General features: G+C 43.9%; 62 protein-coding genes across 62 annotated transcripts; 31 read left to right on the top strand and 31 right to left on the bottom strand.

Moving 5' to 3' along the window:
- Positions 1–5,717: 5,717 nt before the first annotated feature.
- On the bottom strand, positions 5,718–6,137 carry PG994_002718 (uncharacterized protein; the record flags this gene model as incomplete). Its single annotated transcript, XM_066854127.1, has 1 exon — positions 5,718–6,137. One exon carries the CDS (start codon positions 6,135–6,137, stop codon positions 5,718–5,720), a length of 420 nt encoding a protein of 139 aa, XP_066719982.1.
- Positions 6,138–23,419: 17,282 nt separating this feature from the next.
- On the bottom strand, positions 23,420–26,303 carry PG994_002717 (peptidase S8/S53 domain-containing protein; the record flags this gene model as incomplete). Its single annotated transcript, XM_066854126.1, has 3 exons — positions 23,420–24,232; positions 24,283–25,558; positions 25,612–26,303. The coding sequence occupies 3 exons, from the start codon at positions 26,301–26,303 to the stop codon at positions 23,420–23,422; spliced, it is 2,781 nt and encodes a 926-aa protein (XP_066719981.1).
- A 1,158-nt stretch (positions 26,304–27,461) lies between these two features.
- On the top strand, positions 27,462–27,833 carry PG994_002716 (uncharacterized protein; the record flags this gene model as incomplete). The annotated part of the gene is made up of 1 exon (XM_066854125.1): positions 27,462–27,833. One exon carries the CDS (start codon positions 27,462–27,464, stop codon positions 27,831–27,833), a length of 372 nt encoding a protein of 123 aa, XP_066719980.1.
- Positions 27,834–28,365: 532 nt separating this feature from the next.
- On the top strand, positions 28,366–29,661 carry PG994_002715 (Monooxygenase aurF; the record flags this gene model as incomplete). Its single annotated transcript, XM_066854124.1, has 4 exons — positions 28,366–28,602; positions 29,054–29,181; positions 29,384–29,436; positions 29,474–29,661. Coding segments are annotated over 4 exons (606 nt in total), but the record flags the coding sequence as incomplete, so codon positions are not given.
- Positions 29,662–30,761: 1,100 nt separating this feature from the next.
- Positions 30,762–33,195, bottom strand: PG994_002714 (uncharacterized protein; the record flags this gene model as incomplete). The annotated part of the gene is made up of 2 exons (XM_066854123.1): positions 30,762–30,786; positions 30,842–33,195. 2 exons carry the CDS (start codon positions 33,193–33,195, stop codon positions 30,762–30,764), a joined length of 2,379 nt encoding a protein of 792 aa, XP_066719978.1.
- Positions 33,196–34,861: 1,666 nt separating this feature from the next.
- Positions 34,862–35,269, bottom strand: PG994_002713 (uncharacterized protein; the record flags this gene model as incomplete). The annotated part of the gene is made up of 1 exon (XM_066854122.1): positions 34,862–35,269. One exon carries the CDS (start codon positions 35,267–35,269, stop codon positions 34,862–34,864), a length of 408 nt encoding a protein of 135 aa, XP_066719977.1.
- Positions 35,270–35,405: 136 nt separating this feature from the next.
- On the bottom strand, positions 35,406–35,777 carry PG994_002712 (uncharacterized protein; the record flags this gene model as incomplete). Its single annotated transcript, XM_066854121.1, has 1 exon — positions 35,406–35,777. One exon carries the CDS (start codon positions 35,775–35,777, stop codon positions 35,406–35,408), a length of 372 nt encoding a protein of 123 aa, XP_066719976.1.
- Positions 35,778–37,989: 2,212 nt separating this feature from the next.
- Positions 37,990–39,050, top strand: PG994_002711 (uncharacterized protein; the record flags this gene model as incomplete). The annotated part of the gene is made up of 2 exons (XM_066854120.1): positions 37,990–38,234; positions 38,342–39,050. 2 exons carry the CDS (start codon positions 37,990–37,992, stop codon positions 39,048–39,050), a joined length of 954 nt encoding a protein of 317 aa, XP_066719975.1.
- Positions 39,051–40,609: 1,559 nt separating this feature from the next.
- On the bottom strand, positions 40,610–42,674 carry PG994_002710 (uncharacterized protein; the record flags this gene model as incomplete). The annotated part of the gene is made up of 4 exons (XM_066854119.1): positions 40,610–41,105; positions 41,403–41,437; positions 42,045–42,441; positions 42,640–42,674. 4 exons carry the CDS (start codon positions 42,672–42,674, stop codon positions 40,610–40,612), a joined length of 963 nt encoding a protein of 320 aa, XP_066719974.1.
- An 8,298-nt stretch (positions 42,675–50,972) lies between these two features.
- On the bottom strand, positions 50,973–52,108 carry PG994_002709 (uncharacterized protein; the record flags this gene model as incomplete). The annotated part of the gene is made up of 3 exons (XM_066854118.1): positions 50,973–51,086; positions 51,167–51,610; positions 51,662–52,108. The coding sequence occupies 3 exons, from the start codon at positions 52,106–52,108 to the stop codon at positions 50,973–50,975; spliced, it is 1,005 nt and encodes a 334-aa protein (XP_066719973.1).
- Positions 52,109–55,121: 3,013 nt separating this feature from the next.
- PG994_002708 (mosquitocidal toxin protein) lies at positions 55,122–56,194 on the bottom strand (the record flags this gene model as incomplete). Its single annotated transcript, XM_066854117.1, has 3 exons — positions 55,122–55,176; positions 55,483–55,833; positions 55,896–56,194. The coding sequence occupies 3 exons, from the start codon at positions 56,192–56,194 to the stop codon at positions 55,122–55,124; spliced, it is 705 nt and encodes a 234-aa protein (XP_066719972.1).
- A 1,311-nt stretch (positions 56,195–57,505) lies between these two features.
- On the bottom strand, positions 57,506–57,932 carry PG994_002707 (uncharacterized protein; the record flags this gene model as incomplete). Its single annotated transcript, XM_066854116.1, has 2 exons — positions 57,506–57,778; positions 57,828–57,932. 2 exons carry the CDS (start codon positions 57,930–57,932, stop codon positions 57,506–57,508), a joined length of 378 nt encoding a protein of 125 aa, XP_066719971.1.
- A 20,645-nt stretch (positions 57,933–78,577) lies between these two features.
- Positions 78,578–79,760, top strand: PG994_002706 (uncharacterized protein; the record flags this gene model as incomplete). Its single annotated transcript, XM_066854115.1, has 3 exons — positions 78,578–79,240; positions 79,363–79,629; positions 79,677–79,760. 3 exons carry the CDS (start codon positions 78,578–78,580, stop codon positions 79,758–79,760), a joined length of 1,014 nt encoding a protein of 337 aa, XP_066719970.1.
- Positions 79,761–81,353: 1,593 nt separating this feature from the next.
- Positions 81,354–81,587, top strand: PG994_002705 (uncharacterized protein; the record flags this gene model as incomplete). The annotated part of the gene is made up of 1 exon (XM_066854114.1): positions 81,354–81,587. The coding sequence occupies one exon, from the start codon at positions 81,354–81,356 to the stop codon at positions 81,585–81,587; it is 234 nt and encodes a 77-aa protein (XP_066719969.1).
- A 2,141-nt stretch (positions 81,588–83,728) lies between these two features.
- Positions 83,729–84,664, bottom strand: PG994_002704 (uncharacterized protein; the record flags this gene model as incomplete). Its single annotated transcript, XM_066854113.1, has 3 exons — positions 83,729–84,322; positions 84,403–84,552; positions 84,653–84,664. The coding sequence occupies 3 exons, from the start codon at positions 84,662–84,664 to the stop codon at positions 83,729–83,731; spliced, it is 756 nt and encodes a 251-aa protein (XP_066719968.1).
- Positions 84,665–87,030: 2,366 nt separating this feature from the next.
- PG994_002703 (uncharacterized protein) lies at positions 87,031–87,417 on the top strand (the record flags this gene model as incomplete). Its single annotated transcript, XM_066854112.1, has 1 exon — positions 87,031–87,417. One exon carries the CDS (start codon positions 87,031–87,033, stop codon positions 87,415–87,417), a length of 387 nt encoding a protein of 128 aa, XP_066719967.1.
- Positions 87,418–97,691: 10,274 nt separating this feature from the next.
- PG994_002702 (uncharacterized protein) lies at positions 97,692–98,816 on the bottom strand (the record flags this gene model as incomplete). The annotated part of the gene is made up of 2 exons (XM_066854111.1): positions 97,692–98,242; positions 98,294–98,816. 2 exons carry the CDS (start codon positions 98,814–98,816, stop codon positions 97,692–97,694), a joined length of 1,074 nt encoding a protein of 357 aa, XP_066719966.1.
- Positions 98,817–99,433: 617 nt separating this feature from the next.
- PG994_002701 (uncharacterized protein) lies at positions 99,434–101,670 on the bottom strand (the record flags this gene model as incomplete). The annotated part of the gene is made up of 7 exons (XM_066854110.1): positions 99,434–99,583; positions 99,895–100,144; positions 100,219–100,328; positions 100,396–100,495; positions 100,562–100,829; positions 100,919–100,979; positions 101,038–101,670. The coding sequence occupies 7 exons, from the start codon at positions 101,668–101,670 to the stop codon at positions 99,434–99,436; spliced, it is 1,572 nt and encodes a 523-aa protein (XP_066719965.1).
- Positions 101,671–102,644: 974 nt separating this feature from the next.
- On the top strand, positions 102,645–104,062 carry PG994_002700 (uncharacterized protein; the record flags this gene model as incomplete). The annotated part of the gene is made up of 2 exons (XM_066854109.1): positions 102,645–103,494; positions 103,563–104,062. 2 exons carry the CDS (start codon positions 102,645–102,647, stop codon positions 104,060–104,062), a joined length of 1,350 nt encoding a protein of 449 aa, XP_066719964.1.
- Positions 104,063–104,968: 906 nt separating this feature from the next.
- On the top strand, positions 104,969–107,233 carry PG994_002699 (uncharacterized protein; the record flags this gene model as incomplete). The annotated part of the gene is made up of 7 exons (XM_066854108.1): positions 104,969–105,061; positions 105,174–105,761; positions 105,833–106,167; positions 106,232–106,331; positions 106,392–106,501; positions 106,580–106,817; positions 106,901–107,233. 7 exons carry the CDS (start codon positions 104,969–104,971, stop codon positions 107,231–107,233), a joined length of 1,797 nt encoding a protein of 598 aa, XP_066719963.1.
- Positions 107,234–107,945: 712 nt separating this feature from the next.
- On the top strand, positions 107,946–109,083 carry PG994_002698 (uncharacterized protein; the record flags this gene model as incomplete). The annotated part of the gene is made up of 2 exons (XM_066854107.1): positions 107,946–108,450; positions 108,518–109,083. 2 exons carry the CDS (start codon positions 107,946–107,948, stop codon positions 109,081–109,083), a joined length of 1,071 nt encoding a protein of 356 aa, XP_066719962.1.
- Positions 109,084–109,886: 803 nt separating this feature from the next.
- On the bottom strand, positions 109,887–111,584 carry PG994_002697 (uncharacterized protein; the record flags this gene model as incomplete). The annotated part of the gene is made up of 4 exons (XM_066854106.1): positions 109,887–110,744; positions 110,804–110,860; positions 110,925–111,051; positions 111,313–111,584. The coding sequence occupies 4 exons, from the start codon at positions 111,582–111,584 to the stop codon at positions 109,887–109,889; spliced, it is 1,314 nt and encodes a 437-aa protein (XP_066719961.1).
- A 775-nt stretch (positions 111,585–112,359) lies between these two features.
- PG994_002696 (uncharacterized protein) lies at positions 112,360–113,375 on the bottom strand (the record flags this gene model as incomplete). The annotated part of the gene is made up of 2 exons (XM_066854105.1): positions 112,360–113,220; positions 113,274–113,375. The coding sequence occupies 2 exons, from the start codon at positions 113,373–113,375 to the stop codon at positions 112,360–112,362; spliced, it is 963 nt and encodes a 320-aa protein (XP_066719960.1).
- A 401-nt stretch (positions 113,376–113,776) lies between these two features.
- On the bottom strand, positions 113,777–114,845 carry PG994_002695 (uncharacterized protein; the record flags this gene model as incomplete). The annotated part of the gene is made up of 2 exons (XM_066854104.1): positions 113,777–114,700; positions 114,741–114,845. The coding sequence occupies 2 exons, from the start codon at positions 114,843–114,845 to the stop codon at positions 113,777–113,779; spliced, it is 1,029 nt and encodes a 342-aa protein (XP_066719959.1).
- Positions 114,846–116,792: 1,947 nt separating this feature from the next.
- On the top strand, positions 116,793–118,287 carry PG994_002694 (glycosyltransferase family 1 protein; the record flags this gene model as incomplete). Its single annotated transcript, XM_066854103.1, has 3 exons — positions 116,793–117,033; positions 117,166–117,711; positions 117,851–118,287. 3 exons carry the CDS (start codon positions 116,793–116,795, stop codon positions 118,285–118,287), a joined length of 1,224 nt encoding a protein of 407 aa, XP_066719958.1.
- Positions 118,288–129,809: 11,522 nt separating this feature from the next.
- On the bottom strand, positions 129,810–134,620 carry PG994_002693 (TOL protein; the record flags this gene model as incomplete). The annotated part of the gene is made up of 6 exons (XM_066854102.1): positions 129,810–129,849; positions 130,157–130,969; positions 131,037–131,811; positions 131,890–132,226; positions 132,771–133,933; positions 133,987–134,620. The coding sequence occupies 6 exons, from the start codon at positions 134,618–134,620 to the stop codon at positions 129,810–129,812; spliced, it is 3,762 nt and encodes a 1,253-aa protein (XP_066719957.1).
- A 609-nt stretch (positions 134,621–135,229) lies between these two features.
- Positions 135,230–135,662, bottom strand: PG994_002692 (uncharacterized protein; the record flags this gene model as incomplete). The annotated part of the gene is made up of 2 exons (XM_066854101.1): positions 135,230–135,295; positions 135,492–135,662. 2 exons carry the CDS (start codon positions 135,660–135,662, stop codon positions 135,230–135,232), a joined length of 237 nt encoding a protein of 78 aa, XP_066719956.1.
- Positions 135,663–136,860: 1,198 nt separating this feature from the next.
- Positions 136,861–139,213, top strand: PG994_002691 (uncharacterized protein; the record flags this gene model as incomplete). Its single annotated transcript, XM_066854100.1, has 3 exons — positions 136,861–136,874; positions 136,964–138,758; positions 138,833–139,213. The coding sequence occupies 3 exons, from the start codon at positions 136,861–136,863 to the stop codon at positions 139,211–139,213; spliced, it is 2,190 nt and encodes a 729-aa protein (XP_066719955.1).
- A 622-nt stretch (positions 139,214–139,835) lies between these two features.
- Positions 139,836–140,661, top strand: PG994_002690 (uncharacterized protein; the record flags this gene model as incomplete). The annotated part of the gene is made up of 2 exons (XM_066854099.1): positions 139,836–140,144; positions 140,245–140,661. 2 exons carry the CDS (start codon positions 139,836–139,838, stop codon positions 140,659–140,661), a joined length of 726 nt encoding a protein of 241 aa, XP_066719954.1.
- A 1,190-nt stretch (positions 140,662–141,851) lies between these two features.
- PG994_002689 (uncharacterized protein) lies at positions 141,852–143,450 on the top strand (the record flags this gene model as incomplete). The annotated part of the gene is made up of 3 exons (XM_066854098.1): positions 141,852–142,030; positions 142,103–142,896; positions 142,948–143,450. The coding sequence occupies 3 exons, from the start codon at positions 141,852–141,854 to the stop codon at positions 143,448–143,450; spliced, it is 1,476 nt and encodes a 491-aa protein (XP_066719953.1).
- A 2,272-nt stretch (positions 143,451–145,722) lies between these two features.
- On the top strand, positions 145,723–146,736 carry PG994_002688 (uncharacterized protein; the record flags this gene model as incomplete). Its single annotated transcript, XM_066854097.1, has 1 exon — positions 145,723–146,736. One exon carries the CDS (start codon positions 145,723–145,725, stop codon positions 146,734–146,736), a length of 1,014 nt encoding a protein of 337 aa, XP_066719952.1.
- Positions 146,737–147,865: 1,129 nt separating this feature from the next.
- On the top strand, positions 147,866–149,364 carry PG994_002687 (uncharacterized protein; the record flags this gene model as incomplete). The annotated part of the gene is made up of 2 exons (XM_066854096.1): positions 147,866–148,133; positions 148,199–149,364. 2 exons carry the CDS (start codon positions 147,866–147,868, stop codon positions 149,362–149,364), a joined length of 1,434 nt encoding a protein of 477 aa, XP_066719951.1.
- A 401-nt stretch (positions 149,365–149,765) lies between these two features.
- Positions 149,766–151,141, top strand: PG994_002686 (uncharacterized protein; the record flags this gene model as incomplete). Its single annotated transcript, XM_066854095.1, has 3 exons — positions 149,766–149,831; positions 149,907–150,773; positions 150,827–151,141. The coding sequence occupies 3 exons, from the start codon at positions 149,766–149,768 to the stop codon at positions 151,139–151,141; spliced, it is 1,248 nt and encodes a 415-aa protein (XP_066719950.1).
- A 569-nt stretch (positions 151,142–151,710) lies between these two features.
- PG994_002685 (uncharacterized protein) lies at positions 151,711–153,463 on the bottom strand (the record flags this gene model as incomplete). Its single annotated transcript, XM_066854094.1, has 5 exons — positions 151,711–151,783; positions 151,887–152,208; positions 152,995–153,120; positions 153,162–153,225; positions 153,323–153,463. The coding sequence occupies 5 exons, from the start codon at positions 153,461–153,463 to the stop codon at positions 151,711–151,713; spliced, it is 726 nt and encodes a 241-aa protein (XP_066719949.1).
- A 746-nt stretch (positions 153,464–154,209) lies between these two features.
- PG994_002684 (uncharacterized protein) lies at positions 154,210–154,419 on the bottom strand (the record flags this gene model as incomplete). Its single annotated transcript, XM_066854093.1, has 1 exon — positions 154,210–154,419. One exon carries the CDS (start codon positions 154,417–154,419, stop codon positions 154,210–154,212), a length of 210 nt encoding a protein of 69 aa, XP_066719948.1.
- A 2,255-nt stretch (positions 154,420–156,674) lies between these two features.
- On the top strand, positions 156,675–157,513 carry PG994_002683 (uncharacterized protein; the record flags this gene model as incomplete). The annotated part of the gene is made up of 3 exons (XM_066854092.1): positions 156,675–156,712; positions 156,758–157,013; positions 157,076–157,513. The coding sequence occupies 3 exons, from the start codon at positions 156,675–156,677 to the stop codon at positions 157,511–157,513; spliced, it is 732 nt and encodes a 243-aa protein (XP_066719947.1).
- A 325-nt stretch (positions 157,514–157,838) lies between these two features.
- PG994_002682 (uncharacterized protein) lies at positions 157,839–158,228 on the bottom strand (the record flags this gene model as incomplete). The annotated part of the gene is made up of 1 exon (XM_066854091.1): positions 157,839–158,228. One exon carries the CDS (start codon positions 158,226–158,228, stop codon positions 157,839–157,841), a length of 390 nt encoding a protein of 129 aa, XP_066719946.1.
- A 461-nt stretch (positions 158,229–158,689) lies between these two features.
- On the top strand, positions 158,690–159,560 carry PG994_002681 (uncharacterized protein; the record flags this gene model as incomplete). Its single annotated transcript, XM_066854090.1, has 2 exons — positions 158,690–158,737; positions 158,796–159,560. 2 exons carry the CDS (start codon positions 158,690–158,692, stop codon positions 159,558–159,560), a joined length of 813 nt encoding a protein of 270 aa, XP_066719945.1.
- Positions 159,561–159,665: 105 nt separating this feature from the next.
- Positions 159,666–161,583, bottom strand: PG994_002680 (uncharacterized protein; the record flags this gene model as incomplete). Its single annotated transcript, XM_066854089.1, has 2 exons — positions 159,666–161,180; positions 161,227–161,583. The coding sequence occupies 2 exons, from the start codon at positions 161,581–161,583 to the stop codon at positions 159,666–159,668; spliced, it is 1,872 nt and encodes a 623-aa protein (XP_066719944.1).
- Positions 161,584–162,215: 632 nt separating this feature from the next.
- Positions 162,216–163,826, bottom strand: PG994_002679 (uncharacterized protein; the record flags this gene model as incomplete). The annotated part of the gene is made up of 3 exons (XM_066854088.1): positions 162,216–163,024; positions 163,083–163,507; positions 163,639–163,826. The coding sequence occupies 3 exons, from the start codon at positions 163,824–163,826 to the stop codon at positions 162,216–162,218; spliced, it is 1,422 nt and encodes a 473-aa protein (XP_066719943.1).
- Positions 163,827–165,685: 1,859 nt separating this feature from the next.
- Positions 165,686–166,280, top strand: PG994_002678 (uncharacterized protein; the record flags this gene model as incomplete). The annotated part of the gene is made up of 2 exons (XM_066854087.1): positions 165,686–165,744; positions 165,875–166,280. 2 exons carry the CDS (start codon positions 165,686–165,688, stop codon positions 166,278–166,280), a joined length of 465 nt encoding a protein of 154 aa, XP_066719942.1.
- A 1,666-nt stretch (positions 166,281–167,946) lies between these two features.
- PG994_002677 (uncharacterized protein) lies at positions 167,947–169,119 on the top strand (the record flags this gene model as incomplete). The annotated part of the gene is made up of 4 exons (XM_066854086.1): positions 167,947–168,015; positions 168,206–168,296; positions 168,364–168,908; positions 168,984–169,119. 4 exons carry the CDS (start codon positions 167,947–167,949, stop codon positions 169,101–169,103), a joined length of 825 nt encoding a protein of 274 aa, XP_066719941.1. The 3' UTR covers positions 169,104–169,119.
- Positions 169,120–170,104: 985 nt separating this feature from the next.
- PG994_002676 (uncharacterized protein) lies at positions 170,105–171,604 on the top strand (the record flags this gene model as incomplete). The annotated part of the gene is made up of 4 exons (XM_066854085.1): positions 170,105–170,170; positions 170,338–170,770; positions 170,839–171,524; positions 171,554–171,604. 4 exons carry the CDS (start codon positions 170,105–170,107, stop codon positions 171,602–171,604), a joined length of 1,236 nt encoding a protein of 411 aa, XP_066719940.1.
- A 918-nt stretch (positions 171,605–172,522) lies between these two features.
- On the bottom strand, positions 172,523–173,217 carry PG994_002675 (26 proteasome complex subunit DSS1; the record flags this gene model as incomplete). Its single annotated transcript, XM_066854084.1, has 3 exons — positions 172,523–172,562; positions 172,742–172,874; positions 173,082–173,217. The coding sequence occupies 3 exons, from the start codon at positions 173,215–173,217 to the stop codon at positions 172,523–172,525; spliced, it is 309 nt and encodes a 102-aa protein (XP_066719939.1).
- A 1,377-nt stretch (positions 173,218–174,594) lies between these two features.
- PG994_002674 (Breast cancer protein) lies at positions 174,595–176,877 on the top strand (the record flags this gene model as incomplete). Its single annotated transcript, XM_066854083.1, has 2 exons — positions 174,595–176,483; positions 176,553–176,877. The coding sequence occupies 2 exons, from the start codon at positions 174,595–174,597 to the stop codon at positions 176,875–176,877; spliced, it is 2,214 nt and encodes a 737-aa protein (XP_066719938.1).
- Positions 176,878–177,067: 190 nt separating this feature from the next.
- Positions 177,068–178,975, bottom strand: PG994_002673 (uncharacterized protein; the record flags this gene model as incomplete). Its single annotated transcript, XM_066854082.1, has 7 exons — positions 177,068–177,227; positions 177,336–177,403; positions 177,553–177,574; positions 177,653–177,755; positions 177,877–178,229; positions 178,538–178,663; positions 178,764–178,975. The coding sequence occupies 7 exons, from the start codon at positions 178,973–178,975 to the stop codon at positions 177,068–177,070; spliced, it is 1,044 nt and encodes a 347-aa protein (XP_066719937.1).
- A 982-nt stretch (positions 178,976–179,957) lies between these two features.
- On the bottom strand, positions 179,958–181,964 carry PG994_002672 (cytochrome P450; the record flags this gene model as incomplete). The annotated part of the gene is made up of 10 exons (XM_066854081.1): positions 179,958–180,117; positions 180,212–180,378; positions 180,484–180,531; positions 180,555–180,797; positions 180,857–181,064; positions 181,117–181,144; positions 181,269–181,299; positions 181,337–181,673; positions 181,718–181,776; positions 181,875–181,964. The coding sequence occupies 10 exons, from the start codon at positions 181,962–181,964 to the stop codon at positions 179,958–179,960; spliced, it is 1,371 nt and encodes a 456-aa protein (XP_066719936.1).
- A 1,465-nt stretch (positions 181,965–183,429) lies between these two features.
- PG994_002671 (uncharacterized protein) lies at positions 183,430–183,969 on the top strand (the record flags this gene model as incomplete). Its single annotated transcript, XM_066854080.1, has 1 exon — positions 183,430–183,969. One exon carries the CDS (start codon positions 183,430–183,432, stop codon positions 183,967–183,969), a length of 540 nt encoding a protein of 179 aa, XP_066719935.1.
- A 168-nt stretch (positions 183,970–184,137) lies between these two features.
- PG994_002670 (uncharacterized protein) lies at positions 184,138–185,886 on the top strand (the record flags this gene model as incomplete). Its single annotated transcript, XM_066854079.1, has 3 exons — positions 184,138–184,146; positions 184,224–184,836; positions 184,892–185,886. 3 exons carry the CDS (start codon positions 184,138–184,140, stop codon positions 185,884–185,886), a joined length of 1,617 nt encoding a protein of 538 aa, XP_066719934.1.
- Positions 185,887–186,555: 669 nt separating this feature from the next.
- PG994_002669 (uncharacterized protein) lies at positions 186,556–187,616 on the top strand (the record flags this gene model as incomplete). Its single annotated transcript, XM_066854078.1, is given in 3 exon segments — positions 186,556–187,194; positions 187,223–187,371; positions 187,385–187,616. The coding sequence occupies 3 exon segments, from the start codon at positions 186,556–186,558 to the stop codon at positions 187,614–187,616; spliced, it is 1,020 nt and encodes a 339-aa protein (XP_066719933.1).
- Positions 187,617–187,941: 325 nt separating this feature from the next.
- On the bottom strand, positions 187,942–188,316 carry PG994_002668 (uncharacterized protein; the record flags this gene model as incomplete). The annotated part of the gene is made up of 1 exon (XM_066854077.1): positions 187,942–188,316. One exon carries the CDS (start codon positions 188,314–188,316, stop codon positions 187,942–187,944), a length of 375 nt encoding a protein of 124 aa, XP_066719932.1.
- Positions 188,317–188,549: 233 nt separating this feature from the next.
- On the top strand, positions 188,550–189,854 carry PG994_002667 (uncharacterized protein; the record flags this gene model as incomplete). Its single annotated transcript, XM_066854076.1, has 1 exon — positions 188,550–189,854. One exon carries the CDS (start codon positions 188,550–188,552, stop codon positions 189,852–189,854), a length of 1,305 nt encoding a protein of 434 aa, XP_066719931.1.
- Positions 189,855–191,389: 1,535 nt separating this feature from the next.
- On the top strand, positions 191,390–192,569 carry PG994_002666 (het-domain-containing protein; the record flags this gene model as incomplete). Its single annotated transcript, XM_066854075.1, has 3 exons — positions 191,390–191,392; positions 191,481–192,312; positions 192,433–192,569. The coding sequence occupies 3 exons, from the start codon at positions 191,390–191,392 to the stop codon at positions 192,567–192,569; spliced, it is 972 nt and encodes a 323-aa protein (XP_066719930.1).
- Positions 192,570–193,216: 647 nt separating this feature from the next.
- On the bottom strand, positions 193,217–197,841 carry PG994_002665 (uncharacterized protein; the record flags this gene model as incomplete). Its single annotated transcript, XM_066854074.1, has 9 exons — positions 193,217–194,419; positions 194,493–194,781; positions 194,843–194,946; positions 195,261–196,552; positions 196,696–196,821; positions 196,878–196,941; positions 196,999–197,472; positions 197,531–197,778; positions 197,829–197,841. 9 exons carry the CDS (start codon positions 197,839–197,841, stop codon positions 193,217–193,219), a joined length of 3,813 nt encoding a protein of 1,270 aa, XP_066719929.1.
- A 1,665-nt stretch (positions 197,842–199,506) lies between these two features.
- Positions 199,507–201,350, bottom strand: PG994_002664 (Peptidase family M20/M25/M40; the record flags this gene model as incomplete). The annotated part of the gene is made up of 5 exons (XM_066854073.1): positions 199,507–199,664; positions 199,752–200,220; positions 200,304–200,875; positions 200,919–200,926; positions 201,007–201,350. 5 exons carry the CDS (start codon positions 201,348–201,350, stop codon positions 199,507–199,509), a joined length of 1,551 nt encoding a protein of 516 aa, XP_066719928.1.
- A 679-nt stretch (positions 201,351–202,029) lies between these two features.
- PG994_002663 (uncharacterized protein) lies at positions 202,030–202,937 on the top strand (the record flags this gene model as incomplete). The annotated part of the gene is made up of 2 exons (XM_066854072.1): positions 202,030–202,058; positions 202,334–202,937. 2 exons carry the CDS (start codon positions 202,030–202,032, stop codon positions 202,935–202,937), a joined length of 633 nt encoding a protein of 210 aa, XP_066719927.1.
- Positions 202,938–203,385: 448 nt separating this feature from the next.
- Positions 203,386–205,463, bottom strand: PG994_002662 (MFS transporter; the record flags this gene model as incomplete). The annotated part of the gene is made up of 7 exons (XM_066854071.1): positions 203,386–203,970; positions 204,064–204,612; positions 204,711–204,835; positions 204,859–204,908; positions 204,981–205,110; positions 205,184–205,240; positions 205,304–205,463. The coding sequence occupies 7 exons, from the start codon at positions 205,461–205,463 to the stop codon at positions 203,386–203,388; spliced, it is 1,656 nt and encodes a 551-aa protein (XP_066719926.1).
- A 1,262-nt stretch (positions 205,464–206,725) lies between these two features.
- On the bottom strand, positions 206,726–208,023 carry PG994_002661 (uncharacterized protein; the record flags this gene model as incomplete). The annotated part of the gene is made up of 5 exons (XM_066854070.1): positions 206,726–206,855; positions 206,917–207,103; positions 207,187–207,325; positions 207,370–207,415; positions 207,518–208,023. 5 exons carry the CDS (start codon positions 208,021–208,023, stop codon positions 206,726–206,728), a joined length of 1,008 nt encoding a protein of 335 aa, XP_066719925.1.
- A 688-nt stretch (positions 208,024–208,711) lies between these two features.
- On the top strand, positions 208,712–210,496 carry PG994_002660 (X-Pro dipeptidyl-peptidase C-terminal non-catalytic domain-containing protein; the record flags this gene model as incomplete). Its single annotated transcript, XM_066854069.1, has 1 exon — positions 208,712–210,496. The coding sequence occupies one exon, from the start codon at positions 208,712–208,714 to the stop codon at positions 210,494–210,496; it is 1,785 nt and encodes a 594-aa protein (XP_066719924.1).
- Positions 210,497–212,322: 1,826 nt separating this feature from the next.
- Positions 212,323–213,388, top strand: PG994_002659 (uncharacterized protein; the record flags this gene model as incomplete). Its single annotated transcript, XM_066854068.1, has 2 exons — positions 212,323–212,868; positions 212,939–213,388. 2 exons carry the CDS (start codon positions 212,323–212,325, stop codon positions 213,386–213,388), a joined length of 996 nt encoding a protein of 331 aa, XP_066719923.1.
- Positions 213,389–213,752: 364 nt separating this feature from the next.
- On the bottom strand, positions 213,753–214,148 carry PG994_002658 (uncharacterized protein; the record flags this gene model as incomplete). Its single annotated transcript, XM_066854067.1, has 3 exons — positions 213,753–213,855; positions 213,911–213,967; positions 214,036–214,148. The coding sequence occupies 3 exons, from the start codon at positions 214,146–214,148 to the stop codon at positions 213,753–213,755; spliced, it is 273 nt and encodes a 90-aa protein (XP_066719922.1).
- A 30,052-nt stretch (positions 214,149–244,200) lies between these two features.
- Positions 244,201–245,984, top strand: PG994_002657 (uncharacterized protein; the record flags this gene model as incomplete). Its single annotated transcript, XM_066854066.1, has 6 exons — positions 244,201–244,416; positions 244,516–244,736; positions 244,800–245,032; positions 245,096–245,313; positions 245,390–245,673; positions 245,726–245,984. The coding sequence occupies 6 exons, from the start codon at positions 244,201–244,203 to the stop codon at positions 245,982–245,984; spliced, it is 1,431 nt and encodes a 476-aa protein (XP_066719921.1).
- Positions 245,985–247,393: the final 1,409 nt, after the last annotated feature.

The raw sequence follows: 247,393 nt of genomic DNA, 5'->3' as shown, positions 1-247,393 counted from the left end.
AAATTAAATATTTTATACGGGCGTATATTACTAATATCTTAAAGAAGGATTTCTTACTAGCGTTTTTAAAAACGTTCTAAGCGATTTTTATCGTTTTAAATATACGAAGAAGCTTTCGAAAAATAGGACTCGTTTCGTACAATCCGGAATATATTATTTTATAGTTAGATATAAAGCTACATACTTTAATACCTCCGGGGACGTCTTCCGGCCTACCTATTCCTTAAGAATTAAAAACCTTAAATAACTTAATTAAGGCTTAATCCTAAACCGAATACGTTCGAAACCATATCGTACGATATTAAAATAACTTTTTAATATTTATTTTAATTAGTTTTAACTAAATTATAAAAGCTATAATATATGTTATATACCGAGTTACTCTTTTAAAAAGTAAGAACGCGATATTTCGAAAAGTAAATAAGATATTTAGCCGGCGCCGCCGTACGAAAAAAAACGGGCTACAAGATAAAGGATCACTTCGTATATAAGCTAGAAAAGACCTATAATTTTAAAAGGACGTTAATAAATAGTTATAAAACAAATCGCGTTAAAAGAGTAGTTATACGAGGACGTTTAAGACACGCTTATAACGCTATAGAATTTACGGAGAGCCCGGGCATAATACGCGCACTTATTAAAATAATATAGAAGTATCTAGAAATAAAGATTCCGATTAATTTTAATATATTAAATACGTTATTATAAAATTAATTTATATTTTATTAAAAGGGGTGTAAAAGAATAGGATATTCGCTTATATAGGATATTCGCTTGTGGGATACGTTAATAATAATAAGGAAAGTTATTATATACCTACGTATATTATTTCTTGTTATAAATTAAAAGGAATAGTTTAAGAGTAATAATAATAATAAAAGTAGTAATAATAATAGGTACGCCGTCGCATATCGAGATACGTTATACCCCGTTAAAGAAAAAGATATCTCTCTTTTTCCTCTTTTTTTATTCGCCGTGTAAGTCTAGTTTCTCGACGTACGCTTCTATGCGTATAATTAACTTATTAATTAATACTAGCTATTCGAGGGCTTTATTTAGAGATTTTTTAATAAAGGTGTTTATAAGGTTATTTCGGCCGTCGACGTAGTAGATTTCCGAGATCTCCTTTTTTTATACGAATTTCGGAACCATATGATATTAATTATTAGTTTTTTTTTTATTTATTATTCTTAATTTAATTAAGTATTTGTGAAATAAATATTTTTATTAATAAGTTAGTAATAGAACGCGGCGTCCGTTAAGTAAGTAGTACCTTATTATATATTTTTTAAATCGAGATAATCGTACTCCTTTTTATTATTTTTTAACTCCTCCTTTTTTTTCCTAGTTTCGGACGAAATCCTTATATTTTTTTTAAGTAAAGAGATCTTATTTAATATTAATATATATTTAGAGGTAGTAGGTTATTATACGGGTTCGTTTTTCGGTTGGGTAGTTTATTAATTAATAGCCTTATTTGTAATAAATTCGGTAAATTCCTTATTCGAACTACCGATTCCCGTATAATAATTTTAGTTGAAAGGTATTAACGGGTCGTTAGTTACCTTTTTATTCTAGTAGTCGGCTATTATATAGTAATCTATTACCGTAAATTAGTCGGTTTTCTTTTATATAGTTATTTATAAACCGTTTATTAATTAAGTATGTATTTATAGCTAAGTTTTAATATAATTCTTTCGTTAAGTATCGTTCCGAGATCTTTTAATCCGTTATTATATTTAGTAATACGCGAAAGTTCGAGAATAACGTTTTATATATTAGTTTTTAGTTAATAAAGGCCGGTATAAGCTCTAGAACTCTTCGGTAAGATCGTACGATTGAGGTATAAAGAGCGATCCCTTTTTCGAATCCCTTTTCGAGGGCTCGTTATACGAGTTAGAGCTTATTTAACAAGATTTCTAAAACTTCGATAAGTTATTTCTTAACGTTTTTACTTTTTATTTATACGAAAGAGGTTATTATTTAATCCGTAAAATATTATACGTAATTTATTATTATATTAAAGTACGAGTTTATAAAATAGTATACCTCGTTTTATTTTTTTTCGGGTCTGATATAGTTAAGATAAAATATTTCCGTACGGCCGGAAAGAATATTTAAGAAAATTATATAATATTAATCTTTTAATATATTTAGCCGTTAATATATTTTAATAAATATCCGTACTTTATTATAAAAGATATTATACGGCTTGCCGGTATAGTTCTTTTTTTTTTTTATACTTTCGAGAAGGTAACTGTTGAATAGGCTCTCGTACGTACGGTGGTTCCGGTTTTAATCGGGGTTCAATCGTTCTTATTCTATTATTCATGTTTATCTCTAGTGCTAGCTACGAGGGGTATCGTATGCCCCTCTTGATGAAAATAGGAAAGGGGTTCGTGCGAGTAGGTACGTGGCACCCCCTTTTAAAGTAATATAGAAAACCATAGTTCCTACTGTTCTAATAGTAACGACCTTATTTTAATCGATTTTACCGTTATAAATAGGTCGGCTTAAAAGGATATCGTATTTTATAACGTACGCTGGACCAGGTAATCGTACGGTCTAGTCCGGCGGTACCGGAGTTAAAAAAAAAAAGGAACGATATCTTACGACGTTTAAATACTTAGGAATCTAGGGTAAAACGTCGGGCTTAAAGTGTCCCGTAATATTGCGAACGATTACTTTATATAAAGACCGGGTATTTTTCGCTTAAGCGATAATTATTTAATTATTTATTTTAAAAAAAGAGTATAAAATATCCTCTTTTTAAGTTTTAAAAATCGGTTCTGCCGGTCGGTCTTATTAGTATACGGGAGCGGCCGATAGTATTAATCGTACGAGCTTACTTTTAAAAAATCCGCTTATTAATATATTAATTTTATTTTCTTTAAAATAATAATAAAACTCTTTTTAAAATATATAATTAATTTAATTAAATTAATATTTAATTTATTTTTCGAATTTTATATTAAATATTTTTTAAAAAAACATTCTTTTTATTTTTAATATATAATATTTTAAAAAATATTATATAAAATACGTCGTAAATAATTTAGGTATTATTTTTTTAAAAAATACTATTAAAAGTTCGAGTTTTTAAAAAACGAGGTTAACATTCTTTTTTTAAATTATTAAAAAAATTTCGATATTTTAATATACTTTTTCGTATATAAGCGGTTCGGGGTTTAAAATTATTAATTTATTTATGTTCGATATATTTAAGCTTAGTCTCGATTCGCTAACCGTAATTAATTCTATTTTAATAAGAGTTATTATTTTATAAATTATATAATAGAATTATTTAAATATATAATTATATATAATTTAATTAATTTCGTATATAATTTAAAACCTGGTCTCTTTTTTATAATATATATTTAAAAAAAAGGGTTCCTCTTTATACGGTTAATTTAGTTCAGCTCTTCCCTTCGAATTTCTAACGGGCGGAAATTCTCGAGGCTCTTTATTACGGTCGCCCTTATATCGATAAGTGCGTAGAACTGTTTTTTTACTCTTATTAATTTATAATCGCTACGAGTAATTAATAATTAATATTAAATAAGCTTTCGTATATATAATAATTTCGGTTTTAATCGGGGTTTAATCGTTTTTTTTTATTTATTTATATCTATTTTTAATACGAGCTACGAGGGGTATTATATACCCCTTTTAATAAAATAGGAAAAGGGTTCGTACGCGTAGGTACGTAGTACTTTTTTAAAGTAATATAGAAAACCTCAGTTCCTGCTATTCTAACACTTTATTTTAATAATTAATTTAAATATTAATTTAACTTATTAATAAAATCAATAGCTTTAATAACCCTATTATAAATACCCTTAAACCTACACACCTTAATTACTTTTATTCCTACGGCTATTATATATTATATTAATAAAAGCGGACTTTTATCGCACGTTTAGATACTCTCTCGTATTATTAAATATAAACCCCAGTACGCTTTACTAAGTTTTTTTAAAACCTAGATAGCGCTCGTTACACTAGGTTAAGCTTCGCGTTAATATTAATTAAGTTTAAGTTTATAACTTAGCGGATATTAAACGCTTTTAGGGCCTCTTATACTTTAGAATAACGATAGTATACTCGTGTTTTAATTAAAAACGAGTCCGTTAAAACCGTAAGGTTAAAAATAATTAATTATAGCCGGGTTAATAGGGCTATAATAGTAAATATTAATGTTTTTTTAAATAAACTTAATACTTTAAAGCTAGTTAATATCTCTTTTAAACGCTTTTATAATATCGACGAAATAAGTATCGGCTAAGGCGTTAGCGGTAATTACTAAGTGATTATCGAAGCTATTAGTTATCTAGCCTTTAAAAAAGACGTTAAAAAGGGGAATAAATTACTACCCTAGAGTGTATAAGCTGTAATAAGGTACCCCTCCCGCCGCTAATTATTTTTAAAGGGGCCGACGTTTAAAGCGTCGCTTAGAGGGTAGACTAGTAGTGTTATAACTTTAGAGTAGATTTAAGATACCTTTATTCCTTATATACGGTCTCGCTATAATAATAAATAAGTCGTCCTAATCTATAATAATTATAAATTATATACGAATAATAAATTTTTATAGCTTTATTTTTTAAATAAAATATAGCTAATTTTTTATAAACTATATTATAATTATATAATATAGGTTTTAAATATAGAAATCTTTAATTTATTAAAAAAAGGGCAAAAATTGTTTTAAGAAAGTATTCGAATATAATTTTTAAATTAAAGCTTATAAAAATAAATATATTAAAAGTATATCGCTAGATTAAAATTAACGTATTAACTTTTTTTATAATTAAAAACGTTTAAAAAACGGCTAAGATCTATCCGCAGGATTACTCGAAGCCGTTATTATTAACATACGTTTAAAGCTATTAAAAATAGTTAAAAAAGAATTAATACTCGATTTCTTTACCGAATTAGCTTTAACAACTATTAAAACACCCTTTAATAGCTAGGAATTACGGAATAATAATTAAAAATTAGTTATTACGAACCCTACTTTTAAAATACCCTTTTAACGGCTCTTTATTAAGAAGGTTAATAAGGCCCTAGATTAGAGCGTTAATAAAATCGCGTATCTTAAAGCTTAGGTCGATTATTTTTAAACTAAACTCGATAAAAAAAACTATAAAAGTATATTAAAAAATAAAAATCGCACCGGGATAATAATTTATTCGTATAGTTAATATACGCCGGGCTAAGCGAAGGTTAAAGAATAGGGTCGTATACGAGGACGAAGCTAGCGACGTTAAAGTATTAAAAAGGCCTCGTAACGCTATAGAAACTATAAAAGATAATAGCACGGAGGCGGAGGACTATATTCTTATTAAAAATAACGAAAGATAGTGTATTTACGTTAATTCTAGCCGTAGAAATGGCTTTAATTACAGGGGTAAGGGTAGCTTAGTAAAGTGGCCCGTGAGGGGGTGCTTTAGCTTAACCAGCCCCTAATTTCTGTTACTTTTACACCCTTCACGCACGATATCCCAACTTACAGGTCAAGGTTCTTATACTGCCAAGGACTTGACTTGGCCGTCGTGTGTACAAATAATAAAGCGCCACCGGGCGGATTGCCACATGGGTACAAGATTCAACATGACGGTTCTGGTGAAACCTTTGAAAGGGGGAAACACCTCGCGCCACATACCCCCCTCGAACGTGGGGGGTTCCGCCTTGAGGTGGCTGTGCAAGGCGTCCTAGAAGAAATCCATGATGGCCAGCAGCTCGGTGCTCGAAAATCCCGGGCCCTTGGACTGTAGGTGTTCCTGCATACGGCCCATGCCCCCGTAGAAAGCTTCGTGCTCGTGGACGGCACCGTCTATGAGACCCTTCTGGCCGGCGGCCGTGTCGATGTTGGGGAAGAGCTCGGTCTCCACGTAGTGGTGGTGGGTAGCGATGCAGTCGACCCATGCGAGACAGTAGCCTACGAAACTGGACTTGTCTGAGGCAAGCTCCAGGCGCGGAGCCTGTTGGTAGATGGAGTTGAAGCCGCGGATGAAGGCATTGTGGCTCAAAGCCATGCGTGAAGACTCGATGGCGAAGGGGTCATCCTTGCCTGGTTGTAATTTGGGAGTATGAATCAATGGCAACGGCGAGTCTGTGTAGATAGGAGCCATATTTGCTGACAGCGGGTGTATGTCACAATACGTGTGTGTGGGTGGCTGGATGAAAGTAACTTAGGTAGTTAGGCAAAAGAAACGAATAGCGATGGTGCAGTATCATTGGCATTTGGAAGAGAGAAGACGCCAACATTGAAGCTGTTTGCTGCGAGAGCTCACTCCGTTTGGGGTCCCAGTGAGTTGGGCGGCAAGGCTCGACCAACATCTATATTATTGGACCCACTAAGCACCCTAACCACTTAGCCGTCCTATTATATAAGTAGCTACCTAAACTTAATACTAAACTATATCGTAATTTAAAGATTATTTCATTAATAATTATTTAAAAAGAAATGAGAAAATTCTAACTTTAATAAATTTTAATTTTAATATAATTAATAATATTAAAATCGTTTTATTTTCCTTCGATTTATTTTAAAGATTATATTACTAGTTTATTATTATATCTATAATTATTATTATATCTTATATTATAATAAAGGCATAATTAAAGTTTTTAATTACTTAACGAGGATTAAATTTATATATTTTATTTAATTTAACTTATAAACGATTTCTTTTTTATTTTAATTTAATTAATTAAGCGTTTAAAATATTAAGCCCCTTTTCTAGCTTATGAAATAATAGCCTCTTATAAGTGCCATTAAGTTAAATATCCCTATTACGAGCTAGGGCTTTAATCTAACGTATGTGCCGAGAGCTAATAAGTGTAGACGCTTCCCGGATAGGTGTCTACTGGTCGTTAAGTTGTCTAGGGCCTGAAGGGACCACTTCCTGGCCGCGGCCCTGCTCGTATTTACGTAACCGGGAGTTTAGGGGTTTAGAAATATCCCGTGGATAGATTCCGGTGGCTCGCTACCAGTTAGCTATTACTTTAAGTTTAAAAGCTAACTCTCGAGCCCGGATTATATTTAAATAAAATTAACCTTATTTATATTTATATTAAACGTTAATTAATAATAAAGAATTAAATATTCCCGGACTTTTTATTTTAATATTAAAAAAGGATTTAAATTTAAAAGCTATTATTAGAACAGCAGGAACTAAGGTTTTCTATATTACTTTAAAAAGGGTATTACGTACCTATTCGTACGAACTTTTTTCCTATTTTATTAAGAGGGGTATATAATACCCTTCGTAGCTAGCACTAGAAATAAATATAAATAATAGAATAAGAACGATTAAACCCCTATTAAAACCGGAATTACCGTACGTACGAGAGCTTATTTAATATTAATTAATAATTACTTGTAACGATTATAAATTAATAAAAGTAAAGAGACGGTTTTACGCCTTTACCGATATAAGAGCGACCGTACTAAAGAGCCCCAGAATTTCCGCCTATTAAAAATTTAAAAGAAGAGCTGAACTAAATTAACCGTATAAAGAGGAACCCTTTTTTTTAAATATATATTATAAAAAAGAGACCAGGTTTTAAATTATATACGAAATTAATTAAACTATATATAATTATATATTTAAATAATTTTATTATATAATTTATAAAATAATAACTCTTATTAAAATAGAATTAATTATAATTAACGAATTAAAACTAAACTTAAATATATCGAACTTAAATAAATTAATAATTTTAAACCCCGAACCGCTTATATACGAAAAAATATATCAAAATATCGAAATCCTTTTAATAATTTAAAAAAAGAACGTTAACCTCGTTTTTTAAAAACTCGAACTTTTAATAGTATTTTTTAAAAAAATAATACCTAAATTATTTACGACGTATTTTATATAATATTTTTTAAAATATTATATATTAAAAATAAAAAGAATATTTTTTTAAAAAATATTTAATATAAAATTCGAAAAATAAATTAAATATTAATTTAATTAAATTAATTATATATTTTAAAAAGAGTTTTATTATTATTTTAAAAGAAATAAAGTTAATATATTAATAAGCGGATCTTTTAAAAGTAAGCTCGCACGATTAATACTATCGGCCGCTCCCGTATACTAATAGGACCGACCGGCAGAACCGATTTCTAAAACTTAAAAAGAGGATATTTTATACTCTTTTTTAAATAAATAATTAAATAATTATCGCTTAAGCGAGAAATACCCGGTCTTTATATAAAGTAATCGTCCGCGATATTACGGGACACTCTAGGCCCGACGTCTAACCCTAGATTCCTAAATATCTAAACGTTGCAAAACATCGTCCCTTTTTTTTTTTTCTAACTCCGGTACCGCCGAACTAGACCGTACGATTATCTAGTCTAGCGTACGTTATAAAATATGATATCTTTCTAAGCCGAGCTATTTATAACGGTAAAATCGATTAAAATAAGGTTATTACCTTCTTAAAGGTAAGCCAGCTAACGGTGCTACGGTCACCCCATACAACGGCGACCCCTAAATTTAGATAACCCCTGATAGCACCACATATAAATCAGTATATAAACTAGTCAGTTTTTGATTTATAGTTAATTAAATAATACCATCTTCTTCCTTTTCTTTTCCTTTTTCTAATAGGCCGCAAACTTAACAAGTTAGCACTATAACGCGCGATTTAGGATATCGTAAATAGCTCGTTAATAAAACAAGCCGCCGAGAAGCATAATATCCCTAAAATAATTCTAAGGGCTCGGATTTACGGCCGTAAAACTATAAAATAACGGAATAAGTCTTTCTAAGCTTTATTAATAATAGAAGAGTTTTAAATCGTAATTTAATACTTTGCGTAATATGATCTAAACTATTTATCGGCGTTCGTTATTTTTTAGATATTTGCTTAACGGATTTTTTAAGCTAACGAAATTAATATAATACTCGGTAAGCACTAGGTTAAAAGATTTATTACTCGCTATCCATTTATCGGTATTACTTTTTTTAAGAGGATAGATTTTTTAAAGCTTAACGTAACTTTCGTAAAAAAAATTATCGAGTTTTTCGAGCGGCTTAAAAATCTTATTCTAAAATCGATCCCTTTAGAGTTTCGGTTTAACGTCGACGAGATTAGTAACTAGCTCGGTTATAAAACGAATATAATAATTATTAAACTTATTAAAATAAAGAGAATATTAATTATAAACTTTTTTAATTAATAATAAACTTTTATAATCGAATATAATAACGTTTTAGGCCGAGCTTTACCTCTTTTTATAATATTTAAGGGTTAATAAATCTAGTAATAATAGTTTTTAGAAGAAGAGGACTCGTTAACGGATGCTATAAAGGATTGGGTCTTTACGGTATCCCCTAAAGGTTAGACTAATAAAAAGCTAGCCTTGGTATAGCTAAATAAGGTTTTCATCCTTTATATAAAGCTTAAAAACGAGAATTAATAATGGCTTATTATCTTAAATAGTTACGTTAGTTACGTAAACGAGGACTTTATTATAACGTATTTAAAGTATAAAATATAGCTTCTCTTTTTTCCGGTATACTCGTCGCATTTATTATAACCCCTGGATCTTAATCCTTTTAATATATTAAAGGATACTTACTACTAAAAAATAACCCTATACTATATAGGGTTTAATAATATAAATATAAATAAGAGGGACTTCCTTTAATATTACGAACTAGTTAAAAGGTTTACCTTTCGGCCGTATATAATAACTAGCGGCTAAGCTATAACTAGTATATTTCCTCGCGATATTAATAAGTCCTTTAATAGCCGGAACCGGAGAATAAAAAACCAGGCAAAGGCAGGACTATCTAAGCCTCTCCCCGACGTTTTCGATAAATAATTCTCCTCTATAGCGTTATTAACACCTATAACCAGCCGCCAGATTAAAGAGTTAGCGGATACGTTTAATAGTAATAATACTATTTTTAATAGCGCGACGCGCCGGGTTTTATTCCGGAAGCTCTAAAAAAGTCTAAATACTTTAAACGGCCAGATCGGCTAATTAGAGTACGAAAAGTCAGTTCTAAAAAGTAATCTAAAAAAAAAAAGAGGTAAAAAGAGGAAAAAAGTAATATCTAACCTTAACCAGAAATTTACGCGTATACGAGATACTATAGCAGTTAAAAAGGAAATAAATAGCGTTATATCGGAACCCCAGGCTGTTACTCCTTTATCGTCGGCGCCGGAAGCCGTTATAATTAAATCTGACTTTAAATTTAAAATTAAAAGTGTTATAAAAGCGTTTCGAAACTAAAACGGTGTTTTTAAGATTTTATATTAATTTTTAATTAAATTATTCGTATTATTATTATATAGTATTATTATTAGTTTTTAGGGTCGCCGTTATATAGGGTGACCGTAGCACCGTCAGCTGGCTTATAAAAGAAAGGAAAAAACTATACCGGCAAGCCGTACGACATCTTCTACGACAGAGTACGGATATTTATCGGAATATACCGACGGCTAAATATATTAAAAAACTAATATTATGCAATCTTTTTAAATATTCTTTCCGGCCGTGCGGAGGCATTGTATTTTAATTATATTAGATTTAAAAAGAAATAGAATAAAATATATTATTTAATAAACTCGTACTTTAATATAATAATAAATTACGTATAATATTTTACAGATTAAATAATAACTTTTTTCGTATAAATAAAATATAAAAACGCCGAAAAATAACTTATTAAAGTTTTAAAAATCCTATTAAATAAGCTTTAACTCATATAACGAGCTTTTAAAAAAGGATTCGAAAATGAGATCGCTCTTTATACCTCCGTCATAAGAGCCTATCGAAAAGTTCCGGAACTTTAATTAATCTTTATCTATTAAAAACTAATATATAAAGCGTTATTTTCGGACCTTTACGTATCGCTAAGTATAATAGCGGACTAAATATTATTAAAATAATATTTAACGAAGAAACTATATTAAAACCTGGCTATAAATACGTATTTAATTAATAAACGGTTTATAAATAACTATACGAAAAAAAACCGACTAATTTATAGTAATAAATTACTATATAATAACTAATTATTAAAATAAAAAAGGATCTAGCGACCCGCCGGCACCTTCCGACCAAGATTACCATATAAAAACCGGAAGTTCGAATAAAAAACCTACCGAATCTATTATAAACAAGGCTATTAATTAATAAACCACCTAGCCGAAAAGTAGTTCCGAGTAAAGAACTAATATCTCTAAGCGTATAATAATATCGGACAAGGCCCCCTTTTTTAAAACAAGTACGAAACGTTTATTTAAAACTAGGAAAAGGATAAAAAAAAACTAAAAAATAATAAAAAAGAGTACGAATACCTCGATCCGGAAAATATATAATAAAATATTACTTATTTAACGGATACCGCATTCTATACCGGCTTATTAATAAGGATATTTATTTAGAAACTATTATATAAACCGACTAATTTAATTTTAATAGCCCGTATAACTAGACTTATTAAGAAGAACTTTAAAATACTAGCGCCGCCTTATTTTTAATAATTAAAAAGCTTTAAATAAAAGTTTATATACGAGAGAACCTAGACGTATAAATCGATTAAACCTAGGAAACGCCGAAATTAAGTTTAAAAATTTAAAGTTTATTTCGTTAATTAAAATAATTAATATATAAAACTTATTAAAAATAATGAAATATTATATTTTAAATATTATAATTCTTTTCTTATTTTCGTTATATAATATTAATTAATTTAAAATATATTATAATAATATCCTTAACTTTATTATATAAAAAAATAATAAAATTATTAAATAGGCTCTCGTACGTACGGTAGTTCCGGTTTTAATCGGGGTTTAATTGTTCTTATTTTATTATTTATATTTATTTTTAGTACGAGCTATGAGGGGTATCGTATACCCTTTTTAATAAAATAGGAAAGGGGTTTGTACGTATAGGTACGTAATACCCCTTTTAAAATAATATAGATAGCTTTAGTTTTAGCTATTTTAATATTAGTAATTTTTTATTTTAGCGATAGAATTAACCTATTCCCCTTTTTTAGATACGAATCTTCCCTTTACGAGGGTTTCGTACGGTTGGGTTGCTTTAATTCGGTATTAAGTACCTATTTAAACCGTATAAGTAATGCTATACTTTTTTAATATCGTTTTAGTTAGGTAGTAGGTTTATTTGATTAGTTATTCTAGTTGTTCGTCCGAAAATTATAATAGTAGTAAGGGGACCGTCGTATATCTTAATACGTTATACCTTATAAAAGATTAATAAAAATAGTTTTATAAGTAAATATTCTTTCGTATATAAATAATTTATATAATATAAATTCTTTTTTTTTTTTATATATATATATTTTCTTTTTTAAAATATTATATAAAAATAAATTATATATTTATATATATATTTATAAATATATATATATATATTTACGTAATATTTAATTAATAAATTATTAATCCTTTTAACGTTATCGTTATTAGTGTAATCGATTATAATTAACGTTAAATAATATTATTAATTTCTTCGGTTTAAAATTAATAAGCTATATTTATATTTTATATTAATGTATAATATTTTTTTTTTTTTTTAGTTTTTAACGTTTATTAATTTCGTACGATAAGATAAAGAAGTTCGCGTTTATAACTTGCTAAGCCGCGATATCGAGATACGCGTACCGGTAAACGACGATATTCGCCGCCTGTTCGCTTGTATTATTTATTACGAAGGTTATTTCTGTACGGTTCTCGTTTAGTTGCGTAGTAATATTAATAGTGTTTATAATAATCGGTGCGTTTAATCCTATATTCTATTTCGTAAATACGTTTATTTCGACGGATATTAGGACGGCGCTTATGTTTCGTACGTTTAGGCTTTGTATAATAACCGGTATTCGTATTATAGTTTATAATTCGTGAACTTTGATCCCGATAATAACGAGAATAAAGGTGGTAGTGGAGCTGAGGTAATAGTTATATAACGATAAGTTGGTAATGGATAAAGTAAATAGTTTTCGTATATATATAGGTAGCGTTTTTGTATAGTTATTTTTATTATATTACCCGTTTAAGTTATAATATATTACGGTTCTTTTTTTAACTTTTATATAATATTTAATAAATAAAATATATTAATAATAATTATATAAAAAAGGATTGATAAAAGAAATTTCTCTTTTTTTTTATATTTTTTCTTTTTTCATTATTCGCCGTGCGAGTTTAGCCTCTCGATATACGCTTCCGTGCGTATAGTGAGGCTATTTGTTGAGACTAGCTACTCGAGGGCCTTATTTGGGGATACCTTGGTGAAGGTATTTACCGGATTATTTCTGTTATCGATATAGTAGACCTCTAATATCTCTTTTTTTTATATGATTCCCGGGAGGGATATAATATTGATTATAAGCTTCTTTTTGTTTATTATACCTAGTTTAATTAGGTAGTTATAAAATAATTTCGAATTTATATAAAGGGTTATTAGAATATTTTAAAATCCTAATATTTATACGATTCTTTTAAACGTGATATTTAATATAATACCGCTATTTATATTAAAAATTATATTATATAGTTTATTAATTAATACGCTTTTAATAACTTTTTTATATTTAATCGAGCTTTAATGGATAATATTATTTTAAATTTAGAATTTATTTTTTATATAATAAATCTCTCAGCTTAATAAGATTAGGTATTTAAATTAAGAGGTTAAGTTTTCGTTATTTATAAATAAGCCGTTAATAAAAATATATATTTTAGTATAGTAAAGGTTAAGCGGGATATATTTTAAGCCGCGTGTTTAATTCTAGATCTATTAATTAATCTGTATATTTAGGTTTTCGATATCCTTATTCTTTAAGGTTTATATTTGAGCGGCGGCAGATAGGTTATATGCTACCTCTAATTAATAAATAAATACGAGATATATCTTTTTCGTATATTAGGAGACGTATTATTAGTTTTTATTAATAGTTTTTGGGTCGATAAGCTTTAATTAATTAACTTATTTTTTTTATTTGAAAAAAATATTGTATAATTTTAATCGAATTTTATTTCCGTTAAACTCGATCGGTATATTTTCGGTTAAAATACTTTTTAATTTTATATAGAATTGTTCTTTTATTAGTTTTTTTTTCTTCTTTTTTAAAAAAAGGGGTTATAATAAAATTAAACGTATCGTTAATTTATATTATTATAATATTAAAAGTATTCGGTTTTTTCGTAATAAATAATAAATAAGCGTTATATATTAATATAATTATTTTTAAATTTTATATATAATAATTATAATACGTTTTAAATTAATAAAGTTTTGACTTTATTAGTCTATATAGGGGTAATACGATTTAAAATAGTATTTTTTTAAGGTATTAGGTTTTTAGCTTTATTAGTAAGCGTGTATAGATTAGTCGGTTTAGTTTATTATGCGATTAAATATACGCCTATGTAATATTACGTAGCTCGCTTTGTACGTTGAAGTTTCGGATTAAGGTCGGTCCGAGGGTTAAAAGGAGTCTTTAGCTTATCCGCTGGATTATTAGTAACTAGGTTAAAATAGCCTCCTTTTTTATATCTTCGTAGTCTTGTACTACGAGCCTAGACTTTTTATACGGCTTTGTAGTTTTACTTTTAATCTTTCGTACGAGCCGTGTTTTAAAAATTCTTTAACTGGTATGCTTGTTTAGGTCGAATCGAATAAATTCGAAAACCTTTCGTGCGGCGAGATTATTAATCTCCTTTATGTCGGACTTTTAAAACGGGTATCTGAACGAGGTAATAACCCCGTTTTATCGGAGTTTAATTACTAGTTCGTAATTCTCTTATTCTTTTTAAGTAAGGAATATAGCGACTCGAGCGTTCCGGAGTAAGTATTTTTTAAGTCGTTCTCGGCCGCGTTATATGTAAGCTATCGTAATTTCTTCGGCTATCGGTTTAGTATCTGGGGTATTTGCCGGCTATTCCGGATTTAGTTATGTATCTGGCTCGTTACGCGGTTCTTCGGCCTTTTTTTAGTAATACGGCTTAATTTAGGTTATTCGAAAAGCTTTTAGGCCGTTTAGGGTATTTATTCGGATTGTACGGTTTTTAATAACTATTATCTTGTATGGTCCGGTTTATCCTTCTTTTTCCCGCTAAATTAGGACTTTACTCCGGAACGGGAGTGTTAAAATATTTTAAATAACTAGTCTATTCCGGGTATTTAGAGCTCGGTAGATATTAATATTTATATGTATTTTCCGAAATATTTTTATTATTTTCCGTATAGTTTCTCCTCGTGCTTAGATTTCCGGTAACGGTAGTGAGTTCCCGTTAATACGAGGGTATATTTCGAATACGAATAGGGTAAGTATTAGGCCGTTAAGGCCAGCCGTATTGTTTAAAGCTTTAATTATTATTTAAAGTATTATTTCGGTATTTATATAATAACCGAAATTTTTTTATAAGATATCGAAAGTTCTATATAACGGAACATATATTCGATTAATTTTATTTATTATTTAATAAGTTTCGATAAGTATTTATTTATAAGTAAATCTTATTATTTATACGTAATTGTGAAATTTTTTTAGAAATATATACCCGAATTATACGAGATATAATTAAAAGGTTTTTAATATATATATATTCAATATTTATAAAAAATATTTTAAATATTTTATACGTTAAGTAAATATAGGAATATAACCGTTTAAAAGGATATACTCGAATTAATTACGTAGAGTACGTTTTATCCGTTAATATAAATAATATTTATAATAATTTCGTAATTAAAGTCGTATTCGTTTTATAATAAGAATTTAAATCTTTATAGTGCCGGATCGTGCGCTTAATATTGGGAGTAAAACTTCTAAATCTCGTTAAGAATAGCAGGGTCGACGTTATTATAGCCGGCGTTCTTTAGGAAAATATAAAGCTTCTCCGTACGAAGGTGTTCAAAACGTCGGTAGAGGTATTAAAGCTATCTTTTAATAAAATATAACGTCGTTTCTATACGGCCGGTATTAAAGAACGGGTATCCCTATTTTTTAATTATAAAAAGTATTTCGCCGTTTTTTTATATAATAAGGTTAAAAATATTATTATAATATGTTTTAAACCGGTCGGCGTTATATAATAAAAGTAAGAAAAGGGTTATAATATTTAAAATATAATACTTTATTATTTTTAATAAATTTTATATATTAATTATTTTAATTAATAAAATAGGTTTTAAGTTTTTAAACTTGATTTCGGCGCTTTCCGGGGTTTAATCGATTTATACGTCTAGGTTTTTTTATACGTAAATTTTTATTTAAAACTTTTTAATTATTAAAAATAAAGCGGCACCGGTATTTTAAAGTTTTTTTTAATAAGTTTAGTTATATAGGTTATTAAAGTTAAATTAATTAGTTTATATAATAGTTTCTAAATAAATATCCTCGTTAATAAGCCGGTAATAAAACGCGGTGTTTATTAAATAAGTAATATTTTATTATATATTTTTTAAATCGAAGTATTCGTACTTTTTTTCGTTATTTTTTAACTTTTTTTATCCTTTTCCTAGTTTTGGATAAACGTTTCGTACTTATTTTAAGAAAAGGGGCTTTGTTTAATATTATTATATATTTAGAAATATTAGTTCTTTATTTGGGATTACTTTTTAATTAGGTAGTTTATTAATTAATAGCTTTATTTATGGCAGATTCGGTAGGTTTTTTATTCGAACTTCTGGTTTTTATATGGTAATCTTGGTCGGAAGGTGCCGGCGGGTCGCTGGATCCTTTTTTATCCTGGTGGTCGGCTATTATACGGTAATTTATTATTATAGGCTGGTCGGTTTTTTTTCGTATAGTTATTTATAAACCGTTTATTAATTAAATATATATCTATAGCCGGGTTTCGATATAATTCTTCCGTTAAATATTATTCTAATAATATCTAGTCTGCTATTATACTTAGTAATATGCGAAGGTCTGAAAATAGCGTTTTATATATTAATTTTTAATAGATAAGGGTTAGTAAAAGTTCTAGAACTTCTCGAGAAGCTTTTACGACGGAGGTATAGAAAGCGATCTTTTTTTAAATCCTTTTTCGAAGGCTCGTTATACGAGCTAAAGCTTATTTAGTAAGATTTTTAAAACCTTAATAAGTTATTTTTCGGCGTTTTTATTTTTTATTTATATAAAAGAGGTTATTATTTAATTCGTAAAGTATTATACGTAATTTATTATCGTATTAAAATACGAGTTTATTAAATAATATATCTCGTTTTATCTCTTTTTAGGTCCGATATAATTAAGATAGAATGTTTCCGTACGGCCGGAAAAAATATTTAGGAAGATTATATAGTATTAATCTTCTGGTATATCTAGCCGTCGGCATATTCCGATAAATATCCATACTCTGTCGCAGAAGATGTTATATAGCTTGCCGGTATAGTTCTTTTTTTTTTTTACACCTTCGAAAAGGTAACGACCTTATTTTGATCGATTTTACCGTTATAAATAGCTCGGCTTAAAGGGATATCGTATTCCGTGATGTACGCTAGACCAGATAATCGTGCCGTCTGGTCCGGCGGTATCGGAGTCGGAGAAGGAAAAAAGATAATGTCTTGCGACGTTTGGGTGCTTAGGAATCTAGGGTTGGACGTCGGGCCTGGAGTGTTTGAGACTCCGGGATTGAACGTCGGCCTTAGAGTGCCCTGTGGTGTCGCGGACGATTGCTCCGTACGGAGACCGGGTGTTTCTCGTTTAGGCGGCGGTTCTTCGACTGTCTATTCTCGGGAAGAGTGTGGAATATCCTCTTTTCGGGTTTCCGAAGTCGGTTCTGCTGGTTAGTCTTATTAATGTGTGGGATCGGCCGGTAATACCAGACTTGTAAGCTTAGCTTTAAAGGATCCGTCCGTTGGTATATCGACTCCGTGTTTTTTAAAGTAATTAAAGAGCTCCTTTTGGAATGTACGGTTGATTTGGCCGAATTAGTATTTAGTCTATCCGTCGAACTTTATAATAAACGATTTTTTAAAGGAGGTCCCTTTTATTTTTAATATATAATATTTTAAAAAGTATTATACGAGGTATATTATAAGTAGTTCGGGTATTATTTTTTTAGAAAGTGTATTTTGAGGTTTAAGTTTTTAAAAAGCGAGGTTAACGTTTCTTTTTTAAATTATTAAAAAGATTCCGGTATTTTAAGATATTTTTTTATACGTAAACGGTTTAGGGTTTAAGGTTATCGGTTTATTTAAGTTTAATACGTTTAGGCTCGATCCCGATTCGCCGACCGCGATTAATTCTATTTAATAGGGGTTATCGTTTTATAGATCGTATTATAAAATTATTTAAGTATATAATTATATATAGCTTAACTAGTTTCGCGTATAATTTAAAACCTGGTTTCTTTTTTTATAATATATATATAAGAAAAGGGGTTCTTCTTTATACGGTTAATTTAGTTTAGCTTTTCCTCCGAATCTCTAACGGGCGGAAATTCTCGGGGCTCCTTAATACGGTCGCCCTTACGTCGGTAAAAGCGTGGAATCGTTTCTTTACTTTTATTAATTTATAATCGTTATGAGTAACTATTAATTAGTATTAAATAAGCTCTCGTATATATAGTAATTCCGGTTTTAATCGAGGTTTAATCGTTTTTATTTTATTATTCATATTTATTTTTAGTACGAGCTACGAGGGGTATCGTATACCCCTCTTAATAAAATAAGAAAGGGGTTTATACGCATAGGTACGTAACACCCTTTTTAAAGTAATATAGATAGCTTCAGTTCTAGCTATTCTAATAAAAATATTTTTTATAATTAAAAAATAGGGACACCCGTTCTTTAATACTAGCCGTATAAAAATAACGTTATATTTTATTAAAAAATAACTTCGATACCTTTATTAACGTTTTAAACACCCTTATATAAAAAAGCTTTATACTTTTTTAAAAAACCCTAACTACGATAATATCGACCTTACTATTCTTAACGAGATTTAAAAGTTTTGCTCTTAATATTAAGCGTACAATCCGGCATTATAAAGATTTAAATTCTCGCTATAAAATAAATACGACTTTAATTATAAAATTATTATAAATATCGTTTATATTAATAAATAGAACATACTTTATATAATCGATTCGAATACATCCTTTTAAACGGCTATATTCTTATATTCGCTTAGCGTATAAAATACTTAAAATACCTTTTATAAATACTAGATATATATATATTAAAAACTTTTTAATTATATTTCGCATAATCCGGGTATATATTTTTAAAAATAGTTTCATAATTATATACAAATAATAAGAATTACTTATAAATAAATACTTATTAAAACTTATTAAATAATAAATAAGCTTAAACGAGCACACGTTCTATTATATAAAGCCTTTAATATTTTATAAAAAAATCTCGGTTATTATATAAATACCGAAATAATATTTTAAATAATAATTAAAACTTTAAATAATACGGCTAACCCTAACGGCTTAATACCTACCCTACTCGTATTTAAAATATACCCTCGTATCGACGAGAACTTACTACCGTTACTAAAAATCTAATTACGAAAAGAAATTATATAAAAAATAATAAAAATACTTTAAAAAATATATATAAATATCGATATTTACCGAGCTCTAAATACCCGGAATAAACCAGCTATCCAAAATATCTTAATACTCCCGCTCCGAAATAAAATCTTAATTTAGCGGGAAAAAAAAAGATAAACCGAACTATATAAAATAATAACTATCAAAAACTATACGATCCGAATAAATACCCTAAACAGCTTAAAAGCCTTTCGAATAACCTAAATTAAACCGTACTACTAAGAGAAAGCCGGAGAACTACACGACTAACCCGAATTATAAATAGATCCGGAATAACCGGCAAATACCCTAAATACCGAACCAATAGCCGAGGAAATTATAATAACTCCCGTACAACGCGGCCGAAAAGGACTTAAAAAATACCTACTCCGGAACGTTCGAGCAGCTATATTCCTTACTTAAAAAGAATAAAAAAATCACGAGCTAATAGTCAAGCTTTAATAAAACGGGGTTATTACTTCGTTTAAATACCTATTTTAAGAGTCTAATATAGAAGAGATTAATAATCTCGCCGCACGAAAGGTTTTCGAATTTATTCAATTTAATCCGAATAAGTATACCGGCTAAAATTCTTTTAAAATACGGCTCGTATAAGAGATTAAAGGTAAAACTACGAAGCCGTACGAAAAATCCAGGCTCGTAATATAAAGCTACGGAAATATAGAAAAGGAAGCTATTTTAACCTAATTACTAATAATCTAACGGATAAGCTAAAGACTTCTTTTAACCCTCGGACTAACCTTAATCCGAGATTTTAATATATAAAACAAGCTACGTAATATTATATAAATATATACTTAATTATATAATAAATTAAACCGATTAATTTACGTATATTTATTAATAAAGTTAAAGATTTAATACCTCAAAAAACGTTATTTTAAATCGTATTACCCCTATACAGATTAATAGAATTAAGATTTTATTAATTTAAAACGTATTATAATTATTATATATAAAATTTAAAAATAACCGTATTAATATATAACGCTTATTTATTATTTATTACGAAGGGATTAAATATTTTTAATATTATAATAATATAAACCGACGATACGTTTAGCTTTATTATAGCCCTTTTTTTAAAAAAAAAGGAAGAAAAGTTAATAAAAGAACAATTCCGTATAAAGCTAAAAAGTATCTTGATTAAAAACACGCCGATCGAGTTTAATAGAGGTAAAATTCGATTAAAATTATATAATATCCTTTTTAAATAAAAAGGATAAATTAATTAATTAAAACTTATTAACCCGAAAACTATTAATAAAAGCTAATAATATATTTTTTAACATACGAGAGAGATATATCTTATATTTATTTATTAATTAAAAGCAGCGTATAACTTATTTACCGCCGTTTAAGTATAAACCTTAAAAAATAAGGATATCGAAAACCTAAATATATAAATTAATTAATAAATCTAGAATTAAATACGCGGTTTAAAATATATCCCGCTTAATCTTTATTATATAAAAATATATATCTTTATTAACGGTTTTTTCGCGAATAATAAAAATTTAACGTCCTAATTTAAATACTTAATTATTTTAATCTAAAAGCTTAACTATATAAAAAATTAATTTAAAATTTAAAATAATATTATTTATTAAAGCTCGACGAAATATAAAATAATTATTTAAAACGTATTAATTAATAAACTATACGGTATAATTTCTAATATTAATAACGGTATCGTATTTAATATTACATTAAAAAGAATCGTATAAAGCTTCAAATTTTAAAAAGTATTAATAATCTTTTATATAAACTCGAGATCACTTTATAAATATTTAATTAAACTAGGAATAATAAACGAAAAAAAAATAATAATCAATATTATATCGCTTTAAAAATTATACGAAAAAAGGAGATCTCGGAGATTTACTAGGTCGACGGCCGAAATAACCCCGTAAACGCCTTTACTAAAAAATCTCTAAATAAAGCCCTCGAATAATTAATATTAATTAATAAGTTAACCGTACGCGTAAAAGCGTACGTCGAAAGACTAGACTTTCACGGCGAGTAAAAAAAAGAGAAAAAGAGAGATATCTTCTTTCTTAACGGGGTATAACGTATCGCGATATATAATAACGCCCTTACTATTATTACTACTTTTATTATTATTATTACTTTTAATTAATAACGGGGAAGTAATATACGTTAATATATAATAATTTTCCTTATTATTATTATTATTAAAACACCTGCTACTTAATTAAGTTAACGTTAAGAAGGTATAGTATTACTTATACGGTTTAAATAAGCACCGAATACCGGATTAATACAACCTATCCGTACCGAGACCTTTACGAAAAGAAGACTCGTTTTTAAAAAAAGAGCTACCTAAATCTATTATTAAAATAAAAACTGCTAATATTAAAATAGCAAGAATTAAAGTTTTCTATATTATTTTAAAAAAAGTATTACGTACCTATTCGTATAAACCCCTTTCTTATTTTATTAAAAGGGGTATACGATACCCCTCGTAACTAGCATTATAAATAGATATAAATAATAGAATAAGAATAATTAAACCTCGATTAAAACCGGAACTACCGTACGTACGAGAGCCTATTCAATAGTTATAATATATAAAAAATATATATTAATAAATATAATAATTAAATTTTATTAATTATATATTTCGTTATAAAATAATTTTATATATAATTATCGTAACCGTTTAAAAAAAATTATTATTACTCCGGGTTTTTCGGTTTTATTTATATTAAATAAATATTCCGTAATTATATTATTACTAGCTCGTTATTAATTTATTCTTTAAATAAATAAATAAATAATTAAAAAAGTAAAATAATATTATTTATATTTATTAACTTTATAACGGTTATTTCTTAACGATAAGCTGTATTTTAAGTTAAAATCTTAATTAATTTAACCGTATTAATTATATAATAATTATTATTTAAGCTTATAATATTATTAATTTTATTTATATTATAAATAAATTAAATAAGAATATTTTTAATAAAATTCTATTTTAAAAAAAAAAATTATATATTCTCTTCGAATATATAATTAACGCGTCGGAAGTTTATCGTTATAACTAGTATAGTTTTTAACTTAAAGTAACGGGCGATAAATCTCTTTACCTAATAGATTCCAAAGGGCAGGGCGCGCTGGTCTATTTTAAATAGCCGGGCGACGAATAGCCGGAACACGTTATACTTAGGGGCAAGGCCTAGCTGCGCCTATTAGATAGCCCAGGTTTTAAGATATTCCTCCTGGGCGGAAGAGAGGGTCCTGGCGGACTCTTTAGACTCGGTCCGGGTCGGTCTGCCCCTAATTCTGTCCTATAAGGTGGCTCGGGGTACCTTAAATCTTTTAAAGGCTGCACGTTCCGACTCGTTAGCTTATACGGCTAAAATAGCACGTTAAATAACGGATTTAAGGGTTAAAATAAGCATAGCTAGAAAGTACGAGAAGTAACGATTTTAATAATATTTTTTAATTACTAATAAAGGGGTTAAATACTAATTTATATAAAAAAAAAAGGGTTAAGGGGCTTCGCTTATCGGTAATTAATTTAAGTGGCTGCTTATGTGGTAGGACGGCTAAGTGGTTAGGGTGCTTAACAAGGATTCCGGCCCCCTTGCTTTCATTACCGAGTAAGAACTACACACCCTGTTGGGTGCTGCACCGCCTGTTTTCTCCCTTTTCAATACTAGCTTCCTCGGACAGCTATCACATCCCTCATACTCGACCTGCAGTTCCTTTCATACTAGTGTATTAGTTATTAGTTAACCAGAAAATGTGTACAAGTATGCGTTAAAGATAAGCATGTAACTATGTATAGACCAAACCATGATTACTCCAGAGGCAACACAGTCACCTGCGGCAACTTCCACACATCCCAGTCCCCGGAGATGCGCGGATCCCCAAAGGCCCGCAGCGCGGCGACACGGAACCGGTACTCGCCGGGCGCGATATCGGAGCCGTTGGCGAGCCGGCCGAGCCACATGTAGATTCCCGCGGTGCCACGCGGCTGGTTGTAGCGCGGAAAAGCAAACACATCACTGACATCATTATTCTCCGGGTCGAACCACGACGCCTGCGCGCTGTGCGTCCAAGCCGTAGCCGCGCCGACGTAGCCCCGCTCGCCCACGACGGGCGGGTACACCCAGCCGCCCCCGGAGCCCGCCGGCTCGTCGTCGGTGGCGTCGGGGGACGCGTGGTAAACGTCCCAGCGCAGCTCGCGCGTGCCGAACACGAGCTTCGTGTAGAGGGTCGGGAAGTCCTGCGACAGCCACGTCAGGTTGAAGGTGAAGCTGGTCTTGTCCGCGATGCGCGTGTGGTTCGTCGCGGAGAACATGATGGGGAACTGAGAACCATAATCGAAGGCGCCGGGGATCGTCGCCTTGAGGTCCGCGCCGACGCCGAAGTAGGGGATGCCGAAGGTGTCCTGGACTTCACCGCCGCCGCTTGACTTGACCAGGATCTTGCCGCTGTAGACGGGGATCTTGCCCGCGTTCATACCCGCGGGCGGCGTGAACGTGAACTCGGCCGTCGCGGTGTCGTCCGGCTGCACCGTGATCGGCGCTGGCATCGTTGCCGCCGGTTCCAGCTTGATGGGCGTCATGTCGGAGTAGTACTTGAAATTCGGCAAGGGTAGCTCAGCTCGCTGCCAGCGGGCAGCGGCATCCAGGACTCAAAGCCGGCCGCGGGCTCGACGGCGAACTCATACGTGACGGGCACCCCGCCCGTGTTCGTCAGCTCGACCGAGTGGGTGCCCCGGAAGTGCGCGGTATCGTTCAACTCGAACTTGCGGCCGTCGAAGCTCAGTTCCGTGGTGGCCTCGAAGACGAGGCGCGCGTCGATGAACCCGGCCCCGATCTGGATGGGGGGTGCCCAGAAGTCTGGGTTCGATTCGAAGGTCAGGCCGCTTACCCAGGGGACGGAGTGCGCCGTCGACATGATGCGGGCCATAAGACGCTTCGCCCACGCGGGGTCGTCCTTGTGCGCCGCGCGGCCGCCGTGCTGGCCGATCCAGAGGGCGGCAACGCCGGCGACATACGGGGTCGCCATGCTCGTGCCGCTGAGCACCTTGTACTTGCCGTCTAGGTAGCTGCTCAGGATCTTGTTTCCGGGGGCCGCGATGTCCGGCTTCAAGGACATGTCGTAGTTGGCGCCCCAGGTTGTCCAGTCGGCAGGCCGCCCAGCACCCGCGTTATAGATACCCACGTAGTGCGCAGGGTCGATGTCGAAAGTCGCAGTCACGTTGCCGCCGTCCATGATGGCCTTGACGATGGCCTCGCCGGCCCGCGCCTCGATGATACCAGCTTTCATCCCGTCCTTGTTCGACGGAGGGGCTGTCCATGGCTTGTCATCCTGGTAGAAGAGGATGTACTCCGGGTCGAAAGGCTGAAGGTTCTGCCGCTTCTGCCACAAGGCACAGCCGCCGGACCTGACCAACACAATGGTGTTGGTCATGTTGGCCGTGGTGGCCGGCAGCGGGGAGCAGTCGTCATCGGGCACGGAGCTGTTAAGGGTGACGGGGACGATGGGCCGTCCGAAGATGTTGTCAGGCCACGTGCCGGCCTGATTGGGGATAGGCGCGGGAGAGTAGGCGATCTCGGTCGTGCTGGAGTTGGCGCCGATGCTGAACTCAGCATGGAAACTAAAAGCAGGGTACTTCTCCGCGTCCGAGGCGGCCACCGTCAGGACGTGCTCTCCCGCCGCACCGTTGGAGATGAGAAACGGGCCGTTCTCTCCGTCATTTCCGGCGGCGATGGTAATGACGACTCCTTGATCGACCATGCGCGACGCAAGCGACGCCAACGCGTTCGCGGTGAAACCCGACTTCTCGCCGAGGCTGGCGGTGATAATGTCGGCGCCCGAGTCGAAAGCCTTCAGGAAGGCCTCAATCACCATTTCCTCGTTGGATTCACCCCGATTGCCGATGACCTTATACGCGAGAATCTTTGCCCCTGGGGCGACACCGACGAACCTGGCCAGTTTAATTAGCTGACCGCTAGACAGGTCATAGAAAGAGAGGGGGACCAAGGGTGGTAGTACGTACTGCTCGCTCTTTCCGGCAACGATGCCGGCAACGTGGGTGCCATGGCCAAACTGATCATTCGGGTCGTCATCTGGCTCGGGATCTGTGGAAGGCCATTGGCCGTCTCCAACGAGATCGTAGCCACCAGGAATCCAGGACCCAGGCCGCCGCCCAATGCAGGGTGCTGCCAGTAAACGCCGCTGTCGACAATGGCCACGGTAGCGCCCTCGCCGATAACGCCGTCCCGATGCAGCTGCACGACACCCGTCAGGCCATGGAACGAGTAGCTAGCAGCCTTCGCATCGTCGGCGTACGACTCGCCCTCCGCGGGGAGCCGGAGCCGCATCGTGGTCGACTTGTAGACGGTCGCGACGGGCGCATCATCGTCCTCGCCGTCGCCGTCGTTGATGGCCCGGGCGAGGGAGTCGGCGTTGCAGCCGCCCTCGCACTCGACGCTGAGGGCCGGGAAGAGGCGGTGGTCGAACGACTTGGCGACGCGGAGGCCGCGCGTGCTATCCACCTTCGCCCGGATGCGGGCGCAGCGGTCCAGCGACTTCAGCTCGACGATGTAGCGCTTGGGCGCGGAGTCGACCGGTTCCGACGACGTCTCGTTATGGACTTCGCGGCGCCAGGGTTGCTGGGCCGATGCATTGCTCGCTGTGGCGAGCAGCGCCAGGAAAAATGCCGCGCGCATCTTGTCGGCAGGTCTGGAAAGAACGACTCAGAGTACCGGTGATAGTGGTGGACCAGTGTACCCGGTCATTCGCAAGTCTATGGCCTTGCACCGAGGGGGCGCGGCAGCCGTTCTTATTGTCATACTCTGTCCTGAACGATGGCTGCGTAGTGGGTGACGAAGCCGAGGTCGGAGGACTGGAATCGGTGGCCTTTCAGCTGCTGCTGGCGCCAAGAGGGGAGATAGCTCGTATCACGGGGTAGTATCTCGGGTGCGCCGTCTTAATGCGGAAGTTTCCCCGTCTTATCGTAGCCTTAGTCCGGCGGTATATAGTACAGCGCTTTTACCGCGCCCGGAAAACGCCCAAAGTTGTAATTGGAAACCTCTCGTGTCCGGAGGCATACTCGTATCGAATCCCAGTACCTGCAGATCCTCCAGTTTGGAGCAAGCGCGCCCCACGCCCAAGATCGTTTGGCCATCCGGCGGCTGCACGGCATTCTTTCTGCCTTTCGTCACGTGCATGCGTGCGTGGGATGGAAGGCGGACACGAGAAAAGGATGGAGGGAAAAAGCCATGCTCCTGAGGACCGCTCCTAAAGATGGGTTGTGGGTACTCTTTTCTCATCCTGTCGTCGTCGTGCCGGACTGTTATGGAATCATCTGATTGCGAAACATAACGATTAAATTAATCCGTCTAGAGTGTTCGATCTCCAATATGGATATTTGCCTTTGTCTTTAGGTTTCGAAGGAAAGCTGATGGCAAGAGCAGTATTTGGTTTCGGCAACCAATGTCTGCCTAGGTGGCTAATGCATACCTCAATTTGAGACAAGATTCTCCTAATTTAGGTGACTGAAACATATCAATCCAGGCAGAAAGACCATAGCATGGACGCCCTATTTAAAAACCTCTTGAAGGCTTCATGGAAATCAACTTCTTGACTGCGCAATACCCCATTATCAGTCAAACTTCTCACGCTTATATAAGATCGCAACCATCACACCACTTGCACCAATTCCATGCCCCTTCTTACCTCAAGAGCCCGATATTACGATTATCGATAGAGATGGAGGCCTTCTGCTCAAAGTTGGCACTACGAAGTGTACGGGATATGGATTCGACCCTGACAAATCTGACCACTTACACGATGTAGCCCGCACCTTCCGGGTTTGCTCCTGGACCATGGCCCGCGCTTCTCCGGTCTGGAAGAAAATGCTGTTCGGTGGCTTCGCAGAGTCCAAGCCGCCCAAAGAGGGTGATTGGATAGTTGCACTACCAGATGACTTGCCTGAAGTTGCGCGGACGCTACTTGTAATTGCGCATGGAAGGTTCGATCTTGAGCTAAGACAATCTCCATGTCATATATCTTTAGAGGAGCTCTACAAAATTAGCATCATGACCGACAAGTACGATATGACCCACATCCCGATGCCGTGGGCGCCCAAATGGCTTGAGGAATTCAGGTTGTACTATGACTTCAAGTCGCATTTGGAACTTCTGTGGGTTGCATGGGAACTAGGCGACAAGAAGCGTTTCGTGTCAGCAGCAAGCTAGCTAGCCAGCAACATGAAGTCTGAATATTCATTGAAGTCTGCCTTAACCCTACCTGATGTCGCTGGTAAGTTTCAACCGATATTCAGTATTATGACTACGGGAAAGGTGCGTTACACCGCTTCCATACTAACGTTTACATCAAGAGGCGATTATAGAGATTCATCAGGATACAATCGATTTGCTGCTTCAACCCTTCGAGAGGAACATCCTTGAAATGTCAGGTGCGATCCCTGCCTCGACAGACAGTGGAGGAGGCGGAGGATTCTGCAGTATCTCGGCGTATAGCGGTTCCCATTGCAATATGCTCATGCTGGGTACTTCATACGTGCTCTTCGCATGCATGGACTTTACCCAGCTGCAGAAACAGGAGTTACGCATAAGAAAACGGTAACGTCGGGGACCCATTTTTCGCGCCCCTGTCAACCAGCCACCGGATTTTTCAACCCCTTCAATTATTTCTATTTCCTCCACCAATTTCTTATCGTTTTCCTTCAAACTTCAAATACAATGCCGATAACTAATTATAAAGCAGTATACTAAAAAAGAGCTCCAGGAAGCCTTAGATTGTATCGCAAATGGTACTCCGATTAAACAGGCCGCTCGGGAATACGGTATTCCCGAGTCAACGCTCCGGAGCCGACTTCAGGGCCACCAATCCAGATCGGAGGGTGCGGTAGATCTTCAGAGGCTCAGTCCTGACCAGGAGAAGCACTTGGCATCATGGATTATTGCTCAACAGGCTCTAGGGCTTCCTCTAACCCACGCCCAAGTACGAGAATTCGCCGAGCGCATCCTTCGAGCCTAAGGGGACCCTAACCTAGTCGGAAAGAAATGGCTCTAGGCCTTCGTACGAAGGAATCCTGTTATTAAGGTCCTAATGGCTCGAACTATTAATTCAAAGCGTATTAATAGTGCTTCTGTCGAGGTAATTCGGTCCTGGTTCTAGCGGCTCGAACAAACCGTTACAATATGGATAAAGCAGAGGTCCTCGAAGGTATCGGATCGAATGGTCTAGTACTCGGAAGTACTAAAGACCGGTCTATTTAAAAAAACAACCTGGTTCGAAGGCTTGGACCTCTTTTATCGAATACATATTAGCTCTAGGGCGTACGATCGATCCATTAGTTATTTTTAAGAGAAAAACCGTCCAATAGTAATGGTTCCCTCTTGATTTAGCTCCTTTTAGGGGCTGGCAATTCACCGCGACGGAAAATGGATAGATAACGGATAAAACAGCCGTCGAATGGCTCGAGAAGGCCTTCATCCCGAATACCGCCCCGGAAAACCCTTCGGAGTACCGCCTACTTATCGTCGACGGCTACGGAAGCTATACGATAACTAATTTCATGTACTTATACTTCCGTCATCGTATTCGTCTTCTTTTTTTACCCCCTTATATATCCCACGTCTTATAACCCCTCGATCTAGCCGTCTTCAGCCCTTAAAAACGGCATACCGGAAGGTACTCGAGAATATAAACTAATACTCGAACTTAACGGTAATCGGTAAGCGATACTTCCTTTAATACTATAAGAAGGCTCGTTTAAAAGTACTTTCGGGCTAGAATATCCGAAGTGGCTGGAGGGCAGCCGGCTTTTAGCCGGTAAGTATAGTAAAACTATTACTAAGCCCGCTTCTAGTCGGAAATACTTTTTATACGACGTCCGATCCGGCTTATACGGAGCCTAACGGGTTTAATAAGGTTTTTTATACGCCCCGGAATATAATTCGTAGTTCGGATATTATTTATTCGACCTTAAAGAAGTCGGTTAAATTTAAGGAGCAAGTTCGGCTTATTAACCTATTAGAAAAGAATATAGTTATATAACGGTAACTGTTCCGAAAGGTCCGGAAAGCATTTGATAAGAAGGACGTATAGGTGGCCATTCTAAAGAGGCAAGTTAAGGCACTCTAGGCTCAACTAGAGGCTACAAAGCCGAAGAAACGAAAAAAGGTGGATTTAAGCCCGAATTCGAGGTTCGCTACAATCGAAGATATATAGCATACGTAAATAATTATTAGAGAAGCTGAAATTACTTCTAATAAAAAGAGCGATAGTGAAATTAGTGAGGCTAGCTCTTATATAATTATTGCAATAAGGTCGAGCTAGATAGGCGACGTTAAATTAAAGGGGTAAATTTAAACGAACTGGTTAACAGTGGCGCGAAAAATGGGTCCCCGACGTTATCAGAAGTCTCGTCACTTTTGCCATATATCGCCCAAAATGCACCATACTAAGACGGAGCTCATGAGCTCTGCGGTGAGGTTCATTCTAAAGGCGTCACTAAGATGACAAGGGAGGTCACAACCCGTTTGAGGTGTACTCCCACAGAGGCTCAGGTAAAACACCTAAGAACACAGGCATCAAAGTCCGGGCTGCCCTGGTACTAACCGAGTTATGGGTCACATGGATTTGCCGCGACCTACATGCCCTATGCCAACGCGGGCACCGCGTATTTTAGGAGATGGCTATTACCTAGGTGAGGCGAGCGACGAGAGCGCAGAGGATTGATGGGGTTTGTTGGTATCATCGCCCAAGTGGTATGAGGTAGAGGTTGATTTGACCATCCAGGGCGGGCTACAGGGGCGAGTGATACAGGGGGGCTTGTAGATGATGGCGCATCCCTTGCTAAAAGAGTCCAATGATATGCTCGGGGTACTACAGTTCACCATACGTATGGACTAGATGCCCTCATTATGGTTCAAGTAGCGCCATGTGGGAAGAAAGGCGAAGGACAGGTTCGTTCACCCAGTGCAGTGTTTGAGTTCAGAAACAGGGTTGAAGTAATGCATATTACGCAAGTATTTGACTTTGGGAGAGATTTCGCTATATGTACAAGCTCCCGACATCCGTTCTCCTTTCTAATATGAACCCCATTGTATTAAAATAGTGTATTTGCCTTTTAGTAATATCTCTCCTTCCCCGTCTCATCCAGCCTCCTCGTCGCCTGCGCTCCATCATCCAACACAAGCTGCACCCGATCCAGCCCATCCGCCCGCGCCCGCACGATCCTCTTCCAAGTCTGCGCCGACGTGACCCCCGCGCCGGCATCGGCAGATCCCCGCCGGGCGCGGGCGTCTTGAGCGCGAGCATCAGCAGGTCCTGCAGGTCGGCCCAGGCCGCGACGCTCAGAACGCGGATTCGATGCCCTTGGCTGCCCCGAACGCGGCACAGCTCGAGCAGGTGCCCGACGGCGATCGCGGCCGCGTACAGGCCGACGGTGCCGAGGTAGATGCCCATGATGGCCTGTGCGAAGTGCATTGTCTTGCGCGGCTGGCCCGTGCCGTAGCCGTAGCGCTGCGCCTCGAGCGCGACGGGGAGCCAGCGCTCGAGGCCCTTGTCGTACTGCTCGAGGGTCTCGTGGAGGGCCTTGTTCTGTTTGTGGTCCCAGACGTGGGTCGCGTTGTGGACGGTGATGTTGTTGACGCCCCAGCGCGGGTGGTGCTGGTAGTTGAGGTAGGCGAACGACAGGGCCGTCGCGTTCCGGTGCAGCTTGACGATGGTGTTCCGCGACGCGGACGTCCGGGCCAGCCCCTCGGTGAGGTAGACCCCGAACACCTTGGCCAGGAAGATCTCGACGGTCGTGTCGTTGCCGTCCTGCACCGCCAGGGTCTTGTAGACTTCGTGGTCCCCCTTCTCCGTCGCCGTGCTGAAGTGGTCGGTGAGCGCGTTCAGTGCCGTCCACGGCTCGTATTTGCCGTCTCCGACCGTCCTGTTTAGCAGCATCGGGTTCAGCAGTTTCAGCCAGGGGTTGTCGAACTTCACCACCCTGCTCGAGGCCGGGGCATCGCGGAAGGCTTCCTGCATGCTTTCATCCGAGCTTAACGTCGACACGAGCTCGTCGCTTGCTGTTTGGTCGATGGAAAAATTGGCCGGAATCCAGCTGGCCACCATATTGCAAAGGTATACTTTGTGTCCTTGGCGGCCGGCCACGGCGTCTGGAATTTGACCGGCTAGATAGACGACGGACGAGTTCTTATTGATCACAAAATAGCTACTGACATCGTCGTCCAGTTTGTCACTCTTGAACCTGGACTTCTTCGGTTCGAGTTGACGTGGAGTCTTCTGGCGAAGTTGACAGTCTTCGTCGCCCATGCAGTTGAGACCCTCGGTCGGGTAGAACACCTTCTCGCTGTCCATAAAGATAGCCTTATCATAGAGCTGGCACTTAGATTTCACCAGCGGTTGGAACAACTCCGCTGAAAAGGGGTCCTGAGGATCCGCCACCCCTTTAGTAGCCAGCCGGTATCGAGGCTTTCCCGACACCGCGCCAACATCGGTATCGCCAATATAGTTCTGCAACAACCCAATACTGCGCATTAGGAACTCGGATGGAGTTGTGCTGAGAACCACCGATGGCTTCGCGACAGCTTGGGTAGATTTCAGCCGTCGACCGATATCGGCAGTGGCGGACTGAAACGTGAGAGAGTTGTTCAGGTCGGTGGCACCCCAATCTCTCACCCACTCGTTGATCTCCCTAAATCCTCTCGCCGGGCAGACCGAAGCGTAGGTTCCAAAGGCATCGAAACACGATTCGGTCCGCTGGTCCTCTTCGACCCGACCCCACACTAAATCCCGATTCATCTGGTAAAGAATAGGAGATTGAACGTTGCTGAAAGTGGTACCGGGCGCGTAGTCGAACCAACCGAGAGCAGGGACCAGGAGTACAGCAGAAACCGGGCCCACGAGGGTCGACATGATCGTGGCGAAGACCAGGAAGCCGCAGAGAAGAACCTCCCAAGGCCTAGATTTATCCAAGCCTTGGCGCCAAAAGGAGGAGCTTGTGAGATAGGCCAGGTCTCCGACTCGGTAGCCACCGGTAAGGAAACCGAGCCGGACACCGTCTCCGACCAAACGGCGTCGGAACATCGCCAAAGCCATGGCAGAGAAGGAGAATATGATGATGATCTCGTGCACCTTGGCTACCAGCTGCAAGAGATTGGAGGTGATGTCGTGAGTGAGCTGTTGCCCAAACACCACTGGACCGCTTTCGGGGTACCAGAATATGCGCGCTGAGCCGAGAAAGCCGACCCCGACGGTCGATCCGATGGCAAGAATATGGACAGGCCAGCTCTGGAAGAAACGCAGCCAGCTCGTCTCGAGCACCTTCTTTGGTGTACCCATGGCGTGGAAGTTAGCTTCCGGTTTCTGGGTATCCTGACCATAGCTCGAAGCGTATTCGGTATCCTGGTGGGAATATGACGAGCCTTGTTGGTGCAGCAGTGGCCTGACGGAGCGGGAGTCGTCCTCGTTCCCTTGCGAGATGATGTGATACTGAGAAGATACACGATTCGCGTAAGATGGATGAGGCTGAGATACGTAGCTCGGGCCGTTGGACATGTCGCCAGGCAGCGAATACATCTCTGGTGAAGATAAACGTTGCCGGAGTTCGATACCGTGTTGCGCTATCGTGCCTCGCTCCGCCGTTAAGCTGCCAGGTAAGAACAATATTAATGGATGTAATCATGGGCAGGTGTTTCTCGGGGCGTGCAAACAGCCGCACAGCTCGTTTAAACGCCTAGAGCCCGATGCTGATTTCGGTCGCGAGGCTCCGACCAAATCTGTAGCCAAGCCCGAGCTGAGCAACCTATATGGTCACTAAGTGGCATATTTTCTGCCTACCCCTGTTCAGCGCTAGCAGGTATGGTGAGCATAGTGCCCATCGTAGGCCCACCTGGCATTGGGGGCGGTTGCTTACATGGGTCTTATCTACTAGGTCTTACAGTTTACAGGGGGCGTCATGAGATAGCTGATATGGTGCAAGCATTCATTCATTTTACACGAGTCCTGCATCCAAGGCCCTGGTGTGTTTCCTCGGTCATCACATGGCACACGGACCCCAATAGCTAGCTTCGCTGTCATTCGATATAGCAAAGAGACGAAACGAACACTCCCCACGCTGCCAATTGTAACGATTGAGTGTACAAGCTGGAACCGAGTATCCCAGAATAGAAAAATAGCTAGCCCTGCGCCACACCAATCTTGTCGCACGGGAGGTATATACACCACTATATCACACGCATGTTTTGAAAATTCCACTTTTGCGTGCAATAAATCTCCAAAGGTTATGCCATCGTGGGATAGCTTCTCGCACGTTTGGAAATTTTTGTGGGAAAAGGGAATCCTCTTTGGATGCTGAGTGGCGTGCTAGCGTGGCACAGCAGATTGTTCTCCTGCTCCGCCGCCAGCCAGACAGGTAAGCACTAATAATATGCCCTAATCTTGCACTCTGCACATCTCGCTTATTGCTGATGGTGTTTTCAAATACATATTCGTTATGCTGCATGGAAATGCGGCGCACGGTCACTATGGCCCACACGAAAGGTACACGAAGTCTTCTTCTCCATTTCCCTGAGCGCGAGGTATCGGAAGACTTCGCGAGATAAAACGAAACCGGAGTTTTCCCAAATACAAAGACGCATCGAGCGGTGTGACAGCAACGTTCAATAAATGCACCGCGGCACAGCTTCGACCCGGTCGCTTTGCATGTATTGTATGGTCATCGATAATAATACACCTCTAGTCGTGACCTGGATACCCTTCTCAGGCGAACATGCACTAACTGGACAGTTCGATGCCCAACTATGGAGGTCTATAAGTGACGAAACTTAAGTATACGACTTGGCCGCTGTTAAAGACGTCTCATGAGACCTGGATTCGTTGTTCGTAAGTTAAGTAGATAAAACCATTCATAGACGCCAGTAGTATAGCCAGAACTAGCGTTGCTTTTACGCGCCGCCTATATACAAAATGAGGCTAAAAATAAATCATAAACGCGGGACCGCGGACCCCACTCTTGAAAGCTATCGGGTAATAATCCTCAACAACACCGCCCATCACGATCCACTGTAGCTCCTCACGCTTCAGCGAGGCAAGCCTCTCCAGACATGGATAACATCTTGGAGGGCCGGCCCTGGATGTTGCACACAACCTGTGTGTGGTTATCGATGTACACGCCAGGCGTGTCCGCCGCGTCGTCAAAGTTGAGCGGCGCCAACGCCGGCACCAACAAGTCCGCGGTGCGCCGCTAGTCATCCGTGTCGACGAGCCCCCGCCGACGTGAGTCTTGCCCTTGACGCCGCAGTCCACGCCGCAGAGTGTACCGAAATTGTTCGCTTTCTATTTCTTGTACAATTGAAAGATCTGGCCAAAGGGCCGCTTCCCCGAACTTCGTGGGCCCGAGATCGACGCCGAACATTCTGCGGACCTCGGGGTTTGCCAAAGGCGAACCTCCTACCACATTCGTGGCCGTCTGCCTAATTGCGGTGGTGGCAGCTGAAACGGCACCCTTGACACCTTTCGCCACTGTCTGGGCAATCTGCCTGGCTGGGTCGAATCGCGGGCGAAACACGCGTCTCCGGACTGTCCCATTCGTTGTGTCGGCTATTTCGCTCTCGTCGTAGTCGTGGGGATCCGTGCCCGCTAACCCCGGCATGGTGGGGAACCCGCCAAAGATGCATGCGGGCAGCGCGTCACAGTCGTCGGAGTGTGGGTCCCTGTAGAGTTTCCCGTGTTCCCCGATCTTGGCCCTTCTGGCCCGTCTGGGAAATCGCCGGAGCCGGACTCGGCTCCTAAGCTGCCCCTGTCCCGCTACCGGCGCCGGAAGATGAGGTGTTGGGCTGGTAGCGGCCCCAGGATAGGTCGACGTCGGCCACGGCTTCCTGTATAGTGGCCTCAGTGGCTATATATATAGCGTCCAGACCGTTGAAGATGATGCTGGAGGCGAGGAAGTCTGCAACGGGAACGGTGACCATAAGCGGAGCCCCATTAACCAGAACGACGGGATGACCAACAGGCAAAGCGTTCGAAGTCTGGCCCGTAGCAATATCGGGAAGCCCATTCACGGCGACAACATTGGCGTAGGCATTTAGGCCAACAAGTCCGTTGATATCCACGTTGATTTGAATCTTGGCGATGGGGGCTTGAGCAACGGGCTCGGTCATAACTTTGAGGGTGGCGATCTTTAGGGGAAAGCCGACAGCTGGGCCTACTAGACGCGAGGCCACCAGCAACGCAGCTAGAGCTCGTATCAAAGGCATGGGTAAAGTATAAGCAACTGAATCGCAGAGGCCGTAAGTGTAGAGTATAATAGGTTTACTACTGTGGGGCGTGTAAGGTCGACTACGTTTATTAAGGACATGCAATTCAATCATTGGAACATTGAACAGGATATATAATCCATAATGGACTCACACGACGGACGCAAATGGCTGATCCGTATCGACAGCCCTGCAGCCCCAACCTTCGGCCACCGCTGCAGTCCAGACCATATTGGTTTGCGAGTTCAGTGCCGGAGCGACAGGCCTCCTGCGCCCTTTGGTTTGGCGGAGCTCCGCCCACGTGGTCTAGGCTTTTCCGCAGGAGAAGTAATAGCAGTCAAATCCATGAATAGGGGTTGTGCTGGAATGTGGCGAACAGACCCAAGAATACGCGGTAGAAATAGTATACGTCGTGGAATGCAATGCAAAACCACATCTTGCACTAGATACAAACTCTAATGTCCCCCACGTGGCTCTCCACATACCATCGTATTGCTGGTCCCAGTCTTCACGATACGACCAAAACACTATCTGAACGTAGTTCAGCCACTCGATATCGGGACAAGCCTGCGATTGTTCATTTTAATGCGGCCTAGACGCCGATTTCACGTGAAAGATTCTGAAGTTCATAGCATGAAGAGCACATCAATTGTCCAACTAGGGCCTCCGCCGCTTTGCCAACGCGGTTGAGGCCCAACCAGCCAGCCAATCTTAGAACCGCCCGCATTGCACGCAAGATGCGGAGGATGTTGCGTTGAGATCCGTCTCAGGGGACATTGGATAATTGATAGATGCATGTGGCGCTGGGGCTCTCTATTTCTTTGGGGCTTTTTGCCGCCACTGTTAGCTCCCCAATGGTGGTCTTGATCACCCACCAGGAGAGTGTTTGCCCCCAGAGTGACGGTGACCCCGGGGATATCGTCCATCCGGTCATCCTCCAGGGGGGTAGTTTGCTGTTACCAAAACCTCGCGAATGGAGCCGTCAAGGCGTCTGCTATGATCGATGTCCCCAATGAGAGATAGTGAATGTCAATATTGGCATATGTGGAAATGCGCTACCGAGGCACAGCAATGGATGAGCGGCAGATGATCATGCAGCAAGTTGGGCCTGCCACCCCGCCAAGTTGGAAAGTTCTCCGTGGTGGTGGGTGACTTGGACAGTGGTATTGTCGTATTCCCGCCGAGTGCGAGCGGTAATACGCCAAAGACCCAGTTGCATCATTGTGTTGTCACACGTCAGATGGTACACTGATGGGAGGCCTAGTTCGGCCCGTTTCGGCTTCTTCCCTAATGGTTCGGGTCGAGCCGAACGTAGGGGTAACCTCGACCGTTGCATCTATTATTATACTAGTTGGTGGACACACAGCCCAACGTTAATTACCCTTCTGACATCTTTGATCCCGAGCCTTCTCCGAGGAGGTGTGATAGCTACTCCATTATCAGTGCAGCATAGGTGGTAGTGGTGATGATGATCACTTCTAACGTTTCGTTTGAGAGTCCACGCAAGCATTGATATGTCATACTCAGTCAATGAGACAGCCGTTCCGAAGGCACAGAGAGTTTGGCATGGTGTGGGCCGGAAGGAGACAGCAGTATGCCACTCCAAAAGCAAGACACCCGAGAAGGCAATCTCATGTGGGGATATTGCATGCGTTGACCATCTATACTCTTTTTAACCAGGTGCATGGTGGATCCTGAACCATATCCGTTGGGAAGGAGAACTTTTTAGAAACGCCTTTTCCTGATTTGGGGAAAATTACGGGCTGGCGTCTATCAATGCCCCTTCGGGCAACGTCAACTTGGCAGCGTTCGGGGATACACGGAGGCGCACGCATGATGCCACTGAGGGCACAGAGATAGGATCGCATATTTGTGTGTATGGGAGCAACCGGGGCGTTGAAGCATAGCCGAGTACCATAAGCAAAGGTAGCACAGTTGGAGATAAAGAATCTTACATCATTACTGGTGCTGGGCCCTGCCATTGTACACTTTCGTCCAATTTGATACCGAAACAGTAGTTCAGACAGGTCCTTAAGAAGCAGCCTGTATCCGAAGTACCGAGACAGACTGCTCAGAACCCCAGTACGTTTATCACGAACACCACCACATAATAACGATGTTGGCGCCGCTTCAGAACGAGTCCAAGCCGTGGATGGCCAAGGAGAATCACCTAGCCGGTCAGACTAGGGACCTGGCCCAGGAAGCTAGAGATAACCCTACCAAATATGTGGAGTGGTACCAACCTACAGTCAAGACGCTCCCCAAGAGCACGGTGGAATTCTTCGAGAATTACATCGGTATAAAGGGTGAGGAGGCAATCAAAGAACACATTTATAAGATTAGGGACATGGCTTGGACAGTGTAAGTTGGCTACCAGTCTTTTCCTGTCTCAAATCATCAGCCTGATCACGACAGAGCTCATGATAGGGTTTCAGTTAGTCAAAGTACTAATTACACTGACGCCACAGCCTCCCATACCCCTGTATCGGCCTCTTCCGTTTCCTCGATTTCAGCATCCACCTGTCACCCGACTACGCCAGAGTGGTCAAACGGGTGCAGGAGGGCGCCACCCTGCTGGACCTGGGCTGCTGCTTCGGGCAGGACCTGCGCAAGCTAGCCTACGACGCGGGGCCAGGGGCGCCCACGCGCAACCTGATCGGCACGGACCTCGAGCCGGCATTCTTGCAGCTCGGGCACGAGCTGTTCGCGGACCGGGACCGATTCGAGGCCACGTTCATTCCTGGCGACGTGTTCGCCGACGACTTTCTCACGGACTACCGCGGTAAGGTCGATATTGTTTACTTGGGCAGCTTCTTGCACTTGTTCAGCGAGCCGCAACAAAGGGTCGTGGTCAAACAGCTGCGACGGCTACTCCGTCCACGCGCCGGATCTATGGTCTTCGGCCGCAACCTCGGCGCCGGCAAGGGCGGGCCCTTCCGCATGGAGTCAATCGGGTGGGATCTGTACCGGCACGATCCCCAAACTATTGCGGACCTCTTCCAGTCATCCTACGACGAAGGGGAGATAGACGGTGGCGGCGCCGGCGGTCAGCCCAACACCCCATGGGAGGTTAATAGCTCCCTCGGCCGCTATGGGTCCGCCAATTGGGACGATGACAGGCGCGGATGGAAAGGAGACGAGACGAAACAAATGATTTTCACTGCAACTAGGCTGTAGGGACTAATCAATCCAGCTTTATTATGTTTTATTAGCATAGTAAAGTCTACAATCTATTCACATATTATCCATCTTCTCTTAGCAGTGGATTGAAATGTCCACGTCAATCCGTGTCATCCCGATTCCATAGCGGAGCGGGACGGAGTAGCCCCCGACTGGCTTGGACCCGTTCGGTCATTGTGGTCCTGATGGCGGGCTGGTAGGCGGCTTCAAGGCTTCGGCTTGATATCGTTCATTTCGATTTGGGACCCTGTACCATCCTGATAGACTTCCGCCGTTGCTGCCGTTGCTGCCCGAAGTCAGCAAGATGGTGGCTAACTTATACACTTGCAAGCTTGAATAAAATACCTGCTCGCCCATTTTAACCGTGAGAAAACATGCAAAGCGTCTAAGCCCGTTAATATCGACGGCGGTGATATAGAACAGACCAGCGAATGTCGCTGCCTCTTGATCGGCCTCCAGAACTTGTGCCAAAAATGGGAGAATGGCCCCTAGACCTTCTTCAGCTGAAAACCAGCCCCGATGGTCAGCTTACTGGCGACTGTCTCCTTCCCGTTGGCGACCGATCTCCTTTTTTTATTGCTCTGAACGTGGGAATTCTTGTTATTAGAGATTTGAAGCAGGGATCCCTGCTTCAATGCAAGTTTGACCTTGCCTGAATCTTGGTCGTTATTAGGAACCTCATTGTCGCTAGGGGACATATCCTCATCGAATGCCTTGGGTGGGTTTTGTACAGGAATATTGGAGAATTTGTTGTTTTGTCTGCGAATAGGGGCGCCTAGTAAGTCGTTCCGTGCTTGGGGGTCAAGATATCACCACTCTTCTGATAGCGTGCGAAGCTATCTCCACAAGTACGACACATTGTAGCTTGTGCGTCGGAATCTGAATCTGCGAGTCGACGCCATAGTGAGATGACACGCATTTCACAGATATGGCAGACCTGCCATTCGCCGGCATAAGCGGATGTAAAGTAGATTTTCTTATTGTGAGGAGTCTGCTTGGTCTTCTTCTCGGCAAGAAATTGGCCCATTCGTCATCGAGTGGCTCTCTGCCAGGCAAACTTTTTCCCTTGATCCCCACGATCTTGTAAGACAAGACCATTGATTATTGAAAGGCGTAGCACTCCCAGCAGAGAAACTCGCCCTGCGCTTGTGTGGCATCAGTAATATGACAGCGGGCGATAGCCCGTCTGCTGACACCTGCCGCATGGTGGTGTATGGAGTTCGGGGAAGCACCAGTGAATATACCGGAGCGGCTCATACCTACTTATTCTAAGTATCCAGCAGCTACTACAGAGCATTTGGTTCTTATGCGTCTCCTCATCCATATGGTTCCAGCGTTTTCTGTTACTTTTACCTCAGTCAAGGCATTTCCGCTGGGATATCGGAACCCTAACGCGATCGCTTTCTTGAGAGCTTTGCGTCTCCTGGAAATTGCATCCAAAGCGGCCTGGGGTGGTTGATATCCCTTGGTTCTGAAAAGAAAGAAGAAAAAGAAGAAAAAAGAAACCTACACCAAGCGTCGCAGTCAAGGCGACCCTCTATCGTAGGATCAGGATGTCATTGAAGATCTCTGCCGCCCTGGTGGTTATAGGAGCCGTAGGCACCCTTGTGTAGAATGAGTTTGCCTTGGATAGGCCGAGCGCGGTTGAGTCCTTCATTGCTGAAGTCGGGAAGATGATCAAGCCCTCTGCGCATGTATTGCAGGAACGTGGCCACGTGAGGAGGTAAATGGTCTGTAGGAGGGTCAACATTGCCGCAAAGGTTGAGGTAGAAGACGGTAATTTCGTCGACGATAAGGCTACCGAAGTCCAACAAGCGATTACCTCGCAGGTGAATGGCGACGCCAAAGTTAACGAAGTTGACGAACGCCGAAAGTCTCAAAGGAGTACCATCGAGATAACAAGAGATATTCGTAAGGACGCTGTGAAACATCGACGAGGCATCAGGAACAGGATGGTGAACCCCGAGGGCAACGATGTAGTCGTGAAGGCGGGTTCGAGCGACGAGAGCTCCTAGGTTGGCTGGCCAAACCGGCTCATAGGGCAGGGCGGTGCTAGGAGTAGTAGCCGGCAGTAGAGACAGGAAGTAGGTGGCTGGTTCAAGACGCGTCCGGCAACCTCCTTTTCCGGATCAACTCCAGTGTATGATATCTTTCCGAACGACGGGCCCAAAAAGATCTCTTTGGTCTTCGGCCGATTATCCGGGTGCACTTGCGAAATAAAATAAGGGTAACGCAGATTGTATTGTCGGCGAAAACGAATGAATTCATCTTGTACCACGAAGCGGGGTCGACAGGCAAGAGGGACGCCTCACGCTTCAATACCTGGGATAGCATCGCTCTGGTACGGACCATTTGATACGGATACGGCCCCTCGGTCGGATGAACTAAGTAGAACTAGTGAAGAAACTGGTCGGTGATAGGATCAATTAGGCACGATGACTTGGGAATCGGACATCGAGTGCTATGGGTGTAAAGGCTGCCTTTAAGCGGTCTGTCATGCTCCAGACAGGCAGCGAGAATCTGAGCGATAACCTGCTATCGTGATTATCCATGGAAACACGAATATGAAAAGCATGGATATCTTACTTTATTCAGCAAGCCTTGAATCGAGGGAGCCATCGTGTCAACAAATTGGGACAAAAGATCTGGGCGTGATAAGCGAGCTGAGCGTGACAGCCAGCTGGGAACCGATAGCAATAGGACCAATTAAGAGGTGAAGCGATTGGGAGTCTAAAGCTGGTAGAGTAGAGCAATCAAATCGAAGGCGGTGAATAATGTGCATGAAATTGAAAACGGTAGACGAAGTAGCAGCAGATGGGAACGGATAGAAACGCCAAGCACGAGAGCTGGCTACGAAATTTATCAAGAAAAAGAAGCATGAAGGGTGTGAGGAGTCAATGATTAATGATGGACTAGGACATCTGCCTAGTTTGCAATCAGATTTGTAAGGAAAGAGCGAGCGGCGCTCAGGGGTACGCTTGAGGTACGCACACGCACATAGGGGAAAGAGCTTCGGCCTTCCCCATCAGACCCAACCAGACCCATCAGGTCAAGCGCGCAGTCCCTGCTCTTCAACCGGCCTCTTAATTGCCCTCCAGAGCTCATTTCGCAAATACCGCAAACATTTGATGGGGTGGCATTCACTGCTGTGAAATAGAGTCTGTCGCTGTCGGGGGTATGGTTGGCGCTCTTCTCGCGAAGAAACTTGTCCCATTCTGATCGTTCTGTCTCTCTGCCAGGCCAGTTATCTTCCTTTCGAGTGTTGGCCTTGAGGATGTACGGTAAGACCATTGATTGCTGAAAGGCGTAACAATCCCAGCAAAGCACCTCGCCCTGTGTATCAGTAGGTTCGGTAACATGCCAGTTGCGATAACCTGTCTGCTGGCACCTGCTGTATGGAGGTATGTGGAGTTCGGGAGAGGTCTAATGGATGTATCGGAAGGGTTGCTGAGTAGCTTTCATTTCTTTTTATTTTTTATTTTTTATTTTCTTTATTTTTTTAATCTTTTTTACTAGCAGCTTTGGCAGACCATTCGATCCTCGTGTATTTCTTTGGTTACGTAGTTTTATAGAATAGTGTAGCTACAGCTCACCCATCTGCCACTGAATCTGGTCTCCCATTGTTCGGGATAAACAGACTTAGACAGTGTTGCCGTTCAACTAACCAACTAACCAGCGTACCGCTGGTTGGTTAGTAAAACGGTTAATTAAAAGGGCGTTAATTAGTTAATAGTTAATTAGTTCTTATCTCGTGATGTTTTTTAATGTTTTAAATCGATCATATATAATACTAATCTAGATCGCTTAATCTTAATTAATTAGTAGTCTTTTTTTAGCTTTATTTATTTTAAAATCTTTTAATTATTATTTACTTAACTCTTTAATAATTAAAAGAAATATTAAATTAATATCGTTAAGAATTTTAACTTTATATTAAAACCTTAATATTATTAATATATTTATAATAATAATATTAAGCTTAAAATAAAAGTTAACTTATAATCGGCCTATTAACGAGAATAATCTTATAACGAACGATATTTAAGTTTTAAAAAAAAACTTAATAGAACGTACTTAAGTTTATATTAATAATATAAGAGAGTATTTAAACGTGCGATAAAAGAAACGCCTTGTGGATATAATAAGTAATAGCGCTTAATTCGTAAAATAATAATAAAAGTCTTTTAATAAAGAGATTTAACATACTCTATAAGCGAGCTACGTATATAAGCGAGCTGCGCACTTTTAATTATTTAGTTTACGCGACGCGAGACGCGTCGGCGTTAACTAAGCCTTTAACTTTATACTATAATAACTAGACCTCTAGACGCGTTTTAACAGAAAAATCGACTATTAAAGAGACTTTTATAAAGATCTTAACGCGTATCGCGCGTAGTTTATTTTCTATTAAAATAATAAGAACTAAGATTTTTTATAATATTTTAAAAAAGGTGCCACGTACCTATGCGTACGAACACTTTTTATATTTTATCAAGAGGGGTATACGATACCCCTCGTAGCTAATACTAGAGATAGATATAAATAATAAAATATAACGATATAACCTCGATTGAATTCGAAATTAATACGTATATACGAAAGCTTATTTAATATTAATTAATAATTACCCGTAGCGATTATAAATTAATAAAAGTAAAGAGACGATTTTACGCCCTTATCGATATAAGGGCGACCGTGCTAAAGAGCCCCGAGAATTTCCGCTAGTTAGAGATATAGAAGAAGAGCCGAAATAAATTAACCGTACGAGGAGGAACCCTTTTTCCCGAGTATATATTATAAAGAGGAGACTAGGTTTCGAATTATACGCGAGACTAACTAAGCTATATATAATAATATATTTAAATAACCTTTTATTATACGATTTATAAAACGATAACCCTTATTAAAATAGAATTAATTATAGTCGGCGAATCGAGATTAAGCTCGAACACACCGAGCTAAGATAAACCGATAACTTTAGACCTCGAACTACTTATATATAAAGAGGTATCTTAAAAAATATCTCTCTACTTAAAAGGAATATGAGGATCTCATCTAAAATTAAAATAAGAAAAAAAAGGAGCTAAAAAATAACGAAAAAGAGTACGATTATCTCGATCTAAAAAATATATAATAAAATATTACTTATTTAATAAACGCCGCGTTTTATTACCGACTTATTAAAGAGGATATGTATTCTTTTAAAGCTATTATATAAGCCGATTAGTTTAATCTTAATAGTTTATATAGTTTAACTTATTAAAGAGAGCTTTAAAATACCGGCGCCGCCTTGCTTTTAATAATTAAAAAGCTTTAAATAAAAGCTTATATATAAAAGAACCTAGATATACGGATTAATTAAACTTTATAAAGCGCCGAGATTAAATTTAAAAGTTGAAAGCTTATTTTATTAATTAAAATAATTAATATACGAAATTAATTAAAAATAATTAAGTATTATATCTTAAATATTATAACTCTTTTTTTATTTCTATTATATAACGTCGATTAATTTAAAATATATTATAATAATATTTTTAATTTTATTATATAAAAAGACGGCGATATATTTATTATAATTAAGAAATAAAGATACTCGTTTTTTAATATCGGCCGTATAAAAGTAACGTTATACTTTATTAAAAAATAGTTTCGACACTTTTATCGACGGTTCAGACACCTTTATACGGAGAAGCTTTATATTTTTTAAAAAAACGCCGGTTATGACGATATCGACCTTATTATTCTTAACGAGATTTAAAAATTCTGCTCTTAATATTAATTATACGATTCGGCGTTATAAAGATTTAAATTCTCATTATAAAATAAATATAACTTTAATTACGAAATTATTATAAATATTAAAACAGCTAGATATTTATATTACTTTAAAAGGGGTATTATATACCTACGCGTATAAACTCCTTTCTTATTTTATTAAAAGGGGCATACGATACCCCTCGTAGCTCGTATTAAAAATAAATATAAATAATAAAATATAACGATTAAACCTCTATTAAACCCGGAATTTATATATATATACGAAAGTTTATTTAATATTAATTAATAGTTACTCGTAACGATTATAAATTAGTAAGAGTAAAGAAACGGTTTTACGCCTTTACCGACGTAAGGGCGACCGTGTTAAAGAGCCTTAAGAATTTCCGCCCGTTAAAAATTCGGAGGAAGAGCCGAACTGAATTAACTGTACGAAGAGGAACGCTTTTTTTCGAATATATATTATAAAGAGGAGATTAGGTTTTAAATTATACGCGAAACTAGCTAAGCTATATATAATTATTTATTTAAATAACTTTGTTATACGATTTATAAAATAATAACCCTTATTAAAATAAAATTAATTATGGTCGGCGAATTAGTATTAAGCCCGGATATACCGAACTTAAATAAACCGACGACTTTAAACCCCGAACTACTTATATACGAAGAGGTATCTTAAAATACCGGGATCTCGTTAATAATTTAAAAAAAGAACGTCAACCTCGCTCTCTAAAAACTCGAACCTCTAAATATACTCTTCGAAAAAATAATACCCGAACTATTTACGACGTACCTCGTATAATACTTTTTAAAATACTATATATTAAAAATAAAGGGGACCTCTTTTAAAAAATCGTTTATTATAGAGTTCGACGGATAAATTAAATACTAATTCGGTTAAATTAATTATACGTTTTAAAAAAAGCTTTTTAATTATTTTAAAAAATATAAAACCGATATATTAATAAACGGATCCTTTAAAACTAAGCTCATAAACCTAGTACGACCGGCCGCTCTTAAACACTAACAGGACCGACCGGCAGAACCGACTTCGGAAACCCGAAAAGGGGATATTCTATACTCTTTTCGAGAATAAATAATCGAATAACCGCCGCCTAAGCGAGAAATACCCGGTCTTTATACGGAGCAATTGTCCGCGACACCACAGGGCACTTTAAGACCGATATTTAATCCCGGAGTTTTAAACACTCCAGGCCCGACGTCTAACCCTGGATTCCTAAGTACCTAAGCGTCGCAAGACATTATCCTTTTTCTTTCTCCGATTCCGGTAGCGCCGGACCAAACCGTACGATTATCTAGTCTAGCGTATATTACGGAGTACGATATCCCTCTAAATCGAGCTATTTATAACGGTAAAATCGATTAAAACAAGGTCGTTACCTTTTCGAAGGTATAAAAGAAAAAAAAGAACTATACCGGTAAGCTATGTAATATCTTTTATAATAAAGTATAAATATTTATTAAAATATACCGACGGCTAGATATACCGGAAAACTAATACCACGCGATCTTTCCGAATATTCTTTCCGGCCGTATATAAATATTCTATTTTAATTATATCGGACTCGAAAAGAAATAAAACTAGATATATTATTTAATAAACTCGTATTTTAATATAATAATAAATTATATATAATATTTTACGAATTAAATAATAACTTTTTTTATATAAATAAAAAATAAAAACGCCGAAAAGTAATCTATTAAAGTTTTAAAAATCTTATTAAATAAGCTTTAACTCGTATAACGAGCCCTCGAAAAGGGATTCGAAAAAGAGATTACTCTCTATACCTCCGTCGTAAAAGCCTGTCGAAAAGTTCCGGAACTTTTACCAGCCCTTATCTATTAAAAACTAATATATAAAACACTATTTTCGGACCTTCGCGTATCGGTAAATATAATAGCGGATTAAAAGATCTCGGAACAATACTTAACGGAGAAATTATATTAAAACCTAGTTAAAAATACGTACTTAATTAATAAACGGTTTATAAATAATTATACGAAAAAAAACCGACTAGCTTATAAAAATAAATTATTATATAATAACTAACTATTAGAATAAAAAGGTAGCTAACGATTAATTAACACCTTTTAACTAAAGCTATCGTACGAGAACCGGTAGTTTAAACGAGGAACTTGCCGAATCTACTATAAATAAAGCTATTAATTAATAAACTACTTAATTAAAAAACGAACCTATATAATAATCTAATACCTCTAAATATATAATAACATTAAACAAGATCTCTCTACTTAAAAAAAATATAAAGATTTCGTCTAAAACTAATAAAAAAAAAGGAGGAGCTAAAAAATAACAAAAAAAGTATAACTATCTCGATCTAAAAAACGTATAATAAAGTATTACTTATTTAATAAACGCCACGTTCTATTATTAACTTATTAAAAGAAATATTTATTTTATAAATACTTAATTAAATTAAGAATAACGAACGAGAAAAAACTAATAATCGATATTATATCGCTCCGAAAATCATACGAAAAAAAGGAAATCTCGGAGATTTATTAAATCGACGGCCGAAATAACCCTATAAACGCCTTTATTAAAAAATTTCTAAATAAAGCCCTCGAATAGCTAGTATTAATTAATAGGTTAACCGTATACGTAAAAGCATATATCGAGAGATTAAACTCGCACGGCGAGTAAAAAAAGAGGAGAAAAAGAGATTTTTCTTCCCTAACGGGGTATAACATATCTCGATATACGACGGCGTACCTATTATTATTACTACTTTTATTATTATTATTATTTTTAAACTATTCTTTTTAATTTATAACGGAAAATAATATACGTAAATATATAATAACTTTTTTTATTATTATTATTATAAAAAGACCTATTACTTAATTAAATTAATATGAAAAAAGTATAGCATTATTTATATAACTTAAATAAGCACTAAATACCGAATTAGCGTAACCCATCCCGTACGAAACTTTTATAAAGGGAAGACTCGTTTTAAAAAGGGGAGCTACCTAAATCTATTATTAAAACAAAAATTACCAATATTAAAATAACAGGAACTGAGGTTTTCTATATTACCCTAAAAGGGGTGCTACGTACCTGCGCGTACGAACCCCTTTCTGTTTTATTAAAAGGGGCATACGATACCCCTCATAGCTCGTACTGAAAATAGATATAAATAATAGAATAAGAACGATTAAACCCCGACTAAAACCGGAACCACCGTACGTACGAGAGACTATTTAATATAAACCTTAGTATTTTAAATATATTAATAACTTTTTATATAAATTCGAAGTTTTTTTATAATTATTTAATTAAGCTAGGTATAATAAACGAAAAAGAAGTTTATAATTAATATTATATTCGTTTAAAAGTCATACGAAAGAAAAGAGATCTTATAAATTTATTACATTAATAATAAAAATAACCTAATAAACGCCCTTATTAAAGTATCCTTTAAATATAGCCCTCGAATAAATTGTCTCGATAAACAGTCTTACCGTATATATAAATATATATCGAGAACCTAGACTCGCACGTCCTTAATAGGGTATAACGTATCGCGATATATAACCGCACCTTTATTACTATTATTAATTTTAAACCGTTCTTTTTAATTTATAACGAGAAGTGATACACGTTAACGTATAATAACTTCTCTTATCATCGTTATTATTATCGAATAATTGAAATAATTAATTAAAAGGACTTATCACTTGATAAAATTAACGTTAAAAAGGTATAATATTACTTATACGGCTTAAGCAGGCACCGAATACCGGATTAGCGCAACTCATTTATATAAAACCCTTAAGAAGAGAAGGCCCGTATTTAAAAAGGGGGATAGGCTAATTCTATCGCTAAAATAAAAAATTATTAATATTAGAATAATAAGAATTAAGGTTTTTTATATTACTTTAAAAAAGGTGCTACTTACCTACGCGTACGAACCCTTTTTTTATTTTATTAAAAGAGGTATACGATGCCCCTTATAACTAGCACTAGAGATAGATATAAATAATAAAATATAATAATATAACCACGATCGAACCCGGAACCTACTTATATGTACCTACGAAAGCTCATTTAATAATATCCCTCCGAGAATAATACGAAAAAAGAAGATTTTATAAATCTATTACATTAATAATAAAGATAACCCAGCAGACGCCCTTACTAAGGTATCTTTAAATAAAGCCTTTGAATAAATAGTCTCGATAAACAGCCTTACCGTATATATAAAAGCGTATATTAAAAAGCTAAACTCATATATCCTCGATAAAGTATAACGTATCACGATATACGACGGCACCACTATTATTATTATTATTTTTAAACGGTTTTTTTATTTATAATAAAAAAAGATATATATTAATATATAATAACTTCCCCTATTATTATTATTATTAAATAATTAAAATAATTAATTAAAAAAACTTATAACTTAATAAAATTAACGTTAAAAAGGTATAATATCACCTATACGACTTAAGTAGGCACCGAATACCGGATTAACGTAACCTATTCGTACGAGACCTTCGAGAAGGGAAGGCCCGTATTTAAAAAGGGGAACAAGCTAATTTTATCGCTAGAATAAAAAAATTACCAGTATTAAAATAATAAGAATTAAGGTTTTTTAAATTATTTTAAAAAAAAGTATTATATACCTACGCGTATAAACCCCTTTTTATTTTATTAAAAAACGTATACGATACCCCTCGTACCTAGTATTAGAAATAAATATAAATAAAAAAATATGGTAATATAACTTTAATTAAACCTAGAACCTACTTATACGTATATACGAAAGCTTATTTAATAAAAATAACTTATTATTAAAGGATAAAGTAATCGTAATTATTAAAAACGGCTAAACTACGAACTAAAAAGGCGAGTACTAAATTCGATATTTTAATAAATATATAAAGTTTTATACGAAAAATGTTTATCGCCTATTAGTCTTTAACGGTTATAAAAGCTACTATGCGATAACTTTCGAGCTTTATTATAAAAAGAATTCGATTATTATACTTTATATATTTTTTTATTTATTATATAAACTTTAACCTTTTAATATCGGCTGTTTTTATATATTAAAAAAGTTAGACGAGAAAGAAATCGAACGTTTTATATGGGCGTATCTTACTTATATCTTTAAGGAGGACTTTTTATTAACGTTTTTAAAAACGTTTTAATCGATTTTTACGGTTTCGAATATATAAAAAAGCTTTTAAAAAATAGGACTCGTTTTATATAATCCGGAATATATTACTTTATAATTAAATATAAAGCTACGCACTTTAATACTTCCGGGGACGTTTTCCGGCTTATTTATCCTTTAAGAATTAAAAACTTTAAATAACTCGATTAAGGCCTAGTTTTAAACCGAATACGTTCGAAATCATATTATATAATATTAAAATAACGTTTTAACGTTTATTTTAATTAATTTTAACTAAATCGTAAAAATTATAACGTACATTATATACCGAGTTACTCTTTTAAAAGGTAAAAACGCGATACTTTAAAAAGTAAATAAAATACTTAACCGGCGCCGCCGTACGAAAAAAAAACGGTAATAAAATAGAAAATCACTTCGTATATAAGCTAAAGAAGACCTATAGTTTTAAAGGGATATTAATAAATAATTATAAAACGAATCGCGTCGAAAGAGTAGTTATACGAGGACGTTTAAAACACGCTTATAACGTTATAAAATCTATAAAGAGCCCGGGTATAATACGCGTACTTATTAAAATAATATAAAAACCTTTAAAAATAATAATTATTAATATATTTAATTAATTCTAAACGTTATAATCGAATTAATTTATAACTTATAAGGCTTAATAATAAAAAGTGCGCAGCTCGCTTATATACGTAGCTCGCTTATGGGGTACGTTATATAAAAAGATCTAAAACATGATTGCTCGCTGACTCGTATTCGCATTTATATCTAATAGAAGTCCGGTCATTAACAGTCCTCGCCCGCCACTAGAGTATATGGACAATAGTGGTCTCGCGTCCATCAAGTCATTATGAGAGCCCCAAACCCAAAGGTGGTGGCGGTGAGCACCGCCCATCGCCCGACTGCAGCAAGCAGCCAGGGAAAGCGCGCGTGGAGACGTTTACGCGGATTGAGTGGCGACGGTGCCATTGCTGTAGCTCAGGCCGAAGGTGATGGAGTAGTTGTTGCCGCCGCTCTTCTGGACGGAGTTGGTGGCGTAGGAGTTGTCCCACGGCTGTGTGTACTAAGAGAGGGGAGACGGACACGTTAGCAATTTGGCAGGATGGAGTAAAGGTGGTGCAAGGAGGTTCTTACCATGGAGCAGACTTGGCTCTGAGCCACGCCGTTCTTGAGGAGGAGGTAGCTGTTAACGAACTGGCAGGCACGGGCACCACCGGCAGAGGGGTGGCGGTACTCGTAGGCCGCCTGGTCGGCGCACGCCTTGGCGCAGTTTGAGCCCTTGTAGTCAGCCGAGATGGGGAAGGTCTGAGACCGGATAAAGGTGTCCGTGGGCTTATTGGGGGCGTTGATGGCGGCATCGACGGGGTCCGTGGTTCCGTGCCATCCGGCAACGGGCTTGAACTTGTTGCTGACGTAGCCGTTGGAGGCGGCGATCACGATGCCGAACTGGTTGTTGTCGGGCTGGTCGTTGGCGTGGTTGCCAATGTTGGTCGCGTGGTCCGCGACGACGGGGACGGTCCAGAAGCTGCACTTGATGATCGTGGTGGACTTCGGCTTGGGACAATCGTCTCCAGTTGCCTTATAAGTTGTTAATTTCATGTTTACTTTGGTAGGAGGTGTTTTACTTACGGCGAGACCATTACGCTCGTAGAAGATGTTGAAAGCGTTGCAGCCGTCCATAGCCGTGCAAGCACCGGCACAGGCCGCTGTGCTGTAGCTATCGATAGTCTTGAACGTCTTGTAGCCCACGCCTTCAATCGAGCCCTTGGCGTTCTGGAAGGTGTCGAAGTAGCCAGCAGGAGCGTCAGCATTCAGGGCGGTGGCGGCAAAGTCCGCGTCGGCAAGGAAACCCGCAGGGGTGTCAACCTCGGGGGCAGGGCCCTTGCCTTCGGCCTGGGCAGCGCAGGTGGCGCGCTTGGCGAAGCGGAGAGTGGAGGTGAGCTCCTCGGCATTACCGCCGAAGGGGGGAGTTACGGAGATGGGGGCCGGGACAGACTCGGCAAGGTCCTCGAGGTCGGGGAGCTGGGCCCGGGCAACAGCCGCGAGGGCAAGAGTAGCGAAAGTGAAGCTCTTCATTGTGATGGCTTGGGAGTGCTTTGATAGGGCTGAGAGAATTGGGCTCTTGAAAAGGCTCCGAGACTGTTGGTTGGTTGCTTGAGTTGGTTGATTGGATTGCTTGCTGGTCTGGAGAGAGAAAAGAAGGGATTCTGGATGGGAAATGATCTGCGTTATATACACAATGTGACACAGGGTGTTGCACGGGAAGTGGGCTTGGACCCAACTCTGGGGAACGGTCAACTTGTGGTTTGGTTTGGGGTGGTGTGTTCTAGGCCTCCGCAGCAGGCAGCTCAGCGTCGATAGTGCCGTTTGCCGAAGAAGCAAACCCAAGAACCGCAGCATGGCGGAGGTCGAAGACACGAGAAATGGGCCTGCTCCAGCACAGAGGCCAGTGGAGAACTGAGAAGTAAACAGAGCCCGGCGTGGCCAGCTCCGGCCAGACAATGCTATGGCCATTGGTTCGGGACCTGCTTTGGGTGCTGCTTTCAAGGTGGACGTGGTGGCTCGATGGTATTGTCATCGAGACTATTGGGCGTTCTGGCACTAACGTGAACTGAGCCAAGCCACCATTCATGCATACTACATCAAAGCAGTGAATCATCAAGCCCTAGCTCAGGCGTTGTGCAACAAGAATTGAGGTAGTTGCTCTCCTCTGGCAGACCTCTGGCAGACATCAACTGGGACCTGTCGCTAGTGGACGCCGGGCCCAATTCGACAGCGTAGCCGATCACCGCCATGTGGAAAAACAACGTCTTCATTGTTTAGACTGGCGCCGACCCAGATCCTCCGGTTCTCGTATCTTAGGCTTTCCCAGCTACCGAATGAGCCAAGCTATTCAAACCTAATGTTTGACAAGTTGGGCTTCTGGGGCGATAAGATAAGAGCAGGAGCTCGTGTCGTAGGGAGGAGTCCAATGAAGGTCATCAATTGTTGATCGGATGCCTGTCCGCTTTTCGTCTCCAAAGCGCGGTGCTAGTTGGACTGAACGCAATCACCAATCATTCGAGTACTTTCAATCAGCAGCTGATAATGTCGTGATACCTACCTCCCCCTGCATGCTCGATCTGTGCGACCAAGTACAGCTGCCAAGCTACTGCAGGTACCAGGGGAGGTGGTTCAATTGGAGTTTTCTTCACTTTTCATATATCTTTTACCTCGGGTTGAAATTGGTGAAGCCACCCATCACCAATTTGGGCCCGGAGCTTGGGCGCAACCTGAGTCCTAACGCTAGCCACCTGCCACCGCCAGCTCAGGTACTTAGCGCCTGCTACCCGGCTTTAATGGAGGCTAGGCGCGTAGCTCAGGTGCCTAATTCGGTTGTGGCTTACGCCGTCTGCACCTGTCAAGCTGAACCTTGCGCTAGAACTGATGAGTTCTTCACAGCTATGAGACAGACATCTAGAATCTTTGGGTGGATTGACCCGCTGACATACACCGGTAAATGGCCACGGGTTTTCGAAGACGAGCGTTGAGATCTCGTCGACCGAGACTACTCTAATGAATAGTGGCATTAGGTAAATTGGTGGAGAATCTGACTAATGCCCGGCACCTATCATCCTCGCTTAAGCCTAGCCAATCCGGGACTGGCATTATGTTGCGGCTGAAGATGTTTGCGGTCGTGTCCTCAATTGATTTGTTTGCGATCCATGGGCCTGGAAGCTGAAGCCAGAGCTGGACTCTCTCAAAATCCCGCTCTTCAGCTCCCCACAACCAGGCAGGGGCCGGCGCATGTCGTAAGGGTAGAGCGCCCGAGCATCGTGGGCCAGCCGGCTTTGCTTCCATCTTACCGCCTCTTATCTATGGTCCTTGCAATATCTTGAACTCTTACTATCTGTCTGATTCATGGATGGCTGCCTGGGCGAACGAGGCTTGAATTCGTCCTGAATCGACTTGTTTCCCGCCATTTCCGACCATCCCAGAGCACATCTGCTCCACGACGCCTCCGTATCTTGTATAAAGTCCGATCTGAAAACCTTGGAACGTAAGTTCGGCCCGCACACTTGGCCGACAAATGGAGGCGCTAACTTTCAATCTCCAGAGCAGATCATGGTCGAGACCTTCTCAAATCTACACTATCAATCTGCACGAGCCTTGGATCCTCGACCCCCTCCTCTCCACGACCACCGCAATTGATCTGACACCCTTGTGCAGCTCTATTAGCCAGAGCACTCTTCTGTCATGTGCCATCTTTTGACAGGGTCGAGGCTTCATGTGTGTCCCCTGCTAATCCATACCAAGCCCCCGAAGACAATCGCTCATTGATCAGCTGTCAAGGTGCCTGTCTGCCAGCAGAAGCAAACTCTCGGTGTCCCGTGGTGCTGTGTGAACTGATGATCTGCAGCCGGCGGCCCCGAGAAAGAAAACATTTCTCTCGTTATTTCATGGATTTGCTTCTTCTAGGCATCCTGAAGCGGTTCTGCTTTTGCGTTTTCCCCCTGTATTTTCCGCCTTCATGTGATCATGGACCGTATCTGCAGCCCTAGGTGCGGACTCGGCACTAGGTACGGACTCGGCACATGCGTGAACGAGAGGTCACAAAGTGTGGCTTGCATTGGGCGCCGACAGTCGTGCATCTCAGAGTCCCCGTTTGGGCTCTCGTACATGAAGCCTATAAGGAGGCTTCGGACTGGGGTGCATGAAATCGGGCGTCTTCATGGCGTCCAGGAGGAATCAGTACTTGACGGGCGGGCTCGCGGTTCCAAGATTGTTTGTTGGTCGGCGATGTAGAGCCAGATTACGATGAGGCCCAACGAGCGTGTATCGATCCTTGGCTCCCTTCGCGGTCGCGCACCTGCCCCTTATGGTATATTGAGATGTAAACCAAATCACCCTTCAAGTACTGAACCGACAAGGCTCACCTTTATTGCAAAAGTCTCACTCGAAAGTCGTATAGCTCTAGAAGCTCAGGCAGTTCTAGTCGCCATGTCTATGCCGCCAGCCGCAAGAGCAGTCACCTCAATCCGATGGCCTGTGTACTGAGAGTTGATCCCGAGTAGCCGTGGGAGCATGAATATAACATATGAGGCAATGGTCACGCAGCTCCGAGGTCGAGCTGCAGGAAAAGATATGATGACGTGTTTTGTATTCTGTACTTGTACACAGTCGAAGAATATAAGGAAAGAAAGTCGCAGGAAAAAACCCAAAGCCCTGAAGTTTCAAAGCCCCCATCTACCCCTTGTGGATTCCCAATGCAAGTCCTTAACACCCCCCATGCGCACCGACCCTAAAAAGCCCCAAGAAAAGTAGAAATAAAAGTAGCCACTACTCCCCTACTCTTCCTTAGCCGGGTCAAAGCCAGGGACCGAGTTCCCCGCGGCCGATCGCAGCGTGTTAGTGAACTTGTCGTCCTTGTCCCAGAACTTGGCCCGACGCCGCCGTTAAAGGCGCCGTACAGCACATCGCGCAGGGACCCCTTCCCCTGGACCGAGGGCCAGTTGTTCCAGCCGATGAGGTTGCCGAGGACCCATTTCTTGGTGTAGTTCTCCTGCTTCTTGTCGTCGTCGCCGTTGGCGAAGCGCCAGCAGTGCGTGTTGGGCCCGTCCTTGTGGTAGACCATCTTGGCGTGTGTGCCGTCGCGCAGGAACCCGTCGTTCTTGGCTTTCGCGTACTTGCCGTGGCACGAGGGCGCCACGCGCTTGATGTCGTCGCCTTTGGCAAAGACGACGATGTTCTCCCAGTCGTGGTTGTGGCCGTGGCCGAAGGAGCCCCAGACGGGCTGGTCCTTCTCGAAGTAGTACTCGTACCTGGGGTTTCGTTGGTTAGCATGACTTGGGAAACGATATACAAAAAAGAGTTAGCTACTTACATGATGGCACACCATCCGTTGTTGCAGCGGGACCGGCTGTAGAGGTTGTTGAACTCGAGACGGTTGTTGTCGCGGCAGTCGCTGGCCATGCCCTTGCCGACGGGGTTGGGCAGGCCGGGGTTGGTGTTGCCCTCAGGGCCGATGGCGGCCGTGAAGTAGCAGCCTTCTGTGTCGAAGTCGGTCATGGGATGGAACTTCTGCTCGAGGGCAGAGGCGCTGTCACCAAGACGTCCTACGATCTTGGCTTCACCGGCAGCGAGAAGGCTGCCTACGAGCAGCGCTGTCTGGAATGCGTGCATCTTGAAGGAAGGGAACTCTTATAAGATTGTGAAGGGAAGAGAGAGTGCTTGCGAAAGTATCAGATGGTAGAGAACAAGAAGAATAGAAGGAGATTTTGGTAGGTTTTGGTTGGTCTGATGGGATGATGCCGATGAAGAGAGACGATGGAAATTACAACGACAGAGAGGCAGTCTTTATAGGCACTCTCGGTTCACCTTCACGGAGGCGATCCTCTTAATACGGCTGAAGTTGATCAAAGATTTCCATTCCCAGATGCTTACTACCTGGTCAGTGGACATCGATATGAGTCGAAGTCGTTGAATCTTCCTTTGACGCCCCTAAGGCTATAGCTGTTCATCCTGCACAACCTAAGCCCCCACGATTGGTTATTAATACTGGCCAATTAGGTCAACGGAAATGATGTAACCATAGTAAACAGCCGACAGGCTGTAACTGTCCGGATATTGGCAGCCATGAAATGATTATTCGGGTGGTACTTGACATTGATGCTACTGAGCTCGAGGGCTGTGAAGGATGCAGAGGGCTTTAGCCAAAACTCTAGAAGGGGGAAAACTATACAAACCGATCGACTTACAAGACGGCAGCTTACTGTCTGCCTATCATGTCGTCCTATCTTGGCAAGAATCCTTTCGTATCTCAGAACACACAGCCGCTGATGGTACATGAAGAGGCGTATTTGCATTTAGCTGTGAAAGTGGAGAGATACACATTGGGGGTTCTTGTGTGACCGTTCTAGGCAACAGAATATCTCAAGTAGGCTATACATCACAGCTAGATGCAGACTGTAGTAGGCTGGGTATACCATGACACAGAATATCGCATTGGCGCCGGGGAGGTTTAGTAAGATAGCCCCGTAGCAGAACATAGGAAGCTGGTTGGTCAATCATATGCTAATGTGCCTTTCTAGGCTGGGTGGGGGCTGAGTAAGACAAGCCCACTTCAACCGATTTTGTTGTGTACGATATGGACAGTAAATCGAGTAAGCACCACGATTGGCCAAGACTTTACTCAACCTGGCTGAATCAACTAGGCAATGTTGATCAGCCATGTGCTAATTTTAGTATCCAGGGTTACACTTCAGATAGAAATAACCTTTTAGCTCATGGTATTGAGCCAGGCTGATATTACCCCGCATCAGCTGCAACATCTGGCTATCAATCGAACAGTCTACAGAAGACTAGTAGTAGAGAGGGCGCCCAACCATGCATCGCCAATCCCAGCTTCACGGCATGGGAATTCGTCTTTTACTCCCCGAACTACTCGGTCTACTAGCCTGAAGCAGAGGATTGACCCTGGTGGACGATCCAGGTCTATGACACCACCGCCACCGCCGGCGGCGAAAGGCAGATCCGAGCTCTGGGCGGGCACCTCTTGAAGCAGACGAAGGAGGCACGCTGCCAGACCGCATCGATGTCTACGGTCTTCCGCTCGACGCGGAGACGCCCGATGTGGTGCGTGTCGCCAAGTGCATCGAACATCAGGCGGTGAAGAGGCGGGTACGCAACCCGACGGGCCGCAGCGACTTCTGTATCCCTCGGACCAAATCGGGAGACGGCGACTTCAACCACAGGGTCCTGGCCGCCCTGTCGAAGAGGAAGATGAAGACGAAGGGAAAGAGCCGTTGCCGGGTACCGAGGAGGTTGGCGACGACAGGGAAGATGGTGTTCGCTTTTCAATTGTCGAGTTTGATGTCCCCGCGGGCGGAACTCGGCCCGATCCAAGCTGGGTCAAAGCCATCTGGTCAGACAGAGCTGGGAGAGAAACTCAGGGAGTTCCGAGAATCGATCGAGTGATTCTACGACAGCTAACGTACCCCACAAGCGAGCTGCGCACACAAGCGAGCTGCGCACTTTTAATTAACTTTCCTATAATTAACTTTATACTAACTTTTCTCCTTTAATAAGCATAGAATTAAAAGATAAAGAAAAAAGGTTTAATTTAACGCTTTAAGCGTTTTAAAATAACTCGAAATTAAGTGTACGAAAAGCTATAGCGATATATTATATCCTAGAGTCGATATTACGTAGCTGACAACGCGGAATTTAATCACGATCCGAAATTTCTATAAACTCTCAAAAGCTTTTTAATTTTAAAAAAGAATTAATTATTCGATACATTATTAATTTAAATACGTAATCGTTTTTTCCCCGGCTAAGTAATATAAAAGATATAGCGAATTAATTACTTAGCTTATATAACGCGAGACGCGTCGACGTTAATTAAGCCTTTAACTTTATACGATAATAACTAGACCTCTAGACGCGTTTTAACTAAAGAATCGATTATTAAAAAGTCTTTTATAAAGATCTTAACGCGTATCGCGTATAATTTACTCTCGTATAGAATATAATTAATAAGTATAAAATATAAAAAGAGGATATATATAATTTTAACGAGACCGGGTTTTTTATAAAGTTAAATCTCGTTCGAAATAATCGTAACTACCTCTAATTAATGCGAAAGACCTAGGGTAATATAATAAAAGAACCGGGAATAGGTTATAATTATCTAAGGCGTCGGATTAAACGGTTACGCTATCCCTCCGTATATTATCTTTACTAGGAAAACGCACCTCTCTTTTTAATATAAAAATAGCTAAATTATAAATAAAAAAGGCGAGGACTAGATTCGACACTTTACTTAATATACTAAGTTTTATATAAAGGATTATTATCGCCTCTTAGTCTTAAACGACTATAAAAGTTATTACTCGATAGCTTTCGAGCTTTATTATAAAAAGAACTCGATTATTATAATTTATATACTTTTTTATTTATTATATAAGCTTTAACCTTTTAATATCAACTATTTTTATATATTAAAAAAGGCGTATAAAAAAGAAATTAAAGGTTTTATATAAGCGTATATTACTTATATTTTTAAAGAAGACTTTTTATTAACGTTTTTAAAAGCGTCCTAAGCGATTTTTATCGTTTTAAATATATAAAGAGGCTTTTAAAAGATAAGACTTATCTCGTATAATCCGGAATATATTATTTTACAGTTAGATATATATTACAACCCGACCTAACCATGCGGCCAAGATCCCTATAAATAAGACGGCACGGAACTACGATGCCCCGACTAGGTTACGATACCATAACTATAGATCGCACCGCTAGCTATAATAATATGAACTTACCTATCCTCTATTAACGCGTAACGATAATATTAGTACTATTACGTACGACGATAGGAAGAATACGCCTAGGCGAAACAAGTGATAATATAAGGTTACGTAATATAACGAAGCGTTTAGGCGAGATTACTAAGTATTACGGAGCGTGATTAGAAGGGATCGCTAAGTAATAATGATTAATAAAAGAGGGACTAGATATATAACGACGAACGTTTCTTATATATTTTATATAAACACTTTTTATTTTAATAATTAATTTAAGTATTAATCTTAATTTATTAATAAGGCATATTACTTTAACGACTTTATTATAAATACCTTTAAGTTCTATATTTAATTACGATTAAATTACGGTTATTATTTATTATATTAATAAGTGCTTATTTATTATACGTTTAAATACTTTCTCGTATTATTAATATAAACCCCCGTACGTTCTACCACGTTTTTTATTAAACCTTTAATAGTGTTCGTTATATTTTAATTACTTTTATTTTTACGAGTTATTACTTAAACCTTCGAATAATAACCTTATAAGAAACATATTTACTTTAAAAAGTAACGCCCTTCGCCACGGTAAAAATATAGCCCGACCTACCCCCGAAATAAAGGTCGAGGATAATAGCGACGAAAATATCCTTACTAATCCGAGCGAGCTAGTTAAGCAGTTTAAGCGATTTTAATAAACGAACGCTAACTACCAGCACTATTACGCCAAGCTCGAAAAGGAACGTAACGAGCTTAAGGCTTAAGCCGCCTCTAAATAAATAATAAACGATATCGACGAGCTTCGCAAAGAGGTTTAACTTTTACGAACCGCCGCTAATATTATTAAAACCTCCGTTATACTTAAGGAAGGGGTTAAAATTAGTACGCTATTACTTTTCGACGGGACGAGCGGGAACCTTCGAGGATTCCTCGTCTAAATTAAGGCTTATTAAAAGTTTTACGAGGGGACGTTTAAAAACCTAACTTAAAAGGTTATTTATATAGCCTCTTTTTTTAAAAGAAAAACCTTTTTATAGTTTAAGATTTACTTAAACGAACTCGTAGAACGAAACTAGTAAATTAAACTATGCCGCGCCGAAACTTAGCAAATTTTCGATAGCTACGACGGTTTCGAGGACGCTCTTAAGTTACTTTTTTAGGATCCCGACGAGAAACGATAAGCCGAGAGAAAGCTCGAACACCTCCGGTAAAAGGGGTCCGTAATATCGTATATCGCCGAGTTCCGACGTATCTTAATTCGTTTAGACTTTATTAAAGATATTAAAATTATATTATATTACCGAGGATTTAAAGAGGAAATTAAGGACGAGCTTAGTCGTTTAGACGCCTTAATTACTTTCCTCGCGTATATAGAACTCGCGATTAAGATCGATACGCGTTTATATGAACGACGCCGCGAAAAGCTAGGCGGGTAACCCCGGTGGAATAAAAAGGCTAGGGCTAATACGGGACGACTATGTTAATAGGTTAATACCCCGACTAAAGTAATTATTATATACGGCTATTATAGCGGGCCTATAGACTTTAATGCTACTAAATACGATAAGAACGATAAAAAGTAAAATATTACTTACTATAATTATTAAAAGAGAGGATATTACGCTAAGGAATACCGAAGCCCGAAGAAGATATTTTAACGTGTCCCGGAAGGATAATAAATTAATACTATTAAGAGTAAAGCTACCCTTATAGTAGCTATTAAAAGAAGTAGCGTTAATAATACGTTAAACGTGCCTTATAATAGCTTATCCTGGATAGCCTATTACGATAATAGATATACTACGCACCTAGCGGATAAAGAGGGTATTAAATAGTTCTTAAAGGCCTCGAAAAGTAAGAGGGATTACGACCGAGCCCTTATAATAATAAACCGAGAATTCACGCTTACCTATAATTTAGAAATTAACGACTCTAGTAGCGACGAGGAAATAATCGAGCAAAAAACATAACCCGACGACTTGTAACGGTTAGTCGGGATACCTATAAACGAGCTCGTAAACGAGATCGCTAAGCTAAAAGATTTAATAACCGACGGATAGTTAGTTATCCCGGGTATTCCTTACCCCGACTTAAAGCATTTATATTAAATACTTATTACGACTAGGTTTAATTAAGGGATTATTAGTAATTACGTTATAAATAATAACCCCCGTATTACCTTTACGAGCGAAACACACTTTACCCTCTTATAGATCTCGTACGTATACGATGCTTACACGGAGCACCTCGTAAAAAAGCTCGAGAACGAATAGTTTCCTCGACGAATTAATAAACGAGGTATTATATAATTATATTCGGATTATATAATCGGGAAGATTAAAACGATAATCTTAAATAGATATTAAGCGTACTTATTAATATAAAAAGATTTACGGTAACTACGATAATATTACTTAAAAAGACGGGATTAAAGGGAGTACCTCGAGGACCAATACTTCGAATACGCCTAGGAAAAATCGCGGGCGTATTAACGCTTAAAATAAAGTGCTTAATATTCTTAAAACGCGTAAGCTTATACTTGCTAAAAGAACTCCCTCGACCCGACTAAGAGTACCAGCCGAGCCCGACGAACCTAATAAACCTTCGAATTCCCCGACGAGTTAGAATCCTAGTACTAGGGCTAGCCTTACACATAAGAAAAGGATTTAACTTACCTCCCCCGGCGTACTAAGAAACGCCCTATAAAAAAAGAAGAGATAGCGACGATAACAGGATCGATCGCAAGAAATTATTATTTACGCGGGATTATATCGGTCGGGAAATAGATACCGCCGACTATAAAGGGACAATATTAAGCGGGACTAGAACGGTCCCTATACTAGACCTTGGACGGCCAAGGCCTTTATAAGTATATTATATTAATAATAAGCGTAAAAAGAGTTTATATTAAAGTATTACTTAATAGCGGAGTATAAAGAAACTATATCTTATTATAAATCGTTAATAAGCTCTAATTAAATTAAACGGAGAAAAACGCCCTATACCGATATAAAACCGTCGATAAAGGATTTATAACCTACGACAATAAAGAAGTACGGAAAGAAGTCGCGAACCTTCCGGTTAATATTAAAGGACGTTACGAACAAATTACGTATAATATCACGGACGTCGCAAAATACAACATAATTTTAAAAATACCCTAGTTACGGGTAAATAATTTTAAAATTAATTAAAAAACAGGCTAACTTTAGTAAGATATACTAGGAAAAGGTTTAATTAATAAGTAACGGTTTAAAAAGCGACCCGCTAATAAACTTAAAGTATTTAAAATATATATTATTATTAAAAAACCTAAGCCGAACATTATAATAATTATACTAAAAAAGTACCGGTAATTCGAAACCCTTTTTAATAAGAAATTAAAAACAGGTTTACCGCTTTACATACGGTAAGATCACGAGATACCCCTTAAAAATAGGAAGAAACCCCTATTTATACCTATATATAAACTTAACTAGGAGTACGAGCAAATCCTTAAAAACTATATCACGGAAAACCTTAAGAAAGGAGTTATACGACAATCCATATCGCCAGCAGGATTCCTTATCCTCTTCGTCCCGAAGAAAAGTAAGGACGGAAAACCTAAGTGGCGTATATATATCGATTATCGGAAGCTTAACGAAATCACTATTAAAAACCGGTACCCCCTACGTTTAATTAGCGACCTACGAAATAAACTGCTATACGTTAAAATCTTTATAATACTTAACCTCTTTAACGTATATAACCTAATTCGTATTAAGGAAAAAAAAAGAATAAAAAACCGCGTTTAGAACTAAGTATAGATATTTCGAATATTAAGCTATACCGTTTAATTTAATTAACGCGCTAGCTAGCTTCTAATTTATAATTAATTACGTATTACGGGAATACCTCGATAAATTCGTCGTAATATACCTCGATAACATCCTCGTCTACTCTAAAAACGAGGAACAGTATAAGGAGCATATAAAGCTAGTATTTTAAAAGCTATAGGACGCCAATCTATTAATTAACTTAAAAAAGAGCGAGTTCTACCAAAGCTAGGTTACCTTCGTAGGATACGTTATATCCCCCGGAGAAATCTGAATAGAATCCTTTAAAGTAGTAACAGTTAGGGAATAGCCGACGCTTATAAGCGTTATAGAAGTCAGATCTTTCTTAAAATTAGCTAATTATTACCGGATTTTTATTCCCGGATTTAATAAAATAGCGATACCCTTAACGAACATAACTAAGAAGGACACCTTATTTATATAAACCGATAAAAAAGAAGTAGCCTTTTAAGTTATAAAAGAGCGGATCGTTAACGAACTAATACTTTATGTAGCGGACCCCGTAAAACTTTTTAAAATCGAAACCGACGTATCGGATTATGCGATCGGAGGTTAACTAAGTTAACGGGACGATAACGAAAAACTATACCCCGTCGTATTTTTTTCGAAAAAATTAAATAGATTAGAACTTAACTATTAAATATACGATAAAGAGCTAATAATTATTATTAAAACCTTCGAAGAATAAAAACATTATTTTAATAAAACCGTAAAACTGTAACGAACGGCTATCGGGGTTTAAAAGAAACCTCGTTAGACGTACTAGGGTTTATATTAGCTTAAACGAAAGAGTATTTAAACGTATAAAAAACTCGGTCTTTTAATATAATAAATAATATTTTAATTAATTATAAAACTTAATTAAAAAATATAATAAATTTATTAAAATAATATATTTTATTAATATATTAAATTAATATTTAAATTAATTATTAAAATAAAAAATATTTATATAAAATATATAAAAAATATTCGTAATTATATATTTAATCCCTCTTTTATTAATCTTTTTAAATCTCGTAGATTTCGCGAGATCCTCGAGATCCGGATCTCGAGATCTCGGGCGCGATCCCGAGATCCGTTACGTGACCTCTGTTTTTCTTCCGTAAAAATATTCTCGCGTCTTATAATCGCCCGGGGCGGTATCGTATTAAGCGGCGGTCGGTTACAGAATATAAATAAATTTATATTAATATAATTAATAATTTTATTAATATTAATAATATTATAATTTAATTAAGGTATAATAATTCCGTGCCGGTAGTTTTATAGGTTTAGGCCGTATAATTAAGCTAGGTTATAATATTTTTTTTTTAATTATTTTATTTTTAAAGCGCTAAGTTTTATAAGTACCTTTATTTTTTTATCTTTTTAAGTTTTTTAATAAGTTCTTTTCTTTTTATTTTTATTATAACGTCTATTTATTATAGCGTTTAGTCGTATTAAAAAATGTTATACGTTTAAATATTTTAAGATTAAAAAGTTTCGTATTTACGATCTTTTTGCGTAAATTATTTTTAAAAGTTTTATAAAAATATTAAACGGTTATTTTTATTATATTTATTACGGTTTTATTTATCGTACTTTTTTAAATAACTCGTCCCGTTACGGCGAATACGTTACGAACTATTAGTCGGGTTGCGATATAAGGTTTTTCGCGAAGGTTTTAATAGACGCCGCCCTTTAATATTCGAAGCTAGAGGCCGAGATCGAGGAGGTCGAGGAGCGTCGTCGGGAGATAGACGCGAAAGTATAGCGTTTTTAAAAATAGAAAAAGTTATAGTTTAAAAAGATAATACGAGCGGTTTAGCGTGGTCTTAACTCTGTTAAGGAGCTGGAGCGTGTAAAGCGGGAGGAAGCTAAGGAGGAGGCTTATTAAAAGGCAGCGGTCGGGCCGTCGCCTAAGGTTATTTTTATGTTATTATTAGGCTTTTTTTTAATTAGGACGAGGTATACCTTAATATTTCGTTAAAGCCGTCGCTATTAATTAAGTTTAAGGTCGTCCTTTAAACTTCCGAAGTTCTTTAATAGCTTTTTTTAGGTGCTTTTTAAGTTTTTAGGTATTATTTTTTAGTAGGTACCTTTTTTATTGGACGAGGTATTAGAAGCCTCGTTTTTTTTTTCGTTTATTGATAATTTTCTCGATTTCGTACTCGTATTAATCTGTTTCGATTTTTAGCTATGTATCGATTTTCGTGTTTTTAAGGGCTGGTTCGAGTAATGAGATATGAAATATGGGGTGTATCCGTATTATTTTAGGTAGTAATAATCGATAATTAGTTTTTAAAATAATTTCTACGATTTTAAATAGTTCGATCTTTTTAAAGTCTAGTTTATTATTAGGTCGTTTAGTTTTAATATTACGTTATAAGAAGTAAACTTTTTTTTCCTTTTTTAAAGGTTAGTCCTTTTAACTTTATTTTATCGGCGTATTTCTTTATTTATTTTTAAAGAAAGGTAAGGTTTTATTATAGAGTAGTTTATAGTTTTTTTAGTTTCTCGATTTATATGGTCGCGACTGGTGTTAGCTCTTTTTTTAGGGGTTATTTAGCGATCTCCGGATTATATTCGTAGTTTGTTCGAAATAGTAAAATACGCGTAGTTTCGTTATTTACGCTATTATATATAAATTGCGCCGTAGGTAGTAATGTTACTTAGTTATTTTATTTATAGTTAATATAATATTGTAGGTATTATTTTAAGGTTTAGTTTATTTACTCGGTTTGTTCGTTTATTTGGGGGTAGTAGGCCGTAAATAGTTTATGCTTTACGCTTAGTTACGTTATAAATGATTTTTAGAACTTGGCGGTAAATAGCTTATTTCGATCGAAAATAATCGTTTTTAGCAGCCCGTATTAATTAATAATAGTTTTAAGGAACGTGTACGTAAGGTTGCTAGTATCGCTAAACTTTTTATACGGAAGAAGTAGGTATACTTTGTGAACTTATTCGTAATTATTAGTATATTATTATATTCGACCTTTATTAATAGTTTCGTCGATAGGGGTAGTTTAATAATAAAGTTAAATATAATAGTTTTTTACGCCTTATTTAGTAATGGTATAGGTTGTAATTCTTTATACGGTCGGTATCGTGCGGCCTTAGCTTTATTATAAAGGTTATATTTATTAATAGTTTTCGCGACCTGGTCTCTTAACCTCTCGTAATTAAATAGCCGTGTAATTCGTTTCTATGTTTTGAATACTCCCTAGTGTCCGTGCGCGGGGTGTGTATAGAATTTTTAGATAAATTCCTGTTAGTATTGTTCGGGGATAAAGACCTTGCCTTAATAGTATACTAATCTATCCCTCGAGACTCTATACGGTGGTTGTAGGGTGGCTATATCTATTTATTTATAACATTTTTTAAAGCGCGTAACTTACTTGTCGTTATATTAAACATGGTTAGTTATGTATAAGTATCGTGATGGCACGAGGTTGCCGTCGTTATTTTATATAAGGATAGTTCGGGTTTTTAGCGGGACTTTTTTTTAATAGTTTAGTCGTTAGTTAAGGGCGTCGGCCTTGCCGTTATCGCTACCCTTGCGATAAATAACTTAAACTATCGTATTTATTATTTATTTAGTTTTTTCGTAGTAGTGAACGTAGTTAGGTTCTTATAGTCGGTATAGACTTTTACTGGTTTTATTGTTCCGCTAAGGTAGTGTTTCTATTTTTTAAAGGCTTTAATAATAGTTATTAGCTCCTTATCGTATATTTAATAATTAAGCTCTAGTTTATTTAGTTTTTTTAAAAAGAATGCGACGGGGTACGATTTTCCGTTATTATTTCGTTAGCTTAGTTAGCCTCCGATCACATAGTTTAATGCGTCGGTCTCGATTTTAAAAGGTTTGTTAGGATTTATTACGCGAAGTACTAGTTCGTTAAGGATCTTATCCTTAACGGCTTAGAAGGCCGATTTTTCCTCGTCTATTTATTAAAATAATATATCCTTCCGTGTCAAGTGCGTAAGAGGTGTCGCTATCCTATTAAATCCGGGGATAAAGATCCGGTAATAGTTAGCTAGTTTTAAAAAGGATCTGACTTTTATAGCGTTTATAGGCCTAAGCTATTTTCGTACTACTAATACTTTGGAGGGTTTTATCCGGATCTCTCCCGGGGATACCACGTATTTACGAAGGTGACCGATTTCTTATAGAACTCGTTTTTCTTTAGGTTAATTAGGAGTTTAGCGTCTTGTAGCTTTTGAAGTATTAGCTTAACGTGCTCTTTATATTGTTCCTCGTTTTCGGAGTAAATTAGGATATTATTTAGGTAAATTATTACGAACTTGTCGAGGTATTCCCGTAGGGTGTGGTCGATTATGCTTTGGAAAGTGGCGGGTGTATTGCAGAGTTTAAAAGGTATGGCTTGGTACTCGAAATGCCTGTACTTGCTTCGAAACGCCGTTTTTTACTCTTTTCCTTCTTTAATGCGGATTAGGTTGTATGCGTTAGGTAAGTTGAGCGCGGTGAAGATAACTACCTTATATAATTTATTGCGTAAGTCGTTAATTAAGGGAAGTGGATATCGGTTTTTAATAGTGATTTCGTTGAGCTTCCGGTAGTTAACGCATAATCGCTACTTCTTTTTCCCGTTTTTACTTTTCTGGGGAACGAAGAGAATGGGGTATCTTGCTGGCGAGGTAGATGGTCGTATAACTCTTTTTTCGAGATTTTCTTTAATGTATTTTTTTAGGACCTCCTTGTGTTCCTGATTAAGCTTGTATATCGGTATGAACTGTGGTTCCTTCCCTTTTTTAAGGGGTATCTCGTGATCTTACCGTATATAAGGCGGTAAACCCGTTTTTAGTTTCTTATTAAAAAGGTTTTTAAACTACCGGTACTCCTTTAGTACGGTCGTTGTAACGCTCGGCTTAAGTTCTTTAGTAATAATATATACCCGAAGGACCTTAAATTTATTTAGGGGTCCTTTTTTAGAACGCTGCCCAGCGGTTAAACCTTTTCTTAGTATATCTTATTAAAGTTAGCCTATTTTTTAATTAATTTTAGGATTATTTATTCGTAACTAGGGTATCTTTAGTATTATATCGTATCCTAATACTTCCGTAATATTACACGTAATTCGTTTATAACGTCCTTTAATATTAACCGAAAGGTTCGCGACTTCCCTTTATACTTCTCTATTTTCGTAAGTTATAAGTCTTTTATCGACGGTCCTAAGTCGGTATAGGGCGTCTTTTTTTTATTAATTTAATTTTAGGCTGTTAACGATTCTTGGTGAGATATAATTTCCTTACGCTCCGCTATCGAGTAGCGCTCTAATGGTAACTCCTTTAACGTTTATTAACAGTACGATATACTTATAGATGTCTCGTTTATCCGTTATAATATATAGGGACTTGTTTTGTCCCGCCTAATATCGTCCCTTTATATTCGGCGGCGATTATTCCCCGACTACTGTTAAAACCTGACTCGTTTTTCAATTAATCCTTAGTAGCGCCGAATCTGTTCGTATGGCGTAGCTCGCTTATAAACAAGGGTGGTGTAGTAGATCTAGTTGTTATGGTTAGTTTACATATCTAGGATTCGGGTTCTTCGATAAACCTTAATTCCGTTTAAAATTTTACGGGGTTATTAACTCGTTTTTATTAAATTAGAATAACTTCGCTATCGTTATTAACGCGGCTATTAATAATATCGGCTACTTAGAGTAGTCGCTTATTCGTGTTTTAGAATACTCGATTCCGGAGTTCTTCGTCCTTCTAAAAGCGTAGATCGTATATCTCGTAAATATTAATTGTAATAACGGGTCGTTATTCTCGCGACGTTTATAATTATCGGAGGGCTCGGGACTTTTCCTATATATGATCGAGATATCGGTCTTCGTTATATATTATTTAATATTATTCCTTTAGGTAGTATTTCTTTGGCCACCGGGGGTCTTTTTATATTAATAAGTACGCTCGTAGTAGGTTAGGGATAGTAGTTTTAACTTTCCTGATTATATAGTCCTAGTGCGGACGCGTAATAGGTTTTCTACTAATCCTTCGGGGGAACTAATCGTTCTCTAATTTCTTCGCGAGGTGTTCGGTATAGGCGTCGTGTATATAAAATATTTATAATAGCGTGAAATAGGCTTCGTAAGTAAGGGATATTCGAGGGTCGTTTTTTATAAAATAGTTTCCGTGTACTCTTTGTTCGAAACTATAGGTAATGAGGGTTTATTATAACTTCCGGGATTCGGGGGATAGAACGCCGGGAATGGCGAGCTATCCGTTTTCCTCCAGACTTCGGGGTTTCGCGATTTCGGGTATTAGCTTACTTATAGGTATACCGACTAATCGTTCGTATCCTTTTAAATCGGTAGTTTCGTCCTTTAATTCGTAAAGTACGAGGGTAATGTTTTTTATAGGTTTTCGTTTAATTATAGCGAGGGTTCGTGTTCGGCGGCCTCTTTTTTTTAAGGCTTTAAGGAATTATCCGGTTCTTTCTTTATTTACTAAATAAGTAGAGCACTTATTGTTATAGCAGGCTGTTTAGGATAGGCTGCCGTGTAATACCTTTGGTATATCGCGGGCGCTATTTTTTTTAATAATTACTGAGGTGTTCTTTACGCTAATTACGTTAACGTGGCGTTTATCGAGGACTCGTTTAAACGTCTTTTTAGGACTCTTATAATTCCGGGCGAAATACCCGTCCTTTTCGTAATTATAACAAGTGGTATTTTTTTTACGCTTACCTTTATTATTTCGTTAAGTAGCGTTAAGGTTTATAGGTCCGCTATGTTATTTATAGGCGGTAAATCCGAACTTATTAGTTAGTTATCGAGGCTGTTTTAGCTATTCGATATTAGCTTTATTAGTCTGAGTTCGGGGGTTTTACCGGCGTAGTCCTTCTTACTTTTCTTTACGTCGTTTATAAAGTCGGGTATCGATCTTAATAGTTAGTTCTATATAATTAAGGAAGTTAGTAGGGGTATTAAGTCGGCTTAATTTATTTTTAACCTCTTTTTTAAGGCCTCGGTAATACATTATGATCTTGGTGTCCTCCGTATTATCGAGGCGTGCCATGATACGTCGGAACTTAATCGAATAGCTGGCTGCGGACCCCTTTTATCGTAGGGTTTCGAGTTCCCGTTCCGCTTGTCGTTTCTCGTCGGGATCTTAGAAAAGTGACTTGAGAGCTTCTTTAAATCCTTCGTAACTATTAAAGATCTTTTAAGTCTCGTTCCGGTATAGCTCGACTTACTAGTCGTATTCTATAAGTTTGTCGAGGTAAGGTTTAAACTAAGCGAATGCCTTACCTTTTAAAAAGAAAGCGGCGTATACTACCCGCTAGGTTAGGTTAGTAAACGTTCTTTTATAAAAGCGTTAATAAGTTTTAACCTAAACTAAAAATCCTCGGAAATTTCCGCTAGTTTTATTAAACGTATTAGGGGTATTAATTTTTAATCCTTTTTTAAATACGACAGGGGTTTAAATAATATTAGCGGCGGCTTAGAGCAATCGGACTTGCTCGCGAAGCTCGCGGGTATCGTTATTAGGGGTCTGCTCCGAAATGTTCTTAGCTAGGAATTAGTTACGTTTTTATTTAAGCTTAGCGTAGTGTTTTTAATAATTAACGTTTTTTTACTGCAAGGCTTTAAGTTTTTAGCGAAGCTTTTTTTACTCGTCGTCGCTATCGTTATTATCGATATTTATAAAAAGGGGTAATTACGTAGCGCTAGGTCTAACGACTAGTCTTTTCCCGTAATAGGCGTTATTATTAATAAGAGTAGATATATTTTTTAAGAGATATTATTTAAAGGTTTAAGTAATAATTCGTAAAAATAAGAGTAATTAAAATATAACGAACGGCTATCGGGGTTTAAAAAAAACCTCGTTAAATATATTAAGGTTTATATTAATTTAAATAAAAAAATATTTAAATATATAAAAAACTTAATCTTTTAATATAATAAATAATATTTTAATTAATTATAAAATTTAATTAAAAAATATAATAAATTTATTAAAATAATATATTTTATTAATATATTAAATTAATATTTAAATTAATTATTAAAATAAAAAATATTTATATAAAATATATAAAAAACGTTCGTAATTATATATTTAATCCTTTTTTTATTAATTCTTTTAAATCTCGTAGATCTCGCGAGATCCCTCGAGATCCGGATCTCGAGATCTCGGCGCGATCCCGAGATCCGTTACGTAACCTCTATTTTTTCTCCGTAAAGATACTCTCGCGTTTTATAATCGCCCGGGGCGGTATCGCGTTAAGCGGCGGTTAGTTACGGAGTATAAGTAAGTTTATATTAATATAATTAGTAATTTTATTAATATTAATAATATTATAGCTTAATCGGGGTATAATAATTCCGTACTAGTAGTTTTATAGGTTTAAGCCGTATAATTAAGCTAGGTCGTAATAAAAACTAATAAAGGTTTATACTGATTATAAGAACCTAACTACGTTTATTATTATTAAAGAGCTAAATAAACGATAAATATAATAGTCTAAGTTTTTATTAGAATTTAATTTCGTTATTATCTATCGTAAGGGTAGCGATAATAGAAGGGCCGACGCCCTTAGCCGACGACCAGATTATTAGGAGAAAGTCCCACCGGAGACCCGGACTATTTTTACGCAGGATACCGATAATAACCTCGTGTTATTACGACACCTATACGTAACTAGCTACGTTTAATATAACGATAAGTAGGTTACGCGTTTTAAGGAATATTATAAATAAATAAATATAGCCACTTTATAACCACCGTACGGAGCTTTAGGAAATAGATTAGTATATTACTAAGGCAAGATCCTTATCCTTAAATAATACTAATAGGAATTTATTTAGGAATTCTACGCATACCCCGCGCACAGATACTAAAGAGTGTTTAAAATATAGAAACGAATTATACGGCTATTTAATTATAAAAAGTTAAAGGATCAGGTCGCGAAGACTATTAATAAATATAACTTTTATAATAAGGCTAAAGCCGTATAATACCGATTATATAAGGAATTATAACTTATATTATTATTAAATAAGGCGTAAAAAACTATCGCATTTAATTTTATTATTAAGTTACCCTTATTAATAAAATTATTAATTAAGGTCGAATACGATAATATATTAATAATTACGAATAAATTTACGAAGTATACCTACTCCTCCCGTATAAAAAGTTTAGCGATATTAACGACTTTGTATACACGTTCTTTAAAACTATCGTTAATTAATACGGGTTGCCGGAAACGATTATTTCCGATCGAAATAAGCTGTTTACTACTAAGTTCTAAAAATTACTTATAACGTAACTAGGTATAAAGTATAAACTATTTACGGCTTACTACCTTTAAACGGACGGATAAACCGAGTAAATAAATTAAACTTTAAAATAATACCTACAATATTACGTTAATTACGAATAAAATAATTAAATAACGTTATTATTTATAATATAATTCGCGTATAATAACGTAAATAACGAAACCACGCGTATTTCACTATTTCGAACAAATTACGGATACGATCCGGAGATTATTAAACAACCCTTAAAAGGAGAGCTAGTACTAATCGCGACTATATAAGTCGAGAAACTAAAAAAACTATAAACTATTTTATAATAAGACCTTATTTTTCTTTAAGAACGAATAAAGAAATACGCCGATAAAACAAAATTAAAAGGATTAACCTTTAAAAGAGGGAAAAAAAGTTTACTTTTTTTAACGAAATATTAAAATAAAGCGACCTAGTATAAAACTCGACTTTAAAAAAATTAAACTATTCGAAATTAAAGAAGTTATTTTAAAAACTAATTACCGATTATCGCTACTTAAAATAATACGGATACACCCTATATTTTATATTTTATTACTCGAGCTAGCGGCCGAGAAAACCCTAATCGATATATAACTAGAGGTCGAAATAGATTAGTACGAGTACGAAGTCGATAAGATTATCGATAAAAAAAAGAAAGGACGAGGGTTTTAATACCTCGTCTAGTGGAAAGGTTACTTATTAAAAGATAATACCCGGGAACTTAAGAAATACCTGGCGAATACCGTTAAGGAACTGCGGACGTTTAAATAGCGACCTCCGGTATCGGTTTAAAGGAGAAATTAGTCGCGTTTTAATTAATAATACCGAAGCCCCTTTAAGCCTAGACGGCTATAACGGCCTTAGACTCCTAACGCTTTTACTCTTTTAGCTCGTTTAAGGAACGAAGACCACGTTATATTAGTTTAACGCCCTGGGTGCGAGCTATCTCCTTTTACTTACGAAGACGAATAAGACGGGCGACGGCCTCGTTGGTCTGGCGTTGAAGTTCTAGGAAATGGGCCTCCGCGGCGGACTCTTCCCGGCATAAGCGGTCGTGCTTATCCTGTATACGCCGTAAGGAAGACAACAGAACCCTAGTATTATTATATATATAACCGGCGCGAGTATATTCTTTATACTTATTAACGCCTTTTATTATTATATAAGACTACTTTTTTGCGAAATAGCGACTATAAGGTATAACTTCGAAACCGAACTTGGAGAAAGCCTCGATAAGGTTTGTACAACGAACGGTAAAAAAACGGATAGGCTTGGTGCGAGATTTTTCGACACGATTATTTATAATGAGTATATATTATAATAAAAGTAAATAAGAAAAAAGAAAACCTATTACGACTTAATATTACGGGCGATTAAGGATACTTATAAAGTTAACACTTTAAGGATAAAGTAGTTAAAAGAGGGGGGATAATATTATAACCCGACTTAATTATGCGGCTAAAATCCCTATAAATAAGACGGCACGGAATTATAATACCCTGACTAGGCTACGATATTATAACTATAGATCGCACCGCTAGCTATAATAATATGAACCCACTTATCTTTTATTAACGCGTAACGATAATATTAATACCACTACGCACGACGATGGGAAGAATACGCCTGGGCGAAATAAGTGATAATATAAGATTACGTGATACGACGAAGCGCTTAGGCGAGATTATTAAGTATTACGGAGCGTAATTAGAAAGGATCGCTAAATAGTAACGATTAATAAAGGAGGGATTAAATATATAACGACGAACGTTTCCTATATATTTTATATAAATACTCTTTACTTTAATAATTAATTTAAGTACTAATCTTAACCTATTAGTAAAGCATATTACCTTAACAACTCTATTATGAATACCTTCAAGTTCTATATTTAGTTACGATTAAGTCACGGTTATTATTTATTATGTCAATAGGTGCCTACCTGTTACACGTCTAGATACTCTCTCGTATTGCCAACATAAACCCCCGTACGTTCTACCACGGTTTCTATTAGACCCCTGATAGCGTTCGTTACAATATAAAGCTACGCATTTTAATACCTCTAGGGACATTTTTTAGCTTATCCCTTAAAAATTAAAAACTTTAAACAACTCGATTAAAGCTTAGTCTTAAACTGAATACGTTCAAAACCGTATTATACGATATTAAAATAACTTTTTAACGTTTATTTTAATTAGTTTTAACTTGATCGTAAAGGTTATAACGTAGGTTATATAGCGAGTTACTTTTTTAAAAAGTAAGAACGTAATATTTCGAAAAATAAATAAGATACTTAGCTAGCGCCGCCGTACGAAAAAAAAACGGCTATAAGATAAAGGATCATTTCCTATATAAGCTAGAAAAGATTTATAGTTTTAAAAAAACGTTAATAAATAGTTATAAAACGAATCGCGTCGAAGGAGTAATTATATAACAACGTTTAAAACACGCTTATAACGCTATAAAATCTACGGAGAGCCCGGGTATAATACGCGTACTTATTAAAATAATATAAAAACCTTTAAAAATAATAATTATTAATATATTTAATTAGTTTTAAACGTTATAATCGAATTAATTTATAATTTATAAGGCTTAATAATAAAAAGTGCGCAGCTCGCTTATATACGCAGCTCGCTTGTGGGGTACGTTATATAGTAGATAGGATAATGAATAAAGATTTACTAATAGCTACCACTGCGGCAATTAACACCGGTGAGTATGACAGGGACGATAACGAAAAGGTCCTGGTTTAGGCACAATACAAGGGCATGTTAGGGCCATTCTAACGCAGTGATAAGTAGGCATCTGGGGTGTGACATCGACCGCTGCATAATACGAACCAACACCCCAAAAGATGGCCGAACGCACCCGACCGCTCGGGGCCATACCCAATACCGGCCACACCGCTGCAATTACCCTTGTATGCAATTAGAACTTGCATATGTTGTCCAGTCAGGATCCATGACCCCCTGGTACTCTGCAAAGTCACAAGGTCGGGCGAGATGTTGGCATCCGTGATTCAATTTTTCCTCCCGGTCTCGATTACAGAAACAAAAACATGTAAATCCCATCCACTCATCTGACCAAAGCTTTACCTCGATCGTCTCGGTCTTGCGGGCATTTCCTCCCAATTCTCCATTTCAACTAGTAGTCCCAGGGTTCAACGTTTTGTCGTCATCATCTTCTTCAATTGAAGGTTTCTGGAGATATCGGCGGGATAATGGGGACCCTGTTCACGCAGTTTTCACGAACAAGCGGGGCTCTCGCTCCCATCAATACAGTCTGGCTCGCTCCTCAGACCATCCCATTTACCCCCCGTCCCGATGTCGGGACGGATTGCGAGCTTCCGTTCGCTGCTTGGCCAGAACCGACATCAAAACTCTCACGCCCGTATCATGCCTGCCCTCGTACGTTTACCTTGGGGACAGTGGATTCGTCACGGCGGACCGGTACCCTCCAACTCGGTTCAGAGGAGCATTCTCAAGTATGGTGCTGTCCGAGCGGCGAAAGAAGTCCCGTGGAAGTACCGCCTGCGGAAGCGCACTACCCCACCCCAGGTATTCACAAAGAGGCTGCCAATGAAAAGAGAGGACATGCAGCCTAGCAACCAGTCATTTCCTGACCCTAACAGGTGTGCTCGCATGTCTATTAATTAAAAGTCTTGGGAACAGCCTCAACTACATGTAGCTCTTTATCCTGTGGCCAGTGGCCAACAAATTCATTGGTTGAAAGAGCCTGCTCTTGAATGCTGGATGAAGACCCAGCTAGTTCCATTCCAAACCAGCATCTGTTCAGTGAGACCTATCATTGGCTTCCGATTGGGTATAGCAAGGGCAAATCAAAGCTAACATGTCTGGTAATTATCTCCCTAAATCATCTATTATGCACCGCTGAAGATTAGTGAAAAGCTAGAATCGTATGATAAAGGCATTATATCCAATGACGTAGGTCGAGTGGTTTAATCCAGTCCAACCCCTTTCCCTGCGCAATTTCCCATCTTCAGCCGGTGTAAACGTACAGCTGCTGCCGACGAAGTAAGCGATGGAAGTTGTATCCCGACCCTAAATGAGATATGTTTACTCGAGCAATGAACCCCTTGCTTCCCCGGTCTTATTCAAGAGGTTTATGTTAATATGTCGCTTCAGTCGAGGGACACGGAAGGTTTTATAAGACTCCCCTATGTTGTCATTTGTGGTCAGTACTTTCGTAGTGTTCGCACAGGGACTGGAATAGGGCTCAATAACAGTGTACCTTCAGCCTCGGCCCTGTCTATGATGCATAGCTCCATAAGCTTGAGGTCTGCGACAGCAACACGGTTCTTTGGCATTTCTGCGACGAACTGAACTGATGAATACAGCATAAAGAGATGATTGATAATAATCTGCGGAGAATTCTGCTATTGTTAGCGAAATTTGGAAAGGTGGAATATAAGTCATGCATGTGGGGAATGCCCCTCCATATTTATGCAGGCCTAATTACCGTGTTTTTTGATTAGGGGAGACGTATAACGTCGCAAACAAACAAACAAATGAGCCGGAAGCTCGAACAGATCAAACAACATACTTAGCGGCTAGGCAAGGAATCCTAGTCACAGTATTATTTGCACGTTTATACCTCAAATTAATATTATAGTTGGCAAGTACCTATTAAACACTCATTCAAAGCGTTCCTGGCACAATAGCGGATAATTTAAGGTCGTAAGTTAGCATTCCTCTGCAGTGAGGGTGTTCCAGTGGACGTCCCAGCATCATGGTTAAAAAATGACCAGGGAGTAACGTTTCTTCTTACACGAGGTTACCGTCTTGCCCACTCCAGGGGTAACCGGCACTGGAGTGTTGCGCTTCATCTCTATGTGTTATCTCAATCTGTGCAATCCCATCCATAATGCTCCGCAGAATTAGGAGACTTGAGTTACTGCCAATGCCCCCTCCATCTGAGATTTGTGTATTGCTCGTTCGAATGGGCCGTACGCAAGATGGGCGCTGTCTTCCTACCCAAGGGGCACTTTTCCTGGTAAAGATTGATATACTTGAGTTCGGCGCATGCCGGATTGTCTGGAACGGGAGATTCAGGTCTATCGTTCGAGCGCTGACCGTTTCCATTCCCAACTGTTGTCTCGGATGCCTCTTTGCTGATAGGGGCACGGGACCCCTGGAAGTTAGTGACCAGGGTGGACTAGTAAATGACGGGAAACATTTGTTCCCCCCCCCCCTCCGCCCCCCCCTTTTATGCACGAGACCTTGTGCTAGCGGCAGGGCCGCAGTAGATCTAAAGTCAAGGCGCTACTACACCCATTCAACTGAGACTTAACTCACCGAAACTTGAATCTGCTGTGCGAGCAGTGGCAGGACTTGGCGAGGCCGGCGACGTAATTGCAAAGGGGTGGCGCAAAATATGCCATTCAAACGGGCCTATCGCGTATACATATCTAGATTAGGGACGGGTGTGATCGCAGCTGATTCGTGACCTGAATTAGCCCGATTGGTATGGGCTGACGTAGACAGTTGGGGGTGGTTGCAGCCATGCTCGTTTGCTTTGAAGAAGTGCCTGGAGCCTCGCCCAAGTAGATTATTCTAATGACGTTGATCTTCATCATTTATTTGAGGGGCCTAAAAATGCGATGCGGACGATCTGGTATATTTATAACTGGTGATAACATGCTAACATTTTCTCATGCCCCCATGCACAATCGTCCGGTTACTGCTTTCCGCAACTAATCATTTTCGGGTAAATAATCCCCTTACATTTTGAGAACTCTAGTTTTTAGTAGTATATTTGACCTTTTCCCTTTCATCAGATGTGCTTTAACTGTCCAAAGCAGCTTCTATGACCACCATTGACGAATACTTTGCGACAAGGCAGTCTCTCTGGGGGCAGTTCTTATCTTGCGACAATCCTTTTATAACTGTGACAGAAGTCATTCGTTCAGGATGCCAAGACTGTTCCATTAGGACAGTTCATCGTAGACTCAGGAACGGAGATCTTCCCAATTGGCTTGAAACAGCAGGTGGTTTGCAGGGTACGAAACGATCCCCTGGCGATGAAAAATGCACGCTCTGCATAGTCTGGATCCCGCACGATAGAACCACGGGTGTCAACGATGTAGGCCACGGGGTTTTGGAGATGGTCACGGGCTCATTTCAGCAGCAGCTAGCCCAAGCGAGGTTCCGACCCACGTTCGCCGGTGCTTCATCCATCATCGAGCCCTCGAACGGAAGCCGGTCTTACCATATCTGCAACCACCCACATATGGGCATTACTTGGTCGCGCTGCACGCGCTCGGCAATGGTCAACATCATATGCATTGCCCAGCAGCGGAAGATTGACGTCCTCCAGGACATGGTGTCTTGCAGCTTCTTCCAGGCCTTGGCCCATGTCGAGCTCGTGCCCAGCTTAATGTGCTTGATCCTGCTTTGCAGGGAGGCCGACGGCACTCTGAACAACATCAAACACCAAGTGCGACAGACAGAGGTTCGGACCGGACATCACGATCCCATGTCTCGCCATGAACCACCGGCACCTGGTGACCTCATCGGGCTCCTGGCTGACATGAGCGGCTGTCTGTCGAACCTTGCCGTTCTCAGCCGAGGACTGGGGGTCTTGGACGAGATGAAGAGGTTCGCCGCTGGTGAGCTTGTCAAACTGCAAGAGGACATGGACGAACAAGAGAACGCAGAAGCGATCATGAAGTTTGCCTCGAGTATCCAGACAATACAGCAGCACTCAGCTATGCAAAGGCTTGATACCGAGTTCTTCACACGTCGAGCTCAAATACAAAGAGATGCGGTAAGTAAGCATTAGTGTACGCTGACCTTCAATCTTTGAGATATCGACGCAGCACTTGTCTAATATGTTTAAATGTGCATACTCCTATAATATAGGGATATACGCTAAATTTATATACTTAGTTATTGCACCTTGTCACTGAGAATGACTCTCTGGCCAGTCAAGGAATTGCAAAAGATGCCCACCGCCTCGCCAACCTTGCCCACAAGGACTCGACCAGTATAAAGGCCCTAACCCTCGTGGCAACACTATTCATTCCGCCGACATTTGTTGCCTCCCTTTTTAGCACTCCGCTATTTGACTGGGTCACTGCGGACGGAAGCTCAGCAGCGGACAAGGTGGGTAAGAGTGCGCTTCTCTACATTACTATCACTGGACCTCTTATGCTAGTGACATTCTTCGTGTGGGGAATGATGACTGTTTTTCAAAAGTCTAGGTGCGACCGGGAGATGAGACATTCACGGCCGACGAGGAATCACTCGGATGTCCATTACAAGTCCGAGGTAATCTCACTGGTTGAGAAAAGGGCATCGGAGATGTTAGATTTGTCGACCAGTGGAAGTTTGGAGACGTCTTTCGAAGATGGTACCGGCAGAATCAACTTGAATGGGCTATCTGGAGTGGCTTGATCAGATATAGTTGTTACGGCATCGTTTGTACGGCTTTATCAGCGGCTCATGTGATCTAGTGGTTTCCTTTTCTTTTCTTCCTACTTTTAATGTTTAATTGAGAGCACATCATCGATGCCGAGTTAAACAGTTTCCCGTACAGCTTCACCCTCACTACTGTTTCTCTTGCAGCACTCAGGGGACTGACTTGTCCCCATCACCGGCTTCACTGCAATTTCCCCTTTTTAGCTTCCGCATAAGGTAAACAATTCCCCGTTTCAACAAGTCCCGTTCTCGCCCTGTAATAAATAACACACCAGGGTAGGGTACTTGCCAATCTTCTCTTTTACATGCAACATGCCTTGTGCCTTGCCTGTTAGGAAGTAGTAAATGGGGATTGTATCGGGGAGGGGCGGTTTGCCTACTACTTCGATGATATCAGGCCATCAGCTGTCGCAAAGACAGCTGAACACGTCCGATTGATGGAGAACTCGTAGCTAGTTAACTGCCCGTTCCCATTTTTCAACTTGCGGCCTTCCGTGCCTGAGTACCTTGATCAGCTCCGCATCAGGTGCGTCTGGATAACTGATCGTTGAAACTCTGGCTTCTGGCGGTTGGATTTTGTCTTATCGAAATACCTTGATCACGTAGAATTTCCCATGCACCACTGGACATCACAATGGTTTGCAGTTTGAATGAAATTCGAAAGGAAGAGTACTAATTATAATGTGCAGAGTATTTGCTAAATTTCACAAAACAGTGCATGTGGAACTGCGGAATACTTGAGGGATATGAAGTGCCCAGTCATATTCATGCAGGTCTACTGTCTGTATTCAGCCGGAAGCACGAACAGTAGAAGTGGCTGGGCAAGATACTTTGGTCACACGATAGTACCTCAACCCGGGGAGCCCCGCGTTTATGTGTGAGCCAATGAAATCATTTGGATTGAGACACTCTTGCTCGCGAACTTCCACCTAATCAACCTTGGACATACATGGGCGTATCGCCATATCCGGTGGCGACACTAAGCACTTAATGACCCACGATAGGCTCACCGCACCGTAGGTCTCTCATAAGGCTTCCTCAGTCCAGGGGAGCCAGATGAGATTAGGCGTTTTTCATCGTTGTCTCAATCATTAGGCATTCTTAGGCAGCGCGGAGTCATGGGGGGACCTATTCGCCTTCTCTGGCGAGTAAGGATCCAAAGTAGGCTGTGACTTGGCCCCCCTACTCTGGAAGGGGGCCGGATGACGAGATCGAGATCGAATGGGCTTGATTGATTGCCTGGATTCGGCATTGCGTTTTTCACGCACCGGCTGTGCCGTGGCTGTGCCCCCCTGGAGGTTGGCTTGCAGCAGGCGCTGCTTGTGCGGCCTCCGAGCCGCCTCTCTTTACCCCGCCATCTATCGCATCCATTTTATCCTAGTACATCCCAAAATCTTCGCCCAGGCTGCCTAAACAACACTCTTCTCATCACGTCGAACAAGGGAGTTGTCGCGGTAGCAATGGCAGCAGTCTCTGATCCTGTCCACCGGGCCTTCGAGGACGCAATCCAATATTTGAAAACCAAGTCAGGGGATGATTCGGTCTACAGCCCGTTCCTTCAAACCACCTCGATTGACGAGGTTTACAATGCGACGGACGCGTTGCAGGAAGAGCAGAGCAAGAAGGGCCACCTCCGCCACCTGTCCAAGATCGAACCCTACCTAAAGCGGCTCGGGAGTATGCGGCTTCTGTAGAGGTCTTTGTCCAAGTGAAGCCGGTCATTTTGGCACTCATCTGGGGTCCGATCCGGCTGCTCCTCCAGTGGGCCAGCTTTCTTAGGACGTCTTTCGATGCCATCATCAACACCACTTTCAATATTGCCCAGTATCTGCCAGAGTTCAAGCTAGTGGCTGAATCGTTCCCGGAAATACCCATATCAATGATATCATGGTTCTCTTTTTCAAAGAAATCCTTGAATTCGACCTGATAGCTTTGCGGTTCTTCAAGCTCACACGTGGGTTCTTTAGAACTCACACTACCTTGCCTGCAACCTCTCGCCGGAAGTCCCTATTTCGGGAGCACACAATGGCCGATTCTGGACAGGACCAAAAATGTGCTTCATAGCCCCCGTGACTGCTAATGGTGCGGGGGGCGTTCATGTGTAGGATCAACCAGCCGCCGTATAACCCCTAGGGAAGTGCTCAGCGAACGAGGGGCTTTGCCAACCCCCTTTCACCCCAACGACTGAATAAGACATCTTATTAGACAGTAAAAGAGAGTGTGTATTTTTGATCAATCTATGCTACGGTTGGCTTACTGTCTTTTTCTGACTCAACCCTCCATGTTCACGTGCCAATTATTATATCAACTCACCTTCCTACCCCTGCTACAACGTAAAGAGCTCTGCACGATCATGCAGCCAATCCTTAGGCAGAATCGGGCAGGTGAATGGCTCTCTTCCGGCGTAGGACGACCTGGAGAATTCAATCTCCCCCGTAGCATCGCTTTCGCGAGAGCACTACGCATGGTCCCAGTCAGATCCTACCATATCAATGTCGATGGAGGAGAACGTCTCACAGGTAGCTGAGGCGGAAATTTCAGGTACCCCTTGCCGGAAACGGAAGGCAAGGCAAGCAGATAAATCAAGGCGCAAACGCGCAAGAGGCCCTCCGGCTCGTGCCGCCTGGCACAATGTGTTATTCAGTCTCGTCGAGGTTGTCTTCAGAATTGCACCGGAGGCCCAACGCTTTTGTTGGAATCGACGAGGTAAATCGTGGTGGGACGGCCTTGAGCAAGAGTCATGGACTAGTGAGGGCCTTTCGTGCTATGTGTTAGCAGGTCTGCCTTTCCTGTCGTTGATTGTGCGGCCGGGAGGCTATGGGTTTCCCGTACCGCTTGTTTGGGGCGAGAAGACGCAGAGGTTCAGCGGGTATAATGCCATGAATCGGAAATCGGTACGTATAAATTGTGGTGAAATGGCTAGGATGTTAGAGGACCCAAACGTCGGTGTGCTGCTTTCGAGATAGGAAGTGAGCAGGTTACTAGCCTGCGGAGGGGTATACATTGGCAGGTGTTGAAACTCGTTGGCTACACTGAGACCAAAGTATGAAGATTAGGGAGTTACCATAAGACGACGGATGTGTATGACAACTTCCCAAGGCTCTTCTGCAATAAATTTCCTAACGAAGACGCAGGATGTGTCTGTATGAAAGGGATATCCAGATCTGCAAGGCCCTCTATGCGCTTCGTATGCTTTCCCTGCTCTTATCCTCCGCTGAAATTGGCGACGCTGTCTGCTGTAGTACTAGCTCTTCCACAACCCCCATGGACTTCTGAAGCAGGACAAGTGCTTTATGTAGATTTGCAAGTAGCCTGTAGAGTTGTCCAATATCGGAGGACGATCGCTCCTCTGGGGGAATATCGACGTGCTGGACTGCTCCGACACAGCGAAACTGCTCTCGTCCGAGGCCGAGTCATCGATAAAGTCCTTGAGGCTGCCTGGGCTGTCTAGCACATCGCTAGAGCAATGACTGTTGGTTCCTAGATCAATTAGCTAATGAAAGGCCTTCATATGTTTGGCCCTCGACTTACCTATGTCGTCGTCTTCCGGTTCCTAATCATCAAGGAATGCATTGTAGCGACCTGACATTGTCATGGCAGTTATTCTAGATATACTGTCTATATGTATCAATTTCGTTTGCAGCGAGAAGGCCACCGAGTTCAACCTGCCGCTATGGCGCTTGAGCGTCTGCTGACAGTTGTTTCAGCTATTATCGTTCTGGGTGCTGGAGAAGCTTGGGCTATGATGGCCATCTCAGTACGACAAGAAACTGACTCTTCCCATATGGTATGTTACAAGTAATTCAAATATACACGCCATGTTTATACCTCGGTCTTAGATCATCAAATCCAGCAACCCCTCATCTTCGGGCCGGTCCTGCACGACCTGATCCGCTCGAATCGCCGAGTCGACCTTGTCCCTTAAATCGGTTGCAATCCTCTTTCCCTGCTGACCCTCGCAAGATCCGAGTGCCAAGTCGCCTCTGTGGAACACCCCATCAAGTCCTAGGAGCTTCATCACCTGGACAAGCGCACGATCGCCGCCGTCCAGATACGCCGCCGCCGCGAGGGCCTCGACGGTCTGCGCCTGCGCCCAGCCCCCTGGCAGTCCCTGGACCCGCGGCTTCGCGTGCATGCACTCAGAGAGCTTCAGTCTCTGAGCCGCGGACGCAAGCGTGCGGTTGCTGAGGTGATAGGAAGTCGCAAGGTCCCAGCTGCGGTTCGAACTCGTCGCCTCTGCCGGCGGCGGGCACCGCAGCCACTGCCGCGCCATGTAAGCCCGCATAAGAGCGTCGCCGTAGATGGCGAGGCGGCTGCTCGCGTGCGTCGCGTAACTGCGCCCGCTGCCGAGATAGTAGACCTCGCCGCCCTCCGGGGTCAAGGCCTCGGCGAGGAGGGGCTTGCACTTGAAGGTGTAGCCTAGGATCTCCTACGATTCGGTATCCCGCGTGCCCAGTCTTAGCATTCGTAGTAGCTGGTCCTGTTCTAATGCGGCGTGGACGCGCTTACCTCACATTTCGCTATCTTGGCCCCAAACGACGCGGGGAAAAGCGGCTCGTCGCGGTCAGGTTGCCCGTATCGCAAAAAAATGTGCCGCGGCGGAGTGGGGCCTGCATGAGGGATGTGAGAGTTGGGGGACTGTGTAGGAGCCGCCAAATTCTACGGCTACCGGAGCATGTGTCGTTGATTCTATGGGTGTTGACACGAGCCGGCGGAGTCCAGCGGCCACGTTCCTGGACAAGCTCGATATAGGCCACACAGTCTTCTTCATAATTTCTCGGTTGCAGGCGGTGGTGGGTCGGTTAAAAGCGGGCTATTGGACTCGCTCCGAGGATTGCTACTCGAAAGACATATGGAGAGATCTGGATGATGGGTTGTCTGTAACGTGAATTGCGGGAAGCTAGTTGTAGGTCGACGACCTTTGGAAGCAGTGCATGGAGTGGGGCCCTCAACCAAGTAGGTCTAGTGGCCATGTGGCCGTGGTGGGCCCAGATGTACAGTACGCATTAGTTGATCGGTCGCTAGGCTAGGTTAGTCAGTGTCGGTACCCGGCTCGCGCCTGGCGTCCGTGCGCCTTCGCATACACAGCGACAAGGCCCTGGAAATACCAATGGTAAGGCCGCAGCTGAGTCAACTAAACCTGTCACGAAAGCAAGTGGTACGAGTTTTAGGTATCTTTGAAATGATATGTATGTTATAATCTATCAATATCTAAATGTCGCTTGCCAGAGGCTAAGCTGTAGCCGTAGCCCCATGCACAATCACCACGCAAACCGACATAGAAACGGACAACGAAGCCGACAAGGTCAACCAAGCCACCAAAGTTGACAAACGTTGATTGTCGCATACTTCTCCACGGATTACGAAGCTTGGATGAGATCAAAAAATGCCGCGTATGGAGGATTTTCGACTCCGCAGACGGTCAAGCAGCAGCATCTGTTTCTGCTAAGCCCAGCCTTCGGATACGATCGAAGCTTATGAGGTACGTGTAGTAACACTTCTAGAGATCCTAACGCTGATATTTCTAGGCATCAACTTCAGGCTATAGCAATGGTGACTGAACAGGTGTCGAAAATGATCGGTGATCACAAATTCGCGTCGCTTTGGATCCCTGAAGACAGCCCCCGTGGCCTCCAGTGCGCCAGAAATCGACCCTTGCAAAGAATTTCTCTGACTGTTAGTGCCAGATACCGTCATATGGAAACGTACGAGCCGGAACGGCGGAAACGGCCGAGGCGACGTTAGCCAATGAATCTGCTTCCTTACAGGCGCTTTATACGTTTCTTGTTTACTAGAGTGGTGCGTGAGCCAAGATAGCGAGATTAGATTAGATTAGATTAGATTAGATTAGATTAGATAAGATATGCCTGAGTGCTACGAGCTCTATTATATCCGACCAGTCTAGCAGACCTTCCAGTTGGGTCCGGTTTCTTTTTCCAATTTATCCCAATTTGATACCCACTTATAGCATGACGATGTGCACCAAAGTGTCCGACCTGACGACTTCCCATAGTAGGTTCCACTATCCTCTCCCATACATAGATACAAGTCGATACTTCTAGACAGATGAAATCCAGTCCCCGGTAATCCAGTTTTGCATCCACTTCTAGCTCCTGTAGGTATTCAAAAGTCCTTTCGCGGATCTGGCTCGTGCACCCACGGCCTATGTACTTTTGCCATTCCTTGCGAACGTACCGACATGGGTGCCATGCTCGACCGGACGCACTGCCATCAAGCAACCCCCACGCGTGTGCGTGTGGGTATACTCTACAGAGTACTCTAATTCCTGCCTCGCCTCGGCTTGTGGCTCCTCTTTGACAACCCCACAAGAACCCCTTGTGATACACCCATCTCATTCCGGCATGGGAATCACTCATGAAAACAAACGCTTCAGCCACTTATCAACTGTCCAGGTCCTTTGTGTTAGAAATAGACAAATAGCAACCCGGTAGGATACAAGAGTTGCGGGGTGTAAATAGTAAGCACGACCTTAGCATTGCAGCCTTCTTGCCCGGGTTACGCCGCAAACTGTCGACCTACCAACGATGGATCAAGCAGTACAACCCCTTGCGCATCAAGACCAATGGATCCCGAAAGCCAACGGCCCACTGTGCGATTGCGTTCCCGCAATGACACTCCTGTCCCAAGGGCTGCCGGCCACTCCATACCTTTTACCGGTCCTCGGCCCCGGGATGGTCGATCTGGATGAACATCTTTCTTTGCCGGTACCAGAGTTCACTCCTTTTATTCAAGGTCGAGACTGACAGGCGCAGCAGCCGCCATACGGGCCCACCCCGCATCTAGAGTCCAGTGAATGGAAGGTAGAACGTCATAACGATGGCCTGGTAAGTAGCTTCCTCTAGCCTACGTGAGTTAGGTCTGACCTTAATGCACTTCAGCACACGGCATACTCCTACGGTACCGAAATTCCACCAACGATTTTCAACGAATCCCTCAGCACCGAGGCGGACGAGGGTCCAAGACATGATACTTCCAGTTTTGCCGCATGGTCTGAGATGACTCTTGATCAGTCACCAAAGCCAGGGACGGTAGAGATTGCCCCCGGCCGCTTAGCCGGACTCGAGGAATCGTGGAAGAAGCTGACTAGTGCCTGGGAAAACATTGCGCTCATGGATTATGGAAGCCTACGTCCACCGGTCGTCGGAGGTCCGGCACCAGGAACAAGCGCGGTTTGCGAGCTGCGGCAGGATCAAGAAGCCCCTAAACGCCTTCATGCTATGGCGCCGGGCCAATCGAGACCGGGTCCGAGCCGTGTCCCACCAGGAGGACCCGCGACGCAACTTTTCTACGATATGTGGTGAGCTCTGGCTCGTGGAATCCACGGCTGTACGCGTGCAGTTTAAAGAGTGGGCGGAAATTGAAAAGAGAAACCACATGGTCGCCTTTTCTAATGACAAGCCTGGCGGCTCTAGAAACGTAGCGGCGAAGCGGCGGCGTCTTCGTACCGGGCCTCAAGCCGCTCTCGTCCTTGATGGCCCAACTGATAGTGGTCAAAAGGAATGAATGGAAGCTCTAACGATTTCCTCCTCGCCCCTATGGTGCCCCCCCTACTATAGTCCATAGATGGCCTAACGCATTACGGAATATATTTTAATTTACTCGCTGTTTGTTGCTATTATTTCGAACAGAACCCTCGTTAAAAATGGGTGCTACATAATAAACGAAACTAGTACGTGAACTAATTTTCTTATTATATTAATTTATTAAGAAGTTTATTTATATTTTATTTATACTGCTATACTTTTAACTCCGGCCTTAAGTAATTTATTTAATATATAGTTATTATATAATTAAAGAGTAGATAATAATATATTTAATAGTCTTATTTAAAAGAATAAAAAAATTAAAAGAGAATTAATATAAGCTGCTATATATAGATAAATAAAATTAGTTAATAAGCAGGAGACTCTTAACTAAGAGCTCCACTTTTATATAATAATAATATTTTTTAAAAGGAAAACATTTCTATTATCTAACGTTAATCTAGACGCTAGTAATTACATAACCTCTCGCCGCTTTTGCTCAGGCTTCGCTTAAGTCGGCTCAGGTTCGGCTTGGATAGCCTTAGTATTACTTACTCCTGCTCAGGTCCCTCCGATTTATCCATTACGATAACGGAGCTATTAAAAATAAACTATTACAGTATACCAGGAGCTATTAACCACTTGGGCAGTTGTGGATACGAATAAAGCACTACTTTTAGAGTTAGGCGGAAAATGGAGTTAGGGGTAATCCTATACGAAGTAGAAGCTCCGAATATAGCTCTATGGAGCCGAAGATAAATGCTTATAAAAACCTTCTAACGAACTTGCCCTGTTTTTCCCTTTTAAAATTCTTTTAACTTCGTTAATAAACGGTCTTCTTATATATAAAATTTCTTATTCTTATTTTATTACTAGGTATTATTCTTTTAAAACTTTTATTAAAATTTAAGTAGTTTATTTAATATAAATACACATGGCTTCTTTAAATCGTCGTAATCGATTCGATATCGGAGCCGCTCTCGACTTTATTATTTAAAATAAGCTATCGAAGCGATCTATTATTAATAAACATGTTATTCGTAAGAAGCTTTAACGAAAAAGTAAAGAGGTTTAAAAATAAGAGATAAAACTTTAAGAGTTGTATATTATTAACGTATCTTATAAGCGAATATCTTATATAAACGAATATCCTATTCTTTTATACCTTTTTTAATAAAATATAAATTAATTTTATTATAACGTATTTAATATATTAAAATTAATCGGAATTTTTATTTCTAGATATTTCTATATTATTTTAATAAATACGTGTATTATACCCGGGCTCTCCGTAGATTTTATAGCGTTATAAACGTGTTCTAAACGTTCTCGTATAATTACTTTTTCGATGCGATTCGTTTTATAACTGTTTATTAACGTTTTTTTAAAACTATAGGTTTTTTTTAGTTTATATACGAAGTGATCTTTTATTTTATAGTCGTTTTTTTTTCGTACGGCGGCGCCGGCTAAATATTTTATTTATTTTTCGAAGTGTTACGTTTTTATTTTTTTAAAAAAGTAACTCGGTATATAATATATATTATAATTTTTATGATCTAATTAAAGTTAATTAAAATAAATATCGGAGAGTTATTTTAATATTATACGATACGGTTTTAAACGTATTCGGTTTGAAATTAGGCTTTAATCGGGTTATTTAAGGTTTTTAATTTTTAAGGAATAAATAGGCCGGAAGACGTCCCCGGAGGTATTAAAATACGTAGCTTTATATCTAATTATAAAATAATATATTCCGGATTGTACGAGATAAGTCCTATCTTTTGAAAGCCTCCTCGTATATTCGAAACGGTGAAAATCGTTTAGAACGCTTTTAAAAACGCTAGTAGGAAGTCCTCCTTTAAGATATAAGTAATATACGCCCGTATAAAATATTTAATTTCTTTCTCATACGCCTTTTTTAATGTATAAAAACAGCCGATGTTAAAAGGCTAGAGCTTATATAACGAATAAGAAGGTATATAAAGTATAATAATCGAGTTCTTTTTATAATAGAGCTCGAAAATTATTAAGTAATAGCTTTCGTAGCCGTCCAAGATTAAGAAACGATAACGACCTTTCGTATAAAACCTAATATATTAATTAAAGTATCGAATTTAATCCTCGCTTTTTTTATTCGTAGTTTAATTATTTTTAATAACTATAATCACCTAGTCCTTTAATAATAAGCTATTTTCGTATTAAGAAGAGAGGTGCGTTTTCCCGGTAAAAATAATATACGAAGGAATAGCGTAACCGTATAATTTAACGCCCTAAATAATTATAACTTATTCCTAATTCCTTTATTATATTACCCTAAGCCTTCCGCGTTGATCGGAGGTAGTTACGATTATTTCGAACGAGATTTAGCCTATAAAAAAGCCGGTCTTATCGAAGTTATAAATATCTTCCTTTTAAATCCCGTATTTATAAATTATATTCCGTACGAGGGTAAACTACGCGCGATATGCGTCGGGATCTTTATAAAGGATTTTTTAATAATCGATTCTTCGGTTAAAACGCGTCCGGAGGTCTAGTTATCGTCGTACGAAATTAAAGGCCTAATTAACGCCGACACGTCCCGCGTCGCGTAAACTAAATAATCGATTCGCTATATCTTTTATATTATTTAACCGGTAAAAAAACGATCGCGTATTTAAATTAATAATATATTAAATAATCATATCTTTTTCGGAATTTAAAAGCTTTCGAGAATTTGTAAATATTTCGCGTCGTATAGGTTAACCATTTTATTTACGCTATAAGGTTTTTAATAAGACGTAATAAATTAATACAGCCTTTCGTGCGCTTAAAGTTAAGTCTTCCTAGAGCGCTTAAAGCGTTAGAATTATATTACTCTCTTTTTAAAGTTGTGGCATTTTCGGACGTAAAAGAATATAAAAAAAGGTTAAGGCTATAAGGAAATTTATAAAAGTGGGATATTCGCTTATATGGGACATTCGCTTGTGGGATACGTTATTAACAGTCTTAAATCGGTATAGGGCGTTTTTCTTTTATTATTCGAATTTAAAGTAATTAATAATTCGTAGTAAAATATAGTTTCTTTACGTTCCGTTATTAAGTAGCGCTTTAATATAGACTCTTTTTACGCCTAGTATTAATATAATATACTTATAGATAGCTCGATTATCCATTATTTAGTATAGGGACCTATCTTAGTCCGCCTATTATCGTCTTTTTATAATAAGCGGCGTCTATTTTTTATACGCTACGTTTATAAGTTATTAATAATATCTTACGATCGATCCTCGTGTCGTCGCTATCGTTCCTTTCGTTCTTTATAAGGTATTTTTTAATATATTAATAAAAATGTTTTTATACTTTTTTTCGTATGAAATACTATCTTTAATATTTAAAATTCTGGTTTTTTTAATAATTCGAAGGTTTATTAAGTTCGCGGTAATTTATAATCGTTTTATAAGTTTTTTAATATAATAAAAGGGTTTTTTTATTAAGTATATACCTATATATCTTAAAAATATTAGGCGTTTTCCTTTAAACGTCTATAAGCTCGCGATTTTTCTTAAGCGTGTTTAAAGTATTAATCCTCGAAATATTCCCTTTAATCCTATCCTTTTAAGTAGCACCGTTATAACTATCGTAGGTTTTTTTATATTAATAAGTACGCGCGTCGTCCGTTTAAAATTAACGTTCGGATTTTTTTAATAATATAATCTGGGTATAGTTATATAATAAGTCGTTTACTGATCTTTTAAAGAAACTATTTATATTCGAGTTTCTCCGCGAGGTGTTTTATATAAGCGTTATATATATATAAAATTTATAAGAATATAAAGTGTTTTTTATAAATAAAGGAAATCCGTAAGTTATCCCTTATTACGTAATTATTATAGATTTTTTAATTAAAACCGGCCGTAATAAGTATTTAGTGTAAATATTTCGAGTCGGGGTAAAAAATATTAAGGATAGCTATTTACCTATCGGTCTTAAGGTTTTTAAACTTAACAATCTCGTTTATTAACTCGTTTATTAATATATTTATTAAACGTTTATAGTTCGTTAATTATTTTAATTAGTTTATAATATTACTTATTAAGTTATTATTTTCGTTATAAAGAAGGGGTTATTCTTTTCGTATTATCGCAACGCTTCGGCTATAGTCCTTTTTATTTTTCGAAGTTTTAAGGAATTATTCGGTACTTTCTTTATTTATTAAATAAAAAGTATATTTATTATTATAATAAGTTATTTAAAATAAACTACCATATTTAATAATAATATTATTATTTTTAATAATTATTATAAAGGTGTTTTTTATTTTAATTATATTAATATATTATTTGTTTAAGATTTATTAAAAGTTTTTTTTCGGTACTTAATATTTTTAAACGTAATATCTTAGTTTTTAATAGTTATAACAGGTGTTACGTAGTTTTTTATTTTATTTATTATATTTAGTAGCGTCGAGGTTTATAGGTTTATTATAGTAGCTATATATTGTAGTGTTTTTAGGCGGTATGTAGTTATGTTATTATGGTCGCCCGGTATTAGTTGGGGTATGACTGGTTTACTGCTAGGGTCCGCCTTATTTCTCGTAGCGTTGTTTATATATACGGGTATCGATTTTAATAAAAAGTTTTATATATAAAAGGAAGTTATTAGGGGCGTTAAGCCGGCTAAGTTCGTTTTTAATATTATTTTTTAGTTTTTAATAATATATTATAATTTTTGTAACTTCGGTATAGTTTAGTTAAGTTATAATACGTTAGAACTCGGCTGTATAAGAAGCGGTTAATCTTTTTTATTTAAAGGTTTTTAATTCTTTTTCCGCCTGTCTCTTTTTGTCGGGGTTTTAAAAAAGTGACTTGAAGGTTTATTTAAAGCCGTCGTAACTTTTGAAAATACGTTTTGTTTTTATGCGGTATAGCTTAATTTATTAATCGTTTTTTATGAGTTTGTTTAAATAAGGCTCGAATTAAGTGAGTCCTTTATTTTTAAAGAACGAGGCGGCGTAGATAACTCGTTTGATGGCGTTTTAGAACATCTTTTTATAAAACCGTTAATAAGTTTTAATTTAAATAAAAAAGCTTTAAAAGTTTCCGCTTATTTTATTAAAAGGTGTTAACGTATTAATCTTTATACCCTTTTTTAATATAATAAGGGTTTAAATAATATTAATAATTATATAAAAGAGGCGTACTTTTTTACGTAGCTTATCGATATTATAGGGTGTTTATTCTAAGGTGCCTTTGGTTAGGAGCTCGTTACGTTTTTTTTCGAGCTTGACGTAGTAATATTAATAATTGGCGCTCTCTTATTTAAGTTTTTTAATTCGCTTGGTTAATATTTATCGCGTAGGTTCGTTATTATTGTCGTCGCTATCGACGTTTATAATAAGGTTTCGTTGGGAGGTGCTAGGGGTGGCGATAAGAGTTTTTCCTTATTAGACGATATTATTAAGGCTAGGTGTAGATATAGTTCTTGTGGTATTATTATTTAAAGGTTTAAATAATAATTTATAAAAATAAGAGTAATTAAAATATAATAAATATTATTTAGGTTTTAAAAGAAACTTAATAAAACGTATTAAGGTTTATATTAATAATATAAAAGAATATTTAAATATATAATAAAAGTTATTTTTATTAATATAACGGGTAATAATTAATAAAAATAAAGGTAATTAAGGTATATAAGTTTAAAAGTATTTATAATAGTTTTATTAAAATTATTTATTTTATTAATAAATTAAAATTAATACTTAAATTAATTATTAAAGTAAAAAGTATTTATATAAAATATATAAAGAATATCTGTCGTTATATATTTAATCTCTTCTTTTATTAATCCGTTAGATCGTCCGCTAGCTTACGGTAATCTCGTTATTAGCTCACGGTGATCTATCCTTTAAATTACGGTGATCTATTCTAGTAGCTTATTTAGGGGCGTCGTAATCCCGTCGCTCCTAGTTTATTTACCAGAGCGGTGGTCTAGTCGCTCCTCGTCCCGCGGCTCATTCCTAGCTGTTTTCCCGGGTCGGGTCTATCCTTTCGTTATTTAAGATATCCTCGTAGTTATATTTACGCGCTTCTATAGTATAGGAGAGTTTATATTAATATAATTAATAGTACGGTTAATAATTATAACGTCGTAGCCTGGTCGGGGCATGATAGTTCCGTTCCGGCGAGTAGGGTCTTAGCCGTATAGTTAAGTCGGGTTGTAATAAATAAGTACTTAGCGTAGATATTTTAAATTAAGGTAAGGAATACTAAGGATAGCTAACTATTCATCGGTCTTTAAATCTCTAAACTTTACGATCTTATTTATTAATTCTTTTATTAATATATTAACTAGACGTTTATAGTTTAATAATTACGTTAATTAATTTATAATATCGTTTATAAAGTTACTATCGTCGTTATATAAGAGGGGTTATCCCTCCGCAGTATCGCGACGCTCCGGTTATAGTTTCCACCCTTAAGGGCTTTTAGAAACTATCTAATACCTTCTTTATCCACTAAATATAAGGCGTACTTATTATTATAACAAGCTATTTAGAATAGGCTGCCGTATTTAATAATAGCGTTGCTATTTTTAATAACTATTATTAAAATGTTTTTTATTTTAATAACGTTAATATATCGTTCGTTTAATACTCGTTAAAAGTTTTTTCTTAACGCTTAATATTTTTAAACGTAATATCTTTATTTTTAATAATTATAATAAATAATACGCTACTTTTTATTTAAATTATCGTATTTAATAACGTCGAAATCTATAAATTTATTATAGTAATTATACGCCGTAATATTCCTAAGCGGTACGTTATTATATTAACATGGTTATCCGGTATTAGCCTAGATCCGATTAATTTATCGTAATAGTTCGCCTTATTTCCTACGGCGTCGTTTATATATATAAGTATCGATCTTAATAATGAGTTTTATATATAAAAAGAAATTATTAAGGGTATTTAACCGGCTAAGTTCGTTCTTAATATCTTTTTTTAAGTTTTAATAATATATTATAATTTTTATAACTTCGGTATAATTTAATCGAGTTATGATACGTCGGAATTCGGTTATATAAAAAGCGGTTAATCTTTTTTATTTAAAGGTTTCGAGTTCTTTCTCCGCCTATCGTTTTTTATTAAGGTTTTAAAAGAGTAATTTAAAGGCTTGTTTAAAGTTATCGTAACTTTTAAAGATTCGTTATACCTTTATACGGTATAGTTTAATTTATTAATTATTTTTTACGAGTTTATTTAGGTAGGGCTCGAATTAAGCGAGTGCTTTATTTTTAAAAAATGAGGCAGCGTAAACGACTCGTTAAGTAGCGTTTTAGAACGTCCTTTTATAGAATTATTAATAAGCTTTAACTTAAATAAAAAAGTTTTAAAAGTTTTTACTTATCCCGTTAAATAATATTAAAGTATTAATTTTTATACCTTTTTTAAGTATAATAAAGGTTTAAATAATATTAATAGTTATATAAAAAAGACGTACTTTTTTATATAGCTTATTAATATTATAAAGTATTTATTTTAGGGTATTCTTAACTCGAAGCTCGTTATATTCTTTTTCGAATCGTGCGTAATAATATTAGTAATTAGCGTTTTCCTATTAGAACTTTTTAATTCGTTTAGTTAGCGCTTATCGGGTAGGCTCGTTATCGTTATTATCGCTATCAACCTTTATAGCAAGGTCTCGCTGAGAGGTGCTAGGGGTAGCGATAAGGATCTTTCTTTATCGGATAGTATTACTAGGGCTAGGCGTAGATATAGTTCTTATAATATTATTATTTAAAGGTTTAAATAGTGATTTATAAAAATAAAAGTAATTAAAATATAATAAATATTATTTAAGTTTTAAAAAAAACTTAATAAAACGTATTAAGGTTTATATTAATAATATAAGAAAATATTTAAATATGCGATAAAAGTCCGCTTTTATTAATATAATAAGTAATAGCTTATAAAAACGAAAATAATTAAAGTACGTAGGCTTAAAAGTATTTATAATAAAGTTATTAAGGTTATTTACTTTATTAATAAATTAAAATTAATACTTAAATTAATTATTAAAATAAAAAGTATCTATATAAAATATATAAAGAACGTTTATTATTATATATTTAATCCCTTTTTTATTAATTCTTTTAAATTATAAATTATCTATTTTTATTTTTATAATCCGTTTAGCTCGTAGGATCGTAATTTCTTATTCCTCGATCTAATAATCCGTTACGTGATTTATATGGTTAGTTTCGCCTCGCTTCCCTGGGTACCTATCCGGCCTATTGCCGGTCGTGGTGTCTTTACGCGGGGCGGCGGTCGGTCGCGGAGTATAGGTGAGTTTATATTGGTATAGCTGGCGGTCTTGTCGGTGTTGGTGGTATTGTAGCCTGGTCGGGGCATCGTAGTTCCGTGCCGTTGATTTATAGGTCTGGGCCGTATGATTAGGCTAGGTCGTAATATAAACGTCGGCCCTTTTAAAAATAACTAGCGGCGAGAGGGCTACTTTATTACAGCCTACACACTCTAAGGTAATAATCTATTCCCCTTTCTCGACGTCTTTTTTAATGGCTAAATAGCTAGTAGCTTCGGTAACCACTTAATAATTACCGCTAACGCCTTAGCCGATACTTATTTCGTCGGTATTATAAAAGCTTTTAAAAGAGATATTAACTAGTTTTAACGTATTAAGTCTATTAAAAAAATATTAATATTAACGATAATTATTTTATTAACGCGGCTATAATTAATTATTTTAGATTTAATAGTTTTAACGGACTCGTTTTTAATTAAAAATCGGGTATATTAATATTATTTTAATATATAAAACGCCTCGAAAACGTTTAATATTCGTTAAGTTATATATTTAAATTTAATAAACGTTAATACGAAACCTAGTCTAGCTTAGCCGATAACTTAATACGCTAATTAAGTTTTAAATAATAATAATAATACCTGCTAGTTTTTATTTAACTCTTATCGCGTCGGTATACCGGCTAGGCGCCGCATGACGTAAGATCGATCGGCATCTTATTTACGGACAGCTTCGCGAACAGCTAGTCCGAGCTTTACGTCACGTATTATAGCCTACACGCTTTTTTAAGTATTAAACGATAATATAAAGAAATAATAAAAAAAACGAATAAAATAATAATAATATATATAATTAAAAAGTAAAAATAGCGAGAGAAATCTATATTATTATTTAAAGGTCTAACGCGTTTATAAAGCGAAACGCGGTAGTTCGTAAAGGGGTAATCCGTGGAGAGGTGCTTTAACTTACAGCTTCGGCATCTATTAATTATACTTTAAGATATTATATATATAATTAGTTAAAAAGATAGAGAGCTAGAGTTTAAGGCGGACTTTAAGCCGGAGCATACTAAAGGTATATAAGACACGCTAAAGAAGTAAGTTGCAAGATTCCAAGGTGGGATCTTTAGTTAATATAGTAGACCTGAGCACCCTCTAGTTGAGAAGATCGTAGGAGAAGATGGTCTACCACCTCTGTTCGCTTAACCCATCCTGCACTGGCTCGTAAATTTTCTATCCGCCTAAGTGTTCAGAGACTTTAGGACGGTGGAACAGATCTTTGCCTTAACACCTCGGCCGGGTGAAAGCTATAGGATCCTGGAATGGGCGGATGACAAGCTCGACTAGCCAGTCTTTCCCGAATGGTCCGCCGAAGGGCCGAAAGACAAACTAAAGAGTCCTAATTCTTGGGGAACCCAGGCCTCTACATGGGCCGTACGCGCTGGCTTTCCCGAAGGCATGGGCCTACATGCTTCTCGACGCGAAGCACTGATTAAAGTGGATGGTACGTGCCTTCCCTCTATCGATTCTGTATCGTTAATTAACGCGGTAGCCCTAGATAACGGCTATTCTATGGGCCAAGTCATGAAGTTTGCCGCATATAGGAATCCAAGAACCCTGGTAGGACATTATTTAGCAGACATGACTAACGTTAATGGAACTGCAAGCTTCCTCGGCCTAAAACCCCGGCGTGACCTTACCGAAGATTTTCGATCGGCATCTATAAGGAGAGACCCCAATTTCCCGTCAGTATTGCCGGCCAAGTGGAGAGAGACTTTATAGAGCTAGCATGAGTACAGCGAAGTCATATCACAGATTAAGGCGCTCTCCTACGAGATAGATACGGTTGGCGTTGAGGAAGACCGTAAACATTTCATCGTCTAGAGAGACCAGCTCTATAAACAGAGGAGTTAGCTGGTAATGGATGCACTGGAAACCTACTAGTAAGATTATAGCCGCGTCTCACACTCCGGAGGTGAGTAAGAAGCAAAAGACTGGTCGATGGGGAAGTTTCTGCTCCGAGCGATTATGGCGAAGTTCCTGTCCAACAGTTTTCCTGCAATGATGCCCCCGATGGTCATTCCCACAAGTCCTGGGAGGAACGTCAGGCCCACCTCGAAGTCACTGTACCCGTAGAGGTCCTGATAGATTACAGGGATTGCGACTTGAAATGTGTAATAGACGCAATAGGAGGTGGCAATTACCCATAAGACAGCTGCGGCGTCGGGGTAGAAGATCAAGCGTAAAGACTGCAGCAACATGATGGGCCGCCATTTGGGCCTTCTGGGGTATTCACCTCGTCCAAATCCAGGAGATGATGTTGAACTCATGCCATATTTCTGGATCAGAGCATCTGTGCACCATAGCTTGGATATCTTGGGCGGTGTCAACGAGCCATCGTCGACGATATTTCTTGCCGTCTCTGGCAGCGTAAATCCGATGAGGGCCAAGCATACGACGGCGACGATGAAAAGGGCGAGGAAGATCCAGGCGTAGGCGCCTGTGCTCTAGGCCACGGCACCACCGATCACGGGGCCGATAGCCGAAATACCGTTGCAGAACGACTGCATAGGACCAAGCATACCTCCGCGCTCAGACACGACGGCGACATCCGCCACAATGCCGTACGCAATCGCCGGGGTCGCGGAGCCTCCAATGCTCTGCAGCGCCCGGAGAGCGAGGAGCACGCTGTAGCTGTTGCGGCTCAAAGCGAGCCCGAGGCTTGCGCAGGCGTATAGCGCCACTAAGCCGAGAAGTACCGGGCGTCGGCCAAAGGTGTCGGCAAGCGAAGCGAACAGAGGCGGGGTAACCCCTTGGCAGACGGCGTAGAGGGTGACAGTGAGATTGATGGCTTGGATCGATACCTTCAACTCCTGGCTCAGCAGCGGAATCAGAGGGAAATAGATGGTCGCGGTCAAGGTCGAGAGGATGATGATGAATCCGAGAAGGTAGCTGAGGTATTTTCTCATGGAACTCGTGAACACCGAGTAGTCGCGGACCTCGCCCGTGCTTGGGACAAACTGCTCTGGCATTGCCCTAGTGGGTTGCTGCTCATGTTTTTCGCCGGTAGTCATTTTGCTTTCTTCGCGCATGTGAAAATGCTATCGGCAACAATGTTAGATTGTAAGAGTGGCTAGGAAATGCGACATGAGGAATCTACAATCGGCCATGAGGTATCAGTATCGTCTTTAAGGGCAAGGACCGCCCCAGAGGCCGACTTCGCTGGTTTGCCAAGTGCCAACGCTCACTGCAACGTCAACCCACCCCTTAATATCTTGACTAGGAAGCTCACCAGTTGTAAAGATACTCAATCTCAATCTCATAATATACCATATCGTGTATATCGTGTATATCGTGTATATCGTGTATATCGTGTATATCGTGTAAAAGAAACTATTGATTTTAGTCCTACCATTCAATAACTCTATCGAATCAACAAGGCCAGCCCATCGATACAGACACACTCAATGATATATAATTACCTACACATCAAACCTACATGAACCGAGGCGCATCAGTCAACTAAAGATTATACCCGAAGATTGTAAGTTAATGTAATTTAATCACGCCACGTGAAGGATGATTGAATGGTGTATCATTTAATATTATGAATTTAGATATGGTGGTACAGACATAGGAAACATGAACACAAGTAAACACCACAGGTTGAACAGGAAGAGCCATGAAAGACCTATGCATACTCAACATCAACATCCTGGGACTTCATGAGCTTCCCATCATAGAATGCGGAGAACTCTACAGTCGCTCCCGAGGGGACCATCTTGATGTTAAAATCTGCCTGCTTCCCGATCGTTCCAGTCGTAGACGGCTTGTGGTCATCCTTGTAATTGTCCAATAATGCGTATGGGGTGTCAAGATGGCACTTCAGCTCACACAGTTCGGTGACGAGGGGGAACCTTTCCTCTGAGGGGGCTTATCAGCGTCGCAGTGACAGAAGATGAGCGATTGGATTCCCGTGTAGTCGCTTGGTGACCTCCAAGCCCCAGTGCAAGTGTATTCGATCGGCTTGGTGTTGTCAACATGGTCACCCTAAATGTGACGCGAAGTTTGGGATATCAGCCAGTTTTGCTTCGTATGAAAGAGCAGACGGTGTAGGAAGGAGGTAATTAGAGATGCAAGTGTTTAACATACCTTTTTGACGAGCCAGTACATTTGGTTGCCAGCCATGTATTTGCCCCGAACTTCATCCCATTCCTTATCCTGCACGTCATGAAGCCCTTCGATAAATACTCGTCGAACCACTATCCCAATACTCTCCCTGGCCACACTGGAAACGATGGCGATGGGTCTTTGGATTCCAAACGGTTGCCCATCCATCATCCTGGCATTAGGCCCATCGTTGAACCCTTTGAAGATGGCGCCACAGCTAATAGCAGTTCGCCTAGAGCACGAGCATTGATGTTAGCAGGTCAGGATTAAGGAGTCGGCATTTTGGGACCCCATAGCTCTACCTACTGTTTCATGCCGGTAGATTGAATAATGTCTACTCCTTTCGGTTTGTATCTCCATTTGAGGTGCTGGTAGAGGTAGTCATTGGAACCCAGTCCACCCACAAGTATAATCCCCTGAAACCAGTCAGCTTGACCCCGTGTTCAAAGATACCAGCATGGCAATAGAGGACGGTTTACATACCTTGACCGAAAGACTCGTCTTTCTGGCTTGCTGGATTTGGTTATCAATGAGCTCCTCAATGCTGGAGAAAACACCCGTGAATGCCTTATTGATGTCCGAGCTGCCATCACGTTAAGACATTGCTCCTTGCATACACCCAGGAGTCCAGTCACACATTCCCACTCACCTGGCAAAATGAATCCTCCCATCTTTGATGAAAGGCCGTCTGCTCTTGTCATCCAAACTGGAACCCATCATGGCCTCAGCCGGAATGGACACAATGTGCTCTCGGTTCGTATTATCAGGTTTGAATCTAGGCTTGATTCCCACTTCCCATTCTTTCTTCATGATTTCTTTCTGGCCAGTCAAGCTGAGATTGTTCCATTTCCGTCCTAGTCTCTCCTTGACAATATCTCGGAAGGCCTCGTCGACGAAGATGCCACCGCAAAGGCCGCCTAAGATACTTGAGTTATTAGTATTCCTGTATCTACTCCATTATTTCTCGCCAAATGAGATTAAAGTTAGGAAAGCCACTTGCCTGTACCAATCCCCACCTCATGGAGCTGAATAGGATCAGTGTTGACAATCATGTACATGACCAGGTCCTGGTAAGCAGCTTGTCAGCAACCCATTACACCATCCAACTTAGCATTCAGTACTTACAACAGTTCCGCCTCCGGCATCACAAATTATGTAAACCTCGTCTTTGCCGAAACGCCGTCCCTCTTCCAAGAACGCGGCCAAAGCTGCTGCCTCAGGTTCTGGAGCAAAGCTGAGAGTCGTGGGCCCAGCATCCCGGGTGTCTAGGATCCCCGCCTTGGCCGCAGCAAGTTTCATGTCCTGCCGAGCATAGCCCTTCCATATGGCCGGTACGGTGAGGACGACATGTATCTGCAAGGTGTCCACCAGGTGCTCGCCTCTGTCACGCTGGATTATGTCCATGATGTGGTTCCAGAATAGCTTGAGATAGTCAGCGATTACATCCACTGGAGCTTTCCCAGTTCCCTTCAGTATGCGCTTCGCATCTAGGAACACATGGGAATGCTTGATATAGTCTGGGACATCATCTGGTCGCAAAAGTAGCAGCTTGAACCACTGTAAAGCTGATGCCTCGCCCTCAATATCGTATCCCCAGTGAGTCTCGCCAGTATCGTCGTCATAATACAGGGCTGTTGGTGCTTTCCCCTCTTCCCTTCCATAACCAGGCCATGAGGTGATTGTGTTGATATATTGAGCGTCGAGATCATCGATCGTGGCCCACGATGCGCCAGAGTATCTAGACCAGGAGCCGTTCATTATTACATGTCTGATACGTGCAATGGGTTGCCAACGAGTCTGGGGGAAGGGGGGGGATTATTCTTACGTAGTACCAAAATCAATGCCGATCACCAAAAGGTCCTCGACATTCGAGGTCTTGTTGGACTTGATCTTTCCATCAGCCTCGCCATCTTAAAGACATCTTCGGATCCCCCCATTTTCCCTGATAATCTATATTATGTTGGGGATTTGATAAACGTGAGTTATCCCAATGAGGAGCAGGTACAGTCGTTGCAATATTGATATATAGGGCATGTGTTGAACTGATGCTGAAAACAAAACGATATTATATCTAATATATTGACTGTGCGGTGCAGTGGGCATCTGATATAGGCGTGTAGGTATTGGAAGACCACTGGAAAGAGGATGTGTCGCCAGGAGGTGGGCAGGAGTGAACCCCCTTCATTTGTTCCGCCCCTGGGTTGCTTTCAGAAAGTTCATTTTTTGCACTATTGCATATTTATGCAATGTTGCTCACGTCGCACCCACGGGGCGTGTACTAAAAATGTGCATGAATGTGGCTGACATGTGTGAGCGCTAATGTAGGTGAACAGCGAAGAGATGCGGAAATCAGACCTGGCCGGATACTACGTTATGAAGACATGTAAGCCGTCACATATGACCTTGATACGAAAGAAAAAGTAACACTGAATTTCGACAGGTTGGGCACTTTTGGAAGAGTAATCGAGCGGACCAAAGCTGAAGGTACAACTTACCAAGTTCCCAACCTGATCACTTACTACTTCCAATGTTATCATTTATCTTCCCATCTTGTATATTTTCCGTTTCATACTCTGGGGAAATATTTTGCTAAGTCAATACTCCCCTGAAGTCTTTCTCCCGTTACCTATATTCGAAGATGGCAATGTTCGCATGTGATCCCGATGATGAGATGGGACCAGACCCAGAAATCTGTGATGAAGGTGATGATCGATAATTTCGAAGCCCCTACGATGTTCGCAGACCAGCTAACAACCTCTCAAGCAGCGTCTCCGCCATTACCCCATCCTGATCAGAACGCTGTTCCTCCTGATGCTCCATCTGTCATTCCTACTTTCAACAGCCCAATTGGACATCACGACCAAGTTGAACCTCAAAACGGAGTCCAATCTCAGCACCACCTCCATCCCCAGAACCAGCTCTGCAATCGACAAGGACATTCTGAGAACCGAACTGCTACTCACAACCCAACTGATTGTCAAACCCAACCTCCCATTCCACCGAACGTACCCAGCCAATCCCAAGTTGGCCCCCACCGACATTCGGGCGCTGAAGAGTCCCTCGATGACTTCCCAAGGCCCGTGGACAAAAGACCTGAGGATTATGAAACCATGTACCAGCAGGCCAAGAAAGACCTTCAGGCGGCAAATCAAAAGCTCAGCGATCAAAATCAAAAGCTCACCAAACTGAATGGCAAGTATAAAGGCGTTTCCAGGGAGCTAAACCGGGTCATCGTCAAAAGCGAAAGTCACAAGGTCCACCAGGTTACAGACGAGGGCATCGATACCGAAGTTGGCCAACTCCGTTATGCCATCAAGAATTTCGCCGTCCATTGTTCCGGCGATAATTCTCTTTACAGAGAAATTCGCCAACTGAAGCAACAACACGAAGAGTATAATGTCAACTATCTAGGCATCACCGGCTGGGAATTGTTCTCTGCCTTGATGCAGTCTCCATCCAAGCTTCGACCCTTGGTTATGGAAGCTCTGATATGGACCATACTCTGTGACAAGGTGTTCAATGCGTTCGGGTGGGTTGATGAGGATATTTCCAAGGGACTCCAAGGAATCAACAAACTTTTGGGTCAGTCATTCATTTCCGCGAATACAAATATCGAACATTTATCAGACTTCTTACAAAAGACATTTCAGGCACCCGAGCATGCGAAGCAAGTAGTCAAGATCCCGAAGCGAAGTACCAATACAATCGGTGGAGAGCCAAGACGTCGATTGCGACTCTGGAAGCACCAGCCGAGGCACAGGAACACGAGCAGAGATCCATTGAGAAACAAATGTGCGATGAAACTGCAACGAAAATCTTCAATTTCCTGGCGCCATTTGGTGAAAGCGATCACGCTGAACTCTGGACCCAGATCTTACAGATTGTTCAAACCGCCCTGAGTTTGGATAAACTTCTCCAGAAGCAAGTTGCAAAGTTTGACTGGATTGATAATATTAGGGGTTGCTTAGGTCCCGAAAATTTCGAGTGTGTGGAAGGTACTGAGCCAATTGCAACCGAGTCGGCTGTAAATTGGTTGGTGGTTAGTCCTGGGTTAGTGAAGGCGGGTAAGTCCACTGGTGAAGACTTCGACCGTATGAGCCTCTTCTTCAAAGTCAAAGTGGCAGATATCTCTGGCTTCCGGCTCCCATAAGAGAAGGAGCTTTAGCCTAAGCATGCGACATGAGTTTTCGAGAAAGGCGATTACTGTACGGGCACACTATAGTGTTGGCTAGTAACAGTAATGGGATATTGCACACCAAGTTTTCACATTCTAAGCTGGTCACTTAACAGTGAACTTATCGAACAACTTGATAACATACAAGTTGAGCCGTATGTAAAATACAGTTCCTGTTCTTGTGAGCCCTCGATTCGCGAGTGGTGTACAGAGCTTGTAGGGCGAAGACCAATTTTCGGATCAAGTGCCATATCACGAACGACAGTTCGATAGGAAAACCGTTGTATTCGAAGCTGCGGGCATTGCCAAGTATTAGGAGACGAGGCTCTGAAACACTTTTCAGCAGGCCATGACCCCAGCCCCAATAGTGTAGCATAGTGTAGCGTTTGTGGTCAGCAATTCAGCCACCAGCGGGATAATCGTATCTTTTGTTGGCGTTCGGCGGGCAATTTGGAAATCGGTAGAGTGGCGTACTGCGGCTGAGTTTACGATCCTTTGAAAAGCCACCAATAAATGTCTTGGCGTATCATGGTTGTCACGTTCGTCACCTGCATCATGCATGTATCGAAAATATCATCGCTATTGGCCAGCCTCACCGAAATCAGACTGGCTTTGGAACTTCGCTTACACGGTAGCCCAGTAGCCAGTGTATGAAGGTATAGAGCACACTGTGAGCGACAGTGCCACCGTTTTTCATCAGTAATGTATTGTCGAGGGATCATTGTGACTTCCTCCTCAGCGGCCACTTCCATTTAAATCTGGTATCGTGACTCTGCTGGGTGTTCAGGCCGTTGACATAGCCCTCCATTCCATACACTTCCGTCTCCACGAAGTGTGACTAAACTGTACCCACCAACGAACCCATCATAGCTCCAAGTAACGATGAGCGAAGTTGCGCCATATGATTTGTCTGATCGATTCGATTTCGACTACAAGCACGAGACGGACCAGCCCGGCGGATCTGATGATACTCTAGTCATTGGGATCGATTTCGGAACCACGTGAGTAATGCCATTGAGGATGTGAAATAGGAGATATAATGGATGACCAGTACTGATGGGTATACAGAAACTCTGGGGCAGCATAGGCGACGATAGACGATATCGAACAAGGCCTCGTCCACCAAATTACCGGCTGGCCAGAGACCAACCGAGAAGAGGCCAAAGCTCCCACTGAGCTGTTATACGAAGACAGCGAACCGCTCTGGGGTTTCGAGGTGCCATTCGACGCCGACCCTGTCCGCTGGTTCAAGCTCCTACTGCTGAAGGATGAAGATCTCGAAGCTGAAATCCGGTCGTCGGAGCAACTGTTACGTGCACGCAAGATGCTTAAGGAGAACAACAAGTCCGAGATTGACCTCATTGCCGACTACCTCCGGAAGTTGTGGCAGCATACCCTGTCGAAGATTCGACAGGTCCGCGACGAGAACATTGTTGAAGCCCTCCGTTTCCATGTCGTCATCACGGTCCCCGCAATATGGAAGGGTTATGCGCGCCAAGGGATGGAAACGGCAGCAAAGAAAGCCGGGATGCTGGACAGTCGCTTGGCGGGCGAGACCACCTTGAGCTTTGTACCCGAGCCAGAAGCTGCGGCTCTTGCCACTTTGAACGATCCGGGAAGGAGGTTCCAACCGAATGATGTGTTTGTCGCCTGCGACGCCGGTGGTGGCACGGTGGTGAGTCTTGTTCCCTTCGATATCCTCGGCTTCTGACTCTTGTCGGACACAATCATTCTGACTTGAAACAGGACTTGATTACCTACAAGATCGGGTCCGCCAAGCCCCTTCAGCTTGCCGAAGCGGTGGAAGGGTCCGGTGGGCTCTGCGGCGGCACCTTTGTCGATGAAAGTTTCGAACGTCTCTGCAAGTCGCGATTGGGGCGAAAATGGGACCGTTTGAGCAAGGCTAGCATCAACGAGGTAATGAAGGGCGAGTGGGAACGAGGCATCAAGCCTCAATTCAAGCCACAAGGAGGGTCAAAGAAATATACGGTCTCAATCCCCGCCGAGGCCTTCGCAGGGTCCAGCTCCACCGACACATCCAAAGAGCCTATCATCCGCGATGGCCGTATACACTTCAGGGAGTATGTCAATACCTATTCTTTCTTGTATCACAAGCTTCCACCGGAATATTAACAAGTGAAATAGAGAGGATATCCAGAAGGCTTTTACGGGTGTATTCGCCGACATCGACAAACTAGTAAAAGGCCAAATTCAGAAATCGAGACGAGCAGGCTTGAAGGTTTCAGTGAGTTCACCGATATGTCCCCCGGGGTTACAAGTTTCAAACTCCTAACGTGGACGGAAGGGAATCATTCTGGTTGGGGGACTAGGCTGCAGTCCCTATCTGTATGAGCACCTCAGAGGCCAATACGACAAGGATGGTATAGCCCTGTTGCAATCAGGTGGGATCAAGCCGTACGTATATACAAGAATCGGCTTGGCAACTTGATATATTACTGTTGGCTGACTCTTTTGGTGGTTGGAATGAAACAGACGCACAGCTATCTGTCGAGGAGCGGTATGGAAGGGATTCTTGGATGCCGTTGAGACGCCGGAAACGGTAGCAAGAAACTTGCCCGTCAGCATCGCGTCCACCATCGCAAGAGCGAGTTATGGAGCGAGCGTCCATTTTCCCTTTGACCAGGATAAACACCTGGCGGAAGATAAGGTGTGGGACAAGGAAGAGTTGACATGGAAAGCAAAAGGCCAAATGATGTGGTTCATCAAAAAGGTATGTCGAGAGATTACGTCCAATCAGGTGTCCAGCGAACATCCATAATCTGCAGAGAATCACTAACACGATTCATTTTCCAGGGAGATAATGTTTCCAAAACAAACCAGGTCCGCCACAGCTATTACGAAATTCACAAGAACGACTTTGGTGGGGTCAAATCGTTCGACATACATACCTGTGATGACGACGAACCGCCGACTCGCAAGACGTCATCAGTAAGGAAGCATTGCACCATTGGGAGTACTCTTGACGTTCCTTTCCAGTCCTTGCCGGACTGGACTAACGCTAAGGGGGAACGCTTCAAGAAATATGAATACGACGTAGAGATGGTCCCGTCAGGAGCAATACTCGAGTTCCACGTTTACATTGACGGGAGGAAGCAAGCGTCCAAGAACACCACATTCAAGTTCTGAAGTTTAACGATATGGCAAGGATCTGAATACTTTTGCACAGCAGTGTGCTCACTGCATGTCCGATTTGGTTGGGTCTTTCTTTTCTCTTCTGTGTCGGATAAATCTTGGTCTATCTAATCATTTGATTTCGCGAAACGTCTGAGAACAAACGTAAACTATTCCCACCCAAAACGTGATACGCTTGATAGTCCATTTGTTATCTCACTTGCTGCAGTGTGCGGTATGTATTTGCACGGTGGTGTTGATATGCCGTCACAGTTTGAACGTAACGGTGCGGTTCTGATTCTCAGCACAGGTGGCAGTGCATGGGCTTACAGCTCAGCGCTGGTAGGGCACCTCATAGCAGTAGCTCATAGGTACCATTGCTCTTACTTACACCCTTCAGTTAGTGAACTTTGGTGCCCCGTGTACTTAATCCGTTCAAGGAAACAGCTAAGCGCTTAAGTACCCAATGGTCAACCATAAAAGGGGATGAAAACATGCCGACAACCTAATGAGCCTGGTGGCCCAACCACACATCCACGCACCCCGAACAATGCTCTGTTTTAGAGGCAACATTGGTGAGAGTATGACATCAAACAAGAAACGTTTCGCGTAACTCATCTTCCATCACAATCAATCAGTACCGTTGCGCGGGTTTCATTGCACACACCCACTTCACCTCTCAAGGCGATTGTTGTAAATAGTAAACCGTGATTAACAACAACACTCGATGGATGCTGAGCGCCTCAATTGGGAACTGAACCGGGCCCAGCAAGATGCCCAGCTGGAGCGCCAGCACCGGACCCGTCTCGAGGCCGAGCTCCGGGAGAAGGACCAGGAGGCCAAACGCATCCGCACGCAATGGCGGCAGACCGCAGTCGAACTGAACCGGCTCAAGGTCCAGGAGCGCGGCCCTGGCGGCGCCGAGCAGATGACGGACCGGGACGTCGTGGACCGGGTGGAGCTGCTGCGGTACGAGGTCCGCAGCTTCGCCTTCCAGCACTTTGACAGCCCCCAGCTATCCGAGGCGCGCATCGAGGCGGCCTTGGGACCTCTGCAGCGTCGGGTCCGTCTCCCTCCACACAAGCTGCGAACCTACCTAGTGTCATCCTCTCGGCGGCATTTGATAATACGGGCCTTCATATGGCTCGTCCTCGTTGACTACGTCTTTGAGGGGTTCGAATGGGCCGGAGGCCAGGCAGCGAGAGCGATGCGGATCATGGCCGATACAGTGTGTAAGTGAGCTAATCCAGTCAGTCATGAAGATCAAGTGAGTTGGCAGTTAACATAATTGACCACCAGATCCGCACGACGGTAGCAGTGAGGAAATGCGGAAGTACCGACGCTGGTTGGTTGGGACGTCTAGTCTCTTGCCTGACGCCAGAGATACCAAGCAAACGACAGGAGACAGCCGTGGTCGCATGGCTTGGTTTGATGGCATCGTCGACATGATCTATCGTCCTATAGAGCCCCTCTCTAGGTCGCCGGCCAACCAGCTCTGGTCCCAATTATCGACTATGGTGCACCAGTTCCTGGATCTCGATCGCCTCCTTGCGATGCAGGTAGCTGGTTACGATTGGTTTATGGGATCTATGGAAAAGGTAGACATGTTTTCGGAGAACAGCATGACCTTGGACGAAGGCGAGCAACTGGAGGCAGAAGCGCCCACGGTCGCCCTCGTCCTCGCTCCGGGGCTGGAGAAATACGGAAAGTCTACAGGGAAGTACTACGACCATTCCATGCAGTTGCTCAAAACCGAAGTCTCATGCCGACTTGTCCGGCGCCCGCGTAATGAAACTACAGAAAACACCCGTTCACCCAGCAAGATTCGAGATTTGTATGATACATTTAGGCCTGCAAGATGGTAGCACTTGGGAATTTGTAGATAAAGTTTGCAATTATACGGGGGTGTTCCTAGGTGTCAAGGGGCGATGAGTTTGCACATCTCGCATCTAAAGCCCAATAATTAACAAAGACAAACGTGATATATACGCCCTGAAGAACATTTCTAACAAGATTAGTAAACCAATTCAGTAGTTTCATGGAGGCCTTACATAGTGCATGTAGACTTTTAGTACCAATTATGTCGACTGTGCATTGGTTGCGGTGCCCCTTTACTAGTGCGGCAAAACCCAAGTGGGAAGCGTAAACGGGGGCGACGGAGACCCTGAAATTATATGGCAAGGCTGAACAAGTCGACATCCTGCACTTTTGTTCATGTGCTAGACTATCCTAGTAAGGGAAATGCACTTTCGTACATATGGTGGCTGGCGAACACACTCCACGTTCAGCTTGGCTTTCGGATAGCTACGGGTAGCTGAAGCCCATGTCCCATTCACATTGATACGCCAGGTGTGCCTAAGCATGCACTGTGCTGGGTGTTCAATCAGAGCCTCAGGTCACATTATACCCTGTATGCCGGCCTAATAGCTTCGGCAGATATACATACCGGCCACAAAATGTTCAGCCGCGGCTGTCTCCCCTCAGCCGCACGAACCACTGGCATGTAGAATGCGCCATTCGAATCTTCATCAGGCAGCCTATCAAGTCTTTCGAATCAGCGGGTTCGCGCCGTCAGGATCAGAGTGCTACACTTGGTACTTTTCCTCTAAGAGGAAGGCAGGAACCAAAGTTGGCATCAGGCGCCTTTTCATTCGTATCACTAACCTTGCTATAGTAGTACGGCATCAGCGTGAGGGGTAATCGTGGCGCCAGTAATGGCTGGGTCAATGCTGGCATCGTATGCATCGATCCCATCGATTGGCGCATATTTCTGGCAAAGATAGCACATGTTGTTGTAGGCCCTAGAACAATGTTCCTGGTTAGTAGATATTCCAAACACCTTGCGCCAGGAAGAAAAAGGGGTGTCTAGGAGCACCAACGTGTTTCTGAGCGAGCTCTTCGGGTGACCAGCTGAATAGTTGACAGCCCCCTGGAGCGAATACAGCCGATTGCGATCATCACACTCCTCAGTCGGCTCTGCACGTGGGTAGTTTCGGAAGTAGGCGTCCATGTATGCCTTGTCGCAGAAGACGGTTGAGAACTCGCAGCGCCAATGGCCTAGCTCCATCTCATTGTGCGCGTAGTAAGATCCTACGTCGAAGAGGATGCTGCGGTCCGTTTTCCGGACAATCCCCATGTTGCCTTCCCAGAGGTCTCCGTGGATAATGCAAGGCTTCAGCTCCCTTCCATTCTCCTGGAGTGGCCCCAGTAGCCTCGGAATCACGGCTTCGGCTACTTGCTTGGTCGCACGCTCCATTTCCGGCCACGGGCCATTGGTTTCCACGTCTCGTTGACAGATGCCCAGCAACAGCTTGCGAAAGAACACCGCCCAGCTCTCTTCCCAGTCGACCGTCCGGGCTACTTGGCCGTCACATGTCGGTACCGCGAAGCCGAACTTGCCCGTGGGCGACTCGCTCAGCTTGTGCAATTGCGCAAGCCGCCTGGTGAACTCGGCCGGGTTGGGCCTCGCGGTGACATCCATATCGACAAACTCAGATAAGCAGAAGTAGGTCGGCGGTTCTTGGACCTTGTATTTCCCGAAACCATAAGTTTGGGTAGAAAGTCCGCCATGACGCCGTGGACTACCTTCGAAGATTCGTACTCGCCGCGCAGCATAGTCATCCCATGGTCTTCGAACGCAACCTGTTCATCGAGGCTGTGAGTAACTATCTCAGACGTTCTCAACAGATATACTGAGCAATTATACCTTCAGGAAGTAGCTCTGCTCTTCTCCATCTGCGTCATCTGCTTTGACCCGTCCTGTGATCGTGTAGGCACTGACCGCGAAGTGTTCCACAGATCGAAAGGTAGATCCCTCAGGTAAAGCTGTTGATCTATCTATGTCAGAATGCGACACAGTCCTAAGGGGTTGTGGTGTCAAGATTAACAAACCTTCAACGACTGCTTCATCCACTGGGAAAACACCATCAAGTAACACCAGCCGCCTCGCCATGTACGTCAGGGTAGTCCACTTGGAGAACTTCGTCTACTCGGACACTCGCGGGGAACGGCTCGGCTACGACCCTATCTTGTACCATACGGGCTATGCCAGGGATCGTCCCGAGTTCTACGCCAATCAGACCGCCTCGACGTACGCGCGTATGGCAGGTCGTCTCGGCTTGGACACAGCGTCCTTCCCCTTCGACCCCGAAGACCTGGTGCAGTCCACGTCGCGGAGGGAGCGCGTGCCGGCCGTCGCCGTGCTGGCCCTGGCCCTACTGCCCAACGTCGAGGTCCTGCGTGTCACGCTGGGGTACGAGACGCACGGGTTCGCCTTGTTGCAGGAGCTCCGGGCCAGCGGCGCCGTGGCGCCCTTCGGTCGTGTCAAGGACCTGACGCTGGGGCACCAAGGGTTCGGGGGGTTCATCGACGGGTACCACGAGGGTTACATGTTGGGAGGGAACGGCTCCATCTTCACCCGGTTCGCGCCCCTACTGGCCTTGACCCCGAACGTCACCACGCTGCGCGTGGATTTGTGCGGGGGCTTTGACTCGCGGGAGCCCAACTCGGACTCCGACTCCGACATCAGCCAGACTAGGCAGGGCTGCATGCCGCCCGGCCTCAAGGCGCTCGAGTTCACGCGCAGCCGCCTAGATGACCGGGACATGGGCATCCTACTGGCCTCCTGCAAGCCGGGCCTCGAGCGCTTCCGCTACCAACCGGGGCGACCCTCCGAGGCCTCTGTAAAGTTGACACCCCGGCAGCTCGCCCGCCACCTGCTGCGCTTCCGAGCCACGCCCAAGGAGGTGGAGCTGGACTACTCGGAGCCCGCCCGTGGGAGATTTGACGCCGACGATGACCGCGAAGAGTACGAGACGCGGCTGACCAAAGAGGCCTACTTTGCGGAGTTCCTTGCTATAGAGTCGTTTGTACATCTCACGAAGGAGGACTATGTCGAGAGAGAAGGCGAAGAACCTAGGGGGTTTTGAATTCCAAACTACCATTAATTTCTACGTATATATACATCGTGGACGAAGCCGTTTATATTACTTTCGTGTATGGAAGACCATGTGTTCACGTCCAAGTTTTCCAAGTTAGACAGATCGACATTGAAAGAAAATGGGATTTGTTAGTCATAGATAATTTTGTAACTACGCGAGACCAAAGAGTTTCTATGCGTTCCCCGAATAAATAGCACTCCTCTAGTCCGCATCGAAAAGCTCTTCGCAACCCTTGTCCATCTGCTTCGTTAGGAAAACACCCACTTTCTCAGGGGTAAACGGCCAGTCTGTTGCATAGAAAAGCCTCTTCTCCCCGTCTTCTCCCAGGACTTGGAGTAACCCATGGATCTGGTTGGGAAATGGGAAGCCCGCCAGGTCGAAATAGAACCGCTCCCGCAGCATCCTCGACAGCTCCTCCGCCGCCACGCCGCTATGCATGGCTGCGAAGCCGGCGATGCGGTCCACGAGGGAGGGCAGCGCACAGCCGCTGTGCGACATGATGTAGGTGATTTTGGGGTAGCGGGCGACCGTGCCGGACAGAAGGAGGTTGGCGACGACGCGCGTCTCGTCGAACATGAACTCCATCATCGGGCCAGGGTACTGAGGAAGGGGCCTCACCGACTGAATATCGCCGCTGCTGCTGCCCTTGCCGCTGCCCTCGCTTTTGGGGGGTAAAATGTTGCATGTTGTAGGATGAAGGAGAACAACGGCCCCTCGTTCATTCAGTTTCGTAAAGACGGGATCTAGCGCCCTGTCCCCGAGATACATGCCGTTCGCATTGGACAAGAGGGCGAATCCGACAGCCCCCAATGCATCCAGTGCGTAGTAGATCTCTGCCACGGAGCCTTCGACACAAGGCATGGGCAAGGAGGCAAAGAACGCGAGACGCGAAGAGTGCGCTTTACAAATTCCGGCGAGCTCCTCGTTGAAATGACGGGTCATACGCACCGCCTCCTCGTCGCCGCCGGGGGTGAGGTGGGTGCCTGGAGAGCTGATGCTCAGGATCGACTTTTGAATGTCGAGCTTGTCCATGAGCGCGATGTGCTCCTCTGGAGACCAGGCCTATATTTTGATTAGCGGCTATGTTTCTATTTCGAGGGACAACGTCAACCTACTGGGAATTCTGGCATCCCGTCAGGATGCTCGTGGCCATGTTCAATGGCGTACTGTCGGTAGCTTGGCGTCACGGCGTGACAGTGAATGTCGATTCGCTTCATTATAATGGATTGAGCGATACGTATCACGGGGGTATGAGTAGAGTGAGACAAGGAGTGATTCGATTTAGCTGGGCCAGCCCAGTATGGACCGGCCGGAAGGTGATATAAGTAGAATTACATTAGAAGTTGTGGGGTGATTGGAGCGGGGTTGAAGGAAGGTGTCGGTACAGTAAGCTGAGCAGCCCCCTACAGCTTCACCTGGCAACGAATGCTAATCAAAACAATGTACTAGACCCTATCGACAATAGTTTTATTCTTTCAACTAAGAACTAAATATAGTCTTTCTAGATCGATAATACGGAGCCAACCCTTGAAAGCCGATGCCTGGATGGCGTGCCTGCCGTGCTCCGTATCGCGGTCTCGCTTCCGGGCCAGGACACCAATTTCAAAATCTTCATCTCTCATTCTGTGTAAGGCCCGTGGCCACGAAGTCTATCCACGACCCTAGTGAAAAAGGGTGACGGGCGGCTTGGTATTTCTTCTTTCTTTGGTGCCTTATCCGCGCTAATCACCAGATTGGCCGTTGGAACACTCAGGGATATATTGAACCGGTCCGCCAGGGTCTTGATATTTTGGCGGAACTCCTTCTCCATGTCCGGCTCGGGTGAAAACAGAGTCGGTACCATGGCGTGGTAATCGACCGACAGTTTGCGAATGAGCGCCTCGGGCCCCCTCGAGGAGATTTCGCCGACAAGGGTTGGTATCATATCGGTATAGTTCTTTTTGTCATCACAATAGATGTGAATAGAGTAGAGCAGCGTTCCAAAGTCAGACAAGTCAACCGACTGAGCAGTTCGGGTTATAACCCGGGAGAACTCGTTACGTTGCTTGATGTCCATTTCAGACCAGTGGTGACAGAAGTTATTGGCAAGCTCGACGACCGCGTCTACGAACTCTATCACAACGTAGTATACCCTCATAGGTGGCATTGGTCCGGTTTCAGCACTCCCATGGTCGTACCGAAGCATATTACTGAATGTGTTCCTGAGGAGGTCGCGAAACGCAGGCAACTGTCTGCTGCGATTGATTACGTCTAAAAGGGTTGCAGGGTATGTGTATGTCGAGCAGGGAATATATGGCCGGATCGGTGATTTTGAACTGCATTCTCGAGCATACAAGATGCCTGCAATGATGTTCATAATTTGGTAAGGTCCTGCGGAAAGGTGGTACGGAGACAGTCTGTGTGTCTGCATGCTGTCTCGCAGATGGACCAGGACGGATTTCCATCTGGGATTGGGCGGCTGGCCCATGGCCATTGCATACTCGGGCCGTTCAGGGCGTGCGATATGGCAACCGGTGATTCGAGATACGTTCATCCGATCACGCTGTCTTGGAAGGCACACGTTGTTTTAGTACTCCGAGTACTGGATCGTTCATGATCTCTTCGTCTTGGATCATCTCGTTGGTCGAAGAATTCTGGGCTTCGCCAGCGGTATATGGTGGTGGTGGGTCAGCGTTTTCCATCGCCATGGTTACTATCTGCTCAAAAGTAACCATTCTGTAGATACTGTCGTTTTTGCTGTTAAGTAGAGCATCTAGAGTGGGTAATAAATAGCTGTCGCATTTCGATACGGGACGCTGAAGGCATAAATGCTTTCTTTCCTCCTGGATTTGTTTAGATTTGTTGTGAGTACCCTGAGTGAAGATGAGTTTCTTCAGTCAAGACGCTCTTTAAGTTTCGTGTACCGTCGTCCTGGTCTTAACCAAACTCAATGCAACATATAGTCTTACTTACGACACTCAAGTCAAGACTACAAATTGCTCAACTCGGGAGTCATTCCAGACAAGCGCGGTTCCATGAGTCTCGGCATCTTGAACTCGGCGGCCAGTAAGGAGTCAAGTCTTGATTTCAACGGCATGATACCGTTGAACTCTTGTGTTTGCGTCCCAAATTTGCTGTACAGGATGAACTCTTACACATAATGACAAGATGCCAGAGCCGCTTGGTCTTGACGATATTAGAAGCCAAGCCCGGGCGTGCGTTCCCAGCCCAATGGGCGTTTCGGGGGCAGCGACAGTCAGTTGTCAAATAGACGAAGTTTATCAGAGCCCAGATCTTTGTGGCGCTAGGCGATGCCGATAGAAAAGGGCGCATAGGGTATAGTATGACCAGAACTCCAAGAGACACATCCTGGCCTACATCCAAGATAAGGGAGTTAGTCCAGCCCTCTATTCGCTTATAGACCAGTCTCTGGTGGAAAGATAAGCCTGCGTTTGCCCTGTCGCACACTCAATGTTGACCAACAAGTGCTTTCGTAGCAATCGGCAATCTTGCTGATACCCTCCACATCGTTGAATGCGACATCAGCGATGCGATAACTATGTGTCCCTCCTGCAAGAGATCCACCACGTTGTCGTCGTCGATGAGTGTATTCCTAAAAATACCCTAAAGTGCATGAGCCACAATGATTGGAGGACAGTGAGAGAAATCACGGTTCAGGCAACAACTTAGCTACAGCGGATGCTTGTCCCACTAAACACCGGACTCATTTCTGAGCTGGTTTTTGACGCTTTCGGCGAAACAACAAATTTATATAGAATCAGAATCTGGCTTATTTGATGAAGTCCTCGAGACGCTTACATATGGAAAGTCTGCGACCAACAGATAAAAGCCGGTATGTGAACCGTAAACCCACAGATAGCCACGCCGAATTTATCAGGGGGTTCTCGAAGATGACGATGTTCTGAAGATCGTTCCGGGGGTGGGCCACTAAAACCGTAACAAGGCACAAGCCAAGTTTTACCCCACCATGCCCCAAAGAGTCCCTGAAGAGTCCCTGAAGACCTCTACAACCGGTCAATTATTTAGGCCGAGGCAGCAGTGGCATAAGTGACCTGTACAGCACTCCCGAATATCAACATGCTTGGATTTCAAAATGTCCCGACCCAAGTACGGTATTTGTCAATGACATATACAGATCTCATGTTGGGGGAATTGCATCCTCATTCATGATCATGACCAAAGAGTTGGATTCGTCAAAAGAACTTGACTGGATTCCCGGGGCTTTATAGGTATTTGAGAACTGGGGGTTACCAAAATATGACCATCGACGCATAAATATGGAACAATCAACATGCTTACTACCCCTTCGTGTTTTTCAAACGGTCCCTGGTGCTCAATGCGCCTCGTTCGCGACAGTCGCATCTCAAGATCCCCGTTTCCCTGCTAGATTGGCTTAAATGGCTGGAGAGGCGAGAGATGCATGCCAATCAAATATAGGTCGCCTTTTTAGCGGCTCCGTTTTCTAGCTATCCCCGGTTTCTTTCCATATATTTGGCCTGCTTTCTCGCTCTGGCGGCCGAACGGCTCTCGTCGCTCGTTTCGCATCTCGCCCGTCACACCACGTGTGCCCTTTCACGCCAATTCACAATCATCACATATCACTTATACCCGCCATAACCGATCTCGCATCAATCATGGCCAGCGTCACGTCCGCCGCGGCGAAGCCCATCGTGCTGATATGTAGCACGCCGGTCTCGGGACACATCATACCCATGATAGCCATTGCAAAACAGCTCGTCGAAAACGGCTACGACGTCTGTTTCGTGTCCGGCTCGGGGTACCGGCTACAGCTTGAAGCATTTGGCGCTTCATTCGTCTCAGTAAGAGGGTACGGCGATTTCTATGATCTCACATCATGGGATTTGGACCAAGAATGTGAGTTTAAACAGGACTGCCTCCCACGTGGTTCTCGAGAAGTCTACGTCATTACGAAGTACAGCCTAGACTCCTGCTTTCAATGGAATCATTGCTGAAGGACTTGACTGACCTGCAATCACCCATGCGCAGGGCCCGAAGGAACGAGGCGCTTGGAAGGACCGGAATGTTTCATCCATGATCTTGTGCATCTTTTCTGCAAGTCGCTTCCCTCCCAGCATGAAGCTATACAGGAGGCCTTGGAGATGCTTAAAAACAAGAACCCGGACAGACCCGTTATCCTTATGACGGAAACCCTGAACTTTGGGGGTTTACCAACCTTACTTGGAGCCCCGGGAATCCGTCCGCAAGGCACCATCATGATTGGGATAAACCCCATTCTACTGACCAGTGTGGACCATCCGCCGTTCGGTTCGGGCATGCCACCCGACCCCTCCCCGGAGGGCAGACAGCGAAACAAGGCAGCCAACGAGATCCAGAGGATGGCCTTTGCCCCGGCACAAGCCGCATACGCAGAGGCTCTCATGAGCGTGGGCGCACGGAGGCCGGACGACTTTCTGCTGGACGCGCTTTACAGTCTCCCCGACCGCTTCGTGCAGATGTGCACATCCAGCGTGGAGTATTCGCGGAGCGACGCGCCCAGCACCCTTCGCTTCGCGGGGGTTACCCTGTCACACGGTCACTGAAAGAGCCTGTGAGGCCTTCGTGGTGGAACAGGGTAGTCCTGCGCAAGACAACGAAAATAGTGTTCGTCTGCCAGGGAACCGCGTCCATGGACTTTGACCAATTGGTCATCCCCGCCATGACGGCTTTCAAGGACCGCGCCTATATTACCATCATCGTCGCCCTGGGAGGAGAGACGCTACCCTCGCCGACTACGACGTCGAAGTCCCCGAGAACTGCATCGTGGAGGAGTACATCCCGTACGACGACATCCTGCCCTTCTGCGACGTCTTCGTCACGACGGCGGGCTACGGGAGCTTCCAGCGCGCCCTGATCCACGGGACCCCGCTGGTGATGGCGGGCATGACGGAGGAGAAGCCAGAGACGGCGGCTCGGGGCGAGTGGGCGGGGGTGGGGCTCAACCTGCGGACGAGCTACCCCTCAGTACAGCAGATAGGGGAGGCGGTTAATGACGTTCTGCAGGACCAGAAATACAAGGCGAAGGCCTTGAAGATCCAAGCTGAAATGGCCACCCAGAGTCCAATGGGCGTGGTAATGGACATGATACAGGAGCTGGTGGTAGGAGCATAGATGCCAACCAATTAATCAATCCAACACTTCCAGCCTTGGGAGACATACTAAATGACATGTAAACGCTCATTTCTTAAGCCCACCATATTCGCACTATACCCAGTCTTTTCCGCACCCAGTTCAATAGGGGCTGTGATTCGCATAAAGACTTATTAAATCACAGCAACCCACTGCCATCAATTACGCTACCAACCTACCTAACCAGGACGAGAATGATCATTGAGAACCAAACCAAAATCCAATGAGCCACCACCCAGACTGGGCGTCCACCCAAACCCGCTGAACTGGTGTGGCCAACCCAGCCACATTTCACTCCTAGATTCAGGGGCTCATGATATCCTCCCCGCATACACAACCCCCCACGTAAAAAACTCTTCGTCATCCCCACTACCCAGATATAATCATCAATACCCGATCAGACCTTCAACAAACAATCACCTCCTCGGTGATCGTCCTCATTGGTCCGGTGGTGTAGTTGGTTATCACGTCAGTCTAACACACTGAAGGTCCTGGGATCGAGCCCCAGCCAGATCATTATATTCTCTTTTGCCGGTTGCAGCAGCACTTTGGCTTTTTCTTTTCTTTTGGGTTTTGCTACGACATATAGAGACATCGAAAGTCGATTAAGATGGTTTGCCGGTCGGTACACTTCATTCTAAGATAGTGAAGGTCTGAGTACTTTTTTTTGTGTTATTATAGAAGATAACTGCATTTTCGTCGGTCGGCTTGCTCTCTAGTAGGTGGGGTTCCACTAGTACCTCCCCTCTAACTTCTTTAGCGACCGAGAATAATAAAATCTATAATCGGCTTAAAGATATAACGGCTGCCTCATAAATATATAACGAGGAGTCGATTACGAGCTTCTCTTAGGCTTTTAAATACGTAAAGCTATATAAATATAAAGATCTTTTTATATTACATTATACTATAAATCTTTGATATATCGAAAAGGATTTATACGAAGTATTTTACTTAAAAAATTAATTATAATATTAAATAAGCTTTCGTACGTACGGTAATTTCGGTTTTAATCGAGGTTATATTAGTTAATTCTATTATTTATATCTATCTTTAATACGAGCTACGAGGGGTATCTTATACTCCTTTTAATAAAATAAAAAAGGGGTTCGTACGCGTAAGTACGTAATACTTTTTTTAAAGTAATATAAAAAACCTTAGTTCTTACTATTCTAATACTAGTAGTTTTTATTTTAATAATAAACTTAGGTAGCTCCCTTTTTTAAAACGAGTCTTCCCTTCGTAAAGGTTTCGTACGGATAGGTTACGCTAATCCGGTATTCAGTACCTACTTAAGCCGTATAAGTAATATTATACCTTCTTAACGTTAATTTAGTTAAGTAATAAATCCTTTAATAATAATAATAATAAAGAAAATTATTATATATTAACGTATATTACTTCCTCGTTATTAATTAAAAGTAATAATAATAATAAAAGTAATAATAATAATAAAGGCGTTATTATATATCGCGATATATTACACCTTATTAAAAAAATATCTCTTTCTTTCTCCTTTTTTTTACTCGCTATACGAGTCCAGTCTCTTAACGTACGCTTTTACGCGTACAATTAAACTATTAATTAATACTAGTTATTCGAGGGCTTTATTTAGAGATTTTTTAGTAAAAGCGTCTATAGAGTTATCTCGGCCGTCGACTTAATAGATTTCCGAGATCTCCCTTTTTTTATATAATTTTTAAAACAATATAATATTAATTATTAATCTTTTCTCGTTCGTTATTCCTAGTTTAACTAAGTATTTATAAAGTGATTTCGAGTTTATATAAAGGATTATTAATACCTTTTAAAATTCGAAGCTTCGTATAATGCTTTTTAACGTGGTATTAAATACGATACCGCTATCGATATTAAAAATTATACTATATAATTCGTTAATTAATACGCTTCGAATAATTCTTTTATATTTCGTCGAGCTTTAATAAATAATATTACCTTAAATTTTAAATTAGTCCCTCGTACGGCTAAACTCTTAGCCTAAGATAACTAAGTATTCGAGCTAGGACGTCAGGTCTTTATTATTTGCGAAGGAACTGTCGATAAAGATATATATCTTTATATAGTGAAGATTAAGCGGGATATATCTTAGGCTACGTATCGGATTCTAGATCTACTAATTAATCCGTATATTTAGGCTCTCGATATCCTTATCTTTTAAGGTTTATACTTAAGCGGTAGTAAATAAGTCGTACGCTACCTTTAATTAATAAATAAATACTAAATATGCTCCTTTTATACGCTAAGAGACGTATTATTAGTTTTTATTAATAGTTTTAAAGTTAATAAACTTTAATTAATTAATTTATCCCTTTTATTTAAAAAGGATATTATATAATTCTAATCGAATCTTATTTTTATTAAACTCGATCGGCGTGTTTTTAATTAAAATACTTTTTAACTTTATACGAAATTATTCCTTTATTAGCTTTTTTTCCTCTTTTTAAGAAAAAGGGGTTATAACGAAGCTGAACGTATCGTCGATTTATATTACTATAATATCGAAGGTATCCGGTTCTTTCGTAGTAAATAGTAAATAGGCGTTATATATTAATACGGTTATTCCTAGATCTTATACGTAGTAATTATAGTACGTTTTAAACTAATAAAGTCTTAACTTTATTAGTCTATATAAAGGTAATACGATTTAAAGTAGCGTTCTTTTAAAGTATTAAGTCTTTAGCTCTACTAATAAGCGTGCGTAAATTAATCGGTTTAGCTTATTATATAATTAAGTATACGCTTATATAATATCGCGTAGCTCGTTTTATACGTTAAAGTTTCGGATTAAGGTCGGTCTGAAAATAAAAAAGAGTCTTTAGCTTATCCGCTAGATCGTCGGTAACTAGTTTAGAATAGCCTCCTTTTTTATATCTCCGTAGCCTTATATTACGAGTCTAGATTTCTTATACGGCTTCGTAGTTTTTCCTTTAATCTCTTATACGAGCCATGTTTTAAAGATTCTCCGTGTTACGACCTAGCCTAATCATGCGGCCTAGACCTATAATTCACCGGCACGGAACTACTATACCCCGACTAGGCTACGATATTATCGATACTTATAAGACCGCTAGTTATATTAATATAAACTTACCTATACTCCGCGACCGACCGCCGCCTAATACGATGCCGCCCCGGACGGCTATGGGACGGATGAATATCCCTGTAAGGGAAAACTAAGGGCGGAGGTTACGTAACGGATCTGGGGATCTGGGATAAATCCTAAGATCCCGCGCCGGATCTAGAGGATCGGAGCAGATTCACGAGATTTAAAAAAATTAAGAAAAAAAGGATTAAATATATAACTACGAACGTTTTTTATATATTTTATATAAATATATTTTATTTTAATAATTAATTTAAATATTAATTTTAATTTATTAATAAAATATATTATTTTAATAATTTTATTATAAATAATTTCGTTATTTATATTTTATATTATATTTATTTTTATAATTATTATATATTATATTAATAAGAGCGGACTTTTATTACACGTTTAAACACTTTTTCGTATTATTAAATATAAACCTTTCGGTATATCTTACTAGGTTTTTATTTAAACCTTTAATAGCGCTCGTTATATTTTAATTACTCTTATTCTTACGAGTTATTACTTAGACCTTTAAGTAATAATACTTATAGGAACTATATCTATACTTAAACTTAATAACCCCCCTTATTACGGGAAAGCCTCTATTATTACCGTAAATACCCGATATTAATAAGTTACGTAAGGAAGTATATTTTCTTTATACCGCTATTAATATTATTTAAACCCTTATCGCTTTAAAAAAAGGGATAAAGATTAGTTTATTTACGTTATTCGACGGAACGAGCAAAAACTTTTAAAGATTCCTCGTTTAAGTTAAAGCCTATTAGCGGTTTTACGATAAAATATTTAAAGACCCTACTTAGCGAGTTATTTACGCCGCCTCGTTTTTTAAAAGTAAAATACTCGTTTAGTTCAAACCTTACCTCGATAAACTCGTAAAAAACGATTAGTAAGTCGAACTGTGCCGCACGGAGGTATAACGTATTTTCGGAAGTTACGATAGCTTCGAGGACGTTTTTAAGTTATTTTTTTAAGACCTCGACGAAAAACGATAAATAAAAAAAGAACTTAAGACTTTTAAATAGAAAGGATTAGCCGCCGCTTATATTACCGAGTTTTAACGTATTATAATTTAATTAAACTATATTAAAGCTATTAAAATTATAATATATTACCGAGGATTAAAGGAGAATATTAAGGATAAACTTAGCCGGCTCGATACCCCCGGTAATTCTTTTTTATATATAGAGTTTATAATCAAAATTAATATTTATATATATAAATAACGCCGCGAAAAATAAGGCGGGTAATAATAATAAATTAGTCGGATTTAAATTAATATAAAACGATTACGTTATTATTATAACTTATAATTTAAAAATATTACCGCGTATAGTTATTATAATAAGCTTATAGATTTTAACGTTATTAAGTATAATAAAAACGATAAAAAATAAAGTATTACTTATTATAATTATTAAAAGAAAGGGTATTATTTTTAAAAATGCCGAGCCCCGAGGAAAGATTATTAGAAAGTTCTCGAAAGATGACACGTTAACGCTATACGAAGCGAGGATACCTCTATATTAATTATTAAAGGAAGTAACGCTATTACCGATCACGGCAGCTTATCCTAGATAGCCTGCTCTAATAATAGGTGTACCTCCCACTTAACGGATAAAGAAAGAACGGGATAATTCTTTAAAACCCCGAGAAATAAGGGTAGCTATAACCGAAGCCTCGTAATAATAAGCCGAGAACGCGCCCCTATATATAATAAAGGAAACGATTTTATTAAAAATATTACGAGTTAATTAGAATAGTCGACGGGTTACGAACGCCTAGTCGGTATATTAATAAACGAGCTTATAGGAGAAATTACTAAATTTAGAGATTTTAAAAGTAACGGGTAGTTAGCTATCCTAAGTATCCTTTGCTTAAACTTAAAATATTTACGCTAAATACTTATTACGGTAGGATTCGTTTAAAGAGTTCGCGGTAATTATATAATAAGCGATAACCCCCGGATTTTTTTTACGAGCGAAATATACTTTATATTTTTATAGATCTTATACGTATACGACGCTTATATAAAATATTTCGCGGAAAAACTTAAAAACGAATAGTTTCTTTAACGAATAGGTTAACGAGCTATTATAAGTTTATACCCTAATTATATAATTAGGAAGGTTAAAACGTTACTTCTTAATAAATAACGTATATATTTATTAATATAAAAAGACTTAAAGTAGTTACGAAAATATTACTTAAAAAGACGGGATTAAAAAGAGTATATCGAGGACTAATACCTTAAATACGCCTAGGAAAAATCGCGAGCCTATAAACGTTTAAAGGAAAGCGTTTAATATTTTTTAAATATATAAATATATACCCGATAAGAGAACCCCTTTATTATAATAAAAAACTTATAAAACGCTTATAGATTTTAATAAACTTAATAAACTTCCGAATTACCCGAAAAACCCGAATCTTAATATTAAGGATAGTACGATATACGGGGAGGGGTATAGGAATACCTTTACCGGTATATTAAAGAGCTCTTTATAAAAAAAGAGAGAATAATAATAACGATAAAACGATCGGTCGCGAAACCTTATTACTTACTTAAAAAGATATCGGTTAAGAAATAGACGCCGCCGAATATAAAAGGATAATACCAGGCGGACTAAGAAAGGTCCCTATATTAAATAACGGATAAATAAGATATTTATAAGTATATTATTTTAATAATAAGTATAAAAAGAGCCTATATTAGAGTATTACTCGATAGCGGAGCGTAAGGAAACTATATCTCATTATGAATCGTTAACCGCTTAAAATTAAAATAATAAAAGAAAGACGCCCTATACCGATTTAAGACCGTTGATAAAGGACTTATAGCTTACGAAGATAAAGAAGTACGAAAAGAAGTCGCGAACTTTCCGGTCGATATCGGAGAACGTTACGAACGAATTACGTATAATATTACGGACGTCGCAAGATACGATATAATTTTAAAAATACCTTAATTACGGGTAAATAATTTTAAAATTAATTAAAAAATAGGCTAACTTTAATAAGATATATTAAAAAGAGGTTTAATTAATAAATAACGGTTTAAAAAGCGACCCCTTAATAAATTTAAAGTATTTAAAATATATATTATTATTAAAAAATCTAAGCCGAACGTTATAATAATTTTATTAAAAAAGTACCGGTAATTCGAAACTCTTTTTAATAAGAAATTAAAAACAGGCTTACCGCTTTATATACGGTAAGATTACGAAATACCTTTTAAAAATAGGAAGGAACCTTTATTTATACCTATATATAAACTTAACTAGGAATACGAACAAGCCTTAAAGGAGTATATTACGGAAAACCTTGAGAAAAGAGTTATACGATTATCCATATCGCTAACAGGCTTCCCTATCCTCTTCGTCCTAAAGAAAAGTAAGGACGGGAAACCTAGGTGGCGTATATATATCGATTATTAAAAGCTTAACGAAATTATTATTAAAAACCGGTACCCTTTGTTTTTAATTAACGATTTACGTGATAAGCTGTTATACGTTAAAATCTTTATAACGCTTAACCTTTTTAATATATATAACCTAATCCGTATTAAAGAAGGAAAAGAATAAAAAACCGTGTTCCGAACGAAATATAAATATTTTAAATACTAAACTATACCGTTTAAATTAATTAATATGTTAACTAATTTTTAATTAATAATTAACTATATCTTACGCGAATACCTCGATAAGTTCGTTGTAATATACCTCGATAATATCCTTATTTATTCCGAGAACGAAAAATAATATAGAGAGTATATAAAATTAATACTTTAAAAGCTATAAAACACTAATTTATTAATAAACTTAAAAAAAAGCGAGTTCTATTAACGAATAATTACGTTCGTAAAATATATAATATTCCCCGGAGAAATACGAATAAAATAATTAAAAATCGTAATAGTTAAGGAATAGCCTACGCTTATAAGCGCTATAAAAATTAAATCCTTTTTAAGATTAGCTAATTATTACCGGATTTTCGTTCCCAGATTTAATAAGTTAACGATACCCTTTATAAACTTAACGAAGAAAAAACGAATTATTTAAATAGACGGAAGCGGAGGAAACCGCTTTTTAAATAATAAAAGAGCGAATCTTTAACGAATTAATACTTTACGTAATAAATTTAGCTAGACTTTTTAAAGTGGAAACCGACGTATTAAACTATGCGATCGGAGGGTAATTAAGTTAATAGGATAATAACGAAAAGTCGCACCTTATCGTATTTTTTTCGAAAAAGTTAAATAAACCCGAGCTTAGTTATTAAATCTACGATAAGGAGTTAATAATTATTATTAAAATATTTAAAAAATAGAGATATTATTTTAACGGAATAGTAGAACTAGTAAAGGTTTATACCGATTATAAGAATTTTACGACGTTTATTATTACGAAAGAACTTAATAAACGATAAGTACGATGATCTAAGTTCTTTTCCGAGTTTAACTTCGTTATTATTTACCGGAAGGGTAGCGAAAACGGTCGCGCCGACGTATTAAATAAACGACTAAACTATTAAAAAGAAGTCCTATCCGAGACTAGAACTATTTTTAAATAAGACCAAGACGGTAGCCTTATGCCGTTATAATAACTAAACGTTATAAGCCTCGTTTAGTATAATAATAAATAGGTTATTAAATTTAAGTAATTAAGACGAACCTTTGATTTTACCGATTACGCTAAGGATTACTTTAAAGACCGTAATGGCCTCGTTTTTTACCGAGATAAGATCTATATCCTTAAGTAATACCGGGAAGACTTTATTAAAGACTTTTATAAGTATCCTGCGTACGGATACTAAGAGTATTTAAAACTTAAAAGCGAATTACTAAGTAGTTCGATTATAAAAACTTTAAGCTAACCGTGGCCGGGATTATTAATAAATGCGACTTATATAATAAAGCTAAGTCCGTAAGATATTGACCGTACGGAGAATTATAGCTAATTTTACCGCTAAACCGGGCGTAAAAAACGATCGCGCTCGATTTTATAATTAAATTACGCTTATTAGAGGAACTATTAATTAAGGTTAATTATAATAATATCCTAGTAATTACGAATAAATTCACGAAATATACTTACTTCTTATTATATAAAGAGTTTAGCGATATTAGCGATCTAGCCTATACCTTCCTCCGTACTATTGTTAATTAATACGGGCTACCGGAAACGATTATTTCTAATCGAGATAAGCTATTTACCGCTAAGTTTTAAAAGTTATTTATAACGTAACTCGGTATTAAGTATAAGTTATTTACGGCTTATTACCCTTAGATAAATAGATAAATTAAAAGGATAAACTAGATTTTAAAATAATATATACGTTATTATATTAATTACGAATAAAATAACTAAATATTACTATTATTTATAACGTAATTTATATATAATAACGTAAATAACAGAACTACGCGTATTTTACTATTTCGAACAAACTATAAATACGACCCGAAAATTATTAAATAACCTTTAAAAAGAGAGCTAATACTAATCGCGACTATATAAGTCGAAAAATTAAAAAAACTTCAAACTATTCTATAATAAGACCTTATTTTTTTTTAAAAACGAATAAAGAAATACGCCGATAAAATAAGGTTAAAGGGATTAACTTTTAAAGAAGGAGAAAAAGTTTACCTCTTATAACGTAATATTAAAACTAAACGATCTAGCGATAAATTAGATTTTAAAAAGATCGGACTATTTAAAATCGTAGAAGTTATTTTAAAAACTAATTATCGATTATTATTACTTAAAATAATACGGATATACCTTATATTTTATATTTTATTACTTAAACCAGCCCCCGAAAATACGAAAATCGATATATAATTAAAAGTTAAGACAGATTAATACGAGTATAAAGTTAAAAAAGTTATTAATAAATAAATAAAAAACGAGGCTTTTAATACTTTATCTAGTGAAAAGGATATTTATTAAAGGATAATACCTAAAAATTTAAGAAATATTTAGAGAACGTTATTAAAAAATTTTAAAAGTTTAAAAAATAACTTTAAACTCGGCTAATAGCGACGGCTTTAACGGGACGTTAAGGTATACCTTATCCTAATTAAAAGAGAAGCCCGATAATAACGTAGAAATAACTTTAAGTAACGATTCGGCCGCTGTTTTTCGACGAGCCTCCTCCTCGGCCTTTTTATATTTAATACGCTCTAGCTCCTCTATATTCGAAACACCGCGACGAATTGCGCGTATTATTTTTTCGAACTAAAGCTTCTTCTGTTTCCGAAACAGCCAGACCTTTATAGCAGCCCGTTTTAACTCCTCTTCCGCCGCGTTTAAATTACTTTCTAAGCGAGTATAGTTATTACTAATAACTTTTAATTAAATAATAAAAAAACCCTATACGTTATATCTCGATTAGTTATGCTTAACGTATAACTTATAACGAGAAGAATCGAGCGAAAAAACTTTATAACTTAGAAAACTAGGGGACTTATAATAAGAATAGGAAGGTATAGTAATAGACCGTTAAAAAATAAGGCTTAAAACTTTATTACGACGATTAGTTTTCGGATATTTTAATATACGACGTTTTTTAATACGATTAAATATTATAATAAGTAGATATTATAATAAAAGCAAGAAGAAAAGAACTTATTAAAGACTTGAAGAAAGGGAGAGATAAAGGTATTTATAAAACCTGGCGTTTTAAGGATAAAGTAATTAAAAAAGGGAGGATAGTATTACGACCTAGCTTAATTATACGGCTTAAACTTATAATTTACCGGCATAGAATTATTATACCCTAATTAAGTTATAATATTACTAATACTTATAAAACCGCTAACTATATTAATATAAACTTACCTATACTCCGCGACTAACCGCCGCCCGACATAATACCGCCTTAGACGGCTATAGGACGGATAAATATCCCCGTAAGGGAAAACTAAGGGCGGAGGTTACGTGACGGATCTAGAGATCTAGGACAGATCTTAAGATCCCGCGCTAGATCTAGAGGATCGGAGCAAATCTACGAGATTTAAAAGAATTAATAAAAAAGGGATTAAATATATAACTACGAACGTTTCTTATATATTTTATATAAATACTCTTTATTTTAATAATTAATTTAAATATTAATTTTAATTTATTAATAAAATATATTATTTTAATAATTTTATTATAAATAACTTTATTATTTATATTTTACGTTATATTTATTCTTACGGTTATTATATATTATATTAATAAGAGCGGACTTTTATCGCACGTTTAGATACTTTCTCGTATTATTAAATATAAACCCTTCGGTACGTCTTACCAAGTTTCTATTTAGACCCCTGATAGCGCTCGTTACACGTACGAGGTACGTCGTAAGTAGTTCGGCTGTTATTTCTTTAAAAAATACTTTTAAAAGTTCGAGTTTTTAAAAAGCGAGGTTAATATTTTTTTTAAAACTATTAAAAAGATCTCGATATTTTAAACTTTTTTATATATAAATAATTTAAGGTTTAAAGTCGTCGGTTTATTTAAATTTAATACGTTCGAGCTCGATCTCGATTCGTCGATCGTAATTAATTCTATTTTAATAGGGGTTATTATTTTATAAATTATATAATAAAGTTATTTAAATATATAATTATATATAACTTAATTAATCTCGCGTATAATTCGAAACTTAATCTCCTCCTTATAATATATATTCGAAAAAAGGGTTCCTCCTCGTACGGTTAATTTAGTTCGGCTCTTCCTCCGAATCTCTAACGGGCGGAAATTCTCGGGGCTTTTTAACACGGTCGCCCTTATATTAATAAAGGCGTAAAACCGTCTCTTTACTCTTATTAATTTATAATCGCTACGGGTAACTATTAATTAATATTAAATAAGTTTTCGTATATATAATAATTCCGGTTTTAATCGAGGTTATATTAATTAATTCTATTATTTATATTTATCTTTAGTACGAGTTATAAGGGGTATTATATACCCCCTCTTAATAAAATAAGAAAGGGGTTCGTACGCGTAGGTACGTAATCCTTTTTTTAAAGTAATATAGAAAACCTTAGTTCCTGCTGTTCTAATATTTATATCTATTTTTAATACGAGCTATAAGGGGCATCGTATGCCCCTCTTAATAAAATAGGAAAGGGGTTCGTGCGCGTAGGTATGTAGCACCTTTTTTAGAGTAATATAGAAAACCTTAGTTCCTGCTATTCTAATAGTATTATTTTCGTAGTATTAATTATTATAATATTATAGCGGTATAATATTTATTATTATAAGTAAGTTTATTAATATTAATTAATAGTATAAATTTTAATATTAACTTTCGTAAGCGCCTCGAGATATAATATCGCCGTGCCGAGTATAGGTCTAGCCGTATAATTACGTTAAGTCGTAACAAGGGTAAAGTCGTATACAAGGACGAAGCTAGCGATATCGAAGTATTAAGAGGGCCTCGTAACGCTATAAAAGCTATAAAAAATAATAGCACGGAGGCGAAAAATTATATTATTATTAAAAATAATAAAAGATAATATATTTATATTAATTATAGCCGTAAAAATGGCTTTAATTACAGGGGTAACGGTAGCTCAGTAAAGTGGCCCGTGAGGGGGTGGCCCGTGAGGGGGTGGCCCGTGAGGGGTGCTTTAGCTTAGCAATTCCCACGTCAGTAAACCAACCCATCAAAGGCGGGCTTATCCCACGCAATAAACTTGCCCAACATATATCCCACCCCGATCCGGTGATACTTCCACCGCCCCCCAGCGATCGCCCACCCACCGGCCCCGACGCCTTGGCATCCGCCGCCACGATCAGCACGTAGTGCCTCTTCGCGGCCCGGGAGCTGCCACGCCTGGTCCGCGCGACCACCACGCACTGCGCCTTGCTCCCGCCGTCCGACGCGCTACGGTCCGCGTCGTACAGGACCTGCACCTCGCCGTCCCGGAACCCGGCGACGTTGAAGTCGCGCGCCACCACGGCGAGCGAGGGCACCGTCGTCTGTGCGTCGTCCAAGAGCGGGGCCGTCGCCGACCTGGTCTCGGCCGACAGGAAATGACCGGGCCGTTGTCGCTTTTGGCGGTGCTGCTGCTGCTGGTGGTGTCGCGACCACGGCGGTCGGATGTCGCGCGTCTCCCACTCCATCTCCTCGTCGAAGGGTGGCTCGAGGAGATAGTCGATGGGGCCCGCGTAGGCCATCCAGGACCACTTCGGCACATCGGCGGTGCCGCGGCGGCGCTCGAGGGGGAATACGATGGGCCGCATGTTGGGTTTAGTTTGTTCCACGCCGCGCCGCCAGAGCAGGCTGCGGTGGAAGAGCCCCCCGTCGGGCCCGTCGTCGAAGACGCCGAAGCCGCCGGCGGTGCCGTAGGCCTTGCGCAGCCGGTTCTCGAGCCCGAGGATGGCGACGGCGCGGTCCTCCATCCGGGTGAACTCAAGGCGAGAATACTGCTTGTAGAGGTCCTGGAAGTAGGCGATCTTCATGCCGCGGCGGCCTTCCATGGCCTTTTGGGGGAATCTCGGATCGCCAAGGAAGGCGGCGAGATTGCTAATAGGTGATAGAAAGCCGATTATCAGTACATTCTTAGGAGACAATCAGGGGTAGGTTGACTTACTTTTGCATACGTGCCAATGTCTCGCATCGAATCCCCTCCCCGCACTCGAAGTACATCTGAGTCTTGGTGAAGTACACCGACCGGCGGGCCAGGGCGCGCTCCTGCAACACCCAGCCGCGCCTATTCAGAGGGCTCTCGAGCATGTCCCGGCTGAAGTCGTCGATGGGCTCGCAGACGAAAAACGCCTTCTCGGCGGGCGTCCGCGCGAAGGTAACGAAGTCGCGGGCGCGGCGCTGGTCGAGAAAGCCGTCGTGCATGCCCGTAGCGCGGCTCGCGGCCAGGACGCAGTACGCGCCGCTGAAGACGTCCTCCATGCGGCTCGCCTCTTCGTTAAAGTCGCCATCCGGGCCTTGGATGATGCAGATCGAGTCGATCCAGAGGTAGCGGACGCCGAGAGATCGGGCGACTGTGACGGCGTGCTGGAAGGTGGCAGGCATCTTTTCGAAGGGGATGGCCCGCTTTAACGACTGGAGATCGTGACCATCTTGGCGGATATCGGTCTGCCATGTACAGAAGGGCGGATGCTTGATCTTGTCACCCCAGGGGTGGGATAAGGCGATGTACTTGTCGTCTTGTGGGGGGCTTTCGGCCGTCTCGATGAGGCGGAGAGTGAGCTTTTTCTGGACTCCAATTTCGATCAGCCTTGTTGGAGCGGTCACTAAATCATGACCACGGCAATTGGCATGTTTGGAGTCGCAATCCTGTAGCCAAAGCCGGATGATCTCGAAGCTCGTCTCGGTGGCGGCGGGTGGAAGCTGTGGGAAGCCGAGCTGTACTGGGACAGGTGGTTTGGAATCTTGTGACGAGGAACTGTTAGGTGTCGGCCCCAGAAAGAGCTTGGAACGTCACGTACCTGGACTTCGTAGGATAGCCAAGACTGGCTGTGGGGGGCCACCGAGAATCCTCAGAGTGGATTGCTCCCGAATGAACGATATCTTGGCTTCTCTGCTCATGTCGTACTTGGTACACACCTGTAGTAGTATACGACAAAAGTCGCATGTGGTGAGGTCATGCTGCAGCTGGGAGGGAGAGACCTCAAATGAGAAACCCCCAACCCAGAAGTCCAGTCTCAAGCAGCGATTGCACAACTTGCTAACACCTGCATTCGGCGGCAGAAGCTTGTCACGCCCAAGTGTTCGGGATACCACTTGAGCAAAGTCATTGTCCACTGGATAAGACCAATCCTTGAGCTAGACAACGGGATTTTAACAGAGGAACAAGAGAAAGGAATCGGGGAGCAAGGTGCACTTACGGGCTAGAGAACGTTTACTTCAAGAATGTCTTGGTCTACCTCCAGGAGGTGACCTTCACGGGGAATGAAGCAATACTTACTGGCTAATCCAGAATCAGCAAATTCATCATATAGTGGCGCGGAATCGGTGAACTCACGAGCTGTTTGATAAATACCACATCAGAACTAATGTCACTTGCATTATCATTTTGACCGAGCTGTAAGATAGATACGTACCGCCTACAGTCATTAGTGGAAATATCGCTACTAGGACAAGGTTGTTCATAAACTTACATACTACAGGTTGTGGTGGGATAACGTCAGCTCAATTAAGAACAATATACTCTCAAGTGTTTGCGGTATAAACTCACATCCTGTATGGTCGGGCGAGATCATGGGTTAGCTCAGGCTAGGGGGGGATTTTGAGTCATCAACCTACAGTCTAGTAACCTGTCAGCTGTCATCCGAAACGTGACGCCATTATGGGGTGTAGTGAAACTCACCCGGATAGGGGCTGGCGGGACTGGCACGCCAAGTCCTTTTACTTCGATTTCAGAAGTAATTTCTGCCGCTTTCCGTTTTCGAGCTCCGTTACCTGGAGAAAGGAAGGTGGGTTGGTCCTGAGGCAGCGGCGGCAGGTTGATATTTCCTCTGTCTGCTCCCGTCAGTAGATACTTCGGATCCCGACTCACCTTGTTCGCGATTGTCGCCAGGCCCTCAAAGAGACCTTCGGCCGTGGCCCTGTGCCCGAGTCCCACTACCCCGGAGATCGGGGGCTGGATGATGGCGATGGTGGGCTCTGCTGAGCCGGCTCGTTGGGTTTTTCCGCGCGACGGTGGTAGGTCGACAAGCAGAAGCTTGTTCCGGACCAACCTAAGCAGGTCACCTATGGCAGAGTCTGCGCCGCACTCCGGATCATTTTTCTGCAAATGGGCTGCCCAGGTATGCACCGCGCGATGTACTGCAGGGCCTCCGCCGGAGCCTGGTGCCGAAAGTTCGAAATAGGGGCAGGGGTTACGTGAGGTTCCCTGGAGGTCTTGGTAAAACCGTTCGAGTGCATCATTTCCATACAAGAGCCAGATGACGAACTCGAAGATGATGCATCCCATGGACCATGTATCATAGAGACGTGAGAGCCCCCCGCTGGTGCTTAGTTCGGCCTCAGGGGGCTGGTACTGAATGGTACCGCACCTTGTAGTCGTGATGCATTTACGGTTGACCGTCTGCAGGACATGTTTCTTTGCTAGCCCCATGTCTCCAATCTTCAGAGTTCCTAGTACCGCTTTCGGCTTGAGAAACCTGAGGAGATTCTCGGGTTTCAAATCGCCGTGGCGAATGGAGTCTTGTCCGCCTTCCCTGGTTATGCCGTCATCCTCATCCAGGTGGAATGCTGAGGCATCCAGTCCCTTACCCTCAAAATCGTGGAGTTTACCGAGAGCTTCGGCTAGTCCCATCAGCTGTTCCAGCGTTTCTTTGACCAGGTTGGCATCTGGAGCCTGCTTCGGCCTTTCGAGCCAGAAATCTCGCAAACTGTCGCCTGTCGCCCAAGGAAACATGAAATATCGGCTGTCCTGCCTTCTGATGGCGGCCAGGCACCGAATTATGTGAGGGTGATCGACTTGGTTGATGGAAGCCAGAGCTCTCGCTTCCCTTTCCCATGCCTCGTCTGTTTTGGAGTCGTCGCCACCCCTATTCACACGAATCTCCCTTGATAGCAACCTGCTGGCGTGTTATGATGAAGGACCGGTAGGATGGAGTAGTATATGGGTGTCCTTACCACTTTATCGGCGTGCTCTGTGTGCTCTGTGTGTACAGTGACCTTGTGTACCCAGCTGAAAGCCCCTTCTTTGACATTCGCATCTTTCTCGGTGAAAGGGAGGATCCCCTTCTCGTGGAGATTGTAGTCGTACTGTGTCTTTGTAAATACGGGTGCCAGGTTCTCCCATCTGTAGGTATAGAAAAAGTCGTATGCTTTGAACTTGGTCCACAGGCTTCTGGGGAAGATCGAGCGTTGATCCTCGAGGCTCAATTGAGATACCGAAAGCCTCTGATCATGGAAATCATGCCACCAGAAAAGTCGCATCGCTTCCCTAGCTCTGCCCGCTTCCATTCCACACCTGATTAGGGTCAGGAAGACCTTCTTGGCCTTGACGAGGATCCACGGAACAAGTCCGTGGTAAAGTTCATCGTCATAGTCCTGTGCTAGCTCCAATTCTTCTCTTATCAATGGCGCAGTGACAAAGGAATCTCCGGCGCGGTGTGGCAGAAAGTTTCGGCTGCTGCTATCAAACTGACTCAAGACCTGACTTTCGAGAATCCGATCAGCCAGGCCTGGAGGGTATAATTCGTACATTATAGGGTTTGACTTTGGATCATTTGCATCGTCGCGAGAAATTCACGTCAGAATGGAGATAAACACTTGACCTTCAATTAGACGGGCCTCAGCAGAGAGCCACTGGCAACGGGATCAAGCCACCCGAAATCCCAGCCGCATTTGCATTTCAAAGCCATGAGGCTCTCTCTTTCTATGGACCAACAAATTCACTGATGGCCTAGCATTTGGCGATGTCCGCCATCCTGCACTCTGATTAATGTATGCAAGCCACCTTGCTTCTGGTCGCACGTTGCATGCTTCATTTAGCGCCAGCAAATCATAAGCCTTCACAAAATGGTTGGTTGCATTGATAGCCCCGAGTCTGGCCCTTACCGCCAATAATCATGCAGGTGCTCAGCCGTCGATGAACTCGGGGCGTTCCTTCTCCGCTCGAGGGAACTGCCCCGCTCGCGTCACTCCCCATTGACAGACATTTCAAGACCCTGTATCTTTCATCGCAGCAATGCCGCACATAACCCTGAGGCGGTCCTGAGCTATGTAGGCACATATTTACAATATCATACAAGTTTCTACGAAATGAATATCAAGAATCATACACCATCGCCCTTGGTTTGCGCCATTCTCCAATTATAAAGTCGTAAGGTTATTCCAGCAGCCCGTGCCGATCATGCCTACAATCGCGGGAAGCTGCGCCTGCACGCATCTATTTGTGTCTACGAAAATGGTCAGCACCTTCCTCTAGTATCATGCAGGATGTGGGTAGAACCAACCTGCGACAGGGGCCTTGGGGCCTTTACGTGATAGAAACTGTCCATTATCTTCCGTCATTTCATGTCAGCATGAACAGGTACGCACAACTCAGCAGACGGTTATAGATAGGATAACTTACCGAGACTTCATATCCGTTCGCTCCATAGAGTCGCCTCAGCGTCGCTACCAGCTTCTCGCAGCTGATGTTGGTGCAAGGGATCGGGTCTTGTTCCAATCGTTCTTGTGTCGGGAATTTGACGACACCGCGGTTACGCTCTGCAAAACCCCAGAATTCAATCGCGTTGGACATCGCAGGTCGAGTGTGTTTCGGATGGAGAGATGCTAACGAGAAAGATGCGAGTCGTGCTTTATTGGTGTGTCTGATCATCTCTATGATACTGGGGATGCCATCGCCCATATATACATACGGCAATAGTGAAGGGATCAGGAAGTGGCGGTTCCGAGAGGTTGGGGCTGCAGGGAATGCCCAAAGGACTTGTGCACATGTTTTGGTTGGGTGGTGTGACCCCAAGTGTAAACGAGATGGCAGGCGGCATGGGGGCCTCTTACGTTGGATGCTGACCTATCATCCAGGGGGAAGGTCACCTAACTGACAACAGGCCAAGACCACCGAGCGGCTGGCTGAGCTAAGCCACCACCAACAACGATAATGGTTTTTCCACTTTACGAGCCCTCGGGTCTGGGGTCCAGCCCGCCTGACCATGGCTGGCTGTGCATGCAGATATTGAATCATCGGTAGGCTGTACCGTATTTGGCGTCAGCGGCCATCCCTTGGGGGCGGAGCGTTTAGGACTGATTGCCCGATAACCAATCTGCCTAGCACTGATAACTCTGTGCATGCATGTTCTCGCCGAACGATTTCCCCTCAATGTGGACATATGAATATCCTTGGTTAAAGCCTTGTCGAAGGTTCGAGGAATGGCATCTGCTTCTTGGTTGACCCCCTTGAGCCATTCCACAGAGCAATTGCAGCTCACAGCAATTGGACTACGTTCAACCTTCTAAAGTTCTTTACCCTGGAGTCTCAGCGCTTCTACCCGATCATGGCGCCTGCCGTACCGTACATCGACCAATCAAATGTCGATGTGAGTCATCGAACAGTTGCCACGACTGATAAACAGGCCAAGGTCATATTCGCTCCGATTGCAGCCAACGAGCCCGAAGGAGCCGATCGTCTTCCACATAATGTCAATTCTGTTGGCCTCTTGTTGGCCAAGCCTCGTTTTCTTCCTCTTGGACACAGTCTACCAGAACTTGTCGTCCCCAAGGATGGCGGTCTGGGCTTCGATACCGTCAATAAACATGCCCCCCCTAGATCTCAGTTCAGACGAAGGTGATGTTATGTGCGATAGAGATGACAGCGAAGATGACCTAGGACCATCTGCATCATTAAATCTCTCACGTACAAGCATTTTTCTTGAGCGAGCACCTGACTACAAGTTCTCCGAACGCCGCTACCGGCTTCAGCGGCAACCGACGTGCGCATAATGCGTCATCTGCTGTAAGTCATTCCTGGATAGCAGACACCTATATCCTTCTTCAATGCCTAGTAGCTGAAACCTCCCACCAGGACTTCCCTGGTGCTTTGAGGGAGCCGGAAGATGGCCACGCTTTGTTTCGGTTCTCGGTTATTGAGGGACTTGACCCAGCGGATTATGCACATGATGGTGCTCTTCGGCAAACAGCACCTACGGTGATATCCGACGCCGGTACTCAGCAGTTCAAGGGACAGAAGCACGAGAACGCCACCTCCCTTTCATACACTCCGGAATTGGACGGCACCTTAGAGGATCGGATCTTTGCCGCCCGGCAGCTCACTCAACATCCCCAAGCCGAACCTTGGAAGAGGGACATGGGCTTTATACCCAAGAAGCAGCTGGACAATATCATCACCGAGGAGTCCGTCTACCAGGAGCTGAGCCAGCATTTCGCCCATAGGTACGACGAGGAGAATCTTCGGCAGTATGCCGCATATATCTGCCGTGACCAAGAGTTCATGGTTGGTGACGGCCGAATCAAACTCAAATCTTACAAACCGGTCTTCGCACTCCTTGTTATGTTCAAGAAGACGTCCGATATGCTGCAAGTTGTTGAGGAAGACGTCAGTGATCTCGACCTACCCCTGGTCGATGTTGTTGATGGCAGCTACGGCCGTCATCGTATTGGCCGGCCAAGTGGAACACCCAAACACCACTCGGACGACACGAATGTTCCTCTTTTGAGCCTGTCGAAGTGGAGCAGGGTGGAGAGCGAAAGCTTCCTTCGGTACCAATGGATGATGCTAGCCCCTTTCTTCCGAGAAAGTGAATACAACGACGTCCAACACTACCAACTCCACGATAGTCACATCTTGCCATGGAAAGACCGCGCTGATGATGAATACTTTGCGCACCAAGGCGGGTTTGGAACCGTCTTTCCCGTCCGCATCCACCAAGAACACCATAACTTCAGCGACCCCGAAGCCTGCAAACGTGGCTTTGCCATCAAGCAGCTAATGCACCGAAGCCCCGCCAAGTTCAATCGCGAGGTGGCAATCCTGCAGAAGTTCGTCGGACATAACGCTCACGAGCATATTGTTGCTCTGTTGGCTACCTACGAGCATTGTGGGAAGTATCACATGATCTTCTACCGCGCCCAAGGCGACTTATTCAAGTATTGGAAAGAGATCAACCCAAGGCCCAGCTTCAATCGGGACACGGTCTTGTGGGTCGCGAGACAGTGCAAAGGCATCGCCGATGGCCTCGTGCGGCTCCACAAACATCATACCTTTCCTATATCTGCGGGAGACGAAGGAGAGTCATTGGTGCAGTCTGCGTACCCGCAACGAGTCGATGCGCACAGCAGAGAGTTCACTCATCCAACTACGACATCCAGCAGCCAGGACCCACTGGGCAAGCCGGAGTTGGGGAAACGCAAAAGGCCTGTGGATGACATCGGCGTTGAGAATGAACTGCATGAGCGAGGAGGGCAGTGGAAATTTGGACGACACGGCGACCTGAAGCCAGAGAACATCCTCTGGTTCCAGGGATCTGAAGGGAGCTACGGTACACTCAAGATCGCTGACTTTGGCCAGGCCGAGCTGCATGAGTGGCAATGCAAGACTCGGAAGCGATCCGAAGTCGCCGACACCATGGCCTACCGAGCCCCAGAGTGCCACTTCGGGGATGAGAAATTCCGACAGTCGTCCGATGTGTGGTCCCTGGGTTGCCTGTTGTTGGTCTTCGTGGCCTGGGCACTCGGCGGCGCAGAGAAGGTAAAGGAGTTTGCCAAGGCGCGATGCGCCTTCGACGAATACTGGGAAATGCCGTCAGATACGTTCTTCGACATCAGGAGCCTACAGGAGCCTGATCTTTGGAGCGTGACGGTGAAACCGGCTGTCGTTCAAGTAAGCATTACCACACCCCAAGCTCGCTTTGCCAAGGATTTCAACTCACATGGCACTTTTGTCTGTGAAATTAGTTCATCTGCGAACTGCACGCTCATGCCAAGTGTTCTGACTATTTCCACGACCTCCTGAACTTGATCTTCCAGAAGATGCTCGTCGTCGAGGTGGCGTCGGATAACAAGCGCATACCGTGTTATCAGGTCTACAAGAAGCTCAACGACATGCACGAAAAGTGCCATACGAAGAAGGAGTATGCCACGATGCCGACACCTTGGAAATCGCAGGACATCACTATGCCAGTACCATCTTCTCCAATACACGTGCGACCACTCATGGTCGCGAATGGGGGCATGGAAATCGTTGCGAAGAGGAAAGGGGAGGTGGAACTGACTGGTCGGAGGGATAACAAGAGACCTCAGGGTGCAAAGAAATTCCAGCGGTCGAAGACGAGTTGATCCCGGCATTGGTCCAAGGCGGGCACTTGATCCGGCGATGGAGCAAGGCGTTCAAGGGATGAGGTGCATCATCCGAACGTGGCGTACCCTAAATACCCAGGAGCCAGGCTGGCGGATTAAGGGGCGGAAGTATGACAGTTCAGACAGGGATAATGGTTGACGCTGATTGGTGGAAACATTAGCGAACTCGCCGGCCTAGCTTCCGTCGGCGACCGCCCACTTTATATCTGAAATCTGCCTTTGGGCACCGTCGGTGCCGCTAAGACTGGATGAAGCTTGTTCCAACCCCACGTCGTTCCTGGTTCCCAGCGCGCAGGGCTCACAGGGCACGATCCCCAATTTCCACGACTCGCGCCAACATGCAGCCTCCCGCTGTAAATTGATGAGAACTTGTTTCAAGTATAGCAGACGCTTATTGCTTGCCACGACAGCACTGGGGACTGGGGATGATGCGTTCCGTGGAACGACACGATGATCTTTAATTTGAAATGGCTAGCAAAGAGTCCTCGACGTATTTAAGGAGACGTAGTCCTGCTAGAAAGAGAAGACCTCCCATTACAGCCACTCTCTACAAACCCTCTTATCATAATAGCTCAGTGGAATCATCCAAACTAAATCCATCATGCCTTCTTCCCGAATCATGCACGGCCTCGGCGCCTTGGCCATGAACCTCATCGCCCTGACTTCGGCTTCTCCCGCGCCCGCCGGCCTGACCAAGTCCGCCGCCGCCGAGACGGGCCAAGGCACCTGGTACGGCGAGAGCTGCGGCGAGGAGGGCTGCTGGCAGAACGGCCCCTGCGCCTTCGTCGACTACGTCCTGCCGGCCGGCATCGACGGCTCAACCTGCGTGTCCGAGACCATCTGGGACAACGCCTACCAATGCGGCGGCTGCGTGTCCATCACGTACCAGGGCAAGAAGAAGATCGCTATGGTACGCAAAGCTCCCTTATCTCTGCAATACCCGAACGCTGGCACTCTATCTCCAGTTCAAGGTAAATGCATTTTCCTCAGTGACGCTAACCGAATTGCAGATCACCAACAAGACGGGCGGCAACGCCCAGCACCTCGACATGAGCCCCGACATGTTCTCGCAGCTAGCCGACAAGTCCCTCGGCGAGATCGGCATCGAGTGGGAGCACGTCCCCTGCCCCATCACCACGCCCCTGCAGGTGCGCATGCACGGCGGCGCCTCGCAGTACTGGTTTGCGGCCACCGTGGAGAACGCCGTGTACCGGACGGCCAAGATGGAGGTGTCGTCCGACGGCGGGGCCACCTGGAAGCCCACGACGCGCGACGTCAACAACTTCTTCAAGCTCGAGGGCAACGGCGGCGTCGGCGCCGCGACGGCCTGGGTGCGCATCACGTCCGAGACGGGCTCGAGCGTGGTGCTTAAGGATGTGCAGATGAAGTCGGAGACGACTACCAAGGCGGGGGAGAACTATGCTTGAGAGGGGAAGGAAAGAGAGGAGTACTTAGAAGGAACGGGGCGACAAAACAGTTATGATTTATATTGGACCTACTTTGATTTCATGTATATACTTTAGTGTGCACAATTTGGCAAAAGAACTTCGGTCAATCTCAAGACTCGATGAATTCTCGTGTGAAAGCATTGGCCAACACACTCGCAGTGCTTCTCGGCGCGGAGATAGAAGTCGACCAGGTCCCTGATCACATTCATTGAGGCTTGCCATGAGGCCAAATGGGCGGGGCGCATTGATCGCATATGTAGGGGGGTAAGGATTGGACCCCGGTAGCTCGGATCACTTCCGAGGCATTCGGAGCTTGCCGCCCATTGCCAAACCGTCCGAGGGGGCGGTTGGATTCTGCTCGGCACCGCGTCTAATGAGGAAGATATCCGCGGTCTGCAAGACTTGTTGCCTCCGAACCACTACTGCTGCCAAGCCGCAGACGGGGAGGGTGCCGTAGTTCGGCATCGGCAAGCTCCCAGAGCTGATCTGGTGGACACGGACACGGACATGTTCGCCAAAGAGTTCTCCGAGGCGAAGCAATTGAACGGTTCTATTCTCCGACCAGCTCTTGTGTTGGAAACGTACGGTGTCAGAAGGCGTAGCCAGGATGAGGCGGAAGGGTTGAAGCCCAGCGCGGGTCTTACCAGGAGAAGAGCCGATGCCTGGACTTCCTTAATGTGTACATCGCGGAGTTCGGGTACGACTCGATTCTCACGAGCGTATCACGTTTGTTTACCCATGAGAGTCGAAGCGAATCGGCTAGAGGTGCGACAGGAAGAACTTGTCCAACTGCTCAAGCGCTTTTTAGATTGCACTCCAGAGTCCCGAGCGGATCGAACTGATATTTGCCGCGATGCAATCGGCGTAGCAGGTCGGAAAAATGCATATTGTATCTGGTTCTACAGAGGGAAATAAATGTAACATGAGCGGAAGGGCCCGACACATCTAATCTTAGCGCCGGCGTTAAGCACTGATGGAGACCGCCAAGCAGCAAAACCGACCTGGAAGCCGAAGCCGGTCAGCGCTAGACACCAGGGCCGACCCACTGTAGCAAAACCCGCTGCATTTTCGATTTGAGCTGACCGACTGACTGGCTTTCTTCGTATCTCTTCACCCTGCTTTTTCACCAAATTCCAGGCTTAATCAGGGGTCGAATATTGCATTGCAGCATGGACGAGACGAACCCTCTACTCCCCGACAGGACTTCAGAGCGCGTGAGGCAGATCGAGGATGCGCGGGACGACGTTGTCGATTTCGACCCCTGCGGGGACGCTGAGAACCCGCTAGAGTGGGCGCCGGGCTACAAATGGGCCATCGTCGGGCTGCTCGCCTTCATGGCATTCACGGTGTAAGTCACCGAATCAAATAAGACCCCATATCCCCTGGCGCACTCATGTTAGCTAACTATTGATCTGTTCAGGACCTTCACCTGCATCTCGGTGGTTCCCATTGCCTCACGCATCACCACCGACCTAGGGGACCCCCGCAAATCGTCCAGCGTCCTGCTGGTCACCATCTGGGAGCTGGGCGAGGCCGCCGGCCCCCTGTTGATGGCGCCGCTCTCTGAGATGTTCGGGCGGTACCCGGTCATCAATGCGGCCAACGTGGGATTTATCGGAGCGACCGTTCTGGCTGCCCTCAGCCAGAAGGCGCCGCTCTTCATCGCAGCCAGGTTCCTCACGGGGCTAGCCGTCGCGACGAACGTGCTGAATCCCGCCATTGTCGGAGACATGTTCGTCACCGAGCAGCGTGGGTCAGCGATGAGCTTGGTCCAATTGGCTCCAATCACGGGCGGTGCTGTCGGACCTCTCATTAGCGGTGCCATGGCTGAAACCATTGGCTGGCGTTCCGTCGTGTGGCTAAACGTTGGACTTGCTTGCGTATGCGAAGCTTTCCTTCTGACAGGCTTCAAAGAGACGTACAAGGTACCAATCCTGCGACGCAAGGCTGCCAGGTTACGGCAAGAGACTGGCGGCAAGGCTCTGCGTACCGCCTTCGACCTCATGGATGACGAGCAGAGTACTCGCAAGCTGTGGGACGCGATGATGCGACCGGTGCTCGTATTTGCCGATTCATTCGTCCTGCAATTGATTTGCCTATTTGGGGCCATGACCTTCAGCTATTATTACATTTTCTCGACAACTTACCCTGACGTCCTTATGCAGACTTACCATTTGACGCCTGCCCAGACTGGATTAGCATTTATACCTTTCAGTAAGTTGATCATCGACAGCTCAACCCATGGCAACTTCTGACGTACCACAGCTTTTGGTTCAATTGTCGGTACACTGGTGTGCAATGCGCTTCTTGACAAAATCTACATCAAGCTTCGCGATGCCAACAATGGTGTCGGGCGGCCTGAATACCGACTGCCCATCATCATAGTTGGGGCTTTCGCTCTGCCCATAACATTCACAATGTACGGTTGGACCGCGGAGTTGGGACTGCCGCTGGCGGTAGTGCTGATAACGTCTGGGTTGTTCGGCTTCGCCATGAACTTTGCGTTCATGCCTGTGTTCACCTTCGTGGTAGATGTATTTGGTCTTTATTCCGCCTCTGCCATCACTGCCATGATCGTGACGCGCTGCGTCGCGGCGACTTTCCTGCCACTGGCTGCGGTGTCGCTGATCAAGCAGCTGGGCGCTGGGTTCGGGTGTACTGTGCTCGGTACAGTCGGCCTCGCGTTTGCTCCAATCCCCGTGTTGATCTTTCTCTACGGACCTGCGTGGAGACAGCACTCGAAGTACACCATGGGAGACAGTGCTTGAAGTCTCTCTTGGCATTTACTAGGATGCCCCAAGGTCAGCTAATTTGCGCACAGCAATTCGAGTGGGATTGGATGCATGGAAGTCTACTTCACTTCGCTGTGCCATTCTCGTGAGTGCGCCACCCCGTTAGCCGCACCCGCTACATTGGATAGAATGGAGGTCATTGACCTGTGCTTTTCGAACGGGGGATTCCGCGGCGGTAGCTTCAAGCTTCAATGGTGTCGTTGAACGGCCAGGCCAATTTCGAGCCAAAGCGAGCTTCCCCAGAATCGCCCCATCCCAATGAGCTTATTACGACGTTAACCCATTATAATAATTATTGATTGGGCTCCTCGCAACAACCTGCGTCTTCTTAGCCGATAAAAAAGAGAGTGGTGTTTGATATTTTACTTGTCGTCCTCGTCGTCGTCGCTGCCAACCGTACGAGATTACGTCGCTTGGCGCAGGGATTCCGTTGCTTGTACCGGCATGATCGGGTGCAAGCGGTTGGAAGTAACGACATGATCCCAGAGGTATGGAATCAACTTTGCATATATGTGGTCTCAACTTATGCTGCATGTGTGCTGGAGTGTGGGTTTGTCGGATCATGTTAAATCGACTGGTTGAAGGTTATGGGTCAAGAACTGGCCTGTTTCCGTCTTGTCGAAATTTCGCCAGGGCAAAAAAAGGCAGAGGGCAAATACACCTTGCTCAATCGCTTGTGGTAACGTTTACAGGTCATTATGTAATCATACTGTTGAGGATCGTTTAAGATGGATGATAGGGGAATTATATTCGAAAGGTGACTTACTTCACTGTGAGCAATATTGAAGATGCCGGGAGACCGCAAATCCATCCGAGGCTTGCAGAAAACCTGGGAAAATTGTTTCTCCGATGAAAAAGATAGTGCGCCGAATTTATGTCACTTAGAATGAGAGTGGCAGCAACGACAGTCCAGCCACGACAACCTTGTTCAATTTCGGAGGAAGTCACCACCATGCACACGAAATTGAATCCTGCCAAGAAAGGAATCCACAGCATAAAAACCCGGCCATAGAGCGAGCGGTCTCGCCTTCGTATTTGGATGGACTTGGTATGGATTCCCCACTGAATCAATCACCGGAGGCCCTCCCAGGTGAATGCTATCGTCTCAACCAACCTGGCTTTTGTGTCGTTCGAAGCAGACACATGACAGTCGACATCTGAATAACGCCCTCAACATACCTACCAGCGAACTCCAGAGACTGGCACGGGAATACCGCTATTCTACAGCTTTTGATGAAATATGAGTCTATCGAGACGGGAACAACCCTTGTGACTTTTCTTTACGAGTCCCAAAACAAGGAAAGGGGAGGGAGATATGCGCGCAGACTGAGCCTACCAAGATTACTCCGGAAGTCGACAAGGGATGACCAAGGCAAAGTGGAGGTCTTGACTCACCGGAGATGCCTCGGATCCTATGGGACTTCCGGGATAAACACACGGCTTGGTGGGCACGTGGTGCTGCTGTACTTAATTCAGTGAGACCCGAATATCCATAAACCCTCTTTTGTATTCACTAGGTAAGCTGATCAATCATGAGAAAGATGTCTTATATGATGGGGTCTTGAGCACGGAAACTTCAAGTTCGTTAGGCTGCTGCCTGGCTGCTTTTTGATCATGTATAAGTGGTATTTTTCTGCGAAGGACGTAGATCTTGCGAGATGATATGTATGCATAGCAGATGTTGAGGACTGCATAGATTATAGCTGAGGTATACTCAGGTCATAGCGAAGGAAAGCAGGGGTGTATAGCAGATTTGCTTGCGCTAACCGTTAAGTTTATAGTCGACCCAGTTTTGCCATAAATGGTAAAAGGGAGCACCAACCGCCCATAGTTGAGACAAAGTCTATCGAGCAGAACGTTCACTCAAAGAGCTCGCCGTCGGCTACGTCTGATCAGTAGAAAAATGTTTCTGGGGTATATAGTACGGGCTTGCTACCCGCGAATGTTGGTCTTTCTCGCCAACTTTCCTTCATCGATCACTGCTCAGGGACAGGTCCGAAATCATTGGTATCACGCTGGGGGTATTTTCAATGTAGGTGCGTGCTCGCTGGCTATTGTACCCTAGACCTGTAAGAAATACTCCACGAGCTCCACCATCTTCTCACTATCCAACTGTCCCGAGGGAAACTGACATAACCGACGCTCGACCAAGTCGCCAGCCTTTGGTTCTGGACAACCCGTACACAGACCAACCTCCTGGTTACGAGTACTAGCTGTACTCGATTAGTCAGACCATCTACTCGCGAAGATGGCCTCCCGCTATCGTGCAGGGAGCCCAGAGTCCCAGTACGGACCACCACGACCAAGACTACCAACACCAGACCCAGACGGGCAGAAGGGGATCACATGGAGAGATCCTAGATACCATGACGAAAATGGTTGCACACTGCGTTTAGACCCGGAACAATATGAGCCCAGCCGCCGCCATATGAAGGGCGAGAAGTTGAGCACTGCTTTCCCCGAGGCGATGGCAGGCTTCCTGGACGACTCGCACGACTATGTCATCGCTTTTGTACGAGGGGACGATGTGCGTCTCGAGGCCGCATTCCGGCAGGCGTGGCAGAGAATGGACCTTGTCTTCCGTGCGCCACAGACACTCAAGAAGCTTGACATGGTCACCGCCAGCAGTTCGGGCTGGCGGCCCACAAGCCCCTCTCATGCCATCGACTTCATGTGGTACTTAGCGGAGCGGGCCAAGCGGGAACTCAAACAGGTTGAGGCCCCCTGGGTCGATTTTCGTCTTCCGGACGTCCACCTCCAATGGCTGAAAGAATGCGTCGTCCCGCGCCTGTGGGCCGCATTCGAGGATTGCGCCGGGTACGACCTGTTCACAAAGGACCAGGGTTGGTGGTACGACAGGTCGTACGACGAGCTGTGGGAGAACGCATGGCGTGGCAGAAAGAACGCCAAATCGGCTGGGGCGAATGTGGGAGTAGGTCCAGCTGGAGAAGAAGACCGATCCATCATACCTCAGCCGGGACCATCGACGCCGGCAGTCCCGACTCGTACGAGCTTGACCCAATCTACTCCGGTGTTTCCATTGACGGCAGCTGGCCCAGTCGCTCGCACGGCATCTACTTCATTGCCCGCAGCAGCCGCCACCACGGCTGGTCCACCAGCGGCTCCTAAGGCAAGGACGGCACTGGTTACTTTGGATGAGGCTCGTAAGAGAAGGAGGGCAGAATCAACTTCGTCAGAGACAACTTCGTCAGAGGCGAGGAAAATGCCGAAGATGGGGCTTTTCAAACCGCAGGCACGGTAGAAAGCCACAGCAGCCCAGCAACGAGTACGCCAGAGGCAAAAAGAGGCGGTTCCGTCGCCACCAGCAACAAGCCGAAAGGGCGGTCTCCAGCCAAGCCAAAAGCGCAGTCTCCAGCCAATCCAAACCGCCCTTCAAAGACAGACAAGGAGAAGGAGAAGGCGGACCGTCTTTTGAAGGACGACGTGGACAAGTTGCCCCGAAGCGCTGTAACGAGTGCGCAAGGTCGAAAAGGGAATGCAGAGTGGCTAAGGACCCCATAGCTTACGACAGCATGAAGTGCAGGTTCTGCATCAGGAACAAGACGGGAGAGAAGACCTTGGCGGGCGCGCATAAATGCTTCAGCTTCGACAATCCCGGCTTCCCGTACCCCCAGGATGTCGTTGACGACTTCAAGGACAAGAAAATGAGGAGAAAGCAGGGGGGCGCGAAGAAGAAGGTAAAGGGTGATAATACGATTGCCGTTGGGGGGCATGATGCGTCTTGAGAGGGCGGAAATGGTGCAATAAGCACCCGCTGCCGCATGGAAAGGGGTGTTGGCCTTGCCATGCGACTGCGGCGGTGGGCAGCGGGCTAGTAGCAATACCCTGATGAGGATTTCTACTGGACGTCGTGGCCAGGCTGACCGTCAATCCGGCCATGGCCTAAAACAGGGAGTTTTGCTTTTGCTGGGTTTCTCGTCTTTGGATGCGGTTGTGGGTTCCGCTACTTTCAGATCTCGAAATGTTTCTTAGAACCATTCACGAAGGAGATGCTGGGCGCCTCCTGGACTGGATGTCAAAATAGCGTTGGAATTTTTGCTTTCTTTGTTTTCATATAGGTGCATGGCCATTTCCTTGAGTATCCTACTAATTACGAAACGATTAATCAATAATATCAAAACAAAGCTGCGTTGGACGTGAAGCGGTTTAGTCTTGTTGGTGCAGTCTGAAATTAAACGTGGTGCAAATGACTGACTGCTGCGGTCAGGCAGGCGTGTTTCACTGCTGCACAGTGGTCGTTTATCGCTGGAGCTCAACTTGCGGGGGCAGCCTCCAATTGCTCCAGCGCCACCTAACCATTCCTACTTGATCCTCGAGTTCTTGACATACCTCCTCAAGAAAGTACCCTGTCCTGAGACGACTGATTCAACATGGAAGAGAACGCATCAAGTCCTGTCACGCTACCTCGCGACAATCCAACGCGGAGTTACTGGCAAGACCCCCCAGCTGACATTGCCGATCTCCGCACCACCGTAAGCCTGCCGGAATCCGCCGACGTCGTCATCGTCGGCAGCGGCATCACTGGCGCCGCCATCGCATGGAATCTGCTCCAGAATGCCCGCCATGAGAACTTCGCCCCTCGCAGCATTGTCATGCTCGAAGCGCGACAGGCATGTTCCGGCGCTACAGGCCGCAATGGTGAGCCTACACCCCTAAACCCCGCGCGCACTAGAGCACACAGCAGCTGATGAGCGTCCCTGTAGGTGGTCACACCAAGGCCGCGTCCTACCGCACATTCCTGCACCACGCCAAGGAGCACGGCATCGCCGAAGCCGTCAAAGTCGCCAAGCTGGAGCTCGCTAACATCCGCGCCCTGCACGCCTTCGCGCGCGAGCACAATATTGACTGCGACTCGCACCCATGCCAGACGGTGGACGTCGTCTACGACGCGGCGCAGTGGGCCGAGGACCAGCGGGCCGTGCAGGCGTTGCGCGACGCCATGCCGGGGCACCCGGCGTCCGAGTACGGCCTCCTGACGGCGGACGAGGTGCGCGACCGCTTCTACTGCGGCCGGGGCGGCGACGAGGACATCGCGGGCGGGGTCTTTTACGAGGCCGGCAGCATGAGCTCCTACCGGCTTGTCATTGGTATTCTCAAGCTTTGTTTGGAGCGGGGGCTCAACCTGCTGACGAACACGCCCGTCCTCAATGTCGAGAAGATGACGAATGGCGATGGTAGCGATGGTTGGAGGCTCGAGACGGAGCGCGGTGCAATCACGGCACGGAAGGTCATACTTGCTACCAATGGCTATACGGCGCACCTACTCAACCAGTTTCAAGGAGTCATCGTCCCGCTTCGCGGCCATGTTACTGCCCAGCGGCCCGGCCAGAACATGCCGCAGAATGGGCTAACTGTCACTTACAGCTTCATACATGGCGACTCCTACGATTACATGATCCCACGCCCCCCAGGATCTCGCTTCGAGGGCGACATAGTTATTGGCGGTGGTCTACATGACTTGACTGACGGTGCAGCGTCCGAGTATGGAACGACTGACGACACCGGCTTCAACGGAGTGATAGCTGAGAACCTCCACGAATGCCTCCCGGACTATTTTGGGGACAATTGGGGCGACGACCACTGCGACGGGCGCATTCGCCGCGCGTGGACCGGTATCATGGGCTACAGTCCAGACGGCTGTCCATTCGTCGGCGCTGTCCCCGGTGCCGAGAATTTATGGATGGCAGCTAGCTTCCAAGGTCACGGCATGGTTCTGTGCTGGATGTGTGCCAAGGCGCTGGCAGCTATGATTGATGGCCGAGACGATGACGAGTTAAAGGATTGGTTCCCGGATGCGTTTCGGGTCAAGGAGGATAGGCTCAAGCAGGCGTTTCGGGGAGCACTGCACCTACAGGCGGCGGAGTCTTAGGCGCTCTGCGATACCACCCCTTCTCTAAGCTGTACAGTAGAATATGCAGTCCTAGTGCTCCAAATGATCGTAAACGGTGGATACTCTGTCAGAAATGGGACCAATCTTTCTTACGATGCGTACCTGTGAAATCGCGGGTCTTCCGAATAATCTGGGGTACCCCACGTCGGGGACTTGACTTGGATTCGTTCGGTTCGTTTGAGACCGGGACAGATGGGGGCGGGGGAGGGGCAGCACGGAGTAGCTTCCGAGCTTGGTTGACTCCAACTCCAACAAACATGATGAAATGAAGTTGCAACATTGAACGATGTTTGAAATGGATGCTATCAAATGCAGGAATTACGTGCGTAGTAATTGCGATTGACCTAAGAATTGCCCATTGCCCAGAATAAGACGACAAGATGGGGAGTGTCACCGAAGACTTTCGAATCATCATAGCGGGTGGAGGCATTGCTGGTCTCGCAACGGTTAGCTCGCCTGTTTCCCCTGCGTTCATTGCTGCGCTGTGGGAAAAGCAACCCCCACTTAACAACCAGCTCTAGGCAATTGCTCTCAGGGCCCCGAACCGTCAAATCACGGTCCTCGAGCGCTCGCGCATGCTCGGCGAAGTCGGCGCCCTCATATCGCTGCAGCCCAATGCCACTAAGATCGTCTCGAAATGGGGCATCGACAAGTTCCTCGAGCAGGCCGAGCCGATGCCCGACCGCGCGTTCCGCATCTTCAACCCAGAGGGCAAGATGGTGCGCGATATGCGGCTCGAGACCGAGATGTTTGGTGCCGACCGGATGCTCTACCACCGACAGGACTTGCACCAGGGCCTGCTTGACGCGGCGACGAGCCCCGACTTACCAGGAGAGCCCGCGGTAGTGAGGACGGCGAGCGCTGTGGCCAGCTGCGATCCCGACGCAGGGACGGTAACGTTACAGAGCGGCGAGACGCTCGATGCAGACTTGATCATAGGTGCCGACGGCATCCATTCCGCGATCCGAACCGCCGTGCTGGGCGAGGAGCGCAGCGCCATACCCACCGGCATCTCCGCCTACCGCCTACTGATCCCGATCGAGAACCTCCAAGGCCTCGACCTACCCGAAAAGCTGATCGACACCAGCCGCTCCAGTCGCGAAGGCTCGACCACCATGGTCATGGGCCACGACAAGCGCGTCGTCATGGGCCCCGGCCGCGGCGGCCGAGTCTTCGGCGTGGTGGCGCTCGTGCCCGACGAGAAGATGAACGAGGCGTCATCGACCGTGTCCTGGGTCGAGACGGGCTCGCGCCAGAAGCTGATGGCAAGCTACGCCGACTTCCCCGACTGGCTGCGGGCCATCTTCGCGCGCGCGCCCGACATCGCGCTGTGGCAGCTGCGCGACATTGACCCGCTGCCGGCGTGGACCCGAGGCCGCGCCATCCTCGTGGGCGACGCGGCGCACGCCATGCTGCCGACGCAGGGCAGGGGGCCTCGCAGAGCATGGAGGATGCCGAGGCGCTGCAGGCCTTTTTCAGACAGCATGTCGGCGGCAGCCGTCGCCCGAGTGTCACCGAGATCACGTCAGCGCTGCGGTCGGTGGTCGCGGCGCGGTACGAGCGCGCTAGTCTCATCCAGCTGTATTCCCGTCAGCAGGCTAGGCCGGCGACCGACAGCAAGGCGTCCAACACGGTCACACTGGACCCCGCGCAGTTTATGAAGTACAACTGCGACTACCATGGCGCGGAGGCCTGGTTGGCGAACCAACAAGCGACAAAATCGAACTCAGACCCAAGGCCGGAGGCATCCAGCTAATTTTGCATGGAGCTGTGTGAACTTGCAATCATGCCAGCCGCCTGCAAACAGATAACTCTTTGGAGGACATGTAGCACTATGATTACGGGACGGTATTTCGGCCAACATACGAGGGTGGATTGGATTTGCTTGTTCCCGAGGAAGAACGTAGACTCCATGTGGTGTTCGCTACACTCGTGCTACCAGCTGTGGCTTATTGAGCTTAGAAACCAGATATGAGACCGTTCACCGCTTGATACAACTGCTTGTTTATATATTCTGATTGGTCATGATGTTTTGTAGCACCTCCAGCCCCTCCAACCTCACGGCCACACAATGCTAGAGGGTACCACGCGTGTTACTCTCCTCTGAAACAGATACCTGGGGCCGATTCCAGCAAAGTGAGGAGGTCTGGATCCGGAAAAGTGCTCATATTAACTTTACTGCCCGCCCGTCTCGCAGAAACGAGAAGCAAGCAAGGCGAGCACCCTGACCAAAAAAACAATAGTTTGCTTTCGATCGAACCCATTAAAACATATCCACCCAACACGTTTCCCCTTTTCTTCCGGAACAGCCAGTCATCTGTCTATTTAAGCTTCACCCTCGCCCAGTGAAAGCTTCTCCTTTGGAAACACGAGGAAAAGCAAAGTTTTGACGTGCAAGCTACTGAGTTCGCAAAGATCCTGTTACTCCTACAACCGTGTTTGGAAGAACCAAAAACCCCTAATCTTAAAACCATCCACAAACCTTGCCGTCACATATTTACCTACTGTCATCGAAAGCCACAAGAATATTCAACTCAAAATGGTCGCCGTACCCACCACTGCCACCCTGGCTCTGGCCCTCGCGTCCGCCATGAGCGGTGCGGTTGTTTCTGCCGATAGCACAACCACCGCAACCAGTACCACGACCAGTATCAGCACCAAGACCGTCGTCTCTACGACGGGATCGACGACGCTGCCGACCACCAGCACCGCCCTGAGTTCGAAGGCCGCAGCGGCGACTATAGGCGTTGTGGGGGGACTGAATGGACTTGGTGGTGCGGCTGGGCTCGTCGGCCTCGGGGTCGCGGCCCTGGAGGTCTTGGTCTAGGTTGGATAAGGTAGGTAGAATACGTACCTAATGGCTTTTGAAAAATGGAAAGAAAGAGGTCGGGGCGTGGGTTTGGATTACATGGTTTGCGGCCAGTTGATTTACAGTGGTTTTGGCGGGTGATGGTGTACCACTTGAGTTTACATGAAATGTCGTAATTGATGTTCACACCACGTACACTCGACTTTAATTGCCATTTTAGAAACAATGCTCAATCGGTCCACTGTTCATTATTAGCCCTATGGCCAGATACATCTTGGCTGAGTAATCTATCCGATTGACCGTTTATGCACATGGCATGGCTGAGTAGATGTCTCGACTAACGTCCAAATTCAAACTCCAGCCTCACCCCTCACCTGCCCGTCATGATTTGCTCAAGGCTCTTCTTGCGGATCTTGCGAGCTTTTGAGGCTCGTAGGGCCAACTATCCAATCTGTGAATCTGACAGGGGAAGAGGCAATGCGACTGGCAGAGCTGCCTCGTAACCTGTCGAAAGCTCCTAGCGCATACCAGACAGCAATATTTCCCTTGATTTTTTCACAGTGATAGTATGCATCAACGTTGGGGAATTGGTTGTTGTCGAACTTTGTTGATGATGGACCCGGTGGCGATTGGTGAGTCTGATACTCAATCACATTCGTTAATTATTTTCTTGAAGTCGCTGTCCGATAATTCCGCCGATGCGAACCTGCTAAAGATCCAGGGACCTTGTGAACTTGGTATGTGGTGAAACCCAAACCCTAGCATGAAGATGTCGTGCTCCCAACTGATGCGGATCATACCAAGTGCTTCGCATTGATCCATGCGAGGTTTCACCACCATGGCATCACAGTGGGTTTCAACAATGGCGATCAGGGTAGAGTAGACCATGGTGGCGATGCTTCGGCTTTCCTTGGTGGTGCGGAATACTGGGAAGGTCCCAGCAGATTAGAGATGGTTGCAATGATACGGTTGGTATCCTTGTGGAGGCATAGTATTCGGCCCTTATTCTCCTCGATGACAGCAAGTTTCCACTACACGTACAGGTGTGGTTCGTAGGTATCGATCTACATTGGTCTTGTGAGGTCTTTTCGGGGAGGGGGGGGCCGGGCAGGCTCGGGTTGGACTCACGATCATGAACTGGATCTCTTTGGGAAGATGGGAGAACTGAGGAAAGTGTTGGGCGGCCACGATGACATGACGGTTGTCTTGTCTGTGTGTTGTTCTGGGTCTGCCTCGGCGAGAGAAATCAAGATCTGGGAAGAAAGGCATGACTGGCGAGGAAAGTAGACCATAAATAAAAGCATGTGACTACGTTGACTGTGATGTGTGTGGCAAAGATAGATTGGTTAAGGGCCAAACAAGGAACGAAGTGGTGGTTCGTTTGTTACTTAAGTGGAGGTTGCCTACTATCACGTTAAATTCAATTGTCCCAAACATGAAGGAAAGAGCGCAAGAGGCTGCAACACGGTCTGCTCACAATCTCGCCAGGTCAGGTTCACATTTTGGTCCAGCTTCAATATGAACTCAGCTATGCTTTTTCCGATCTTCCAATTGCCAGACAGCTGTCCTACTGCCAGCTACTTTGCCTCCGAATTTCCTACTTGCAACTCCACAGGTGTGAAGTGTGGTCACCTGAGCAAACCCTTATATGCCCGAGTAACGAAGCGGTCAGCGTCAGCATAGTAATTCAGTCTGCTCAATTCATCGTGGTTAGTGCATGCCATCGTTTCCTAATAAGAAGATATGCTTCACCTCGTCTCTTTTCTTCCAACTTGTCGTTTAAGCTTGTCTTGTTCGATTCGCCTATTGCAGCAAATCTTCCAATCGAGCTGGCAACTCACATTAATTGTGCAAATTACGGTATCACGGGTAATAAGGGATAATCATTTGTTCTACCTGTTCTGGTCTTTGTGGGACGGTAGCTCCAGCTGGGTTGCCTCGGCATTGAATTAAAGCAAAAGAAACAAAACATTAGATATTGTTCTTGTCTTCCGACAAAATGGAATTCCTTTCTCTCATGATTTCTGCAGACCGTCATGGTCCGGGACCCACAGCTTGTCCTCATCCAGGAAGTCGGTGTTGCACGTACCATCCGCCTCCAATGCGCCCTCGAGCGTCATCATGGAGATCGCGGACTCCTTCCATGCGAAGTGGCAGTCCCGGCCGAAGCCCGGCACGGCGTATGCCGAAGACTTTGTGGCCGTGCTCGCTGCGACTGAAGTCATCGTTGGACCTCTTCATCAGCCCGTACACGAAGACGGGGCTGCCGTTCCACGTGCCGATGTGTCGGACCTCGGCTCCCATGCTGCAAGAGAAGGCGTCCTCGGCCCTCTTGGTCCAAGACACGCCGCCGTCGTCTCCGCTTACCTAGGCACACTATCTTCTGGCCCAACATGATGATTCCTTTCTCTTGGACAAGTATTAAATGTCTACGTGTTTGCCAATAGCTAACCAAGTTCAATTCCCGTAACCTGTTGATATCCTGATATATAATCTTGGGCCCAACTGAGGCCAACATGGCCGCCGCTGGAGGCGCAAGCAAAAGCATGAACGCGTCTGTCCAGTCGATACTGCCCCAGCCATCCATTTTGCAGTAAATATTGTAGGCCACCCACGGTATGTATACCATATGAAACAGCAAGACGTGATCCAACAAGACGCTTGGTTTCTGATCAGGGCCGTCGACGTGAGTAATCCGGGGCGGCCCGGCCTGTCAAACGCAAATCAATCAATCAGACCATTGGGACCGTCAGGGCTCGGCACGGGAGGGTGCTTTGGGGAATGGCATACCTTGAGGAGCTGTCGTTGCTTTGTCTTCCGAGTTGGATGCCATTACTTCGCAGCTGATTGGATGATGTCGGGGGGCTTCTCTACTCCTCCGTAGTAGAGGCGGTGGTGACTAGTCTCTGTGATCAAAGTGATAAGGGGGTAATGAGAGACGAGGAGGGTTGGCAGCCAGCAAAAGATGGGGTGGTCTAAGGTATATAAAAGCGGGCTAGGTGGGCGGCTACAACCTATATATGCAAGGTGAACAGGGATTGGGATCATACTGCCACTCTTCTTATTGGTTTCTTGGTCTAGGCAACGCCTAAGCCACATGCACCTTGTAAGTCAAGCATGCATCGACTGTGGGGATGTTAGGCAGTTGGTCCGCATGGGTATTTCATATAGTAATCGAATACTATTATTAGAGACTAGTTTTAGACCATAGAAGATCTGTAGGAGACCATGATGAGCCAACATGACCGCCCACTTCACAACATTACCCATGATCTCCATCCGAGTACCGGTCACTCTATACCTTCGAGCTACCTGGCTCAGGATGGCCAGTCTGGTCCCGTGTCGTCGCTAAGGCATCGTCTCTGCCTCACTATGCCATGGGGCAAACGCAATGATAAATATAAGCCCAGCAGTATAGAAATTTCCACCCGGAACATCTCGATCTCTATAGAACACCAAATAGAGAGCGGCATAAAACCCACCAGAAATATGTGAGCAGACCAGAAATTGAACCGCCCCTGGGAGGATCCGCGGACAAGCAGCCATCAGCATACCAGGGTTCATTAACGAGTAATCTTGATTGAGAAGACACATAGCTTGAAATGTTAGAAGCATTCGATTTAGCCTGGTTACATAAGACCGAAATACTTCGCCCGTCGTGATTCATGGGTCGCAACTGATTCGAGTTGGCACCTTAAATCGAGGAAGAGTGTGGTGGGGAGTATTCTAACCGGGGCAGGTTGAGTATTTGTCAGAACCTTGGACTGAATATGAAATAGCAACCATTCCTTACTTAAATAGAAAACCCCATCTCTAAGAACCTCTGTTAGTGATGAGGCCAACAAGAACAGGTCCCAAAACAAGTGCAGTCACAAATAGTATCATCGGAAAGGTGGTGTAAAGGGGGAACTTAGGTGGCGGTACCAGATCGTAAAGCATGATGGTTGCGAGCCCGTATATCCCTGAGCCTCCAATGCCCTGGAACATATTCTTTAATACGATAGAAACATGGCAGGATCTAGCTTCTGGTCTTAGTAACTTGCTATGCATCTAACTTACCGTTGAAACATGGTTTGAGCGCCACCACATGCATGCGAAAACGCTGCGAAGATGAAGAAAGCAGATATGCACATGTGTTTTCGACCAAAGAAGTCACTTAGTTTGGCAAAGGTTACCAAACATCCTATTTTAGAACAGAGGTGTTAGCGTCTGCCAAGTAAGGGATGGTTGGGGTTAACACAGCGTTACACCACGTATGCAAGGGAGCAAATTCGCATTGATCACCAACCAACTGGGTCCTATCAAGTCGAACTTTCACATCTAGCCATTTAAGGCTGCCCACTTCCTCGGGTGACACGAGCATTATCTTCTCATCCCCTTCTTCACTTTGGGCAAGCTCGGTAGTTTCGTCTTTCTTGCAGTCGGGGTCTGAACACAGCAAGGAATTCAAGCAAGCATCGCAGCTACCATCACCACCATCATGGATGTCACTGGATACGCTTTCCGTTACAGGCGGGGGTAAGTTGATTGCCACCATCTTGGGGCTCTATTGGACTAACGAAGAGCTGCAGCAAGCGGCATTGGTAAGGCCAGCTGCTATGCCTTGGCCGAGGAAGGGGTAAGCGGCGTCTTGGTTGCCGATCTCAACCTGGACGGCGCCAAAGAGACCGCAGAGGCAATCAAGGCCATCGCCACCCATTCTGAGTTCCGCGCCGAGGCTATTCACTTGGACGTCGCCCAGGAGGAGTCCGTTAAGCGCGCTATCTCCCACATGATCAGCCTATTCGGTCGCGTCGATTATTCCGTACATTGTGCCGGGGTAATTCTATCCTCAATCAAAACTAGATTACGCGTTTCTTTTTCTAACGAATCAACCCCAAGATACCCGGAGGAACATTTGGCCCCATTGCAGCGGCCAATTTCTCAGACTTTAAGCACCTCCTTGAGGTCAATGTTCACGGAACCTTCCTCGTGACCAGTCTAATCTCAGCTGCTATGAAATCGCAAGACCCTAAGCCCGTCCATCAGAAGCATCCGGAGCGAGGCCTAAGCCGCGGAGTCATTGTAAACCTTGCTTCCGTGTCTTCCTACATCTCGGTTCCATGTATGATGCAATATACTACCTCCAAGCATGCTGTATTGGGCATTACCAAGACCGCAGGTACGTCATTCTCATATACCACCCCGATAGCATATTTCCACGCTAATCTCTTCAAAGCCATTGATAATATAGAGCATGGGATTCGAGTTAATTGTGTATGTCCAACGTGGACTGATACCCCGATGGTCCAGCGAGCCATGGAAGTAGTCCCGGGCTAGCCGAATCACCCTTTCGGGCATACCAATGGGTCGTCTCTGCCGACCGGAAGAGGTTGCTGACACGGCCGTGTATCTATGCAGCCCACGATCCAGTTTCACCACTGGGACTGGTGTAATCATGGACGGTGGAATGAGTCTTTCCTGCAAGACCCAGCTTAGTGGCAAATCGATATTCTACTAGGTGGTTACAGACTGGAGCCTTGGATGGAACAGGTACTTTCATATGTGGATGCAATAGTCCGAATGGATCAACGCTATCTCGTGTTGTTTTGGATATTAGGTGCAATGAGACAATATGACATATCATCCCTTGATGTGACCACTATTAAGGGTTGTTGTACTCGGAATGCATAATAACAAGCTCACCACCACGGCGGAGACCCGCCGGGCCGTCGACTCCAGCACCGGTCGGCCCCTGGCCGAGGTGCCCGCTGCTGGGGAGGGAGGCCGGCAAGCCTCCGCCGGCGTAGCCATGGAGCTGTTCCACCTCGGCAACCTGATCAGAATGATCGTGCTGTTGCGTATACAGGAAGAGCAAGTCGAGGATACTGAAGAGGTAATGCTTGCTACAGGGGGCTTTTGTCTGCTGACATTTGACAGGTCTCTCTGCCTCTATCCAATACATCGTCTCCTCCGTTGTCCCTTTGAAATACCGTTTCATAGAGGCGAGTGGCGCGACGCTACGCCTCCCCCCAAGCGTCGACGAGTCGACCATTGCTAAAAGGGGGGACTCTCGTGGTGCGTGATAGCTTGCTCTATGGTTTCAAATGAAAGTCATGACCACTAAAATGAAAAACCAGCAGATTTTATTTCATCGAATGACAGCAATGACTCCGCTTTGCATAAGTATGGTCATTACGAAAAGTTTCTCCGATGAAGCCCACACTCCTATTAAAAGAGCGTCACTACTACATACCTTAAGTATCCATCTTTCTAAACATGCTCTCCAACCAGAAGTAACCAGCGCATTACTGAACCTAAATACAGAGTTATTCTCCCATCTTTCTACCCGATACATAATGTAGCCACCTTTGCTCCATACTTTACATTCGCTGCAGATGAACACACATGTCCAATATGTCGGCCGCCGCCTAGTTCTCGCGTTTCCCCGACTTGCCATACGAGCTCCGGCTGCAAATAGTAAGCAAAGCCCTACCCAACCCTCACGTGGTCATGATGGCTCCCCAAAGCGATGAAAGTCGGATCTCCCTCCTGTTCGATTGGGTAGCGGAGCATCAACGCGGTGGACAGACTGATTGACTCGCGTGTAACACTACTATAGTGGGAGGAAGCCGTATTTGAGGAATACGGTTATCGCAGCCTGGTGTTCGACTGCGAGCCTTCCCGCGTCCTCCTCACCAGGGAGCACCAGCAGCTCTTCCGTCCAGTATTCCACGCCAACAGCGAGAGCCACGCCGTCGCCAACACCTTGTTTCCGCGCCGCCTACCCGTCTACTCCTACACCGACAACACAACCGCTCGCGCCAGATACAGGCCAGGCGACTTCGCCGACCAAAACCCAGCCGTTGACGACTGGTCCCAGCCGCGATTATACCATGGGAGAACCGTCGAGCCGCTGCCGAAGGTCGACCCCCGCAAGGAAAGGCTCGTCCGCATATTCGGAGAGATTCCCATCAGCCTGAAGTACGACCACTTCCTGTTCTATTCGAGCTCGAGCTCGTGCTGCATCCTCAAAAATGAGTTCCTAGACCCTTCCACCGACCCCTCCACTCCCCTGTCCGTGTCCACCATGCCCTCTGGCGAGCAGAGCGGCGCGATCCGGGACCGCATCAAAGCCGCCATCCGCATGCCAAGTGAGGCGGCCCCGCTGCGACCCCGGGACCCAGATCGAGTTCCGCCGCTACGTCCAGAGCCCCGTCGGAGGGGTGCAGATCTTTCGAGGGCTCCTTACGACCAACTGATACAGTTGACACGTCATGGGCTGCCAGATGTCGTATCAGGGGTGAGAACAGGAGCATTCAAGGTGAATGAGACGCATTATGGGCAAAGAGAATCAAGCTTGTCATCAACAACGAGAGACACGTAGACATGAATACCTAACAACGTTTAGTCAAAGTTAAAATAGACCTCAGCAGATGTTTGTCAGATGCTTTAATTTACCTTGGTAAAGCGAACTCAGCTCTGGCCCAGTTCAAGCGGCAAGCTTTCCCAATTGTCCCTCCAATCGTAGCTCCCCTCTTTCGCCGGCCACATCCTCCGCAGCACCTCCTCTAAGTGACTGTCGTCCTCCGGCGGCGGCTGATCGGGGTGCTCTTGCGCCCAAGTGCGAAGGAAGCAGCGTTTGCTCTCCCCTCGACCGCTCGTCCCGCGCCTCCCTCACCTTTCGGTTTAGTTCCACCACCCTGGGCGCCGCCGCCACTTGCCCAGTTCGGCCAGCCAAGGCACCTTCGTCGCGCACGCTGCGCTCCAGCATATAGCAGCGTTCCAGGTGCCCCACCGCGTCTATGAGGATGTCCCAGAGCCCGACCTGGCCAAAGTTGGCCCCGCCGCACGGGCGGAGGTAGAGCGAGCGCAGCGCCGGGCCATCCTTGCCCTCCGCCACGACGTCCCAGATGGCGCGTGCGAGCGCCTCATCCACGGCGCAGTTAAGTAGCTTCTCCCACACGTCGCCGTTGCGTACGGGGCGGTCAAGGGAAGTCCTGGTGTCTATCGAAACGCAGGTCTTTGAAGGGGTCCGCGAACGGCGCCCAGGCCCTTCGCCTAGCGCGACATGGTGGTTGGAGCAGTTGAGGTCGAGCGTAAGATGGGTGAGGCTCGGTATGCTGCCGAGCGCGCGGTAGATCTCGACTTCGGCGGGCCCGCCCTTCTGTCGCCTGATAGGCAAGCTCAACTTTTCAAGGAGCGGGCAGGCATCACGCAGTTGCAGGATATGGTCGAGACCACAATCTACCGGATGATGCCTGTTGCCAGGTCTCCAGCTCCAGGCCCCGAAAGGATGCAAAATTAACTTTCGCAGGGTTGGGCCATGCTGCAGCAGGATGCTGCCGATCGTTCCGGTGTCAATGTGGCCATATAGCCGCAGCGACTCGAGGGGGTGTAGATTGGCGAAGAACGGCGATGCTGGTGATTCAGAATCAGGATTGTCCTCGTCTACGTCGATGCTCTCGAGCTTGATGTCCAAACGCGTCAAGCTGGGAAAAGAGGCATTTAGAGTGGCCCATTCGAGCGCTTCTCCAGTTAGACCAGGCCCGAGGTTGAGATCGGTCAGTTTATCAAAAGCGGTAAGCTGTTGCCACTCTGCCAGGTCGGCTGCTCGGATCGGTTCGATGCCGCAGAGACTGAGAGATTGCAAGGAGGCCTGCCTTGCCGTACCCGCACTTTGACCCCATGATCCTGGGCTAAACCCTTTCCAGGGTCCTGCGGGGCGTCTCGGCCTCAAGAGCGCTGGATCGGTAATGGGACGGCAATGCGTCAGATTCACGCGCTTCAGATTCGGGGCCAGGCCCGCGACGAGGCGCATTACGGCCTGTAGGTTGTAATCCTGATTTGCCTTGGAGTCATGCTCCAGCCATTTGACACCGAGGCTGTGCAATAGCGGCGAGCAGGCGATGGCCATTTCGTGCGAGTCTGTCAGATCCCTCTCGCAGGCTGCGGAAACGGAAGTGGGGAAGGTGCAGTCGACACGCCGGATGGTGCTCCTGCAGGGCTTGGAGTAAACTAGGCGGGAATTGGTTTTGCTCGCTGTTAAATACAAAGTCCCTGAGGTGCGGGAGCGCCTTGAGGAGGTCAACGACAGGCTCCCAGGCTTTGTCTTCCTCGGGCAATACCTCGATAGGCCCATCCCACCCCGAAGTCTGTGTCCATAGGTTCATCGAGAACGTCCCTGGTGGTGCCATAGCATATATGACCCTGTAAGAAGGGTTCTCTCTGGCGGCTGGGAATTTTCTCGTCCCCTCGACTGTTGGTTCCAACCAGCCTCTCACTTCGAGCGACCGTACGTGTCTTCCCCCCTGTATGTATTTGACGACGTGGAGAAAGTTGTCCACGTCGCGCCGCAACTGCTGCCGCTTTGTGACCTGGAAGCGGATGGTTCTGAGTGTCCAAGCCATTGTCGCAACATAACACGTCCTGTTGACTTGTGCCAGTGCTGCCAGGCTTCGTGGGTGTTCATGATAGATGACACCAACCACTTGGCCAAGGATCTCGGTTGGTAGACTACTCAGAGCATCCGAAGTCGATATGACGGGACCGGATAGCGGGCGCATATGATCCTCTTTCTGCCTGGCGGAGCCGGGACGAGCCGTTTCCGGGGACAAGGAAAGCCAATCGAAACATGCATTCCAGCAGCAAACTTTCTTGCGCGCTGATGCAGCTTTCCTCCAGGTGGCAGAACAGATTTCAGATTTGAAGGAAGTAATCATATAAGCATACTCTGATACTCGGTTCTGAATTATTAAAAAGAAACATGTTGTGTGTTGGGATTGAACTAAGTAGTATCTTGGCATTGGCAACCGTTTAGGAGGAACTAGCATCGCCTGAAGCGGGGAACCGGCAGGGCGGATGATTCTCGATTACCCACTTGCCAGGAATAGAGAAGATGCTACATATGTCCTTTGGACCAAGACCGAATGAACGTGCAATCGGCAAAATTTATTACAGCCAGTGCCCAATGGATGGATGGCGGCGAGGCGCTGTCCCAGCCTTTATGATATCCAATAAATCAACGGCTTGATGCGATCCCTCAAGCGCCAATGGCATTCCCTTGTTGAAGCTCGCTGTCAATCTTGGCCCACAAGCCCTTCTGCAGAGCACCACCCAGCCAATACCTTCCCGCGGAGTCTTTCCCAATGATGCAAAAGCTGTCTCGCATCGGCCAAAACGTGCTCGATATCCGGTAGCTGACGAAGCTGGGCACGACGGGCTGCTGCTGCTGCTGCTGCTGCTGCTGCTGCCCCTGCCCCGGCTGGTCAACAGCCTTCTTCTTGTCGCCCACCGCGGCCGCCGCCGGCGCGAGGTCGACCTGGTAGAACTGCGCCTGCGTCCAGTTGGTGAAGACGACCATGTGCATGCCCGGGTCGCCGTACATGCGGAATGTGGCGGGCCGCGTCCAGTCGGGCATGACCTCGGCGACGAGCGCCTCGATCTGGGCGCGCGTACCCGTCTCGACGATGCTGCGGCGCATCTGGGCCGCGAGCCAGCTCAGTGGGCGCCCGAAGACGTCGCGCACCTGGGGCAGCATGAACAGGCCGAGCGACGCGTTCGAGAGGTAGGCGTGGCCCGCCGGCAGCAGGTTGCCCGACAGCACGCGCCGGATGTTGTACGCGTTGCCCACGTTGATGGTCTGGTCGGGCCGGTGCCGCAGGTGCAGCGTGGCGTAGCGCGTCCACCAGGCCACCAGCACGTCGCCTTCGCTGATCCAGGGCTTGGCTGCGTCTCCTCCCGCTCCTCCCGCTCCTTTGCCTCCGGCCTGCGCGGCGAGTTCGTCTAAGGCGGACTGCCGCAATTGCTGCACAAACCCCTCCCGGAATGCAGACGATTCGTCCTTCTTCACTGTGCCACAGCATCTGAAATGCGCGCTTAAACAACCACCAAAGCATAGAGAGAACACCCATGCGCAAATGGTGGCACTTGTGCTTCTCCGTCGGCTCTTTGCCCAGGCCCTTCAGCAGGTCCTGGTCGAAGCCGCACACGGGCGGGATCTCGTCCTGGCGCCCCTGGAGGACCAGCATCCACCCCCGGAAGAGCCCCTGGGCACCTAAGCTCATCCCGTCCAGGAGCGATGCAGGCAGCTGAACGCTGACGATGGTGGCGTTCCGAAACGAGACTACGTGCAGCTCCAGCTGGGGCAAGTCGCGCTTGATGAAGTCCTCCAGGTCCTTCGGGGCGTCGGCGCGGCGCGCCAAGGGGTCAAACGTGGCGGGATCCGCCACTACGCTAGGTTTGTCCGGGTGGTGGCTTGGGATCTTGCAGCCGAGATGGTGTTCTTCCACGTTCATGTCGTACGGGACGTGGGAAAACGTGATCGCCGGCGTCCTCTCTCGTCAAACTCTGCCGGCACATGGTACAACAGCCTCCCATTCTCCTGATACTGGGGTTAGACAAAGCCATCCTATTACTGACAAGACACGCTTAATGAAGTAGGTGGAAGCTTGCAAGGGAAATACGGTACATTTCGCTTCAGTCTCGATCCAAGCTTACACCAGCCCTCACGGCTCACCAGCTCGATCAGACTGTCCCGCAGGACCAGTGGGTCGAGGACTTTGTCGTATTTCAACATGAGACTGAGGACCATATTGGGGTACACCGGCATGGTATCAAAGTCATGCAGAGGGATGACTCTTTCGGACTCCATTTTCGCGAGAGGTTAGGAGAAGTCTGCTCGTAGAATTCCCTGATATAATGCTCTTGAAACGACGTTCGGGGTGATTTCTTTAGATTTCGACCTTGAGGTCCCTCATAAGATCAAGAAGCTTGACCGGAAACTGGGAGAGGAATTGAATGTTGGTAGTTTTTCTCTTTCGGAATCGGTGGTCTCTCGTGCATTATTTCCATCGTCTGCTGTATTGTATTAACTCTTTCGTTTCGCATGAGTTGAGCCGGTCATCGGGCCCCTTCTTGCTTTCCACTAGTTATCCGGGAAACGAGATCCCGTCAAAATCGGAACTCTTATTCATCCCATCTTCAGCAACAACAAACCTAATTGCTCGCGATGCAGACACCACTTGATACGTTTCTAATACGAGTAATACTATGGTATGGTGTCTCAGATATTGAGACTGCCTATCCAAATGCATTGAATAATGGCACAAACCAGACGTGATGACCACCCGCTGAACGATCTATGCCATACAACCAACAAACCTGGTGGCCACAAGCTGCACACTCTTTTGATGCGCTTAGTGTACCCTGCTGCTTCCAGTGTAACTCTGATCATGGTTCACGCACCTCCAAAAGGGCCAGCCTTCAATATATCGACCACATGCCATAAGCGCGGCAGACAGGCCAAGTACATATATCCTACGTCGTACCCTTGCTCGGAAATGCTAACCTTGTCGCCAGCATGTCCTTGACAAGTAATAAAGAAACTCGACAGCGACACTCACGATGCTACCTTCCCGTACTCTTCATATATTGCCCCATCTGCCATGTAAGTTTGGGATGTCCAACGTGCCAGCTCTTGGCAAAGCTTAACGTTTTGAATTTTCCTGAGAAGATTTCCCCAACCCAATTTTCGGCTCTGGAAAATGCAACAGGCACCTTAATACATGCCTCCCTGGTTGCGGCATTCGTGCACAAGCAACGTGGCAATGTAAGCCGTACCAATATTATCTATTCGCCATTATTAGCTTATATACTTCCTCTCCGTAGTGGTTAGGCGCCCCGGCAATCGTGCTGTGGCCATTGTCGAGGGTACTATTTGCACATAATACCACACCTAGGCATGCGTACTATGACTTGCTTGAGGACGATCCATCACATTGGAGTTGCCTCATCATCGAAATCAACCGTGCCGATTCTGACTTGACTATGAGTCTCCATCGCCTCCCATACGCCCGAAAATTGCCACCCTCCTGAACCACCGACACAGACACAACTCCATATTGGAAAATTGCCTTGGCCTATTCAGATAGACGTGCAAAGGAACAGGCAATGGCTGAAGCTTCCTTAACCTAATGTTAGGACTTTCGATACGCCTGGGTGGCCTACAGAAGGGGTGGACATGAAGCTGTTATCTAGACTTCATGCCTCCTACATGGAGCACATATTGGCCGATTTGTGTCGCATTTTCACTGGACACGACACGGCACTGATCCCAATTGCACAGTAAACCGAATATGGGACCAGCTCAGTGTATAGGCGAGTGCTAGGTTTGCAGCATCGTGGGTGAGAGTGCGTCGTGGTCGCGAAAGCATATAAATCGGGTCGCGTCAGGAAAGTGACGTTGAAATAACGTATTATTGCTCACTTCGATTCGAAACCGAAATGCGTACCACATTGCTGTAAGTATTGTAGATATCAGAAACAAGATGCGAGCAAGCAAGTTGCTCAAAATGGATCGTGACCTGTATCCTGGTGCCTCCGAAATCCAAGACAGACCTTGATATACCTACTCCTTATAAATATTAGTTGTTCGCAACTACTGTCCTTTTCCATAGATAGTGCTTCTTTACAACCCAACATCTGAAACACTGATTGATCGAGTTTGACAAAATGCATCTGCCAGGCTATCGCATCACCATCGCAGCCGCAGCATGGCTGCTGCTCCCCAAGTGAGTAAAAGGACTCCGCCCGTCGTAGCCCGCCCCTAGCGTCACTCCCCGCGCCAAGGGCTTATCGCGACGCACCTACCCCAGCCCAAAAGGGCAAACATCGCTAACCTCGTCGTCTCTTCCACTCCAGCATAGTCGTGGCTGCACCATACGAGGAGCCGCCCTATTACGCTGCGCCCGAGTCCACTCAATATTTCCCCCAGCCCGGCTGCACGGGCCTGGCCGTCGAGACGGTGACCACCATGATGCCCGTCTTCAACGGCGGCTGCCGGAAGCGGGCGGAGGACAGGCGCTTCGTCTGCGCCCCGCCCACCAGCACCTGCCGCCAGGACGAGCTGCCGCGGCAGCCGTACCCCATGATCACGATGACCCGCGATTGCACGCCCACCGTGGTGGTGCGCAAGACGTACGGGTGTCCCACATGCCTGCCGTCTGAGGCGACGGCGACGGCGGCGGTGGCCCCCTGTACCATCGATTTCGTCGATGCTGGGGATGATTTCTTTCATTTTCTCCTCATTCTGCCTGTGCCTATGTAAGGAAAAAGGCAATCTGGAGCGGATATGAGGCTGGGAAATAGTCGCGCACATCTTTGGTTAACTTCTCTACCAACCGGTTGGTGGTGTTCATTTTCATCATCATCTGCTATTGACAGCGGCGCATTTGGGGGCATACCCAGGCTGATTTAACGGCGGGCGGGTGCTTTTGAGTTCCCATAGCAGTCTCATTCTTGCATCATAATCTAGCTGCTTTTCGGTTCCCCGATATTCAATTGCTGTTCATTGTGAAAATCGAAAGAGCGATATAGCACTGTGCAAGCTGTAGTGTTGCGTTACATGGTCGCTGGTCTCATGCGAGGTGCACAGAAAAATGGTAAAATGAACATTGAACGTCGTAGGACCAGATTATATTCATCGGGTTCACTTCCACGTTCTGTCAGCACGAAACGTAGGTGACATACTGGACAAAAGTCAAATCCATCCATCCCATTTGATAACAATTCATCTAAATGAACGTGTAGATTGCCTTTGGGTTTGATTAGGTTTCTTCTTCATGACCAGCATGCCATTATCGACTGCCTTGCATTTGATAGAGTCTCATTGGTAGGTTATGTTGCTGCTGTACGTGGGACGTGCCAATTGCCAATAGATTTGTTGGATGCAGATGCTGTGCAGTTTCTAATTTCAGACGCTGCACAGATGAGCATGGAGGACTCGTGTCAGAAGGGGGTTTAATGTCTTGAACTTTGGTTGAGTTTGTCCACTAGGGTCCTTGTGGTAGTGATCTCCAGCCACATCTGGAGTCAAATCTAACAGGCTCTTTTAAACAATCCACACTCGATTTCAGAGGAATAAGAAACAGATAGATGTTGTATTCTCTAGACAGGCCGGTAAATAGATATATGATCATGAACGAGGAGGAAGTTAGTAGCATGTCGTTGTTCCCGTCAAAGCGTGTTGCACCAACGTTGCAGGCTGCCCGGGCGCTAATGGCACCCGAGAGGCGCTTATTACATAACCGGCATATGTGGCCTGGCATGCGACAGGCATCCACAGGCCCCCGGGTTGCAGGCCTTACAGGCTGCAAGGCATTCACTAATTCCAATCCCATTGTCAAACTAGCTCCGACCACCCTCCCATTTGCCTGGGCTTGCTGCACTGCCTGCTTTCATCAGCCAATCCCTTAAGCTGAGTGTCGGATAGATTCCCATTCGAAGTGAGAACTTACCCTCCCTCCAACTTCTCGTCATTTCCCTCAACTAGCTGCCACAGATTGATTTGTCGCTATTTATTCCCTCCTTTCCGCGAATTCATCGATCGAATCGGCCTGCTCCCCATAGAAATTGACGTTACGAGAGAGGACAGATAGAAGAAACCCGGTATCACCTGAATCGGACCTTTAGCCCCGCTTACGACTTGCGACAGCGCTGGCCTGGGCCTTTGATCGCCTTCCCACCCGGAAATTGACCAAATTGTCAAAACTGTCGTCATAGACGGGCAGCTCAGGGCCAAGAGACAGTTCTGAATCCATCTCTTGCGAAAATCAACGGAGCACCTTCGTCACCAGCAAGCGAAAAACAAGCGACTTGCCAACGCTTAGCTTTTTTCGCACTCTCCAAAGCTCCAGTGCTGAGGGCCGGTGTCCCATAGTCGTAAAAACGGAAAAAGATAAAAAACAAAGGCCAACCTGTTGCATCCATCCAAAATGACCTGGGAACTCACACGTCGCCGTGTTGCAAGGGCGGTTAATAGCAGATTTATTTTCGGTCGAGTCGTGAGTTCCTGCCCTCCCGTTCTCTAGTCAATGCACATGTCTTGCCCAACTTGTCCATCGCCGAATATTGCAATCGAATGAGACTATCTTCAATCACTGGCATCATTGACTTAACCCTACCCTGCTAGCAACATCTTTCCTACATCTGCAAACCTCAAGGCTGACCATCTCCGTCTTCACCACCTCTTAGCCTCTCCTCCATACCGTTATATTCTTTATCGAGATGACGATCACAGCGAGGTTGATGTCAAGGTTTAATGCCTACTATGACGAGCGACCAAGTATGTTGTCCTCCAACCGGTCCCATCAATCAGGTCTCTATTCGGTTTGCTGACTGTACGGTCGCAGTTCTCACCATGATGGTGACGAATGCTGTTCTCGGAGGCATCGCCGATACCGTCGCCCAAACCATCACGTCCGTCCGCGAGCGTGCTCTCCATAAGAAGGGGGGCTTGACCAAGAATGATAACGTCGCCATCGAAATCCACGATCTCGACCGCAAGAACCCCTTCTACGAGCGCGACCTGATCCCCGACTCGAAGCTGCTTCCGCCGCCGTTTGATTTTGAGCGCCTCACCCGCTTCATGGCTTACGGTTTCGCCATGGCGCCGCTACAGTTCAAATGGTTCGGGTTCCTGTCGCGGACGTTCCCAATCACCAAGACGAGTGCGTTCGGCCCGGCCATGAAGCGCGTGGCCTTCGATCAGCTCATCTTCGCGCCTTTCGGTATCGCGTGCTTCTTTACCGTCATGACGGCTGCCGAGGGCGGTGGTAAGAGGGCCATTGCGCACAAGTTGAGGGACATGTACATCCCGACTTTGAAGGCCAACTTCCTCGTCTGGCCGGCCGTGCAGGTCATCAACTTCAGGCTCATGCCCGTGCAGTTCCAGCTGGTAAGTGGCAGAGCTCTATATCAATCACCATGAACCTCTTGTCGAAGTGGATACTAACCCGGATGGTGCTGCTAGCCTTTCGTTTCCACTATTGGTATTGCGTGGACAGCCTATCTGTCGCTGTCCAATGCGGCTGAGGACGTGCAAGAAACCACGCAGAACTCTCCACGGGCTTCGAACATTCGACTTTCCTAGGGATTATGGGGACTTGAAGAGTCTGGATGGCCCGGTTGCCAAATCGGTCTTGGGCGTTTTTTGCCCGCCCCGATCTTTGGAGAACATGTTATTCATCATGCGCATTGAGCCGCTGGCCGAGCGGTAAAGGGCACTTTCTCGGCCCTACTACGGTTCGCGGCGTTACGGGGGTCGAGTCTATGGAATCGATTGTGCAAGGGCATAAACGGCGTTACTCTTTTAGTTTGCTCTATTCCATATGTATTTATGACGAAAATGAAGCATTAACCTATAATCATGATGTTTCGCATCTGAACAACGTAGACTTTGCATTTTGCAGACGCCACAGGACCCTGCGTACGGACAACCGGAACGCCAAGCACCGCGACGCAAAACGACAAGGCAGTCAGCATGCATCTTATCAGAAACGGCCAACGCTACCTAATGTGTCGCATCCAATGACAGCGGACATGCGTGAATTCTATGAAATGTATTGAGCCTTTTGACAGGATTGGGAATTGGGAATGAATCTAGAATCGGCCAAGACAAACCGGCGGAGTCCGACTGGGTGAGTCAAAAACCAACCAGAACAGGAACCAGCAAGCTATCTGCAAAATCAAGCCATCACGAAGGTTCTAATGTTGTTGGGCAGGACCAGCTTGACCAATGTGGCTGGATGGCCAGCAAAATGGTCCGATATACTGTAAACATCTGGCAAGTTGAAACTTGCAAGCTAAGAAGGACCGAGTGAGATGTCACGTCACCAAGGCACTGCAAGCTCCAGCGTGAACATATCACCCCACCATGCCAGTGGCTTCAGCAGCTTTTTGGCGCGACAATCCGAGGGGAGCTGCCCCTCACCTCCGACAAGGCCGCTGCAGGCCAATCCCGTTGCTGCGTGCTTTTCCCTCGTGCTGTTATTATTTCAAGAGACACTGTCCCTCTCCTTCTCACCCTCTCTCCCCTTCCCATCCCAGAATCAAGACAACACACATCGTCGATTTTCTGTACATACCTCCATCATGTCTCTGTCAAGCAAGCTCTCCATCACTGATGTCGACCTGAAGGGCAAGCGGGTGCTCATCCGTGTAAGCAAACGATACCCCTCCTCCACCCCGCCATCCCAAGTTTGTTGAGCAAAGTATCAATCACCATGAATTCGCTCGACGCGCACTCCATCTAATGCCGCAGCGTGCTCTCTACCATGCCAAATACCAACCAATACTACTTGTATGCGCATTGTGAACTAACGAAGCTTCCTTCTCCAGGTCGACTTCAACGTCCCCCTCATGCCGACAAGAAGGTCACCAACAACCAGCGTATTGCTGGTGCCATCCCCACCATCAAATATGCCATCGACAATGGCGCCAAGGCCGTTGTCCTGATGTCCCACCTTGGCCGTCCCAACGGCGAGGTCAACCAGAAGTACAGCCTGAAGCCCGTCGTGCCCGAGCTCGAGAAGCTGCTGGGCAAGAGCGTCCAGATGGCGCCCGACTGCGTCGGCCCCGAGGTCGAGGCCATGGTCAACAAGGCCGACAACGCCCAGGTCGTTCTCCTCGAGAACCTGCGATTCCACCTCGAGGAGGAGGGTTCCGCCAAGGACAAGGAGGGCAACAAGACCAAGGCCGACAAGGCCAAGGTTGAGGAGTTCCGCCAGGGCCTGACCAAGCTCGGTGATGTCTTCATCAGTGAGTTCCCCCTCCAGTTTCCCCCTTTTGCCTGTGCCAAAACACCTATAACTAACCGGTAAACCCAGACGATGCTTTCGGCACTGCTCACCGTGCTCACTCTTCCATGGTCGGTGTCAACCTGCCCCAGAAGGCCGCCGGTTTCCTCATGAAGAAGGAGCTGGACTACTTCGCCAAGGCCCTCGAGGACCCCAAGCGCCCCTTCCTGGCCATCCTCGGTGGTGCCAAGGTTTCTGACAAGATCCAGCTGATCGACAACCTGCTGGACAAGGTCAACAAACTCGTCATCTGCGGCGGCATGGCCTTCACCTTCAAGAAGACCCTCTACAACGTCCCCATCGGCACCTCGCTGTTCGATGAGGCCGGTTCCAAGACCGTCGGCCAGCTCATGGAGAAGGCCAAGAAGAACAACGTCGAGGTCGTCCTGCCCGTCGACTACGTCACCGCCGACAAATTCGACAAGGACGCCACGACGGGCACCGCCACCGACAAGGACGGCATCCCCGAGGGCTGGATGGGCCTGGACTGCGGCCCCGAGTCGATCAAGCTCTACAAGGCCGCCATCGACAGCGCCCAGACCATCCTCTGGAACGGCCCCGCCGGTGTCTTCGAGTTCGAGAAGTTCGCCAACGGCACCAAGGCCACCCTCGACGCCTTCACCAACGCCGTCAGCCAAGGCAAGATCGGCATCATCGGCGGTGGTGACACGGCCACCGTCGCTGCCAAGTACGGCGCCGAGGAGAAGTGCTCCCACGTCTCCACCGGTGGTGGTGCCTCCTCGAGCTGCTCGAGGGCAAGGAGCTGCCCGGTGTTACCGCGCTCAGCAGCAAATAGGATGCGAAGCCTCGCAGTTTGTTGATGAAGCTGTAATACGTTGTTGACGATTAAAAAAAAAAAGTTATGACACCTGACGATCAATTAGACGAGTTGATGCTCTCTCAAAGGGATAAATAAGAACAATCCAACAGCAGGTAGGGAGGGAAGCAAGTCGCTCGCTCCCGGCAGGCATGAGGTCGAGGTCCAGTAACTATAGTGCTAACGAAACATGAATATAATAAAAATATACCCCCATGCACATAATAATTCTTTTTCCACTTTCACTGACAAGATTGTGACCTTTCGCTTTTCGCATACCTGCTAATGCAGTTCTGATCTGAGCTGAGAACGTGGTAGTATCGACAAGATATTACCCTTTCTAGGGGGGCTGTAACTAGGGCACTCCCACCCTCAATGATCATCTATATCACACCAACGTCCATGGAATAGATTAGACGGAATATTCGGTTTGGGAAACACCATGCTTATGGCACATGATGTCTATTCGGGTCCAGGCACTGTCAATGATAATACCGTATTGGGATGACTACCTAGCGTATAGTCCCTCATGTGTTGTGCAGCATACTGAAACTGGCATGCAGCTGTTCATTTCATTCGTCTAAGAAGCTCTCTTGCGAGGCCATCAAATCTAAACTTCTGTTCCCCCCTCTCCTACAGAAGGTCGACCCCCTTTCCCATCGCGTCTGATGCCGGATTGCGAGTTCGGCCATCTTGCGGGGTCTCCGTGTATGGAAGAGCTGACTGGCAATAATTTAATTTACGACCTCCCCATCATTGTCCTTCAGAAGTCGCCATTGCAGCGCAACACTGGCACAAAGCTCAAAGCACCCCGGTGCACGTCACTGGTTTCCGCCTCAATGGGAGAGTTGTCAAGTTCGTTGTGCGGGGTCGAAGTCTTCCAAACTAAGGCTGATCCTATCTTCGCTTCGCGGCGTCGACCTTCTTCAACTCTTCCCTGTAGATGGGTGCGTACGACTCTGGTTAGCATGGTTGTTTCTTCTGCTGCTGCTGCAAATAGGGATACTTGAGAGATAGAAAAACACGTCCTAAAATAGGTAAAGAAGTGGGTAGTATGGTATATAGATGAGGAAGTTGTGTCTTGCGCGTGGAAGTGGAAGAGGTTTTGCTACTCACCGTAGCTGTGCCGAGAAGTCATCGCTTGTGTCGTCGTCGTCCCAGCTCTCCTCCCAGAGGTGGTCGGCCGCCGTGCCGCCGCTCGTGTTGTTGCCTTGCTGGTTGGCGGCTTCGGTCTCCTCGGCTGGCCAGTCTGGAGAAGAGGAGGTTAGTTACGTTACTAGTAGTTTGGTTGGCTTTATTCGGGGGGAAATGCAAGATACATCTCAACCATCCCCAGCCAGTCGCACGGGAATGGTAGTGATAATGGTGCAGCTTGCTCTTGGGATGCAGGGGCAACAAGAAAGCCACGAGACTCTTGTGTGCGTTTGTGCGGGTGTGAAAAACCATGATAACATACCCTCTACGGGGAAGTCCTCGAATTCGTCATCTTCCTCGAGGGCGCCGGCCGTCTTGGTGTTTTGTGATTGCTCGGGCTTGGAGCCGGCGGGCGAGCTGGACTTCTCGTCGGGCTTGGGTGTGCTTGTTGACGCCATTATGGGTGGATATGGATGTGGTTTAGGCTATTGATTCTTCCCTCTGGTAGAAGAGAAAGGAAGGATGCTTGATGTGTTGTCGTTGCTGTTTGTGGTTTGGGAGCACCGCGGTTCGTTGTGTCGGATTGCTAGCTATCGGATCGAAAGTGTGGTGCAGTTGGCTGACAAGACTGGGCTGGTCTGGGTTGGGGTGAGGCTATCGGAATGGAATGGCTGATTGGATTGAATGAATGATTACCTGAGCGGTAGGGAAGGAGCTTCCAGCAGAGCTTGGGCCCTCAAGCCGCATCATGGTTTTAGGTACCTAAGGTAGCCCGCAGGCTTAGCCCACCAGCCCACCTAAAGGCTCGGCGTACGGCGAAGTTAGTGACCGATCGTCTTGGTTTTTGAACCAATCAAACTGAAAAAGCACCATTCACCTCCCTATTTCGGCTACGCTCTGCGCTGTGCTGTGCTGCCAGATTGATGATGATTCTGGCGCAGGATCCATTTCCAACGGGCATTTGATGCGCAAGTCAGGCAGCCTACTTGACTATCTTGCGCCCCGATTCAGCCTGCTTCGTTAGTGAGCATCAGCTGTCCCAGTGAAGCCTGTACCGATCAAAGTCAATATGATGTGCCATTCTGTTTGCTCCCGGTGTTTGGTCTGATTGTTTCCTGCCAGAGAGAGCACGAGACCAGATCATCCTTTCCATCCCCCACGGCCCGTTGCTTCTTTCGCCGACCTGCACAGCCCAAGTACCATATGACGGGCTTCAGCTACTTATCATGCTGCCGACCGCTGTTTGATTTCTTCCAATTGGCCGCGCTGACTTGATCGCGGAATCCGAAGCTGACTCGATGACATTGCTTGTCCTCTAAGCCCATTTCCAGCCTGGCGGGGTCTTCTCTCGCCCAAAGAGTCAAGACGTCATCCCCACGGAGGTGATACATGGATCTACAGGTACACCCTACTTGCCCATCTCATGCTCTAATTGCGGATACACTCGAGACGGGTCCTTTCACAAACACGCATTTTGGCGTATCATCCCCCCTCGCGCCAATAACGCATACCTCGCTCACATACGCATGGCTATGCGCCAAGTGCTCCTCGCCATAACCGTGTCTGCCGCGTCTCATTGAACCGGAGCGTCACTTTTTTATTCCATCCTGCCTGGCGCTCGGATTTACCGGACATTTGCAAGTCCTACATAGGAAGAAAGCAAAAAGACCCCTAAAGACGCCCCACACCAAAGACGCACCGGATAGCCCTCTCCTTTAAATGCTACGCGCAGTTAGCTCCGCCCGACCAGATCTCCCGCAGCGGTCAATACCCCCCTCTGATCCTTTCCCTCTTTCACTCATTCCACACCGGGTTGAACCAGGCGCGCTTTCACGATGAGTTTACGCAGCTGGTTCCGGGGCGCCACGCCTCGATCCACCGCCAATCCCAGCCCCTCGGAGTCGCTGATCGATCTCCAGGCGGCCGAGATCGCGCAGATCCAGGATGCTATGACCAGCGCGGCCAAGATCATGAATGACGACATCGATGGGGCTGAAGTCGACCTGAAGAAGGGCAGCTCGCCCTATCATGACTTGGGTTTGGGTATCACGACCTTTATGCGGAGTATTCTCGGCTTTGAGAAGGAGATGATGGCCGAGGCTAGCAAACGCCTAGCGAACTGCGAAACTAATGCCTGGAATGAGATGAAGAAGGCCCAGAAGGATGCTGCCACGAATGGACAAGCAGCGAAGATCCATCCTCCTGGCAGTCAGTACGCCCTGGTGCATGCCGAGGCACAGCTGATGAGCGCCGTCGTCGGAGTACTGCATGAGAGCCTGACAGAAGGCCTCAAGGGCTTCTACAAGCTGCGCAAGGCTTTCCTGACTCTGGACTCGATCATGGAGGCAGAGACTGCGTACCTCAAAGCGAAGGGGCTGCACGTTGAGTCCACCGGGAGCAAACCTTCATTGCCAAGCGCAGCCGCCAAGGGGACAACACCTCCAAATGCTGCATCGAGCGGTGACCAAACCGAAGACTCTGATCTTGATTTTGTTGATGCCGCTGAAGAGGGGTTGCCCGAGTCACAAAAGCCCGCACAATACCAGGGTCACCTTGAGGTTGAAGGGGAAACTGAGAAACAACTGAAAGGCCTGTCAATCAACGATGCAGAGAAGCCCGCCGATGAGCAGTTCAGCAAAGGCCCAGACTCCGAGATCTTTACCGACCCCATTGACGCCTTCGTGCACAGTGGAGCCAACATGTGCTTCGGCGTCCTTCTGCTAATCATATCCATGGTCCCGCCGGCCTTCTCTCGGCTTCTTCTCATCATAGGTTTTAGGGGCGACCGCGAACGGGGCGTGACCATGATGTGGCAGAGTACACGGTTCGACAACATCAACGGAGCGGTGGCAGCGCTTGTGCTTCTGGCATACTATAACGGTCTGTTGGCTTTTGCCGATATTCTGCCATCCGAGGAGGAGACTGAGCGAGGAGCTATCGTCGGGTACCCGAAGAAGCGATGCGCCGAGCTACTGGCCAAGATGCGATCACGCTACCCGGATTCAAGGCTCTGGCGTCTTGAAGAAGCCCGTGGGCTTTCTAACAGCAGGGACCTGCACGGCGCTATCGCGATTCTGCTTAAGAATACCGACTCCAAGATGCGTCAAGTCGAAGCTCTCAACGCATTCGAGCTGTCTCTGAACACCATGTTCGTTGGAGATTATCCGCAGACTCGGGACAATTTCTTACGTTGCATCGAACTCAATGACTGGAGTCACTCACTGTACTACTACTTTGCTGGCTGTGCTGAGTTGGAAACCTACCGGAGTGCTTTCCACGCGAAGGTCAAGGATGAGACCCAAATCGCTCTTCACAAGAGGAAGGCCGAGGAACTCCTGGTGAAGGGCCGCAGCACCGCTGGTATGAAGCGCTTCATGGCCCGGCCTATGCCCTTCGAGGTCTACGTCTCTCGCAAGGTCAGTAAGTGGGAGGAGCGCCAGAAGCTGCTGGGAATCGACTTCGTCGATGCGGCAGGTTTGAGTCCAGGCCAGGAGATGGTCTTCCTTTGGAACGGGACCAAGAAGATGGCGCAGGCCGAGCTCGACCTTTCCGAGCAGATGTTGAGCTGGGACCGGCTTACCGCACCCGAGGAGGCCAAAGCTAAGATCATGGCCGAGTGCGATGAACAAGTCATCAAGGACGTCTGTCTGGCCGCTATCCGGAGATGTGGGGGCCAGCTGGATGAAGCAGAGAGTCTTTTGACTGGTGCTCTTGAGATTGATAGGTACTTTCCCCCATGCTGCGGTTGATTTCTTTTTCTTGTAGGAGTTTTATTACTGACACAGTGACACAGGGCACTCTTCAAGGGGCCGCTCAAGGATGATTGGGCGCAGCCGGCGGCCGCTTACGAAATGGCAGCAGTCACTTGGTGGAGGATCCAGCGGAAGAAATCGGGAGAACCCGTGCCGGCCAGTGATACCCAGAGTATCAGCAGTAAGAAGGAGCCATTATCAGACACGGACTGGGTCAGGAATCAGACTGCTTTGTGTGAGGAATGGCTCGAAAAGGTCACGAACTGGGGATCATTCACTCTCGATGCGCGTATCGGCATGCGCGTACAAACAGGGAAAGATACCCTAAAGTGGTACAAACGGGAGCAGGGCTGGGAGAGCGCATAAAAGATTTTGTATGGATATTGCGACACACCCGATCCTCCGAGCGGGACTTTTCTGGTTTATGGATTAGAGGCGCTGGGTGTCTTGGGCACTTTGTACGGGCTATATAAAGTCAAGCTTGCTTGGGTTATATAAGAATCTGTCTGCTGCACAAGCGGCGGCAACTTGCTGTGTGAAATCATTTTGCCACTTCTTACTTTTGGTTATTCGTTATACCCCTGGCCAAAGTGAAGAAACGAAGCTCAACAGGGCCGTATTTGGTTTCACTCAGAAGTAGCAAAGCGGGCCCGAGGTCGTGCTCATCATCTCCCTCGTCTAGAAGGACGGTGCGGTTTTCGGGGTCGATGGCTTGCCTGGACATTATCACCACGTTGTTAGCGGCAGCATGCTGATGATACTTGCACGCTTGCGCATGTGATACCGGACCGGTTGGGGGCCTGGGAAAGGCGGGGACGGCTTACCACAATGTCCACATTCGATCCATGTTCCCGTGGTGAACCCAGAATGCCGGTTCAGCTGGAGACACCCACTGACCGGTCGTGCATCCCATATCAGTTTCCATTGTTAATTTGTGGGAGGAAAAGCATGGAAGGAGATCGGGATAGCCGCCTGGTTGCCGTTTTGTGGCAACGGGTAGGGGGGCTTGGAAAGGGAGGAGGAAAGCACGTAATAACTCACCAGGTCACCGCCGGGATCGCCACTATCGAAGTACCATGGGGTTAGCTGGATCGGGGATATAAAAACGACCTACTTGTATACCAACACATGGGAGACTTACTTGATCGTGTAGTGCCCGCCGCCGTGAGGACCAATCTCCCCATTGTTGAATCCTCCCTCTGATAGGAGACGGTATTCTGTATTGTTCGGCTTCCTAAGGAGGTCTGTATTTCTCTCCCACGTGTGAGGGGGTGTGTTAGTCATGTTTATAACAAAAGTAGTTGTCTTATACTCTCACTTCCCTTACCCCCCTCCTTCGCCTCCGCAAAGTGAAATACTACTCACCCCAAACCGTAGTATAGTTAGCATACCGCTCATTAACAGCCGGCCCCACATCCCGCCTCAGCCGCCGCGGATTGTACCCGAGCCCATCGGCGCGCGGATTCGGAGGCGATCCCCCGGCTAGCTCCGCGATGGGGCCCAGGCTGATGGTGAGGTTGGCGAAGGGCCCCGTCGTGACGAAGCCGCCGCCCAGGCCGCGCGGCAGCGTGAAGGGGTCGCGCGTCACTCCCTCGGGCAGCGTCACGACCGAGGCGGGCAGGGCCGGGTCCCACGCGCCGTTGCCGCCGAGGCTGTGGGGGTCGTCGTTGAAGAGGGGGGAGGCTTGGGGGCGGGGCGTACTTGGGCCAGTCCCAGTACTGGATGTGGTGTGCAATATGTCAGTTATAGTAAATTATGGAGCAGTTGGTCCGAACCATTACCGGCTGGTAGCCCTTGTAGCCACACTCGTCTCGCAGGGCCGTCTCGTACGTGTAGATGAGCCAGCGGTGCCACGCCATGAAGTTGCGGGTGTAATGCGAATCAAGAGTGTGGTTGACGTGGGTCACGATGAAGTCGTCGTACTGGAGAGAGTCGTTGTTAGTCAGTTAGTCACCGTTGCTCTTGTTCGGTTCGTGACTCGGAAACCTAGCAGTGTGAAGGGAGATAATATGAATGAAAGAAAAACATTGGGCTGTTGGTTATACGGGACTTCGCGCCAGGTGCATAATCTGACGGGATGTTGGCAGGTAGGCTCATCAGGCACTGAACCGCTTTGATGTAGTCGAGTCTCTCATCTTTCAAAAGATCACCGCTGAAGTTGCACGTTCAGTCACTGTCAGTCCTTGTTCCTGCTGATTGATGCCTTGATTCCCGGTATACATAGAAGAAGTAGATGGTGACGTTTTACGTACTACTCTTGTCGATAGACAATCGTCTCAGCAGTACAGCCGGAGCTCTTGTCATGCGTGCCAAGATCCGCGAAGGCTTTTCTCTCGATGGCAGCGACAAGCTGCTTGACCTCGTGTTCGGCACTGGACGCATCATCGTCCCGAGACTGCAATGTCGTCGTTCCAATAGCCCCGTTAGCCAATACTGCAAAGCCAGCAACTTGTGAGAAATTCATATTGGATCGTTCGATGGCTGTTGAGATCTGAAGGCTTTAGCTTGCTCGCGATGGGGAATAAAGCCGCTGCAGATAGTAGGAATGGCTCCGGCCATTACCCCTATTTAATCAACTACATCTGGTGGGCTTTTGCATCTCAGGTCCGAGAACGCTCCTTCATCATAATGTCGTGAGACTACTACTTTTGTAGGCGAATCATCGAGAATTCGGTTAGTAAGATGTGAATCGTGTATTGCGGCATCTAGTAGTTTCCCTAGAGGCCCGACGGCCGGATCACCTCAGACTCGTCGGATACGGCTCTGACTGCAGGCAGCGGGTGAAGCGTATAAAATTTCCGTTCGGGTAATCGATCTAGACGACCGTGTGCTATGGAGTTCGGCAGGCCAAGCACTCGGTTAGACCGTCAGGGTCACACGTCTCAAGCCACCGAGGCCCGCTATTCGCGCAGTGTGGAGGTTAAAGGGCCAGGCATTTGTCTGATTGCTTGCTTCGCTTTCCCAGGTTATGACCTTGCATATTACGAGCCCGGCTGTTAACGACTTCAAGGAATTTTATATATTAACCATCTGCAACAGCAATCACTACACACACCCAGTAGCCCGGAATGCACAGTTCGTGTACGACCACACCACTATTGCTGGAGTTCAGTGATGCCTCCACGCTGACGGACCCTGATAGATTGTAGTTCGGGCAAATACCTTGTTCAGTCCATAGGCATATGTAATTCAGGTCCAAATCGTACTCGAAGAGTTGAAACAAATATTGATGTTAGCTATGATATGGAGGCCCAGTTTGCTTCCGATCTGTCTACTTTTCCCCACCTTGAACTAGCTTGGAAACGAATCTCTATGCTCGTCAAGAGTCCTCATATCTCCTTTCTCTTTTACAATCGGGAGTTGCGATGTCCATCCCATGTACCGCAGTGCCCCCCCCACCAGCCCTGGTACGGGTATGGCCGGAACGGTCTCCGGGCGAGCCCGTTCTAGAACCGGCGCGGCGTCAAGGCCACCTCCAGCGGCGGCTTCTCCCAGAGGAAGTAGATCTTGTTGTCCTCGGCCCAGTTTCGGCTCTGCGGCGTGATGCTCAGGTCGAAATTCCAGATGATTCGCGCCAATATCATACGCATCTCGGCGTAGGCCAAACTGATTGCATTGTAAGCTCATGCGTCAAAACATATCTATTTCAAGATTCCGCGCAGGAAGGAGAGAATTGAGAGGACAATAGGCAATTACTCACTTCTTTCCGATGCAGTTGCGCGGGCCCACCGAGAAAGGCTGCACGGCGTCGAGTCGATCGCTCTTGAAACGGGGGTCGCCGAGCCAGCGCTCCGGGACGAAGGATTCGGGCTCGTTGATGTAATTCGGGTTGTTGTACAAGGTCCACTGCCAGATTTCCACGATAGTCTAACGATTTCATAATCAAACTTATTAGCGCACTGCGACAAAAACGGGCGAAGAAGCAGAAGGGGGAGGAGGGGGAGGGGATAGGTCCCCGTTATTGCTGCTTACATCTTCAGGCACGAAATGGTCGATGATGGTGTCTCCGCCCTTGGCGATCTTCCGGGGCTGCCGCCGGGCACGGGCGGGTAGATGCGCAGGGACTCGTCCAGCACGGCGAGCAGGTAGGGCAGGTTCGAGGTGCCGGCGATGTTGATGTCGTCCTCGCTCGCGAAGGCGCCGCGGACCTCGGCCGTCAGCTTCGCCAGCGCTTCCGGGTGCGTCGCGAGCTGGTACGTGGCCCCGGACAGCAGCGTGGCCGTCGTCTCGGAGCCGGCGATGATGAGCAGGGCGGAGTGGGAGGCCATCTCTTCGAAGGTCATTTCCTAGGGGTTGGTCAGTACAAGAGACATGTTAGGGGGGAAGATCGGGTCTTTAAACGTACGCCTCCCTTGGTTCCCCGAGCATGCATCATCTTGTCGACGAAGTCCGGGCGGTCGGTGTCGGTGTCCAGTCTCTTCCTCAAGCTCCTGATGGACAATTCCTTGTGCTCAGCCCACTTGGTCTTGACCTCGGCCGGAACGAAGTACTGTAGGAGAGGGGCGATGAAGGGGTATCTGTTGGCGTTCACGGTGAAGCTCATGTTCTTGATGCTGCCGAAGATGTTGGACACCCAAGGGTGGTAGGCGTTCGTGTCTTAGGGACCCGAAGGGCGCGCCGAAGGACAAATCGCCTGTTTTTATGCAGGTGCGGTACATGTTAGTAACAAGAGGGTAAAGCTCGAGCAACGACTACTATTAAGCATATACATGCACCCAGCCCCCCAAAACGAGGAACACGTTGCCGATTTTACTTACCTATGATATCGAACGTGGTCCAGTTGTACCACTTCAGCAGATCAACAGCCTTGGTCCCGCCAGCGCACTCCCCGCTTGAGCCCAGCGAACAGCTTGTCGAGGTAGACCCTGATGAGCGGCTCCTGCTCGTGCATGGCCTGAGCCGAGAAGACGTGGGCGAGGATGCGGCGGAAGCGGGCGTGTTCCTCGCGGCCCGCGCCGAGGATGTTGTCGGCGTTGTTGGCGGCGACGTGGAGCGGGTCCTTGCCGTGCTCCGGCTGGCCCGCGTGGCGGTGCCCGCGCACCTGCTTCATGCCGTCCGGGTGGTTGACGGACAGGATCTCGGGTGCGACGCGCACGACGGGGCCGTACCGCAGGTGCAGCGCCAGCATGCGCTTGTGCGAGGCGCCCGAGGTCTGGTTCAGGCTGTACGGGATCCGCGTCATAGCCCAGAGCGTGGGGCCGGGAACTTGCGCAGCGGGTGCAGGAACAGGTTGTACAGGACGAGGCCGGCCAAGTAGACGAGGATCTGGTGAAGAAGGAGGGTGGTTGTTGGCGTTAGCAGGCTGTGGTCACATCGCTCGTCACGGCTTGAAGGGGTTGGTGGTATAAAGAAGGCATACATACCATAGTGAACGAAACGACTGAAGCTTTCCCCGCCACCTCGAGAGGTGAGGAGAGCATCCTGTCGCGGAACTGATGGATGGAATCGGCCATGTTCTCAAAGTATTAAGACAATGGAAACTGACAGATTGATGAAGAAATATTTCGATGAAGACTTTGGGAAGCAACGAGAGATTCCTCCCCTTAAATACTTGGCGTTGACGAGATATAGAGTATGGTCCACTAGTGGTAGATATGCAATGATGGAGTTCTTACATAACGGGCGGGAAGGGACCCGAGACTCGGGACACAGAAGGTGGAGATGGTGTACGGCAGTTAAAGCTTAAGGTTATGGTCACAGGCATGCATAAAGGCAGATTTTGTGCGTGCGGCTCACGGAAGATATGGTTTCCTGTGAAGGATGGAGTCATCTACCCCTTGCAAGAGCGGATCATGGATCCTTCTTGGAATCATCCCGGCGCAAATGTAGAGCGTATAGAGGAGTTTTCCCCAATCATCGGTGCAGACGGACCGTCACCGCCCGAGGCCGAAGAGCATACATAGTGTAGGAAGAGGCACGGTGGCATACCTTGCATACTATTATGCAGGGCGGAGTCACGATTCTGCAGCGGAGGCGGCCGTGGCATATTACTGAGTAGTACCCTACCTACCGCCCTACGACGGACAGGGGGCTTATCGCTTATCGGGGGACCCATTCCGTCAATGAAACAGACGAACAAGCTTGTTCGGTGAGGTCAAGGCATCCTGGCATACTCCGCCCGCCGATATAGTCATTCGCCCTGCATCGCCACTTCGTCGAAGACGCGAAGAGCGCCGAAAGGCGATTGGTCGTTCCTCGGCTGTGGCTGCGGGGCGAAAGCATATTTCAGCTCTTTGGAGTTATGCAAGGGATTATGCAATACGAGGTTTCTGCTCGGATGTAAATCGATGCGTATGAGCAATTAGATGACCGATTGGTCTACTTTGCTAAAAGCGCAGATGAGGCAAGGGGCAGACATTGCGCGATTTCGTGGCCAAGCCAAGGGCAACTGTGCTGTGTAGGTGCGCCATTCTGATCAGTGCATGCAACTAATACGTGCCCAGTCAAAGGTAAGCAGTTGTTAAAAGATTTTAGCCACCCGGAATCGAGGGAAGTTGGAGGTTAAAATAACAATTATGCTTAAGTATCCGTAGGTTATAGCTGATGTTGCGAGTCAGATCACAGAAGAAAATAACCGATACCTGACATGAGTTGAGACGGTTAGTTTAGTTGCTTGGGGGCGGCGTCGACTCCGCACCCCGGCCCCGCAATATCTGGTTCATGATCCTCCACCTTGCCGGAACTGGGCGAGCCCATATCCGACTGCAAGTCAAACATGGGGATGGTGGGTAAAAAGCATGCCAGTGCAGCTGTCGATGCAACCTGATATGTGACAGGTATACGCTCCGATTACTGATATACTGCGGCGTCACTTGCTGCACGGTATACCCTCTCTCATCATCATCAGCTTGGACGGATTCTACCATGAGATGAGACCGGGCCCGCCCCCCCCCAAAGTGCGTAGTGATGATGATGACGATGATCCGAACCCCAGAAACCACGACCTCGAGCTTATCCATGGCCGACGAAACCTCGCCGTCGCAGGAACCGCAACAAGAACCCTCCTCGCAGCAGCCCGCCCCCGAAGCGCATCCGGCTCTCGCTGGCCTGCACGGCTTGCCGGAAGCGCAAGGTCCGGTGCGACGCCGAGACGCCCAAGTGCCGCAACTGCCGCCTCCGGGCGACGTCTGCCAGACCACCGACCCGCGGAAGCCCGAGGTCGTCGTCACCCGCAAGTGGCCGGCCAAGACCAGTCGGTTGCTGGCCGATCGAGGACTAGCGACCGAAGGCGGCGGTATCGACAGGCAACCGCCCGCCTCCGGGGGTCCGCGTGGCGACAGCGAGAGTGTGCCGGATGTCGTCGAGACCGAAGGCCCGCAAACCCTGAGCAACATCCACGTCAGTTTCCTCACGAGGGCGTATCATGCCAGCAACAAGGAGAGGCGAGGCGAGAGGTCCTGGAAGACGCCGAGAGTCCGGATATTGTGCTCAATACCGACGAGAGCTCGCATCGTGTAAAGGTTGGTTGGTCGTGGCAAAATCAGATAGAAGGAGAATATCTGGACTAATGAATACATGCATGTGTAGTATTTAGGAGGAAGCAGTTTGCAGTGTCTCTGCATATTTGTGGATTTATCCCTCAAGCAGAAAGGGCTGGGTCCGGTCTCCCAGCGGTTTCGGTTCGGCATGCGCCATGTGAGTGGACCAGCCGAATCCTTCAGGAGCATCGAACGATGATCGAACCACTCTGACTGACATGCATATACACACAGGTCGAAGAGTTTGCTCTGCCTATAACGGTCAACCGACCAAACCTGCCCTCCCTTGCTGTCATAGAGGAACATGTGCGGGTGTTCTTCCAGCGGATATGGCCGATCTTCCCGGTCGTCGACCATGAAGCACTTATGACCGATATCCATCGCTTCTTATCATTGCAGACAACGCCCTTGAGTGGGAAGGGAACGGACAACTTACTAGCGTATGTGATACAGCCAAGCGACGTTCCCGCTCTCGTATCTATCTACTTGATAATAAGCATCGCTGCGGATGAGGCGGCTGGTAGCATCACCGAGACCAGCACGATATTCCTCGACGCAGCGTACAGCTTCTACGGGCACCTGGTGGCATTGCCTTACATCGGAAGCGTCCAGGCACTCCTCCTCATCGTGATCGCGCTGCGCGGAAGGGGAAAAGAGGGCCAGGGCTGGCACGTTCTCGGCCAGGCCATACGGACGGCACACTCCATCGGTCTGCACCGCCACATCTCGACGCACGATACTCGGCCCCGGCGCGGAACCGAGCCTGGATACAAAGCCGACCTCCAGCTCCACGGACGACTTTGGTGGACGTGCTACAGCCTGGAGAAGCTGATGGAGATGGAGACGGGTCGGCCATCGGCCATCGCGGACTATGACTGTGACCAAGTTCTCCCTCGGCGAAGTTACGCGGCACACGAGCCGCCAGACTACTTCGGGATCTGGGTCTCCTGTCCCAGATCCTGGGCCGGATAAGCGAGCACATCTACCGGAAACGCCAGACATCGTCCTACGTCCTCTTCAACGAGACGGGGAAGCTGGACAAGGCACTGACGGACTGGGCCGCGTCGCTCCCGAGAGCCTACGCCCCGGACAAGAGACGTCAGTGCTGGACCACCACCGCGCCCAGCCGCACCTCGCAGCCTTCCTCAGCATCCACTACCACCAAGCCCAGATCACGCTGTTCCGCGCCTCCCTGATCTTCCCGGCTGCGTCGTACGCCGACGAGGTGCAGCTGTACCCCCACTCCCTGTCGGCCGCGACGCGCGCGCGCCTGCTGCAGAGCCAGAACCTCGCCATCGCGGCCGGGCGCGCCCTCGTGCGGCAGGTGCTCGACCTCGCCGACGCGCGCGTCGACTCGCAGGTCTTCACCATCACGCAGCCGTTCCTGGCCGCGGTCGTGCTGGCACTCCACGTCCTGCGGCACCCGCGCCGGCGCATGGCCCGCGCCGACTGCGAGCTGCTGAGCGAGGCGACTAGGTACTGCGAGGATCAGTACCGCCGCCTACGGCAGGATCCGGCTTTTATTCGGGGGTGCGCGATCTTGCGCGAGCGGGTGCAGGCTGTCTGCCGCGAGGCTGGGCGGGATCGGGAGGTTCATAGTGTCACTACTACAGATACTACGACTTCGGAACCTGGGCTGGATGGTGGTAGTGTCTTTCGGGACGGTTCCAGGAATGGTGTTTCGGCAGCCCTGGCGTCGGACTTGTCGGTGCCAACTACTACTGCTGCTGCTGCTGCTGTTGCTGCTGCTGCTGCTGCTGCTGCTACGATGGGGGCGCAGTCGGACAGTGGTGCGTTGTTCGACCCCTTTGCTGGTCTGCCTCTGGACGAACTCTGGCCGATGCTGGGAACCGAGTTCTTGATCGATGATAACGAACGATTCATTCAGATGGAGTAAAACTATCTACTGAACAATTGCAATGGCATATGACTAGCAATTCTCACGTTGTGAATGGATTGTTGTACGTTCGTTTGTTCACATATTTTCCTATACTCTCCAGGATTGTGGTTGGACTTCATCCTTGACCTTAGCCCGCTCGGTGAGCGCAAACTTCACCTGGACTCGCTCTTACATACAAGGCCGGCATCCAATGGAGACGGTACCTAAAACAAAACATCTGACGTTGCCACCTCAAACACTTCTCACATGATTATAAACCAAAAGGGTCTTGGATGTCTTGGGACTTCTCCTCTGTTGATGATCGCAAGGTGGGGTAGATGAGAGTCTGAACCTTTGAACCTTTCGGTTCGGGTCTTCCGGTTTGCCATCATGATCCGTAGCGGGTTGATCGGGTGGGGTATGGTGTCTCACATTCTCGGTTCGGCTCAAGAAGTCCCCAGCGCCCACATTCCGAACCGAAGGATCGACCTGGGACCTGGGGTATGGGGAAAAGGTGGAGTATTGCTGCAGCCACTCATCTCAGGATAAGAAAGACGGTTGGGACTCAAGGCTGATGATCGAGCAAGAATTCAGAAACAGGAGGCTTCAATTACAATTATTGGTTTAGTTTAAGTGATCCAAGGCAAAAACTATCCAACGCCTTCAACCCAGTCATCACCACCCACCATGTCCTCCACAACAGTGACCACGGCGCCGGCCTCGACGGTGAACCTCAGCGTCGAGAGCCGCAAGATGACCTTTGATGGCACCGACCCCGTCTACGGCGACTGGCGCGACGACCTGGTGCGCGACGGCTACGCCGTTATCAAGGGCGCCGTCCCGCGCGAGCGCGCCGACCAGTACGCCGACAAGATGTTCGCGCTGCTCGAGTCCTTCGGCCTGGGCTACGACCGCCACGACCCCTCGACCGTGCACCCGGACAAGCTGCCCGTCGTCAACGAGAAGGGCATGCTGCTCAACTACGCGGCGGCGCACGAGGACTTCGTCTGGGCCGTGCGCGGCGAGCCGGGCGTCTACGGCGCCTTCGAGAAGGTGTACGACACCAAGAATTTGTTAGTGTCGTTCGACGCCATCAACTACGGCTTCGCGAACCGGGAGCACCTGCCCGAGAACAGGCCCTGGCCCCACCAGGACCAGGACCCGGCCAAGCCCGGCTTCCGCTGCCTGCAGGGGCTCGTGAACCTGCAGCCCAACGGGCCCGACGACGGCGGGCTGATCGTGTGCAAGGGGGGCCACCGGCTCAGCGAGCAGTTCCACTGCGACATGGCGGACGAGGAAGCGCATCCCGGCTTGGACGCCGGAGTGGTACGGCTTCACGGAGCGGGGGATGCAGTACCTGGCGGACGCGGGGCTCGAGTGGGTGAAGCCGAGCGCGGACCCGGGCGACCTGATCGTCTGGGACAGCCGCACGCCGCACTATAACGTGCCGACGAAAACCCAGCAGGACCGGCTCGCCATCTACACGTGCTACATGCCGGTCGCGTGCGCCACGCAGGAGAGACCTGCTCCGCAAGAAGGACGCGTACGAGCGGCGTGTCGGCACCACGCACTGGCCCAACGCGCGCCACACGGGCTGGAACGAGGCCAAGCGCGACGGGAAGCCGGACCATGTGGTGCGGACGCGGCCGCTCAACGATGCGGTGCTGAGCGAGCGGGTGTTCAAGTTGACGGGGATCCCGTACATCAAGGACGATGTGCAGGTTCCTGTCGATATTGCGGGCATGTAAGCAGCAGGACTGTGTACTGGGTAGTCGCGTGGGAAGCAGGATTGTGTATGTCCCTGTGTTATTTATATATTTGAAGTTTCTGTTCATGGATCATAAATCTCTTTGTCTGTGTTCATTAGCGGAGCGTATGGTACAGAATTACGCAAATACCCTTTTCTAAGTATCATCGTCTTAATAATAGAGATACATACTAAAACTATTAAATTTTTATCTGATAGATATTTTAATAAAAAAACGAGGAACATCGGAAATAGTGGAACTCGCTGGATTTACCCCCTTCTTTGCCATAATTCAACGGGAGTCTCTTTAGTCACTACATCTTCGGTCAAGCAACGGTTCCATCGAGCTGCCGCCGACGTGGAGGAGCGTTAAACATCGCCGACGACGAGCTGCAAAGACCCTCCGAGGCGGACCAGTCGCTGTCGGCGCACAGGGCCCAAAGCCGGAGGGTCACAGGGCAGGGTGAGTACTGCGTGCCGCCGTCCTGGCCGAGGTATAGATTGTAGCTGAGGCCGCCGTATTTGGGCGAGTCGTACCGGACCGCCGACAGACCGTTGGTCCAAGCCGCGATCTTGCCGCCGCCCTTGCAGTCGAACGAGCCCTGGGCCTGGACCTGGAGACAGCCCGGCGTGCTCACGGTCAGGCACTTGGCGGACCAGGAGCACACCTGCTCGCCGTCCTCAAAGATGTCCAGGACCATCTCGCTCATCAACTACTTCATAGCGTAAGGGTATTATGGAAAGAGACGCCTGTCCTTGGCCCACTGCAACCTGACCCAACGGGCTGGATCAGCCCTCGTAAGGTTGACAGCCGAGGCCGGAGTGGGGTGAATATTCACACGCCACCTTTACTTTACTTCCTTGTCGTCTTCCCATGAGCTTCTCGCATGACAGACTCAGAACCTCGCAGTCCTCCAAAGCTCAACACGGCGACATGCCCGCCATCATCCGACCCAAACCTGGTCCTGCGGGAACCACCCGGCACAGCCCTGTGGCTGATGGGAGGGCCCTGCTCTACAATATATCAAACCCGGACAGCGACCGGAAGGTGCTCAACACATCGGTTTCCGAGGCCGACCGCGGCGCCGTGGTGCCCTACAAGAGCGGATTCATCGAAACGATCCTGCGCGCCTGGCAGCAGGATATGCATCTGGAGCTGCGACCTGACGACGTCTGGCTCGGGGTGCTAACGCAGCCCAGCTTCTTCGTCAACGGCCAGGGCCGCGCCGAAGCCCTACGCCCCCACTCCGTGGCCCACGAGGGCCAGGACCACCTTGTATTCGTGTGCGAGGACAGCACGGCCATCGAAGACGTCGACGTGGCCGTCTTGACCGAGAGTCTCGTCGGCCTGGCGCGGGACCGGCTGGCCGATCCGGGCCTGGCCGACTGGCTGCTGCCGGTCTTCACCACGACCCTGGCCCACGACCGGACCGTCGCGGCCGCCGTCTTCCTCGGCACCATCCGCCAGTACTTTCGGTACGACGCGGTCCTGTGCTGCGGGTTCCCCTCCGTCACCCTGCACGGCGAGCGCGGCGACTGGGTTGCGCTGGCCGCCGGCGTCGCCCGGCTCGCCGAGTTCGCCGCGTGCCTCGACGACGACGAGGCGGACGCGGACTCGCTGCGCCAGTGGTCGCGCTGCCTGGGCGTGGCCGTCGGCCGCATGGTCGACAGCTTCGACCGGCCCGACGACGCCGACGTGCGCGACTTCTGGATGCGCGTCTGCCACTCGGCCGGCGAGGGCGGGACCGGCGAGGCCGTCACCCTGTCCGGCTGGCTGACGGCCTTTGCCTGGTGGCGGGCCGACGGCGCGAGACAGCGGCCGTACACCGAGGCAGAGCTCACCGAAATACGGCAGCTGCGAGGAGGTCCCGACGACGGTCCGTCGACACTGGAGCTAGGCGGCGTGAAGTTCCCCGTCATCAACCAGAAGGAGCTGCCGGCCGGGATGACCAGAACGCCCATCACATTTTCTCACGGCGTGGCTGGCACCGACGCCACACTCCTGGCGGGATCCAGCGGCATGCGGCTGATGGACGAAACGCGCAGCAGAGCTCGGCCTTTCTCCTCTTGGTGGCTGCTTGGCTCACCTGCAAAACGTCGTCGACTGACAGGTTCAGCTTCAGGCCCCACAGGCGTGAGAGAGGGACTGGTTCCACGCGCACCATATCTGGAAAAACCTCAGTGGAAGAAAAAGAAAGCACTCAGCACAGCGGATTCCCAAGCCGTCACCGGCCCTTAGTATTACGTCGGCTCTTAAGCTCTCCTCTGGATGGAGAGTGGACGTCAGCTTTGTGAAAAGGGAGCCGAACTGCGACGGAACGGGTTAAACCGGCGCTCGGCGCCGCACTCTGCCTTTTGCAGATCCTAGGTTCCCCCAACGTTTCTCTATTATGACTAGTACTATGTTAGGCTCGGTGGCGACCTGAGATTCCTCGGTGTTGTATGTTTTGCATCTTGGATCATTCGCTTGCTTACGCCAAGCAGTCGTCTCCGGTCAATGGGCTTGAGCGCTGTAACTCCATGCAGACAGTAAGCTGGGCATCCCACCACTTCTAATCTATGTATAAAAATGACAAGGATGGCAACAGCAAGCCCGGACCTTTTTGCAATCCTAGCATTGCCAGAAAGTATGCGACATGATATTCTCCAGCGATGCGTAAGATTAAGTCGTGATTTACCGGAGATATGTCGCGTCGTCACACTCCATGAAGCTGCTGCGTCGCTTGTTAAACGGGCTTATCTCATGACTTGTCACGTCCAGTTTTGATCTAGCGTTCTAGGGAAAAGGGGGGACACGTCATTACATTTGTTTTTCATATATAGCACCGTAAGCATGAGTCTTACGTATAAAATCCTTTCTCGCAGCACCTGACATTCGTTTATCTAGTTATTCTATTACTCAATCCACTTACCCCTGTTACTCTCTGTTGCTTGTGAATAATTGTTATGCCTCAACACTACCAGCATACTGCTCTCGTGTCCCATGATTCGATTCAGGTTCTGGACCTCCTTCCATCTCGCAAGCGGGACGCGCCCGTGAGGTGCAAGATTCGTCAGATGACGCTCAATAAGGCGCGGTCCAGATACGAGGCTTTGTCATACGTCTGGGGCGACACCAAAGGGATCCGCCCTATTATATGCGATGGTCTCGAATTACTCGTAACCACGAACTTCCATGACGCCCTGGTCCAACTACGCCGCCGGTACCGTATCCGTACTCTATGGATCGATGCAATCTGCATAGACCAAACATACAGCGGGGAAAAAGAACGTAACTATCAAGTCAAAAACATGGGTCGTGTATACCACAATGCTTCAACTCTACTAATTTGGCTTGGAACCAACGACGTTGGGCTCATTGCGATGCATCGCCTCACATTACCAGCTATGTTCATCTCACTGGCAATGGTCTTCGCCGTACCAGATCGTCTACGGGAATTAAATGCCCACAAGTTCAATTTCATGGTTGAAAAACATCTTGGATGGTTGTTTTCTAAATAGTCATAGATTTGATATAAAGTCTCTTTTGTTTTTCCATCGCTAACGATAGTGATCACGCAGGTCCAAGATATATGAAATACTTGCCAGTCCTTCAAAAAGTTACTGAGAACCCATGGTTACAAGAGTGTGGACTGTTCAGGTTTGTCGCCCCTTCTCTGCTTCCATTGTGTATGTAACCGTGGGCACAATCCGCTTATACGAGTCTCGGCAGGAGTTCACTTTCTCGAGAAAAAGCCGGCTAGTATTTGGGTCAAAGCAGATAAACTGGCCACCATGGTTCGTCGGGCGGAGTAGGTTTGCACATCGCCTACTAGTGGACCAAATCCTTCTGCTGAAAACATTATCCTTGCGCTCCAATGCACAGTTACTGGCCATCCATCGCCACCTCGGGACTGACCATGACGAGTACCGAAGACGTCTGGAATTCCTGACATTGATGAGGGCGCTTAAAGAAACCATACCGCACGATAAAATCTACGGCATGTATCCCATACTACAAGAGATGGGCTTTCACCTGCCCGACCCAGCCTATTCCAAACCTATCGCGGAGGTTATTCAGGACTTCGCGCGGGCATGCATTCGAGAGCTCGGTAGCTTGGATGTCTTCACATGGGAGCTTCCTATTGCCGAGATCCCAGGAAAGCCGTCTTGGGTTCTGAACTGCCTCAGTCCAGAACCGTCCATTCATGCTACAGGATCGGAGCTAGACAGGCCGGGCCAACTACGCGCATTCAGGGTCGAACGCGGAGGGGAAGGTCCCAATGCAGCATACAGCTCCAGACCTTATCAATCACCCAAAAGCCCGTCAGAAATGCTGCTCGTGCAAGGGAAGAAAGCAGGCACTGTGCAGACGACGCTTGCCTGCGCCTCTGAGCTGATCGCTTCCACTACCGATATCCGGAATTTCCACGAGTACATCCGGGTTTGTCGGGAATGGTTCCAAATCTGTTCTGCAAGGGACAAGGGTCCTGAAACTTTCCTCTCTAGTTTTGGGAAATCCACTGCGTTACGACTAGGATTTGACGGGCTTGATACATGGCTCGACCTCATGCGATATCCAGAATGTCGCGATTTCTCGGCGGAGTTATTTGAAAGACACACCACTACATCGGTTACTGGCAAAGCTGACCCGGCCTCTATCGTCACCGACTACCTAAGTTACAAGGGGGAATCCGATGTAGCTCGAAAGTGGGCAAGTATTATTCAGAGATATGCAAATGCGACCGCAAATTGGGCATATATCTTGACTGACACTGGTTACCTTGGCCGAGCATACCGTACCTGTCAAAACAGCGACCAGCTATGACTTCTCGCAGGCTCCAGAGCTCCTGTCATCCTACGACCAGATGGCGACACATTTCGCTACGTGACTCCTGCTTACATGCCCGCCATGATGGAAGGGGAATGCTGGCCAAAGAATGAGGATGAATTAAAGATCATAACTCTTAGTTGAAGCGAGATAATACTGCGCTATATCTTAGCGACGTTAGAAAACCAGCCGGTGACGTTGCGTCTCAGTATCACTTTGGTTGAAACCCTGTTCTCCTTCTTTTTCCCTATTTTGCCTCAAGAACCGCACTTCTATTAGAGGGTGGAGTACCATTGTGCCGCCTATTTTGACCGATTCTACGGGCCGAATCCGGCTCTTATCAGCATCATCTCGGTGTCCTCGGTAGGCTGCAGGTCGCTGTCGCCGTGGGCAGCTTCCCCCGAGAACCATTACCATACTTTATCGACTTTCGAACTTGGCTTCATTGCCATTATGGTTTGCCCCCAGGTGTTACTCCCTCTTATCCCAGCAGAAGCTGTTAATTGACATGCGGGTCAACACCACGAGTCATGTTAAACTAACACACTAGTATGAACGATGAGCAGGTACGCTATGTCTTGTGAATATAGCACCGTAGGCCGACTTTCCCTTCGTAGTCGACTTTTGTTCAACAATCGTGTACAACATATACTGCCCCATCAATACATGTCCCATATCACTCCTTGTCCCATGCGACACTTTACTAGTCTGGTTTTCTTTTCGATAAGGTAGGCAAGAAGTGGAGGTATGCGATCCAGGACCGCGTGGGCGTCGGTCCATCATTATCGATATTATTCGTCAGACTTTTCATCTCGTCGGAGTCTTTTCAGCCTGGATTGGGAGGAGGAAGCTTCTGCTGTGTCTGGCTCTCGGAGACGCCTTGTTTCAGCTGTGTCCAGCTCTTGACTCACTGGAGCCAATCTATGTTCCTCCCCCGCGAAGGCCGTGAAGTTGCTGTTGATGTCTGTCAAAAGACCGGCATATCCCATTGCATCTCGGCTGCTCCCGTTGTCATGGCCTTGTATGGAGAGCAAACCGGCTCGACTCCGTTCGATAATGCTGGGCAAGTGCCGGCATTGCTCATCGAGAACACTGTAAGAGGCCTGTGCCTCTTTGTTCCAGGCAACCCGGACAGTCGAGTCGAGTCCAATGTTAGGCAGTAGAGCCACAGAAGTAGTGCACTCCTGTGGCGTCGCAGGGAAATGACCATACTTCATCTTTTGGCCCCGGTTTAACCGGATAGAGATTTCCTGGCCTTTGGGCCCTTCTTGAACGGCGAATATTCTCCTGCTTTGTGATTCGGATGCAAGGTGTGATTTTGTGTGGGACGGATCGCCAGTCACTGAACCGGATAGCTGTTCCGAGCTCCTCTCTTTCAGCCTCTGCTTCGGTAAACAGTTGCGGAAATGCCACTCTATAAACGGAGCCAGGTTGATCGTCTCTCGTCTCGAAATGGGTAGTGGTTCATCGTGGAGGTCAGCAACACCGTCTTTTAGCACGAATCGGGGGTGGGAGGTTATGCCGTGGTAGTTGTGGTATAGAACATCGTTGTAGAATCTCAGCGGCTGGATGGTATCGTTGATAAAGTAATGACGACTCTCTACTCCTGTGATGATAGTTAGCCTACTTTCTGCTAAAGGCACATGTGCCGTTCGTAGAGCACCTTGATCCTCGAACCACCATAACGCTGCCCGACCCCATTCAGCCAGGACCACCATTGGGTGTACGGGGTGGAAAAGGAAGATTTCATTCGAGCCTGACTTCTGCTCAGTTGGAATAAATCCTAGTTGGTGAAGGCCTCTGAATAGGTAGTTTGATGTAGTGGGGTCTTTAGACCATATTTCTAAGTTTTGCGGTGACAGTTTGCCAGCGGTGCCTGCCTCTACAAAAGCGATAGCGTCCTCTGTGGGGGAAAACTCAACGCGATAACTTCTCTCCCGAGGAAACCACAGAAGAGTTCCCACTTTGTCTGAGATGCTGCGTAGTAAGAGGGCCTGGGGACTGGCACGTCATTCTGACGAGATCTAGTGAGAAAGATATTTTTATGAGGGTCCGCAAGACAAGTACCTGTCGCAAATCCCGCGAGATCGTGAGGGGAAACCTGAAGCTCCACGCCTTGGAAGGGCCGCATCCCGTCGGTAATTGCATAGATAGAGCCTCAAAGATGTCATCCTCTTGCAAGTCCAATATTTGGCGGATCGCGTTCTTCTGAGTCGATAGAAATATTATTTGGTACTCAAGCCGCCACCCAGAGTACGCCGATTGTGGGAACTGTGATGGGCGGGGGTGAAGTCCAGACGAAGGCTTCACTTTTGCCTGTGATACCCAGCTCGAAATATCCAAGTTACGGTATGCCCTGTTAGTATGTTAGCAACTGATTTGTTTTTGGCCTTCGTAAACTCGGAGCAGTTACTCACTTTGAAGGGTGCAAGTGATCACAGCCAATCAGGATTCCGTCCTGGGACACACGTGACATCAGAAGTATGGTGTTTGAGGGCGACGTCTGCGCTCCCTCAGCTGCCTGTATATCGGTAGCAGTATAATTGAGTGGAATTATGTTGGCGCTATTATGTTCGGGCCAGAATGCCGACTGTGTAAATGCTGTTATAGTGGATGTCCATATGGCACTCGGCTCCTTGGTAAGCAACTTGAGTCCACTCATCTTCTCAATCTTAATAGATCCTCCTCCAAGCTCTGCAGCCTTTGAAGTGCTATGGATGAGGCAGCGTCATGCATAGCGTCTTGCGGGCAGGATCGCAACATGAATAGAATTGGGGTGACTGAGGGCGACACGCCAAAATAATAAGACCACTAGATCCAGGCTTGAATGCATACCGGCTCATCAAGCCAGTTGGACGCAGTTTCTATGAGCTGATTTATACTGATACCTGCACGAGCGTGACTTCGGTTCAAGCCCGGGGACTCAATATTGTGGAAGGTGCTGACGATATGAATGGCATATCGTAGGAGCGGAAAGCTCTGCTTGAGAGACTTTCGGTAATCTTCACTCCATTCGGCATCGGTAATTCGACTTCTAAGAATATCATACGTCAGGTATGAAATGCATATCGACATAAGAACCAAGGTGGCTTCCAGGGCTTCAATAGCGAAGCCAGAGGTATTTGAGTCGTCGATACCCAGAAGATAGTCGCGGAATGAGGAGTGTATGAACAGGACAGAACCTTGTGAGTCGAGCTCAACTAGAGCGCCCACCATCAACGGCAGGGCCACCTCAAAATCGGCAATAAGGTCGTCTTCTGTAGTCACCCGTCCCGGGACTACTGCTACCATCCGTTGAAGCTCGGAGATATGAAGGGGGCTTTGCGTGGCCACCATCACCTGAAAGATGCGCTTGATCTTTCTCTTCCGAACTTCGGAAGTCTGGCTGAGGAGCTGGAGGATCTTGCTGTAGAGATTTTCAATCCCGTCCAAGATCTCGGCACTGTGAATAGCGTCGTGGCGTTCTCGGGGTGTAAGACTCTTATCAGCCAGGTAGTGGATCACTAGCTTAGCCCATAGGAACATGCCCTGAGCTCTCGTCGCCAAAGCTAGTACGAATTCATTGCAGTCAGAAGTCGCTGGGAGAAGCTTCGCTCGATGTAGACTGATTACCTTTGGCTGCAAGTAAATTCTGATGTCGCTCTCGTTTTCCCATGGCTTAAGAAGAACGGTTCCACAATGTTCCATTCCTGGAGACAGGTCGACAGATGGTCTACCCAGAAACACAACCTTTGTTGGCGACTCGGCGAACACGTTCTGGACCTGTTGCAGGAGAAATACGCTGTCTGAGCATTCGTCGATGCCATCAAAGACCAGAGTGGTATCGGGAATATGTTTGAGAAGCAGTATCAAACACTGAGATACTTCGCTATTAGTCGTAGAAAGCTGACCAGAGTCTTTTGATTCCATCAGAACCGAGAGTATATCCATCACATCAACCCTGTTACGGTTCTGATGGACGAGTTGATGTAGCACTGCCCGTAGCCCATGTGTGGGTCTAGACTCATTGACGCGAGCAGAAACAAAGTGATAATAGAGCACAAGAGTTGGCTCCTTGTTGGTGTTGTTGCAATTGAGGTCGTCAATAATGAGCGACGACAGAATTGTCTTTCCGTAGCCAGGCTTGCCTGGACATATATATACTTTTAGTATTCGGGCCGCATTGTTTTGACAAAGCTCAAGTCGGACAAATCCTTCACAAAAAGCATTCGCTCCGCTAAGGTATGCGGAGAAGTAAATTCCTGCTGCTCCAACCTATTATTCTTGAAACGCTGATATACTGGATTGGTAAGAAACCAGCGGCATGTGGCGGGGAAGCGGGCACTCTGGGCCATTTGCAATTCTTCCGCGAAGTCCGGAGCGCCCAGCCATTCCTTGATTCTTCGCAGGCGTGTATCTATCCATTAATAGTCAATAAATCTCCATCCGAGCTAAAGTCATTCGGATTCATACCAAATGGGGTGGGATTCACTTTTAACGGTCCTGCCTCGGTGGTGTTGATCTGCCCTTCAGCTCCCTGCTAAAAGCTGCAGGAGAGATGCGCAAATTTGGCGCTCAGTGAGCTATCCAGGACAGATATCTCTTCATTGAGCAGCTCAAGCTGCTCTTGTATCTGCTTAGCTGCGGCACTTGCTAAGCCTGCTTCTTTTTGTCTTCTGCGATACTGGATTTCTGTAAACTTGGATTCCTCCATTCGGAACTCGTGTTGGAATAAGCCCTGGTGCTCTTCAAGCCTCCCAAGTATATCTTTGAACCGTAGGTCGAATGGCTTCCAAAAGACGTCGGCTATCACACTAACCTTGTATCGAATGCCCCTTCTCCTAGTAGAGAAAGGTTTACAGGCTTCTTGACAAAACCGTGTAATGTCAGTGTAGATGTAAGACAAGACCCGGTTGCTTGTGAGGGTCGATATATCACCATCCATGATATTCTGCTGACGCCGATGGACCAGTTTCTGGTAGTATTCGGCATAACCAGGAAGACGGTAGCTGATCTTCTCCAACATCGCAAGCAACTTATCCAGAAAGTTAGTGTAGTGAGAACTAAGCTGGAAGGATATTTAGCTAGTTCACCCGGATTATATTATTATTTTCGCGAGTGCTTACCAAAAACACCATGCGTATTGCGCCCCAAACCATTGCTGCAATCTCAGGGTGCGATGAAACAAAAATGCCAATTGTGTCAAAAAAGGGAGACAGAGACGTAGATACTGCGTCTATTCGTCTGCAAAATGCGTTCAGCTTTCCGCTTTCGGCGTGGGAAGCATCGTGCTTTAGCTCGTGAATCATCTCGCCAGGAGACACAAACTCCTTGAACTTGGCTGCATCATGAGGGAAAGGGAGTCTTGGAACTCCTTTGACGCTTTAGCGAAGAGTTCCTCTGCATCCTTAGGGATATCAGTACTGGAACTAGACATCCTGTCTCCGTGGCGGATATGGCGAAAGGCACTATTTGCTTCGTCAACGACCTAGTAGCGACAGAGGAAGGCAGCGAGGTAAAGGTTGATGGAAAGGCCTGCTTAGCTTCCCCGCAGCATATATGAGCCCCCCTGGCCACCGGCACGTTTGCGTCAGGCTGAGTTGCTGCCTGAAATCTGACCGTTTCGCTTCTCCAAAACAGGGCATAATTGTGGCGATGTAATATGTGCGGCGTCCTTGATATTCTACCTATGTACGGCCAAATGGCTGAGTTGCACCGCCTCAGCAGCATTTCAACAAATGATGGCCAAGTTCGCTCTGACAAGGCACGCCTTCCGAAGAGGCTGGGGCCAAACTGGCCTGATGAGCGATGACGAGCTTGTCACAAAAATTACCATCCAAATCTAATGACTAACTAATAAGGGGCTAAGATACTTTCATACTCAAAAAGGACGTTTGGACGAGAAGTACCAGGACCTAGCTAACTATAAGGCCCTAGCTGATTGCCCAACCATGAATTCGTCGGGCGCAAAGAGTTTGCCATACGATTTTGGGAGTGCCACTATCTCCATCCGAAACAGGACAATAGATCTCGCATTGGGTTCAGCGGCGAAGGCTGCGGAGATTTAGAAGCCAAATCGTGAAAAGTCGAAGCGACGATTTCCAGACAGCAACTCGACTGAATCGTCAATGACGTATAAATTCTGCTGATGACAAGATACTAGAGGATAATTCTCCTAGCGGACATCGACACCCCGCACGCAATAACCTATCATTACCTTGCTGCGAGTGGCTATACCTTGCCATTCTGTTGCCTTCTACACCCAACGTTGTCATTGATGCATGCGTGGGGTTTTGTCTCGGCCTATGTAGGCTACGCCCTAGTGCTAATAGTAGGGGGCACATCGCCACGCATAAATGTTTGACTGTGCGCAGACGCACGAGAAGGGGATACTTGTCAATCTCCAATTCAGCCTGGACGCTCGTGTTGAAGTCGGATTGACCATGTAAGATACCTACGTTGTCAGAGTTGCTGCACGTAAAAGGATTACCCGTCTCCTACAGCCTCTCCAACGGACACGGGGTAAGGCAATGAATACCGTTCGCTTCCCAGAACAACCTTATCCCTAAGGGCCGACCGTCTTACAAAAAGTATGTAAGTAGGTATGGTCGGGTAATGCTGGCGAATCATATTAAAGTATTTCGTAAATTTAGAATATTAAAAAGAGTCGAAATAGTACTCTAAAGTGCTAAACGCTGTCCCAGGACTTTTGACGGTTTCAGCGCTTATTGAAATTCAATTCAGCAAGCTCGTTAGAGTGATCTGTAACGGTAGGGTCGCTAATGATTAGTCTGCCGGTTGTTCACTTCTACTTTCTAAATACTTCACTGTCACTTGATATGGTGTAAAGACGAAGGCTTGTGCATAAGATTAACTTCCCCATGGCTAAATTTATCGCAATACTAAATGTTATTTATTGTGGCCTCTCTAGAACCATTCATCATGAACTTATAATTCTCAGTTTAGATCCCATTCTGAATAGTCTTAGTAAGTTATGACGCAATCTGCCCATACTTGATTCATTCACTCCAAGATAGTAGGTTAGTGCGCGCCGACTTCGTTGACCAAGCATCATCCTGTGCCTATCCAACAAGCTTACAGATTAATAGGCCTCGGCTGCATCAAAGTTCCTGATCAGGTCATAGTAGAACCTCAATGCTTCCATATGGGCTTGCATGTCAATGGCCTCATCCACAGTGTGCGCATTCTGTGTACCGCCCTTGCGCGTCGGAGTCCAGCGGTAGACATGCTTTGATAGGTCTGTACACATTCCAGAAGGTTAGTATAGAGAGACTATGACGGGTTTCATTTCGCCACCAGCTAGCGGCGAGTGCAAGGATCACTTACGCAGGTAGTGTCTGGTATCAGTATTTCCCGTCATCAGTTCGCCCACAGGGACGACCTTGCCATCCTCGAAAGCGAAGCTGTGCTGGATGGTGCCCGAGAAGACATCCCAGATGTCACCCGACGACGGCGAGACGGGCGCGACCTGGCTCGGCTGGGTCGAGCTGAGGGTCAGGGTGCCGTTGTAGTCGACGTCGTACGCGGGCGCGAACTCGCCCAGGAGGTCGTCGGGGTTGTTGTCCTCGCCCTTGAAGGCGCTGACGCCGAGGCCGTAGTGCTTGACGATGGGCTTGATGAGGTCCAGGATGCGCCCCTTGACCTCGGGGATCGAGTTCTGTGGCGCGACGCGGTGGTTGACGCCGATGCGGATCTTCTCGGGCATGGCGTTGATCTTGATGCCGCCGATGAAGTAGTCGACCGACTGCGACGTCTGCAGGCGGTACTGCGTCTTTCGGTCGACGGTGACCAGCTCCTCGCCAGCGTTTCCAAGTCGCCCTTCTCGATCAACTTGGTGACGTTGGGCTCAGCCTTGGGGGAGTATCGGGCCTGGCATACCAGGTGGCGGTGGATGGGCGAGTCCTTGATTAGCTTCGGATCATAGGGATTCGACTCGAGCTTCACCACAATCTCGGACATGATGCCAATGCCCGTATGGGGGAAGGGAGTGGAAGAGTGGCCACCGTTGATCTTAAGATCGAGCCAGATGTCGACATGGCCCTTCTCCATGACGGCCGGCAGGGCATACAGCGTTTTGCCTTCAAGCAGGTCAAGTCCCATGCCCCCTTCGTCCAGAATGATGGCCATGGAGTGCTTGCCGTAATTTGTCTCCAGATACTTGCCAATCTCGCCGGCTCCGCGCCGACCTGAGCATTCCTCGTCGAATCCAAGAGCGACGACGATGCTTCTCTGGGGTACCCATGCTGGGTTCGACAGAAGCGTATCCAGAGCTGACATTAAGGCAGTCAAGCTGTTCTTATCATCAGAAGCCCCGCGGCCCCAGAGCCATCTGCCATCGAAATGGGCTGAGAAAGGTGGGTATGTCCACGTCGACTCGTCGGCCACAGGAACCACGTCCTGATGGGCTGTGAGCATAAGGGGCCGCAGCGCAGGATTGGTTCCCTTTGATGCTGAAAACCAATCCAAACGTGTTGACTATGTCGCGGCCCATACGGAGGTGACTAGATACGTAGGTGTCAGATTTAGATACTGGAGACCCAGTATTGGCATTTTAAGGTGAAGTAACTTCGAAGTAACTTACACATTCGGATACAAATAGGCCAAAGCGGCGTGGACCTCGTAGAAGACGTTCCATCTCGGGTCCTTGCCCGGCTCGCCGTTATCATCGTAGGAGATTGAAGGGATTCTGACCAAGTAGCTGTGCCTTTCGACTTGTTTCAACAAGGCTTTGCCATCGCCAAACAGATCTCGCGCTGCCGGCAACCCGTCGGCGGAGGGATCCAGCACTGGCGGCAGATCGCAGGTGAACTTGGAGGAGGAGGAGGCATCATCGCCTCCGAGTACCTGCTGACCGCCCCCGAAGTCGGCAACTGCCGATTGGACAATCGGCACGCCCGCCGTCAGCATCAACTTTGACCAACGCATTGCTGCTCATACACAATCTTGCAGTCTGGATATGGATCATTCAAACAGAGTATATTCACAGAACAAATAACTAACCTCATACCTCAAGGAGCAGAGCAATGCGGGGGTTTGGTCCCTTTTAAGCAGAGAGCATCTGCACAGATCGGCTATGGATGAGATTATGGTACGTACGCAAGCTCGTCCTACCCCAACCGTCTGGACCTTCTCTGGTTTGGGGCCTATCCAAGATAGGAAAGTTGAAAGGCAAACGATGCAGCCATTTGGGGTTGATGCATAACCCTTGAACCTTAGACTCGACGATGGCTATCATCGGGCCTCCGCCGATAGGGTGAAGGGGCAGGGGGGCTTATCACACCATTGGCGATTGCCCATCGCACACGAATAGTAGTAGATTGTGTAAGTCCATTGTGGTAAGTCCACTCCATTATTATCCGGGTTTGACGTCACCGTCCAAATCCGTTACGGGTCCGAGTATCGGCAGGCACTCACCCCGCCAAACAGTGGACAGGGACCTAACGGTCTGGCGGTTAAGAGCTGGGTAACGGTTAGGGGGTATCTTTAGCGCGCTGTTGGAAGGCGCCTGGGCGCATAGCGAAGCAAGAGCTACCCCGGTCGTTTCCCTGCCCCGCTACGAAATGTTCCCAAGCAGCTTCCAGGCAGTTCTGCAGGCAGCTTTTGCATGACGAACAGCTGCATATCATATTGTTTGTTTGCAAGAACCCAATCTCGACACAACATCAATTTCAGACCGACGACGCGAAACTCTCTGCAGCAATAGAACCACCTTGGGTTTTGGCTTCTTGGAAGTTCATCGTCTTATCAACACACGCACGCCCACTTTCGCAATCGCGGCCAAGCAACCACCGATACCCCACGTATCTTCATCCATCTCCTACGTTGCAAATCCCACAATGTCGGCGCAAGCAAGGCCCCCCACGGCGGCGGAATTCGCCAGCGCCCTCCAGGAACTGCCGGCCTCTCAGTCTAGCTCTCAAAGTCCTCGAGATGCGTAACCAGATCGCCCACCTCGACTACTCTAACGCCGAGATGAAACCATTCGCCGACGGCGTCGACAGCGCCGAACCCGACCAGATCTGCGTCGAAGGCATCCGCGAAAACGAGGAGGTAATTCTTAAGGTGCAGCAGCGCATCGAGCTGGTCCGGCAAGAGGTGGAGCGCCGCGGCATGAACTGGCGCGAGTTCGACGGTAAGGATGTCACCACGACCGATCTGGACGGGCACGACGACACCTCCAATGCGACGTTCTTGTCGTCGCTCGTGGCGGGTCCTATACCGGCCGCCTCTTCTACCACCCCCGAGCCCTCATCGACGACGGCGGCAGCAGCGACGACGGATACGAACCGCACAACAACGGCTACAAGTGGCACGAATGGCCACAGTTCACAAGATGCTGGCTCGGACCGGCCGCTGCTGCAGGAAGCTATGGATGCCGGTATCGTGCAACGCATGTCAGCGCAAGAATTCGTGGACTCGGTCATGGCGGCACATGAAGGGGGTCAGTATGGCGCATTGACTGAAGAAAATCAGAATGGCGATACGGATGACGGGGGCGGAATGCATCTCTAGTAGTACATGATGTCGTCAAAGGCCTATCAACGCTAGACAGGAGGACGGCATTGAGGCGGCAAGCGCATGGACTACGGCGTTTTTGGTTGGAAGGGAAAAGGGCCATTATTTTGCCAATAATCCACAAGGATCTGGTGATTTGGTTCACCCAACGGAGTCACGATTGGCCATCAGTTCTCAGTCACGACACTGCATTTCTACAGGACCGATGGGCCGGGCATGCCTGTTGCTCGCCGTGTTCAATCACTATTAGCATGAATCACGACCAAGATTACGAAGCTATGGGGCGTTTTGACGCATACGGAGATAGAACTGGCGAATCAAATTCGGAAGCCGCCTGTCTGGTTGTTGCTAGTATATACAGTAATACAACTTCAGACCCCAAACGCATCATCCAATCAAACGCTTCAAGCGCCATGGCAAGGCGCCGCCTTAGTAGATTATCCGATCAGTCCGACTTGTCCTTGGCAAACCTTCCGGTGAACTGGCGAATCTGTTTGCCCCAGGCGTAGATGGGGATGCCCATCAGACCGAAGAAGGCCGTCATGGCGCCAAACGCGCCGAACGCGCCGTCCCAGCCGGTCGTCTCGATGAAGGGCGTGATGCCGTAGCTGACGCCGAAGGAGATGATGCCGCGGAACGCGCAGATGATGATTAGCAGGGGCCCCGCGCGCGTCGGGTAGCTGTCGAGCAGGTACGTGATGGCGACGATGTTGGCGCCGACGAAGCAGAAGTAGTAGGCCGCGACGCCCCAGACGTAGACGAACCAGTGGTACCGCTCCGGGTGCGCCGCGCCCTGGCCGTACAGCACGGCGGTGAAGACGCCGACCATCATGGGGAAGATGAGCGGCACGAGCCGCGTCTCGGGCTCGTGCATGCCGCCCCGGCGGTGCGAGAACCAGCGGATCAGACCGTCGGAGCCGTGGCCGAAGAGGGGCAGGGCCAGCAGGGCGGTCGCGATCTGGCCGATGTTGACGTAGCTTGCCGAGGTCTGCGGCCAGTTGTAGGGGGGGCTGGTGACGATGTTGCCGTACTAATTGAGTGGCGGTAGAGCGTGTTAGCTTCATGTTCTCACGTCTTCTTTTCGGTCGCTTGTTATTCAGAGAGGGGGGGGAGGGCCACTTACGGTAGTGCCGATAGCGACGTTGACGCCGAGCGTGAGGCCGTTGATACACAGCGCCCAAAAGACATTGGGGTAGAGCACTAGCTCAAACGTTTGGTAGAAGGCCTCCCAGCCCTTGCGCCATTCGATGTCGCCGATCCAGAGGCGCATGTCGGAGCGCCACGTGCGCGGCGCGAAGTTGACGTAGTCGAGCGGCGGCCGCTCGGTACACATCATGCTCACCACCGCCGCTGCCGTCGTCCCCATATCTCTGCTGCTGTGGTTATCCGACGACGGTCTCGTCGCGGCATGGTTATCGTCGTCGGCCGTCTTATTCGGGGAGGTTGACTCTTGGAACGAGCTCTTGGGTCGGTAGTACTTGGTCTCGGGCACGAAGAAGACGGCGAGGAGGAACTGGACGCCCGCCAGCACGGCGCCGAGCCCGTACCACCACTGCGGCGTGATGGCACCTGCGATGGGGCCGGCGAACACGGTCCAGATGGCCGTTAGGATGACTTGGATGGTTTGTTGGATCATGAGGCCTCGGCTTCGTTCGTGTAAGAAGAAGACTTCCTATATGATTACAAGACCAAAGTGTCAGTCCTCTGCTATTACAAATGTAGGAGGGACTTGATGGGGAAGTGGGGGACGAAGGGGTGTCTATTACGAACCTGGGTGATCATGGGCACGAGAGCCTCGCTCTGTCCTGCTGCGAGACCGAGAACCATACGGGCTGCGAGATGCCATTCGAAGTTCTTTGCGCCGGCAGCGACCCCAGCAGCCAAGATCATGATGACTGTTGAGGCCAGGAGGACGGACCGGCGGCCGACGGCGTATGCGAGCGGCATCCGAAGAGGTTTCCGATACCCCTGTGCAAAGATGTCGAGTTAGTCCGCGTTTCCATGCGTTCGCTATCCTTTTTAGTAACTGTATTGTCTTACATGAAGAGGGTCGGATAGGTCATCAAGTGGGTAATGTCGGCATAACCTTTACCTGCGGCTGTGTAGTCTGGGATGTAGAATCCAAGCAGACCACCAAAGCCGCTGATCAAAGACAAGCCCAAGCAGGAGACTGATGAATGGTATGTCAGTTCTGATGTGCTTGTTCATAATCTCAGACCTTGGATCGTGGCGGTGCTACTCACAGATGGATATTACGATGAGAACCACATACTTCTGCCATAAGCTCATGTTCAGGGGATCTGGAAGAATAGTGAGCTGCTGTGTTGCGTACAACCACACGACAGTTTTATGATCCTCCTTACCTTGCGGATCTGCCGTCGGGGTTGGGATATAGATGATCTTTCCATGGGTGAGCTTCACAGTCCCCATGACTTCCACCTCGCCCTGAAGGACATCATCATCTTTGACTATGTCGAGATCCTCGACGTGGTCAGCTGCTGGCTTCAACTTGGTGTCATACATGGTGGCTTGTGAAGAAGAAAAGAAGTTGAAAGAAAGCTTGGAGCAGCTGCAAGGGCACTACGGAACGGAACGAAAAGCAATTAATGGGAGACGATGTGTTAGGAGTTTGGCTACTGCTCGTCTACCGCAACCATAACTATATGCACTCGCCGTTGTGTTATCTACCATGGTGGCAGGATGTAACACACATCATATATAAAACTCCGCCAACCAACATCGTTGGGCATGCTGTTACCCGACCCGAATTGAGGAGACAGACCCCCCTGGGACTGGGCCGGGTGACGATTTGGGGACTATGTGCCCAAGCATCATCGGCCAGCCAGACATTCCAAGACATGAATCAAGAAACAACACGCTGGCGGAAGATTGATCAGCACCAAGAAGTGGGCGCTAGTACGTTGTTGTACTAAACGGTCGCGCCTCCCTGGTCGAACCCCCTGACACCCCAACCCCAATCTCGACCGGATCCCGGACAGGGTTCCCCAGGCGTTCTACCCCATCCCGCAGTGTGACCGCACCTCTACTGGTGCGCCAAGGGATTGCCAATGGGATGCCGTGGCAACGGTACCCCAGTTTCCGGCATGTACGGGCACGCTTTGGGGAATGCGGGGGAGGGGCCGAAAGATCTTCGGTTTCGAATTAGGACATACTTCCTGTAGCCGAACACAACCAAAGCTACCAACGTGCATGTTTCGACACTCGGCAGTTACTGGGGACCATCCTGGCCGGTCTTGAGCCAGCTGAAGCCGCTAGAACGCGCGGACATTGTCATATTACTTGCTCGGCACCTAACAGAGGGAAGTCAACCGTCGGAGTCGAATGAGCGACTAAGTTGCTCAGAGTGAGGACAGGAACACAACCTGTCGCGGCTCCTCTATCATTGGTAGTATGATGATTGACTGACGAAACTAAACTGCTTTGCCCATACTAGAACCATGCAGTATTAGCAGTCAGTGCCGTATCTTCTTCATATTGCCTTGTCCCAATCATCCCATCCCATCATTTTTACTTCTGTGTGAGCCATTAGGCCCTGTTTAGATGCCTTCATATTGGATGGCAGTTATAGCTGCGACATTCCGATTCTGGCCGGAACTTGAGTTGGAATCAGCGGGTGTTGATTACCGTGTAAAATATCATGAGTTGCAACAAGAAGAGGTCATGGTTAAAGTAGCTCAGATAAACGATAGTCATTGCTTGTCATATATATGTACATATTGCTCTTATTTCATGATCGTGACAACATCTCCTAGTCCCTCCTCTTTCTAGTATGGCTTGATACCAGCAAGTCTCAGCATGTCGTCGTTGACCTCGGGCTTCTCAAACGGCTCGGTCCTGTACTTCGGACACAGCTCGCCGTTCCGCATGGGCTTCTCTGCCGCGGACCGGACGTTGCTAGTGACAACCCTGTCAGCAGGCATATTCTTTGCGGATCAGAGCTTGATCGGGTACTTACCAGTGAGGCCAGTGTGTTGTGCCGACGTAGTTCTCGAAGCACCACTTCTTGGCGGCCAAGGCATCCTCATCGGCGAATTGGCGAGGCGTCATGCAGATATACTGCACATTACGGATTTGGTCACCTTCAGGGAACTTTGCGTAGTGCATCGTACGCGAATCCCAAAGAACGAAGTCACCAGGCTCCACTGCGTGTGAAAACATGCGAGTCAGCTCGGTTACCCAGTATGCGCGCCGCTTAGTTGGTGGTTCGTTGATCGGTCGGACTTACTGTTGATCTTGACGAGCTCGCAGCCGCGGTCCTCAAACCACTTGACATCCTTCTTGCTAAAGAGAAAAAGGTCCATGAACTCAATTTCCGGCGGCGGGGCGTCCTCGTGGTCGGCCGAGTCGCGCTTCTCGGCAAAGAACTCGTTGAAGAGCTTTGCCGAGCCTTTCATAAGCATGAGACCACCGTCGTTTTCGCCGTTGGGGGGAGTAGTTCAGGAGACCCTGAACGGCTTGCATGCTGTAGAGTAGACGAGTGAGCTTCTTTTAGTTTCGTGTGATGAGAAGGCCAGGAGTGGAGTGGAGTGGAATGGAGTGGAATGGCTGGTACTTACCCCTTTCGGCGAGGGTTCTGGTCGCAGTGAGGCCAGGGGCTCCACTGGACGTCGGTGCGCTTGGGCATGGAGATGTTCATGCCGTCGAAGGAGCAGATGAGCTCGTTGGTGCCCCAGAGCTTGGCGAAGATGTCGCGGACGGCGGGCTCCATGCGGGCCTCCCACGACATCTTCTCGTGCGCCGAGCCGTACAGGAAGTACATGCCGCCCTTGAAGCTAACGGGCAGCTGCTCGGCGGTCCAGGTGCTGGGGTCCTTCTCGTCGAAGCCGAGCTCGAACTTCTTGAGCCACTGGATCTGCTTGTCGGCGTAGTACTGTGCCTTCTCCCGGGAGATGACGTTCTTGATAACGACGCAGCCGTTCTCGTGGAACTCGTCCCGCCAGTCGCCGTAGACGGCGTTCTCGTCAAAGGTGATGAGGTCCTTGGTCTCATACCTCTCTCCGAAGGTCTGGGACTTGCCTTCTAGGAAGGTCTTCGTATCGGTGGTGGTGGCTGTTGTAGACATCTTGGCGAAGTGTGTAGTGGGCTTCAGCTGTGATTGATTGGTGTGCTTGATGGACAAGAAAGGGTTGGGAGACGATGTCTATTGATATAGTAGCACTCTCCTGACTGATGGATGACTGCTCAAGACGACCTCCTTTTCAAGTAGAGGTATACTCCTCGGAATCCAAGATCATTTCCGACGGTAAGTCTCAGACAGTGGAAACCGCTCCGGTATTATCTGTCTCACCCCGAACCATGGGCTTGCCTGTAAAAGTGCGTGGAACCGAGGACGGGAAAGTGGACGAGTGCAGCACCTCGGCCTGCTGATCATGACCCCGTGGGGAAACGGCACTATATTGGGAGCGGCATCCTTGGCGTTATGCACCTCAAGTACCCACTCACACCAAACACACCCGACCGGAGCAGCTCGGTTCGGTTCGGTCGAGGCTTGGAAGCATACCCGGATCCACAACCCATCGTGCCCCTCATCGACCTACGACGACCGACCCCCATCGCGGCTGCGGGTGCTTGTTACCCCGCCTAGCCTCCCGCGTCAGGGGTCCATCATGTGCTAGTATGCGTGATAGATGATATGAACATGTATAGTGATAGATACGCGAATCACTTTCTTGTATGGAATCCAGATCTGATGACCTTTGGTTCAACCTCCAATCCGACAAGACATCCCATAGCCTAACCCACTCCCCATCATGCCTGACCCAGTCCAAGTTGCCACCAGGCGGATCGAGGTCCCCAAGGTCGGCGAGAATGGCTATGTCGGCTTCACGCCCGGCAGGACCGAGGTGCTCAAGGCCGGCGCCAACCCCTTTGACGCGAAGCCCCTCACCAGCGACATCCAGATCGAACACGACGTCGAGGTCGTGGTGCGCGACGGCGCACGTCTGTACATCGACGTGTACCGGCCCGCGGGCAGCGCCGAGAAGGTGCCCGCCGTGCTGAGCTGGTCCTTCTACGGCAAGAAGTACAGCGCGCTCGACATGCTGCCCATGTGCACGTGGCACTGCTGCGTGCCGCGGACGGACCTGAGCGGGCTCGAGAAGTTCGAGGGCCTGGACCCGGCCTACTGGTGCCCGCGCGGCTACGCCATCGTCAGCGTCGACACGCGCGGCGCCGGCCACAGCGACGGGCAGATCTGCGTCATGGGCACGCAGGACGCCGAGGACGGGTACGACGTGGTCGAGGCCGTGGCGCGCCTGGGCTGGTGCAACGGGCGCGTGGGGATGGCGGGGAACTCGGCCCTGGCCATCGCGCAGTGGTTCGTCGCGGCGCAGCAGCCGCCGTCGCTCGCGGCCATCGCGCCCTGGGAGGGCATGGGCGACATGTACCGCGAGCAGTTCTGCCGCGGCGGCTGGTTCTCCATGAGCAACTTCGACCTCATCGCAAAGGCCATCGTGCGGGGGCCGCCCGACTCCGGGCTCGAGCACTTCGCCGAGATGTACCGGCGCTCGCCGACGCAGAACGCCTACTGGAAGCAGAAGCGCGTCGACATGACTAAGATCAAATGCCCCGCCTACATCCGCGGCTCCGACGTTAGCAGCATCCACACCATGGGCTGCATCCGCGCCTGGCTCGAGATCCCGCGCGACGACAAGTGGATCCACTGGAGCAGCAAGCAGGAGTGGTACGAGCTCTACAGCGAGCCGCACGCGATGGAAGAGCTCGCCGTATTCTTCGACCGCTACCTCCACGGCGTCGAGAACGGGTGGGAGACCAAGACGCCCAAGGTGCGGTGGTCGGCGCTGCAGTTTGGCAACCGGGAGCCCATCGACAACATCGTGATCGATGGCTTCCCCGTCAAAGGGACGGAATACCGGGAACTCTTCTGCCAACCCGGCGGCCGCCTCGCCGCGGAAAAGACCCCGTCGGCTACCTCCATTTCATATAACTCGGAGGACCGCGCGAGCTTCGCAGAGTTTACCTACACGTTTACGGAGCCCGCCAGGCTGATCGGTCTACCCAAGGCCGTCGTGTACATGTCCTGCGACAGCCGCGATGACTTCACCGCGTTCACTATCCTGCGGAAGAAGGACAAAGATGGAAAGGATCTGATGCACCTCAACTTCCCCATGCACGCCACGCCCGTCAAGTCCATCGAGGAGATCCCCGAGAAGGACCAGGCCAGTCTGAACCTGCACCTGGGCTCCATGGGTATCCTACGGGCCTCGCAACGAGCCATCGATGAGTCGAAGAGTATCCACCCGCAGTTCCCTTTCCACCCCCACGAGAAGCAGGAGAAGATCCCGCCTGGCAACATCGTGAAGCTGGAGATCGGCATCTGGGCCATGGGTGTGGATTTCGACGCTGGCGAGAGCATCAGCCTCCGGGTCGGCGGCCAGTTCCCCAGCATCGCCGAGTACGGCAGTTTCTCCGGGCCACGGCCGGAGCATGAGCTGAATCGGGATGAGCACAAGGTGCACTTTGGTGGCGAATACCCGAGTTCGGTGATATTACCTTTCACTCCATTGAAGAAGTAATTGTTCAGTCGAAATGATAGCTCAAGTGTATGTAGTAGCACATAATTAATAGAATTCAAGATCTAAATAGTGTGTAGCTGGCTGCCTTGCTGGGATACAGGAGACAAGGCCCTGTCGATGTTGCATAGCAGCTACGTATCCTTTCCATGGCATTATTGTACGGTCAACACACGGAGGCAATCGACCAATCACGTATCTCGTGGGGGAACTGCTAGCCACTACACGTGTCGTTGGTTGTACGAATGACATGGCGTCGACTTACAGAGAGCTCCTGGTGGGATGTATAGAGATAGTACTGAGTAAGCAGTAGGTAATAAAGTGCTGTATAGAACAATGAATGAAACAGTACAAAGTAGAACGCCTTTTGGGGGCTATATATAGACAAATGTGACTGTTAGTAAGCAGCGCACCCTGCTAGAGTGCTAGACCCCTGACCCCTATTGCGACACATGGATGCCGCCGTTTCCTACCACAGCGCCACGGGAAATTGCCTGTTACTGGAGAGGATTTGCCCCGGTCTGCACACTGTCGCCTTTTCCATGCCCCCAATGCCAAGTGCCAGGACGGAAGCTGAAGTCATCTTCGCTTTTTTTTTCCTTCATGAGTCTTGGCTCTCATTAATGGAATCCAGCTCAATGGCACGCTCTCAGCCCCTTACTTTCTTCTTCCTTGGTCTACGTTCTTCTTCCTTGGTCTTACTGTCTTCTTCCTTGGCAATACTTTGGATTCATCGTTGGAGCCGTCCTCGGCTGAGCGTCCAGACCAAGTGGCCCCACAAGACCCCCGACAACTTCAATAACCAGTGCCTTGGTAACCCAGAAGAATACCATGATATGGAAACGACTCGGTCTACGCCGGGGAGGTTTAAGATATCTGCAGGGGGTCGATATCAAGTTTCTGAGCGGGCCGCCATCCATCGGCGCGAAGGGCTAAAGGGCCCTGGTCAGGTCAATGCCTATATGGCGTGCCTTTAAGACAGCATCACTCCTTTTTCGGATCATGCCGACAACTGCCTCTCAGCCAGCGAACGAATTACCGGCTCCGCTTCCTAGTTGGGTAGGGTTGCGGTCTACAAACATGCTCTACGGTATGTACTTTAGTGTCGGAATTCGGCGGGAGGTTCCAAATTTCTACTTATTTTTTATGGGGTCTGGGGAATACATAGTTGTTTGGGTGACTATTATATAATATCGAATGCTGAGTGAAACTGTCTGCTCAGCATGTACTGGATCGAGATATGAAAGATAAAAACAGTGTTGGGAAGGGTCTCTTTTAAAAAATTCTGAAATCATAGGTGTGTCAAGGATCTGTGTGTCAAATGCATGTATTGCATGCCCGATGTAGACGTGGGTGGGCGAAGGACGCAATGCACCAAAGCTTGGAAACGCGACTGTGCAACGGGCCAATCACTATTGACATGAGACGAATTTTGGTAGCCGAGTATGGAGCACCGAGATACGTTGACTGGATGAACAGGTCTGGACACTATCGGCATAATATCCGCGAGACGTGACGTGGATCCAAACAGGGCTATATCGCGTATCTGATATAGCAGGTTTCCGAATTTTCCGGCCGTGCATCTCCAGCCTTTGTGGGGGTCCCACCCCTGCCTGGCAACGTCCCTGTCGCTCACCACCTTTTAACGTTGTAGATGATCGATCGTAGTCCGTGCTTTTCGTCAGGGATTACAGGGTCCGGCAGAAGGGAGCCGACATGACACGCACGCCACGGCAAATCATGCATACATACGGAGTATTAAACACAGGTTAGCCCAGGTGGGAAAGGTCATGCTAGCTATCGAGTAGGGGATGCCGGCCATTTCCAACATGTGGCCTACTAGTATACTTTTCGTTCTCAACCTCGGCCTTGTCATGGCTGGCGCTCTCCAACAGAATGGCCACTGCGTCAACGGCACCACCATAGGGTCCATCCAGCGATTCGAGGTCTTCTGCAGCAGCACCGCCAAGGGGCGGCGGACGGCGAGCGTAGACGTGCCGACGCTGGACGACTGCGCCGACGCCTGCGCCAGCGCGACCCCGCGCTGCACGGCCGCCACCTTCGACGGCACGTCGTGCGCCTTCCACAACGAGACCGCCTCGTTGCCGCTGATGGCCCCGGACCCGAATCCGAAGTTCACCGCCGTCGTGGGCGTGCCGACGGGCTCGTCGTCCAACTGCCGCTCCATCATGCAAGCGACGACCGCGCAGACCATCAACTCGGTCCAGTTCTCCCTCTCGTGCGGCACCAACCTGGTCGGCGACAGCCTCTCGAACCATTTTGCCTCGTCGCTCCAGGACTGCATGGGACAGTGTGCCCAGACGTCCGTGTGCGACGCCGTGAGCTTCAATGCGGACCAGACGCTCGGATTTCAGGTAGGTTAACCACGCACCCACCTCTCAAGAGTAGGTGGATGTCTCTTTTTACTGATAACGTCTGCTACAGAACTGTTTCTTGAAATCAAATGCATCCAAACCAGGCTTTGCGGTAGCCCCGATGCTCGACTCCGCCATGGTGGTACGCCACAGCGACGAGCCGGTGGCCGACAACAACACAGAGACAAACATCATGATCATCACGGCCATGTCGGTGAGCGGCTTCGCCTTCTTGCTTTCGCTGGGCTTGCTGTCCTGGTGGGTGCACCGGAAGAGAAAGCAGCGGGAGCGATTTCGTTCGCTGCCGGCGGGCGTCATGCCCGTCTCGTACAAGGACAGGATGGAGAAGGAGAGGATGGACAGGGACAGGATGGATGAGAAATACGGTGTTCGGACGAGCGTGGGCTGGAGTGAGATGTCCCGGGAGGACTTTCCCAGTGGCGAGGCCGAGGGCGTTGGCAGGCCGACGCCCGTTTATGAAATACGGCGGAAGGGGGAGTCTTATCACGGGGGGATGTAAAGGTAGCCGAGGGTGATGCTGGGCGTGGGGGTGGGCGTGGAGGTGAGGTGACTTTCAAATGCTGGCATCAAGCAATTGGAAGCGGATTACGAAAACTTAATAACAGCAAGGGGTTAAGTACTCAGTACACCTATGAAAGCAACCACTCTCCATTGGGTAGGGCGAATGATAGGCTTCTCCTTCCAGGGAACGATTCGGATGAATTGCACTCGGTTTTTTTTTTTAGTCTGATCGCATCCCCTCGAGGTCACGGTCACAGCTCCCATGTTTCCCAACCTGAGCGTTGCCTTGCGTCTAGCCTCAAAAACCACGCAGAACCCAGGTCGCAAATGCCTCAGCTACATATTCGGCTTCTTATGTGTTCCTATAGGCTTGCCATAGGCTGGTCCCCTCTTGCCATCCCTCTCTCGAAACCGGCAATACCGTCAGGGTGCTTTTCTAGCAAACGCCGCATCTCATCTTCGACACTAGGACTGATGAGAATCTCTGTATCATTTTCAGGGGCTTGCTAGTTCAACTTACTGTTCCAAGAGTGGGTGCCATTGTGGCCACATCCCAACTGTTTCCAAGTCCGCGCGCCTATAAACGGTCAGTTGCATAGCATAGACGGGACGAGAACCCAGTCTGGGGGCTTTTACGTTACTTACATAGAATACAAAGCATTCCTGTCATCAAAGTCTTCCTGGGGCTCGGATGAACCAACATCGTTCTTATAAGTATTCACGAACTCTTGCCCCAGTGTGTTTCGAGCAGATCTCATGCTTTGAAAATCCACTTGCAGTTTTCGGGTCTTAGCAATGGTCCTAATTTGCAGGTCACGACCAAAAGATCAATTATAGGGAGGTAGACTCACTTTCGCTGTGGCCGTAAAAGCAGCAGGGATTAAAAATAACAGGCAATTTGGACGTTCGCATCCAGAGATCGCCATGGCATAGAGTGGGTTTGATGTTTCTGCCATTAGTCTGTAAGGGTCTTAAGCACCCTAACCACTTAGCCGTCCTACCACATAAGCAGCTACCTAAATTAATTACCGATAAGCGAAGCTTTTTAACCCCTTTTTTATATATAAGTTAATATTTAACCTCTTTATTAATAATTAAAGAATATTATTAAAATCGTTATTTTTCGTACTTTTTAACTATGCCTATTTTAATTTTTAAATTTATTATTTAGCGTGCTATTTTAGCCGTATAAGCTAACGAGTTAGAACGTGCAGCCTTTAAAAGACTTAAAGTACCCGAGCCACCTTATAGGATAGAATTAGGAGCAGACCGACCCGGACCGAGTTTAAAGAGTCCGCCAGGACCCTCTTTTTCGCCTAAGAGGAATATTTTAAAACCTAGGCTATCCGATAGGCGTAGCTAGGCCTTACTTTTAAGTATAACGTATTTCGGTTATTCGTTACCCGGTTATTTAAGATAAATTAGCGCGCTTTACCTTTTAAAATCTATTAAATAAAGAGATTTATCGCCTAGTACTTTAAGTTAAAAACTATATTAATTATAATAATAAACCTTTTATTAAATAAGCTTTATATATATATATATATAAATAAGTTCCGGGTTTAATCGAGGTTATATTATTATATTTTATTATTTATATCTATTTCTTATATTAATTACGAGCGGTATTATATAACCTTTTTATTAAAATAAAAAAAAGGTTCGTACGTATAGGTACGTAGCACTTTTTTTTAAAATAATATAAAAAACCTTAGTTCTTATTATTTAATATTAGTAACTTTTTATTTTAATAATAAACTTGGCCAGCTCTTTTTATTAAGACGAGTCTTCTCGTTAAAAAGGTTTTGTACGAATGGGTTACGCTAATCCGGTATTCGGTACCTGCTTAAGCCGTATAAGTAATACTATACCTTCTTAATATTATTTTTATTAAATAATAGGTTTTTTTAATTAGTTATTTTAATTATTTAATAATAATAACGAGAATAGGGAAAAATTATTATGCGTTAACGCGTATTTCTTCTCGTTATAAATTAAAAAAAACGGTTTAAAAGTAATAATAGTAGTAGGCACGCGTTTTTATATACCGAATTACGTTATACTTTATTAAGGATTAATAAGAATAGTTTAATAAATAAATATTTCGTTATACGTAAATAACTCGTATAGTTTAAATCCTTTTCTTATTTATTTATATAATTATTATACTTCTTTTTTTTAAAAAAATATTATACGAAAATAAAACGTATATATATATACGAATTTATAAATATAATTATAAAAAAAAAGTAAGTATTCGTATAATATTTAATTAATAAATCTTTAGTTTTTTTAATATACTTCTCGCGGATATTATTAATAAGAATTAGTATTAAATAATTTTATTAATTAATTCGTAAAGAAATCGATCCGCGATATTTACGTTTTATATTAATATATATTATATTTTATTTTCCGTTTTAAATTTCTAGCGTTTATTAATTTTATATAATAAAATAAAGAAGTTCCCCTTTATAATTTACCGAGCCGCGATATCGAGATTTATATACTCGTAAGTAATAATATACGCCGTTTATTCGCTTATATTATTCGTTACGAAGGCTATTTTTATATAGTTTTTATTTAATTACGTAATAATATTAGTAACGCTTATAGTACTCGATACGCCTAATTCTATATTCCGTTTTATAAGTATTATTATTTCGAAAGATATTAGGATAGCGTTTATACCTCGTACGTTTAAGCTTTATATAATAAAGATTATTTATATTATAGCTTATAATTTATGAACCTCAATCTCGATAATAACGAAAGTAGAGGTGGTATTCGAGCTAGGGTAATAATCATATAACGCTAAGTTAATAATAAATACAGTAAATAGTTTTTATATATATACGGTAATATTTTTATATAATTAATATTTAATAAATACAATATATCGGTAGCGACTATAGAAAAGGATTAATAAAAGAAATTTCTTTTTTTTAATATTTTTTTATTCTTTTCTTACTCGTTATATAGGTCTAGCCTCTCGATATACGCTTTTATATATACGGTGAGGCTGTTCGTTAAGACTATCTGCTCGAGGGCTTTATTTAGGGATACCTTAGTAAGGGCGTTTGCCGGGTTGTTTTCATTATTAATATAGTAAATCTTTAAAATCTCCCTTCTTTTATACGATTCTCGGAGGGATATAATATTAATTATAAGCCTTTTTTTATTTATTATACCTAATTTAATTAAGTAATTATAAGTATTAAATAGGCTCTCGTACGTAAGGTGGTTCTAGTTTTAATCGAGGTTTAATCGTTCTTATTCTATTATTTATATCTATTTTTAGTACGAGCTACGAGGGGTATTGTATGCCCCTTTTAATAAAATAGGAAAGGGGTTTATACGCGTAGGTACGTAGCACTTTTTTTAAATAATATAAAAAACTTTAATTCTTATTATTTTAATATTAGTAGTTTTTATTTTAATAATAGATTTGGGTAGCTCCTTTTTTTAAGACGAGTCTTCTTTTTGTAAAGGTTTTGTACGGATAGGTTACGCTAATCCGGTATTCGGTGCCTACCTAAGCCGTATAGGTAATACTATACTTTTTTAATATTAATTTAATTAAGTAGCAGGTCTTTTAATAATAATAATAATAGGGAAAATTATTATATATTAACGTATATTATTTTTTTATTATTAATTAAAAATAATAATAATAATAAAAATAGTAATAATAATAGGGGCGTTATTATATATTATAATACGTTATACCCTGTTAGGGAAAAAGATATCTCTTTTCTCTCTTTTTTTTATTCGCCGTACGAGTCTAGTCTCTCGATATACGTTTTTACGCGTACGGTTAACCTATTAATTAATACTAGCTGTTCGAGGGCTTTATTTAGAGATTTCTTAATAAAGGCGTTTATAGGGTTATCTCGGCCGTTGATTTAGTAGATTTCCGAGATCTCCTTTTTTTTATACGATTCTCGGAGCGATATAATATCGATTATTAGTTTTTTTTCGTTCGTCGTTCCTAGTTTAATTAAGTATTCGTTAAATAAATATCCTCGTTAATAAGTTAATAATAGAACGCGGCGTCCGTTAAATAAGTAATGCTTTGTTGTGCGTTTTCCGGATCGAAATAATTATACTCCTTTTCGTTATTTTTTAGCTCCTCTTTTTTTTCCCTTTTTAGTTTCGAACGAAATCCCCGTATTCTTTTTAAGTAAGGAGATCTTATTTAACGTTATTATACGTTTAGAGGTATTAGATTATTATACGGGTTCGTTTTTCGGCTAGGTGGTTTATTAATTAATAGCTTTACTTATAGCAGATTTAGTAAGTTTTTTATTCGAACTGTCGGTTCTTATATAATAACCTTAATTAAAAGGTATTAACGGGTCGCTAATTATTTTTTTATTTTAATAATTAATTATTATATAATAATTTATTATTATAAACTAGTCGATTTTTTTATATATAATTATTTATAAACCGTTTATTAATTAGGTACGTATTTTTAGCCGGGTATCGATATAGTTCCTCCGTTAAGTATCGTTCCGAAATCTTTTAATCCGTTATTATATTTAGCGATACGCGAAGGTTCGAGAATAACGCTTCGTATATTAGCTTTTAATTAATAAGAGCCGCTAAAAGTTTCGGAACTCCTCGATAAGCTTTTATAACAGAGGTATAAAGAGCGATCTCTTTTTCGAATCCTTTTCGAGGGTTCGTTATACGAGTTAGAGCTTATTTAGCAGGATTTTTAAAACTTCGATAAGTTATTTTTCGGCGTTCTTATTTTTTATTTATATAAAAGAGGTTATTATTTAATTTATAAAATATTATACGTAATTTATTATTATATTAAAATACGAATTTATAAGGTAATATATATATATATATATTTTTTTAAGTTTAATATAATTAAAATAGAATACCTTTATACGGCCGGAAAGAATATTCGAAAAAATCGTATAGTATTAATCTTTTAATATATTTAATTATTAATATGTTTTAATAAATATCTATACTTTATTATAAAAGATATTATACGGCTTACCGGTATAATTCTTTTTTTTTATACCTTCGAAAAAATAACGACCTTATTTGAATCGATTTTACTATTATAAATAGCTCGGCTTAAAAGGATATCGTATTTCGTAACGTACGCTAGACTAGATAATCGTACGGTCTGGTTCGTCGGTACCGGAGTTAGAGAAGGAAAAGGGACGATATTTTATAACGTTTAAATACTTAGGAATCTAGGGTTGGACGTCGAGCCTAAAGTATCCCGTAGTATCGCGGACGATTGCTCTATACGGAGACCGGGTGTCTCTCGCTTAGGCGGCGGTTGTTCGACTGTTTATTCTAAGGAAGAGTATAGAATATCCTCTTTTCGGGTTTCCGAAGTCGGTTCTACCGGTCGGTCCTATTAGTATATAAGAGCGGCCGGTAGTATTAATTATACGAGCTTATTTTTAAAAAATCCGCTTATTAATATATTAATTCTATTTTTTTCGAAATAATAATAAAGCTTTTTTTAAAATATACGGTTAATTTAATCGAATTAATATTCGGTTTATTTTTTAAACTTTATATTAAACGTTTTTTAAAAGAATATTCTTTTTATTTTTAATATATAATATTTTAAAAAATATTTTATAAAATACGTTACAAATAATTCGGGTATTATTTTTTTAAAAAGTATTTTTAAAAGTTCGAGTTTTTAAAAAACGAAGTTAACGTTCTTTTTCTAAATTATTAAAAAAATTCTAGTATTTTAAAATATTCTTTTATATATAAATAGTTTAGGGTTTAAGGTTATTAATTTATTTAAATTCGATACGTTTAAATTTAATCTCGATTCGCCGACCGTAATTAATTCTATTTTAATAAGAATTATTATTTTATAAATTATATAATAAGGTTATTTAAATATATAATTATACATAATTTAATTAATTTTATATATAATTCGAAACTTAGTTTCCTCTTTATACGGTTAATTTAGTTCGGCTCTTCTCCGAATTTTTAACGGGCGGAAATTCTTAAAGCTTTTTAGCACGGTTACCTTTACGTCGATAAAGGCGTAAAACCGTCTTTTTACTCTTATTAATTTATAATCGCTACGGCTAATTAATAATTAATATTAAATAAGCTCTCGTATATATAATAATTCCGGTTTTTATCCGGGTTTAATTATTTTAATTTTATTATTTATATCTATTTTTAATACGAACTACGAGGGGATTATATACCCCTCTTAATAAAATAGGAAACGGGTTCGTACGCGTAAGTATGTAACACCCTTTTTAAAGTAATATAGAAAACTTTAGTTCTTGCTATTCTAATAGTATAAGTAAGCCGAAAAAGGTCGCCGGAGGTGTCGGCGTACGTAGCTTTATATTTAATTATAAAATAATAAATTCCGGATTATACGGTATAAGTCTTATACTTTAAAAGCCTCCCTAAATATTTAAATCGATAAAATTCGCTTAGAACGCTTTTAAAAACGTTAATAAAAAGTCCTCTTTTAAAATATAAATAATATACGCTTATATAAAACCGTTAATTTCATTCTCGTATAACCTTTTTAATATATAAAAATAGCTTATATTAAAAGATTAAAGTTTATATAATAAATTAAAAAGTATATAAAGTATAATAATCGAGTTCTTTTTATAATAAAGCTCGAAAGCTATCGAATAATAACTCTTTATTATAATATGTTTAAATTAATTATTACGTTATAAAATAAAAGCTTCGGAAATAATTAAACGGTTATTTCTATTTAATTTTACGCTTTAAATATTACCTCGCGAGGGACTAACCCGCCGATCGTAATATTATACCCCCTCTTTAAAGGTATACCTTTATACTTAAGGCGATAAACTTTCAATAACCGTATAATTTATTTAAGCTCGGTATAAAAAAACCTTAAAGTTTATATATAAAAAATTAATCCGTATAAGGCCTTACTTATTTATTAGCAATCTTGCTTAAGTAATTAAAGATAGCTCCTATTCGATAAGTATAAAAATCGAACCTACGTTTCTTATTTAATAAATATATTTAATTATTATATTATAATACGTTTAAACTAATTATTACGTTATAAAATAAAAGCTTTAAAAATAATTAAACGATTATCTCTATTTAATTCTACGCTTTAAATAATACCCCGCGAGGGACTAACCCGCCGATCGTAATACTCTTATAACCGTTAAAAACTAATAAGTAATAAACATTTTTTATACGAGACCTCGTATATTTATTAAAATATCGAACTTAGTCCTTGCTTTTTTCGTTTATAGTTTAACCTTTTTTAATAATTACGATTATTTAATCCTTTAATAATAAGCTGTTTTCGTATTTAAAAAAAGGTACGTTTACCCGGTAAATATAATATACGAAAAAGATAACGTAACTATATAATTCGACGCCTTAAATAATTATAACCTATTCTTAGCTCTTTTACTAAATAACTCTAAGCCTCTTATATTAATCGGAGGGTATAGCGACTATTTTAAACGAGATTTAATATATAAGAAAACCGGTCTCGTCGAAGTTATAAATATCCTCCTCTTAAATCTTATATTTATAAGTTATATTTCATACGAAGGTAAACTACGCGCGATACGCGTCGAGATCTTTATAAAAAACTCTTTAATAATCGTTTTTTTAATTAAAACGCGTCCGGAAGTTTAATTATCGTCGTATAAAGTTCGAAGCTTAATTAACGCCGACGCGTGTTACGATCGGCGAGTTAGTCCCCCGCGGGGTAATATTTAAGGCGTAGAATTAAATAGAAAATAATCGTTTAATTATTTCCGAAACTTTTATTTTATAACGTAATAATTAATTTAAATATATTATAATATAATAATTAAATATATTTATTAAATAAAAAACGTGGATTCGATTTTTATACTTATTAAATAAAAGCTTTTTTTAATTATTTAATTAAGATCGCTAATAGGTAAATAAGGCTATATATAAATCAATTTTTTTATAAAAGTTTTAAAAAGATTTTATACCGAGTTTAAATTAATTATACGGTTATTAAAAGTTTATCGCTTTAAATATAAAGGTATACCTTTAAAATAGAGGTATAATATTACGATCGGCGGGCTAGTCCCCCGCAGGGTAGTACTTAAAATATAAAATTAAATAGAAATAACCGTTTAGTTATTTCCGAAGCTATTATTTTATAGCGTAGTAATTAGTTTAAACGTATTATAATAACGCGTCTCACGTCGCGTTAATAAAATAATCGATTCGTTATATTTTTAATATTATTTATCCGGGGAGGAAATAACTACGAATTTAGGTCGATTATATATTATACGATTATATGTTCTTCGAAATCCGTTAATTTTCGAAAATTAACGAGTATTTCGCGTTTCGTAAAAATATCGAGCTATTAGTTACAAAGGGTTATATAAGAGACTTTATACGTTTAAGCTACGTATTAAAGACTTAATTTTAAATCGTTTTTAAGCGCTTAAAGCGCTAGAATTATTTACCCTTTTTTTAAGTATTAACTATAATAAATAATAAAGGAATTAAATTATAAAAGTTATTTATACGAAATTTAATAAAAGTAGTTAATTCACTTATATAATTATTTCGCTTATAAAGTATATTAAAGCTAATTCTAGCTCTACTTATCCTACTCTTATATATATATAAATCGATAATAATATCCTTGAATTACTTTATATATCACGAAGCTAAGAGCTAGAAGCTGCTGACATTTTATATTCTCCTTGGTAATGCAATCGTCCCTGTCAGCGTCCGCAAATAGAGCTTTGGATACAAATCCGGTCTGCGTTGTCTTCGGCACACATTCCACTTGTTGCACGCTCAGAGAGTTCGTGGTATTGTATTCAGTGCTAGCTAAAAGAAAGGAATCTATCTAGAGAGGGTGAATGCGTATGAGGTGCTATATATAAACAAAGAAAAGTGCTTAGTAAGCTTGTGACCCCCACTGAGGGACCGCTGATTCCTGCAACACCACTCCCTATAATTACAATATAAGCGAGTTCCTATGTCGAGATCACTCGCATCTTTTATCCACTTAGTTTTGTGAATTTCCCTTCTGGAACAAACGTATAGTACTCACCAACCCCAAGATGCAATTTCCCGTATAGGTTTCTTACTACTGTCGCGCAAACGGGGTGAACCTAGTAACTACTCTCTGCCAAGACTATAGTTCTCGCTCCTTTCCAAGATAGCCTAGAACTTGTTGAGCCATGCTCACTCTGGCATGTTTGACTACTGCTGTCTTTTGGCAGCGCCTTCGCATTTTTACTGGACGCTTCATCAAAACCATCACAACGCCTCATGGAAATCACAGCACCCTGTTCGCCATAGATATGCCACCGACCATGTTCGCGGCCACCTGCAAGCCGTCAAGGAGGACCCCGCGTCGGTGGAAGTCACAATCGTATATTGCAGAACAGATTAGCAGCTCTTTAATCTACGAACGACTCTGGCCTTAATAACGTTCACGACACTTGGCTCGGTACGATCCGTGGAGGCCGATCAAGCTCGCTTAGTATCTAAGCTAAAGCACCCCTCACGGGCCACCCCGTCACGGGCCACCGCGTTTTACCCCACGAACGCGTCTTTTTACCGTGCATCTTAATTAGAAAACTCTTTAATTTAATTATCACTTTTTATTTTTTAAAGTTATTATTACCCTTATTTTTTTCGCTTATTTTTACTCTTTATAACGATATTTTCGTTCAATATTTAAAAGTGTATATAGGCTATTATGCGTAACGTAAAGCTTAGAGTAGTATTACGATCGGCGGGTTAGTCCCCCGCGGGGTAGCACTTAAGGCGTAGAATTAGACAGAAATAACCCGAAGAGTCATTTCCGAAGCTTTTGCTTTATGGCGCAGTGGTTAGTCTACATACACTGTAATAAGTAGTTACTCGCGAATCCGCCCGTAAATAATTAACCCCTCGATTATATATTTAACGCTGTCTCGTTAATATACTTATTAAAAGTGAGTTTAATAAAGATTAGTAAGTTTTATTACTACTTTTAAAAAATAAGTTAATTTATTAAGTCGTTAATTAAGCTAAGTTAAGCTTTATATTAATATTAATTAAGTTTAAGTTTATAACTTAATAAATATTAAACGTCTCTAAGGCCTCTTATATTTTAAAATAACGAAAATATACTCGTTTTTTAATTAAAAATAAGTTCGTTAAAATCGTAAAGTCGAGAATAATTAATTATAGCCAGGTTAATAAACTTATAGTAATAAATATTAACGTTTTTTCGATAAATTTAATACTTTAAAGCTAGTTAATATTCTTTTTAAACGCTTTTATAATATTAACGAAATTAGTATTAACTAAGGCGTTAATAGTAATTATTAAGTAATTACGGAAGCTACTAGCTATATAACTTTTAAAAAAGACATTAAAAGGGGGGAATAAATTACTACCCTAGAGTATATAAGCTATAATAAGGTACCCCTCCCGCCGCTGGTTATTTTCACAATACCTAGATTATAGTGCCTCAATCTCAATACCAGCATGCCGAAAATGACCCTATGCACTACGCTCTCTACCACACACTGTCTGAATATAATCGATCGACTTCAACTTAGACATGGACGGCTCGGACTACGCTCCCGTTTACACCGACGGAAGATGTGGTCCCGACTACGGCGCCGCTAATACATTAATACACCTAGGTGCCAACGTAGCTCTATTGGCTTTACCTGCCGCTAGTCGCTACGTACTTTATTACTTAATAAAGGGAACCAGAAAAGGGAAATGAGTGTAAGTACAACGCTAAAAGGAACCGACGCAGTCTGCAAATCTGTCGTCTCGACAGAAAATCCATACAAACCAGAAGCCAAGAGGGCCACTGAGGATAATAAGATGATATATGGCCACGCGCGCCCAGCTGATACTCTCCACAGCCAGAAGGCCCCACAACCTGTCACGGCCTATTATATCGATATCTTGTAGAGGACGGTTTCTCTTAGGGATACGCTGAACAGCACCATTTGTTCCGAGAAAGCGGCTGCATTTCCGACGGCACGGGAACCATGGAAGGTGTCGATGTGGGCGACCCCCTTTCATACATCTATGGAAATTATTCCAAAACTCATGCTCTCCGATAGGTGGGAGTGGTTCCGGAGGGCGGACAAAAATGTATTCGTTTTGACCTTCCTTCGGAAAATCAGGGCGCTGGACCCCTGGTTCGAAGAGTCGTTCTTGGATAGGTACTATCTGTAAATGATTTTCAGCCACGGCATGTTTCTCGGAATAGTAACAGAATCCTCACATACTTGTACAAATTCGCAGTGGTGATAGACCATATAACTTAACCAAGAGCGAATGAGCCCGCGCCTTTTCAAGTATTCTCTTTTAAGCTCTGTATAGAAAGTCTCGTCTAAGATGAATTTGGCCGCAACTTCGATTTCAACTAGGTCGAACTCATGGTCATTCGGACCGACAGCAACGAAAATGAAGTGCAGGTCAGCTGACATCGCATATCTCTCATTATGGGGATTTGTAGCTGTATTCAAGATAACACGAGTTGTGGACTCATGTCGAGAGGATCTGTGATCGATTTGAGTAGTAGCATAAGAAGTTGGCCGCCCCTGAATGTTATATAGTGGAATAGGTGGTGACTGAAGAGTGCTCGTGGGTGCTATTCTTGTCTGTAGCTGGTATTCCGTAAGCAATTGTTGAACGCTCTTCGTCAAATCATGCGGAATCAGTTCTAGTCGAAGATTTCCACAGCCCTAAAGACTGTTAGCTGATAACCAAAAGTAGTCAGTAGGGCTTCCTTCCACAATACCATGAAATGAGCAGTCCATCTTCAGCTTTTGCCAATCTGGGAGGGTCTAGGAATGGCCACCAAGACCGTCTGGTTGCTGTGGCTCTCTCCATCGCCAGTTTCACCTTGTCGAAGGAAGATAGACCCAAAAGTCTATCGAAAATGGCTCTGCGGTCAACAGGTGCCAGATCTATCACCAGTCCAGCCAACGAATTTTTCACATCGGAGCCCGTATGGATTGAGGACGTGTAATTTTTAATCAAAGCTTCGAACTTCGTGTAAAATGTTGGGAAGGTATTGAATGGGCTTTCTGGTGCGTACGTACGCTGCGTAGGGGTTGAGACGGTGCTTATATTCTGTTTGTCTCCTCTATTATTAACTGGCGGGAAGCCGCCAGCGTTCACCTTTTCGTACGAGGGGCTAATGATCCGTGCGTCGCACGTACGTGACGCCCCTTTTAAGAGGTGTTAGAAGCTTTTAGAGTGGCTGTTCTAATATTAACAGTTTTTTTTTTAAAGGGAAGATCTTCCTCTTTCCCTTTTACTCTTTACTTTTCGTTTACTCGTTATACGGGCGAAGCCTCTTAACGTACGCCTTTATTTATATAATTAATTTATTTATCGAAATAAGTTATTTAAGGGCTTTATTTAGAGATTTCTTTATAAAAGCGTCCGCCGGGTTATCTTGTTCGTTTATTTAATAAATCTTTATTATTTCTTTTTTTATACGATTTTCGAAACGATATAATATTAATTATTAGTCGCTTTTTATTTATTATATTAAGTTTTATTAAATACTTATATAAAGACTTCGAGTTTATATAAAGGATTATTAAAATTTCTTAGAATTTTAAGCTTTATATAATCTTTTTAAACGTTATGTTTAATACGATACCGCTATTAATATTAGAAATTATTCCGTATAGCTTATTAACGAGTACGTTTCGAATAACTTTTTTATATTTTATTAAGCTTTAATAAATAATATTATTTTAAATTTTAAATCGGTTTTTCGTATATTTAGTTTTTTAATCGAGTACGATAAAGTACCCGAATATTACGATCGGCGGGTTAGTCCCCCGCGGGGTAGCACTTAAGGCGTAGAATTAGATAGAAATAACCCGAAGAGTTATTTCCGAAGCTTTTACTTTATAGCGTAATAATTAATTTATACGTATTGTAATATAATAACTTTTCGCCTTTATTAAATAAGAGACGTAGGTTCGATTCCTATACTTATTAAATAAGAGCTCTTTTTAACTATTTAAGCAAGATCGTTAGTAAGCGGGCAAGGCCTTGTACGGACTAGTTACTCGTATAAAAGCCTTGGAGTTTCTCTATACCGAGCTTAAATAAATTATGTAGTACTGGGGGTTTATTACCCTAAGTATAAGGGCATGCCTTTGGAGAAAGGGTATAGTATTACGATCGGCGGGTTGGTCCCTCGCGGGGTAGCACTTAAGGCGTAGAATTGGACAGAAATAACCCGAAGAGTCATTTTCGAAGCTTTTGTTTTATAGCGTAGTGGTTAGTCCACACGCACTGTAACACCGAATTAAAAAGTTAAGTCTTTATTATTTATAAACGAGCTGTTAGTAAAGATATATATCTTTATACGTTAGAGGTCGAGAGGGATATACTAGAGTTTTTATGTCGAGTTCTCGATTTATTAAACGATTCGGGCGTTTAGATGCTCGATATTTTCGTTTTTAAGGGCTTATATTTAAGTTACGACCGACAGGTTATATATTATTTCTAGTTAATAGATTAAGGCGATATACGCCCTTTTTATATATTAAGAGATATATTACTAGTTTTAATCGGTAGTTTTTAGGTTTATAGGCTAGAGTTGTTTAATTTATTTTTTGTATTAAAAGAAGATATTGTACGTTTTTAATAGGATTTTATTTCCGTTAAATTTTATAAGCGTATTTTTCGTTAAGGTTTTTTTCGGCTTTATATAGAACGCTACTTTTATTAGTTTTTTATTTTCTTTTTTAAAAAAAGGGCTTATAATAAAGTTGAAGGTATCGTTAGTTTATATAGTAGTGATCCCGAAGGTTTTCGGGCCGTCGTTTATAAAAAATAGATAGGGGTTATATATAAAAACCGTTATTTCTAGGTTTTATACGTAATACTTGTAATACGTTTTAAATTAATATAATCCGGATTTTATTAAATTATATAATAATAATACGATTTATAAAAGCGTTTTTTTAAAGTATTAGAACTCGAACTTTTTTAAAAGTTTCGCGTATATTATACGGGTAAGTTTATCGTACGATTAAATATACGTTTAAGTAATATCCTGTAATTCCTCGTAAGCTCCAAGGTTTCGGATAAAGGTCGGTCTTAATACGAGTACCACCTTTTAATTTATTCTTTAGATTATTAGCGATTAGGTAAGGATTTTCTTTTTTTCCGTATCTTTATATTTTTAAATAACGAGCTTAAATTTCTCGTACGGTTTAGTATTCTTTTTTTTAATTTCCCGTATAAGCCGGGTTTTAAAAATTTAGTAGTTATTGTGAACTTTCGGGTTAAATCGGACGAACTCGAATACCTTTTATACGGCGAAGTTATTTATTTTTTCCGTATCCGATTTTTAAAAAGGGGTTTTAAAGGCCGTAATTATATTATTTTTTTAAAGCTTAACGGTTAAGTTATAATTTTTATATTTTTTTAAATAAGAAATATTATTAAAGAGTTATATAAAAGTAAATATTTTTAGGGTCGGCCTTAATTTTATTATATAGGAATTTCGGGCTATTTTATAATAATAACGTCTTTTATTTCGGAGGTAATATTATTTTTTATTTTAAAAGTAGTATTATTTTCGCTTTTTATATTTTTTATAAGTTTTTCGGGTTCTTAGAAATATAACTTAATTTGGGTAACCCGGAACTCTTTCGGGCCGTCTAGTGTATTAATTCGGACTATATAGTTTTTAATTACGGTGATCGGGTACGGTTTAGTTTATCCTCTTTTTTTTACTATATAAAAACTTTTGTACGGAGCGGGAGTATAAAAATATTGTGAATATACGGTCCGCTCCGGGTATTTAGAACTCGGTTAATATTAACCTCTACCCAGATCTTCTGTAATATCTTTATCGCCTTTCGTACGGCCTTCGCTTTCGTTTGGATTTTTAGCGATGGAGGCGAACTCGTATTAATTTGGAGATATATTTTAAAGATAAGAAGTGTCGGGATAAGCCTATTCGGGCCAGTAATATCGTTTAAAGCTTTTACCGCTATTTAAAAGACCGTCTCTGGGTTTATATAATTACTTAGTTTTTTTTATAGGATATTATATGCTTAGCGGAGTAGAGCGTATATTCTTTCCATTTTTTTTATTATTTAATAGGCTTTAATTAATATTTATTTATATATAATTTTTATTATTCGTATATAATCCCGGAACTCTTTTTAAAAATAGGTTCCGGGATTGTACGAGATATTATTCGGAGGGCCTTAATAAACGTATATTTAATATTTATAAAACGTATTTTAAATATTTTATACGTTAAATAATTTTCAAAATATAATTATTTAAAGAGATATATTAATATTAATAACGTATAATACGTTTTATTTTTTAATATATATAATATTAATAATAATTTTATAATTAAAATCGTATAAGTTTTAAAATAAGAATTTAAACCGCCGTAATACCGGGTCGTACGTTTAGTACTAGGAGTAGAATTTCTAAATTTTATCGAGGACGGAAGTTTTAACGTTATCGTAGCTAGTAATTTTTAAAAGGTTATATAGCTTTTTTATACGGGGATGTCCGAACCGACGGTGGAAGTATCGGAGCTATATTTCGATAAAGTGTACCGTCGTTTTTATATAATTAATATTAAAGAACGGATATCCTTATTTCTTAATAATTAAGAGTATCTTCTCGTTAGTTTATATAATAACGTTAAAGATATTATTATAATATATTTTAAATTTATTAATATCGTATAATAATAATAAAAAAAGGGTTTAGGTTTTAAAAATATAATATTTCGTTGTTTTTAATTAATTCCGTATATCGAGGGTATTGATCGATAATACCGGAAATAAATTATCGAATTTGATCTTGGCCGATCCGGGAGTCCAATCGATCTAGGTGTCCGGGTTCTCTTATACGTAGGTTTCGGCTTGGAACTTGCCGATTATCGAGAGCTATACGGCATCGGTATTTTAAAGTTCACCCTGGTATACCTGGCTATACTAGCTGTTTAAACTAAATTAATCCGCTCGTACAGTAGGCTTTAAAGAGTAGATATCCTTTTTTATAAGCCGGTGAAAAAACGTAACGTTTATTAAGTAAATAATTTTTTATTATACGTCCTTTAAATTAATATAGTTATAGTTTTCTTCGTTATTAAGGTTTTTTTACAGTTTTTCTTAATTTTATACAAATATTTCGTATTTTTTTAATACGAAAGGATTTTATTCGATAACTTTATACGCTTAAAAGTACTAAGTTTATACCCGAAATTACTTTTTAAACGAATAATTTATTAATTAATATCCTTATTTTTAATAAACTCGGTATATTCCCTCTTTAAAACGGCTTATTTCTATACATTAGTTTAGGTCGGAACGGTATTATTATTTATTAATTTTAATTATTAAAAAATACCGGTTTATTTTTATAAAAAGGTTTATTATTATAAAACGGCCTATTCCCTCTTATATAATTATTAATAAAGCGTTTATTAATTATATACGCTTTAAGGGCTATTTCTAGCAGTAATCCTTCCGTTAGGTAGCCGGTTATTATCTTTCGGTCTATCGCAGTATTTAACAAGGCTCGGAAATTAAAGAATAAACCCTCGCACATTAGCTACCGGTGAATAAAGGCCGGTTCGAACTCGGAACTCTTCGGCAAGCTCGTACGACAGAAGTATAGAGGTGCTTTTTTTTTAAAATTCTATTTCGAAAGCTCGTTATACGCGGGTTAGCTTATTAAATAATATTTCTAAAACTTTTAAAAGCGATTTCTCAGGGTTTTCTATTTTTAATCGTATAAATATAATATTTATCTAATCTATATAATATTAAGTATAGGTTACCAGGTTATTAAAATATTTATCGAAATCGGTATATATCTGGTTTTATTTTTTATCTAGGCCGATATAACTTAAATAAAAGTTTACCGTATAGCCGGTTAAGATATTTAGAAAAATCGCGTAATACTAGTTTTCCGGGATATTTAATCGGCGGTAAGTCTTAATAAAGAGTTATACTTTATTAATAAAAATATTATATAGTACGCTAATATAATTATTAGTTTTTTTTTATATTTTAAAAAATAGAACGATTTTAAAGCTATTTATTTTCCCGTTATAAATAATTCGAATTAATAAAATATCGTATATAATAATATATACCGGGTTAAACGTTTACGTATTAACGTTAAGTGTCTAGCTAAGAGCGGGAAAGAGAACAATATCCTAAAAAGCTTTAATACCGGGTATACCGGGATATATAGCCGGGAAAGAGGGATATCAATAATCGGGGTTTAATTATACGGCCGGTTATACCGTATAGGTTTTCCGCGATTTTTATTTTATTATATAATTTTCGGCCGGTTATTTTATTAGGTTCTATACGGTATTTTTTTTTTTAAATGGTCGGGGGTCGGCGTTATTATTCCAGCTTAAGCGATAATGTATATCGGTATATTATAAGCTCTACTAGTTTCCTAATTATTATATTATTATTAAGGGTATTAATTCCGTTCTTTTTTAAGTATATAAAAAGAGTTTTTAAAAATATATAATTAATGTTTTTAAATATTTTTTTTATTTATTTAACGAAATCGTAAACGAATTATTTCGTAAAGGTATTTTTCGTAATTTTAAAAAAGTAATAGTCGTAAAAATATCGTGCGGCGTATATCGTTAGTTCTTTTTTTGTCGTTTCGGGTAACGTCGGGTCCGGCTCGTTATCCTATTTCTTAAGGTCGGTATTTATTTTCTAAACCCCGAGTTTTATTTTTATAGTCGCTATAGCTTCTTTATACGTGATTTCGGGTTTATCCTTAGGTATTTCGGACGGCTCGGACGTTTAGGGGATTTCAGGTTATTCGGTACTAAGGTCTTAACCTGGTTAAGAGGTATTAAGGGTAGACGTTATTATTAAGGTATTATTTAATTAGTTTATACGATATTATTTTTAGGTATAAAATAATATATAGTTTAATTAATTTTTTAACCGTATTATAATTTAGTTTCTTTTTTTCGATATTCGTTTTAAAAGAGATAAGATTTAGATTTCGTATAAAAGAGGTAGCTTTATTTTTTTTAAAGATTTAAGAATTTTTTTAAATTATTTATATATTAACGTAAAACCGTCTTTTTATTTTTATTAATTTATAATTACTTTATATAATTATTAATTAATATCAAATAAGCTTTTTAATATATACGTATGCTGCGTAAAAGTTAAAACGGTGCTTATATTTTATTTATCTCCTCTATTTATTAATTAGCGGGAAGCCGCTAGCGCTTACCTTCTCGTACGAGGGGCTAATGATCCGTGCGTCGCACGCACGTGACGCCCCTTTTAAGAGGTGCTGGAAGCCCCTGGAGTGGCTGTTCCAATAGAAGGCGAAATCGACCAAGCTCTTCTGGAAACGATTGAAGGCAATGCTATTGCTAATGAGAGATTTATGTCCCTCAAAGGCATCGAATTCTTCATCGTCGTCGTCGCTGTCGTCGTTGTTATCGTCCAGGCCATTCTCGATAGCCAACTCTTTTAGATCCTTCATGGGGTGCCCAATCTTAACTTCCGCGAATTGAGACTCTTTCTGAAGATGTCCAGTGAAGTCGGCCCCCCTGCTTCCTTGACCTTTCTCAGAAAGCATCGGGTCTGACTTCTGCTCTGGGAGCTTCTCCAAATATTCTTTGACTTTCTTAAATGTGGCCTGAGATCCTTGCGCGGACAATAAGGACCATTTTGTCGGGTGGGACAATTGAATGAGGCGTCGAGCAATGTCTTTACTGAGTCGTTGAAAGAAGCTTGTGGCTTGTTTGATGCTCTCCTCTCGGGATTCTTCGGCTAGCTCTGCTGCGAAAGATTTTAGTAAGCGATCCAATTCAAACTCGAGGGGTAGTTCGATTTCGCTATTATTTGCAAGGACCTTTGCGCATAACCCGCCTGCTCTATTTTAGTCTTTCAAAAAAGAATACCCAGGCCTCCGAAGCATTAGCTGTTACAGAAGTTACAAACGGCGGCACAGATAACGCCTTAGACGGTTCCAGGGCCGACACCCTAAACGATAGGCTCGACTCTAGGGACGATGCTAGGGATGTGGCCGTAAACGCCGAGGATGTAAAGGCAATCTAGGGTTCCCGTGGTGCCCATTGAAGTTTATATTATCAACTATTGTTCGGATGGTCTCGAGCCGCGTTCAGGATTGATTTATGAACTGAGCCCGGCATCTTCTCTTCTTAGAGCGCCCGTTGAAGCATGGCCTCAGCCTCGCCTAACCGGCCTTGTTCGGCGTAGACAAGACCCAAATAGTTAAATCTATCGAGCGTCGGCGTGTGTTTCCTCCGAACATGAAACAGAGAGATGTCCTTACGCTCCAGGATCCGTTCGTCCTTAAGGTATTCCTATATAGAGGAGTGTGCGATACGGACAATCCTTTCCCGTGTATTAATATCTAAATTAATCTCTATAAATCTTAGATAAATAAGTTAGAGATTATTAAGATCTTAAAGCCTACGTTTTATATTAAACTTAAGGTTTTTACTAAGCTTAATTATAAAGATATTAAGTAGCTCTAAGTTCGTAAAGGGCCTTATATCACAGCATAAGACGCTTAATATTTACTAAGTATATTCGTAGAATTCGGGTTCGGTGTTCTTTAGTATTTAAACATAGGTTTCGTCTAGCGATCGTGGCAGGGACTAAAGTAATTAGTTTAAAAGATGCCGGTTTATTATATAAACTACTAGTGTTATAAACTAATACTTTATTTAATAAAAACTAGAAGCTTATTAATAAAAGTATATAAACATTATTAGGGTATTAATACTCTATTAGTTTAATTAGTTAATGTTTTTTTCATTCGATTATAATATCGCTATTATTTTTATAAGCGCTTATTCTTTTAAAGGTGTTAAGTAATAAAAGCGGCTATATTTTAGTCTATTTCGATATTTTTTATTTTAATAGTCTCTTTCGAAGTTAATTTTAGTTCGTTCTAAATATCGACTTTATTACAGCTTATAATTAAAAGGTGTAGGCTTAATTCTTTTTATATGCGTATAATTTTAATAACTTAAAGCATCGCTTTTCGATATTAATTTCGCGGGCTTTCGTCTAATGTATTAATTAATACGTAGACGTCTTAAACCCTTTCCACGAGCTAATAGAGATAACTTAAGAGAGTTTTATCTAGCGGAGTAGCAGAGCGGTATTTATCATATAAGCGAGAGAGGTCGTTTTAATTCTATAGTTATATTAATAGCTATATAATAAGGGTAAGTAATAAAATAAAGGCGTTTTACTTACTTTTATTATTAAATTTAAAAAAAGGTAATAATTATTTTTAAATACGATTTATAATATTAGAAGTATTAAATGAGCTCTCGTACGTACGGTGGTTCCGGTTTTAATCGAGGTTTAATCGTTCTTATTCTATTATTTATATCTATTTTTAGTACTAGCTATGAGGGGCATCGTATACCCCCTCTTAATAAAACAGGAAAGGGGTTCGTACGAATAAGTACGTAGCATTTTTTTTTAAATAATATAAAAAACCTTAGTTCTTGTTATTTTAATATTAGCAGTTTTTATTTTAATAATAAACTTAGGCAGCTCCTTTTTTTAAAACGAGTCTTTCCTTTATAAGGGTTTCGTACGGATGGGTTATGTTAATTCGGTATTCGGTGCTTGTTTAAGCCGTATAGGTGATATTGTACTTTCTTAATATTAATTTAATTAAGTAGCAGGTTTTTTAATAATAATAATAATAGGGAAAATTATTATACGTTAATATATATTATTTTTTCGTTATTAATTAAAAGTAATAATAATAATAAAAGTAATAATAGTAGTAAAGGCGTTATTATATATCGCGATACGTTATACCCCGTTAGGAAAGAGATATCTTTTTTTTCTCTTCTTTTTTATTCGCCGTACGAGTCTAGTCTTTCGATATACGCTTTTATACGTACGGTTAACCTATTAATTAATATTAGCTATTTAAGGGTTTTATTTAGAGATTTTTTAATAAAAGCGTTTATAAGGTTATTTCGGCCGTCGATTTAATAGATTTCCGAGATCTCTTTTTTTTATACGATTTTCGGAGCGATATAATATTAATTAATAGTTTTTTTTCGTTCGTTATTCTTAATTTAATTAAGTATTTATTAAGTAAATATCCTTGTTAATAAGCTGGTAATAAAACGCGACGTCCGTTAAATAAATAATACCTTATTATACGTTTTCCGGATCGAAATAGTCGTACTCTTTTTTATTGTTTTTTAGCTCCTCCTTTTTCCCTTCCTAATTTCGAACGAAATCCCCGTATTTTTTTTAAGTAAAAAGATCTTATCCTATATTATTATATACTTAAAAGTATTAGATTATTATACGGGTTCGTTTTTCGGCTAAGTAATTTATTAATTAATAGCCTTATTTATAATAGATTTAATAGGTTTTTCGTTTAAATTACCGGTTTTTATATAATAATTTTAATTAAAAAGTATTAATAAGTCGCTAGCTACTTTTTTATTTTAATAATTAATTATTATAAATTAGTCGGTTTTTTTATATATAGTTATTTATAAACCGTTTATTAATTAAGTATATATTTTTAGCCGGGTATCGATATAGTTCCTCCGTTAAGTATTATTCCGAAATTTTTTAATTCGTTATTATATTTAGCGATATGCGAAAGTTTGAGAATAGCGCTTTATATATTAACTTTTAATAAATAAAAGTTGGTAAAAGTTCCGGTACTCCTCGATAGGCTTTTACGATAGAGGTATAAATAGCGATCTCTTTTTCGAATCCTTTTTCGAAGGCTCGTTATATAAGCTAGAGTTTATTTAGTAAGATTTTTAAAACCTTAATAAATTACTTTTCGGCGTTTTTACTTTTTATTCGTATAAAAGAGGTTATTATTTAATTTATAAAATATTATACGTAATTTATTATTATATTAAAATATAAGTTTATAAAGTGATATATCTCGTTTTATTTCTTTTCAGGTCCGATATAATTAAAATAGAATACCTTCGTACGGCCGGAAAAAATGTTTAAAAAGATCGCGTGGTATTAATCTTCCGGTATATCTAGCCGTCGATATATTTTAATAAATATCTATACTTTATTATAAAAGATATTATACGGCTTATTAATATAGTTCTTTTTTTTCCTTTATACCTTTAAAAAGGTGATAACCTTATTCTAATCGATTTTACCGTTATAAATAGCTCGATTTAGAGGGATATCGTACTTTGTAATATACGTTAGAACAGATAATCGTACGGTCTAGTCGGCGGTATTAGAGTCGGAAAAGGAAAAAGGACGATGTCTTGCGACGTTTAGGTGCTTATAAATCTAGGGTTAGACGTCGGGCTTAGAGTATCCCGTGGTGTTACAAATAATTATTTTATATAAAGACCAGGTATTTCTTATTTAGGCGGCGGTTATTTAATTATTTATTTTAAGGAAGGGTATAGAACATCCTTTTTCGGGTTTCCGAAGTCGGTTTTGCCGGTCGGTCCTATTAATTATACAAGCTTATTTTTAAAAAATCCGCTTATTAATATATTAATTCCGTTTTTTCGAAATAATAATAAAACTTTTTTTAAAATATACGGTCAATTTAATCGAATTAATATTCGGTTTATTTTTTAAATTTTATATTAAATATTTTTTAAAGGAACGTTTTTTTTATTTTTAATATATAATATTTTAAAAAGTATTATATAAGGTGTATTATAAATAATTCGGGTATTATTTTTTTAGAAAATATTTTTAAAAGTTTGAGTTTTTAAAAAGCGAGGTTAATATTCTTTTTTTAAATAATTAAAAAAATCCCGGTATTTTAAAAAACTTTTTCGTATATAAATAATTCGGGGTTTAAAGTTATTAGTTTATTTAAATTCGATATATCCGGGCTTAATCTTAATTCGCTAACTATAATTAATTCTATTTTAATAAAAATTATTATTTTATAAATTATATAATAAAATTATTTAAATATATAATTATATATAATTTAGCTAGTTTTATATATAATTCGGAACCTGGTCTCCTTTTTATAATATATACTCGGAAAAAAGGGTTCCTCCTCGTACAGTTAATTTAGTTCGGCTCTTCTTCCGAATTTCTAACGGGCGGAAATTCTCGGGGCTCTTTAACACGGTCGCCCTTACGTCGATAAAGGCGTAAAACCGTCTCTTTACTTTTATTAATTTATAATCGCCACGGGTAATTATTAATTAATATTAAATAAGCTCTTATACGTACGGTGGTTCCGGTTTTAATCGGGGTTTAATCGTTTTTATTCTATTATTCATATCTATTTCTAATATTAGCTACGAGGGGTATCGTATACCCCTCTTAATAAAATAAGAAAGGGGTTTATACGAATAGGTACGTAGCACCCCTTTTAAAATAATATAAAAAACCTTAGTTCCTACTGTTTTAATAAAAAGGCGTATTAAATAATAATAAAATATAATAGAAACTTATCGTATTTAACGAAGCTTTTTAATTATAAAAAAACCGTAGGTTATAAAGTTAAATATAAAAGAGTTTATTATAAATAAACTAAAGCTTAATACGTAAATACTTTTTTATAAGCTTTAATAAAGTTAATAATAACGTCGAGGGCTTTAAATTAACTATAAAGCTTAAAAGAAAGTTACGAGGACTTAATAAGCTTTAAAAATATTTTAATATATTAAATATTATTTTAAACATAGTTAATAACTTTTTACTATAATATTTTAAGGCTAGCTTAAAACGGTCGGAAATTTTAATAATGTCTTCGTCTAGCTTTTTTAATATACTCTTTCGAAATAAAAATACTACACGGCGGGCTATTATTTTAATTATAAACTAGATATTAATTACTAAAGTCTCTTTAAACTTGTTCGCCTCGTCTTAAAGCTCTTTGTGTAAATTCCCAGCACTTTTAAATTAGCGATTTAATCCTTCGAATAGAATCCGCTTCGTTGGCCCGGAATTTACGATTTTCGTAATATTAATATAAACGTTTAAGGAGCTCTACAAAATTGTCGAGTATTTTTATAGTATGAGCTGCGTTGGAGTATTAGGATCTTAAGGCGGTGTAGTAATTAAAAAGCGATTACGTTATTTGAATGCCGAGGGAGATAATCCGGACCGCGCTCCCCGCTATCGATAATGGGTCGGCCATGGTTGCGACTACTGCTTTCGAAGTGGAATCGGAGAGGGTAACTATTCGAGAGGATGCCAGGAGAGTTACCGGATTGAACCATTTGCATTTCTACCTATAGAGACGCTGTCTAGAGTCTGCCCTGCTTGGCTGTATAATAGAGGGGGGCACTGGTAGGGCGGTGGCTAAGTCAGCCTTGCTGCAGCGATGTGCACATAGTCGATGCGTACTGGTGGCTGTGTGCAGGACTACTGCTCGTTGCGTGAGAAAGGTGCATGCATTGCACTCACCCTGATTGGTAGCGCACGTGGGGAATGGCTTTTGGCAGTGACAAGTGGTTGCTGAGAAAAGGAAGGAGGCTAATCTGAAACAGACGAAGTGGCTTGGGAATGAGAGATGCAGATGTGATGCAGAGGGTAACGTACGCCACCCTATAACTGACACCCCCTCACAACTGACACCCTATTAAAATAGAACGCGGAAATTAATTACTAACTTTAAATAGTTATTATTCCTTTAATTCTAAACTATAATGCAATCGCTTTTAATTATAAATATAATAGATATCTTAGAATTTAATTCTTTAATTTTAACCTAGTTATTATAACTTAGCCTAGCCGTGCGGCCAGGACTTATATCTCTTAAAACGGACCGACGATAACCCGAGATGCTTATAAATCTATAAAAGCCTAGTCAGTGCTTACCCTCTACTAATAATAACGAACCCTATTATATTACTATAAAACTTTAATAATTAATACTATAATAATAACACATTAAAGTTAATTAACTAAGGATAAATAAGAGTAAATAAATAAAAATAGCTAGTATAAGTTAAATAGTCGAAATAAAATAACCACTATAAGTTACGTAAAGATAAGATAACTAAGGGTTAGCAGCTCTTAAGATCTTAACGAGATCTAGAGAGCCGGCTTAATAAAATCTCGCGAGATCCTCGAGATCTCTAAGAATTAAAAGATATTAATAAAAGAGGGGTTAAATATATAACGACGAATATTCCTTATATATTTTATATAAATACTTTTCATTTTAATAATTAATTTAAGTATTAATTTTAACTTATTAATAAAGTAAATAACTTTAATAACTTTATTATATAAATACTTTTACTCGACCCTTTATTATTACGTTACGACCCGGCTATTACATATTATACCGGTAGAGGCGTTCCTTTTACCGCGCGTCTAGATACTCTTTTATATTATTAATATAAACTTTAATACGTCTTACTAGGTTTTTCTTAAAACTCGAATAGCGCTTGTTACACTAGTCTAGCCCCTCCCTCGTACGTTGTACGCTTTTAATTAAAGCAAATTTCGAATTCGAGCTAATCTATACCCTTCGCTTTTTTTATAGCCTTACAAGCTCTAACTTCTCTTTTAAGGACTAGATTTTTAATTCCGTATTAATTAATAAATAATCCTTCTCGTGGTACCTTTTTTAAATCTTTTTAAATAGCTGGCGTTATATAATAAGGTCGCTTTAACTTAATTAATAAAAGTATCGAATCTAGCGCTTTAAATTAATAAACCTTTTTAATATTAATTATAATAACGTATCTTATAAGCGAATATCTCATTTTTTAGACCCTTTTTAATAAAATATAAATTAATTTTATTATAACGTATTTAATATATTAAAATTAATCGGAATCTTTATCTCTAGATACTTCTATATTATTCTAATAAGTACGCGTATTATACCCGGGCTCTCCGTAGATTTTATAGCGTTATAAGCGTATTTTAAACGTCCTCGTACGATATACTCTTTTAACGCGATTCGTTTTATAATTATTCATTAATATCTCTTTAAAACTACAGGTCTTCTCTAGCTTATATACGAAGTAATCCTCTATTTTATAGCCGTTTTTTTTTCGTACGGCGGCGCCGGCTAAATATCTTATTTACTTTTCGAAGTATCGCGTTTTTACTTTTTAAAAGAGTAATTCGGTATATAATATACGTTATAACTTTTATAATTTAATTAAAACTAATTAAAATAAATATCGAAAAGTTATTTTAATATTATATAATACGGTTTTAAACGTATTCGGTTTAAGATTAAGTTTTAATCGAATTATTTAAGGTTTTTAACTCTTAAGGAATAAATAGGCCGGAAGATGTCCCCGGAGGTGTTAAAGTACGTAGCTTTATATCTAATTATAAAATAATATATTCCGAATTATACGGGACGAGTCCTATTCTTTAAAAGCGTCTTTATATATTCGAAACGGTAAAAATCGCTTAGAAAGCTTTTAAAAACGCTAGTAGGAAGTCCTCTTTTAAGATATAAATAATATACGCCCGTATAAAACATTTAATTTCTTTCTCGTACACTTTTTTTAATATATAAAAACAGCCGATATTAAAAGGTTAGAGTTTATACGATAAATAAGAAGGTATATAGAGTATAATAATCGAGTTCTTTTTATAATAAAGTTCGAAAGTTATTAAGTAATAGCTTTCGTGGACGTTTAAAATTAAAAGGCGATAACGACTTTTTATATAAGACCTGGTATATTAATTAAAATATCGAATTTAATCCTCGCCTTTTTTATTCGTGATTTAATTATTTTTAATAATTACGATTACTTAGTCTTTCGGTAATAGGCTATTTTCGTATTAAAAAAAGAGGTACGTTTTCTTAATAAAGATAATATACCGAGGGATAGCGTAACCGTATAATCCGACGCCTTAAATAATTATAACTTATTCTTAATTCTTTTATTATATTACCCTAGGTTTTTTATATTAATTAAAGGTGGTTACGATTATTTCGAACGAGATTTAGCTTATAAGAAAGCCGGTTTCGTTAAAGTTATAGATATCCTCTTTTTAAATCCCGTACTTATAAATTATATTCCGTATGAGGGTAAACTATATATAATACGCGTCGGGATCTTTGTAAAGAACTTTTTAATAATCGATTCTTCGGTTAAAACGCGTCCGGAGATCTAGGTATCGTTATATAAAGTTAGAGGCTTAATTAACGCCGACACGTCCCGCGTTACGTAAGTTAAATAATCGATTCGCTATATCTTTTATATTACTTAATTAGGGAAGAAACGATCGCGTATTTAAATTAATAATATATCGAATAATCGCATTTTTTTTTAAATTTAAAAGCTTTCGAGAATTCGTAAATATTTCGTATTATATAGGTTAATTATTTCGTCTACGCTATAAAGTTTTTAATAAAACGTAATAAATTAATATAGCCTTTCATACGTTTAAAATTAAGTCTTTCTAGAACGCTTAAAACGCTAGAATTATATTACTCTCTTTTTAAAGTTATAGCATTTTCGGACATAAAAGAATATAAAAAAAGGTTAAGGCTATAAGGAAATTTATAAAAGTAGGACATTCGCTTATATGAGATATTCGCTTATAAGATACGTTATAGTATTATAAAAAGAGTCTAGATAAGTATAAAAGCTTTATCTTAATTAATTAAGACCTGTGTTATCTCTTCTCGTCGCTTTCGGTTACTATTTTCGAGTAAAAGAGGGCTAGTGAGTAGCTTAATAATATATTCGGGCTAAAAACCACTACCACGTTAACCACCCTTAATATTCTAAGCCGATAAAGCTCTTTTACGAGCTTAAATATAATATATAAAGAAATTCTATTTACTAATAAAGGTTAAATTTATTAATAAGCTTAAGAAACTAATCTCTTTTCGATAATAAGCTTTTATAAAGGTAAAGATCTTAATATTAAGGGGTTAAAAGACGTATAATAAATAAGGCGGTAAAAATAATAATTAAATATTATTTTAATAATAAAGGGATATAAAATCGTTAATTACATAACTGTTATACTTATTTAAATAAGTAAACGAGCGTTTTTTAAGTCGTTTAAGGCGGTTTTTAATATAAAGACATCTTCGAGCTATTTAATAGCGATCTCGTTATTCGTCTAGCCTTTATTATTTATATCGAACTTTCATCCTTTAAATTCATCGAGGTCTTAAGGGAACTATTACTTTTAAACCGATTTACCCTTATAAATCATTAAAGGAGGGATGGCCTTGCCGAGTGTTAATATATATATTAATATAGTTATTTAATACTTTAAACTAAGCTGTTTTAATTAAATAAAACGTGATTTTAAACTATTTATTATAAGGCTATTACCTCTTTAACTTTTTAAAATACCGTGCTTATTTATATTAAACTTTTAAAACATACGTAATTTAATTAAAAACTAAGACTTAATTATTTCGATTAATACTTTATTAATACGCTAAGAGTTAATTCGACGTTACCTTTTTATTTTTAAGGTTAAATAGTATTAAAAGAAAACTTTTATTTAATTTTTACCGAGTAGTTAATAGTCCCTTTTAAGGGTTAAAACTCGTTAAACTAGTTCTTTAATTTACGTATACGTCGGTGCCACGCTAAGGGCTTCTTAAGTTAAAACTTAATCTATTAGATGCTTTTCTTATATTAAAGAGAGCTTTTAATAGCTTTCTTTAGCCTCTCGCTTCGATTTAGCTCTATAGAGGTGGTTAACTAACGTAGTCTTTAATATACCCTAATTTAAAGCGGCTTAATATATTAATTCATTATTTATAATATTAAAAATCGTAGTAGTAATATTATTTTTTATATAAAATATTATAAATAATAAATAAATATAGTTTAAAAAATGGGATAAATTGCTTTAAAATTAGTTAAGAAAATAAGTAATAAAGAAAAGTAGCGGTGAGCCACTTTAGTGTTGTACAGGGGTGTCGGTTGTGGGGTGACATACGTTAGCCCCAGAAGGCGCTCGATACGCGGACGACCAAAACGAGCCCCGCTTGCATGTCTTGCGACCCTGCAAAACGCCTGCGAAGCTTCAGTCTCTTGCTACATATGCAAGGGATAGTTGGTGAAGCTCAAAATGGTGTGGATCAGTCATTCGGAAAGCTGTCGGCGCAAAATAACTGCAGAGCATTCCAAGGACAAATGGATGCGGCTTCCTTCGCTCGCATGTTTAGATAACGTGGGATGGCTGCATAGGGAGGAAAGATAGCAAATGTAGCCCAGCAAACTGGGAGAGACGATGAGAACTCAGGGACGACTAGTGTGGGAATCCTGTAGATCCCGAACCATAGCATTTATTTAAGTGAGGAATGTGCAGTGTCAGCAGTAAGCCAACGCAAGTTGACTGCTTTCTTTGGAATTTCAGAACAAACATAAGAGATGGTAGGGTAGAGGACGAGCCTGACCACTGTCCAATAACATGAGCCCTTTCCTTGCTGATGGCTCTGAAAGGCGCTATCAGGGTCCTGCCAAGGGTATAGTATATAGGGATATTGCACAATAAATCGGATGGACCTGGCTTGGCAAGATAAAGCTTTGTGCTTTGTGGTTTTAGTTGGACCTGGAAGCATAGAAGACAAGCTACCATCCCTAGCGACAAAGCCAAGAGACAAAGAAATCGACACCATGACCCTCGACGCCGTTTCTGGCGCCATTTGTAGGTGACTCTTGAATTAGGGGAGTCATTTCGTTGGGGGACCCATCTTTGAGAGAGCCCTGTAGCAGCCACTATGGCCGAACAGTCAAGTGACCATAGCGCTGCTTGGCACCTCTGATTTAAATCTGACAAGGTCGGCAGCCTGCTAGCTTGGGAAATCAAGAGCCCCATATTATAGACGCTATCCGCAGTTGCGGTGGGCTGGATCGGCCTTAACGGATCGTACCGAGCTAAGTAGATTCAAGTCGTTAACTTTATAATAGTTCCAATGGAGCATTAAAGACTCGAAGGCAATGCCAAAATACAGCAGTCGTCAAACATGCCGTAGTAAGCATGGCTCAACTAGTTCTTGGCCGTCTTGGAGAGGTGCGAAAACTAGAGTTTCGGCAGAGAGCAACTGCTGGGTGCACCTCGTTTGCGCTACAGTAGCAAAAAAAACCTGTATGGGATGGTCGATCGCGTTACAGTACCTGAAGCTCTTAATTACTTAGTACATATGTACACATGGATGCAGAAAGCGCTACTGGCCGTATGTAGACTGCTGTGAAGGTGCCTACCAGTGAAGCCACAAATGCCCATTAATTGGTTTGGTTAAATATTCAATTGGAGTCCAAGTCCATCTTCAACTGGTCTTTTGCAGGGAATGTGCTGACGGAAATAGAGTAAACAACTGAAAATAGGGCATGCAAGGGCTTTGGGTGACAAGGAAGCGATTCAAGAATGTACCGTAAATCAGTATTAGTTGGCCGAAGCCGCTCCTTAGACATTAAATAGAACAACGAACAACGAACAACGCCCGGGCATCAATAAATTATTTATGTATAGTCTTTTGCATTCTATGGCAGGGCCTGAATAATTAATAAGCACAATTACAATGCTCCGCCTTAATCAGCCACACTGGGATACAGGTTTCTCGCGGGGTAGAGTTTTGGTTCAAAAAAGCATAGAGAAGTGAATTTGTGTTTCTTCCTAGTGGTAACCCTAGCCCTAGTTTTAATCCAGTACTTTTTTAACTCGTACATCTGTGTCCAGATCGGACTAACGTCGGCCGTTTCACCTTTCCCATCTTTTCCCCTGCAGTACTGCAATATTGTTTCTTCTACACCCGCGATACCACGTGATCAAGCCATGAGCTGCACCGCCACCGCCACCCTCGACACTTGCCATGGCCCGTGCGCCAATGCCCGGGCCTCTGGCACATCAAGGTACCATGTCTCCTTCGTCAATTCATTCAACCTTTTGCATCTTACCAGCCAACCTTCAAAGCGTCGGCACCCTGCATCTGCCTGCTGGCATCAGAACAATGAACACGGCAATGGACTCGCACAAATTCCACCTCGGTGCGGGTGGCAATGACAACGTGATTGCTGTGCTGGCCCCGGTCGGCTTGCAGCCTCGCAAGCATGCCGCCGACATGTTTTCCACCCCGTGCGAATTGGGCCCCAGCACGGACCTTCCCGCTGGCCTTGCCCATGCTTAGAATGCATCGGGTGGCCTGCGCCAGGATGTGGTCGCTCTGCTCAAGGACGCTGCCGTCCTCTACAATCTTGTGCTTCTTTGCGGTGTTGCCACTTCGTCCCCAGACGATAAGGTTGCTGCTTGCATCATCGGAATCCAGTCGGACGGTCGCCCGGCTGCCGACGTGCTCACTGCCGACATGGTTGAGAATATTGCCTACCGGGTCTTGAGCCTGTTTGTCCCGTAAGTCGGCTTAACCTGCCGCTTCTCTTAGTGGTATTTTTACTAACTCTTTTTTTCGGCCAGCCATGTGGGTGCAAGCAAAATCCTTGTCCAGTTAACCAAAAGTAAAGCTCAGCCATTCAATCATCAGCCCTTCGCCTATCCTGATCTAGAGACAGCTTCGCTGTTCCCCGGTGCTTCGGTTAGTGTCGAAGACCGGTCTGGCACCTTCTCGTTTGCAGTCAACGTTGAACCCCGCGAGTCGGCCGGGAACTGGTGCCACTGCATCGGCGCCCTCTCCGGTCACGTTGCTGCAGGTATGTAACGTGATGTCAGGAATACGATCCTGTACTTCGCCAAACTGACCTCGTTTCGCCTAGATTTCGTCAGTGGGCCGTCGGCCTTCACCCGACAGCTTGTACTCAGCCCCTCGGCACCTCCCGGTCAGGCCACGGACCGTACCTACCTCGGACGGGCCCAAGCCATTGGCCATACTGTCATGTCAACCAATTTCGACAGCACCGCCGTATACAAGGACGAACGTATTCGTCAAGACATTGCCCTGGTTGAGATCGACGGTGACCAGCCTCCGTACAAGGTAAGTTTACATGTTAAGTAACATAACCTCCGAATTATACACTTGTCACATTGAGCCTGCTACTGACATTTGGTAGCCCGTGTCCCAGACCTTGATTAACCAGAGCGAGTTCATGAGCAAGCACTTTAAGCCAGGAGCTCACAAGCCGAACGACACGGTGACGTTGGGCGCAGCTTCCGGCGTTACGACTGGCACACGATTGCGCCCGAAAGCCACTGTCGTCTTGCGTCTCGGCGCAAACAAGCAAGGAACCGAAACGACGGAATGTGTCATGGTGCCTACGGGCTACGCAGCTCCAACCTACGGTGACTCCGGCGCACTCATCTACCGAGCTACTGAGGTTCGGGACAACATTGCTTCGTGCGGCGTCATTCCTCTCCGTCGCTGCCGGTATCCTCTGGGGTGGCATTAGCCAGCCCGACAAGGGCGATAAAGATAAAGTAACGGTGCATTTGACTAAGGAATTCCCTGCTGTCGATGTGAGCAAGCTTTGCTTCTTCACTGAGTTGGACGCCATCCTCTCCGAAGTATTTACGCCTTACCTCGATCAGAAATACGGCCGGGATCGATACGAGCTGAACTGGACCTCTAGCGCTACAACCAGCGGTGGAGCCGGTTCCGGTGCAGACGTGGACAAGCTAACTCAGGCTCTTGGCAGCATGGGAATGTAGCTACAGTAGGATCCTCAGCTCGCCATAATGTGTGATTACGCCCACCAGGAGTTTGTGCTGCAGGGCGTGTCGGAGCTCTACATACACCGGCGTGGTGGTCACTCTGCGTCTCTACTCTGCAAGACATGGTCGGCCCTGCACCGGAGATGGTGCATGGTAACGGGAAGCCGTTACGTGGGGGTCAGTGCCCCACTACCATAGATAGTTCCATACCAGCCAGTAGGGTGAGCGGGGATTCTCTCCCATCATCCTCCATGATCATCCCCGAGGATGTCAATACAGACCTATTGCACCCTCATCAATGTCATTTTCGCTCTGATGCACGCTTGATTTCTGTCGCCTCAATTGCAGCTGTTGCTGTTCTGGGCCAACTTCGGCCGCTGAGGGAGGCAGCAGGGTCAATACTTAAGAGAACTACCCGATGCATTTCGGCCGACCGAGAACAAGGCCTTGGGAGGGCGACTGAACTAGGCCAAACCGGGAAGGACATTTTCCAAAAAGTTATGGGAGCGCCGGTTCTCCGCCAGACTACCCTTGATTTGACTTTTTGCAGTTCAGGTCCTTGGAGGCGAAAGTGGTGTATCCATGCTGCCTTTCTGTCTCCGCCGACTACTACTGCCATTATGCATCCAAGCTTCTTTACAACCCCTGTCAGCGCCCACTGGTCTTCCCGGGCCAATTCGGCTGCATGTAGAACTTAATTACGACCATTACTGTTCGCTGCTATATCGGTACGATCCGTGGAGGCCGATCAAGCTTGCTTAGTGTCTATAATATGGGGCTCTTGAGTTTGTAAGCTAGCAGGCTGCGGGCATATGTCGGATTTTAAACAGAGGTGACAAGCGGAGGTGCCAAGCGCTATGGTCACTTGACTGTTCGGCCACAGTGGCTGCTACAGGGCTCTCTCAAGGATGGATTCCCCCGAGTTCTCATTATTTCTTTCAGTTTGCTGGGCTACATGTGCCATCTCCACAGCTATTTTCTTCTGATGGCGGCGGCTGCGTTCAGAGTTGGCGTGACTCCTACACCCTATAGTCCCAGGGTATTTCTCCATCCTCCCATCTCTATTACTACCTCCTCCTTCCTCCCTGTGCAGCCATCCCACCGAGCGAAAGTAGCCGCCCCCATTTGCCCTTGGAAACCCCTGCTGTTGTTTTGCACTGACAGCTTCCTAAATGACTTCGAGTTGGCGATAGTCTGCGGGGCCTCGACCAAGCCATCGATCATCTTGTAATCGGCTTTAGCACTCTGCGTCGCGAGGCCAGCAACAGCAATCACACTCGCCGTGACGCTTAATGGATCCATGACGTTCAACGTTTAAACATGATATAGTAGTAAGCGCGGACGAGGAGATTGTCTTCGTACCCTGATCGTATGAATTAATATTCAGCCGCAAAATCTACTGGCAC

This window comes from Apiospora phragmitis (genome assembly GCF_038363925.1).
Source record: "Apiospora phragmitis strain CBS 135458 chromosome Unknown utg000003l:1.0-2676785.0:1.0-2680665.0, whole genome shotgun sequence".
NCBI lineage: Eukaryota > Fungi > Ascomycota > Sordariomycetes > Amphisphaeriales > Apiosporaceae > Apiospora > Apiospora phragmitis.
The sequence above is the reverse complement of the archived record's forward strand: the minus strand, read 5'-3'. Positions and strand labels throughout refer to the sequence as shown.